At 46.0% G+C, this 271278-nt stretch overlaps 1 protein-coding gene and 1 long non-coding RNA gene across 2 annotated transcripts; both read left to right on the forward strand.

Moving 5' to 3' along the window:
• The first annotated feature begins 45953 nt into the window (after positions 1 to 45953).
• On the forward strand, positions 45954 to 231736 carry SLC16A2 (solute carrier family 16 member 2). The gene is made up of 6 exons (XM_067471680.1): positions 45954 to 46414; positions 195924 to 196068; positions 211843 to 212305; positions 219530 to 219673; positions 227462 to 227690; positions 230780 to 231736. The coding sequence occupies exons 1-6, from the start codon at positions 46066 to 46068 to the stop codon at positions 230998 to 231000; spliced, it is 1551 nt and encodes a 516-aa protein (XP_067327781.1). The 5' UTR covers positions 45954 to 46065; the 3' UTR covers positions 231001 to 231736.
• Positions 231737 to 233602: 1866 nt separating this feature from the next.
• On the forward strand, positions 233603 to 243450 carry LOC137097637 (uncharacterized). Its single transcript, XR_010910320.1, has 2 exons — positions 233603 to 240689; positions 241032 to 243450. It is a non-coding gene; the product is annotated as an uncharacterized lncRNA (long non-coding RNA).
• The last annotated feature ends 27828 nt before the right edge of the window (positions 243451 to 271278 follow it).

Raw genomic sequence — 271278 nt, forward strand, 5'->3', positions numbered from 1 at the left:
CAAGACTCCAGAGGACCGGAGCAGGATTCAAAATGATCTTGACAGATTAGAGAGATGAATGGCCAAAACTAACAAAATGAAGTTCAACAGTGACAAATGCAAGATACTCCACTTCGGCAGGAAAAACAAAATGCAAAGATACAGAACGGGGGACGATGTGCTCGAGAGCAGTACATGTAAAAAAGATCTTGGAGTCCTCGTGGACAATAAGTTAAACATGAGCCAACAATGTGATGTGGTGGCAAAAAAAGCCAATGGGATGTTGGCCTGCATCAATAGGAGCATAGCGTCTAGATCTAGGGAAGTCATGCTCCCCGTGCTCTATTCTGCCTTGGTTAGACCACTTTACCTGGAATATTGTGTCCAATTCTGGGCACCACAATAAAAGAGAGATATTGACAAGCTGGAATGTGTCCAGAGGAGGGCGACTCAAATGATCAAGGGTCTGGAGAACAAGCCCTATGAGGAGCGGCTTAAGGAGCTGGGCATGTTTAGCCTGAAGAAGAGAAGGCTGAGAGGAGACATGATAGCCATGTATAAATATGTGAGAGGAAGCCACAGGGAGGAGGGAGCAAGCTTGTTTTCTGCTTCCTTGGAGACTAGGACGCAGAACAATGGCTTCAGACTACAAGAGAGGAGATTCCATCTGAACATGAGGAAGAACTTCCTGTCTGTGAGAGCTGTTCAGCAGTGGAACTCTCTGCCCCGGAGTGTGGTGGAGGCTCCTTCTTTGGAAGCTTTTAAACAGAGGCTGGATGTAAATCCCAGAAACTATAACTCTTAAATGGCAAGGTCTATTTTCTCCAAACTCCACTAGTGTTCACAATCAGGCATATTGAGTGTTCGTGCCAAGTTTGGTCCAGATCCATCATTGTTTGAGTCCACAATGCTCTCTGGATGTAGGTGAACTACAACTCCAAAACTCAAGGTCAATGCCCATCAAACCCTTCCAGTATTTTCTGTTGGTCGTGGGATTTCTGTCTGCCAAGTTTGGTTCAATTCCATCATTGGTGGAGTTCAGAATGCTCTTTGATTGTAGGTGAACTATAAATCCCAGCAACTACAACTCCCAAATGTCAAGGTACATTTCCCCCAAACTCCATCTGTGTTCATATTTGGGCATATTGAGTATCCCTGCAAAGTTTGGTCCAGATCCATCATTGTTTAAGTCCACAATGCTCTCCGGATGTAGGTGAACTACAACTCCAAAACTCCAAAACTCAAGGTCAATGCCCATCAAACCCTTCCAGTATTTTCTTTTGGTCGTGGGAGTCTGCCAAGTATGGTTCAGTTCCATCATCGGTGCAGTTCAGAATGCTCTCTGACTGTAGGTGAACTATAAATCCCAGCAACTACAACTCCCAAATGAAAAATCAATCCTCCAACCCCACCAGAGAAGGCTGAGAGGAGATATGATAGCCATGTATCAATATGTGAGAGGAAGCCACAGGGAGGAGGGAGCAAGCCTGTTTTCTGCTTCCATGGAGACTAGGACACGAGAAACTACAAGATAGGCGATTCCATCTGAACATGAGGAAGAACTTCCTGACTGTGAGAGCTGTTCAGCAGTGGAACTCTCTGCCCCGGAGTGTGGTGGAGGCTCCTTCTTTGGAAGATTTTAAACAGGGGCTGGATGGCCGTCTGTCAGGGGTGATTTGAATGCAATATTCCTGCTTCTTGGCAGAATGGGGTTGGACTGGATGGCCCAGGAGGTCTCTTCCAACTCTTGGATTTATTTATTTAAGTTCAAATTTCGTTTGCTCTGAGGATTGCTAAGCTCATGTTTGCCTATGAAATTGCTTATGGATTCAACTGTCCAGTTTCATGGACCTGTATTGACTCTTTATTCTTGTTTTCCTTTGTACGTGATGGACTAAATTGGATTTTGAACTTTTACTGTTGATTACTTTTTACTGCTTTGGCTACATATATTTTTCAATAAGCTGCTTGGTGATTTTACTGAACTGGTGTGGTGTTTAAGGTCAGAGGTGATCCTTATTGGAGCTCATTCTGTGATTGTGTTTAAGGATCAGGATACTTTGGATGTGGGGAATGATGACAAAGAGGTTCATGAAGGTAATGGTGTTTCCAAAGACATTGATGCAGAGAATGACCAGGAGATTCATGTTCAAGGTGTATTTTTTCATGAGAATATTCCTGAAAGGTGTGGGGATGATGTGTGCTCTCTGAATTGCTACCAGAGAATTCCCATGATTTGGAGCTTGAGAACAGCTCGGCACCTGGCCCAGCCGCAGAAATTAATGAGCAAATAGATAGACGGGATGTTATTAGAATAGGAAAGCAGATCAGTCTCTCAGGTGTTCTGCCAGGTTCAAAGAAAGAATGATAAGGGATTCAAGGCTAAAACGAAACTCATTTCTGGCTGCTTGGGACATAGAATAATGAAGAGATAGAAGTCCCAAGTACAGGATCTGTAGTCAGATGAAGCATTGTTTGGAATCAAGTCAAAACCTTGTTCCTGTTCCTTGGAAGCCTTGCTTTGGAAAGATTCAATTCTGGGAACCGCAATTCAAGAGAGATATTGATAAGCTGGAATGTGTCCAGAGGAGGGCGACTCAAATGATCAAGGGTCTGGAGAACAAGCCCTATGAGGAGCGGCTTAGGGAACTGGGCATGTTTAGCCTGAAGAAGAGAAGGATGAGGGGAGATATGATAGCCATATCACAATTCAAGAGAGATATTGACAAGCTGGAATGTGTCCAGAGGAGGGCGACTCAAATGATCAAGGGTCTGGAGAACAAGCCCTATGAGGAGCGGCTTAAGGAGCTGGGCATGTTTAGCCTGAAGAAGAGAAGGATGAGAGGAGATATGATAGCCATATCACAATTCAAGAGAGATATTGACAAGCTGGAATGTGTCCAGAGGAGGGCGACTCAAATGATCAAGGGTCTGGAGAACAAGCCCTATGAGGAGCGGCTTAAGGAGCTGGGCATGTTTAGCCTGAAGAAGAGAAGGATGAGAGGAGATATGATAGCCATATCACAATTCAAGAGAGATATTGACAAGCTGGAATGTGTCCAGAGGAGGGCGACTCAAATGATCAAGGGTCTGGAGAACAAGCCCTATGAGGAGCGGCTTAAGGAGCTGGGCATGTTTAGCCTGAAGAAGAGAAGGATGAGGGGAGATATGATAGCCATATCACAATTCAAGAGAGATATTGACAAGCTGGAATGTGTCCAGAGGAGGGCGACTCAAATGATCAAGGGTCTGGAGAACAAGCCCTATGAGGAGCGGCTTAAGGAGCTGGGCATGTTTAGCCTGAAGAAGAGAAGGATGAGAGGAGATATGATAGCCATATCACAATTCTAGAGAGATATTGACAAGCTGGAATGTGTCTAGTGTCTAGATCTAGGGAAGTCTTGCTCCCCATGCTCTATTCCGCTTTGGTTAGACCACACCTGGAATATTGTGTCCAATTCTGGGCACCACAATTCAAGAGAGATATTGACAAGCTGGAATGTGTCCAGAGGAGGGCGACTCAAATGATCAAGGGTCTGGAGAACAAGCCCTATGAGGAGCGGCTTAAGGAGCTGGGCATGTTTAGCCTGAAGAAGAGAAGGGTAAGAGGAGATATGATAGCCATGTATAAATATGTGAGAGGAAGCCATGGGGAAGAGGGAGCAAGCTTGTTTTCTGCTTCCTTGGAGACTAGGACGCAATGGAACAATGGCTTCAAACTACAAAAGAGGAGATTCCATCTGAACACGAGGAAGAACTTCCTGACTGTGAGAGCCATTCAGCAGTGGAACTCTCTGCCCCGGAGTGTGGTGGAGGCTCCTTCTTTGGAAGCTTTGAAACAGAGGCTGGATGGCCATCTGTCAGGGGTGATTTGAATGCAATATTCCTGCTTCTTGGCAGAATGGGGTTGGACTGGATGGCCCATGAGGTCTCTTCCAACTCTTTGATTCTATGATTCATGTGTTAAGTGCCTTGGATTCATGTTTTCAATTCTTGGATTTTATGATCATGTGTTAAGTGCCTTGGATTCATGTTCCCAGTTTTTGAATTTTGTTATAGAAGTTTCTGCCTTTCTTTTTCATGAACTTTGATGGACTAATTTCCTGGACTATTTGTTCCGGCTTATCTTCCTACCTAATTGAATTTACCTATTCCTTTAAAGTAGTTTTTACTATTACTGCTTTTTAATTATCTTCAATAAGTGGATTGGATTTCTACTCAACGGTGTGGTGTTTAAAGTCAGAGGGCTTTTCCTGGTCTGGAGTGCAAGAATCCTGTTATGGAGTGCAACACCAACAGACCCAGGCCCACCATAAGGAACATCAGACCAGGGGCGGCTCATCCATTACGCGAAGTAAGCGGTCGCAGAACACTTTTTTTTGCCAGGGGCGCAGAGGCGCCTCTGTAAATGCCCCTCGACCGCCACTTGAGAAGCGCCCCCTCAGCTCACAACAGCCCTAGCAGTCCGGGGGGAGCTTTGGATTTCTTGCTTTGCTGCCGGGCGATCCTCTTCCCAAAGGGGCCGGGTCCTTGAGCCTCACCTCGCCCCTCTCGTTCCTGCTCCACCTGACCACCGGGTGCGCGAGCAGAGCTGGCGCTCAATCGTTCTCCGTGTTCGATCCCTTCCCCATGACCAGCTCCCTTTCCTAATCCCCCGGCGCTCCACCCACCTCCTCTCCTCTCCCCAATTTGCGGGTGGGCCAAGGGGCGGAGCTGCCGCGCCTGGCCTGCTTCGGGTCCAGAGGCGTGTCTGAAGACCCCAGCGTGCACACCAAAGGTCACCTCTTCTCCTGACTTTCTCTTCAGCCATTGGGACCGAGAGAGAGAGAGAGAGAGAGAGAGACCCTCCGGCTGGAGGTATCTCCCACCTCCGCTCCCTCCTTTGTTTTTGCTCCTACCTTCAGGAAAGGTGGGCATCTCCACCTCTGTTTCTCTCTCTGTGTCTCTCTCTCTCTCTCTCTCGGTCCCAATGGCTGAGGAGAAAGTCAGGAGAAGAGGTGACTTTTGGTGCACACGCCGGGGTCTTCAGGCACGCCTCCGGACCCAAAGCGGGCCAGGCAAGGGAGCAAGTGCGGCAAGTGTAGTTACTGGGATGTATAGTTCACCTACAATCAAAGAACATTCTGAACTCCACCAATGATGGAATTGAACCAAATATGGCACACAGAACCCCCACGACGAACAGAAAATATATATCAATGATTGGTTGGGGAGGGGGGTGCCAAAATACTGTTTGCTTACCGTTGAAAATTACCTAGGGCCACCTCTGCATCAGACACAAGTACAGGCTGAACATCATCATCATCATCATCACTTTATTTCTTAATTAGTCACTCTCCACCAAGGTGCTCCGAGCACCTTGGAATGTGTCCAGAAGGGGCGACTAAAATGATCAAGGGTCTGGAGAACAAGCCCTATGAGGAGCGGCTTAAGGAGCTGGGCATGTTTAGCCTGAAGAAGAGAAGGCTGAGAGGAGATATGATAGCCATGTATAAATATGTGAGATATAAATATATAAATATATTTATAATATATTTATGTATAAATATATGTATAAATATATGATATAAATATATGATATACATATATGTATTTATAAATATATAAATACATGTATAAATAATTGATAGCCATGTATAAATATAAACAGTTTATACACAATATAAAACATTCAATATAAAAACATTCAACATAAAACATTCAACATAAAAACATTCAGCAGTGACTATGGCAAAATTTGATCCAGTTACTTAAATGCACAACCAAACAGCCAAGTCTTGAGTGCCTTTGCAAAAGGTTGCAACTCCGACATTGCTCTAATATATGGAGGCAATGAGTTCCACAGAATTGGAGCATAGGTCGGAAAAGCTCTACGCCTTGTAGTTTCCAAATGTGCCTCCCTAGGACCCGGTATGTAGAGGAGATTTTCCTGAGTGGATTGAGGTGACCATTGATGGGGAAAAGGAATGAGGCGGTCCCTAAGATATCAAGGTCCTTGGCCATTTTGAGCTCTAAATGTCAGGATCAATATCTTGTAAGAGATCCAATGTTCTCTTGGTAGCCAATGCAGTTGTTGCAGAATCGGTGTCATATGGGATCTTAGAGATGATCCCGCTAGCAGCCTGGCCGCCGCATTTTGGACCATCCGAATCTTCTGGGTTGTTGACTTCGGAAGATCGGCATATAAGGCGTTGCAATAGTCCAACCTCGTGGTGACTGTTGCGTGGATTACTGTTGCCAATGCTTCTACCGAAAGGTAGGATGCCAATTTCCTTGCCTGGCGAAGATGAAAAAAGGCCTGCTTCCTTATGGCTGTGATCTGGGCCTCCATCGTCAGCGATGAGTCCAACACAGCCCCTTCAAGGCTTTTCACAGGGGCAGACGGAACCAGAGCTTCCCCATCGAAATCAGGCAGAGACTGGGTTAATTCTGGTGTCTGGCCAGGACAGAGTATCTCTGTTTTTGCAGGATTCACTTTGAGTCTGCTCGCTCGTAGCCAACTCATCACTGCTTCCAAACACAGCTTAAAGTTCTCAGGAATCACGGTTGTCCCAGGTTCGAGACGCAAGAGTAGCTGGGTATCATCTGCATACTGGTAGCACTCTCGGCCAAAGCTCCACACCAGTCCAGCAAGTGGTCGGACGTAGATGTTAAATAACAGGGGCGAGAGGAGGGCACCCTGGGGAACTCCACAGCAAAGGCAGGACCTCTCAGAGCTTTGGCCTCACCACTCCACCCTCTGTCTCCGGTCCCGGAGGAATGCATTGAACCATCTGAGGGCTAAGCCTCGTACACCAGACAGAGCCGATCGATGAATCAGCAAGTCATGGTCCACGGTGTCGAATGCAGCTGTGAGGTCCAAGAGTACCAATAGACCATCACATCCATTTACAACCCACTTCTAGAATGGGCAACGGAACAAGAAAAAGTTAAAGATTGCATGGTTAAATGGGCCAGAAACCTTGGAAGGACGATAAGTCTCCATGAATGGGAACAACTCTGGACGAAAAAGACCAAATACACATATGCCATTGTACTAAAAGAGAATTGGTACAAAATGTTCCATCACTGGTACATGACACCCCAAAAATTAGGCCAGATGTTCAAGACAACGAACAACAAATGCTGGAAATGCGATGAACAAGTTGGTACCTTTTTCCACCAATGGTGGTCATGTCCTGTGGCTCAGAAATTCTGGAAGAAAATCAATGTAATTTGTGAAAAAATCCTCAATATCAAGATTAGAGATAAAGCTGAATGCTATCTACTAGGTCTATTTAAGGAAGAATGGAATCTGGGGGTCAATGAAGATATTTTATTTACCTTTCTCACAGCTGCGGTAAGAATAGTTTTTGCCAGGAAGTGGAAATCAAAGGAGATCCCCACAGAACAGGAATGGTGGGAAAAAGTCCTAGAGATAAGAGAAATGGACAGACTAACATATGCTCTGAAAGACACAAACGGCCGCCCTCTAAAGAGGACGGACTGGGTCCCACTTAACGGATACTTAGGAACAGATTAGAACATTTGGAGTGATGAGAGAGTAAATGAAACTAGGAACACGATAGAGATAAAAGGGATAGACCCAAGACAACAGTCCACAAAGAAGAAGATAAACCGAAAACGCGGTGTAAATGGAGTCGGAAGTCAAACTCCCCCCTTATCCCCGTTCCTTTCTCTGTCCCTTTCTGCTCCCTTTATTACACCCCATAATATACCCCTACTTCCCAATTCCCTTACTCTTCTCCCTCTTTTTTAGGATCTTTTATGATATTGTATTGTATTGTGTCAAGGTGATGCATGCCATTTGCTAGCAAATATGGAAAACACAAGAATGGCCATCAGACTGGAAAAAATCAACTTATATCCCCATACCAAAAAAGGGAAATGCGAAAGACTGCTCAAACTACCGTACAGTGGCCCTTATTTCTCATGCCAGTAAGGTAGTGCTCAAGATCCTGCAAGGAAGACTCCAGCAAGACATGGAGCGAGAGTTGCCAGATGTTCAAGCTGGGTTTAGAAAAGGCAGAGGAACCAGAGACCAGATTGCCAATATCCAGATGCTGGAGAATGGAGAAAGGCCGGGAGTTTCAGAAAAACATCTACTTCTGCTTCATTGACTATTCTAAAGCCTTTGACTGTATGGATCATCATAAATTGTGGCAAGTTCTTGGTGGGATGGGCATCCCAAGCCCCCTTCCCTCTCTCCTGAGGAATCTGTACAAGGACCAAGGAGCCACAGTCAGAACTGACCACGGAACAACAGACTGGTTCCAGATTGGGAAAGGCGTACGGCAAGGCTGCATCCTCTCACCCAACCTTTTTAACTTGTATGCAGAACACATCATGCGAGGATGTGCGGGGCTGGATGAATGCAAAGCTGGGGTGAAAATTGCTGGAAGAAACATTAACAATCTCAGATATGCAGATGACACCACTCTGATGGCCGAAAGCGAGGAGGAGCTGAGGAGCCTTCTAATCAAGGTGAAAGAAGAAAGCGCAAAAGCCGGGTTGCAGCTAAACATCAAAAAAACCAAGATTATGGCAACAAGAATGATTGACAACTGGGAAATAGAGGGAGAAACCGTGGAGGCCGTGACAGACTTTGTATTTCTAGGCGCAAAGATGACTGCAGATGCAGACTGTGGCCAGGAAATCAGAAGACGCTTACTTCTTGGGAGGAGAGCAATGTCCAATCTTGATAAAATAGTGAAGAGTAGAGACATCACACTGGCAACAAAGATCCGCCTAGTCAAAGCCATGGTATTCCCTGTAGTCACCTACGGATGTGAGAGCTGGACCTTAGGGAAGGCTGAGCGAAGGAAGGTCGATGCTTTTGAGCTGTGGTGTTGGAGGAAAGTTCTGAGAGTGCCTTGGACTGCGAGAAGATCCAACCAGTCCATCCTCCAGGAAAGAAAGCCCGGCTGCTCATTGGAGGGAAGGAAACTAGAGACAAAGTTGAAGTCCTTTGGCCACATCATGAGGAGACAGCAAAGCCTAGAGAAGACAATGATGCTGGGGAAAGTGGAAGGCAAAAGGAAGAGGGGCCGACCAAGGGCAAGATGGATGGATGGCATCCTTGAAGTGACTGGACTGACCTTGAAGGAGCTGGGGGTGGTAACAGCCGACAGGGAGCTCTGGCGTGGGCTGGTCCATGAGGTCACGAAGAGTCGGAGACGACTGAACGAATGAACAACAACAACAACATTGTATTGTGTATCTAATTCTATAACCCTCTTCCCCTTTTTTCTACTTACCTTTTTTACCTATCAGTGATACTTTGTAATAATTTGAAAATTTAATAAAAATTAAAAAAAAAAACAAGAGTACCAATAGCGCTGATCCGCCTCCATCTAACTGACGACGAATTTTGTCAGTAATAGCTACCAAGGCAGTCTCTGTCCCATGACCTGAACGAAAGCCTGATTGAAAGGGGTCCAAACCCGCAGTCTCGTCTAAGAATGGCTGTAGCTGCCCCCCCACTGTCCGTTCAATCATCTTGCCCAGGAACGGAAGGTTTGAAACTGGGCGATAGTTACTATTTTATTTATTTATTTCTGTTGCTTATACCCCGCCCTTCTCACCCCCACGGGGGGACTCAGGGCGGCTTACAAAAGAAGGCACAATTCGATGCCTTATCCAATACATACAATTATAAAAACAATTACAATAGTTAAACAATTAACGAATTAAAAACATCAGTATATAACACAATAACACAACAATAAACAGTCTCATGGTCAGTGTCTCGAGTTCCATAGGTCCAATAGGTTTCGTCATTATTTGCCCATCAATTATGGTCTTTCTTTTTTAGCTGCCAGAATTTCCAAAAGCCTGGTCCCACATCCAAGTTTTCAGCTTTTTCCTAAATGAGAGAAGGGAAGTTGCTGATCTAATCTCCCCGGGGAGTGAGTTCCACAGGTGGGGGGCCACCACTGAGAAGGCCCTGCTCCTCGTCCCCGCCAGTCTCACTTGTGATAAAGGCGGGGTCGAGAGCAGGGCCTCCCCAGAGGATCTTAAACTCCGAGCTGGGATGTAGAGGGAGATCCGTTCGGACAGATACACTGGGCCGGAACCGTATAGGGTTTTATAGGTCAAAACCAGCACCTTGAATTGTGCTCAGAATTGGATCGGCAGCCAGTGGAGCTGGCATAACAGGGGGGTGGTATGCTCCCTGTATGCCGCTCCGGTGAGCAATCTGGCTGCCTCCCGCTGGACTAGTTGGAGTTTCCGAGCAGTCTTCAAAGGCAACCCCACGTAGAGTGCGTTGCAGTAATCCAACCGGGATGTGACAAGAGCATGGACCACCGTGGCCAGATCCGACTTCCCAAGGTACGGTCGCAGCTGGCGCACAAGTTTTAATTGTGCAACAGCTTTCCCGGCCACCGCTGAGACCTGGGGCTCCAGGCTCAGCGATGAGTCCAGGATCACTCCCAAGCTAGGCTGACATACTAGGCTGACATACAAGTGTGGTGGGCTCACCATCTTTGAAGGTCTTGAAATAGTAGTTGGATGGGCATCTTTCAGGAGTGCTTTAGTTGTATATTCCTACATGATGACCAAACGTAATATTTTCTTTTTAAAAACACGCCTTCGATGCCACCGACTGTCCATTTGCAGCCTTTCCGTCCATATTAGCCTCAAGGAGCCTCTCAGGACTCTCGAAAATGGAAAAGATAGAACACGTCCTTGCTTTCTCACCATTATGTTCTCAATGTATTCCCCAAAGCTAGGCTTTTGCAACGTGAAGCATCTCACAAGTTTAAAGCAACGCTACTTTGATGTTCACAAGGGCAACATGTTCTTCCAATTGGCACCAAAATGGAGAGTGTTTCTTCCAGGATTCGACTGACTGTCTTTTGAGTTCAGGGCTGCCAGGCCACCTCTCATGATTTTTGCATTTGTGTGCCTTGCTTCTTTTTTTAAAAAATAAATAAATATAAAACCAGCCCACTTAATTGCTTTGTACCCAAAGCTGCATTTTATAATTTATAGCTATAAAAACACAGCCGTGGCGGCACTAAAAAGGTTGCCGCGGTTGGTTAAAATTGCATGATGGCCCACTGTCTTGGCGCTGAGCAACAAACGGAGACGAACTTCTCCTTACAGGCTGGACAAAAGTGTAGCCGTCCTTCTCTTATCGAACACGACAACCCCCTTTACTTACTTACTTAGGCGATCCCTCGTAGCCCAAGACTGATGGTCCTCCAAGTGTAGTGTCTTGGTGGTGGGTACGTAGGTGGCTGTGGAGCCCTATTCTTGACCCGCATGTTCTCCCGCTGTTGGGAATCAGCCTGTGTTTGTGTTTCAGGATTCTGATGTGGGGCATGATGGTGCCGAGGCTGTGGGAAATCATAGAATCATAGAATCAAAGAGTTGGAAGAGACCTCCTGGGCCATCATCCAGTCCAACCCCATTCTGCCAAGAAGCAGGAATATTGCATTCAAATCACCCCTGACAGATGGCCATCCAGCCTCTGTTTAAAAGCTTACAAAGAAGGAGCCTCCACCACACTCCGGGGCAGAGAGTTCCACTGCTGAACGGCTCTCACAGTCAGGAAGTTCTTCCTCGTGTTCAGATGGAATCTCCTCTCTTGTAGTTTGAAGCCCTTGTTCCATTGCTTCCTGGTCTCCAAGGAAGCAGAAAACAAGCTTGCTCCCTCCTCCCTATGACTTCCCCTCACATATTTATACATGGCTATCATATCTCCTCTCAGCCTTCTCTTCTTCAGGCTAAACATGCCCAGCTCCTTAAGCCGCTCCTCATAGGGCTTGTTCTCCAGACCTTTTATCATTTTAGTCGCTCTGCTCTGGACACATTCCAGCTTGTCCATATCTCTCTTGAATTGTGGTGCCCAGAATTGGACACAATATTCCAGGTAAAGTGGTCTAACCAAAGCGGAATAGAGCATGGGGAGCAGGACTTCCCTAGATCTAGACACTAGGCTCCCATTGATGCAGGCCAAAATCCCATTGGCTTTTTTTGCCACCACATCACATTGTTGGCTCATGTTTAACTTGTTGTCCAAGATCTTTTTCACACATCCTGCTCTCGAGCCAGGCATCATCGTCCCCCATTCTGTATCTTTGCATTTCGTTTTTCCTGCCAAAGTGGAGTATCTTGCATTTGTCACTGTTGAACTTCATTTTGTTAGTTTTGGCCCATCTCTCTAATCTATCAAGATTATTTTGAATTCTGCTCCTGTCCTCTGGAGTATTGGCTCTCCCTCCCAATTTGGTCCCGTCTGCAAACTTGATGATCATGCCTTCTAGCTCTTCATCTAAGTCATTAATAAAGATGTTGAACAGGACCGGGCCCAGGACGGAGCCCTGTGGCACTCCACTCGTCACTCCTTTCCAAGATGAAGAGGAAGCATTAGTGAGCACTCTCTGTGTTCGTCCACTTAACCAATTACAGATCCACCTCACCCTAGTTTTGCCTCGCCCACATTGGACTAGTTTCCTTGCCAGAAGGTCATGGGGGACCTTGTCAAAGAAGGCCTTCCTGAAATCCAGACACGCTCCATTGGGAATCAGCCTGTGTTTGTGTTTCAGGATCTTGATGTGGGACATGATGGTGCGAAGCCTGAGGAAAATGATGTTGCCAAGGCTGAGGTACAAGATGGAGATGGTTTGGTCAATGGTTTTCATACAGACAATGACAAAGAGGGCTCAGTGCAAAGGGAAGTTTCTCATGAGAATATCCCTGGGCCTAGCAATGATAATTCATTCCCTCTCAAAGTGAGCTCTCAAGATTTGGGTTTGGAAAACAATCTGACACCTTGGAATGTTAATGAGCAGCCAGATAAGAAGCTGTTGACAACAATGTGATGTGGCGGCAAAAAAAGCCAATGGGATTTTGGCCTGCATCAAGAGGAGCCTAGTGTCTAGATCTAGGGAAGTCATGCTCCCCATGCTCTATTCCGCTTTGGTTAGACCACTTTACCTGGAATATTGTGTTCAATTCTGGGCATCACAATTCTAGAGAGATCATAGAATCATAGAATCAAAGAGTTGGAAGAGACCTCGTGGGCCATCCAGTCCAACCCCATTCTGCCAAGAAGCAGGAATATTGCATTCAAATCACCCCTGACAGATGGCCATCCAGCCTCTGTTTCAAAGCTTCCAAAGAAGGAGCCTCCACCACACTCCGGGGCAGAGAGTTCCACTGCTGAACGGCTCTCACAGTCAGGAAGTTCTTCCTCATGTTCAGATGGAATCTCCTCTCTTGTAGTTCGAAGCCATTGTTCCATTGCTTCCTGGTCTCCAAGGAAGCAGAAAACAAGCTTGCTCCCTCCTCCCTGTGGCTTCCTCTCACATATTTATACATGGCTATCATATCTCCTCTCAGCCTTCTGTTCTTCAGTTTAAACATGCCCAGCTCCTTAAGCCGCTCCTCATAGGGCTTGTTCTCCAGACCCTTGATCATTTTAGTCACCTTCCTGTGGACACATTCCAGCTTGTCAATATCTCTCTTGAATTGTGGTGCCCAGAATTGGGCACAATATTCAGGTGTGGTCTAACCAAAGCAGAATAGAGCACGGGGAGCATGACTTCCTTAGATCTAGACACTATGCTCCTCTTGATGCAGGCCAAAATCCCACTGGCTTTTTTGCTGTCACTTCACATTCCTGGCTCATGTTTAACTTGTTGTCCACGAGGACTCCAAGATCTTTTTCACACGTCCTGCTCTCGAGCCAGGCCTCAGCGTCCCCCATTCTGTATCTTTGCATTTCGTTTTTTCTATCAAAGTGGAGTATCTTGCATTTGTCACTGTTGAACTTCATTTTGTTAGTTTTGGCCCATCTCTCTAATCGATCAAGATCATTTTGAATCCTGCTCCTGTCCTCTGGAGTACTGGCTATCCCTCCCAATTTGGTGTCGTCTGCAAACTTGATGATCCTGCCTTCTAACCCTTCATCTCAGTCATGAATAAAGATGTTGAACAGGACCGGGCCCAGGGGGGAACCCTGTGGCACTCCACTTGTCACTTCTTTCCTAGATGAAGAGGAAGCATTGGTGAGCACCCTCTGGGTTCATCCATTGAACCAATTCCAGATCCACCTCACCGTAGTTTTGCCTAGCTCACATTGGACTAGTTTCCTTGCCAGAAGGTCGTGGGGGACCTTGTTGAAGGCCTTACTGAAGGCCTTACTCTCCTTACATGCTGGACAAAAGTGTAGCCGTCGTTCTTTTATCGAACACGACAACCCCCTTTACTTACTTACTTCGGCGATCCCTCGTAGTCCAAGGATGATGGTCCTCCAAGTGTAGTGTCTTGGTGGTGGGCACGTAGGTGGCTGTGGAGCCCTATTCTTGACCCGCATGTTCTCCCGCTGTTTTGAATCAGCCTGTGTTTGTGTTTCAGGATCCTGATGTGGAACATGATGGTGCCAAGTCTGTTGAAAAAGATGAGAGAAATGATGTTGCCGAGGCTGAGGTACAAGATGGAGATGGTTTGGTCAATGGTTTTCATACAGACAATGACAGAGAGGACTCAGTGCAAAGGGCAGTTTCTCATGAGAATATCCCTGCTGGGCCTAGCAATGATAATTCACTCCCTCTCAAAGTGAGCTCTCAAGATTTGGGTTTGGAAAACAATCTGACACCTTGAATTTTAATGAGCAGCCAGATAAGAAGCTGTTGACAACAATGTGATGTGGCGGCAAAAAAAGCCAATGGGATTTTGGCCTGCATCAAGAGGAGCCTAGTGTCTAGATCTAGGGAAGTCATGCTCCCCATGCTCTATTCCGCTTTGGTTAGACCACACCTGGAATATTGTGTCCAATTCTGGGCACCACAATTCTAGAGTGATATTGACAAGCTGCAATGTGTCCAGAGGAGGGCGACTCAAAGGATCAAGGGTCTGGAGAACAAGCCCTATGAGGAGCGGCTTAAGGAGCTGGGCATGTTTAGCCTGAAGAAGAGAAGGCTGAGAGGGGATGTGATAGCCTTGTATAAATATGTGAGAGGAAGCCACAGGGAGGAGGAGGGAGCAAGCTTGTTTTCTGCTTCCCTAGAGACTAGGACGCAATGGAACAATGGCTTCAAACTACAAGAAAGGAGATTCCATCTGAATATTAGGAAGAACTTCCTGATTGTGAGAGCTGTTCAGCAGTGGAACTCTCTGCCTTATTTATTTATTTATTTACAGCTTTTATATTCCGCCCTTCTCACCCCTCAGGGCACTCAGGGTGGATTACAGTGTACACATATATGGCAAACATTCAATGCCAATTTTTGACATACAAACATATACAGACATACACAGAGGCTATTTTAACTTTTTTTCTGGCCACCAGGGGAGCTGTCGCTCTCATCGTCCATCTGCAACGCTGATGAAGCACTTCCGCATTCCCCGCATGCTTCCCCGCTGGAATGCTTCGCTGGAGTCTTCTTTATGGCCTCATAAATCAGTTAATTTAGCCTCCCCACACTTTAAGGTGGTACCTAATTTTCCTACTTGACAGATGCAACTGTCTTTCGGGTTGCAAAGGTCGACAACAGGCTACACACAATTGGTTGGAAACCCACTCCAACCCGGGCTGGCTTCGAACTCATGACCTTTTTGATCAGAGTGATCTTAATGCAGCTGACACTCAGCCAGCTGTGCCACAATCCCGGTGCCTTAGAGTGTGGTAGAGGCTCCTTCTTTGGAGGCTTTGAAACAGAGGCTGGGTGGCCATCTGTCGGGGGTGCTTTGAAGGCAATTTTCCTGCTTCTTGGCAGAATGGGGTTGGACTGGATGGCCCACCAGGTCTCTTGCAACTCTAGGATTTGATGATTCTATGTATAATTTCCAAACCTGATTCTTGAGATTATATGAAGAAAAATTACTGTTATCTCCCAGATATGAGTCCAGTTCTAACCACTATGCTATACTGGTTCCATTAGAAGGTGATGCAAATGGGAAAGGGGTCATCTCTCTTTCTTGGATCCCTTTCCCCTCCCTGCGCCATCCTGCACTGGATGGTTTAAATGGCAACGCAACTAATGAACATTGCAAACCTACATACACACCGAGGAGTTCACTTTAATGAGGCTTCGCTCTGAGTAAATATGCCCCGCATAATTGTTTAATCGGCAAACAGGCCTCGGTACACTCTCGGATTGTTTCCATAGCCTTTAGAGTCACCATAAAATACCCAGAGATGATAATCGCTTGCAAATGCAGGCCTTGCATGCGAAGGCTCCTTTTTTCCTGCCAATTAAGCGCGAGGCACTTTCCGTTCCAATAACACCGTGGAAGAATTGTCCTTCATCTCCTAATAATAATAATAATAATCTAAACACATAATAAAAGGGAAAATATGTATGTGTATATATGGCTGGGGTGTCCACTTACACAGACAAGCTCCTGCCTCCACAAACAGCTCTAGTTCCCACTCCTCAGGAGACACCAATAGCCCTCCCACCAATGACATTGCAGGTTATAGCAAGCGCCATGAACATTGTTGCATCCCAGATCAAGAAACAAGACCATAAGATTAAATCCATCACACTGGACTGTAGGAAAAACAGTCCTTGTTTATTGATGAAAAAGTGGTTACAAAAGAAAGGTAAATGCAAAGTCAAAAAGCCACAATAGAAACACAACAGTCAGTAGAATCTCTGAACTTGAGCAAAATTCCAAAAGCCACAATACAAGAACCAGGAATCTGTTAGCCTTTTACTAACCATGAACTTGAAAACTAGAAGCCTCTGGGATTACCGGCCATGGAACACAGGAATTCTGCCAAGGCACGGCCACAGTCCCAAACGTTGCTTGATACCGGGCAAGATTCTGGAAAAGATTGTTAAGGAAGCGGTCTGCAAACACTTAGAAACAAATGCAGTCATCTCTAATAGTCAACATGGATTTATCAAAAACAAGTCATGCCAGACTAATCTGATCTCTTTCTTCGATAGAGCTACAAGCCGGGTAGATGCGGGGAATGCCGTGGATGTAGCGTACCTGGATTTCAGGAAGGCCTTCTTTGACAAGGTCCCCCATGACCTTCTGGCAAGGAAACTAGTCCAATGTGGGCTAGGCAAAACTACGGTGAGGTGGATCTGAAATTGGTTAACTGGACGAAAACAGAGAGTGCTCACTAATGCTTCCTCTTCATCTTGGAAAGAAGTGACGAGCAGAGTGCCGCAGGGTTCCGTCCTGGGCCCGGTCCTGTTCAACATCTTTATTAATGACTTAGATGAAGGGCTAGAAGGCAGGATCATCAAGTTTGCAGACGACACCAAATTGGGAGGGATAGCCAATACTCCAGAGGACAGGAGCAGAATTCAAAACGATCTTGACAGATTAGAGAGATGGGCCAAAACTAACAAAATGAAGTTCAACAGTGACAAATGCAAGATACTCCACTTTGGCAGAAAAAATGAAATGCAAAGATACAGAATGGGTGACGCCTGGCTCGAGAGCAGTACGTGTGAAAAAGATCTTGGAGTCCTCGTGGACAGGAAGTTAAACATGAGCCAACAATGTGATGTGGCGGCAAAAAAAGCCAATGGGATTTTGGCCTGCATCAAGAGGAGCATAGTGTCTAGATCTAAGGAAGTAATGCTACCCCTCTATTCTGCTTTGGTTAGACCACATCTGGAATACTGTGTCCAATTCTGGGCACCACAATTCAAGAGAGATATTGACAAGCTGGAATGTGTCCAGAGGAGGGCGACTCAAATGATCAAGGGTCTGGAGAACAAGCCCTATGAGGAGCGGCTTAGGGAACTGGGCATGTTTAGCCTGAAGAAGAGAAGGCTGAGAGGAGATATGATAGCCATGTATAAATATGTGAGAGGAAGCCACAGGGAGGAGGGAGCAAGCTTGTTTTCTGCTTCCTTGGAGACTAGGACGCGGAACAATGGCTTCAAACTACAAGAGAGGAGATTCCATCTGAACATTAGGAAGAACTTCCTGACTGTGAGAGCCGTTCAGCAGTGGAACTCTCTGCCCCGGAGTGTGGTGGAGGCTCCTTCTTTGGAAGCTTTTAAGCAGAGGCTGGATGGCCATTTGTCAGGGGTGATTTGAATGCAATATTCCTGCTTCTTGGCAGGGGGTTGGACTGGATGGCCCATGAGGTCTCTTCCAACTCTTTGATTCTATGATTCTATGATCTAAAGAGACGCCCGGCAGGAGGCCCCTTAAACCAAAGAAGCTATTCTGTGTAACGCCCCTTGACTTTGAAGCCTGGGCCTGTCTCTCCTGTAATCTATTTGACCTTCGTAGAAACTGTGAATCATTTCTGTCTCTAACTATCTGTTCTCTTCGATCCTCATTAAAAAAAAACCCAGGTGGAGAGATATCATTGCTGGATTCCAAAACATTTTCCTCTGGCTGTTCAGTTTCACTTTCCTCGCCGCTGATCTCAGCATCAACAACAGTTTCCACACGGTCAGGGAGAGCTTGCTCAGTTGGAAATACTATCAGAGAATCAGGTTCACACAGATCAGGCTGAACCCCAACACACATGTCCAAAAGCCCTGCCAGTGTCCCCCCAAAACACCAAACTGCCCAACTCCCAAGAGAAGGCTTTCATACAGGAACAATTTCATCCTGTTGGGAATCAGCCTGTGTTTGTGTTTCAGAATCCTGATGTGGGAAATGATGAGAGAAATGGTGGTGCCAAGGCTGAGGTGCACCAGCCAATCCCTCTCCCATGCCAGAGATATAGTTTAATGGTGTAACATTAGAAAATGTTGACTATTTCCACTCCCTTGGCAGCCACCTCTCCACCAGTTAACCTCGACACTGAAATACAACACCGCCTGAGCTCTGCAAGTGCAGCATTTTTCCGAATGAAGCAGAGAGTGTTTGAGGACCGGGACATCTGTAGGGAGATCAAGGTGCTTGTTTATAAAGCCATTGTCCTCCCAACCTTGCTATATGCCTGCGAAACATGGACTGTCTACAGACGTTACATGCAACTCCTGGTACGATTCCATCAACGCTGCCTCTGGAAAATCCTGCAAATCTCTTGGGAAGACAGGCAGGGAAATGTCAGCATGCTGGAAGAAGCAAACACCACCAGCATTGGAGCAATGGTACTCCGCCATCAACTCCGCTGGACCGGCCATGTTATCCAGATGCCCGACCACCGTCTCCCAAAGCAGTTGCTCTACTCCGAACTCAAGAATGGAAAATGGAAGGTTGGTGGACAGGAAAAGAGATTTAAAGATAGGCTCAAAGCCGACCTCAAAAACTCTGGCATAGACACTGAGAACTGGGAAGCCCTGGCCCTTGAGTGCTCCAGCTGGAGGTCAGCTGTGGCCAGCAGTGCTGCAGAATTTGAAGAGGCACGAATGGAGGGTGAAAGAGAGAAATGTGCCAGGAGGAAGGCACATCAAGCCAACACCGACCGAGACCTCCTTCCACTTGGAAACCGATGCCCTCAATGTGGGAGAAGATGCAGATCAAGAATAGGGCTCCACAGTCACCTACGGACCCACCAAAATACTGATCCTGGAAGACTATCCTACTCGGCCAACGAGGGATCGCCTAAGTAAGAAAGAAAGTAAGTACAAAATGGAGATGGTTTGGTCAATGATTTTCAGGTAGGCAATGACAGAGAGGCCCCAGTGCAAAGGGCAGTTTCTCATGAGAATATTCCTGCTGGGCCTAGCAATGATGGTTCACTCCCTCTCTCTGTGAGCTCTCAAGATTTGGATTTGGAAAACAATCTGACCCCTGGGAATTTTAATGAGCAGCCAGGTAGGGAGCTGAAGAATAGGCGGCTGGAGATTAGCCAGGATTGACAGCAAACTCAGTGTTTACGTCACTCTGAAAGGCTTTGTCTGATAAGGGGTAAATGTGGGGGAAAGCAACACCAATTTCTGGGTTTTGGGATATAAGGTTTGCCTCAAGGGAAAACCTGTTAGATCAGGCATCGTTTGAAAATCAAGTTCATGTGCCATGGAAAAACTATTCAAGGGATAACTCCTGTGGAGTTTTTTTTTAGCCTTTTGGATTGTCTTTGCATCCTGTTGATTCCTGCCTCAAGAATGGAAAATGGATTGTTGGTGGACAGGAAAAGAGATTTAAAGATGGGCTCAAAACCAACCTTAAAATCTCTGGCATAGACACCGAGAACTGGGAAGCCCTGATCCTTGAGCGCTCCAGTTGAAGGTCAGCTGTGACCAGCAGTGCTGCAGAATTTGAAGAGGCACGAATGGAGGGTGAATGAGAGTGTAATTTCTCCAATGGTGTAGGGTGCAGACACCCCGTAATAATGCGGCATGTCTCATTAAGAGCCACATCTACTGTTTTAGCGTGGTGAGGTGTTCCACACTGGGCATGCATACTCAGCAGCAGAGTAGCAAAGTACAAGGGCAGATGTCTTCACTGTGTCTGGTTGTGATCCCCAGGTTGTGCCAGTCAGCTTTCGTATGATATTGTTTCTAGCACGCACTTTTGCTTGATATTCAAGCAGGGCTTCTTGTAAGTCAGAGCACGGTCCAGAGTGACTCCCAGGGATTTGGATGTGCTGCAATGCTCCAGTGGGATTCCTTCCAATGTCATCCTCAGAGCTCGGGATGCTTGTCTGTTCTTAAGGTGAAAAGCACATGTCTGTGTTTTATATGGGTTAGGAATCAGCTACTTTTCCCTGTAGTAGGCAGTAAGAGCACCTAGAGCTTCGGAGAGCTTCTGTTCAACCATCTCAAATCTCCCTGCTTGAGCGGTGATGGCACGATCATCAGCATAGATGAAGCTCTTTGTCCCTTCTGGCAGTGGCTGGTCATTTGTGTAGATGTTGAGCATGGATGGAGCAAGCACGCTCCCCTGAGGCAGGCCGTTCTTCTGTGTCCGCCATCTTCTTCTCTGGCCCTGGAACTCAGCAAAGAAGCTCCTGTTTTGTAGCAGGTTTCCTATGAGGCGGGTGAGGTGGTAGTCCTTTGTGATATTATACATTTTTCTCAGGAGGAGGCGGTGGTTCACAGTATGAGAGGCTGCTGACAGGTCTATGAAGACAGCTCCTGTGATGTGCTGCCTTTCAAAGCCATCTCCTATGTGCTGAGTCAGGTTCAACACTTGCGATGTGCAGCTTTTGCCTTTCCTGAAGCCATCTTGCTGTGGGATCAGACAGGGGTCTATTTGTTCCATCATTCTATGCAAAATAAGTCTCTCCAGAACTTTGTAGAGGTGGCACAACAGGGAGATTGGTCTATAAAGATGATGATGATGATGATGATGATGATGATGATGATGATTCACTAGCTGTCCCCTGCCAGGCGTTGCTGTGGCCCAGTCTGTTGATCTGGAAAATAAAGTAATGAGAAAGTGTTGGTTTCTAATCTATGCAATTCCTTTCTGCTTGTGAGTAAACAGTATTTCTTGTTGTTTCTTTGTCAGTGTGGATGTGGAGAGTGTCTGGTTTGCCTACTCTGGAACATGCAACATATCATAGTCCTTCTTTAAGGGTCTCTTTCAAATCTATGATATTATATCTCTGTGTGTGAATCATATATGTCTATCTATATCTATGACTGGATGGCTCTTTGTCAGGAGGGCTTTGATTACATTTTCTTGCCCTGGTGAAGAGAGTTGGATTGGATGGCCTTAAGTATTTTCTGCTGGTCATGGGGGTTCTGTGTGGGAAGTTTGCCCCATTTCTGTCGTTTGTGGGTTTCAGAATGCTCTTTAATTGTAGTGAACTATAAATCCCAGTAAGTACAAATCCCAAATGTCAAGGTCTATTTCCTCCAAACTCCATTTTTGTGTCAAGTTTGGTCCAGATCCATCATTGTTTGAGTCCACAGTGATCTCTGGATGTAGGTGAACTACAACTCCCAAACTCAAGGTCAATGCTCACCAAACCATTCCAGTGTGTTCTGTTGGTCATGGAAGACATGTGTGCTAAGTTTGGCCCAATTCTATCATTGGTGGAGTTCAGAATGCTCTTTGATTGTAGGTGAACTATAAATCCCAGCAACTACAACTCCCAAAATGTCAACGTCTATTTCCCTTAAACTCCATCTGTGTTCATATTTGGGCATAGGGAATATCCATGCCAAGTTTGGTCCAGATCCGTCATTGTTTGAGTCCACAGTGATCTCTGGATGTAGGTGAACTACAACTCCCAAACTCAAGGTCAATGCTCACCAAACCATTCCAGTGTGTTCTGTTGGTCATGGAAGACATGTGTGCTAAGTTTGGCCCAATTCTATCATTGGTGGAGTACAGAATGCTCTTTGATTGTAGGTAAACTATAAATCCCAGCAACGACAATTCCCAAATGACAAAATCACTTTTTTTGAGTGGAGGACATACATTGGACTGTTAGGTGTCTTGTGTCCAAATTGGGTGTCGATTCCCCCAGTGGTTTTTGAGTTCTGATGGTATCACAAACGAACATTACATTATTATTATTATTATTATTATTATTATTATTATTATTATTATTATTATTGGTCTGATGCTGAAAGGAAGCCACATACGCCATGTCTTAGATTGCCCTAGAAATCCTATTAGAGTATGTAGCTTTGTGCTGGTGAAATGCTATAATTTTTTGTTTCAGCACCAGTTTTCTGGAGCACTAAATGTGACATTTAGGTTGCTGCCAGTGGGAAGCCATGGCATTGGGAAACGGTTCAAGGTTCACAGATCAACCCACACACCATCTGCCTGGCATCCAGACACACTTTGGGATTAAGTGTTCAGGAACAAGGGACGAAGGGAGAGACCAGAGCCTGGCAGAAAGAACAGGTCATAGAATCATAGAATCCAAGAGTTGAAAAGCCAATGGGATTTTGGCCTGCATCAAGAGGAGCCTAGTGTCTAGATCTAGGGAAGTCCTGCTCCCCATGCTCTATTCTGCTTTGGTTAGACCACATCTGGAATATTGTGTCCAGTTCTGGGCACCACAATTCAAGAGAGATATTGACAAGCTGGAAGGTGTCCAGAGGAGAGCGACTAAAATGATAAAAGGTCTGGAGAACAAGCCCTATGAGGAGTGGCTTAAAGAGCTGGGCATGTTTAGCCTGAAGAAGAGAAGGATGAGAGGGGATATGATAGCCATGTATAAATATGTGAGAGGAAGCCACAGGGAGGAGGAGGGAGCAAGCTTGTTTTCTGCTTCCTTGGAGACTAGGACGCGGAACAATGGCTTCAAACTACAAGAGAGGAGATTCCATCTGAACATGAGGAAGAACTTCCTGGCTGTGAGAGCCGTTCAGCAGTGGAACTCTCTGCCCCGGAGTGTGGTGGAGGCTCCTTCTTTGGAAGCTTTTAAGCAGAGGCTGGATGGCCATCTGTCAGGGGTGATTTGAATGCAATATTCCTGCTTCTTGGCAGAATGGGGTTGGACTGGATGGCCCAGGAAGGCTCTTCCAACTCTTTGATTCTAGGATTCTATAGGGCTGTTTCCCTCTGATGTTGTGAGGCTGAGAGGCTGTGAGCTCTCAGCCAGAGTTTTTTGGGACCTTTCCCCTGGAATTTCTGTTTCTGTATCCCCGGATGTTCCTTTACCCTGGATGCTCTTAAGAAAGGAAGCTTTTCCACGGGACGAGCTGGTCTACATCCTATAGCTTAGCTACCTTGTGTGAGACTGCCCAAAATGGCTCCTTTCCCTCCCAAAAGCTTGAACAAGGGGCGGAACCAAAGCTTAATTAAGATGGACAGGAGGCCTGCCCCATGACTGCAAACTTTAACAGAAAGAAATAAAGTTGGAGCTCCTGGTACAGCCATACCAGCACAACTACAACTCCCAAATGACAAAATCAATCCCCCTCCAACCCCACCTGTATTCAAATTTGAGCGTACCAGGTATTTGTGCCAAATTTGGTCCAGTGAATTAAAATACATCCTGCATCCTAACCCATCCTAACCTTAACCCCCCCCCCCCCCAAACCTTCCAGTATTCACATTTGGGCATATCAGGTATTTGTGCCAAATTTGGTCCAGTCAATTAAAATACTGGGGAAAGTGGAAGGCAAAAGGAAGAGGGGCCGACCAAGGGCAAGATGGATGGATGGCATCCTTGAAGTGACTGGACTGACCTTGAGGGAGCTGGGGGTGGTAACAGCTGACAGGGAGCTCTGGCGTGGGCTGGTCCATGAGGTCACGAAGAGTCGGAGACGACTGAACGAATGAACAACAACAAATTAAAATACATCCTGCATATTTATTTATTTATTATTTAAACTTAGATGCCGCCACTCCCCTGGGGCTCGGAGCGGCTTACAAGACTAGCTAAAATCTCACAAAATTTAAAAGCAATTTAAAACAATTTTAAAACAACACTATCAAACATTAAAAGCCTGTCGAAACAGGTATGTCTTACATGCCTTGCAGAAAGCTGATAAGTCCCGCAAGGCACGGACTTCAGGTGGCAGAGTATTCCAGAGCGATGGTGCCACTGCTGTGAAGGCTCTGCGTCTGGTTGCAGTTAGACGCAAGGTCTTGACACTGGGGACTTCCAATAGATCTTGGTCCTCAGAGCGGAGGGATCTCTGGGGTTGGGAGGGGATGAGGCGGTCCCTCAGGTACATCGGCCCCAGACCATGCAAGGCCTTCAAGGTGAGTCCCATCACTTTGAAAGTGATCTGGTGCTCAATTGGTAACCAATGCAGCTGTAGTAAGATTGGGGTGATGTGGCATCTCATCGGAATTCCCGCAAGAAGCCGAGCAGCTGCGTTTTGCACCAACTTGAGCTTCCGAATCACCGACAGAGGAAGGCCAATGTAGAGGGCGTTACAGTAGTCCAGTCTTGAGATGACCGTGGCCTGGATCACCGTAGCTAGGTCATCCTGGACAGGGAGGGGTCAGCCGTCTAGCCTGCCGCAGGTGAAAGAAGGCGGTTCTGCTCACGGCGGAGAGAGACCTGGGCCTCCATCGTCAACAGAGGGTCCAAAAGGACTCCCAGGCTCTTGACCAACGAGGACGGGCGTAGCACCTCGCCATCCAGGGTGGGCAGATGGGTGTCTCCACTGCCCGGTTGACCCAGCCATAGGATCTCCGTCTTTGCTGGATTCGCCCTCAACCTGCTGGCACGCAGCCATCCAGTCACGGCCTCGAGGCACTGATGGAAACAATCGGGTACAGAGTCCGGTCGGCCTTCCATCTTCAGCACCAGCTGAGTGTCGTCAGCGTATTGGTCACACTCCAGCCCAAAACCCCGAACCAGCTGAGCAAGTTGTCGCATATAGATGTTAAACAAGAGAGGGGAAAGAATGGCCCCCTGAGGAACCCCACAAGAGAGAGAGAGGGGACCTCTCAGAGATCAGGCCTCCCCTCTCCACTCGCTGTCCACGGCTGTGAAGAAAGGAGGGGAGCCAATTCAAAGCTCTCCTCCTGACTCCAACGGCAGCAAGGTGGTGGGTCAAGAGAGTGTGGTCGACTGTGTCAAATGCTGCTGTGAGATCCAATAACACAAGCAGTGCCGACCCGCCCTGGTCAAGCTGGCATCGAAGGTGATCCATGATGGAGACCAGCACAGTCTCTGTCCTGTGCCCCACACGGAAGCCAGACTGGAAGGGATCTCATCCGGCTGTGTCATCTAGGAATTGCTGCAACTGCTCCACTGCTGCCCTCTCCATCACCTTGCCCAGGAACGAGAGATTCGAAATATCAGAAAATATCAGAAATATCAGATATTTTCATTACGATTCATAACAGGAGAATTTTTTCAGTTATGAAGTAGCAACAAAAATGATATGTTTAGGAGTCACCACAACTTGAGGAACTGTATTAAGGAGTCGCGGCATTAGGAAGATTGAGAAACACTGAATTAAATGATTACTAAAAAGGTTAGGAAATACCCAGAAATGTTTCTCTTATCTTTATTTTGGGGAAAAAAAATAGTAAAATTAGGAATTTGTCAATACAGCTTTGTTGCTGCAAGATTAATAATAGCAAAAGCGTAGAAGGGGGAAAAGAGTTACTTATAATAGGACTGGAAGGGAAAATGAATGCTGCCGTTTTCTGCATTTGCTCTCAAAGCACATTACTCCACGGGAACCAAAGATAATAGACCTGAAATTATAAACTCCAATGTAAAAAACCCTGATCAATTACCCTCAACCTCTTTAGTTAGACCTTTGCTTTCTTTACCCAATCTGAGACTTCCAAAGTGAACTTTGTCAAGCTGAAACCCAGCAGTGTGTGATTGTGTGATTAATTGTTCTTCTTCGATCCGTAAGGAGAGGCGAGTAAGAAACCAGTGTTTATTGGTTAAGATCAGGGGTTCTCAAACTGTGCTCTGCAGAGCCCTTGGAGCTCTACAAGTGATTGTGCTTTTTCTGCATGGCAGGAGAGGGTTGGACTGGATGGCCCCTGGGGTTGCTCCATTATTATTATTATGGCCATCTGTTGGAGGTGCTTTGATTGTGCTTTTCTTGCATGACAGAAGGGGTTGGACTGGATGGCCCCTGGGGTTGCTCCAGTATTATTATTATTATGGCCATCTGTTGGAAGTGCTTTGATTGTGCTTTTCCTGCACGACAGAAGGGGTTGGACTGGATAGCCCCTGGGGTTGCTCTATTATTATTATTATTATTATTGGGGCAACCCTAGAACCAGAGTGGTTTTGAAGCCGATGGGAACTTTAGGAGGGTCTACCCCAAGAGGAGAGGCCCTGAGACCCCAACAAAGAGGGATCGCTACTTTGGCGAGCCAAGAGAAGCCTGATTTTCAGCCATTTTATTTCCCTATATTCCCAGAAAAAGTTGAAGAAGCCCCACCGAGATGTTTTTATTTGCGATTCAGCTGAAAAGGATGCAATGCAGCAATCATTCGCCAAGAAGAGCATGTGGTTACAGAAAACAATGGCATTTTTATACTAAATACAGACTTGTGAGTTTCAAAATTCCCGCTCCCTGCCCTCCTCCCAGCTCTATGGTGATTGGCTGGTGTGATAACAGCTGGGAGGGGGCTCGGCCACCCTCCCCGTGCCAGAGCCAATCACAGAGCTCCTGCGGTAGCGCTGGAGCCTATCAGAAAGCTCCTGCCACCTTGGGAGGAAGGGAGGCGGGATGAAAGGAAACAATGCTTTCTTGAGTGGATTATGGAATTCCAATGTCCTGGGGATTCTTGAGTCTGGGATCGGCCTTCTAAAGAAACTAACTTTATTGTCCTTAGATGGGTCTGCGATAAGTAATGATTACTTAATCCGAGTTTTCCTGTTGCAATCAGATATGACACAAAAAGGAAGCTGGAGTGGATGTCTGTTGTGGAGAGGTTTGAAAGAAAAAAACGGGGTTGGAGGAAAGAGACTTTTCGATGGTCGTCTCGCCCCCTTCGTTATGTGATTAGACGTTTGCCAAGCGAAAATCCCATCTGATGGCCCAACTCCGATGTCAAAAAGGATTTTTCTGTTCTATTTTCCATGCAGATATGTTTCAGGATAAGAGTTCTTTCATGATAGCTGATTGCCTTTACAGAGCCAGGGCAGCTTCCTTGTAGACTTCCCCCAAAGAGAGGGGAAGGGGCAAAACGGTCAGGGCAAGGTCAGAAATATGAGGGGAAATACATGTGGAAATATAGGAATCACAAGAAAATCATATCAGACACCCCCTGAACAGAACAGAACAGAACAGAAAGGAGGTATGTCATGCTGGTGTCCAGATTTTTGGCTCCTTGGAGGTTGTGCTCGAATCCAACCGCAAGGGGTGCTGTCACTCCATCCTCTATGATGAAGAATTAGGATTTTCTCCTTCCTAAAAGAGCATTTTTCTGATCTTTTTCTTTTATGGTGTCATAAAATATCTCCCTGCTTGTTTAGCAGTATCTAATTTCTCTATTTACAGCTCTAAGCTGTTTCGAACTAGTTAGGTAAACAGTGTGCTGGGCTGACAGTCGGGTGCTCACGTTGACCCGGGGCTTCAAACTGGCAACCTTTCGGTTGATAGATCTTATCATTGCTGGTAATTTACCAGCTGTGCTAAAGCTCACCTCTCAACTTGGTGAGACTTCTTGATTGGAAAACATTGAGATAGCTTTTTCATCTCGCCAGGCACAAGGATCCACAGACAGCCCGCTGTCGGTATTGTTGCACTCCAGGTCAGGAAAAAGCCCTCTGACTTTACAACACGCCACACGAAGAGTGAAGAAAGAAATCTTTTTTTATTGAAGCTTAGTAAATAGCCAGAAGAAATAAATGCTTGTAAGAAAATAAGAAAGTCCCAAAAAGTAATAAGTCCATAAAAAATAGTAACACAAAGTAATGTCCACAACAGATATAAAAGCAATCCAAGACAGTGTTTATCCAGACAGGAATCAACAGGATGCATAAGGTTAGAGAGCCTTGAAGACAATCCAAAAGGCTAAAAAAAACTCCACAGGAACAAAACCCTTGAACAGGATTTCCATGGCACATGAACTTGATTTCCAAATGATGCCTGATCTAACAGGTGTCCCCTCGAGGCAAACCTTATATCCCAAAACTCAGAAATTGGTTTTGCTTTCCCCGACATTTACCCCTTATTAGACGAAGCCTTTCAGAGCGACGTACACACTGAGTTTGCTGTCAATCCTGGCTAATCTCCAGCCACCTATTCTTCAGCTCCCTACCTGGCTGCTCATTAAAATTCCCAGGTGTCAGATAGTTTTCCAAACCCAAATCTAGTGAGCTCACAGAGAGAGGGAGTGAACCATCATTGCTAGGCTCAGCAGGAATATTCTCATGAGAAACTGCCCTTTGCACTGGGGCCTCTCTGTCATTGTCTACCTGAAAATCATTGACCAAACCATCTCCATCTTGTACCTCAGGCTCGGCACCATCATTTCTCTCATCATTTCCCTCATCATTTCCCACATCAGGATCCTGAAACACAAACACAGTGTTGTGACTCAGCTTGACTCTGAGTCTGAAGCTGAGCCCTGTGGGTCTTGTGAGCCAGAGTTCCCTGATGAGGAGGATGATGGGTTACAGATTTCTGTTCATGTCTCAGATAGTTTTGATGGTGGGGCTGCAGAAAAGGAAAGGAATATCAGTGAGACTGATAACAAGAGTGAATTCCGACACGGCCAAGTGGAGATGTCTTCGCCTTCTTTGCCTTCCCACGGTGATTCGGTCCAGCTGCTGGATCAAGATAAGGGGTTAGAGAGCCTTGAAGATAATGAATTAATGAGCAGGCAAGATCGCCTGCAATTAAGGGTTTGGAGAAGTTCTCGCTTAGCTAGTAAGTGAGAAGCCAAGTCTGCCAAAAGTCATCGCAATGCGTTCATGACTGCAATGCGCCCGTACCTTGGGAAGTCTGATCTGGCCACAGTGGTCCACGCTCTTTTTACATCCCCAATAGACTACTGCAACGCACTCTACGTGGGGTTGCCCTTGAAGACTGGCGAGCGAGCGGCAGCCAGACTACTCACTGGAGCATCATACAGGGAGCACACCACCCCCCTGCTGTGTCAGCTCCACTGGCTGCCGGTTCAGTTCCGAGCACAATTCAAGGTGCTGGTTTTGACCTACAAAACCCTATACGGTTCCGTCCGAACACATCTCCCTCTACGTCCCACCCCAGAGTTTGAGATCATGTGGGGAGGCCCTGCTCTTGACCCCACCGCTATCACAAGTGAGGTTGGTGGGGACGAGGAGCAGGGCCTTCTCAGTGGTGGCCCCTCACCTGTGGAACTCACTCCCTGGGGAAATTAGGGCATCAACATCCCTCCTCTCCTTCAGGAGGAAAGTAAAGACGTGGTTGTGGGACCAGGCCTTTGGGCAATCTGACAACTAGATAAGGACAATCAGACGATTAGGACTGACAGGACTGACATTTGGAATTGGAATTTGGACTATTATATAGCGAACGCTGACTGTCAATGAGGAGTAATTCGGTTTGTATTGGTTTTATTGTTGTAATGCAGGAACTGTTGTTTAATTTGTTAATTGTTGCTATTTGTTTACCACTGTTATGTGATGCTGGCATCGAATTGTGCCTTTGTGAGCTGCCCTGAATCCCCCCCCCCCTCCCGGGTGAGAAGGGCAAGGTAGAAGTAACCGAAATAATAGTAAAGGGTATTTAGCCTTCTGGCTGACAAACAGAGGTTGTCAGTTCAACGTAGCTTTTTCCATGCAAACTTGTATGGATTAACCTTGGCTTTAAGCAGCACGCTTTTGGCTTCCTGTTTTGGGGATTTTGGGTCTTGTGTTTAACTGTTTTACCATGGACTCTTGTTTGACCGTTGCTTAAAGGATTATGCTTCATGTTTTTGCCTTTGGATCTTGGGAACTGTGTCTTTGCATTTTAGCCTTTGTCCTGCCTATGGAACTCTTGCATTTGCTATACTATGTTTTGACTTTGCCTTTTTCTCAATAAACTACAAAATCTACAGCTTCGGTGTGGTGGTGTTTGGGAGCAAGGTAAAAACTACCCTGAGTTGCAACACACAGGCTGATTCCCAACAGGCAGGGTCCATTACGCGAGGTAAGCGGTCGCAGAACACTTTTTTACCAGGGCCACAGAGGCACCTCTGTAAATGCCCCTCGACCGCCACTTGAGGAGCGCCCCCTCACTCACAACAGCCCTAGCAGTCCGGGGGGAGCCTCGGCTTTCTTGCCTCTCTGCCGGGCGATCCTCTTCCCAAAGGGGCCGGGCCCTTGAGACTCGCCTAGCCCCTCTCGTTCCTATTCCACCCGGCCATCGGGTGCGTGAGCAGAGCTGGCACTCAATCGTTCTTCGCGTTCTATCCCTTCCCCATGACCGGCTCCCTTTCCTGATCCCCTGGCACTCCACCCGCCTCCTCTCCTCTCCCCAATTTGCGGGTGGGCCAAGGGGCAGAGCTGCCGCGCCTGGCCCACTTCGGGTCCGGAGGCGTGTCTGAAGATCCCAGCGTGCACACCAATAGTTGCCTCTTCTCCTGACTTTCTCTTCAGCCATTGGGACCGAGAGAGAGAGAGAGAGAGAGAGCCCCTCCAGCTGGAGGTATCTCCCACCTCCGCTCCCTCCTTTGTTTTTGCGCCTACCTTCAGGAAAGGTGGGCATCTCCACCTCTCTCTCTCTCTCTCTCTCTCGGTCCCAATGGCTAAGAAGAAAGTCAGGAGAAGAGGTGACTTTTGGTGCACACGCCGGGGTCTTCAGGCACACCTCCAAACCCAAAGCGGGCCAGGCAAGGGAGCAAGTGCGGCAAGTGTAGTTACTGGGATATATAGTTCACCTACAATCAAAGAGCATTCTGAACTCCACCAATGATGGAATTGAACCAAATATGGCACACAGAATTCCCACGACGAACAGAAAATATATAACAATGATTGGTTGGGGGGGGGGGCAAAATACTGTTTGCTTATCGTTGAAAATTACCTAGGGCCGCCTCTGCCAACAGGTATCCACTTAATGGACACCTGGATTGTGGCACAGCTGGCTGAGTGTCAGCTGCATTATTTATTTATTATTTATTTATTTACGGCATTTGTTGACCGCCGTTCTCAGCCCTAGGGCGACTCACGGCGGTGTACAACATATAAAAAACAGTTTACAATAAAGCGATAGCACAACGAAATATCAACATAACTATCAATAATACAACAATATAATTACACTAACTCATCCGCGCCGTCTCATTGTAGAATCATAAACCAATCTCGTAATCCATATTCCGTTCCAGTCGTCATTGCCAATTGGTGTAGCACTTAGTTGAACGCCTTTTCAAATAACCATGTCTTTAGGCTCTTGCGGAATGACATAAGGGAGGGCGCCTGTCTGATGTCTACAGGGAGGGTGTTCCACAGCCGGGGGGCCACCACCGAGAAGGCCCTATCTCTCGTCCCCGCCAGACGTGCCTGTGAGGCTGGCGGGACCGAGAGAAGGGCCTCCCCAGACGATCTCAAGGCCCTCGTGGGCTCATAGGCCGAGATGTGGTCAGAAAGGTATTATGATCACTCTGACCAAAATGTCATGAGTTTGAAGCCAGCCCGGGTTGGAGTGGGTTTCCAACCAATTGTGTGTAGCCTGTTGTCGACCTTTGCAACCCGAAAGACAGTTGCATCTGTCAAGTAGGAAAATAAGGTACCACCTTAAAGTGTGGGGAGGCTAAATTAACTGATTTATGAGGCCATAAAAAAGACTCCAGCAAAGCATTCCAGCGGGGAAGCATGCGGGGAATGCGGAAGTGCTTCATCAGCGTCGCAGATGGACGATGAAAGCAACAGCTCCCCTGGCGGCCAGAAAAAAAAAAGTTAAGTAGCCTCTGTGTATGTCTGTATATGTTTGTATGTCAAAATTGGCATTGAATGTTTGCCATATATGTATACACTGTAATCTGCCCTGAGTCCCCTGCAGCGTGAGAAGGGCAGAATATAAAAGCTGTAAATAAATAAATAAATAAATTAATAATGGGACTCAGCTCTGGGTTTCACTATCCACTGCCCAGATCTCACTATCCACAGCTGGTTCAAACTGCTCCATTTCAGCAGGAAGCATAGTTTTCCAAATAATTAAGGTTCAGGCCTAACGTTTCCGGGAATGTTTACTTAGTTCCATGGGAGGTCCGTTCTCCTATTTGAAAGATGTATGGTAGGGCTGGGCGGTTTCGTTTCGTTAATTCGTAATTCGTTAAAAAATTCGTTAATTTTTCAATTACAAAACGATAACGAACCAGTCTGGAGCAATTTTTTAAAAAAACGAATTTTTAAATCGTTTCGTAAATGTTTTGTATTTCGTTATTGTATTCGTTTCGTTATCGTTTTGAGGTCGTTTCGTTATTATTTCCGCATGTCTGGGGCAAGTTTTATAGTTGTTTTTGGTTTTCTAAGCGTTTTTATAGTTGTTTTTGGTTTAATTAAGCTTCAGAAGTTCCCCCTCTCCCATTTGGAGGTTTTTTAGCGTATTGCGCGGTCGCGTCCGCCATTAACGAATCGATTCGTTATTGTTTCGGAAATCGATTCGTTATTGTTTTGTAATTTTTTCACATTTACGAAATTTCGTAAATATCGAACTTTTTTAAAGGAAAATTTTGTAATTATTTTAAATAACGAAACGCAAAAACCCCCAAAAAACGAATCGATTTTAGAAACAAATTTTTCCGGTGTTACCCAGGCCTAATGTATGGGTAGAAAAGCGTTCCCACTTTATGCATACCCAGCATTCATATTCAGTTAGAAGAACACGAAATCAATACCAAGCTGCGAGAACGTCGACAATGTCAATATCCTGGCCATCTGTGTTTGCCTGACATCGAAACAATAAAATCCTTAACACTCTTACAAAGCTTGGAAAACACAACTAGATGGGGAGTTGCAACCGGATTGATTTTTATTCTTGGGTTTGCGTTAACTTGCAAAAGGCATTGAAACGGGGCACGGGAACCATGCGGTTTGCTGACAAAGTGGTCTCAAGGCACAGTCTCGATAGAGGAAGGAAACGTTTTCCAGGTAATTCTTTCTTTGAGTAGAAAATAGAGAAACATGAAAGAAACAGGAGAGCTTTTCAATGCGCTTCAACCGCCTCTGAATTAGAAATCAATAACGTGCTTGCACGGGTCGGGAAAGCATTGCTTGGAAGTAAACAAAAACATGTTGATCCTTTTCAGAAACAGCTTGAAGGCTTCTCCCCAGATGCATTTGGGAAAGCTTTGTTAACTTCAATATGCCTGTCTCCATTCGTTTATGGTGTCCACAATCCATAATTTAGGGCCCAATTGTTGCATCCCAGTTCAAGAAAGAAGACCATAAGATTAAATCCACCACTCTGGACTGTAGGAAAAGCAATCCTTCTACAGAAAACACCGTCTACAGAAAACCCACACGCACAGATAGATATCTACTAGGCCTGGGTAACAATGCAAAAATTTGTTTCTAAAATCGATTTGTATTTGGGGTTTTTTTTTGTTTCGATATTTAAAATAATTACAAAATTTTCCCTTAAAAAAGTTCGGTATTTACGAAATTTCGTTTATTTACAAAACATTTTGTAAAGATGGCGCCCTTTTTTTTCAATATTTTTTCAATATTTTTTAATTTAATTATTAATTTAGTAGAATAGGAAGGAGAAATTATTATTAAGGAGGGAAGGCAGGCACTTACTCTGGTGGGCCCTCTCGCTCGCCGCTCGCTCGCCGCTCGCCCTCTCGCTCGCCGCTCGCCCTCTCGCTCGCCCTCTCGCTAGGATGGGTTCCTTCCAGGAGGGGCTCTTTTTCCCAGGCTGCCAAACTACAACTCCCAGGATGCTACAGCATTGAGCCAATGTGGTGCCAAACCTCATCCAGGCTGCAGTGTAGATGGCTGCAGGATGGAGGGGTTTCCTGCCTCGAATTGAGAGAGAGAGAGAGAGAGAAGAGGAAGCAAGTGAGACGTTTCCAAGGCTCTGCTGATCTGCTTCTGCCATGGCTGAGAAAGAAGGGCACAATGGGGACTGCCTTTCCAACCAGGAGGGAAAGAAAGGGGAGCCTTCTTTGGAAGAGAGCTCAGAACCCCCCTGCGAAAGGTGAGAGAGAGAGAAAGAAGAGAAAAGGAAAGAAAGAGAAGGAGACCTCCCTCTCGCCCTCTCGCTCGCCCTCTCGCTCGCCCTCTCACTCGCCGCTCGCCCTCTCGCTCGCCCTCTTGCTCGCCGCTCGCCGCTCGCCCTCTCGCTCGCTTGCTCAGCCGGCGCCGAGAGAGGAGAGCTCCCAGCAAGCATCGCCAGGCGGCCATCTTACGTATTTCCGAAATGGACGGAAATACAAAATTTTTTGGCGCCTGCCGTTTCGATATTTAAAAACACTTCCGGGTTTAAAAATAAGTTTTGTAATCGTTTTGTAATTGCTAAAATTAACGAATATTTAACGAATTACAAAATTAACGAACGAAACCGCCCAGGCCTAATATCTACATAAAAACTCCAACCATCACCCAAGTCAAAAAAGAAGCCCCATTCAAGCCTTGGCAGACCGTGCAAAAAGAATCTGCGAACCCCACATCCTCCAAGATGAATTGAACCACCTCAACTGGGCTCTCCAGGCCAAGGGAGACTCCACCTCAGACATCAGAAGAGCTGCAAGACCACCGAGAAGAAGCCACGAGAGTAAAGATGAAGATCCACCCAGAGGAAAAGTGTTCCTGCCAGACATCAAGGGAACCACTGACCGCAGAGGGAAGCTGATGAGGAAACACAACATACAAACTATCTACAGACCCACCAAGAAAATCCAACAAATGCTACATTCAGCAAAGGACAAGAGGGATCCTCTCACCTCTGCAGGAGTCTACCGGATACCATGCAGCTGTGGACAAGTCTACATAGGGACCACTAAACGCAGCAGCATTGCCCAGACACGCATCAAGGAACATGAAAGGCACTGCAGACTCCTTCAACCAGAGAAGTCAGCCATAGCAGAGCACCTGATGAACCAGCCTGGACACAGCATATTATTTGAGAACACAGAAATGCTGGACCACACCAACAACCACCATGTCAGACTACACAGAGAAGCCATTGAAATCCACAAGCATGTGGACAATTTCAACAGAAAGGAAGAGACCATGAAAATGAACAAAATCTGGCTACCAGTATTAAAAAAACTCTAAAATTATAACAGCTAAACAACAGAGAGGAAAAAACCAGGCACAGATTAACACCTCCCAGTAACAGATTTTCCCAGGCTCAGGCAGGCCTTCAAATGCTAATGAAGGTGATCAGCTAAACATTCACACCTAACTGCAGCAGGGAAGAACTCCTTGCCCCACCCCGGCCATTCCACAGATATATAAACCCATTGTCCTAATTCCAACAGACCTCTACCTCTGAGGATGCTTGCCATAGATGCAGGCAAAACGTCAGGAGAAATGCCTCTAGAACATGGCTCTATAGCCCGAAAAAACCCACAAGAACCTAAAGCAATCCTTGTTTATTGATGAAAAATTGGTTACACAAGAAAGGTAAATGCAGAGTAAAAAAGCCACAGAAAAACACAGTAGTCAATAGGATCTCTGAACTTGAGCAAAACTTCAAAAGCCACAAAACAATAACCAGGAGTCTGTTAGCCTTTTACTAACCATGAACTTGGAAACTAGAAGCCTCTGGGATTACTGGCCATGGAACACAGGAATTCTGCCAAGACCAGCCACAGTCCCGAACGTTGCTTGACCTAAAGAAGCACCCGGCAGGGATGCTCTTAAACCAAAGAAGCTATTCTTAGAAACGCCCCTTGACTTTTCTGTTTGGGCCTCTTTCTGCTGAAGGCGCTGTGACCTTCGTACAGACTGGGAAACAAATCTATCTCTCACTATCTGTTCTCTTCGGACCTCATTATCAAGCCCAGGTGGGGAGATATCACGGCTAACTTCCAAAACATTCTCTTCTAACAGTCGGGTTTCGTTTTCATTCCCACTGACCTCTGCATCAACAACAGATTCCACACTGTCAGAGTCAGGGAGAGCTTGCTCAGTTTGAAAAAACTATCAGAGAATCCTGTTCACACAGATCAGGATCAGGCTGAACCCCAACACCAATTGATATCGAGCTAGAATTTGGAGGCTCCTGCCCAGGAGAGAGGAGCCCTTTGACCAGTGTTTCTCAACCTGGGGGTCGGGACCCCTGTGGGGGTCGCGAGGGGGTGTCAGAGGGGTTGCCAAAGACCATCAGAAAATATAGTATTTTCTGTTGGTCATGGGGGTTCTGTGTGGAAAGTTTGGTCCAATTCTATCATTGGTGGGATTGAGAATACTATTTCATTATGGGTGAACTATAAATCCCAACAACTGCAACTCTGAAATGGCAAGGCCTATTTTCTCCAAACTCTACCAGTGTTCACATTTGGGCATATTGAGTATTTGTGCCAAGTTTGATCCAAATCCATCATTGCTTGAGTCCACAGTGTTCTCTGGATGTAGGTGAACTACAACTCCAAAAACTCAAGGTCAATGTCTACCCAACCCTTCCAGTATTTTATATTACGATTCATAATAGTAGCAAAATGATAGACCTTGGACACCAGACCTTCCCAGTATTTTCTCTTGGTCATGGGAATTCTGTGTGCCATGTTTGATTCAATTCCATCATTGATGGAGTTCAGAAGGCTCTTTGATTTAAGGTGAACTATAAATCCCAGCAACTCCAGCATTACCAAATGACAAAATCAATCACCCCCAACCCCACCAGTATTCAAATTTTTGGCGTATCGGGTATTTGTGCCAAATTTGGTCCAGGGACTGAAAATACATCCTGCATATCAGATATTTACATTACAATTCATAACAGTAGCAAAATTACAGTTATGAAGTAGCAATGAAAATAACATTATGGTTGGGGGTCACCACAACATGAGGACCTGTATTAAGGGGTTGCGGCATCAGGAAAGTTGAGAAACACTGCCTTAGACCCACCAAAGAGAGTCCAAAACCCTTGGCAAGCGAAAGAGGAGAAAGGCCCAGAATTTTCCCTGATTTTTCCCAAATAAATCTCACAAGGTTGAAGAAAAGCCATCGAGGTTTATTTAGCGATCCAGCTGAAAAGGATGCAGAGCTGCGATCATTCGCCAGCAGGGCATAAAGAAATACATTTGATACAGCCATATTTATAGTAAATTCAAAGTTGCAGAGTTCAAACTTCCCGCCCCGGTCTGCCTGCTGCCCTCCACTATGATTGGACAATGGGCAAACAGCTGAGAAGCGGCCCTCACGCTCCCGGCACCCCTGGACCAATCAGGAAGCTCCAGCAGTCCGTAGGGTCCAATGAGGAGGCTCCTGCCATCTAGCGGTGATAGCAAATCAGGAAAGAGGGAGGCGGGATGATAGAACACAAAGGAATCTTGTGAATGAATTCATTAAAAAATGCCATGTGGCCTGCGAGACAAAGAGGGAGTTTCAAGCAAGCCTGATCTATTGTGTTTTGATTGGAATGAATCAACATGTGTAAAGGCAAGTCCGGATTTTACTAGCCAGCAAATATGAAGGCAATGAGGGCGAAACTGGGGTGAATGTTCCTTAGTGGGAAGTTAGTTAAATCAACCAGTGTGAAGGTGGGGGCTTTTCGAGGGTCCCCTGATCTCCAGGTAGAAAAATGATTAGGGGTCTGCCAGGGGGCAAACAGCACTGTTGGGCAATCCTCCGAGAACAAAGCTACCTGCCATGAAATTCAGGAGAAAAGGTCCAAAAGGTTTCACTGAGCCAGTCAAGGAAGTCCTGCAGCGTTGAGGTTGAGACTTGTCCTTGGCCCTTTGCAGAACTATAAGTTATTATCTCTTATTGGGGGGGGGGGGGGGGAGCATGCTCGGCTTCACATTCACAGTTTTTATTTATCTACTAGCCGTCCCCTGCCATGCATCAAGTTTGCAGACGACACCAAATTGGGAGGGATAGCCAATACTCCAGAGGACAGGCGCAGGATTCAAAACGATCTCGACAGATTAGAGAGATGATGGACCAAAGCTAACAAAATGAAGTTCAACAGGGACAAATGCAAGAGACTCCACTTTGGCAGGAAAAACGAAATGCAAAGATACAGAATGGGGGATGATGCCTGGCTCGAGAGCAGTATGTGTGAAAAAGATCTTGGAGTCCTCGTGGACAACAAGTTAAACATGAGCCAACAATGTGATATGGCGGCAAAAAAAGCCAATGGGATTTTGGTCTGCATCAAGAGGAGCCTAGTGTCTAGATCTAGGGAAGTCATGCTCCCCATGCTCTATTCCGCCTTGGTTAGACCACTTTACCTGGAATATTGTGTCCAATTCTGGGCACCACAATTCAAGAGAGAGATTGACAAGCTGGAATGTGTCCAGAGGAGGGCGACTAAAATGATCAAGGGTCTGGAGAACAAGCCCTATGAGGAGCGGCTTAAGGTGCTGGGCATGTTTAGCCTGAAGAAGAGAAGGCTGAGAGGAGATATGATAGCCATGTATAAATATGTGAGAGGAAGCCACAGGGAGGGGAAGCAGATCAAGGGTCTGGAGAACAAGCCCTATGAGGAGCGGCTTAAGGTGCTGGGCATGTTTAGCCTGAAGAAGAGAAGGCTGAGAGGAGATATGATAGCCATGTATAAATATGTGAGAGGAAGCCACAGGGAGGAGGAGGGAGCAAGCTTGTTTTCTGCTTCCTTGGAGACTAGGACGCAAGGGAACAATGGCTTCAAACTACAAGAGAAGAGATTCCATCTGAACATGAGGAAGAACTTCCTGACTGTGAGAGCTGTTCAGCAGTGGAACTCTCTGCCCCGGAGTGTGGTGGAGGCTCCTTCTTTGGAAGCTTTTAAACTGAGGCTGGATGGCCATCTGTCAGGGGTGATTTGAATGCAACATTCCTGCTTCTTGGCAGAATGGGGTTGGACTGGATGGCCCAGGAGGTCTCTTCCAACTCTTTGATTCTATGATTCATTGCTGTGGCCTAGTCTGGTGATGAAAATAAAGTAATGTGAAAGTGTTGGTTTCTAATGTATGTAATTTCTTTCTGCATGTTGGGTAAGCTTCCACCCCTCCAGAGGAACCGTGGACATGATCTTCATTGCACGACAGCTTCGAGAAAAATGCAGGGAACAAAACCGACCTCTGTACATGGCATTCGTTGACCTTGCAAAGGCATTCGACACAGTGAATCGCAGCGCTCTCGGGACAATCCTCCAAAAAATCGGGTGCCCAAGCAAATTTGTGAACATCCTGCGGCTCCTCCATGATGACATAACAAATTGAAATTGAATCCAGACAAGACAGAGGTACTCTTGGTCAGTCGCAAGGCCAAACAGGGCATAGGGTTACAGCCTGTGTTGGACGGGGCCGCACTCCCCCTGAAGACGCAGGTTCGCAGTTTGGGTGTGATCCTGGACTCATCGCTGAGCCTGGAGCCCCAGGTTTCGGCGGTGACCAGGGGAGCATTCGCACAGTTAAAACTCGTGCGCCAACTGCGCCCGTACCTTGGGAAGTCTGACTTGGCCACGGTAATCCACGCTCTGGTTACATCCTGTTTGGACTACTGCAATGCTCTCTACGTGGGGTTGCCTTTGAAGACGGCCCGGAAGCTCCAACTAGTCCAACGTTCGGCAGCCATGATACTAACTGGAGCGGAGCACAGGAAGCATACAACTCCTCTGCTGCACCAACTCCACTGGCTGCCGATCTGCTACCGGGCTCAATTCAAAGTGCTGGCGTTGGCCTTTAAAGCCCTAAACGGTTCTGGCCCAACTTACCTATCCGAACGTATCTCAGCCTATCAGCCCGCCAGGACCCTAAGATCTTCTGGGGAGGCCCTGCTCTCTATCCCGCCTGCTTCACAGGTGCGGCTGGCGGGTACGAGAGACAGGGCCTTTTCTGTGGTGGCCCCGCGGCTATGGAACGCCCTGCCCTTGGAGGTAAGATCAGCCCCTTCATTGATGATATTCCGAAGAAGATTGAAGACCTGGATGTTTAAGCAGGCATTTGGTTAACCCAATGCAACGAATGGTAACTGACTAAAGGATTGGCAACATGGATGACGAACTGGATCACGTTTTTAGTTAAGAGTCGAACTGGATTGGTATTGATGCATGAATTGTGTTTTTATGTTTTTTATGCTTTTAACTGTATGCTGTTGATTGTTATATTATGCTGTAAACCGCGTTGAGTCGCCGGCTAGGCTGAGAAACGACGGTATATAAATATAGCAAATAAATAAATAAAATAAATAATGGCAACAGTCTTGGACAGCAAGGGCTCCCAAAGTGGCCCATTTAAGGTGGAATCCGGTGTTAACAGGGATGTGTTATTGCCCCAACTTTATTCTCCATCTTCATCGCTATGATACTTCACCTTGTTGACAGGAAGCTTCCCAGCGGAGTGGAAATCATCTATCGGGCAGATGTCAAGCTGTTTAACCTCAGCAGACTGAAAGCCAAAACCAAAGTTACAACAACATATTAGGCCTGGGCGATTTCGTTCGTTAATTTTGTAATTCGTTAAATATTCGTTAATTTTAGCAATTACAAAACGATTACAAAACACATTTTCAAACCCGGAAGTGTTTTTAAATATCGAAACGGCAGGCGCCAAAAAATTTTGTATTTCCGTCCATTTCGGAAATACGTAAGATGGCCTCTCCTCTCTTAGCCAGTCAGAGGCAGAGCCTGAAAGAGGAGGAGGAGGAGGAGGAGAGGGCGGGGAAGGCGCCGGCGGGCGAGCGAGAGGGCGAGCGGCGAGCAAGAGGGCGAGGGGCGAGCGAGAGGGTGAGCGAGAGGGCGAGGGGCGAGCGAGAGGGTGAGTGAGAGGGCGAGGGGCGAGCGAGAGGGCGAGGGGCGAGCGAGAGGGCGAGGGGCGAGCGAGAGGGCGAGCAACCCTCAGCGGGAAGGCGGCCCGTCCCTCCTTCCTCACCTTTGCGGTGGGTGTGCTTCATTCTCCCAATTCCTTAGCGGAGGGCTGGGCTAGATGGCCTTTGGGGAGCCCTTCTCCCAATTTCGCATTGCTTCGGAGGAGCCGGGCCCGACTCGGCGGCAGCGCTTGAGGGCCCGCCAGAGTGAGTGAGTGCCTGCCTTCCCTCCTTAATAATAATTTCTCCTCCCTATTCTACTAAATTAATAATTAAAAAAATATTGAAAAAATATTGAAAAAAAAGGGCGCCATCTTTATTTATTTATTTATTTATTTATTTATTTACTTTGCTTATATACCGCTGTTCTCAGCCCAGGGGCGACTCACAGCGGTGTACATATTAACGAAATTTCGTAAATACCGAACTTTTTAAAGGGAAAATTTTGTAATTATTTTAAATATCGAAACAAAAAAAACCCCCAAATACAAATCGATTTTAGAAACAAATTTTTGCGTTGTTACCCAGGCCTACAACATATGTTATAGAACTCCAGTATGCTGATGACAGATCGCAATGCACACATACATGGCAGGCATTCAATGCCATAGACACACAACATATATAGACAGAGATACAGAGACTATTTAACTTTCCAGCTTCATGAAGGTATGCTTTTGGAATTCCGGCCACCAGGGGAGCTGTTGCTTCACCATCCACTTGTGACACCGATGGGAAGCTTCCCTCCGGAGTGGAAGTCATCTATCACACAGCTATTTAACCTCAGCCGACTGAAAGCCAAAACCAAGCTCACAACAACATCTGTTATAGAACTCCAATATGCCGATGATAATGTAGTCTGTGCGCATTCAGAAGAGGACCTACAAACCACTCTAAACACCTTTGCAGAAGCATACGAGGAGCTCGGCCTATCATTGAACATCAAGAACATGAAAGTGCTCTTCCAGCAGTCACCAGCCAATCCCTCTCCAATGCAAAAAAAAAAAAAAAAACAACAACAACAACAAAAAAAACCCACAGTTTAATGGTGTAATGTTAGAAAATGTGGCCCATTTCCACTACCTTGGCAGCCACCTCTCCACCAAACTCAACATTGACACAGAAATACAACACCGCCTGAGCTTTGCGAGTGCAGCATTTCCTGAATGAAGCAGAGAGTGTTTGAGGATCGGGACATCCGTAGGGAGACCAAGGTGCTTGTTGATAAAGCCATTGTCCTCCCAACCTTGTTATGTGCCTGAGAGACATGGACTGTCTACAGATGTCATACCCAACTCCTGGTATGATTCCATCAGTGTTGCCTCCGAAAAGTCCTGCAAATATCTTGGGAAGACAGGCAGGGAAATGTCATTGTGCTGGAAGAAGAAGCAAAGACCACCAACATTGGAGCGAAGGAGGGAAGAGAGAAAGAAGAAAAGAAAGAGGGAAAGAGAGAAGGAACGAAAGAAAGAAAGAGTAGGGGGGGAGAGAAGGAGAAAGATGGAAAGAGAAAGAAGGAGACAGGGAAAGAGAAAAGAGAAAGAGAAAAGAAAGAAAGAAAAAGATATAAAGGAAGTAGAGAAGGGGGTAGAGAAGGAAAGTAAGTAAGAAAGAAAGAAAGAAAGAAAGAAAGAAAGGGAGAGAGAAGGAAAGAAAGGGGGAGGGACAGGGAAAGAAAGAAAGAAAGAAAGAAGAGAGAGAAGGAAGGAAAGAGAAGGGGGAGAGGGAAAGAAAGAAAGAAGAGTAGGAAAGAGAGAAGGAGAGAAAGAAAGAAAGAAAGAAAGAAAGAAAGAAGAAAGGAAGTAGAGAAGGGAAGAGAGGAGGAAAGAAAGAGAGGGAGGGGGAGGGAGAGAAAGAAAGTCAGAAAGCAGGGAAGAGGAGAGAGAAGGAGAGAAAGAAAGAAAGGAGAAAGGAAGTAGAGAAGGGAAGAGAGGAGGAAAGAAAGAGAGGGAGGGAGAGGGAGAGAAAGAAAGAAAGACAGAAAGCAGGGAAGAGGAGAGAGAAGGAGAGAAAGAAAGAAAGAAAGAAAGAAAGAAAGAAAGAAAGAAGAGAGGAAGTAGAGAGGGGGAGAGAGAAGGAAAGAAAAAAGGGAGGGGGAGGGAAAGAAAGAAAGCCGAGAAGGAGAGAAAGAAAGAAAGAAAGAAAGAAAGAAAGAAAGAAAGAAGAAAGGAAGTAGAGAGGGACGGAAAGAAGGAGAGGGAGGTAGAGGAAAGGAAAGGAAGAAAGACAGAAAGTCAGAAAGCAGAGAAGGGGAGAGAGAAGGAAAGAAAGAAAGACGAAAGGAAGTAGAGAAGGGGAGAGAGAGGGAGAGAAAGAGAGGGAGGGAGAGGGAAAGAAAGACAGACAGACAGCAGAGAAGGGGAGAGAGAAGGAGAGAAAGAATAAATGAAAGAAAGAAAGCAGAGAAGCGGAGAGAGAAGGAAAGAAAAAGAGGGAGAGGGAAAGAAAGAAAGAAAGAAAGAAAGAAGAAAGGAAGAGAAGGGGAGAGATAAGGAGAGAAAGAAAGAAAGAAGAAAGGAAGTAGAGAAGGGAAGAGAGGAGGAAAGAAAGAGAGGGAGGGGGAGGGAGAGAAAGAAAGAAAGACAGAAAGCAGGGAAGAGGAGAGAGAAGGAGAGAAAGAAAGAAAGAAAGAAAGAAAGAAGAAAGGAAGTAGAGAGGGGGAGAGAGAAGGAAAGAAAGAAAGGGAGGGAGAGGGAGAGAAAGAAAGAATGACAGAAAGCAGGGAAGAGGAGAGAGAAGGAAAGTAAGAAAGAAAGAAAGAAAGAAAGAAGAGAGGAAGTAGAGAAGGGGAGAGAGAAGGAAAGAAAGAAAGGGAGGGGGAGGGAAAGAAAGAAAGCCGAGAAGGAGTGAGAAGAAGAGAAAGAAAGAAAGAAAGAAAGAAAGAAGAAAGGAAGTAGAGAAGGGAAGAGAGGAGGAAAGAAAGAGAGGGAGGGAGAGGGAGAGAAAGAAAGCAGGGAAGAGGAGAGAGAAGGAGAGAAAGAAAGAAAGAAAGAAAGAAAGAAGAGAGGAAGTAGAGAAGGGGAGAGAGAAGGAAAGAAAGAAAGGGAGGGGGAGGGAAAGAAAGAAAGCCGAGAAGGAGTGAGAAGGAGAGAAAGAAAGAAAGAAAGAAAGAAGAAAGGAAGTAGAGAAGGGGAGAGGGACGGAAAGAAAGAGAGGGAGGTAGAGGAAAGGAAAGGAAAGAAAAAAGACAGAAAGTCAGAAAGCAGAGAAGGGGAGAGAGAAGGAGAGAAAGAAAGAAAGAAAGAAAGAAAGAAGAAAGGAAGTAGAGAAGGGGAGAGAGAAGGAAAGAAAGAGAGGGAGGGGGGGAAAGAAAGAAAGACAGAAAGCAGAGAAGGGGAGAGAGAAGGAGAGAAAGAAAGAAAGAAAGAAAGAAGGAAGCAGAGAAGGGGAGAGAGAAGGAAAGAAAGAGAGGGAGAGGGAAAGAAAGAAAGAAAGCGAAAGGAAGCAGAGAAGAGAAGAGAGAAGGAGAGAAAGAAAGAAAGAAAGAAAGAAAGAAGAAAGGAAGCAGAGAAGGGGAGAGAGGGGGAAAGAAGGAGAGGGAGGGAGAGGGAAAGAAAGAAAGACAGATAGAAAGAAAGAAAGAAAGAAAAGAAGAAAGAGAAAGAAAGCCGAGAAGGGGAGAGAGAAGGAGAGAAAGAAAGAAAGAAGAAAGGAAGCAGAGAAGGGGAGAGAGAAGGAGAGAAAGAAAGAAAGAAAGAAAGAAAGAAAGAAAGAAAGAAAGAGAAAGGAAGGGGAGAAGGGGAGAGAGAAGGAGAGAAAGAAAGAAAGGAAGACAGAAAGCAGAGAAGGGGAGAGAGAAGGAAAGAAAGAGAAGGAGGGAGAGGGAAAGAAAGAAAGAAAGCAGAGAAGAGGAGAGAGAAGGAGAGAAAGAAAGAAAGAAAGACAGAAAGCAGAGAAGGGGAGAGAGAAGGAAAGAAAGAGAGGGAGGGAAAGGGAAAGAAAGAAAGAAAGACAGAAAGCAGAGAAGGGGACAGAAAAGGAGAGAAAGAAGGAAAGAAAGAAGAAAGGAAGTAGAGAAGGGGAGAGAGAAGGAAAGAAAGAGATGGAGGGAGAGGGAAAGAAAGAAAGACAGAAAGCAGAGAAGGGGAGAGAGAGGGAAAGAAAGAAAGAAAGAAAGAAAGAGAAAGAAAGCCGAGAAGGGGAGAGAGAAGGAGAGAAAGAAAGAAGAAAGGAAGCAGAGAAGGGGAGAGAGAAGGAGAGAAAGAGAGGAAGGGAGAGAAAGAAAGAAAGAAAGAAAGAAAGAAAGAAGAAAGGAAGTAGAGAAGGAGAGAGATGGAAAGAAGGAAAGAAAGCAGAGAAGGGGAGAGAGAAGGAGAGAAAGAAAGAAAGAAAGAAAGAAAGAGAAAGGAAGCAGAGAAGGGGAGAGAGAAGGAAAGAAAGAGAGGAAGGGAGAGAAAGAAAGAAAGAAAGAAAGAAGAAAGGAAGTAGAGAAGGGGAGCGAGAAGGAGAGAAAGAGAGGAAGGGAGAGAAAGAAAGAAAGAAAGAAAGAAGAAAGGAAGCAGAGAAGGGGGGAGAGAAGGAAAGAAAGAGAGGAAGGGAGAGAAAGAAAGAAAGAAAGAAAGAAAGAAGAAAGGAAGCAGAGAAGGGGAGAGAGAAGGAGAGAAAGAGAGGAAGGGAGAGAAAGAAAGAAAGAAAGAAAGAAAGAAAGAAAGGAAGTAGAGAAGGAGAAAGATGGAAAGAAGGAAAGAAAGCAGAGAAGGGGAGGGAGAGTGAGAGTGGAGGAAGGAAGGAAGGAAGGAGGGAGAGAGAGAGAGAGAGGCACCCGCGGAAGGGGAGGGAGGGGAGGCGGGGCGAGGGGAGGGGAGGGGAGAGGAGGGGGCGGAGGGCGAGGGGCGGAGGAGGAGGCAGGGGGCGGGGCCTGTTCTTGAGGCTCAGGCTGCCCGAGGCGGGGAGTGGGCAGCATTAACAGCAGCAGCCTTACCAGGAGCAGCAGGAGCAAGAGCAGCAAGCAGCAGAGCCAGAGTCGGAGGGCGAGGGCGATGGTGCTGCGCGGCGGGCCGGAGGCGTCGATGCCGGAGGAGAAGGGGGCTCTGGAGGAAGAGGAGGAGGGCGAGGGAGAGGAGGGCGAGGAGGGGGAGGGCGAGGCGGGGGCGGTGGGCTTGGCGGGCGGGAGCAGCCCCCCCTCCTCGGCGGGCGGGCCGGCCTGCTCCCCCTCGCCGGGCTTCTCCCCCCCGGAGGGCGGCTTCGGCTGGGTGGTGGTCCTGGCTGCTACCTGGTGCAACGGCTCCATCTTCGGGATCCACAACTCCTTCGGGATGCTCTACGTCCTCCTCCAGGACGAGCGGAAGGGCGGAGAGGAGAAGGACCCCGCGCTCGAGTACAAGACCGGTGAGACCCCCAGCTCCCTTTTATCCCTTCCTCTCCCTCTCTCTCTCTTCCCGTGGAGAACTTGGCAGGAGGGCTCTACATGCCTGGATAGGGGTCTCTCTCCTTAAGGTCACCATTGCTTTGGCCCACAGGCTAGAGCAGGACCATCACCATGGTAGAAGGGTTCTACATGCCTGTATTGGGGTCTCTCTCCTTAAGGCCACCACTACCTCAGCCCAGAAGCTAGAGTAGGACCTTCACCTTCATCATGGCAGGAGGATTCTACATACCTGTATTGGGGTCTCTCTCCTTAAGGCCACCACTACCTTGGCCCAGAAGCTAGAGTAGGACCTTCACCATCATCATGGCAGGAGGCTCCTACATGCCTGTGTAGGTCTTTCTCTCCTGAAGACCACCACTGCTTTGGCCCAGAAGCTAGAGCAGGACCCTTATCATCATCAAACGTCAGGAGAAATGCCTCTAGAACATGGCCCTATAGCCCGAAAAAACCCACAAGAACCTAGAGCAGAACCCTCATCATGGCAGGAGGGTTCTACATGCCTGGATAGTTGTCTCTCTCCTTGAGGCTATCACTACCTTGGCCCACAGGCTAGAGCAGGAACCTCATCATCATCATGCCTGTATTGGGGTCTCTCTCTCCTTAAGGCCACCACTGCCTCAGCCCAGAAGCTAGAGTAGGACCTTCACCATCATCATGGCAGGAGGATTCTACATGCCTGTATTGGGGTCTCTCTCCTTAAGACCACCACTACCTTGGCCCAGAAGCTAGAGCAGGACCTTCATCATCATCATGTTTGTATTGGGGTCTCTCTCTCCTTAAGGCCACCACTACTTCGGCCCAGAAGCTAGAGCAGGACCTTCATTATCATCATGGCAGGAGGGTTCTACATGCCTGTATTGGGGTCTCTCTCTCTTCTTAAGGTTACCACTGCCTTGGCCCAGAAGCTAGAGCAGGACCACCATCATGGCAGGAGGGTTCTACATGCCTGTATTGGGGTCTCTCTCTCTCCTTAAGGCTACCACTACCTCAACCCAGAAGCTAGAGCAGGACCCTCATCATCATCATGTTTGTATAGGGGTCTCTCTCCTTAAGGCCAACACTGCCTTGGCCAAGAAGCTAGAGCAGGACCTTCATTATCATCCTGGCAGGAGGATTCTACATGCCTGTATAGGTGTCTCTCTCTCCTTAAGGCCACCACTGCCTTGGCCCAGAAGCTAAAGTAGGACCTTCACCATCATCATGGCAGGAGGATTCTACATGCCTGTATAGGGATCTCTCTCTCCTTAAGGCCACCACTGCCTCGGCCCAGAAGCTAGAGTAGGACCATCACCATCATCATGGCAGGAGGATCCTACATGCCTGTATAGGGGTCTCTCTCCTGAAGGCCACCACTGCTTTGGCCCAGAAGCTAGAGCAGGACCCTCATTATCATCAAGGCAGGAGGATTCTACATGCCTATATTGGGGTCTCTCTCCTGAAGGCCACCACTGCTTCAGCCCACAGGCTAGAGCAGGACCCTCATTATCATCAAGGCAGGAGGATTCTACATGCCTATATTGGGGTCTCTCTCCTGAAGGCCACCACTGCTTCAGCCCACAGGCTAGAGCAGGACTATCACCATGGCAGGAGGATTCTACATGTCTGTATTGGGGTCTCTCTCTCCTTAAGGCCACCACTACCTCGGCCCACAGGCTGGAGCAGGACCTCCACCATCATCATGGCAGGAGGATCCTACATGCCTGTGAAGGTCTTTCTCTCCTGAGGACCACCACTGCCTTGGCCCAGAAGCTAGAGCAGGACCCTCATTATCATCATGGTAGGAGGATTCTACATGCCTGTATTGGGGTCTCTCTCCTTAAGGTCACCATTGCTTCGGCTCAGAAGCTAGAGTAGGACCTTCACCATCATCATGGTAGGAGGATCCTACATGCCTGTGTAGTAGTCTCTCTCCTTAAGGCCACCACTACTTCGGCCCACAGACTAGAGCAGGACCTTCATCATCATGATGGCAGGAGGATCCTACATGCCTGTATAGTAGTCCCTCTCCTTAAGGCCACTGCTTCGGCCCAGAAGCTAGAGCAGGACCCCCATCATCATCATGGCAGGAGGATTCTACATGCCTGTATAGGGGTCTCTCTCCTTAAGGCCACCACTGCTTCGGCCCACAGGCTAGAGCAAGACCCTCATCATCATCATGGCAGGAGGATCCTACATGCCTGGATAGGGGTCTCTCTCCTTAAGGCCACCACTGCCTTGGCCCAGAAGCTAGAGCAGGACCTTCATTATCATCATGGCAGGAGGATTCTACATGCCTGTATTGGGGTCTCTCCTTAAGGCCACCACTGCTTTGGCCCACAGGCTAGAGCAGGACTATCATCATCATCATCATGCCTGTATAGGGGTCTCTCTCTTCTTAAGGCCACCACTACCTCAGCCCAGAAGCTAGAGCAGGACCTTCATTATCATCATGGCAAGAGGGTTCTACATGCCTGTATAGTAGTCTCCTTAAGGCCACCACTGCTTCGGCCCAGAAGTTAGAGCAGGACCATCATCATGGCAGGAGGATTCTACATGCCTGTATAGGGGTCTCTCTCCTTAAGACCACCACTGCTTTGGCCCACAGGCTAGAGCAGGACCCTCATCATCATCATGGTAGGAGGATTCTACATGCCTGTATAGGGGTCTCTCTCTCCTTAAGGCCACCATTGCTTTGGCCCACAGGCTAGAGCAGGACCATCCTCATGGCAGGAGGATCCTACATGCCTGTATAGGGGTCTCTCTCTCCTTAAGGCCACCACTGCCTCGGCCCAGAAGCTAGAGTAGGACCTTCACCATCATCATGGCAAGAGGATACTACATGCCTGTATAGGGGTCTCTCTCTTCTTAAGGCCACCACTGCTTCGGCTCAGAAGCTAGAGCAAGACCATCATCATCATCATACCAATAACAATCATAATAGCCATAATAGTCATCAATAATAGGGATGAGAATCATAATAGAAATAATAGGGATGGCAAGAATAATAGCAATAATAATCATAATCATAAGTACAATAATAATAGCCATCATAGTAATAATACCAGTAATAGAATCTTAATCGCAATAATAATAGCCATAATAATAATATCAGTAATAATCAGTATCTTCATAGCAATAATTATAGACATAATAATCACAATAATAATAGCCATAATAATAATACAAGTAATAATCAGAATCTTAATAGCAATAATTGTAGCCATAATAGCCATAATAATAATGGCAATAATAATCTGAATCTTCATAGTAATAATTATAGCCATAATAATCACAATCATAATAATAGCATCATAATAATACCATAATAGACATAATAATTATGTCTAATAATTATAGACATAAGAATCACATTAATAATAATAATAGCCATCATAATAATAATACCAGTAATAATTACAATCTTCATAGCAATAATTATAGCCCTAATAATCACAATAATAATAATAGCCATAATAATACCAGTAATAATAGACATAATGATCACAATAATAATAACAGCCATCATAATAATAATAGCAGTAATAATCAGAATCTTAATAGCAATAATTACAGCCATAATAATCACAATAATAAGACATAATAATACCAGTAATAATAGACATAATGATCACAATAATATTAATAGCCATCATCATAATAATATCAGTAATAATCAGAATCTTAATAGCAATAATAATACCCATAATAATCACAATAATAATAATAGCCATCATAATAATACCAATAATAATCAGAATCTTAATAGCAATAATTATAGCCATAATAATCACAATAATAATAATAGCCATCATAATATCAGTAATAATCAGAATCTACATAGCAATAATTATAGCCATAATAATCACAATAATAATAATATCCATAGTAATAATACCAGTAATAATCAGAATCTTAATAGCAATAATAATCGCAATCGGAATTACAATAATAATAGCAAAAGTAATAATACCCATAACAATAGCAGTAATAATCAGAATCATAATACCAATAATTGCAGCCATAATCACAATAATAATAATAATAATCGCTGTAATAATAATACCAATAATAATCAGAATCATAATAGCCATACTAATAATAGAAATAATAGGCATGAGCATCAATATAGCAATAATAGGGAAGACAATAATAATAGTAATAATAATAATCAGAATCATAATAGCTGTAATAATCATAGCAATAATAATGATGAGAATCATAATAGAAATAATAGGGATGACAAGAATAATAGCAATAATAATCACAATCATAAGTACAACAATAATAATAGCAAAAATAATAATAGCCATAGGTATTATTATTATTATTACTATTGTGGTTATATATAATGCCCCCTCCCCCTTAACCCTCTGTATTCACTCTTCTTAAGGCCACCACTGTCTTGGTCCAGAGGCTAAAGATAATAATAATAATAATAATAATAATAATAATAATACATAATAATCAGAATCATAATAGTCATAATAGTAAGAGCAATAATAGGGATGAGAATCATAATAGAAATAATAGGGATGACAAGAATAATAGCAATATAAGCACAACCATAATAGCAATAATTATAGCCTAATAATCACAATAATAACAATAACCATAATAATAATAATAATACCAATAATAATCAGAAGCATAATTATTATTATTATTGCTATTATTCTTATTTAGTGAAGTTAATCCCAATGATAATGATAATAGCCCTCGGTGGTGGGTTAAACCAATTATTATTATTATTATTATTATTATTGCTATTATTCTTATTTAATGAAGTTAACCAATTATTATTATTATTATTAGTATTATTATTGCTATTATTGCTATTATTGCTATTATTCTTATTTAATGAAGTTAATCCCAGTGATGATAATAATAGCCCCCGGTGGTGCACTGGGTTGAACCAGTTATTATTATTGCTATTATTATTATTATTATTATTATTATTGCTATTATTCTTATTTAGTGAAGTTAATCCCAATGATGATAATAATCGCCCCGGTGGTGCACTGGGTTAAACCGCTGAGCTACTGAACTAGCTGACCAAAAGGTCGGTGGTTTGGATCCTGTGAATGTGGTGAGCTCCCTCTGTCAGCCCCAGCTTCTGCCAACCTAGCAGCTCAAAAACATGCAAATGTGAGTAGATCCATAGATACCAATTGTTTCCCTAATCTTAGAAAACACACAGAGCCGTCTTTCCCCCTGAAATAGCATTTATTTACATCTGAAATAGCCTTTCGATTCGGCCTGGGAGATTCGGGTATTTTGTGTTATGGGGATCCGTGTTTTCCTTGTTATTCCAAGCCATATTCGTCACCCATCTGCCTGTGTTTCAGTGCGACCGGCGTGCTATTCTTTGGTCCCAATTTGGGAGTAAATCCATTCAATCAACTGTTGAATGCCGAATCCGCTTGTAGGGAAGTCCGGTTGATTTAATGGGTCCGCTCTGTTTGGGAATAACAACCGGGTTTTGCTTCTATCCCAAAGCTGTCACAATTCGGTATGGAGACAGATGATATGCGGGATGCCTCTGAAAAATCACAGGATTTGCATAATGTCTCGTTTATATTCATCCGGCAAGAGCCGTGTCGGAAGGAAAGGAGTAATTTTTTCATGACAGCCCTACAAAAGGCACTGGTTTGATTGACCCTGTCATATAATGCAGGTTGAAACCACATTGTATAGTTAGTGTAGACCCACATAATGCAGCTTGGATTATATATATTTATACTAGCTTGGGGACCCTGGTTATTTGAGAAAGGCATTGTGTGGCAAAGGTGTTCTTTATCAATTATCTTCTTTGGTGATTTCTCCCTTTTTCCACTTCTTGTGCATGTCTCTTTTGTGGAGTCAGCTAGTTTAACAGGTCTGTCTTGGGGCCTTAGCAAGCAGATGCATCTTTGCATTGCGTGCAAAAAGAGAAGACGAGTGTGCACCCAGATCCCAGTGCAATAAGTGTCAACACTTATGTAAGTCCCATTGATTGAATGGGCTTGCTCTCATTGGGCATGGATAGGAATCGTGGTTGATGTCGGACCATGCTTCCCATCATATTGAATGTTATGTGATTGATTGTTTGAGTTTGAATGAATGTTTTTATATGTGCATGTGTTTTATTTTATTGTATGTTGTATTGTGTTTTCTTTTATGTATGTTTTATTTATTTACTAGCTTGGGGACTCGGCGCTGCCTGGGTTATTTGAGAAAGGCATTGTGTGGCAAAGGTGTTCTTTATCAGTTATCAGTTAGTGAAGGTACTGCGAATCCCATCGTGCACGGTTCATCCTCCTCCAAACAGCCCCTGGATGTAGAGTGGATTATTGTGGTTCTGTGTGCCAAGTTTGATCTTGCTCTGTCATTGGTGAGGGTCACAGTGATCTCACGAAGTGTGTGAAGGTACTTCAGGTCCCATCATCCATGGTGAATCCCCCTTCATACCACATTCTGTTGTGGTATGAAGGGGGATTCACCATGGATGATGGGACCTGAAGTACCTTCACACACTTCGTGAGATCACTGTGACCCTCACCAATGACAGAGCAAGATCAAACTTGGCACACAGAACCACAATAATCCACTCTACATCCAGGGGCTGTTTGGAGGAGGATGAACCGTGCACGATGGGATTCGCAGTACCTGTGGTACCCCCTTCATACCACAACAGAATGTAGAGTGGATCATGGGGACTCTGTGTGCCAAGTTTCGTCTAGATCAGTCATTGGATGAGGAAAAGAAGCCTTTTTTTTATTGTTTTTAATGTCCCTGGCAAACCTGAGCTCATTTTGTGCTTTAGCCTTGCGGACCTTTTCCCTACAGGTGTTGGCTATTTGTTTGAATTCTTCTTTGGTGATTTCTCCCTTTTTCCACTTCTTGTGCATGTCTCTTTTGTGGAGTCAGCTAGTTTAACAGGTCTGTCTTGGGGCCTTAGCAAGCAGATGCATCTTTGCGTTGCCTGCGAAAAGAGAAGACGAGTGTGCACCCAGATCCCGGTGCAATAAGTGTCAACACTTATGTAAGTCCCATTGATTGAATGGGCTTGCTCTCATTGGGCATGGATAGGAATCATGGTTGATGTCAGACCATGCTTCCCATCATATTGAATGTTATGTGATTGATTGTTTGAGTTTGAATGAATGTTTTGATATGTGCATGTGCTTTATTTTATTGTATTTTGTATTGTGTTTTCTTTTATGTATGTTTTATTTATTTACTAGCTTGGGGACCCGGCGCTGCCCGGGTTATTTGAGAAAGGCATTGTGTGGCAAATGTGTTTTTTATCAGTTATCAGTTAGTGAAGGTACTGCAAATCCCATTGTGCATGGTCCTTCCTCCAAACAGCCCCTGGATGTAGAGTGGGTTATGGTGGCTCTGTTTGCCAAGTTTGATCTTACTCTGTCATTGGATGAGGGTTGCAGTGGTCTCAGAAAGTGAGTTAAAGTACTGCAAGTCCCATCATCTGTAGGTCGTCCTCCCTAAACTGCACCAGGATGTAGGGTGGGTCATGGGGACTCTATGTGCCAAGTTTGGTTTTTATCAGTCTTTGTTGGGGGCCGCAGTGTTCTGTGGAAACCGAAGGGTTGGAACGAACTACACATCCCATCATCCATTGTCTGTCCACCCCCAAACCTCACCAGGAACTAAAGGGGGTCATGGGGGTTATGTGTGCCTAGTTTGGTCTTCATCGGCTGAGGGTCGCAGCGGTCTCGGGAAATGAATGGAGGTACTTGAAGTCCCATTATCCATGATCTGCCCTCCTCCAAACCACAGTAGGAAGTAGATTGGGTCGTGGGGGCTCTGTGTGCCAAGTTTGGCCTTTATCGGTTTTTGTTGGGGGCCACAGAGGTCTCTGGAAACCGAAGGGGTTGAAAGTACTACAAATCCATCATCCTTTGCCATCCTCCCCCATACCTCACCATATATGCACATACATATTTTTACTTTTATTACGTGTACTAGCTGTCCCCTGCCATGCGTTGCTGTGGCCCACATGGGGGTTCTATGTGGGATGTTTGGCCCAATTCTATCGTTGGTGGAGTTCAGAATGCTCTGTGATTGTAGGTGAACTACAAATCCCAGCAACTACAACTCCCAAATGTCAAGATTCTATTTTCCCCAAACTCCATCTGTGTTCACATTTGGGCATATTGAGTCTTTGTGTAGAGTTTGGTCCAGATCTATCATTGTTTGAGTCCACGGTGATCTCTGGATGTAGGTGAACTACAACTCCAAAACCAAAGGACACTGCGCACCAAACCCTTCCAGTATTTTCTGTTGGTCAGGCGAGAACGGTGTGCCAAGTTTGGTTCAATTCCATCATTGGTGGGGTTCAGAATGCTCTTTGGTTGTAGGTGAACTATAAATCCCAGGAACTACAACTTTTAGTGAAGGACATACATTGGGTTGTGTCCAAATTTGGTGTCAATTCCCCCAGTGGTTTTTGAGTTCTGTGAATACCACAAACGAACATTACGTTTTTATATATATAGATTATGATAGATATTGTATATCATATTGTATGTATTTTCAATTTCTCTCCCTCTTTCCCACAATCTGGGTTTCTAACCCATCTAATCGGGATCTGTAGGACCCTGGGAGTTGTAGTTCTGCAAGACAACAGAACTTTTGGACAGAGAAGGCAAAAGACCTTGTAAAACCGCAACTCCCAGAATCGCATCGCATTGAGCCCTTGCAATTAAAAGTGTGGTTTTTTTTTAATGACAGTGTTGCAACAGCACTTCATTAAAACTGTGTGTGATTTATAGTCTAACCTGTGTTAACATGGGACCTATTCCACAACCTGAACATCTTTTGGAATAGAGTTGGCCCACAGATGATGCATTTCGTCTCGTATTGTTTTGGATGTTTTTTTAGTTCCTTGATGGCAACATAGCTTTTGTTTTCATCCAAAGGTTATTGGGATTTGTAGTTACGACTTCCAACCAGAAAGTGCTGGATGAACTACAAATCCCCAGTTGTAATAGTGAGGCAGAGGCACGAAATTGGGAAGATATTTGTTTTGCGGCTTGCATGGATTAATGGCGGAAATATTAAATACGTGTATTGATGCCAACGCAGCTGTGTTTGGATCAAAACAGTGTCGCTGTTGCAACCGAGGGGTTGTGGTTGTGGTTGTTGTTGTGGTTGTTGTTGTTTGTCTCCATTTATTCCCCAGCTCCCCCCTCCCCCACCCCTTATTGGCTGCATGTACACTGTAGGGTGAATGCATTTCGAGCCTGCTTTAACAGCTATGGAAGTGTGGGATTTGTAGTTTGGCAAAGCACCAGTGCTCTTTTGGGTAAAGGCAGTATTTCTCAACCTAGGGATCGGGACTCCAGGAGTATTTTTTGTTGGACGTGGGGGTTCTGTGTGGGAAGTTTGGCCCAATTCTATCGTTGCTGGGGGTCAGAATGCTCTTCGATTGTAGGTGAACTATACATCCCAGCAATTACAACTCCCAAATGTCATTGTCTGTTTTCCCCAAACTCCACCAGTGTTCGCATTTGGCCATATTGAGTATCAGTGGCAAGTTTGCTCCAGATCCGCCATTGTTTGAGTCTGCAGTGCTCTCTGTATGTAGGTAAACTATAACTCCCAAACTCAAGGTCGATATTCACCAAACCCTTCCAGGATTTTCTGTTGGTCGTGGGAGTTGTTTGTTCCAAGTTTGGTTCAATTCCATCGTTGGTGGAGTTCAGAATGCTCTTTGATTGTAGCTGAACTATAAATCCCAGCAACTACAGTTCCCAAATGTCAAGGTCTATTTTCCCCCAAACTCCACCAGTGTTTACATTTGGGCGTATTGAGTATCAGTGGCAAGTTTGGTCCAGATCCGTCGTTGTTTGTGTCTGCAGTGCTCTCTGGGTGTAGGTGAACTATAAATCCCAGCAATTACAACTCCCAAATGACAAAATCAATCCCCCCAACTCCAAAACTCAAGGTTGATATTCACTAAACCCTTCCAGGAATTTCTTTTGGTCATGGGAGTTGTTTGTTCCAAGTTTGGTTCAACTCCATTGTTGGAGTTCAGAATGCTCTTTGATTGGAGGTGAACTATAAATCCCAGCAACTACAACACTGAAATGTCAAGGTCTATTTTCCCCAAACTCCACTAGTGTTTACATTTGGGTGTATTGAGTATCAGTGGCAAGTTTGGTCCAGATCCATCGTTGTTTGAGTCTGCAGTGCTCTCTGGGTGTAGGTGAACTATAAATCCCAGCAATTACAACTCCCAAATGACAAAATCAATCCCCTCAACTCCAAAACTCAAGGTTGATCTTCACCAAGCCCTTTCAGGATTTTCTGTTGGTCATGGGAGTTGTTTGTCCCAAGTTTGGTTCAATTCCATCATTGGTGGAGTTCAGAATGCTCTTTGATTGGAGGTGAACTATAAATCCCAGCAACTACAACTCCCAAATGTCAAGGTCTATTTTCCCCAAAGTCCACCAGTGTTTACATTTGGGCGTATTGAGTATCAGTGGCAAGTTTGGTCCAGATCCGTCGTTGTTTGAGTCTACAGTGCTCTCCGGATGTAGTGGTATCAAACTGCATTAAATCCACCATGTAGATGCATCCTATGGCAAAATGCAGCTTCCGTTTCTGAATATGGACAGCAGTTGAACCCATGGAGCACGTAAATGTCACACTCTGCTATCTCACACTGCTATCTATGGCACCGAAAAAGTGTTGAATTGCGGCTTTTGATAAGCCCGGGCGGGTTGACAAACGCTTTCACAAAACGGATCCAAATCTAGCCCCAAAATGCCAACTCCGTGCTCGGGAAACGATGCCAAAGAGGAGCTCTGAGGATGTGCATATTCATAACGATGCGCTCAGCATTATTTCGGTTGGGTCCGGAACGCAACAGCGCGGTCGGTTTTCGTTTTGTTTCCAGACTCAGCATGCTGTAGCTCTGTGAATGGCCCTGGCTCCATCCTGTGGCGTCTTGGGATTTGTAGTCTGGTGAAGTAACAACAACAGCAGTAACAACATAGCAATACATATTATTTGTTACTCTCTTTGTATCTCAAGGAGGACAAAATACATCACCATAATAAAATACATCACTATCCCTCCCTCTTTCTCCTTGCTTTTCATCTTTTTGTCCTTCCTTCCTTCCTTCCTTCCTTCCTTCCTTCCTTCCTTCCTTTCTTCTTTCCTTCCATCTTTCCCTTCCACCTTTTCGTCTTTCCCTCCCTTTTGTCTTCTTTCTTTCTCTCTTTCTTTCCTCTTTATCTCCCTCCCTTCTTTCCCTCTTTCTCCTTCCATCCTTTCTTCCCTCCCTTTTGTCTTTTCTACCTTCTCTCTTTCCTTCCTCCTTACTTCTTTCCCTCCCCTCTTTCTCCTTCTATCCTTCCCTTCCACTCTTTCATATTCCCTCCTTCCCTCCCTTTTGTCTTTCCTTCTTTCTCTTCCTCTTCTCCTTATCTCCCTCCCTTCTTAACCTCTTTCTCCTTCCATCCTTCCCTCCCTCCCTTTTGTCTTTTCTACCTTCTCTCTTTCTTTCCTCTTTACTTCTTTCCCTTCCTTCCCTCTTCCTCCTTCTATCCTTCCCTTCCACTCTTTCGTCATTCTCTCCTTCCCTCCCTTTGTCTTTCTCTCTCTCTTTCTCTTTCCTCCTTATCTCCCTCCCATCCTTCCTTCCCTCCCTTCTGTCTTTTCTTCCTTCTCTATTTCCTTCCTCCTTACTTCTTTCCCTTCCCTCTTTCTCCTTCTATCCTTCCCTTCCACTCTTTCATATTCCCTCCCTTTTGTCTTTCCTTCTTTCACTTTCTTTTCTCATTATCTCCCTCCCTCCCTTCCCTCTTTCTCCTTCCATCCTTCCCTCTCTCCCTTTTGTCTTTTCTTCCTTCTCTCTTTCCTCCCTCCCTCCCTTCCATCCATCCATCCATCCTTCCCTTCCACCTTTTCGTCCTTCCCTTCCTTTTCTCTTTCCTTCCTCCTTAGTTCTTTCCCTCCCCCTTTCTCCTTCTATCCTTCCCTCCCACTCTTTCATCATTCCCTCCTTCCCTCCCTTTTTCCTTCCTTCTCTCTTTCCTTCCTCCTTCCCTCACTCTTACTTCCATCCTTCCCTTCCACCCGCTCGTCCTTCTCTCCCTTTTATCTTTCCTTCCTTCTCTCTTTCCTTCTTCCTTACTTCCCTCCCTCTTTCTCCTTCCATCCTTCCATTTCACCCTTTCGTCCCTCCTTCCTCCCTCTCTCCCTTTTCTCCTTCCTTCCCTTTTGCCTTTCTTTCCTTCTCTCTTTCCATTAACATTCCCTTCCTTCCATCCATCCATCCCTTCTTTTTCCCCTTCCTCCTTCTTTTCTTTCCTTCCAGCCTTCCCTTCCGTCCTTCCATCCTTCCGTTTTGTCTTTCCTGCCTTCCCTCTTTTTTACCTCCCTCTCTCTCCCTCTTTCTCCTTCCATTCTTCCCTTCCTTCCTTCCTTCTCTTTTTCCTTCCTCCTTCCCTTCTTTCCTTCCATCACCGAGCACCCAATCCGCCTAGCAGAGCGTGCTAGCACACGGCCCCCAAGTTAGAAAGTTTGCCCATGCCCATATGTGTGTGTGTATACATACACACACACATATGATGCAAATATTAAGGTGCAATAGTCATGGGATGGTTTCAGATTCATGGCTTGCAATTGTGAGTGGGTAAACCAGTCTTCCAGCAGAGGGTTGGCTCCCTTTGCAAAGTCACTCTCAGCCTCAGAGGAAGCCTTAGAGCACTGTTTCTCAACCTGGGGTTCAGGACCCCCGAGGGGGTCATGAGGGGCTGTCAAAGGGATCGCCAAAGACCATCAGAAAACATAGTATTTTCTGGTGGTCATTGGGATTCTGTGTGGGAAGTTTGACCCAATTCTATTGTTGGTCGAGTTCAGAATGCTCCTTGATTGTAGGTGAACTATAAATCCCAAAAACTACAACTCCTAAATGTCAAGGTCTATTTTCCCCAGACTCTAGCAGTGTTCACATTTGGGCATACTGAGTATTCGTGCCAAGTTTGGTCCAGATCCATCATTGCATGAATCCACAGTGCTCTCCGGATGTAGGTGAACTACAACTCCCAAACTCAAGGTCAATGCCCCGAAAACCCTTCCAGGGTTTTCTGTTGGTCATGGGAGTTCTTTGTGACAAGTTCTGTTTAAACCCATCGCTGGTGGAGTTCAGAATGCTTTTTTTTATTACAGGTGAACTATAAATCCCAACAAGTACAACTCCTAAATGTCAAGGTCTATTTTCCCCAGACTCTACCAGTGTTCACATTTGGGCATATTGAGTATTCATGCCAAGTTTGGTCCAGATCCATAATTGCATGAATCCAGAGCACTCCTCCGGATATAGGTGAACTACAACTCCCAAACTCAAGGTCAGTGCCCACAAACCCTTCCAGTGTTTTCTGTTGGTCATGGGAGTTCTTTGTGCCAAGTTCTGTGTAAATCCATCGCTGGTGGAGTTCAGAATGCTTTTTGATTATTCAGAATGCTTTTTGAGTTCAGAATGCTTTTGATTATAGGTGAACTATAAATCCTAACAACTACAACTCCCAAATGTCGAGGTCTATTTCCCTTAAATTCCATCTGTGTTCATATTTGGGCATATGGAATATTCGTGCCATGTTTGGTCCAGATCCATCATTGTTTGAGTCCACAGTGCTCTCTGGATGTGAGTGAACTATAATTCCCAAACTCAAGGTCAATGTCCACCAAACCCTTCCAGTTTTTTCTGTTGGTCATGGGAGCCCTGTGTGCTAAGTCTGGCCCAATTCCATCATTGATGGAGTTCAGAATGCTCTTTGATTGTAGGTAAACTATAAATCCCAGCAATGACAATTTCCAAATTTTTTTGAGTGGAGGACATAAATTGGACTGTTAGGTGTCTTGTGTCCAAATTTGGTGTCAATTCCCTCAGTGGTTTTTGAGTTCTGATGGTAGCACGAACTAACATTACATTTTTATTTATATAGATTTGTGCTTAATTTAGTCCAGTGAATGAAAATATATCCTACATATCGGATATTTACATTATTTACTTATTTATTTACATTATTTCTATCCCGCCCATTTCAGCCTGATTTATAACCCTACTAAAATGATGGGTATCAAGTAGCAACGAAAACAATATTATGGTTGGGGGTCACCACAACATAGGGAACGGCATTAAGGGGTCACTGCCAGGGGCGGCTCAACCCTTATGCAAAGTAAGCAGTTGCAGTACAGTTCATTTTGCCCAGGGGTGCTCTTGAGGCGCTCTTGGGGGAATATAGACCTTGACATATGCGAGTTGTAGTTACTGGGATGTATAGTTCACCTACAATCAAAGAGCATTCTGAACTCCACCAATGATGGAATTGAACCAAATCATAGAATCAAAGAGTTGGAAGACACCTCCTGGGCCATCCAGTCCAACCCCATTCTGCCAAGAAGCAGGAATATTGCATTCAAATCACCCCTGACAGATGGCCATCCAGCCTCTGTTTAAAGGCTTCCAAAGAAGAAGCCTCCACCACACTCCGGGGCAGAGAGTTCCACTGCTGAACGTCTCTCGCAGTCAGGAAGTTCTTCCTCATGTTCAGATAGAATCTCCTCTCTTGTTGTTGTTGTTCATTCGTTCAGTCGTCTCCGACTCTTCGTGACCTCATGGACCAGCCCACGCCAGAGCTCCCTGTCGGCCGTCACCACCCCCAAATCCTTCAAGGTCAGTCCAGTCACTTCAAGGATGCCATCCATCCATCTTGCCCTTGGTCGGCCCCTCTTCCTTTTGCCTTCCACCTTCCCCAACATAATTGTCTTCTCTAGGCTTTGCTGTCTTGTAGTTTGAAGCCATTGTTCCGCGTCCTACTTTCCAGGGAAGCAGGAAACAAGCTTGCTCCCTCCTCCCTGTGACTTCCTCTCACATATTTAGACATGGCTATCATATCTCCTCTCAGCCTTCTCTTCTTCAGGCTAAACATGCCCAGCTCCTTAAGCCGCTCCTCATAGGGCTTGTTCTCCAGACCCTTGATCATTTGAGTCGCCTTCCTCTGGACACATTCCAGCTTGTCAATATCTCTCTTGAATTGTGGTGCCCAGAATTGGACGCAATATTCCAGGTGTGGTCTAACCAAAGCAGAATAGAGGGGTAGCATGACTTCCCTAGATCTAGACACTATGCTCCTCTTGATGCAGGCCAACATCCCATTGGCTTTTTTTGCCGCCACATCACATTGTTGGCTCATGTTTAACTTGTTATCCACGAGGACTCCAAGATCTTTTTCACACATACTGCTCTCGAGCCAGGCATTGTCCCCCATTCTATATCTTTGCATTTCGTTTTTCCTGCCAAAGTGGAGTATCTTGCATTTGTCACAAATATGGCACACAGAACTCCCCACGACGAACAGAAAATATATATATCAGTGATTGGTTGGGGGCGGGGGGCGCCAAAATATTGTTTGCTTACCATTGAAAATTACCGCCTCTGGTCACGGCATTAGGAAGGTTGAGAACCACTGCCTTAGAGCCGAGAGGCTGTGAATATTGAGTCTGCAGGTTCCGGATTCGAATCCTCACTCCCTGTCCATGTAATTTACGAACTGGGCATGAATCATAGAATCATAGAATCATAGAATCAAAGAGTTGGAAGAGACCTCCTGGGCCATCCAGTCCAACCCCATTCTGCCAAGAAGCAGGAATATTGCATTCAAATCACCCCTGACAAATGGCCATCCAGCCTCTGCTTAAAAGCTTCCAAAGAAGGAGCCTCCACCACACTCCGGGGCAGAGAGTTCCACCGCTTACGTGCGGCTTACTCCTGCGGACAAGTTGTACCGCCGCAAAAATAGGTCAGAAACATCAACAAATAACAAGGTGCAAACTGCAAATCCAACCCAAACAATGACAGGAGGTGTCGGTTATCGACTTCTTTGGGTTGCGTTGGTTTTGATCTCGGAGGAGAGGCAGCTTCTCGGAGTTCAGGTCTAGCCCTGAATCCACAAATGGGCTTCTTTGGAAACACAGCCGAGTCGATGTGACGTTTCTTTGTTTACATGTCCTACCTCCATAATATATTCCTTATGCGCTCACTTTCGGAGTTTGGCTCACTTTCGGAGGCAGCAGTTAGCGAAACCGTGACCTTTCTCTGTTTTTCCTTTGCTGCACTCGACTTTGGTTTGTGCAAAAAGGGACAACCTTGACAGTATTGAAGTTTTCCCCAAGATTAAGACTACTCTATGAGTCTGTAGCCTCAAAATCTGACTTGATTCAGATTTCCAACTCCATGAAATACTTGCTTTGAGTCTTTTTGTTTCAGAGAGAAGAGTGGGCGATGATGACTGATAATAGTACTTACTTACTTAGGCGATCCCTCGTTTTCCGAGGAGGATTGTCTTCCAGTGTTCTTGTGGGTCCGTATGTGGCTGTGGAGCCCTATTCTTGCTCTGCATCTTCTTCCACAGTGAGGGCATTGGTTTCCAGGTGGAAGGCGGTCTCGGTCGGGGTTGGCTTGATGTGCCTTCCTCTTGGCACGCTTCTCCCTTTCACCCTCCATTCGTGCCTCTTCAAATTTTGCAGCACTGCTGGTCACAGCTGACCTCCAGCTGGAGCGGTCAAGGGCCAGGGCTTCCCAGTTCTCAGTGTCTATGCCACAGTTTTTAAGGTTGGCTTTTAGCCCATCTTTCAGTCTCTTTTCCTGTCCTCCAACATTCCGTTTTCCATTCTTGAGTTTGGAGTAGAGCAACTGTTTTGGGAGTCGGTGGTCGGGCATCTGGACAACGTGGCTGGTCCAGCGGAGTTGATGGTGGAGGACCATCGCTTCAATGCTGACAGTCTTTGCTTCTTCCAGCACGCTGACATTTGTCTGCTTGTCTTCCCAAGAGATTTGCAGGATTTTCCGGAGACAGCGCTGATGGAATCGTTCCAGGAGTTGCATGTGACGTCTGTAGACAGTCCACGTCTCACAGGCATACAGCAGGGTTGGGAGGACAATAGCTTTATAGACAAGCACCTTGGATTCCCTCTGGATGTCCCAGTCCTCAAACACTCTCTGCTTCATTCGGAGAAATGCTGCACTTGCAGAGCTCAGGCGGTGTTGTATTTCGGTGTCAATGTTGACTTTGGTGGAGAGGTGGCTGCCAAGGGAGCGGAAATGGTCAACATTTTCTAATGTTACACCATTAAGCTGTATCACTGCCATTGGAGAGGGGTTGGCTGGTGATAATAGTAATAGCTTGGGCACAACAACAAGTAGAGAAAGATCTATCCATCACTTGGGATTTGTAGTATGGCTCCTCCCCCAAGGCTTGTAGTAAATTCTACTTTCAAGTAATTATATCTGGCATCAAGACATTGCTGCTTTTTATTATTCACTAGGCATCCCCTGCCATGCGTTGCTGTGGCCCAGTCTGTGTACATGTGTTTTGTGTGTGTATATATGTGTTTATGTCTGTATATGTGTGTCTGTATGCATATATGTGTGCTTCTGTGTATGTATATATGTGTGTATATATAATAATAATGATAATAAACTTTATTTATACCCCGCCTCCATCTCCCTGATGGGGACTCGGGGCAGCTTACATGAGGCCAAGCCCAGCAATACAATACAATAACCACTCTAAACACCTTCGCAGAAGCATACACAAAGCTTGGCCTGTCACTGAACATCGAGAAAACCAAAGTGCTGTTCCAGCAGTCACCAGCCGTCCCCTCTCCAATGCCAGAGATACAGCTTAATGGTGTAACTTTAGAAAATGTGGACCATTTCCGCTACCTTGGCAGCCACCTCTCCACCAAAGTCAACATTGACGCCGAAATACAACACCGCCTGAGCTCTGCAAGTGCAGCATTTTCCCGAATGAAGCAGAGAGTGTTTGAGGACCGGGACATCCGTAGGGATACTAAGGTGCTTGTCTATAAAGCTATTGTCCTCCCAACCCTGCTCTATGCCTGTGAGACGTGGACTGTCTACAGACGTCACATGCAACTCCTGGAACGATTCCATCAGCGCTGCCTCCGGAAAATCCTGCAAATCTCCTGGGAAGACAAGCGGACAAACGTCAGCGTGCTGGAGGAAGCAAAGACCACCAGCATTGAAGCGATGGTCCTCCTACATCAACTCCGCTGGACAGGCCACGTTGTCCGGATGCCTGACCACCGTCTCCCAAAGCAGTTGCTCTACTCCGAACTCAAGAACGGAAAACGGAATGTTGGTGGGCAGGAAAAGAGATTTAAAGACGGGCTCAAAGCCAACCTTAAAAACTCTGGCATAGACAGTGAGAACTGGGAGGCCCTGGCCCTTGAGCGCTCCAGCTGGAGGTCAGCTGTGACCAGCAGTGCTGCAGAATTCGAGGAGGCACGAGTGGAGGGTGAAAGAGAGAAACGTGCCAGGAGGAAGGCGCGTCAAGCCAACCCCGACCGGGACCGCCTTCCACCTGGAAACCAATGCCCTCACTGCGGAAGAAGATGCAGAGCAAGAATAGGGCTCCACAGCCACCTACGGACCCACAAGGAAACCCATGATGGAAGACCATCTTACTCGTCCAACGAGGGATCGCCTAAACACAATAACTACAATCAAAACACACACAATAACTTGATAAATTACATAAAACATAAAGATATGTGTGTATGTATGTGTATATGTATATGTGTGTAGGTGTATATGTATGTGTGTGTCTACTATGTGTGTATATTTGTGTGTGCTTGCGTATATATGTGTGTGCCTGTATGTATGTGTGCATATGTATATGTATATTTCTGTGTTTACATGTGTATATGTATATTTCTGTGTTTACACGTGTATATGTATATTTATTATTATTTATTTATTTCGTGCATTTCTACCCCGCCCTTCTCAAGCCTCGAGGGGGGACTCAGGGCGACTTACAAAAGGCACAATTCGATGCCAACAACAAACAATAAGATAAAACAAGTATCAATAGCAATTATAAATATTTATTATTTATTTATTATTTATTAACTTTATTTGTACCCCGCTAGCATCTCCCGAAGGACTCGATGCGGCTTACACGGGCCGAAGCCACAAAACACAATACAATAGAAAACATAACACAGCAATAAACAAAGCAAATCAAACAATTAAGCAAAATAACCACAATGACAATACATCAAGACACTATTAAAACTGGTTCGGCCAGCGCAATGGGGTACAGGGTTAAAAGTGCTGAGATGGCAGGAGGAACGTAGGATTAAAGTGCGGTGTGCAGCAACATTAGTTGTACTAAAGTGCATCTAGGACTTGGGATGGGGATTCCTAATCTGCGAAGGCACATCGGAACAACCAAGTTTTTAGGTTCCTTCTGAAAACTGCCAGAGTAGGGGCCTGACGAAGCTCTTTTGGGAGGGCATTCCAAAGTCGGGGGGCCACCACAGAGAAGGCCCTGTCCCGCGTCCCCACCAAGCGCGCTTGCGACGTAGGTGGGATCACGAGCAGGGCCTCCCCAGATGACCGGAGCGAGCGTGTGGGTTCGTAGATGGAGATGCGGTCACGCAGGTAGGGTGGTCCCAAACCGTTCAGGGCTTTGTAGGTGAGCACCTGCACCTTGAATTGGGCTCGGAAAATAAATGGCAGCCAGTGGAGCTCCTTGAACAAGAGGGTTGACCTCTCTTGATAATGAGCTCCAGTTAGCATCCTGGCTGCTGCCCGCTGGACCAATCGTAGTTTCCGAGCCGTCTTCAAGGGCAGCCCCACGTAGAGCGCATTGCAGTAATCCATTCTAGAGGTGACCAAGGCGTGGACCACCCCGGCCAGATCCGCCTTCACGAGGTACGGTCGCAGCTGGCGCACAAGTCTCAGTTGTGCAAAGGCCCTCCCGGATACCGCCGACACCTGAGCCTCAAGTGTGAGCGAAGAATCCAAGAGGACTCCCAAACTGCGGACCTGTGGCTTCAGGGGGAGTGTAACCCCGTCCAACACAGGTTGCCACCCTATACCCCGATCCGGTTTACGATCGACCAGGAGGACCTCTGTCTTGTCGGGATTGATCTTCAGCTTGTTCTTCCTCATCCAGATCGACACAGCGGCCAGGCACTCGTCCAGCACCCGAGGAGCCTCCTTGGAGTTGGGTGGAAAGGAGTAGTAGAGTTGTGTGTCATCCGCATAGAGATGGCACCCAACTCCAAAACTCCGGATGACCTCTCCCAGCGGTTTCATGTAGATGTTGAAGAGCATGGGCGACAAGATGGATCCTTGCGGGACCCCACAGGTCAAAGGCCAGGGGTCTGAGCAGGCGTCTCCCACCTTCACCATCTGGGTGCGTCCCTCCAGGAAGGACCGGAGCCACGACAAAACCGTGCCCCCAAGGCCCATCCCAGAGAGGCGACCCAGAAGGATACCATGATTGATGGTATCGAAAGCCGCTGAGATGTCCAGGAGAACCAGCAGGGTCACACTCCCCCTGTCCAGCTCTCTGCGGAGGTCATCCACCAAGGCGACCAAGGCTGTCTCGGTGCCATGACCAGGCCTGAAACCAGACTGTGCCTGATCTAGGTAGTTGGTATCGTCTAAGAAGCCCTGGAGCTGGGAGGCGACCAATTAACAATTAAAACAATTAAAACAAGCAAGTTATATATCACAATCACATATTGTGTATATGTGTGTGCTTGTGTATATGCATATATGTCTGTTTATATGTGTATATGTGTGTAGGTGTATGTGTGTGTATATGTGTATAATTGTGTATGGTTGCTTATATATGTGTGTGTATGTATGTGTGCATGTGTATATGGATATGAATGTTTGTGTATATGTATATATGGTTTATTTTGGGGGATTTTAAAGTCCTTTCTGCTCTTTATTTGTGTGTGTTTTTAGGGGTGATGGGACACTCGTCGGCCTGATAGGCGTATTGTGTCCAAATTTGGTGTCAATTTGCCCAATGTTTTTTGAGTTCTGTTAATCCCACAAACGAACACTACATTTTTATTTATATAGATTATCAGATCCGAACAGTATTCCCGGGGCTCTTCAGCTATCTTGCCATTTTAGAGTTTGTTTACAAGCTTTAGATAGTCCAAACCAGGAATCCTCGAACTACGGCCCGCGGGCCACTTCCGGCCCGCCAAGGGCACTTATCCAGCCCGCGGAGGAGGAGCGCCCCCCCCCCCAAACACAGATGAGGAAACAAGACCACAAGATATTAATCCACCACACTTGACTGTAGGAAAAAAACAATCCTTTTTTATTGATAAAAATTGGTTACAAAATAGAGGAAAATACAAAGTCCAAAAAGCCACAGTAAAATTCAGCATCCAGGAATATCTATGAACTAGATCAAAATTCCAAAAGCAACACTATAAAAACCTGGAACCTGTTAGCATCTCACTAACCGTACTTGGAAACTAGAAGCCTCTGGGAATGCAGGCCATGGAAACCGGGAAATGTGCTAAGGTAATGCCTCAGTCTAAACGATGCTTGATCTAATGAGAGAGCCCAGGGAGAGACACTTAAAACTAAAGAAACTATTTCGGGACACGGCTCCAGGCTTTGAAGCCTGTGCCTCCCTTTCCTTTAATCTGCTTGACCTTCGCAGACTCTGATTCACTCCTGTTTTTCCAAATCTGTCCTTTTCTATCCTCCTTAAAAAAGCAGGTGCTAGCTCCTCTGGAGAGCTATCACCGCTTGATTCAGAAACATTCCCATCAGGATGCGTAGTTTCACTTTCCAAGCCACTGACCTCAGAATCAACAGTTTCAACAGTTTCCAAACCATCGGGGACAAATTCATGTTCAGTAGCCTGTTCAGTTGTATCAGAAAATACAATCAAAGAATCAGTTTCAGTTTCACACACAAGCTGAACCTCAACAGTACCCCTCCCTTGGCAGGCTCACGCTATCCGTCAGGCCCGATGGGCAGCGTGAGCCAGCCAAGGGAGGCAGTCGTGCCGGCCACATGACCTTGGAGGTGTCTACAGACAACGCCGGCTCTTCGACTTAGAAATGCAGATGAGCACCACACCCCAGAGTCAGACACGACTGGACTTCATGTCAGAGGAAAACCTTTAACTAGGAAAATTGTGGAAGATCCAGGGTGGGAGAAAGAACTCTTGTCTGTTGGAGGTAGGTATGAATGTTTCAATTGGCCACCTTGATTACCATTTCATAGCCTGGCAGTTTTTAGGGAAGGGTGATTAGCTGGCCCTGATTGTTTCTTGTCTGGAGTTCCCCTGTGTTTGAGTGTTGTTCTTTATTTACAGTTATAATTTGAGAGTTTTTAAAATACTGGTAGCCAGTTTTTGTTCAGACTAGAAATAGGAAGATTTCCCATTCTCTGCTCCTGGAATTACTGCCTAAAGAGGGCTCGAAAGAGTAAAAACAATTACATGGTTCCGATATGGGTCAGGACTGAGTCTTGAACCGGTGACCGATAGGATTAAACCTGCGGACTTTTGCCCGGCTCAGACCAAAGAATGGGAGCTTTGCGATTGTGTTTGCTGAGGAACGGGAAAGCCTCTTAGGAGCAGCCGGTGGTCACGTGTGTTTCCTGGGGGACCCTTTCTGTGCCTTGCCACCTTTCCACTGCCTCACTTGGCCTTTTCTCAACTGGGAATCCTATTTTGGGAACTGCCCATGGTTTCATTGCGCTTGTGAAAAGACGCTGCAACATTATCCCCATTTTGCAGATTTCCTAGAGGAAGGTGGAAGCGCATCCCAAGAACGTTCTTTCATTAGTGCAGCATTTCTCAACCTGGTCTCAGGGGGAAATGCATATGTGAAATTAGCATATTATAATTATAGATCTATATCTGCATTGTTTATGTAGGCATTGAATGTTTGCCTATAACTATGGGCAGGAGGCAAATGAAGTTCTGCTTTTATTATTTGGAACACAAAGAACAGATGGTAATTTTGTCAGCGCTGATTGTGTTTAAGTGCAGGCCAAGGGCTTTAGGCGCTGCACCCTGTGTGCCAATCACCACTCTGACCCCCTTGACTGGCTCGTGCCAGAGTCTTTGCAGTTTGATGTTCTTTTTAAGTGCAGGCCAAGGTCTTTAGGCGCTGCACCCTGTGTGCCAATCGCCACTCTGATCCCCTTGACTGGCTCGTGCCAGACTCTTTGAAGTTTGATCTTCTTTTTAAGTGCAGGGCAAGGTCTTTAGGTGCTGCACCCTGTGTGCCAATCACTACTCTGACCCTCTTGACTAGCTCGTGCCAGAGTCTTTGCAGTTCGATCTTCTTTTTAAGTGCAGGCCAAGGTCTTTAGGCGCTGCACCCTGTGTGCCAATCACTACTCTGACCCTCTTGACTGGCTCGTGCCAGAGTCTTTGCAGTTTGATGTTCTTTTTAAGTGCAGGCCAAGGTCTTTAGGCGCTGCACCCTGTGTGCCAATCACCACTCCGACCCCCTTGACTGGGTCATGCCAGAGTCTTTGCAGTTCGATCTTCTTTTTAAGTGCAGGCCAAGGTCTTTAGGCGCTGCACCCTGTGTGCCAATCACCACTCCGACCCCCTTGACTGGGTCATGCCAGAGTCTTTGCAGTTCGATCTTCTTTTTAAGTGCAGGCCAAGGTCTTTAGGCGCTGCACCCTGTGTGCCAATCACCACTCCGACCCCCTTGACTGGGTCATGCCAGAGTCTTTGCAGTTCGATCTTCTTTTTAAGTGCAGGCCAAGGTCTTTAGGTGTTGCACCCTGTGTGCCAATCACTACTCTGACCCCCTTGACTGGGTCATGCCAGAGTCTTTGCAGTTCGATCTTCTTTATAAGTGCAGGGCAAGGTCTTTAGGCGCTGCACCCTGTGTGCCAATCACCACTCCGACCCCCTTGACTGGGTCATGCCAGAGTCTTTGCAGTTCGATCTTCTTTATAAGTGCAGGGCAAGGTCTTTAGGCGCTGCACCCTGTGTGCCAATCACCACTCCGACCCCCTTGACTGGGTCATGCCAGAGTCTTTGCAGTTCGATCTTCTTTTTAAGTGCAGGCCAAGGTCTTTAGGCGCTGCACCCTGTGTGCCAATCACCACTCCGACCCCCTTGACTGGGTCATGCCAGAGTCTTTGCAGTTCGATCTTCTTTTTAAGTGCAGGCCAAGGTCTTTAGGCGCTGCACCCTGTGTGCCAATCACTACTCTGACCCTCTTGACTGGCTCGTGCCAGAGTCTTTGCAGTTCGATCTTCTTTTTAAGTGCAGGCCAATGTCTTTAGGGGCTGCACCCTGTGTGCCAATCACCACTCCGACCCCCTTGACTGGCTCGTGCCAGAGTCTTTGCAGTTCGATCTTCTTTTTAAGTGCAGGCCAAGGTCTTTAGGTGCTGCACCCTGTGTGCCAATCACTACTCTGACCCTCTTGACTAGCTCGTGCCAGAGTCTTTGCAGTTCGATCTTCTTTTTAAGTGCAGGCCAAGGTCTTTAGGCGCTGCACCCTGTGTGCCAATCACTACTCTGACCCTCTTGACTGGCTCGTGCCAGAGTCTTTGCAGTTTGATGTTCTTTTTAAGTGCAGGCCAAGGTCTTTAGGCGCTGCACCCTGTGTGCCAATCACCACTCCGACCCCCTTGACTGGGTCATGCCAGAGTCTTTGCAGTTCGATCTTCTTTTTAAGTGCAGGCCAAGGTCTTTAGGCGCTGCACCCTGTGTGCCAATCACCACTCCGACCCCCTTGACTGGGTCATGCCAGAGTCTTTGCAGTTCGATCTTCTTTTTAAGTGCAGGCCAAGGTCTTTAGGTGTTGCACCCTGTGTGCCAATAACTACTCTGACCCCCTTGACTGGGTCATGCCAGAGTCTTTGCAGTTCGATCTTCTTTATAAGTGCAGGGCAAGGTCTTTAGGCGCTGCACCCTGTGTGCCAATCACCACTCCGACCCCCTTGACTGGGTCATGCCAGAGTCTTTGCAGTTCGATCTTCTTTTTAAGTGCAGGCCAAGGTCTTTAGGCGCTGCACCCTGTGTGCCAATCACCACTCCGACCCCCTTGACTGGGTCATGCCAGAGTCTTTGCAGTTCGATCTTCTTTTTAAGTGCAGGCCAAGGTCTTTAGGCGCTGCACCCTGTGTGCCAATCACTACTCTGACCCTCTTGACTGGCTCGTGCCAGAGTCTTTGCAGTTCGATCTTCTTTTTAAGTGCAGGCCAATGTCTTTAGGGGCTGCACCCTGTGTGCCAATCACCACTCCAACCCCCTTGACTGGCTCGTGCCAGAGTCTTTGCAGTTCGATCTTCTTTTTAAGTGCAGGCCAAGGTCTTTAGGTGCTGCACCCTGTGTGCCAATCACTACTCTGACCCTCTTGACTAGCTCGTGCCAGAGTCTTTGCAGTTCGATCTTCTTTTTAAGTGCAGGCCAAGGTCTTTAGGCGCTGCACCCTGTGTGCCAATCACTACTCTGACCCTCTTGACTGGCTCGTGCCAGAGTCTTTGCAGTTTGATGTTCTTTTTAAGTGCAGGCCAAGGTCTTTAGGCGCTGCACCCTGTGTGCCAATCACCACTCCGACCCCCTTGACTGGGTCATGCCAGAGTCTTTGCAGTTCGATCTTCTTTTTAAGTGCAGGCCAAGGTCTTTAGGCGCTGCACCCTGTGTGCCAATCACCACTCCGACCCCCTTGACTGGGTCATGCCAGAGTCTTTGCAGTTCGATCTTCTTTTTAAGTGCAGGCCAAGGTCTTTAGGCGCTGCACCCTGTGTGCCAATCACCACTCCGACCCCCTTGACTGGGTCATGCCAGAGTCTTTGCAGTTCGATCTTCTTTTTAAGTGCAGGCCAAGGTCTTTAGGCGCTGCACCCTGTGTGCCAATCACCACTCCGACCCCCTTGACTGGGTCATGCCAGAGTCTTTGCAGTTCGACATTCTTTTTAAGTGCAGGCCAAGGTCTTTAGGCGCTGCACCCTGTGTGCCAATCACCACTCTGACCCGCTTGACTGCCTCGTGCCAGAGTCTTTGCTGTTTGATCTTCTTTTTAAGTGCAGGCCAATGTCTTTAGGGGCTGCACCCTGTGTGCCAATCACCACTCCGACCCCCTTGACTGGCTCGTGCCAGACTCTTTTGCAGTTCGATCTTCTTTTTAAGTGCAGGCCAAGGTCTTTAGGCGCTGCACCCTGTGTGCCAATCACCACTCTGACCCGCTTGACTGCCTCGTGCCAGAGTCTTTGCAGTTCGATCTTCTTTTTAAGTGCAGGCCAAGGCCTTTAGGTGCTGCACCCTGTGTGCCAATCACCACTCTGACCCGCTTGACTGCCTCGTGCCAGAGTCTTTGCTGTTTGATCTTCTTTTTAAGTGCAGGCCAATGTCTTTAGGGGCTGCACCCTGTGTGCCAATCACCACTCCGACCCGCTTGACTGCCTCGTGCCAGAGTCTTTGCTGTTTGATCTTCTTTTTAAGTGCAGGCCAATGTCTTTAGGGGCTGCACCCTGTGTCCCAATCACCACTCCGACCCCCTTGACTGGCTCGTGCCAGAGTCTTTGCAGTTCGATCTTCTTTTTAAGTGCAGGCCAAGGTCTTTAGGCGCTACACCCTGTGTGCCAATCACCACTCTGCCCCCTTGACTAGCATTTATACATGGCTATCATATCTCCTCTCAGCCTTCTCTTCTTCAGGCTAAAACATGCCCAGCTCCTTAAGCCGCTCCTCATAGGGCTTGTTCTCCAGACCCCTGATCATGGACACATTCTAGCTTGTCAATATCTCTCTTCAATTGTGGTGCCCAGAATTGGACACAATATTCCAGGTAAAGTGGTCTAACCAAAGCGGAATAGAGCATGGGGAGCATGACTTCCCTAGATCTAGACACTAGGCTCCTATTGATGCAGGCCAAAATCCCATTGGCTTTTTTTGCCGCCACATTTCTATATTGATTGCAAAAGTGCAGCAAACTGAACTGGAGTTCAGCACTGAGTGCTCCGAGCCTACTGAAATATATATCCTTGGGTGCAACTAGACTGTGGATTTAATGCAGTTTGAAACCACTTTAACTTTTGTGACTTGGAAATGTAGTTGTGAGATCTCAGCACTAATGTCCAAGTCTGGGCACCACAATTCAAGAGAGATATTGACAAGCTGGAATGTGTCCAGAGGAGAGCGACTAAAATGATAAAGGGTCTGGAGAACAAGCCCTATGAGGAGCGGCTTAAGGAGCTGGGCATGTTTGGCCTAAAGAAGAGAAGGCTGAGAGAGGATATGATAGCTATGTATAAATATGTGAGAGGAAGCCACAGGGAGGAGGGAGCAAGCTTGTTTTCTGCTTCCTTGGAGACTAGGACGCAATAGAACAATGGCTTCAAACTACAAGAGAGGAGATTCCATCTGAACATGAGGAAGAACTTCCTGACTGTGAGAGCCGTTCAGCTGTGGAACTCTCTGCCCCGGAGTATGGTGGAGGCTTCTTCTTTGGAAGCTTTTAAACAGAGGCTGGATGGCCATCTGTCGAGGGTGATTTGAATGCAATATTCCTGCTTCTTGGCAGAATGGGGTTGGACTGGATGGCCCAGGAGGTCTCTTCCAACTCTTTGATTCTATGCTTCTATGATTCTATGTTCAGATGGAATCTCCTTTCTTGTAGTTTGATGCCATTGTTTATACATGGCTATCATATCTCCTCTCATCCTTCTCTTCTTCAGGCTAAACATGCCCAGCTCCTTAAGCCGCTCCTCATAGGGCTTTTTCTCCAGACCCTTGATCATTTTAGTTGCTCTCCTCTGGACACATTCCAGCTTGTCAGTATCTCTCTTGAATTGTGATATGGCTATCATATCTCCTCTCAGCCTTCTCTTCTTCAAGCTAAACATGCCCAGCTCCTTGCATTGCAAATCAACTCCTATTGACTGCAAAACTGCAGCAAACTGAACGAGTTCAGCACTGAGTGCTCCGAGCCTACTGAAACTGGAGAATATATATCCTTGGGTGCAACTAGACTGTGGATTTAATGCAGTTTGAAACCACTTTAACTGCCGTGGCTGGGAAATGTAGTTGTGAGGACTCAGCACTAATGTAATCCCCGGTCCTGAGATCTGGCAACCGTACTTTGGGAGTCTATACAGGCTGAAACATGTCTATTAAGGGGGGAAAAAACGAATAAAACAACTATCTTTTGGGCAATTTGAGACACGTCTCTGGTTTCTCCTTTGGAAGTCATTGGGTTCAGGTTCAGCATTTTTCCTGGTTTGTTTACAACCCCGGCGCATTGTTCGAAGCAGCCAAATGAGGCAAAGACAAGGCTTGAATGCCCATGTGCACTCGCAGCTTTCGGCATATTCCCAAAGGCCGGATTCTTCTCCGGTCCAGTTGGTGCTTTTTGCAAGTTGGACACAGGCCAGAGACTGGGCCCGAAATGGGGCGCCGATGATCAATCAGCGGTCTGTTTTCCCCCTTTTCTTCTCCGCATTCATTCCCCAGCCGATCCGGCGGTGCTTTTTCTGAGCAAAAATGGCGTTCGGTAATTAAGTGCCGCGGACGCTTTGTGAGCCATAAATTGCCTGCCTCTTGTGAAGCGGCGGAGAGGAGCGTTTCCCTCCAGGATGCGCTGGCAGCGGGCTTTGTTGCAATGTGCCAAGGCAAAGAGGCCCCTCGGGAGGCCAGGTGCACATCGGGCGCTGCATTGAACGATCTGTATGTTGCTGATGCATCTCCTGGCACACCGCAAGAGCACAACAGGTTGCAGGAAAAGGCTGGGAAGGAAGTGAGAAACGTGCCAAGGAACCCTACGTTGGCAGACAAGAGGACAGCCACGCATTCCTCTCTCTCTGCGAGGAAATGCCAGTTTTGCATGCGAAGCTCCACTCTGCGCACACTCTCCGCAAAAATGAAAGAGCATGCATCTTTAAAGCTGCCTTCTTACTTCCCTTGCTCCTAATATTCATTTGTTGTTATGACCAAGGTTCAGCCTACAAGAAGCACTGCCTGAATATCAAGCAAAAAGTGGGTGCTAGAAACAATATCATACGAAAGCTGACTGGCACAACCTGGGGATCACAACCAGACACAGTGAAGACATCTGCCCTTCCACTGTGGAGGACCTCCTTGCGGCAACATCAGAGGCACTCCAAGTGGCCAGATACTGGTCAAAGGACATTTAATCAACTACCAAGCTTGCAAACATTGTGTTTTGTTTGATTGTTTGTTAAAAATGCAATACAACTGTTTAGTTTGCTCCTGACATGATAAATAAAATAATTGCAGCACACCCAAATACCTGGGAGTCACTCTGGACCGTGCTCTGACCTACAAGAAGCACTGCCTGAACATCAAGGAAAAAGTGGGTGCTAGAAACAATATCATACGAAAGCTGACTGGCACAACCTGGGGATCACAACCAGACACGGTGAAGACATGTGCCCTCTCGCTACGCTACTCTGCTGCTGAGTACGCATGCCCAATGTGAACACATCTCACCACACTAAAATAGTGTGGTGCACTGTTATCACCCCGCATTATCACGGGGTGTCTGCACCCTACACTGAAATTACACTGCTTAGCCGGTATTGCACCACCTGACATCCACCGGGAAGTAGCAGCCAATAGTGAAAGGACCAAGGCAGAGACATCTCCAGTGCCGGCAGGACTGAAGACCGACAGGTCGCAGGTTCGAATCTGGGGAAGAGGCGGATGAGCTCCCTCTATCAGCTCCAGCTCTTCATGGGGGGACATGAGAGAAGCCTCCCACCAGGATGATAAAACATCAAAATCATCCGGGCATCCCCTGGGCAACGTCCTTTCAGACAGCCAGTTCTCTCACACCAGAAGTGACTTGCAGATTCTCAAGTCTCTCCTGACACGACCAAAAAAAACCCAGAAGCACTCCAAGTTCTTGGAGAACGGGAGAAGTTCCAGCAGATTGGAGGAGGGCCAATGTGGTCCCAATCTTCAAGAAGGGAAAAAAGGACGACCCAAACAACTACCGTCCGGTCAGCCTCACGTCGATACCGGGCAAGATTCTGGAAAAGATTGTTAAGGAAGTGGTCTGCAAACACTTAGAAACAAAAGCAGTCATCGCTAATAGTCAACATGGATTTATCAAAAACAAGTCATGTCAGACTAATCTGATCTCTTTCTTCGATAGAGCTACAAGCTGGGTAGATGCGGGGAATGCCGTGGATGGAGCGTGCCTGGATTTCAGGAAGGCCTTCGACAAGGTCCCCCATGACCTTCTGGCAAGGAAACTAGTCCAATGTGGGCTAGGCAAAACTACGGTGAGGTGGATCTGGAATTGGTTAAATGGACGAACACAGAGAGTGCTCACTAATGCTTCCTCTTCATCTTGGAAAGAAGTGACAAGCGGAGTGCCACAAGCAGGGTTCCGTCCTGGGCCCGGTCCTGTTCAACATCTTTATTCATGACTTAGATGAAGGGCTAGAAGGCAGGATCATCAAGTTTGCAGACGACACCAAATTGGGAGGGATAGCCAATAGTCCAGAGGACAGGAGCAGAATTCAAAACGATCTTGACAGATTAGAGAGATGAGTGGCCAAAACTAACAAAATGAAGTTCAACAGTGACAAATGCAAGATACTCCACTTTGGCAGAAAAAACGAAATGCAAAGATACAGAATGGGTGAAGCCTGGCTCGAGAGCAGTACGTGTGAAAAAGATCTTGGAGTCCTCGTGGACAACAAGTTAAACATGAGCCAACAATGTGACGTGGCGGCAAAAAAAGCCAATGGGATGTTGGCCTGCATCAAGTGGAGCATAGTGTCTAGATCTAAGGAAGTAATGCTACCCCTCTATTCTGCTCTGGTTAGACCACACCTGGAATATTGTGTCCAATTCTGGGCACCACAATTCAAGAGAGATATTGACAAGCTGGAATGTGTCCAGAGGAGGGCGACTAAAATGATCAAGGGTCTGGAGAACAAGCCCTATGAGGAGCGGCTTAGGGAACTGGGCATGTTTAGCCTGAAGAAGAGAAGGCTGAGAGGAGATATGATAGCCATGTATAAATATGTGAGAGGAAGCCACAGGGAGGAGGAGGGAGCAAGCTTGTTTTCTGCTTCCTTGGAGACTAGGACGCAATGGAACAATGGCTTCAAACTACAAGAGAGGAGATTCCATCTGAACATTAGGAAGAACTTCCTGACTGTGAGAGCCGTTCAGCAGTGGAACTCTCTGCCCCGGAATGTGGTGGAGGCTCCTTCTTTGGAAGCTTTTAAACAGAGGCTGGATGGCCATCTGTCAGGGGTGATTTGAATGCAATATTCCTGCTTCTTGGCAGGGGGTTGGACTGGATGGCCCAGGAGGTCTCTTCCAACTCTTTGATTCTATGATTCTATGATTCTATGATTCTAAGTGGCCAGATACTGCTCAAAGGACATTTAATCAACTACCCAACTCACAAATTTTGTATTTTGTCTGTTTGTTTGCTTTGTTCTGTTAGAAATGTAATATAATTCACTGGTTGCCCTGACACGACAAATATTTATTTATTTATTATTTGCTTTATTTCTATACCGCGTTTCTCAACCTAATTAGGCGACTCAATGCGGTTGGACAAACAAGAAAGTCACCAGACGTCAGTCACACTCTCTCAGCCTCAAATCCTTTTCATGATACCTTAGAATCCTATAAATGGAAGAGACTCCAAGGGCCATCCTGTTGTATGTCAGCCTGTGATTGTGTCTGATGTTCATTTATTTATTTACAGTATTTCTATTCTGCCCTCAGGGACTCAGGGTGGATTACAATATACACATATATGGCAAACATTCAATGCCAAAGACACACAAAAGATATAGACAGACAATCAGAGGCTATTTAATCTTTCTTGCCACCAGAGGAGCTGACGCCTTCATCATCCATCTGCGACCCTGATGAATTACTTCCGCATTCCCTGCATGCTTTGCTGGAGTCTTTTTTATGGCCTTGTAAATTAGTTAAATTAGCCTCCCCACACATAGGTGGTAGCTAATTTTCCTACTTGACAGAAGCAACAGTCTTTTGGGTTGCAAAGGTCGACAACAAGCTACACAATTGGTTGGACGCTCACTCCGACCAGGGCTGGCTTCGAACTCATGACTTTTTGGTCAGAAGTGATCGTAATGCAGCTGACACTCAGCCAGCTGTATTTGTAAGACTTTAGGTTTAGTAAAACGCTAAATGGAAAAAAAATCTAATTATAAATAATAAATATTATTAGATTTCTATTGAAGACAGATACAAACTTAGAAATCTTTCCCACAACATATTTGGATTATTTTGGATGTGGAAAGTCAGAACAATGAATTATGAAAGGAATAAGTCTGCTGTGCGATCATATGATAAAGAGAAGTTTGGGTAACAAAAAAGAAGAAACAGAGGCCTGTTAGTGTGGGATAGAGAAAAGGAAAACTGGACCCTGAGCATGAGGAAGGGGGATGCTATCCTGTTTCTCTGATTTTTCTGTGGGCACATTATGAGGAAATATGGTGGATTTGCAAATATAGCCACCATGGAGTAAAAAAATGATGTGCATTCCAGTAAATGATGGGAATGGGGATGATGCTCCTGATGGCAGGCCAGAGTCTGTTGGCAATGAGGATGAGGGTTTGCCTTAGCCTGGGTTAAACTCAAACAAGAGGCCCAAGCTGTTTCTGGAAGATTCACAAGGCCACATTCCTGGGAGAGGCCCTTCACAGTCTTTCTCAGAGCAACTGTCTGAAAATGATTTGTCAGGTGCAGAAGTTAATGAGTGTCAAGTTAATGAGGGTGTAGATGGAAGGCATTTGTAAACAGAGACAGAGTGGTCGGGCACAAAAAAGATCCGTTCGTTTACAGGAAAAGAGGGATAAGAAACCTTTATCTAGTGGTAAGGTCAAGAGAAATGCTTTCCTTTCGGTTTTGGGTTCTGGAAAAGCCTTCTTTTGATTCATGGGAAAGAGTTGCCTCAGTTGGGTCAACCATTTGCCTCAGTTGGGTCAACCATTTCATGATGGTCTTGCTTTCAAGTGTTCTTAGTTTCATGTACCAAGTTTTTGCCAAGCTCTTGATTTGTGTATTGGATTTTTCATGCTTCCTTGTTTCATGGATTATTGTGCCTGTTTCATGGATTTTTATACCTTTGGATCTTGTTTTGCCTTGAAGCTCATGGACTAGCCTTTGTTTTGGGTCTTTATTGTTGTTGCTAATTTTACTGCTTTGCCTACCTATATTCTTCAATAAACTGCTTGCTGATTTTACCAAGCTAGTTTGGTGTTTAAGGTCAGAGGTGTTCCTGCTCTTGTGTACCACACATCCAGTCAAATCCCCTTCTTATTTATTATATTACTGTTGGGAATCAGCCTGTGTTCGTGTTTCAGGATCCTGATGTGGGAAATGATGAGAGAAATGATGGTGCTGAGGCTGAGGTAGAAGATGGAGATGGTTTGGTCAATGATTTTCAGGCAGACAATGACAGGGAGACCCCAGTGCAAAGGGCAGTTTCTCATGAGAATATTCCTGCTGGGCCTAACAATGATGGTTCACTCCCTCTCTCTGTGAGCTCTCAAGATTTGGGTTTGGAAAACAATCTGACACCTGGGAATTTTAATGAGCAGTCAGATAGGGAGCTGAAGAATAGTCAACTGGAGATTAGCCAGGATTGACAGCAAACTTAGTGTTTACGTCACTCTGAAAGGGGTAAATGTGGGGGAAAGCGAAACCAATTTCTGAGTTTTGGGATATAAGGTTTGCCTCAAGGGGAAACCTGTTAGATCAGGCATCATTTGGAAATCAAGTTCATGTGCCATGGAAAACCTGTTCAAGGGGTCTTGTTCTTGTGGAGTTTTTTAGCCTTTTGGATTGTCTTTGCATCCTGTTGATTCCTGTCTGGATAACTGCTGTTTTGGATTGCTTTTATATCTTTTGTGGACATTGCTTTGTGTTACTACTTTTTATGGACTTAATACTTTTTGGAACTTTCTTATTTTCTTACAAGCATTTTTCTTCTTCTGTCTATTTACTAAGCTTCAATAAAAGGAGATTTGTTTCTTCACTCTTCATGAGGTGTGATTTAAAGTCAGAGGGCTTTTTTCTGACCTGGAGTGCAATAATTACTTGCTTGGTGCCATCATCTTGGTGTTTTTTTTAATGTTTAACTGCAACCCAGTTTTTGCACTTTCTTCTTTCACTTTGATTAGAAGGCTCCTCGGCTCCTCCTTGCTTTCGGCCATCAAAGTGGTGTCATCTGCATATCTAAGGTTGTTAAGGTTTCTTCCAGCAATTCTTACCCCTACCTTGCATTCGTCAAGCCCTGCACATCGCTTGATGTGTTCTGCATACAAGTTGAATAGGTCGGGAGAGAGTAGACTGCCCTGCTGCACGCCTTTCCCAATCTTGAACCGGTCTGTTGTTCCATGGTCAGTTACTGTTGCTACTTGGTCCTTGTACAGATTCCTCAGGAGAGAGACAAGGTGGCTTGGGATGCCCATCCCACCAAGAACGTGCCACAATTTGTTATGATCCACACAGTCAAAGGCTTTAGAATAGTCAATAAAACAGAAATAGATGTTTTTCTGAAACTCCCTGCCTTTCTCCATTCTCCAGCATCCGGATATTGGCAATCTGGTCTCTCGTTCCTCTGCCTTTTCTAAACCCAGCTTGTCCATCTGGCAACTCTCGCTCCAGGTATTGCTGGAGTCTTCCTTGCAGGATCTTGAGCATTACTTTACTGGCATGAGAAATAAGGGCCACTTTACGGAAGTTTGAGCATTCTTTAGCATTTCCCTTTTTTGGTATGGGGATATAAGTTGATTTTTCCCAGTCTGATGGCCATTCTTGTGTTCTCCATATTTGCTGGCATATGGCATGCATCACCTTGACAGCATCCTATTTCAAGATTTTGAACAGTTCAACTGGGATCTCGTCATCTCCCGCTGCCTTGTTAGCAATGCTTCTTAAGGCCCATTCGACCTCACTCCTCAGGACGTCTGGTTCTAATTCACTCACCACACAGTCAAAACTATCCTCGATATTATTATCCTTCCTATACAGATCTTCTGTATAGTCTCACCACCTTCTCTTGATTTCTTCAGCTTATGTTAGGTCCCTGCCATCTTTATTTTTAAGGCCTATTCGACCTCACTCCTCAGGATGTCTGGTTCTAATTCACTCACCACACGGTTAAAACTATCCTCAATATTATTATCCTTCCTATACAGATCTTCTCTATAGTCTCGCCACCTTCTCTTGATCTCTTCAGCTTCTGTTAGGTCCCTGCCATCTTTATTTTTAAGGCCTATTCGACCTCACTCCTCAGGACGTCTGGTTCTAATTCACTCACCACACCATCAAAACTATCCTCGATATTATTATCCTTCCTATACAGATCTTCTGTATAGTCTCGCCACCTTCTCTTGATCTCTTCAGCTTCTGTTAGGTCCCTGCCTTCTTTATTTTTAAGGCCTATTCGACCTCACTCCTCAGGATGTCTGGTTCTAATTCACTCACCACACGGACAAAACTATCCACGATATTATTATCCTTCCTATACAGATCTTCTCTATAGTCTTGCCACCTTCTCTTGATCTCTTCAGCTTCTGTTAGGTCCCTGCCATCTTTATTTTTAAGGCCTATTCGACCTCACTCCTCAGGATGTCTGGTTCTAATTCACTCACCACGCGGTTAAAACTATCCTCAATATTATTATCCTTCCTATACAGATCTTCTCTATAGTCTCGCCACCTTCTCTTGATCTCTTCAGCTTCTGTTAGGTCCTTGTCATCTTTGTTTTCTGGATTTGTTTCTAATTTTCTGGAAGAGGTCTCTTCTCCTTCCTATTCTTCCTAAGGGCCCGATTGAGTGGGATATGCCCTTGAACAGCATCTGTTGGCTTATTTGGGGAGAATCCTAAAAGCAGAGAAAGATAACTGCAATGTGGTGCCATCTTTGCCCCTTTCTCCTCATCGTGCAGCATAATAATACAATTCTTCACTAGGTTTCTTTCCAAGGAAGCTGATGAGCAGATCTAGTTGAAGTCAGCATTTCATAGGGTTGTCAAAGAAGAACAATATACAAATCCTAGTCGTACTAATTCTTGTATAAAGAGCAATGTATTCAGAAGACTTGTGCTGTATTAATAAATAGTGTGCCCAGCCCAACGCCACACAACTTGTCTTTTCGCTCTGTGATGCAAAATGCGTGCATTGCAAAACTCTTTGATATTCATATTATATCAGTGGAAAAAGCTTGGGTTGCTAAATAGGTTCAGAGTTGGGTGGAGAGTATATTGGGGAATGTAATAGAAAGTGATGTGCCGCTTTGGAATAAACGGCATCGCCATTTACGCAAGGTTTGGTGCAGTTAGCGTTGATTTGAGAGAGGGTAAATAAGCTGAAATGGGCCAAGTTTTCTGGACATTTCTGCACTTTGAGCCAAGATTGGAAATCCCGACTCCAAGTATTTCCATCCAGCCAGTTCAGTATTTTTCCTGCCAAAGTGGAGTATCTTGCATTTGTCACTGTTGAACTAACAAAATGAAGTTCAGCAGGGATAAATGCAAGATACTCCACTTTGGCAGGAAAAACGAAATGCAAAGAGACAAAATGGGGGACAATGCCTGGCTCGAGAGCAGTACCTGTGAAAAAGATCTTGGAGTCCTCGTGGACAACAAGTTAAAAATGAGCCAGGAATGTGATGTGGCGGCAAAAAAAGCCAATGGGATTTTGGCCAGCATCAATTGGAGATCTAGGGAAGTCCTGCTCCCCATGCTCTATTCCGCTTTGGTTAGACCACACCTGGAATATTGTGTCCAATTCTGGGCACCACAATTCAAGAGAGATATTGACAAGCTGGGATGTGTCCAGAGGAGGGTGACTAAAATGATCAAGGGTCTGGAGGACAAGCCCTATGAGGAGCGGCTTAAGGAACTTGGCATATTTAGCCTGAAGAAGAGAAGGCTGAGAGGTTATATGATTAGCTATGTATAAATATGTGAGAGGAAGCCACAGGGAGGAGGAGGGAGCAAGCTTGTTTTCTGCTTCCCTGGAGACTAGGACGCAATGGGACAATGGCTTCAAACTACAAGAGAGGAGATTCCATCTGAACACGAGGAAGAACTTCCTGACTGTGAGAGCCGTTCAGCAGTGGAACTCTCTGCCCCGGAGTGTGGTGGAGGCTCCTTCTTTGGAAGCTTTTAAACTGAGGCTGGATGGCCATCTGTCAGGGGTGATTTGAATGCAATATTCCTGCTTCTTGGCAGAATGGGGTTGGACTGGATGGCCCAGGAGGTCTCTTCCAACTCTTTGATTCTATGATTCTATGGTTAGACCACTTTACCTGGAATATTGTGTCCAATTCTGGGCACCACAATTCAAGGGAGATATTGACTCTAAGCTGGAATGTGTCCAGAGGAGGGCGACTAAAATGATCAAGGGTCTGGAGAACAAGCCCTATGAGGAGCGGCTTAAGGAGCTGGGCATGTTTAGCCTGAAGAAGAGAAGGCTGAGAGGAGATATGATAGCCATGTATCAATATGTGAGAGGAAGCTATAGAGAGGAGGGAGCAGATCAGGGGTCTGGAGAACAAGCCCTATGAGGAGTGGCTTAAGGAGCTGGGCATGTTTAGCCTGAAGAAAAGAAGGCTGAGAGGAGATATGATAGCCATGTATAAATATGTGAGAGGAAGGCACAGGGAGGAGGAGGGAGGAAGCTTGTTTTCTGCTTCCCTGGAGACTAGGACGCAATGGGACAATGGCTTCAAACTACAAGAGAGGAGATTCCATCTGAACATGAGGAAGAACTTCCTGACTGTGAGAGCCGTTCAGCAGTGGAACTCTCTGTCCCGGAGTGTGGTGGAGGCTCCTTCTTTGGAAGCTTTTAAGCAGAGGCTGGATGGCCATTTGTCAGGGGTGATTTGAATGGGGTTGGACTGGATGGCCCATGAGGTCTCTTCCAACTCTTTGATTCTATGATTCTAGTATAGTGCCAAGATTTTAGAACTGTATCCTTGGTTTGCTTCTGATATGATAAATAAATAGCTACTAGCTCCGTTTGCTGCATCTTTCAATGTGATTGCTGCTTTGGATCGCTTTTTGCCTCCCTTAATTTTTTTCCTTTGGCACAACACATCTTTGTGGCAAAGAAGTTTTTCCTAATGTGTTCTTTTTACACATTGAGTGTCCTTTCTTTGAAATGCTTGGGACCAAAAGCGTTTTGTATGCATCACATTTTGGAAGGCCAGTCTTTGCATCGTCTTGGAAATGGGACCCACAAAAAAAGCAGGAGAGAAGGAGAAGAAAAAAGTGGGGGAAGGGGGAGAAAGAGAAGAGGAAAACTCTTGAGGACAAGGCAGCATGGCTGAGTTGATGGGTTTTAAAGCATCCAAAACACCCTTCAGCATTTAGAGTTCGGGAAGTGGCTTCGGAGAGGAACACACCCTTTGGGTGATTTATAGCGAAGGCACATTAGCAGAGACAGCTCCATGAATAATCTGCTGCCAAATGCTACATCTTTAAGGAAAGAGTTGGCACAGCACTCTCGGCTCTCCCATTTCGCCCTCCTTGGCTCCATCCGCGCCGCGTTATGTAACTTTCGGGTCTCCTTGGGGTCACAGCCCTCAGCACCTTTGCAAATGGTGCAAATAAGGGATTGCCACCTCCCATCAGGATTTGTATTTAGTATGAGCACAAGACAACATACAGAGGTGGCCCTAGGTAATTTTCAACGGTAAGCAAACTGTATTTTGGTGCCCCACCACCCTCCAACCCAACCATTGATAGGAACAATAGGGGCTAGGCGAGGCTGGAATGTGTCCAGAGGAGAGCGACTAAAATGATAAAAGGTCTGGAGAACAAGCCCTATGAGGAGCGGCTTAAGGAGCTGGGCATGTTTAGCCTGAAGAAGAGAAGGCTGAGAGGAGATATGATAGCCATGTCTAAATATGTGAGAGTGAGCCACAGGGAGGAGGAGGGAGCAAGCTTGCGTCCTAGTCTCCAAGGAAGCAGAAAACAAGCTTGCTCCCTCCTCCCTGTGGCTTCCTCTCACATATTTATCCATGGCTATCATATCTCCTCTCATCCTTCTCTTCTTCAGGCTAAACATGCCCAGCTCCTTAAGCCGCTCCTCATAGGGCTTGTTCTCCAGACCCTTGATCTGCTCCCTCCTCCCTGTGGCTTCCTCTCACATATTTATCCATGGCTATCATATCTCCTCTCAGCCTTCTCTTCTTCAGGCTAAACATGCCCAGCTCCTTAAGCCGCCCCTCATAGGGCTTGCTCTCCAGACCCTTGATCATTTGAGTCGCCCTCCTCTGGACACATTCTAGCTTGTCAATATCTCTCTTGAATTGTGGTGCCCAGAATTGGACACAATATTCCAGGTGTGGTCTAACCAGAGCAGAATAGAGGGGTAGAATGACTTCCCTAGATCTAGACACTATCCTCCTATTGATGCAGGCCAAAATCCCATTGGCTTTTTTTGCCGCCACATCACATTCCTGGCTCATGTTTAACTTGTTATCCACGAGGACTCCAAGATCTTTTTCACACGTACTGCTCTCGAGCCAGGCATCGTCCCCCATTCTATATCTGCATTTCGTTTTTCCTGCCTAAGTGGAGTATCTTGCATTTGTCACTGTTGAACTTCATTTTGTTAGTTTTGGCCCATCTCTCTAATCTGTCAAGATCGTTTTGAATCCTGCTCCTGTCCTCTGGACTATTGGCTATCCCTCCCAATTTGGTGTCGTCTGCAAACTTGATGATCCTGATTTCTAACCCTTCATCTAAGTCATGAATGAAGATGTTGAACAGGACCGAGCCCAGGACGGAACCCTCTGGATGGCCCTCCACTCGTCACTTCTTTCCAGGATGTAGAGGAAGCATTGGTGAGAATCACCCTCTGGGTTCGTCCATTTAACCAATTCCAGATCCACCTCACCGTAGTTTTGCCTCACCCACATTGGACTAGTTTCCTTGCCAGAAGGTCATGGGGGACCTTGTCAAAGAAGGCCTTCCTGAAATCCAGGTATGCTCCATCCACGGCATTCCCCGCATCTACCCAGCTTGTAGCTCTATCGAAGAAAGAGATCAGATGAGTCTGGCATGACTTGTTTTTGATAAATCCATGTTGACTCTTAGTGATGACCGCCTTTGTTTCTAAGTGTTTGCAGACCACTTCCTTCACAATCTTTTCCAGAATCTTGCCTGGTATCGACATGAGGCTGACCGGACATTGGTCATTGTTTGGGTCCTTCTTTTTTCCCTTCTTGAAGATTGGGACCACATTGGCCCTCCTCCAGTCTGCTGGAACTTCTCCCGTTCTCCTGAAGATGATCCTCGGGGATCCCTTCCAACCCCATGGTTTTGTGAGACATTTTGTCGCCATTCTTCGCATTCCTAATGAGTCAGTGGGGGACTCTGCACCCCAAAGATGGGACAGTCCCCAAAGGATCTCTCCTCGCTTAGGATTCGGGGCTCGTGAGGCCGTTTTGCCAGACACAGCCGCAGGTCACTTGAACATGTTTCGTCTGCTCACTGATCAAATTAAGATTTCCAAGGAGTTAACACGTCTGAGAGAACGACGAGAGAAGCAGGAGTGCTATTAAGCTAATTGCTTGTGTAAAACTACCGATTGATAAAAAGGCAATTTATAACTCCGGGATTGGGATGCGTGCCTGGTTTGTTAGGATGCAGGGAGGGGAAGATGAGCATTGCCTCAAAGCCTTGTAGGCTGTGATGTCGTGGTCTCGGCACTGGATTTCAAAGTACCGGCATTTGCATTTATGTATATAGTGTGATCCATGAAAGTAATTGATGCTTCATATTCCCTTGAAACACAAAACCAGATGCTCATTTTAGATGGTGTTGATCATTTTGTACACTGAATCATCAGAAAGTGGGCAATTTGGGAGTATATTGGGATTCGAATGGCTTGTTGTTGTTGTTATTATTATTATTATTATTGTAGATAAGGGACACTCAACTGATTGGGTTGATACAGATTTAAAATTAATCCCCTTTGGGGAGTTAAAGCGGAGTGCTATTACTACTACTACTATTTCTTCTTGTGTAATAATAATAATTTCAATAATAATAATGATAATAATAATAACAACAAAAACAACAACAACACAAGCAGTAATAGTAGTAGTGTTGTTGTTGTTGTTGTTGTTGTTATTATTATTGATATTATTATTATTATACAAGAAGAAATAGTAGTAGTAGTAATAGCACTCCGCTTTAACTCCCCAAAGGAGATTCATTCTAAATTATTATTATTATTATTATTATTATTATTATTATTATTATTATGGATAAGGGACACTCAACCGATTGGGTTGATACTGATTTAGAATGAATCCCCTTTGGGGAGTTAAAGCAGAGTGCTATTACTACTACTACTACTATTACTGCTTGTGTAATAATAATAATAATAATAATAATAATAATAACACAAGCAGTAATAGTAGTAGTAGTAGTAGTAGCGCTCCGCTTCAACTCCCCAAAGGGGATTCATTCTAAATCAGTATCAACCCGATTGGCTGAGTGTCCCTTATCCATAATAGTAGTAGTAATAATAATAATAATAATAACAACAACAACAACACAAGCAGTAATAGTAGTAGTAGTAGCGGTCCACTTCAACTCCCCAAAGGGGATTCATTCTAAATCAGTACCAACCCGATTGGCTGAGTGTCCCTTATCCATAATAGTAGTAATAATAATAATAATAATAATAATAATAATAATAATAACAACAACAACAACACAAGCAGTAATCGTAGTAGTAGTAGCGGTCCACTTCAACTCCCCAAAGGGGATTCATTCTAAATCAGTACCAACCCGATCAGTTGAGCGTCCCTTATCCATAATAATAATAATAATAACAACAACAACAACAACAAAAACACAAGCATTTGGTATCAGCCATTGGTTGAGGTTCTGGGTTTGAGCCTGCCACTTTTGGACTCTCGCTTGCTGAGGTGTCCCAGCGAGTGTCTCTGTAGATCTTAGAAAACTATTTCTTGATTTAAGTCGTTGACGTGCTGGCTGATACCCAAACAAGGAATGAGCTGGAGATGTCTCTGCCTTGGTCCTTTCACTATTGGCTGCTACTTCCCGGCGGATGTCAGGTGGTGCAATACCGGCTAAGCAGTGTAATTTCTCCAGTGGTGTAGGGCGCAGACACCCCGTGATAATGCGGCATGTCTCATTAAGAGCCACATCCACTGTTTTAGCGTGGTGAGATGTGTTCCACACTGGGCATGCATACTCAGCAGCAGAGTAGCATAGCGCAAGGGCAGAAGTCTTCACTGTGTCTGGTTGTGATCCCCAGGTTGTGCCAGTAAGCTTTCGTATGATATTGTTTCTGGCACCCACTTTTGCTTGTTGTTCAGGCAGTGCTTCTTGTAGGTCAGAGCATGGTCCAGAGTGACTCCCAGGGATTTGGGTGCACTGCAATGCTCCAGTGGGATTCCTTCAGAGCTTGGGATGCTTGTCTGTTCTTGAGATGAAAAGCACATGTCTGTGTTTTAGATGGATTAGGGATCAGCTGGTTTTCTCTGTAATAGACAGTAAGAGCACCTAGAGCTTCGGAGAGCTTCTGTTCAGCCATCTCAAAGCTACCTGTTTGAGCGGTGATGGCACGATCATCAGCATAGATGAAACTCTCTGTCCCTTCTGGCAGTGGCTGGTCATTTGTGTAGATGTTGAACATGGATGGAGCAAGCATGCTTCCCTGAGGCAGGCCGTTCTTCTGTTTCCGCCATCTACTTCTCTGGCCCTGGAACTCAACAAAGAAGCTCCTGTTTCGTAGCAGGTTTCCTATGAGGTGGGTGAGGTGGCCGTCCTTTGTGATACTATACATTTTTCTCAGGAGGAGGCGGTGGTTCACAGTCTCATAGGCTGCTGACAGGTCTATGAAGACAGCTCCTGTGATCTGCTGCCTTTCAAAGCCATCTTCTATGTGCTGAGTCAGGTTCAGGACTTGCGATGTGCAGCTTTTGCCTTTTCTGAAGCCAGCTTGTTGTGGAATCAGGCATGGGTCTTTTTTTCCTATAATTCTATGCAAAATAAGTCTCTCCAGAACTTTGTAGAGGTGGCACAACAGGGAGATTGGTCTGTAGCTTTTTGGATCATTACGGTCTTTGCCTGGCTTCAAGATGGCGATGACTCTTGCTTTCCTCCAGATTTTGGGGATCTGACAGGATGCAGTGCAGTTGTTCATCAGCACCAGCAGCCAGCGCCTTGCTTTTGGACCAAAGTTCTTGATTTGTTCCATCCGTAGACCATCCAGGCCAGCTGCTTTGCCATATTTACATTTATTGAGAGCCATGTCCAATTCAGTAGGTGTAAAGGGTTCATGAAGGTTGTTGTTCTCAATCTCTGGTTATCTGGCTATTGGTTTCTTTTCTATTTTGGTGGCAAAGTTGGGTTTCCCATTCTTCAAGAGTTGGTGTGCTATCTGATCTGCCTTTATGTTGGCTGAGAGGAGATATGATAGCTATGTATAAATATGTGAGAGGAAGCCACAGGGAGGAGGGAGCAAGCTTGTTTTCCACTTCCCTGGAGACTAGGACGCGAAACAATGGCTTCAAACTACAAGAAAGGAGATTTCATTTGAACATGAGGAAGAACTTCCTGACTGTGAGAACCGTTCAGCAGTGGAACTCTCTGCCCAGAGAAGGAGGCTCCTTCTTTGGAAGCTTTTAAACAGAGGCTGGATGGCCATCTGTCAGGGGTGATTTGAATGCTTCTTGGCAGAATGGAGTTGGACTGGATGGCCCATGAGGTCTCTTCCAACTCTTAGATTCTATGATTCTATGATTTCAATAGAGAACATCTCTCTGGGAGACTTTAGGTCCTCCAGTGCAAGTCTGTGGTCAGCTTCATAGAATCATAGAATCAATTTATTGTTTTTAATGTCCCTGGCAAGCCTGAGCTCGTTTTGTGCTTTAGCCTTGCGGACCTTTTCCCTACAGGTGTTGGCTATTTGTTTGAATTCTTCTTTGGTGATTTCTCCCCTTTTCCACTTCTTGTGCATGTCCCTTTTGTGTTTTAGCACAGTTAGAAGTTCTTTGGACATCCATTCTGGCTTCTTTGCACTTGTCCTATTTTTTCTCTTTGTTGACACGGTTTGCAATTGCGCCTTGAGTATTTCATTTTTGAGAAACTCCCATCCAGCTTCCAATGGAAGTCGCTCATAGAGCCCCGCTACACATTCCAAAAAAAGTGTTCTCTGTGCTTTCAAAAAAACTGCAACCTCTCTAATTGTGGCCTTCCACTTTCATGGGGGTCCGGTTAAAACAAAGGGTTGACTGCCGAGGATTGTAAAGGTCTTCTTTTGGGTTTGCATGGCATAGAAGGCTCTGCTTGTGATCCAGATGCTGACTGAGCCAGACGGAAGGCTATTCCAGGAGGAAAGAGCAGCTAATCCCAACAGGAAATACCTGTCGGCAGCCTGCATCGCCTGCAGCCGTCTGGGCAGCCTTGTTGCGCCTTTCCCCGGCCTCTAAAATTAGTGACCTGGAAACCGCGTCCCCCTTTGCCGCAGCGGGCCCCCCACTTCTGCCTGTTATTCGGAGGCCTTGGCCTGGAGCCAGGGGTCAGGGACTAGAATAACAGGCAGGCTGCGTGCCCGTCGCCTTCCTGCCTCCCTCCTCCTCCTTGTTGTTGCAGAATGTATAATGTTATGCTATAAATACTGCTAAACCAACACAGCATGGAAACGCCAGCCGGGTTGTTTAGGAATCATAGAATCATAGAATCAAAGAGTTGGAAGAGACCTCCTGGGCCATCCAGTCCAACCCCATTCTGCCAAGAAGCAGGAATATTGCATTCAAATCACCCCATCCAGCCTCTGTTTAAAAGCTTCCAAAGAAGGAGCCTCCACCACACTCCGGGGCAGAGAGTTCCACTGCTGAACGGCTCTCACAGTCAGGAAGTTCTTCCTCATGTTCAGATGGAATCTCCTCTCGTAGTTTGAAGCCATTGTTTCGCGTCCTAGTCTCCAGGGAAGTTTGCTCCCTCCTCCCTGTGGCTTCCTCTCACATATTTATACATGGCTATCATATCCCCTCTCAACCTTCTCTTCTTCATATCCCCTGTCAGCATTGCCCCATCTTCTCCTCGAAGAGACCCTATCGCCTCCTTGTTTTTCCTTTTTCTACTGACATAAGAAAAGAATCCCTTTTTATTGTTTTTAATGTCCCTGGCAAGCCTGAGCTCGTTTTGTGCTTTAGCCTTGCAGACCTTTTCCCTACAGGTGTTGGCTATTTGTTTGAATTCTTCTTTGGTGATTTCTCCCTTTTTCCACTTCTTGTGCATGTCTCTTTTGTGTCTTAGCACCACAGTTAGAAGTTCTTTGGACATCCATTCTGGCTTCTTTGCACTTGTCCTATTTTTTCTCTTTGTTGGCACGGTTTGCAAGTGCGCCTTGAGTATTTCACTCTTGAGAAACTCCCATCCATCCGTAACTCCCTTGTCTTTTAGTATCTGTGTCCACGGAATGCTGCTCAGTGTTTCCTTCATTTTTTGGATATCAGCTCTCCTAAAGTCCAAAATGCGGGTTTGACTTGTCTTAGTTTCGGCCTTCCTTTGTACCTCAAATTGCAGGAGCACATGGTCACTTGCCCCTAAGGATCCTACCACTTCGACCGCATCCATCAGGTCCTATGCATTTGTTAGGATGAGATCAAGAGTAGCCAATCCCCTTGTTGCCTCTTCTACCTGAGTGGTCCTGACGTGAGAGTGGTCCTGACGTGCCACAGCCCCCTTTCAGAGGTTCGGGTCCTTGAGATCTGTTTTGGACCCCTTTCCATCCCCATCCCTTCCAGTTTGAAGGCTCCTAGGCAGGGAAAATCATCTTGGAAATAAGTGACTATTTGAGTGCCGTAAAGAAGGTCCGGTCCTGGGCCCAGTTCTCTTCAACGTCTTTATTCACTAGCTGTACCCACCATGTGTTGCTGTGGCCCAGTCTGTGTATACGTGCTTTGTGTGTATATATATTTGTGTATATGTGTATATATGTGTGTTTGTGTATATCAGCGGTTCTCAACCTGGGGGTCACGACCCCCAGGGGGGTCGCTGGGCCATTTTCGGGGGGTCGCGAAGGGGCCTCGGTTGGCCGCGCCCCCTCAAAATGGCTGCCTTGCACCCGGCGGGAGCGCGATCTAGTTGAGGGAGGCTTCGTTCAGGATCTAGCCTTGCACGAAGCCTCTCTCTCCTAGATCGCGCCCCTGCGGCCCGGTGGGAGCGCGATCTAGGCGAGGGAGGCTTCGTGCAGGCCCTAGCCTTGTTGACCAAAAGGGTGCAGGTTCAAATCCAGGAAGCGGCATGAGCTTCCGCTGTCAGCCCCAGCTTCTTCCAACTTAGCAGTTCAAAAACATGCAAATGTGAGTAGATAAATAGGTACTGCTCTGGTGGGAAGGTAACCATGCTCCCTGCAGTTATGCTGGCCACACGACCTTGGAGGTGTCTACGGACAACGCTGGCTCTTTGGCTTAGAAATGGAGATGAGCACCACACCCAAGTCAGACATGACTAGACATAATGTCAGGGGAAAACCTTTACCTACAACTCCCAAATGACAAAACCAACCCCCCCCCCCCAACCCCACCAGTATTCAAATTTGGGTGTATCTAGTAGGCCTGGGTAACAACGCAAAAATTTGTTTCTAAAATCGATTTGTAATTGGGGGTTTTTTTTTGTTTCGATATTTAAAATAATTACAAAATTTTCCAAAAAAAAGTTCGGTATTTACGAAATTTCGTAAATATTTACAAAACATTTTGTAAAGATGGCGCCCTTTTTTTTCAATATTTTTTAAATATTTTTTAAATTTAATTATTAATTTAGTAGAATAGGGAGGAGAAATTAAAATTATTATTAAGGAGGGAAGGCAGGCACTCACTCTGGCGGGCCCTCTCGCTCGCCGCTCGCTTGCCACTCGCTCGCCCCTCTCTCTCGCCGCTCGCTCGCCCCTCTCACTCGCCGCTCGCTCGCCCCTCTCGCTCGCCGCTCGCTCGCCCCTCTCGCTCGCCATAGATGCAGGCGAAAAGTCAGGAGAAAATGCCTCTAGGCCATGGCCATATAGCCTGAAAAAACCTACAACAACCCAATCAGGGACATCTAATCACCTCTCAACAAAAGATTGCTCCAGGCACTGCCAAGCCATCAAATGCTAATCAAGGTGGTCAGTTGAAACATTCACACCTCGCTCCAGCAGACAAGAGTCCTTTGTCCCACCCTGGTCATTATTCCACATAAATATAAACCCTTTTTCCTACTTCCAACAGACCTCACTACCTCTGAGGATGCTTGCCACAGATGCAGGCAAAACATCAGGAGAGAATGCCTCGCTCGCCCCTCTCGCTCGCCGCTCGCTCGCCCCTCTCACTCGCCATAGATGCAGGCGAAAAGTCAGGAGAAAATGCCTCTAGGCCATGGCCATATAGCCTGAAAAAACCTACAACAACCCAATCAGAGACATCTAATCACCTCTCAACAAAAGATTGCTCCAGGCACTGCCAAGCCATCAAATGCTAATCAAGGTGGTCAGTTGAAACATTCACACCTCGCTCCAGCAGACAAGAGTCCTTTGTCCCACCCTGGTCATTATTCCACATAAATATAAACCCTTTTTCCTACTTCCAACAGACCTCACTACCTCTGAGGATGCTTGCCATAGATGCAGGCAAAACGTCAGGAGAGAATGCCTTGCTCGCCCCTCTCGCTCGCCCTCTCGCTCGCTTGCTCAGCCGGCGCCGAGAGAGGAGAGCTCCCAGCAAGCATCGGCAGGCGGCCATCTTACGTATTTCCGAAATGGACGGAAATACAAATTTTTTTGGCGCCTGCCGTTTCGATATTTAAAAACACTTCCAGGTTAAAAAAAAAAGTTTTGTAATCGTTTCGTAATTCAAAAATTAACGAATTTTTTAACGAATTACGAATTAACGAAACGAATTGACCAGCCCTAGTATCTAGTAATTGTGCCAAATTTGGTTGGGGGGGGGAGTCACCACAACATGAGGAACTGCATTAAGGGGTCACGGCATTAGGAAGGTTGAGAACCACTGGTGTATATGAAGCCGATAGGAACTTTAGGAGGGTCGTCCCTGGCAGGAGGGACCCTGAGACTCCACCAAAGAGGGATCGCTACTTTGGCGAGCTAGTGAAGCCTGATTTTAGCAATTTTATTGAGTTTAAAATAGTTCAAAATAATCCTCACCAAAGTTGAAGAAGCGGCACCGAGGTGTTCTATTAGCGATTCAGCTGAAAAGATGCAATGTAGCAATCGTTTGCCTACAAAGCATACCAGCACAGAGATCAGAGACATTTTTATACGGTTTAAAGGTTTAGAAGTTTCAAAATTCCCGCCCTCCACCCTCCGTCTGGCTCACAGGTGATTGGCTGACGGGATAATAGTTGTAGTTCACCTACATCCAGAGAGCACTGTACAATGCACTCAAACAATGATGGACCTGGACCAAATTCTACACGAATACTCAATATGCCCAAATGTGAACACTGGTGGAGTTTGGGGAAAATAGAATCTTGACATTTGGGAGTTGTAGTTGCTGGGATTTATAGTTCACCTACAATCACAGAGCTTTCTGAACCCCACCACCGATAGAATTGGGCCAAACCTCCCACACAGAACCACCATGTGGGCCACAGCAACACGTGGCAGGGGACGGCTAGTAGATATATAAACTCCAACAAAAGTTTGCTCCAGGCACAGTCAGGCCATTGTATGCTAATCAAGGTGGTCAGTTGAAACATTCACACCTAGCTCCAGCAGACAAGAGTCCTTTGTCTCACCCTGGTCATTCCACAGATATATAAACCCTTTTTCCTAGTTCCAACAGACCTCACAACCTCTGAGTATGCCTGCCATAGATGTGGGCGAAACGTCAGGAGAAAATACTTCTGGAATATGGCCATACTGCCTGAAAAACTCACAACAACCCAGTGATTCCAGCCATGAAAGCCTTTGACAATACCTTCGCTGAATGTGTGCCGTGCTGAATTATTCTATGTAGGCAGAGGAGAAATTTATTTATTTATTTGTCGTGACAGGGCAACCAGTCAATTATATTACATTTCTAACAGAAACAAAGCAGACAAACCGACAAAATACAAAATTTGCGAGTTTGGTAGTTGATTAAATGTCCTTTGACCATTATCTGGCCACTTGGAGTGCCTCTGGTGTTGCTGCAAGAAGGTCCTCCATCATGCATGTGGCAGAGCTCAGGGTGCATTGCAGCAGGTGGTCATTGCTTTGCTCTTCTCCACACTCGCATGTCGAGGATTTCACTTTGTGGCCCCATTTCTTGAGGTTGGCTCTGCATCTCGTGGTGCCAGAGCGCAGTCTGTTCAGCACCTTCCAAGTCGCCCAGTCTTCTGTGTGCCCAGGGGGGAGTCTCTCATTTGGTCTCAGTCATTGGTTGAGGTTCTGGGTTTGAGCCTGCCACTTTTGGACTCTCGCTTGCTGAGGCGTTCCAGCGAGTGTCTCTGTAGATCTTAGAAAACTATGTCTGGATTTAAGTCGTTGACGTGCTGGCTGATACCCGAACAGGGGATGAGCTGGAGATTATTATTATTATTATTATTATTATTATTATTATTAACTTTATTTGTACTGCCACTTTTGGACTCTCACTTGCTGAGGTGTTCCAGCGAGTGTCTCTGTAGATTTTAGAAAACTATATCTGGATTTAAGTAGTTGACATGCTGGCTGATACCCAAACGGGGTGAGCTGGAGATTATTATTATTATTATTATTATTATTAACTTTATTTGTACTGCCACTTTTGGACTCTCGCTTGCTGAGGCGTTCCAGCGAGTGTCTCTGTAGATCTTAGAAAACTATATCTGGATTTAAGTCGTTGACGTGCTGGCTGATACCCAAACAGGGGATGAGCTGGAGATTATTATTATTATTATTTACTTTATTTGTAATGCTACTTTTGGACTCTCGCTTGCTGAGGCGTTCCAGCGAGTGTCTCTGTAGATCTTAGAAAACTATGTCTGGATTTAAGTCGTTGACGTGCTGGCTGATACCCAAACAGGGGATGAACTGGAGATTATTATTATTATTATTTACTTTATTTGTACTGCCACTTTTGGACTCTCGCTTGCTGAGGCATTCCAGCGAGTGTCTCTGTAGATCTTAGAAAACTATATCTGGATTTAAGTCGTTGACGTGCTGGCTGATACCCAAACAGGGGGTGAGTTGGAGATTATTATTATTATTATTATTATTAACTTTATTTGTATGGCCACTTTTGGACTCTTGCTTGCTGAGGCATTCCAGCGAGTGTCTCTGTAGATCTTAGAAAACTATATCTGGATTTAAGTTGTTGACGTGCTGGCTGATACCCAAACAGGGGATGAGCTGGAGATTATTATTATTATTATTTACTTTATTTGTACTGCCACTTTTGGACTCTTGCTTGCTGAGGCGTTCCAGTGAGTGTCTCTGTAGATCTTAGAAAACTATATCTGGGTTTAAGTCGTTGACGTGCTGGCTGATACCCAAACAAGGGATGAGCTGGAGATTATTATTATTATTATTTACTTTATTTGTACTGCCACTTTTGGACTCTTGCTTGCTGAGGCGTTCCAGTGAGTGTCTCTGTAGATCTTAGAAAACTATATCTGGGTTTAAGTCGTTGACGTGCTGGCTGATACCCAAACAGGGGATGAGCTGGAGATTATTATTATTATTATTTACTTTATTTGTACTGCCACTTTTGGACTCTTGCTTGCTGAGGCGTTCCAGCGAGTGTCTCTGTAGATCTTAGAAAACTATATCTGGATTTAAGTCGTTGACGTGCTGGCTGATACCCAAACAAGGGATGAGCTGGGGATTATTATTATTATTATTATTATTATTATTATTATTATTATTATTATCTTTATTTGTACCCCGCTAACTAGAATTATTCTATGTAGGCAGAGGAGAAATACAAAACATTGATATTGCACATCGGTTCATGCACTGTTGCAGACAAGCCGTGTGCCCCGATTCCCTGGGAAAATGGGCTGCAGGCGCAAGGATTCTGGGGCATGTGGAACGAAGCCTGGCATGATATCATCTGTATACAATTTTTCCCATCCCACACAGCCTTTGATGCCCCCAAAAGTCATCTTGCAATGGGAAATCTGAAATTATCATCCCCCCCCCCTCCCCGGAAGAGAAGCCTGCGAATCCTTGTGGGCGATGTGTCACTTACCTCCCCTGAGCCATTTCGGAGAAGGATTAGGCTGTTGCAAAACAAACAACAACCCAAACGAGAAAGGGACCGAAGAGAGGAAAGACAGAAAAGCACTGTGTAGGTTTGGCACCGCCGTGACTTTCTTTCCAAATTGCAAATATCCTGGAGTCAGCTAGTTTAACAAGTCTGTCTTGGGGCCTTCGCAAGCAGATCTTTGCGTTGCATGCGAAAAGAGAAGACGAGTGTGCACCCAGATCCCAACACTTAGGCTTTGGTCACCTTGGTGGATGACCTCCATAGAGAGCTGGACAGGGGGAGTGTGACTCTGTTGGTTCTCTTGGACATCTCAGTGGCTTTCGATACCATCGATCATGGTATCCTTCTGGGACGACTCTCTGGGAACGGTCTCGGGGGCACGGTTTTGTCGTGGCTTCGGTCCTTCCTGGAGGGACGAACCCAGATGGTGAAGCTGGGAGATGCCTGCTCAGACCCCTGGCCTTTGACCTGTGGGGTCCTGCAAGGCTCTATTTTGTCTCCCATGCTTTTCAACATCTACATGAAACCGCTGGGAGAGGTCATCCGGAGTTTTGGAGTTAGGTGCCACCTCTACGCAGATTACACACAACTCTACTACTCTTTTCCACCTAATTCCAAGGAAGCCCCTCGAGTGCTAGACGAGTGCCTGGCTGCTGTGTCTGTCTACCCCTCTATTCTGCTTTGGTTAGACCACACCTGGAATATTGTGTCCAATTCTGGGCACCACAATTCAAGAGAGATATTGACAAGCTGGAATGTGTCCAGAGGAGGGCGACTAAAATGATCAAGGGTCTGGAGAACAAGCCCTATGAGGAGCGGCTCAGGTAACTGGGCATGTTTAGCCTGAAGAAGAGAAGGCTGAGAGGAGATATGATATGTGAGAGGAAGCCACAGGGAGGAGGAGGGAGCAAGCTTGTTTTCTGCTTCCTTGGAGTCTAGGACGCAACGGAGCAATGGCTTCAAACTACAAGAGAGGAGATTCCACCTGAACATGAGGAAGAACTTCCTGACTGTGAGAGCCGTTCAGCGGTGGAACTCTCTGCTCCGGAGTGTGGTGGAGGCTCCTTCTTTGGAAGCTTTTAAGCAGAGGCTGGATGGCCATCTGTCAGGGTTGATTTGAATGCAGTATTCCTGCTTCTTGGCAGAATGGGGTTGGACTGGATGATGGCCCAGGAGGTCTCTTCCAACTCTTTGATTCTATGATTCTATGATTCTATGATTCTGGATTAGGTCGAACAAGCTGAAGATTAATCCCGACAAGCAGAGGTCCTTCTGGTCGATCGCAAACCGGATCGGGGTATAGGTTGGCAACCTGTGTTGGACGGGGTTGCACTCCCCCTGAAGTCACAGGTCCGCAGTTTGGGAGTTCTCCTGGATTCATCACTTACGCTTCAGGCTCAGGAGTCGCGGTGGCCGGGAGGGCTTTTGCACAACTGAGACTTGTGCGCCAACTGTGACCGTACCTCGCAAAGGTTGATTTGGCTTAGTGATCCATGCCTTGGTCACCTCCAGATTGGATTACTTGTGCTTGACGGGGTCCCACTCCCCCTGAAGGCGCAGGTTCGCAGCCTGGGAGTGATCCTGGACTCATCACTGAGCCTGGAAACTCAGGTTTCGGTGTTGGTCAGGGGAGCTTTTGCACAATTAAAACTTGTGCGCCAACTGCTCCTGTACCTTGGGAAGTCTGACTTGGCCACGGTGGTCCACGCTTTGGTTACATCCCGTTTAGATTACTGCAACGCTCTCTACGTGGGGTTGCCTCTGAAGACTGCCCGGAAGCTGCAGCTAGTCCAACGCTCGGCAGCCAGACTACTAACGGGTGCTGGATACAGGGAGCACACCACTCCGCTGTTACACCAGCTCCACTGGGTGCCAATTAGCTTCCGAGCACAATTCAAAGTGCTGGTCTTAACCTATAAAGCCCTAAATGACTCCAGCCTAATTTACCTGTCTGAACGTATCCTCCCCTATGAACCATCAAGATTATTAAGATCATCTGGAGAGGCCCTGCTCTCGATCCCACCGGCCTCACAGGCGCGGCTGGTGGGGACGAGAGACAGGGCCTTCTCGGTGGTGGCCCCTCGACTCTGGAACTCCCTTCCACTGGAGATCAGAACTGCCCCTTCTATCTTAACGTTCAGGAAACAGGTGAAAACTTGGCTTTGGGGATTGGCATTCGACGAATGAGCCATGATCCTGTGATATGGATGGATGACGACGAATAATAATTTTTGATGATGACTGACCACTGTAATTATATGACTGTATTTTGCTATTTTAATGTTTTAGTGTGATTTAGAATATGATGTTTTAATGACTGTGTGTAATATTGATGTTGGAAACCGGTCTGAGTCTCTCGAACGGAGGTGAGAAGACCGGTATACAAAACTGCTAAATAAATAAATAAATTACTGCAATGCGCTCTACGCGGGGCTGCTAGGCCTGGGTAACAACGCAATAATTTGTTTCTAAAATCGATTTGTAATTGGGGTGTTTTTTTGTTTCGATATTTAAAATAATTACAAAATTTTCCAAAAAAAAAGTTCGGTATTTACGAAATTTCGTAAATATTTACAAAACATTTTGTAAAGATGGCGCCCTTTTTTTTTCAATATTTTTAAAATATTTTTTTAATTTAATTATTAATTTAGTAGAATAGGGAGGAGAAATTATTATTGAGGGAAGGCAGGCACTCACTCTGGCGGGCCCTCTCGCTCGCCGCTCGCCCTCTCGCTCGCCCTCTCGCTAGGATGGGTTCCTTCCAGGAGGGGCTCTTTTTCCCAGGTTGCCAAACTACAACTCCTAGGATGCTACAGCATTGAGCCAATGTGGTGCCAAACCTCATCCAGGCTGCAGTGTAGATGGCTGCAGGATGGAGGGGTTTCCTGCCTCGAATTGAGAGAGAGAGAGAGAGAGAGAGAGAGAGAGAAGAGGAAGCAAGTGAGCCTTCTTTGGAAGAGAGCTCAGAACCCCCCTGCGAAAGGTGAGAGAGAGAGAAAGAAGAGAAAAGGAAAGAAAGAGAAGGAGACCTCTCGCTCGCCCTCTCGCTCGCCCTCTCGCTCGCCCTCTCGCTCGCCCTCTCGCTCGCCGCTCGCCCTCTCGCTCGCCGCTCGCCCTCTCACTCGCCCTCTCGCTCGCCGCTCGCCCTCGCCCTCTCGCTCGCCGCTTGCCCTCTCGCTCGCCCTCTCGCTCGCCGCTCGCCCTCTCGCTCGCCCTCTCGCTCGCCCTCTCGCTCGCCGCTCGCCCTCGCCCTCTCGCTCGCCGCTCGCCCTCTCGCTCGCCGCTCGCCCTCTCGCTCGCCGCTCGCCCTCTCGCTCGCCCTCTCGCTCGCTTGCTCAGCCGGCGCCGAGAGAGGAGAGCTCCCAGCAAGCCAGGCGGCCATCTTACGTATTTCCGAAATGGACGGAAATACAAAAAATTTTGGCGCCTGCCGTTTCGATATTTAAAAACACTTCCGGGTTTAAAAATAAGTTTTGTAATCGTTTTGTAATTCAAAAATTAACGAATTTTTTAACGAATTACGAATTAACGAAACGAATTGCCCAGCCCTAGGGGCTGCCCTTGAAAACGGCTCGGAAATTCCAACTGGTTCAACGAGCGGCGGCCAGGATGTTAACTGGTGCTCCCTACAGAGAGAGGTCAACCTTCCTCTTTAAGGAGCTCTATTGGCTGCTGTTTACCTTCCGATCCCAATTCAAGGTGCAGGTGCTTACCTACAAAGCCCTGAATGGTTTGGGACCTGCCTACCTGCGTGACCGCATCTCCGTCTATGAACCCACACGCTCTCTTCGTTCATCCGGAGAGGCCTTGCTTGCGATCCCGCCTGCGTTGCAGGCGTGTTTGGTGGGGACGAGGGACAGGGCCTTTTCTGTGGTTGACCCCCGACTTTGGAACACCCTCCCCAAAGACATCAGACTAGCACCCATGTTGGCAGTCTTTAGGAAGAGCTTGAATCAAAGAGCATTCTGAACCCTACCAACGATTAAATCGGGCCAAACCTCCCACACAGAACCTCCATGACCAACAGAAAATACTGTGTTTTCTGGTGGTTTGGATACTTCCTCATGACCCCTCCAGGAGTCGCGACCGCCAGGCTGAGAACCGCTGCCCTAGCATAAAGTGGGTTCAAATTGCATTCAATCTACAGTGTATATGTGCCTTTGTTTACCGGGCATTGTAGTCCAATGCTGTTCCAACGGATGCACAAGAAAGCAAGGTCCCTTTTGGTATTATTTTTTTTATTATTGCATAACCAGCCATTCCAGCGCCGGCAATTTCCTTGGCGAAGGATGAAGAATCAGCAACGGTTGCAATGTTCTTGAGGCCGGGCCAGGAATTAATCTTTAGCAAGGAGAAAAGGTCTAATTTCTAAAGCTTTGCGTAAACAATGGCTGCTGCCATGGCCAAGCGGGAGGGAAGAAGAGACTGATGTGGGCCCAAAACAAGAGACTCAAAAATATATTCTGACTAGCTGTCCCCTGCCAGGCATTGCTGTGGCCCAGTCTGGTGATCTGGAAAATAAAGTAATGAGAAAGTGTTGGTTTCTAATATATGCAATTCCTTTATGCTTGTGAGTAAACAGTATTTCTTGTCGTTTCTTTGTCAGTGTTGATGTGGAGAGTGTCTGGTTTGCCTACTCTGGAATATGCAACATATCATAGTCCTTCTTTAAGGGTCTCTTTCAAATCTATGATACTATATATATCTCTGTGTGTGAGATGATTCTTCAAAGAGCCATCCAGTCATCAATATATAGATAGATATGATTATCTATCTATATATTGATGACTGGATGGTTCTTTGTCAGGAGGGCTTTGATTACGTTTTCTTGCCCCGGTGAAGAGAGTTGGACTAGATGGCCTTAAGTATTTTCTGTTGGTCATGGGGGTTCTGTGTGGGAAGTTTGCCCCATTTCTGTCGTTTGTGGGTTTCAGAATGCTCTTTAATTGTAGTGAACTATACATCCCAGTAACTACAAATCCCAAATGTCAAGGTCTATTTTTTCCAAACTCCATCTGTGTTCATATTTAGGCATATGGAATTTTTGTGTCAAGTTTGGTCCAGATCCATGATTGTTTGAGTCCACAGTGCTCTCTGGATGTAGGTGAACTGCAACTCCCAAACTCAAGGTCAATGCCCACCAAACCCTTCCAGTGTGTTCTGTTGGTCATGGAAGTCCTGTATGCCATGTTTGGTTGAATTCCATCATTGGTGGAGTTCAGAATGCTCTTTGATTGTAGGTGAACTATAAATCCCAGTAAGTACAAATCCCAAATGTCAAGGTTATTTCCCCCAAACTCCATCTGTGTTCATATTTGGGCATATGGAATATTCGTGCCCAGATTGGTCCAGATCCATCATTGTTTGAGCCCACAGTGCTCTCTGGATGTGGGTGAACTATAATTCCCAAACTCACGGTCAATGTCCACCAAACCCTTCCAGTTTTTTCTGTTGGTAATGGGAGCCCTGTGTGCTAAGTTTGGCCCAATTCTATCATTGGTGGAGTTCAGAATGCTCTTTGATTGTAGGTGAACTATAAATCCCAGCAACGACAATTCCCAAATGACAAAATCAATTTTTTTTTTTAGTGGAGGACATAAATTGGACTGTGCTCCAATCCTGGGTCTAGAGAGTGTCCAGAGAGTGTCCACCCCAGGCTTGTGTTGCTTTTAAAAGGAAACCAAGTGTGATCTCCAAGGAAAACAAGTCAAAGCATGGAAAGGAAAGAAATGCAAGGCAGCCTCTGCTAAGAATCTTGGGTCTGTTTTGGATGGAAAAAGCCAGGCTAAACGCAATAGTATTGATGTGCAAAGTGCAGTTTGGGGGCCGGTGTTGGGTTAGGAGAAAAGTGGAGGGGAATGGCGCAGTCTAATGGGGATGATGGTGCTTAGAGTTGCCTGGGATGATATGCAAGACCTCCTTGCCATTGTTCTAATGGGGATGATGGTGCTTACAGTCCCTGTTCTAATGGGGATGATGATTCTTACAGTCCCCTGGGATGATGCGCAAAGCCTCCTTGTCCTTGTTCCAGTGGGGATGATGGTGCTTATAGTTCCCTGGAATCATGCGCAGAGCTTCCCTGCTCTTGTTATAATGGGGATGATAGTGCTTACAGTCCCCTGAGATCATGCGCAAAGCCTTCTTGTTATTGTTCTAATGAGGATGATGGCGCTTACAGTCCCCTTGGATGATATGCAAGACCTCCTTGCCCTTGTTTCAGTGGGGATGATGGTGCTTGCAGTCCCCTGAGATGATGCGCAAGGCCTCTTTGTCCTTGTTCCAATGGGGATGATGGTGCTTGCAGTCCCCTGGGATGATGCACAAGGGCTCCTTGCCCTTGTTCCAATGGGGATGATGGTGCTTGCAGTCCCCTGGGATGATATGCAAGACCTCCTTGCCATTGTTCTTATGGGGATGGTGGTGCTTGCAGTCCCCTGGGATGATGCATAAGGCCTACTTGCCCTTGTTCTAATGGGGATGATGGTGCTTATAGTCCTCTGGGATGACGCACAAAGCCTCCTTGCTCTTGTTCTAATGAGAATGATGGTGCTTACAGCAGTGTTTCTCAACCTGGGGGTCAGGACCCCTAGGGGGGTCGCAAGGGGGTGTCAGAGGGGGTTGCCAAAGACCATCAGAAAACAGTATTTTCTATTGGTCATGGGAGTTATATTTGAGAAGTTTGGCCGAATTCTATCGTTGGTGGGGTTCAGAATGTGCTTTGATTGTAGATGAACTATAAAGCCCAACAACTACAACTCCCAAATGTCAAGGTCTATTTTCCCCAAACTCCACCAGTGTTCACATTTGGGCATATTGAATATTCATGCCAAGTTAGGTCCAGATCCATCATTGTTTGAGTCCACAGTGTTCTCTGGATGTAGGTGAACTACAACTCCAAAACTCAAGGTCACTGCCCACCAAATCCTTTCAGTATTTTTGTTGGTCATGGGAGTTCTGTGTGCCAAGCTAGGTTCAATTCAATCATTGATGGAGTTGAGAATGCTCTTTGATTGTAAGTGAACTATAAATCCCAACAACTACAACTCCCAAATGTCAAGGTCTATTTTCCCCAAACTCCACCAGTGTTCACATTTGGGCATATTGAATATTCATGCCAAGTTAGGTCCAGATCCATCATTGTTTGAGTCCACAGTGTTCTCTGGATGTAAGTGAACTACAACTCCAAAACTCAAGGTCACAGTCCACCAAATCTTTCCAATATTTTCTGTTGGTCATGGGAGTTTAGTGCGCAAGGTTTGGTTCAGTTCCATTTTATTGGCGGAGTTCAGAATGCTGTTTGATTGTAGGTTAACTATAAATTCCAGCAACTACAAATCCCAAATGACAAAATCAACCCCTCCAACCCCGCCAATAGTCAAATTTGGGCGTATTGGGTATTTGTGCCAAGTTTAGTCCAGCGAATGAGAATACATCCTGCATCTCAGATGTTTACATTACGATTCATAACAATGGCAAAATTACAGTTATGAAGTAGCAACGAAAATAATTTGATGGTTGGGGGTCACCGCAACATGGGGAACTGTAATAAGGGGTCACGGAATTAGGAACCACTGCCTTACAGTTCCCTGGAATGATGTGCAGAGCTTCCCTGCTCTTGTTCTAATGGGGATGATGGTGCTTGCAATCTCCTGGGATGGCGCACAAGGCCTTCTTTCCCTAATGGGGACGATGGTGCTTATATTATAGTTCCCTGGAATGAAGCGCAAAGCTTCCCTGCTCTTGTTCTAATGGGGATGATGGTTTTTAAAGTCCCCTGGGATGAAGCACAAGGCATCCTTGCCCTTGTTCCAATGGGGATGATGGTGCTTGCAGTCTCCTGGAATGGTGCAAAAGGCCTCCTTGTCCTACTGGAGATGATGGCACTTACAGTCCCCTGGGATGATGCGCCCTTGTTCTAATGGGGATGATAGTGCTTGCAGTCTCCTGGGATGATGTGCCCTTGTTCCAATGGGGATGATGATGCTTACAGTCCCCTGGGACGATGCGCAAGGGCTCCTTGCCCTTGGTTTAACAGGCATGATGGGACGTATAGTCCGCTGGGACGATGCGCAAGGCCTCCTTACGACTCATGCCATTACTGTCACAACGGTGGCCTTCTCGGAGGCATTGCCTCCCTCTCGGTGTCCATTAGCCAAGAGCCTAATTGGGTTAGGGAAAGTTGTCGAAGTCTGGAGTCAGGCTGCATTAGTGCAGGACTTTCAAGCCGTTGCTAATGAGCACGAACAATGTCAGTTCCCTTTGCAGCGCTGCGGAGATGCCGCCTGGCGGGGTTGGCAACCTCAAGAGAGCTCCAAGGAAGAGCGCATCCTCACCAAAGATCAGCGTGTTGCCTTTTCTGGAGAGAGCGGGAGGGGGCCTTGTGGGGTTGTGTGGGGTTCACAACCTCCCACAAAAGGAAAGAAGACTTACTAAGGGTGCATCAGTGCTTCTCAACCTTCCTAATGTGGCGACCCCTGAATATAGTTCTTCCTGTTGTGGTGACCCCCAACCATAACATTATTTTCGTTGCTACTTCATAACTTTCATTTTGCTGTAAATATTGGCACAAATACCCAATACGCCCAAATTTGAATACTGACGGGGTTGTGAAGGGGATTGATTTTGTCATTTGGGAGTTGTAGTTGCTGGGATTTATAGTTCACCTACAATCCAGGAGCATTATGAACTCCACCAACAATGGAATTGAACCAAACTTGGCACACAGAACTCCCATGACCAATGGAAAGCACTGGAAGAGTTTGATAGGCATTGGTCTTGGGTTCAATGGATCTGGACCAAACTTGGCATGGATACTCAGTATGCCCAAATGTGAACACTGGTGGAGTTTGAGGAAAATAGACCTTGTAGTTGCTGGGATTTATAGTTCTCCTACAATCAAAGACCATTCCAAACTCCACCAACAATGGAATTGAACCAAACTTGGCACACAAAACCCCCACGACAAACAGAATATACTGGAAGGTTTTGATAGGCATTGACCTTGAGTTTTGGAGTTGTAAGTTTGAGGAAAATAGACCTTGTAGTTGCTGGGATTTATAGTTCTCCTACAATCAAAGACCATTCCAAACTCCACCAACAATGGAATTGAACCAAACTTGGCACACAGAACTCCCATGACCAACGGAAAGCACTGGAAGAGTTTGATAGGCATTGAGCTTGGGTTTGGGAGTTGTAGTTCACCTACCTCCAGGGAGCACTGTGGACTCAAACAATGATAACTCTAGACCCAACTTGGCATGGATACTCATTATGCTCAAATGCGAACACTGGTGGAGTTTGGGGAAAATAGACCTTGACATTTGGGAGTTGTAGTTTCTGGGATTTGTAGTTCACCTACATCCAGAAAGAACTGTGGACTCAAACAATGATAGCTCTAGACCCAACTTGGCACGGATACTCAATATGCTCAAATGCGAACACTGGTAGAGTCTGGGGAAAATACACCTAGACATTTGGGAGTTGTAGTTTCTGGGATTTGTAGTTCACCTACCTCCGGGGAGCGCTGTGGACTCAAACAATGATGGATCTAGACCAAACTTGGCATGGATACTGAATATTCCCACGATCAACAGAAAATACTGTATTTATTTATTTGCCTTGCCTTGTATGTGAGAGACATATGGTCTAAGCATTGAATAAACTACTACTAAACAGAAAATACTGGAAGATTTTGATAGACCTTGACATTTGGGAGTTGTGGTTGCTGGGATTTATAGTTCATCTACAATCAAAGAGCATTCCAAACTCCACCAGCAATGGAATTGAACCAAACTTGGCACACATGACTCCCATGACCTACAGAAAATACTGGAAGGGTTTGGTGGGCATTGTTCTCCAGACCCTTGATCCGCTCCCTCCTCCCTGTGGCTTCCTCTCACATATTTATACATGGCTATCATGTCTCCTCTCAGCCTTCTCTTCTTCAGGCTAAACATGCCCAGCTCCTTAAGCCGCTCCTCATAGGGCTTGTTCTCCAGACCCTTGATCCGCTTCCTCCTCCCTATGACTTCCTCTCACGTATTTATACATGGCTATCATGCTAAGACACAAAAGAGACATGCACAAGAAGTGGAAAAAGGGAGAAATCACCAAAGAAGAATTCAAACAAATAGCCAACACCTGTAGGGAAAAGGTCCGCAAGGCTAAAGCAAAAAACGAGCTCAGACTTGCCAGGGACATTAAAAACAATAAAAAGGGCTTCTATTCTTATGTCAGTAGAAAAAGGAAAAACAAGGAGGCGATAGGACCTCTTCGAGGAGAAGATGGGGCAATGATGACAGGGGATAGGGAAAAGGCAGAACTACTTAATGCCTTCTTTGCCTCGGTCTTCTCACAAAAAGAGAGTCTTCAACCTCAGCAAGATGGAGTGGATGAGGGATTGGAGGACATCCAACCCCAAATTGGGAAAGAAGTCGTTCAGGAATACCTGGCCGCTCTTAATGAGTTCAAGTCTCCAGGGCCAGATCAACTACACCCCAAAGTATTGAAGGAACTAGCGGAAGTCATTTCGGAACCATTGGCAACCATCTTCGAGAGTTCTTGGAGAACGGGAGAAGTTCCAGCAGATTGGAGGAGGGCCAATGTGGTCCCAATCTTCAAGAAGGGAAAAAAGGACGACCCAAACAACTACCGTCCGGTCAGCCTCACGTCGATACCGGGCAAGATTCTGGAAAAGATTGTTAAGGAAGCGGTCTGCAAACACTTAGAAACAAATGCAGTCATCGCTAAGAGTCAACATGGATTTATCAAAAACAAGTCATGCCAGACTAATCTGATCTCTTTCTTCAATAGAGCTACAAGCTGGGTAGATGCGGGGAATGATGCCATGGGTGGAGCGTACCTGGATTTCAGGAAGGTCTTCTTTGACAAGGTCCCCCATGACCTTCTGGCAAGGAAACGAGTCCAATGTGGGCGAGGCAAAACTACGGTGAGGTGGATCTGGAATTGGTTAAGTGGACGAACACAGAGAGTGCTCACTAATGCTTCCTCTTCATCTTGGAAAGAAGTGACAAGTGGAGTGCCGCAGGGTTCCGTCCTGGGCCCGGTCCTGTTCAACATCTTTATTAATGACTTAGATGAAGGGCTAGAAGGCAGGATCATCAAGTTTGCAGACGACACCAAATTGGGAGGGATAGCCAATACTCCAGAGGACAGGAGCAGGATTCAAAACGATCTTGACAGATTAGAGAGATGGGCCAAAACTAACAAAATGAAGTTCAACAGGCACAAATGCAAGATACTCCACTTTGGCAGAAAAAATGAAATGCAAAGATACAGAATGGGGGACAATGCCTGGCTCGAGAGCAGTACGTGTGAAAAAGATCTTGGAGTCCTCGTGGACAACAAGTTAAACATGAGCCAACAATGTGACGTGGCGGCAAAAAAAGCCAATGGGATTTTGGCCTGCATCAAGAGGAGCCTAGTGTCTAGATCTAAGGAAGTAATGCTCCCCATGCTCTATTCTGCTCTGGTTAGACCACACCTGGAATATTGTGTCCAATTCTGGGCGCCACAATTCAAGAGAGATATTGACAAGCTGGAATGTGTCCAGAGGAGGGCGACTAAAATGATCAAGGGTCTGGAGAACAAGCCCTATGAGGAGCGGCTTAGGGAACTGGGCATGTTTAGCCTGAAGAAGAGAAGGCTGAGAGGAGATATGATAGCCATGTATAAATATGTGAGAGGAAGCCACAGGGAGGAGGAGGGAGCAAGCTTGTTTACTGCTTCCTTGGAGACTAGGACGCGGAACAATGCCTTCAAACTACAAGAGAGGAGATTCCATCTGAACATGAGGAAGAACTTCCTGACTGTGAGAGCCGTTCAGCAGTGGAACTCTCTGCCCCGGAATGTGGTGGAGGCTCCTTCTTTGGAAGCTTTTAAACAGAGGCTGGATGGCCATTTGTCAGGGGTGATTTGAATTTATTTATTTATTTATTTATTAGATGCACTTATTAACCGCCATTCTCAGCCCTTACGGGCGACTCATAGCGGTGTACAGTACACATAAAAAGACAGTTACAAAGGCCAGTATCAACAACATATAACTATACGACAAATACAAACTACATAAAAATCCGCTTCGTCTCTTAGTAGAATCATAGCCAGTCTCATCTTCCTTATACCATTCCAGTTCTCATTACCGTAATGTTGTTGCTTAGCACTTAATTAAATGCCCTTTCGAACAGCCAGGTCTTAAGGCTTTTTCGAAAGGACATGAGGGAGGGCGCCTGTCTGATGTGTGCCGGGAGAGTGTTCCACAGCCGGGGGGCCACCACCGAGAAGGCCCTCTCCCTCGTCCCCGCCAGCCGTGCCTGTGACGCAGGCGGGATCGAGAGAAGGGCCTCCCCAGACGATCTCAAGGTCCTCGTGGGCTCGTAGGCCAAGATGCGGTCCGAAAGGTATTTTGGGCCGGAACCGTTTAGGGCTTTGTAGGACAAGACCAGCACCTTGAATTGGGTCCGGTAGCAAATCAGCAGCCAGTGGAGCTGGGACAACAAGGGCGTTGTGTGCTCCCTGCTACCCGCTCCAGTTAGTAACATGGCTGCCGCACGCTGGACCAGCTGAAGCTTCCGGGCCGTCTTCAAGGGCAGCCCCACGTCCTGCTTCTTGGCAGGGGGTTGGACTGGATGGCCCATGAGGTCTCTTCCAACTCTTTGATTCTATGATTCTATGATTCCTCTCAGCCTTCTCTTCTTCATGCTAAACATGCCCAGCTCCTTAAGCCACTCCTCATAGGGCTTGTTCTCCAGACCCTTGATCCGCTTCCTCCTCCCTAGGACTTCCTCTCACGTATTTATACATGGCTATCATATCTCCTCTCAGCCTTCTCTTCTTCAGGCTAAACATGCCCAGCTCCTTAAGCCGCTCCTCATAGGGCTTGTTCTCCAGACCCTTGATCCGCTTCCTCCTCCCTATGACTTCCTCTCACGTATTGATACATGGCTATCATATCTCCTCTCAGCCTTCTCTTCTTCAGGCTAAACATGCCCAGCTCCTTAAGCCGCTCCTCATAGGGCTTGTTCTCCAGACCCTTGATTGCTTGAGTCGCCCTCCTCTGGACACATTCCAGCTTGTCAATGTTGTTCATTCATTCAGTCGTCTCCGACTCTTCCTGACCTCATGGACCAGCCCACGCCAGAGCTCCCTGTCGGCCGTCACCACCCCCAGCTCCTTCAAGGTCAGTCCGGTCACTTCAAGGATACAATCCATCCATCTTGCCCTTGTCAATATCTCTCTTTAATTGTGGTGCTCAGAATTGGACACAATATTCCAGGTGTGGTCCACTTTTAACTTGGCTCAATGCTATCTGATCCCGGGAGTTGTAGTTTTGCAAGGTCATCTTGGAAAGAAGTGACGAGCGGAGTGCCGCAGGTTTCCGTCTGGGGCCCGGTCCTGTTCAACATCTTTATTAATGACTGAGATGAAGGGTTAGAAGGCAGAATCATCAAGTTTGCAGACGACACCAAATTGGGAGGGAGAGCCAAGACTCCAGAGGACAGGAGCAGAATTCAAAACGATCTTGACAGATTAGAGGGATGATGGGCCAAAACTAACAAAATGAAGTTCAACAGGGACAAATGCAAGATACTCCACTTTGGCAGGAAAAACGAAATGCAAAGATACAGAATGGGGGACAATGCCTGGCTCAAGAGCAGTACGTGTGAAAAAGATCTTGGAGTCCTCGTGGACAACAAGTTAAACATGAGCCAACAATGGGATGTGGCACAAAAAAAGCCAATGGGATTTTGGCCTGCATCAAGAGGAGCATAGTGTCTAGATCTAAGGAGGTAATGCTCCCCATGCTCTATTCCGCTTTGGTTAGACCACACCTGGAATATTGTGTCCAATTCTGGGCCCCACAATTGAAGAGAGATATTGACAAGCAGGAATGTGTCCAGAGGAGAGCGAGTAAAATGATAAAAGGTCTGGAGAACAAGCCCTATGAGGAGCGGCTTATGGAGCTGGGCATGTTTAGCCTGAAGAAGAGAAGGCTGAGAGGGGATATGATAGCCATGTCTAAATATGTGAGAGGAAGCCACAGGGAGGAGGAGGGAGCAAGCTTGTTTTCTGCTGCCCTGGAGACTAGGACGCAAGGGAGCAATGGCTTCAGACTACAAGAGAGGAGATTCCATCTGAACATGAGGAAGAACTTCCTGACTGTGAGAGCCGTTCAGCAGTGGAACTCTCTGCCCTGGAGTGTGGTGGAGGCTCCTTCTTTGGAAGCTTTTAAGCAGAGGCTGGATGGCCATTTGTCAGGGGTGATTTGAATGCAACATTCCTGCTTCTTGGCAGAATGGGGTTGGACTGGATGGCCCATGAGGTCTCTTCCAACTCTTAGATTCTATGATTCTATGATTCCTTAAGTGCCAAAGAGCGCTGGTGCCTCTCCAGACTGGTGCCTCAATCCCATTGCATTGAACCAGGGCAGCCAAAGTGGCACCTCCGCGCTATACTTAAGTCAGATATCGGGCCGTGTTTTTAAAAGCGCTGATTTATTGGTTTCTTGCTTTTCTTCTTGCGAGCGAGGCGATTTCCCTTCCCCTCCCACGTCCTTTTATTATAGTGTTCCAACTTAATGCAGTTTTACACACGCTGCCAAAAGCGACGAGAAACAAACATGACATCTTGGGTGTAAGATTGCAGGTTTCGAGAGAGAAGACCCTGTAATTGCCCTTCAAGCCGGATTCGCTTTTCTTCCTTCTCTCCTTTCTCCAGACAGAGAGCCCCCAACCATTCGTGCCCATGGCAGGCAATGATTTCCATGTCAGTGGGGCGGTGAATCCATCCCACATTCTATTTCTTAAATAGCATGAGATTCAGCACCTTGGAGAGTAGCTGTGGAAGTCAGACTAAAACCCAAAGTGCCCCATGGATATGGGACTTGGCCTCCCTGTGTTGTTGTTCATTCGTTCAGTCGTTTCCGACTCTTCGTGACTTCATGGACCAGCCCTCGCCAGAGCTGCCTGTTAGCCGTCACCACCCCCAGCTCCTTCAAGGTGAATCAAGTCACTTCAAGGATCCCATCCATCCATTTTGCCCTTGGTCGGCCCCTAGAATCATAGAATCAAAGAGTTGGAAGAGTCCTCATGGGCCATCCAGTCCAACCCCACCTCATATGCCCAAATGTGAACACTGGTGGAGTTTGGGAAAAATAGACCTGAACATTTGGGAGTTTTAGTTGCTGGGATGCATAGTTCTCCTACAATCAAAGAGCATTCTGAACTCCACCAATGATGGAATTGAACCAAATTTGGCACGCAGAAACCCCATGACCAACAGAAAATATTGAAAAGGTTTGGTGGGCATTGACCTTGTTTTGGAGTTGTAGTTCACCTACCTCCAGCGAGCATTGTGGACTCAGACGATACTAGATCTGGACCAAACTTGTCACAAACACCTCATATGCCCAAATGTGAACACTGGTGGAGTTTGGGAAAAATAGACCTGAACATTTGGGAGTTTTAGTTGCTGGGATCCATAGTTCTCCTACAATCAAAGAGCATTCTGAACCCCAGCAATGATAGAATCATAGAATCCTAGAATCCAAGAGTTGGAAGAGACCTCCTGGGCTATCCAGTCCAACCCCATTCTGCCAAGAAGCAGGAATATTGCATTCAAATCACCCCTGACAGATGGCCATCCAGCCTCTGTTTCAAAGCTTCCAAAGAAGGAGCCTCCACCACACTCCGGGGCAGAGAGTTCCACTGCTGAACGGCTCTCACAGTCAGGAAGTTCTTCCTCATGTTCAGATGGAATCTCCTCTCTTGTAGTTTGAAGCCATTGTTCCCTTGAATGAAAGAGGAATGAATGGATTGTCGAAGGCTTTCATGGCCAGAATCACTGGCTTGTTGCTGTGGACTTATCTTGTTGTGTTTCTAATAATAATAATAATAATAATAATAATGTACACCATTGCAGGTAACATTTCTATCTGTCTATTTTCTTGGACTCTATCAACTTGCAGAGGGTGATGATGGTGGCATCCTTGAAATCTGCTGGGATTTTTTCAGTCACCCACACTTTTTCAATGAGCTGGTGGAGTTGTTGTATCAGCTCAGGTCCTCCCTCTTTAAAGATTTCAGCAGGGATCCCATCAGGTCCGCTGGCTTTGTTATTTTTTGTTGGCTGATGGCATTGCCGACTTCTTCCAAACTAGGCAGTGCTGCAAGCTCATCCCTGATTTGTTGTTGTGGGATTTGTGAGAGAACCTCTTCGGCCACATTGGAGTTGCAGTTCAGGAGGCTTTGGTAGTGTTCTTTCCAACGTAGTGCAATTGATTTTTTTCTCCTTCAGAAGTTTGGTTCCATCTGATGAGCGTAGAGGCTGTATGCCATCGTTTCTTGGTTCGGAGATAGAATCATAGAATCAAAGAGTTGGAAGAGACCTCATGGGCCACCCAGTCCAACCCCATTCTGCCAAGAAGCAGGAATATTGCATTCCAATCACCCCTGACAGATGGCCATCCAGCCTCTGTTTCAAAGCTTCCAAAGAAGGAGCCTCCACCACACTCCGGGGCAGAGAGTTCCACTGCTGAACGGCTCTCACAGTCAGGAAGTTCTTCCTCATGTTCAGATGGAATCTCTTCTCTTGTAGTTTGAAGCCATTGTTCCCTTGAATGAAAGAGGAATGAATGGATTGTCGAAGGCTTTCATGGCCAGAATCACTGGCTTGTTGCTGTGGACTTATCTTGTTGTGTTTCTAATAATAATAATAATAATAATAATAATGTACACCATTGCAGGTAACATTTCTATCTGTCTATTTTCTTGGACTCTATCAACTTGCAGAGGGTGATGATGGTGGCATCCTTGAAATCTGCTGGGATTTTTTCAGTCACCCACACTTTTTCAATGAGCTGGTGGAGTTGTTGTATCAGCTCAGGTCCTCCCTCTTTAAAGATTTCAGCAGGGATCCCATCAGGTCCGCTGGCTTTGTTATTTTTTGTTGGCTGATGGCATTGCCGACTTCTTCCAAACTAGGCAGTGCTGCAAGCTCATCCCTGATTTGTTGTTGTGGGATTTGTGAGAGAACCTCTTCGGCCACATTGGAGTTGCAGTTCAGGAGGCTTTGGTAGTGTTCTTTCCAACGTAGTGCAATTGATTTTTTTCTCCTTCAGAAGTTTGGTTCCATCTGATGAGCGTAGAGGCTGTATGCCATCGTTTCTTGGTTCGGAGATAGAATCATAGAATCAAAGAGTTGGAAGAGACCTCATGGGCCACCCAGTCCAACCCCATTCTGCCAAGAAGCAGGAATATTGCATTCCAATCACCCCTGACAGATGGCCATCCAGCCTCTGTTTAAAAGCTTCCAAAGAAGGAGCCTCCACCACACTCCGGGGCAGAGAGTTCCACTGCTGAACGGCTCTCACAGTCAGGAAGTTCTTCCTCATGTTCAGATGGAATCTCCTCTCTTGTAGTTTGAAGCCATTGTTCCATTGCATCCTAGTCTCAGGGAAGTAGTAAACAAGCTTGCTCCCTCCTCCCTGTGGCTTCCTCTCACATATTTATACATGGCTATCATATCTCTTCTTCAGGCTAAACATGCTCAGCTCCTTAAGCCGCTCCTCATAGGGCTTGTTCTCCAGACCCTTCATCATTTTAGTTGCCCTCCTCTGGACACATTCCAGCTTGTCAATATCTCTCTTGAATTGTGGTGCCCAGAATTGGACACAATATTCCAGGTAAAGTGGTCTAACCAAAGCGGAATAGAGCATGGGGAGCATGACTTCCTTAGATCTAGACACTATGTCTTTTCCTTTTCCCTTCCATTTTCCCCAACATCATTGCCTTCTCCAAACTTCCCTTTTGTCTCATGATGTTGCCAAAGGACTTCATCTTGGCCTCTACTATCCTTCCCTCCAATGAGCAGTCGGGCTTTATTTCCTAAAGGATGGACTGGTTGGATCTTCTCGTAGTCCAAGTCACTCTCAGAACTTTCCTCCAATACCACAGTTCAAAAGCATCTCACTTCCTTCGCTCAGTCTTCCTTATGGTCCAGCTCTCACATCCATAGGTGACTACGGGGAATACTGTTGGCAGGACACCAAATTGGGAGGGAGAGCCAATAGTCCAGAGGACAGGAGCAGGATTCATAAATAACCTTGACAGCTTAGAGAGATGATTGGCCAAAACTAACAAAATGAAGTTCAACAGGGACAAATGCAAGATACTCCACTTAGGTAGGAAAAATGAAATGCAAAGATACCGAATGGGGGACGCCTGGCTCGAGAGCAGGACGTGTGAAAAAGATCTTGGAGTCCTCGTGGACAACAAGTTAAACATGAGCCGACAATGTGATGTGGCGGCAAAAAAAAAGCCAATGCGATGTTGTCCTGCATCAAGAGGAGCCTAGTGTCTAGATCTAGGGAAGTCATGCTCCCCATGCTCTATTCCGCCTTGGTTAGACCACATCTGGAATATTGTGTCCAATTCTGGGCAACACAATTCAAGAGACATATTAACAAGCTGGAGTCTGTCCAGAGGAGGGCGACTCAAATGATCAAGGGTCTGGAGAACAAGCCCTATGAGGAACGGCTTAAGGAGCTGGGCATGTTTAGCCTGAAGAAGAGAAGGCTGAAAGGAGACATGATAGCCATGTATAAATATGTGAGAGGAAGCCACAGGGAGGAGGGAGCAAGCTTGTTTACTGCTTCCATGGAGAAGCCACTCTAAACACCTTCACAGAAGCATACGAGAATCTCGGCGGAACAATGGCTTCAAACTACAAGGGTCTGGAGAACAAGCCCTACGAGGAGCGGCTGAAGAAGCCTGAAGAAGAGAAGGCTGAGAAGTGACATGATAGCCATGTATAAATATGTGAGAGGAAGCCACAGGGAGGAGGGAGCAAGCTTGTTTTCTCCTTCCTTGGAGACTACGACGCAATGGAACAATGGCTTCAAACTACAAGAGAGGAGATTCAATCTGAACATGAGGAAGAACTTCCTGACTGTGAGAGCCGTTCAGCAGTGGAACTCTCTGCCCCGGAGTGTGGTGGAGGCTCCTTCTTTGGAAGCTTTTAAACAGAGGCTGGATGGCCATCTGTCAGGGGTGATTTGAATGTAATATTCCTTCTTCTTGGCAGAATGGGGTTGGACTGGATGGCCCAGGAGGTCTCTTCCAACTCTTTGATTCTATGATTCTACTAGCTTTACCCGCCACGCATTGCTGTGGCCAACCTTCTCTCCCTCTTTCTCTCCTTCTTTCACTCCTTCCTTCATTTCCTTTTCTTCTTTCCTTTCTTCCTTCTCTTCCTTCCCTCTGTATCTCTTTCCTTCCTTCCTTCGTTCTTGACTTCCAGACTTCCTTTTCTTTCTTTCTTTCTTTTCTTCCCTCCCTTTCTCTTCTTCCTTTGCTTTTTTCCTCTCTTCCCCTTCCCAAATTCCCCTTCCTTTCTTCCTTTCTTCCTTCCTTCCTTCCTTTTGACACCTTCCCTTTCTTCTTCTTTTCTATCTTTCCTTTCCTCCTTCCTTCCTTTCTCCCTTCTTTCCCATCCTCCTTCTCTCTCTGTATTCTTTCTTTCCTACCTTTCTTCTTTCATATACCTTCTCAACTTCCCTTCCTTCCTTCCTTCCCTTCCTTCCTTTCTCCGTTCGCGCAGCATCCTGGCCCCCAGCGAGCAGGCCGCGTTCTAGAACTACATTTCCCAGAGTGCATTGCGTGTGTACTTCCTCCCCTGGGCACTGCGCATGCTCGGTTGGTTTTTGTAATTGTGAGTTTGTTGAAATGTTGTTTGGAATTTTGGTGAGTGTTGTGCATACCTTGTGGGTTGAGGTATGTGCGTGGCAAATTTGGTGAGTTTTCGTCAGGGGGTTTTCGCGTTTTGCTGTCCCGTTGAACACCCTTTCCATTTTTATATATATATAGATGATTCTCCACCTTGAGCTGAGCTCATTCTTGTCTTTGCTTGTCCATTTGTTGAGGCTCAGGTGTCGGCGGTATCCGGGAGGGCCTTTGCGCAATTGAGACTTGTGCGCCAGCTGCAACCGTACCTCGCGAGGGCTGATCTGGCCGGGGTGGTCCATGCCTTGGTCACCTCTAGAATGGATTACTGCAATGCGCTCTACGTGGGGCTGCCCTTGAAGACAGCTCGGAAACTCCAATTGGTCAAGCGGGCAGCAGCCAGGATGCTAACCGGGGCTCATTATCAAGAGAAGTCAACCCCTCTGTTTAAGGAGCTCCACTGGCTGCCATTTATTTTCCGAGCCCAATTCAAGGTGCAGGTGCTCACCTACAAAGCCCTGAACGGTTTGGGACCACCCTACCTGCGTGACCGCATCTCCATCTACGAACCCACACGCTCGCTCCGGTCATCTGGGGAGGCCCTGCTCGTGATCCCACCCATGTCGCAAGCACGCTTGGTGGGGACACGGGACAGGGCCTTTTCTGTGGCGGCCCCCCGACTTTGGAATGCCCTTCCAAAAGATCTTCGACAGGCCCCTACCTTAGCAGCTTTCAGAAAGAACCTAAAAACTTGGCTGTTCCGATGTGCCTTCCCAGATTAGGAACCCCCCATCCCAAGTCCTAGAAGCACTTTAGTACAATTAATATTACTGCACACCGCACTATTTAATCCTACGTTCCTCCAGCCATTTCAGCACTTTTAACCCCTGTACCCCATTGCGCCGGCCGGCCCAGTTTTAAAGTGTCTTGATGCATTGTCACTGTTGCTGTTATTTTGCTTAATTATTTGATTTGCTTTGTTTATTGTTGTGTTATGTTTCTATTGTATTGTGTTCTGAGGCTTCGGCCTGTGTAAGCCGCATCGAGTCCTTTGGGAGATGCTAGCGGGGTACAAATAAAGTTAATAATAATAATAATAATAATAATAATTTGTTGTCCCAGGTCAGTCTCCAAATGCGTCCAGCTCCCCCTTCCTCTCATGCAGTGGTGTTTCTCCATAAAGGCTCTGATAAAGGAAGACCCCTCGACCTCCCTTATCAGCCCCACTTGGTCAAACTTTCCCAATGTTTGCTCTCTCTCCGCTGGGGTCTTCCTGGCACACCGTACCTTGACTCTGTGCACGAGGGATGGGGATCAAAACATCAGGGGATGTCACAGTTTGCCCAATGCGTGTCACACGTAGGAAAATATGGTCAGGGCTCAAAGGTGACCCTTTTGGGAAACTCAAGAGAGAATCCCAAAGTGAGGGAAGTACGAGGGTTGAATGAAAAGTAATGCCTCCATCTTCGTAACTCCTCAACAGATTGCAAAACTCATATGCAGCAGGTACTGTCTTGTTCAGTAGACTCTCCTCTACAGTTCTATTTTGGTGGGAAGCCTCAGCATTGCACGGTTGTGTTTTTTTTTTTGGTCTCCTGTTGTGAGAGAATTGGCCATCTGCAAGGACGTTGCCCAGGGGACGCCTGGATGATTTTTATGTTTTTATCATCCTTGTGGGAGGCTTCTCTCATGTCCCCACATGAGGAGCTGGAGCTGATAGAGGGAGCTCATCTGCCTCTCCCCGGATTCGAACCTACGACCTGTCAGTCTTCAGTCCTGCCGGCACAGGGGTTTAACTCACTGCGCCACCAGGGACTCGTTGTTAAATTGCGAAGTATGGAACCCTGCATTGCAATTGTTGGGATTTATAGTTCACCTACAATCAAAGAGCATTCTGAACTCCTCCAATAATGGAACTGAACCAAACTTGGCACACAGAACTCCCATGACCAACAGAAAATACTGGAAGGGTTTGGTGGGCATTGACCTTGAGTTTTGGAACTGTAGTTCACCTACATCCATGGACTCAAACAATGATGGATCTGGACCAAACTTGAAATGGATACTCAATATGCCCAAATATGGACACTGGTGGAGTTTGAGGAAAATAGACCTTGTAATTGCTGGGATTTATAGTTCACCTACAATCAAAGAGCATTCTGAACTCCACCAATAATGGAACTGAACCAAACTTGGCACACAGAACTCCCATGACCAACAGAAATACTGGGCATTGACTTTGGGAGTTGTAGTTCAGCTACATCCAGAGAGCATTGTGGACTCAAAAAATGATGGATCTGGACCAAACTTGGCATGGATACTCAATATGCCCAAATGTGAACACTGGTGGAGTTTGAAGAAAATAAACCTTGTAGTTGCTGGGATTTATAGTTCACCTACAATCATAGAATCAAAGAGTTGGAAGAGACCTCCTGGGCCATCCAGTCCAACCCCATTCTGCCAAGAACCAGGAATATTGCATTCAAATCACCCCTGACAGATGGCCATCCAGCTTCTGTTTTAAAGCTTCCAAATGAGGAGCCTCCACTACACTCCGGGGTAGAGAGTTTGGTCAAAGAACATTCCAAACTCCACCAACAATGGAACTGAACCAAACTTGGCACACAGAATTCCCACGACCAACAGAAAATACTGGAAGGTTTTCATAGGCGTTGACCTTGAGTTTTGGAGTTGTAGTTCACCTCCATCCAGAGAGCATTGTGGACTCAAAAAATGATGGATCTGGACCGACCTTGGCATGAATATACTCAAAGGAGATTCATCAGATAATGCAAGTTGTTTATGGTGATTGTGTTGATGTGAGTACTGTGCGTCGTTGGGCGAGAAAGTTTAAATATGTTGAAGTGACACCTTCTGCTGTCAAGAATTCAATAGCTGCACATTGCTTAAGTCACATTGACCAACCGTCTGCGCGGGGTTCCATACTTCACACTTTAACAACACAACCATTCAATGCTAAGGCTTCCTGCCAAAATGGAACTGTAGAGGAGAGTCTTCTGAAGAAGCCAGTACCTGCTGCATACCAGTACTGCCATCTGCTGAGGAGTTACAATGATGATTGGTAGGGGTGGGGGGTGCCAAAATACTGTTTGCTTACCATTGAAAATTACTTAGGGCCGCCTCTGTTTCTAGGAGTTGTACTCCAGAAGAGTCATCCTTCCAAACTCTGGTTTCCTGTAGCCCAGGAAAACAAGCCAACACCTGCTTGATTTTGTATAGTTTGTGTATTTTGGCAGGATCCAGTTGCCTTTGATGCTTCGCTTGGCCCGCAACGTTGACTTATACTCCAAAGCCAAGCTCTAATTTCCCTCGGCTACTTTTGGTTTTGATTACTTCACAGATAAATACAAAATACCTCTAAAGAGGAATGATAGCAAGCCAATTGAAGTGTGTGATACAGAGGCCTTGCTTGTGAGGAGAGAAGAGAACTCTTCTACATCGGTACAAGGAATGTATTTGGGGGAAGAAATAGAGCTCAGTCCCAGATTGGAGGTCTGGCCGTAGGAATGTTATTTCAAAACCTCTGAAATGCTGTTTTCCTCTTTGTGGAGCCAAAAGAAATAGATGTTTGCCGTGTGGGTGGCAGCGAAGGCAAGGGCAAGAGGCGATCTTTTTTGCAAACATTGTTTTCCCTTTGTTTGGGATCCAAAGCGTGTTAGGAAAGGGAAGGGAAAGAAAGGAAAGGAAAGGAAAGGGGGAAAAGGGAATGGAAAGGAAAGGGAAAGAAAGGAAAGGGAAAGAAAGGAAAGGAAAGGGGGAAAAGGGAATGGAAAGGAAAGGGAGAGAAAGGAAAGGGAAAGAAAGGAAAGGGAAATAAAGGAAACGAATGGAAAAGGGAAAGACAGGAATGGAAAGGGAAAGAAAAAAGGAAAGGAAAAGAAAGGAAAGGGAAAAGAAAAGAATTGAAATGGAAAGGAAGGAACCAAAAGGAAAAAAAGGAAAGAGAATGAAAGGAAAGGGAAAGGAATGGAAAGGGAAAGAAAGGGAAAAGAAAGGGAAGGGAAAGGAATGGAATGGAAAGTGAAGGGAAGGGAAAGAAAGGAATGGAAAGGGAAAGAGAAAAAAGTGAAGGGAAGGGAAAGAAAGGAAGGAAGAAAAGAGAAAGGAAGGAATGGAAGGGAAAGGGAAAGAAAGGAAAGGAAAGGGAAAGAAAGGAAAGGGGGAAAAGGAAATGAATGGAATGGAAAGGGAAGGGAAGGGAAAGAAAGGAAGGAAAGTAAGGAATGGAAAGGATGGGAAAGGGAAGGGAAAGGAAGGAAGGAAGAAAGGGAAAGGAAGGAAAGGAAGGCAAGGGAAAGAAAGGAAGGAAGAAATGGGAAAGAAAGGAAAGGAAAGGAATGGAATGGGAAGGAAGAAAAGGGAAAGAAAGGAAAGTGAAAGAAAGGGAAGGGGAAAAAGGAAGGAAGAAAGGGGAAAGAAAGGAAAGGAAAGGGAAAAAGGGATGGAAAGGAAAGGGAAAAAAGGAAAGGAATGGAAAGAAAAGGGAAGGGAAGGGAAAGGAAGGAAGGAAAGAGAGAGAAAGGAATGGAAAGGACAGGGAAGGGAAAGAGAAAGAAAGGGAAGGCAAAGGAAGGAAGAAAAGGGAAAGAAAGGGAAAGAAAGGAATGGAAAGGAAAGGGAAGGGAAGGGAAGGGAAGGGAAAGAAAGGATGAAAAGGGAAAGAAAGGAATGGATAGGAAAGAGAAAGAGAAAGAAATGAAAGGGGGGAAGGGAAAGGAAAGAAGGAAGGAAGAAAAGGGAAAGAAAGGAAAGGAAGGGAAAGGTGTGACAGCGGAGACCACGATGGAAAGAGAGAAAAGCTACTTCATTGCCTTCTTTGCCAAAATGAGACTTCTCTCCCTTAATCGTGGAAATAATATTAATATTAATAGAATTGGAAGAGACCACTGTTAGGCGATCCCTCGTAATCCGAGGATGGTGGTCCTCCAAGTGTGGTGTCTTGGCCGTGGGCTGTAGGTGGCCGTGGAACCCTATACTTGATCTCCCGCAGTGAAGGCATCGGTTTCCAGACGGAAGCCAGTCCCGGTCAGGGTTGGCTTGACACACCTTCCTCTTGGCACACTACATGGCCCATCCAGTCCAATACCCTGCTATGCAAGAAAAGCACAATCAAAGCACACTCGACAGATGGCCATCCAACGAAGAGTACTTTGTCCATGCTTCCAACACTTAGAAACAAATGCAGTCATCGCTAATAGTCAACATGGATTTATCAAAAACAATTCATGCCAGACTCATCTGATCTCTTTTTTCAATAGAGTTACAAGCTGGGTAGATGCGGGGAATGCCGTGGATGTAGCGTACCTGGATTTCAGGAAGGCCTTCTTTGACAAGGTCCCCCACGACCTTCTGGCAAGGAAACTAGTCCAATGTGGGTGAGGCAGGAATGCGGTGAGGTGGATCTGGAATTGGTTAAATGGACGAACCCAGAGGGTGGTCACCAATGCTTCCTTTTCATCTTGGAAAGAAGTGACGAGTGGAGTGCCACAAGCAGGGTTCCCCCCTGGGCCCGGTCCTGTTCAACATCTTTATTAATGACTTAAATGAAGGGCTAGAAGGCAGGATCATCAAGTTTGCAGACGACACCAAATTGGGAGGGAGAGCCAAGACTCCAGAGGACAGGAGCAGAATTCAGAATAATCTTGACAGATTAGAGAGATGATTGGCCAAAACTAACAAAATGAAGTTCAAGAGGGACAAATGCAAGATACTCCACTTTGGCAGGAGAAACGAAATGCAAAGATACAGAATGGGGGACAATGCCTGGCTTGAGAGCAGTACGTGTGAAAAAGATCTTGGAGTCCTCGTGGATAGGAAGTTAAACATGAGCCAACAATGTGATGTGGCGGCAAAAAAAAGCCAATGGGATTTTGGCTTGCATCAATAGGAGCATAATGTCTAGATCTAGGGAAGTCATGCTCCCCATGCTCTATTCTGCTTTGCTTAGACCACTTTACCTGGAATATTGTGTCCAATTCTGGGCACCACAATTCAAGAGAGATATTGACAAGCTGGAATGTGTTCCGAGGAGGGCGACTAAAATGATCATGGGTCTGGAGAACAAGCCCTATGAGGAGCGGCTTAAGGAGCTGGGCATGTTTAGCCTGAAGAAGAGAAGGCTGAGAGGAGATATGATAGCCATGTATAAGTATGTGAGAAGAAGCCACAGGGAGGAGGGAGCAAGCTTGTTTTCTGCTTCCTTGGAGACTAGGACATGGAGCAACGGCTTCAAACTACAAGAGAGGAGATTCCATCTGAACATGAGGAAGAACTTCCTGACTGTGAGAGCCGTTCAGCAGTGGAACTCTCTGCCCCGGAGTGTGGTGGAGGCTCCTTCTTTGGATGTTTTTAAACAGAGGCTGGATGGCCATCTGTCAGGGGTGATTTGAATGCAATATTCCTGCTTCTTGGGAGAATGGGGTTGGACTGGATGGCCCAGGAGGGCTCTTCCAACTCTAGGATTCTATGTTCAGCATTGGAACTCTCTGTCCCGGAGTGTGGTGGAGGCTCCTTCTTTGGAAGCTTTTAAGCAGAGGCTGGATGGCCATCTGTCAGGGGTGATTTGAATGCAATATTCCTGCTTCTTGGCAGAATGAGGTTGGACTGGATGGCCCAGGACGTCTCTTCTAACTCTTTGATTCTAGGATTCTATGATTCTAGAGTTTGGATTGAGGGCTACTTATCCCAATCTCTTCTGTTTTGGTCAGATTTTTTCACTTGGAATCGTAGGCCTGGATCCAATTCTGGGCAAAGCCGTTCAAGGAGATGGACAAGATGGAAAGTGTCCAGAGAATGGCCACCAAAATGCTCCAAGGTCTGGAAGCCATTGAGCCCTACGAGGAGTTGGGTGTACTTAACTTGGAAATTAATTTAATTAACGAATGCCTGAGCCAGGGATGTCTTTTGAAGGCTGGCTTGCGCTCCCTTTGTTTAGTTTTTCCTTTGCCCTGAAGCTCTCTTTGCAAACGGGGAAACTCTTAATTAGTATTTGCTTCAGAAGCTTAGCTACCTTTATGAGGAAAATAAAACAGGCCCCACGCGGCTGGGAAACGAAGACGGAATCCAATGAAAGACTGTTGATGTGTGAGAGCTTCTCCTTGTAGGATGATGTTTTGTGCGACCCTAAGGCAAAAATATTACATATTTTTTTTTCCCCTTGAGACTTGAGAGTTTGTGGCTCGCTCAAGGTTACCCAATGGTTTTCCATGGCAAAGCAGAGAATCGAACCCTGATTGCTTACCTGATATGAATCGAGATGTGTCTACATTGTGGAATTAATGCAGTTTGACATGCTAAGGGAGTGTTTCTCAACCTGGGGGTCGCAACCCCTAGGGGGGTCGTGAACGGGCTTCAGAGGGGTCACCAAACACCATCAGAAAACATTTCTATATTCTTAGGAATCCCTTTGGCATAGCCATTTGGGTTCACAGTGCTCTCTGGATGTAGGTGAACTACATCTCCCCTAAGGTAAAGGTAAAGGTAGTCCCCTGACATTAAGTCCAGTCATGTCTGACTCTGGGGTGTGGTGCTCATCTCCATTTCTAAGCCGAAGAGCCAGCGTTGTCTGTAGACACCTCCAAGGTCATGTGGCCAGCATGACAGCATGGAGCGCTGTTACCTTCCCGCCGGAGCGGTACCTATTGATCTACTCACATTTGCATGTTTTCGAACTGCTAGGTTGGCAGAAGCTAGGGCTGACAGCGGAAGCTCACGCCGCTCCCCGGAATCGAACTTGCGACCTTCCGATCAACAAGCTCAGCAGCTCAGTGCTTTAACCCACTGCGCCACCGGCATCTCCCCTAACTCACTGTCAATTCATCCCAAATCCCTCCAGTATTTTCCGTTGGTTTTGGGGATTCTGTGTGGGAAGTTTGGCCCAATTCCATCACTGGTGGGGTTCGGAAAGAGCACATAAAGCAGTGTTTATCAATTTGGGGGTCAGGACCGCTGGGAGGAGTTGTGAGGGGTGTCAGAGGGGTCACCAAAGACCATCAGAAAACACAGTATTTTCTGTTGGTAATGGGAGTTCTGAGTGGGACGTTTGGCCCAATTCTGTCATTGGTGAGGTTCACTTTTGATTGTAAGTGAACTATAAATTCCAGCAACTACAACTCCCAAATGTCAAGGTGTATTTTCCCCAAACTCCAACAGTGTTCACATTTGGGCATATTGAGCATTCGTGCCAAGTTTGGTCCAGATCCATCATTGTTTGAATCCACAGTGCTCTCTGGATGTAGGTGAACTACAACTCCCAAACTCAAGGTCAATGCCCACCAAATCCTAGAGTTGTCTGTTGGTCATGGGAGTTCTGTGTGCCAAGTTTGGTTCAATTCCATCATTGGTGGATTTCAGAATGCTCTTTGATAGTAGGTGAACTATAAATTCCAGCAACTACAACTCTCAAATGTCAAGGTGTATTTCCCCCAAACTCCAACAGTGTTCACATTTGGGCATATTGAGTATTTGTGTCAAGTTTGGTCCAGATCCATCATTTGTTTGAATCCACAGTACTCTCTGGATGTAGGTGAACTACAATTCCCAAACTCAAGGTCAATGCCCACCAAACTCTCCAGTACTTTCCGTTCATCATGGGAGTTCTGTGTGCCAAGTTTGGTTCAATTCCATTGTCGGTGGAGTTCAGAATGCTCTTTTATTGTAGGTGAACTATAAATCCCAACAACTACAACTCCCAAATGCCAGGGTGTATTTTCCCCAATCACCGCCAGTGTTTGGGCTTATTGAGTATCCATGCCAGAATGCTCTTCGATTGTGGGTGAACTATTTTTTTTTATTTCTCGTGTCAGGGCAGCCAGTTAATTGTATTACATTTCTAACAGAACAAAGCAAACAAACAGACAAAATACAAATTTTGTGACCTCACCTCTGAGGATGCTTGCCATAGATGCAGGCAAAACGTCAGGAGAAATGCCTCTAGAACATGGCCATATAGCCCGAAAAAACCCCAGAAGAACTGAGTGATTCCAGCCATGAAAGCCTTCGACAATACAAAATTTGTGAGTTTGGTAGTTATATAGGGTTAGTCAAAATGAATAGGCCAGTGGAGCTGCTGTATCATGGGAGTGAATAGTCTTATTGGCCTATTCATTTTGACTAACCCTATATATTATATATATATTAATTGTATTGTATTTTTTTATTTATCATGTCAGGCAACCAAACAGTTGTATTACATTTTTGACAGAACAAACAAACAAACATACAAAAGACAGAGTTTGCAAACTTGGTAGTTGAGTAAATGTCCTTTGAGCAGTATCTGGCCACTTGGAGTGCCTCTGGTGTTGCCGCAAGAAGGTCCTCCATCGTGCATGTGGCAGGGCTCACATTGCATTGCAGCAGGTGGTCAGTGGTTGACTCTTCTCCGCACTCACATGTCGTGGATTTCACTTTGTGGCAGCAGAGTAGCATAGCGCAAGGGCAGATGTCTTCACTGTGTCTGGTTGTGATCCCCAGGTTGTTCCAGTCAGCTTTCGTATGATATTGTTTATAGCACCCACTTTTTGCTTGATGTTCAGGCAGTGCTTCTTGTAGGTCAGAGCACGGTCCAGGGTGACTCCCAGATATTTGGGTGTGCTGCAATGCTCCAGTGGGATTCCTTCCCAGGTAATCCTCAGAGCTCGGGATGCTTGTCTGTTCTTAAGGTGAAAGGCACATGTCTGTGTTTTAGATGGATTAGGGATCAGCTTTTCCCTGTAATAGCCAGTAAGTGCACCTAGAGCTTCGGAGAGTTTCTGTTCAACCATCTCAAAGCTCCCTGCTTGAGCGGTGATGGCACAATCATCAGCATAGATGAAGCTCTATGTCCCTTCTGGCAGTGGCTGGTCATTTGTGTAGATGTTGAACATGGATGGAGCAAGCACGCTCCCCTGAGGCAGGCCGTTCTTCTGTTTCCGCCATCTGCTTCTCTGGCCTTGGAACTCAACAAAAAAGCTCCTGTTTTGTAGCAGGTTTCCTATGAGGCGGGTGAGGTGGTCGTCCTTTGTGATACTATACATTTTTCTCAGGAGGCAGCGATGGTTCACAGTATCATAGGCTGCTGACAGGTCTATGAAGACCGCTCCTGTGATCTGCTGCCTTTCGATTAAAATTAAAAATAATGCTGGACATGGACAAGGTAGGATATAACTGGGATAGAATTTTCAAGGAGAGATGAAGGAACGCAATCAATCCCAAATCAATGGTAAAGTTCATTTTGAGGGCATATTGCTAAGGATTTTCCTTATTCTGGGAAGGCACATTGGAACAACCACGTTTTTAGGCTCCTCCTAAAGCAGTGTTTCTCAACCTGGGGGTCGGGACCCCTAGGGGGGTCATGAAGGGTCGCCAAAGACCATCAGAAAACATAGTATTTTCTGTTGGTCATGGGGGTTCTATGTGGAAAATTTGGCCCAATTCTATCCTCGGTGGGGTTTAGAATGCTCTTTGATTGTAGGTGAACTATAAATCCCAGTAACTACAACTCCCAAATGTCAGTCTATTTTCCCCAAACTCCACTAGCATTCGCATCTGGACATATGGAGCATTTGTGCCAAGTTTGCTCCAGATGAATCATTGTTTGAGTCCACAGTGCTTTCTAGATGTAGATGAACTACAACTCCAAAACTCAAGGTCAATGCCCTTCCAGTATTTTCTGTTGGTCATGGGAGTTCTGTGTGCCAAGTTTGGTTCAATTCTATTGTTGGTGGAGTTCAGAATGCTCTTTGATGATAGGTGATCTATAAATCCCAGCAACTACACCTTCCAAATGACAAATCAGTCCCTCCCCTACAATCCATCAGTATTCAGATTTGGGAATATTGGGTATTAGTGCCAAATTTGGTCCAGTCAATGAAAATACATTCTGCATATTAGAAATTTACATTACGATTCATAACAGGAGCAAAATGACAGTTATGAAGTAGTAACGAAAATAATGTTATGGTTGGGGGTCACCACAATATGAGGAAGCGTATTAAGGGGTCGCGGCATTAGGAAGGTTGAGTACCACTGTGCTAGGGAATACAGGGAGTTGTAGTTGCATAAAGTCTTGAGCCTTCTCAGTGTGCTAAGGAGTGCTAAGGAAGGTTGAGATCCACTGAGCTATGGAATCATGGGAGTTATAGTTTTACAAAAGCCATAGAGCACTGGGGGCTACCACCGAGAAGGCCTTCTTCCTTTAGTTTCGCAGCTGCCTTTTTCCCCATTTCCAGCTCAAAAGCTGGCTTTCCTGTGTATGTGTGCATCTCCTAACAATGTATTTCCTCTGTTGCCTCTTATTGCAAAAGCTATCATTGCAAAACCAGGTGGAGGCAGGGAGATGCATTCCCTATGAATCCCATGGAAACCTTTCTCTGTGGCTGCCTGTCTTCCTCCGTCCTGCTGCACCCACCCACCTTTCCTTCTGCGTCCAACACAGTTTGCTCTTTCATCTTCTCTTGCCATCCATCCATCCAGCAGAATCCCTGCCAAAACATCCTCATTAGCAGCGCCGCCTGAAATGACTCCCAAGTGGCAAAGAGCGGATTGTTGCATGTCAGAGGCACAGACGTCGCCTCCATCATGAAAGAGATGGAAAGCAAGCATCATCGCTATTTCCTTGTGGATGTAGGTCACCTTGGTGTGTTTCGCTGCACTGCATTGCTTGCTTTGAAGTGGCCTTGCATGCACATATGCACAGAATTTGGGTGCCTGTACATTACAGAATCCATGCAATCCCAGCACCACTTTAACTACCATGGCTTAATGCATGTGAAAAAGATCTTGGGGTCCTCGTGGACAAGATGTTAAACATGAGACAACAATTTGATGTGGCGGCAAAAAAACCGAATGGGATTTTGGCCTCTATAGTGTTTAGATCCTGGGAAGGCATGCTTCCTGGTAATTTTCAATGGTAAGCAAACAGTATTTTGGTGCCGCCCACCCCCCCCCCCAACCAATAATTGATATATATTTTCTGTTCGTCGTGGGAGTTCTGTGTGCCATATTTGGTTCAATTCCATCATTGGTGGAGTTCAGAATGCTCTTTGATTGTAGGTGAACTATACATCCCAGTAACTACACTTGCCGCACTTGCTCCCTTGCCTGGCCCGCTTTGGGTCCGGAGGCGTGCCTGAAGACCCCAGCGTGTGCACCAAAAGTCACCTCTTCTCCTGACTTTCTCCTCAGTCATTGGGACCGAGAGAGAGAGAGAGAGAGAGAGGTGGAGATGCCCACCTTTCCTGAAGGTAGGCGCAAAAACAAAGGAGGGAGCGGAGGTGGGAGATACCTCCAGCCGGAGGGGCTCTCTCTCTCTCTCTCTCTCTCTCTCTCTCTTGGTCCCAATGGCTGAAGAGAAAGTAAGGAGAAGAGGTGACTTTTGGTGCGCACGCTGGGGTCTTCAGACACACCTCCAGACCCGAAGCATGCCAGGCGGCGGCTCCGCCCCTTGGCCCACCCGCAGATTGGGGAGAGGAGAGGAGGCGGGTGGAGTGCCGGGGGATCGGGAAAGTGAGCCAGTCATGGGGAAGGGAATGAACATGGAGAACGATTGAGCGCCGGCTCTGCTCGCGCACCCGGTGGCCGGGTGGAGCAGGAACGAGTGGGGCTAGGCGAGGCTCAAGGGCCCGGCCCCTTTGGGAAGAGGATCGCCCGGCAGCGAGGCAAGAAAGCCGAGGCTCCCCCCGGACTGCTAGGGCTGTTGTGAGCTGAGGGGGCGCTCCTCAAGTGGCGGTCGAGGGGCATTTACAGAGGCGCCTCTGCGCCCCTGGCAAAAAAAAGTGTTCTGCGACCGCTTACTTCGCGTAATGGACGAGCCGCCCCTGTCCCCATGCTCTATTCTGCCTTGGTTAGATCGGGATCGTGGCGCAGCTGGCTGAGTGTCAGCTGCATTAAGATCTCTCTGACCAAAAGGTCATGAGTTCGAAGCCAGCCCGGGTTGGAGTGGGTTTCCAACCAATTGTGTGTAGCCTGTTGTCGACTTTTGCAGCCCGAAAGACAGTTGCATCTGTCAAGTAGGAAAATAAGGTACCACCTTAAAGTGTGGGGAGGCTAAATTAACTGATTTATGAGGCCATAAGGAAGACTCCAGCAAAAAGCATTCCAGCGGGGAAGCATGCGGGGAATGCGGAAATGCTTCATCAGCGTCGCAGATGGATGTTGAAAGTCCCTGACTAAAACTTGCAATTTGGTGCTGTCTGGAAACACCCTGAATCCAAACTTCCATATAACCCAGTTCAAAGCAGATTTTATACAGCTGTGTGGAAGGGGCCTTGGAAACTGAGCAAAACCCTTGGCAGCAAAACAATAAGGGTGATAATAAAGATGATGATGGAAAGAAAAAATCAGCAGCTGCTCTTAACTTGATGCAGTTGCAGTTTCAGAGTAAGACGATGGGTGTTTGTTTTGATCTCTTCTCTCTCAGTCTTGGAATTCCAAAGATGTTGATTTCAAACAGCTTTGTCCATTTGTTTTTCCATGCTCTGACTCAAAACAAACACCCATCGTCTTACTCTGAAACTGCAACTGCATCAAGTTAAGAGCAGCTGCTGATTTTTTCTTTCCATCATCATCTTTATTATCACCCTTATTGTAGCCAATAGTCCAGAGGACAGGAGCAGAATTCAAAACGATCTTGACAGATTAGAGAGATGGGCCAAAACTAACAAAATGAAGTTCAACAGTGACAAATGCAAGATACTCCACTTTGGCAGGAAAAATGAAATGCAAAGATACAGAATGGGGGACAATGCCTGGCTCGAGAGCAGTACGTGTGAACAAGATCTTGGAGTCCTCGTGGACAACAAGTTAAACATGAGCCAACAATGTGATGTGGCGGCAAAAAAAGCCAATGGGATTTTGGCCTGCATCAAGAGGAGCATAGTGTCTAGATCTAAGGAAGTAATGCTACCCCTCTATTCTGCTTTGGTTAGACCACATCTGGAATATTGTGTCCAATTCTGGGCACCACAATTCAAGAGAGATATTGACAAGCTGGAATGTGTCCAGAGGAGGGCGACTAAAATGATCAAGGGTCTGGAGAACAAGCCCTATGAGGAGCGGCTTAGGGAACTGGGCATGTTTAGCCTGAAGAAGAGAAGGCTGAGAGGAGATATGATAGCGATGTATAAATATGTGAGAGGGAGCCACAGGGAGGAGGAGGGAGCAAGCTTGTTTACTGCTTCCTTGGAGACTAGGACGCGAAACAATGGCTTCAAACTACAGGAAAGGAGATTCCATCTGAACATTAGGAAGAACTTCCTGACTATGAGAGCCGTTCAGCAGTGGAACTCTCTGCCCCGGAGCTTGGTGGAGGCTCCTTCTTTGGAAGCTTTTAAGCAGAGGCTGGATGGCCATTTGTCAGGGGTGATTTGAATGCAATATTCCTGCTTCTTGGCAGAATGGGGTTGGACTGGATGGCCCAGGAGGTCTCTTCCAACTCTTTGATTCTATGATTCTATGATTCTATGATTCAGCCTCCCGTTGCTTTTTAGAGTTCTGCGGTTGCCGTAATGATGAGCATCAACGTAGTGTTTTTCCTTCGGTTTCTCCAAGGGTTAATTCTTCTGGAATTCTGTGTAGCCAGAGAAAACTGAGTCTGATATGCATACAATATCTTATATTATTAGCATAGCACAATATCAGTATTAAATATTACTATATTGTACTCTACCATTATATTGTAATATTATTAGTAATATTACATGTAATATAAATATATAATTATAATATCATATTATGATTAGTTGGGATGCTTGCAGTGTTGAATTGTCGAAGGCTTCCATGGCTTGAATCACTGGGTTGTTGTCGTTTTTTCTGGCTATAGGGCCATGTTCTTGAAGCATTCTCTCCTGACGTTTCGCCTGCCTCAAGGTCTATTTCCCCAAACTCCACCAGTGTTCACATTTGGGCATATTGAGTATCCGTGCCAAGTTTGGTCCAGATCCATCATTGTTTGAGTCCACAAACAAACCTAACCTAACACCTAACATCGCTCTGGATGTTAGGTGAACTACAACTCCAAAACTCAAGGTCAATGCTCACCATACCCTTCCAACCCTTTCTGTTGATCATGGGAGTTCTGTGTGCCAAGACTGGTTCAATTCCATCACTGGTGGAGTTCAGAAAGCTCTTTGATCGTGGGCAAACTATAAATCCCAGCAACTACAACTTCCAAATAACAAAATCAACCCTCCCAACCCCACCAAATTTGGGCATAATGGGTATTTGTGCCAGATGTAAACACTGGTGGGGTTTAGGGAAAATAAACCTTTGGTGGGCTTTAGTTTGGGAGTTATAGTTCACCTACATCCAGATAGCACTGTGAACTCAAACAATGATGTATCTGGGCTAAACATGGCAAAAAGACTCAATATGCCCAAATGTAAACACGAGTGGGGTTTAGGGAAAATAAACCTTTGGTGGGCTGTATTTTGGGAGCTATAGTTCACTTACATCCAGAGAGCACTGTGAACTCAAACAATGATGTATTTGGACTAAACATGGCATGAATACTCAATATGCCCAAATGTAAACACTGGTGGGGTTTAGGGAAAATAAACCTTTGGTGGACTGTAGTTTGGGAGCTATAGTTCACCTACATCCAGAGAGCACTGTGAACTCAAACAATGATGTATCTGGACTAAACATGGCATGAATACTCAATATGCCCAAATGTAAACACTGGTGGGGTTTAGGGAAAATAAACCTTTGGTGGGCTTTAGTTTGGGAGTTATAGTTCACCTACATCCAGAGAGCACTGTGAACTCAAACAATGATGTATCTGGACTAAACATGGCATGAATACTCAATATGCCCAAATGTAAACACTGGTGGGGTTTAGGGAAAATAAACCTTTGGTGGGCTTTAGTTTGGGAGTTATAGTTCACCTACATCCAGAGAGCACTGTGAACTCAAACAATGATGTATCTGGACTAAACATGGCATGAATACTCAATATGCCCAAATGTAAACACTGGTGGGGTTTAGGGAAAATAAACCTTTGGTGGGCTTTAGTTTGGGAGTTATAGTTCACCTACACCCAGAGAGCACTGTGAACTCAAACAATGATGTATTTGGACTAAACATGGCATGAATACTCAGTATGCCCAAATGTAAACACTGGTGGGGTTTAGGGAAAATAAACCTTTGGTGGGCTGTAGTTTGGGAGTTATAGTTCACCTACATCCAGAGAGCACTGTGAACTCAAACAATGACGTATCCGGACTAAACATGGCATGAATACTCAATATGCCCAAGTGTAAACGCTGGTGGGGTTTAGGGAAAATAAACCTTTGGTGGGCTTTAGTTTGGGAGTTATAGTTCACCTACATCCAGAGAGCACTGTGAACTCAAACAATGATGTATCTGGACTAAACATGGCATGAATACTCAATATGCCCAAATGTAAACACTGGTGGGGTTTAGGGAAAATAAACCTTTGGTGGGCTTTAGTTTGGGAGTTATAGTTCACCTACATCCAGATAGCACTGTGAACTCAAACAATGATGTATTTGGACTAAACATGGCATGAATACTCAATATGCCCAAATGTAAACACTGATGGAGTTTAGGGAAAATAGACCTTGACATTTGGGAGTTGTAGTTGCTGAAATTTATAGTTCACCTGTAATCAAAGAGTATTCTGAAGCCCACCAATGAAACAATTCGGCCAAACGTCCGACACAGAACCCCTATGACCAACAGAATATACTGTGTTTTCTGATAGTCTTTGGGGACCCTTTGACACTCCCTCGTGAACCCCCCCCCCCCGGGTCCCGACCCCCAGGGGGGGGGAAATAAACCTTTGGGGGGCTGTAGTTTGGGAGCTATAGTTCACCTATATCCAGAGAGCACTGTGAACTCAAACAATGATGTATCTGGACTAAACATGGCATGAATACTCAATATGCCCAAATGTAAACACTGGTGGAGTTTAGGGAAAATAGACCTTGACATTTGGGAGTTGTAGTTGCTGGAATTTATAGTTGACCTGCAATCAAAGAGTATTCTGAAGCCCACCAATGAAACAATTCGGCCAAACTTCCGACACAGAACCCCTATGACCAACAGAATATACTGTGTTTTCTGATAGTCTTTGGGGACCCTTTGACACTCCCTCGTGACCCCCCCCCCGGGGTCCCGACCCCCAGGGGGGGAAATAAACCTTTGGTGGGCTGTAGTTTGGGAGCTATAGTTCACCTACATCCAGAGAGCACTGTGAACTCAAACAATGATGTATCTGGACTAAACATGGCATGAATACTCAATATGCCCAAATGTAAACACTGGTGGAGTTTAGAGAAAATAGACCTTGACATTTGGGAGTTGTAGTTGCTGGAATTTATAGTTCACCTGCAATCAAAGAGTATTCTGAAGCCCACCAATGAAACAATTCAGCCAAACTTCCGACACAGAACCCCTATGACCAACGGAATATACTGATAGTCTTTGGGGACCCTCTGACACCCCCTCGCGACCCCCCCCAGGGGTCCCTACCCCCAAATTGAGAAACACTGCTCTAGAACATGGCCGAAAAAACCTAGAACAACCAAGAGAAGCATGCTTGCGTAGGATATCTATGTGCAAAAAAGGGCCTTACTTTGGACCCTCGCATCTGTTGCTTTGATGCATCGATGCAAAGGAGACCACTTTCAAGATGACTCCCAGCCACTTGAAAGACTCATATGATCCCATGCTGACTTTTGAAGACGAACGGCCACGGTTTGCATCATTGTGTAACCCATTACGATGCTTCGGCATCCATGGCAACCCATTATTGTGCTTCAGAGGCCATGGCTTTGATGCTCAAGGCATCTGAAGTTGGAGATTGAGATCCATAAACGCTCACTCTTAGAGCCATCATTTTGAAGGTGCTGCTGGATTCGGTCTCCTTGAGTACTACGAGAGAAAGGCTTCAGCCTACTTAAGCATGGGGAATGTGTATGTGTGTGTGTGCGCGCGCATGCAAAGCCTGTTGTTCACACAGCTCCCTACGCGGCGCTAGGCAACCAAACCCAGTGACCCACTTTCCCGCAAGGCTTGCTTCAGATGCTGCAGAGCGCCTTTGTTTTCGTCGGCTGCTTGGAGGAAAGTCAAATGCACTCATCATCATCATCTACACCAGCGTTTCTCAATCTGGGAGTCGGGACCCCTGGAGTGGGGTCACAAGAGGGTGTCAGAGGGGTCGTCAAAGACCTTCAGAAACACAGTATGTTCTGTTGGTCATCTGGGTTCTGTGTGGAGAGTTTGGTCCAGTTCTATCATTGGTGGGGTTCAGAATGCTCTTTGATTGTAGGTGAACTATAAATCCCAGCAAATACAACTCCCAAATGACAAGGTGCATTTTCCCCAAACTCCGCCAGTGTTCACATTTGGGCATATTGAGTATTCGTGCCAAGTTTTGTCCAGATCTATCATTGTTTGAGTCCACAGTGCTCTCTGGATGTAGGTGAACTATAACTCCAAAACTCAAGGTCAGTGCTCACCAAACCCTTCCAGTATTTTCTGTTGGTCATGGGAGTTCTGTGTGACAAGTTTGGTTCAGTTCCATTGTTGGTGGAGTTCAGAATGCTGTTTGATTCTAGGTGAACTATAAATCCCAGCAACTACAACTCCCAAATGTCAAGGTGCATTTTCCCCAAACTCCGCCAGTGTTCGCATTTGGGCATTTTGAGTATTCATGCCAAGATTGGTACTGATCTATCCTTCTTTGAGTCCATAGTGCTCTCTGGATATAGGTGAACTATAACTCCAAAACTCAAGGTCAATGCCCACCAAACCCTCCCAGTATTTTCTGTAGGTCATGGGAGTTCTGTTTGCCAAGTTTGGTTCAATTCCATTGTTGGTGGAGTTCAGAATGCTGTTTGATTGTAGGTGAACTATAAATCCCAGCAACTACAACTCCCAAATGACAAGGTCTATTTTCCCCAAACTCTACCAGTGTTCACATTTGGGCATATTGAGTATTAGTGCCAAGTTTGGGATAGATCTATCCTTCCTTGAGTCCACAGTGCTTTCTGGGTGGAGGTAAACTACAACTCCCAAATTCAATGTCAATACCTACCAAACCCTTTAAGTAATTTCCGTTGGTCATAGGAGTTCTGTGTGCCAAATTTGGTTCAATTCCATCGTTGGTGGAGTTCAGAATGCTCTGTGATTGTAGGTGAACTATAAATCCCAACAACTACAACTCCCAAGTGGCAAGATCAATCCCCCCCAACCCCACCAGTATTCAGATTTGGGCGTATTGGGTATTTGTACCAAATGTGGTCCAACGAATGAAAATACATCCTGCATATCAGATATTTACATGACGCTTCATAACAGAAGTAAAATGACAGTTATGAAGTAGCAACGAAAATAATGTTATGGTTATTGATTTATTTATTTGGAGCAAACCAAACAGCTGTATTGCATTTTTTAACAAACAAACAAACAAAACACAAAGTTTGCAAGCTTGGTAGTTGATTAAATGTCCTTTGACCAGTAGCTGACCACTTAGAGTGTCTCTAGTGTTGCCGCAAGAAGGTCCTCCCTTGTGCATGTGGCAGGGCTCAGGGTGCATTGCAGCAGGTGGTCAGTGGTTTGCTCTTCTCCGCACTCGCATGTCGTGGACTCCACTTGGTGGCCCCATTTCTTGAGGTTGGCTCTGCATCTCGTGGTGCCAGAGCGCAGTCTGTTCTGCACCTTCCAAGTCGCCCAGTCCTCTGTGTGCCCAGGGGGGAGTCTCTCATTTTGTATCAGCCATTGATTGAGGTTCTGGGTTTGAGCCTGCCACTTTTGGACTCTCGCTTGCTGAGGTGTTCCAGCGAGTGTCTCTGTAGATCTTAGAAAACTATTTCTAGATTTAAGTCATTGACGTGCTGGCTGATACCCAAACAAGGGATGAGCTGGAGATGTCTCTGCCTTGGTCCTTTCGCTATTGGCTGCTACTTCCCAGCGGATGTCAGGTGGTGCAATACCGGCTACAAAACAGGAGCTTTTTTGTTTGATTTAAGTCGTTGACGTGCTGGCTGATACCCAAACCGGGGATGTTATGGTTGGGGATCACTACAGCATATTTAAAGGGTCACAGCATTAGGAATATTGAGAAGCAGTTATTTATTTATTTAGTTATTTATTTAGTTATTTCGCGCATTTCTACCCCGCCCTTCTCAACCCCCGAGGAGGGACTCAGGGCGACTTACAAAAGGCACAATTCTATGCCAACAACAAACAATAAGATAAAACATATATCAATAGCAATTATAAACAATTAAAACAAGCAAGTTATACATCACAATCAATAAAACCAATTTAATGTTCAACGTACGCCAGCTCAGAATCCGTAAATTCATTCCACATTGTCAAATCCTGTCAATTCTAGTCGTCATTGTCCTTTGTCTATCTGTCAGATTACCCAAAGGCCTGGTCCCATATCCATGTTTTTAGTTTCCTGCTGAAAGAGAGGAGGAATGTCGATGACCTAATTTCTCCGGGAAGTGAATTCCACAGGCGAGGGGCCACCACCGAGAAGGCCCTGCTCCTCGTCTCCACCAATCTCACTTGTGATAGAGGTGGGGCCGAGAGCAGGGCCTCCCTTATTTATTTATTTATTTATTTATTTCCGTCACTTTTACCCCGCCCTTCTCACCCCCGAGGGGGGACTCAGGGCGGCTTACAGAGAAAGGCACAATTCGATGCCTTGTCACATATACATACATATATAAAACAATTAAGCAATTACAAATTAAAAATTAAATCATCAATACACAACAACACCATAAACACAGTAGTAAGCTAATCCTGAGCTCAGCGTTCGGAGTTCCGTAAATCCATTCCGTCTTGTCCAGTTCCAGCTCGTCATCAAGTCTTTCTTTAGCTGCCAGAATGTCCAAATGCCTGGTCCCACATCCAGGTCTTCAACCTCTTCCTAAATGAAAGAAGGGACGTTGCCGATCTAATCTCCCCGGGGAGTGAGTTCCACAGGCGGGGGGCCACCACCGAGAAGGCCCTGCTCCTCGTCCCCGCCAATCTCACTTGTGATAGAGGCGGCGTCGAGAGCAGGGCCTCCCCAGAGGATCTTAGGTTCTGAGGTGGGACGTAGAGGGAGATCCGTTCGGAGAGATACACTGGGCCGGAACCGTATAGGGTTTTGTAGGTCAAAACCAGCACTTTGAATTGTGCTCGGAATTGGATCGGCAGCTGGCACAACAGGGGGGTGGTGTGCTCCCTGTATGTCGCTCCAGTGAGCAATCTGGCTGCCTCTCGCTGGACCAGTTGGAGTTTCCGAGCAGTCTTCAAAGGCAACCCCACGTAGAGTGCGTTGCAGTAATCCAATCTTAAATCTGGAAGATCTTAAACTCCGAGGTGGGACGTAGAGGGAGATCCGTTCGGTCAGGAGCCGTATAGGGTTTTGTAGGTCAAAGCCAGCACTTTGAATTGTGCTCGGAACTGGATCGGCAGCCAGTTGTCCTAGGATAAAGCTATTGTGTGAATGGGCCCAAAGAGTACACGTTTGCAGGGTTGAAATCAAACTACGCTGTCACCGCCTGTGCTTTTGCTCACTTACACGTCTTTCGCAATTTCGTAATCCCGTCTTCCGATAATGTGCGGAATGTGTTGTCTGGTTTTTGAATCTAAGACTGTGGATTATAGAAAGGCGAACCCATGGCCTTTTCCAAAGCCAGGTTAGTAGAGATTGAGAATGACCTCCCGGTTACTTTGCCTCCGGTTACTGACTTCCAAATTAACTTGTCCGGAGAAATGGAAAAATCTGTGCGTCTCGTGGGGTGAGTTCAGGACAAACGTCCCAAATGGCTCACTTACTCCGTCTCTACCCTGGACTGAAGTCCACTTGTCTTCTAGGAAGAAAGTAATTGTTTCATGCTAATATGTGAACAGCTCTGGAAGGGGGGGGAAAGGCGACTTAACCAAAACAGGTCAGCGTGCTCTTCCTGCAAATGAAACACAGCTGGGCCACCATGAATTGCAGGTTTTCGTTTGGTGCCGCATTGGCAAACAACTCTCTTTTGATCACGAAGTTGATCACAAACCCAGTCCTTTTTAGGCTAAGCACTAGGCCTGTGCGAGCAATGAAAAATACGTTTCAATACTCATTACTAAATTGTTTCTAAAGTATTGTCGAAGGCTTTCATGGCTGGAATCACTAGGTTCTTGTGGGTTTTTTCAGGCTATATGGCCATGTTCTAGAGGCATTTCTCCTGACGTTTCGCCTGCATCTATGGCAAGCATCCTCAGAGGTAGTGAGGTCTGTTGGAATTAGGACAATGGGTTTATATATCTGTGGAATGGCTGGGGTGGGGCAAGGAGCTCTTCTCTGCTGGAGCTAGGTGTGAATGTTTCAACTGACCACCTTCATTAGCATTTGAAGACTTGGCTGAGCCTGGGAAAATCTTTTGTTGAGAGGTGTTAAGATGTGCCTGGTTGTTTCCTCTCTGCTGTTCTGCTGTTGTAATTTTAGAGTTTTTTAATACTGGTAGCCAGATTTTGTTCATTTTCATGGTTTCTTCCTTTCTGTTGAAATTGTCTGCATGCTTGTGGATTTCAATGGCTTCTCTGTGTAGTCTGACATGGTGGTTGTGAGAGTGGTCCAGCATTTCCGTGTTCTTAACACCTCTCAACAAAAGATTTTCCCAGGCTCAGGCAGGCCTTCAAATGCTAATGAAGGTGATCAGTTGAAACATTCACACCTAGCTCCAGCAGAGAAGAGCTCTTTGCCCCACCCCAGTCATTCCACAGATATATAAACCCATTGTCCTAATTCCAAGAGACCTCACTACCTCTGAGGATGCTTGCCATAGATGCAGGCGAAATGTCAGGAGAAAATGCCTCTAGAACATGGCCATATAGCTGAAAAAAACCCACAAGAACCTAATGAAAAATATGTTTCAATACTCATTCCTAAATTGTTTCTAAAGTGTTTCTAAAGTATCGTAAGGGGTCTGTATTGTAACAATATAACGACATTTTGGTTATTTTTTTTGTTATGCAATTGTGCAAGCGAGGAACCTTCCAGGGCTCCTTTAATAATAACTAGCTGTCCCCTGCCAGGCGTTGCTGTGGCCCAGTCTATTGATCTGGAAAATAAAGTAATGAGAAAGTGTTGGTTTGTAATAGAGGTAATGCCTTTATGTTTGTGGGTAAACAGTCTTTCTTGCTGTTTCTTTGTCAGTGTTGATGTGGAGAGGGTCTGGTTTGCCTACTCTGGAACACGCAACATATCATTGTCTTTCTTTAGGGATCCCTTTCAAATCTATGATACTGTATCTGTGTGGGTGTGAATGATATGTACCTATCTATATCTATGGCTGGATGGCTCTTTCTCAGGAGGGCTTTGATTAGGTTTTTTTTTGCCCTGGTGAAGGGAGTTGGATTGGATGGTGTTGAGGATTTTCTGTTGGTCATGGGGATTCTGTGTGGGAAGTTTGGCCCAATTCTGTCGTTGGTGGGGTTCAGAACGCTCTTTAATTGTAGGTGAACTATAAATCCCAGCAACTACAACTCCTAAATGTCAAGTTCTATTTCCCCCAAATTCCATCTGTCTTCATATTTGGGCATATGGAATATTTGTGCCAAGTTTGGTCCAGATCCATCGTTGGTGGAGTTCAGTTTCTGAACTATAAATCCCAGCAACTACAACTCCCAAATGTCAAGGTCTATTTTCTCCAAACTCTACCATTGTTCACATTTGGGCATATTGAGTATTTGTGTAGAGTTGGTCCAGATCCATCATTGTTTGAGTCCACGATAGTCTCTGGATGTAGGTGAACTACAACTCCTAAACTCAAGGTCAATGCTCACCAAACCCTTCTAGTGTTTTCTGTTGGTCATGGGAGTCCTGTAGGTCCCGGCTGGTTCAATTCTATCGTGCTATTTGATTGTAGGCAAACTATAAATCCCAGCAACTACAACTCCCTATCTATCTCTATCTGTCTGTCTGTCTGTCTGTCTGTCTGTCTGTCTGTCTATCTATCTATCTATCTATCTATCTATCTATCTATCTATCTATCTATGGCTGGATGGCTCTTTGTCAGGAGGATTTAGACTACTTTGCCCTGATGAAGGGAGTTGGATTGGATGGCCGTAAGTATTTTCTAATGATCATGGGGGTTCTGTGTGGGAAGTTTGCCCCGATTCTGTCATTCGTGGGGTTCAGAATGCTCTTAGATATAAATCCCAGTAACTACAACTCCCAAATGTCAAGGCCTATTTTCCCCAAACTCCATCTGTGTTCATATTTGGGCATATGGAATATTTGTGCCAAGTTTGGTCCAGATCCATCATTGTTTGAGTCCATGATAGTCTCTGTGAACTACAACTCCTAAACTGTCGTTCATTGGGTTCAGAATGCTCTTTGATTGTAGGTGAACTGTGAATCCCAGTGACTACAACTCCCAAATGTCAAGGTCAATTTCCCCCAAACTCCATCTGTGTTCATATTTGTGCGTATTGAGTGCTCTTGAAAAGTTTGGTCCAGATCAATCATTGTTTGAGTCCACAGTGCTCTCGGGATGTAAGTGAACTACAACTCTCAAACTCAAGGTCAATGCCCACCAAACCCTTCCAGTATTTTCTGTTAGTCATGGGAGTTTGGTGTGCCGAGTTTGATTCAATTCCATCGTTGGTGTAATTCAGAATGCTCTTTGATTGTAAGTGAACTATAAATCTCAACAACTACAACTCCCAAATGACAAAATCATAATTTTTTGAGTGATGGTCACTCCTTGTGTTGTGAGACGTTTCGTTGCCAAATTTGGTGTGATTTCGTTCATTGGTTCTTTTGTTTTTAAGGTACTCATTCCTCCTTTCTGTTGAAATTGTCCTCATGCTTATGGATTTCAATGGCTTCTCTGTGTAGTCTGACATGGTGGTTGTTGGAGTGGTCCAGCATTTCTGTGTTCTCAAATACAATGCTGTGTCCAGGCTGGTTCATCAGGTGCTCCGCCACGGCTGACTTCTCTGGTTGAAGTAGTCTGCAGTGCCTTTCATGTTCCTTGATGCGTGTCTGGGCAATGCCGCGTTTGGTGGTCCCTCTGTAGACTTGTCCACAGCTGCATGGTATACGGGAGACTCCTGCAGAGGTGAGAGGATCCCTCTTGTCCTTTGCTGAACGGAGCAGTTGTTGGATTTTCTTGGTGGGTCTGTAGATAGTTTATATGTTGTGTTTCCTCATCAGCTTCCCTCTGCGGTCAGTGGTTCCCTTGATGTATGGCAGGAACACTTTTCCTCTGGGTGGATCTTCGTCTTGACTCTCGTGGCTTCTTCTCGGTGGTCTTTCAGCTCTTCTGATGTCTGAGGTGGAGTCTCCATTGGCCTGGAGAGCCCAGTTGAGGGGGTTCAGTTCCTCTTGGAGGAGGTGGGCTTCGCAGATCCTTTTTGCACGGTCTGCCAAGGCTTTAATGGGGCTTCTTTTTTGACTTGGGTGATGGTTGGAGTTTTGATGTAGATATCTATCTGTGTGTGTGGGTTTTCTGTAAACAGTGTGACCCAATTGTTGATCTGGTTTGCGGATGACTAGGACATCTAGAAAAGGCAGTCTTCCTTCATTTTCTTTTTCCATGGTGAACTGGATGTTTGGGTGGATGCTGTTCAGATGGTCCAGGAACCTGTTGAGTTCTTCTTCTCCATGGCTCCAAATGGTGAAACTGTCATCCACATATCTGAACCATATCTTGGGCTTTTTGGTTGCTGTTTCCAGGGCTTGTTTTTCAAAGTGTTCCATGACTGCTAACAGGAGTGGGGTACAGAGATCATATGACCCCTCTGTTACGCCAGCTCCACTGGCTGCTAGTTAGCTTCCGAGCACAATTCAAAGTGCTGGTCTTGACCTATAAAGCCCTAAATGACTCCGGCCCAGTCTACCTGTCTGAACGGATTCTCCCCTATGAACCATCAAGATTATTAAGATCTTCCGGAGGGGCCCTGCTCTCGGTCCCACCTCCTTCGCAATCGCGTCTGGTGGGAACGGGGGACAGGGCCTTCTCAGTGGTGGCTCCCCGGCTTTGGAACTCCCTCCCACTAGAGATTAGATCTGCTCCCTCCCTCCTGACTTTCAGGAAACTAATAAAGACCTGGCTGTGGAACGTGGCTTTCAAGGACTGATCTCATAACCTTCGTCCACATGGAAGGAGGAGGATGAACTGTGACTATGATTGTGATTGTATGACGATTTGGCTTAGGTAATGAGATGATGATGTTTTTACTGTACTATTTTAATCTGTAATGTTGATGTACTTTGTTTTTGTATATTATTGTAATTTGTATATATGCTGTAAACTGGCCTGAGTCCCTCGTAGAGGTGAGAAGACCGGTATAGAAAACTTCTAAATAAATAAATAAATGTAGAAGTTAGCTATGACCAGGCTGAGAGGGTTCCTTTGCTACTCCATCTTTCTGTTCGTGGAACTCATTGTCCCACTGAAAGTAGCTGGTGGTGAGGCAATGGTGAAACAGAGCTGTGATGTCTTCTGGGAACCTCTGGTTGATGAGTGCCATGGCGTCTGCTACCGGGACCATGGGAAATAGAGACACCACATCGAAGCTGATCAGTTTGTCGTTGGTATTTAACTCGAGATTGCTGGTTTTTTTCAATGAAGTGGGCTGAGTCCTTGATGTAGTGTGTGGTGAGCCCAATATGGCTTTGTAACTGTGCAGCAAGAAACCCTTTTCCTAGTTCCAACAGACCCCACTACCTCTGAGGATGTTTCATCATCATCATTATTTAATTACTTATTAATCGCCCTCCATCCGAGAATGCTCCAGGCGATTTACAGTTAAATTGTAAAAGATAAAATACATACATACAAAATTTAAAATTAACAGAGATCGAATGCTTTAGTAAAAAGCCAGGTCTTAAGTGCTTGAGTAAAAGGTCCTAAGTCACGCATGGCTCTCATGTAGGGCGGCAAGGAATCCCATAAGGGTGGGGCAGAAATAGAGAAAGCCCACCTGCGCCTGGTCCTTTCCAAGTGCACTTCTCTAGGACCTGGTATAGAGAGTAAGTCACGTTGGGATGGTCATTGCGACCTCCAATGATGGGAGAAGGAGAGGCGGTCCCTAATGTATGATGGACCCTGGCCGTAAAGAGTTTTAAACTGTGAGAGCCGTTCAGCAGTGGAACTCTCTGCCCCGGAGTGTGGTGGAGGCTCCTTCTTTGGAAGCTTTTAAGGAGAGGCTGGATGGCCATTTGTCAGGGGTGATTTGAATGCAATATTCCTGCTTCTTGGCAGAATGGGGTTGGACTGGATGATGGCCCAGGAGGTCTCTTCCAACTCTTTGATTCTATGATTCTATGATTCTAAAGGTTAGAACTAGCATCTTATACAGGCCACGGTACTCAGTTGGAAGCCAATGCAAATGCCGCAACACTGGTGTTATATGGCATTTCATGGGCGTTCTTGTGAGTAGCCTGGCTGCCGCGTTCTGAATGATACGAAGCTTTTGTGTCGTAGACATTGGAAGGCCAACATACAGGGTGTTGCAATAGTCCAGCCTAGACGTGACCGTGGCATGGATGACCGTTGCCAGAGCCTCGTCAGATAGGTAGGGTGCCATTTGCCTCGCTTGTCGTAGATGGAAAAAGGCCTGTTTGCTGGCAGCAGCCACCTGAGCTTCCATTGTCAGCTGCGAATCCAAAACGACACCCAAGCTCTTAACGGTAGGCGAAGGAGATAGGGCAGCACCATCGAAGGTGGGTAGCAAATGGGTCCGACCTGCCGGGTGGCCATGCCAGAGAATCTCAGTCTTCACCGGGTTCACCTCCAGTCTGCTAGCACGTAGCCAGTTTGACAGAGCTTCCAGACATAGAGTGAAATTGTCTGGAATTGACGTTGCTCCAGGCTCCATGCGCAGAAAGAGTTAGGTATCGTCCGCATATTGATAGCAGTCTAGGCCAAAACTCCGAGCCAAACTAGCAAGGGGTCTAACGTAGATGTTGAAGAGAAGAGGGGAGAGAATTGCACCTTGGGGGACCCCACATAGGAGGGGGGATCTATCGGAGACTTGATCCATATATTCCTCGCATTGACTCTGGTTCCGGAGAAATTAGTTGAACCAATTAAGGGCCTGACCGCGAACTCCGGACATGGCAAGACGGAGAATCATTAGATCGTAGTCGACGGTGTCAAACGCTGCAGTAAGGTCGAGAAGTACCAGTAGCGCAGATCCACCGTTGTCAGACTGGCGACGGAGTTCATCCGTAATGGCAACCAGGACTGTCTCCATCCCGTGGCCAGGGCGGAAACCTGGCTGGAAAGGGTCCAGGCCAGCGGTGTCATCCAGGAATTGTTGCAATGGTCCCAGTACAGCCCGCTCTATCATCTTGCCTAAGAATGGCAGATTAGAAACAGGACGGTAATTGACAAGGGTCATAGGATCCAAGCTAAGTTTCTTTAACAAGGGACGAACCCTTGCCTCTTGTAGGTTGCATCTATGGCAAGCATCTATGCTTGCCATAGATGCAGGAGAAAGGTCAGGAGAGAATGCCTCTAGACCATGGCCATACAGCCTGAAAAAACCTACAACAACCCTGTCAGATATTTACATTACTATTTGTAACAGTAGCAAAATGACAGTTATGAAATAGCAATGAAAATTATGTTATGGTTGGGGGTCAACACAACATGTGGAACTAACTGTATTAAAGGGGTCGTAGCATTAGGAAAGTTGAGAAACACTACTCTGTAGCATTGAACGAGCACGCAGTTAAGTGGCATCAAATTGCATTCCTTCTGTCGTGGAGAAAGGAAGAAACCGTTGGGTTTGTTTATGTGCTCAAAACTTTGGAGCGGAGACTTTGTAAACTCCAACCATCCGGTGCTCTCTCCCATTGTGAACTTGGAAAGTTGGCCGACAAAGCCCTCCTGGATCCAGCCATGTGAGCAGCGCTCATTTTGGGTCAATGGGGTTGTGCCGTTCATAGCTGAATGCCCATGGCATGTAATCCTTGAACAAAGCACTTTAAAGACGGATTTCGCGAGTCTCCTGCAAAAGGCTGCTTTTTGTTGTCAACACACACACATTGACACAAGTGGCGAATGTGGGTCTCATTTAGCCTTGCGAGGAAACAGTTTCCGGAGCCATTCTTCCTGCGTACAATCATGCCTTCGTCTTTCTTCTCCCGGCAGCTGAACTTCAAAATCCTAAATTATTTGTGCCGGTTTGGACATCTGTTCTGCATTATCACCTTCTGGCATCTTCTCTTCCTGAGACGGAACAATTTCCTTGGCGTTTCTGCCACTCTGCAGGGGAGAAGGGCAAGAGGGATCAAGGTCCAGATGGCCCTCAGTTTGTCCTGAAATGGTTCGCAAAGCTCTGGGACAGCAAAGCATAAGTATGGCTGACATCTGTCAACTCTGGACGCTCCCATGTGGGAGTGAATCCACTCTGGGTTCTAGTCCAAACTCCGCTACTGAGAGAAAAGTGGAATATAAATGGAGTAAATCATAAAATAAATACAGTAGAATCTCGCTTATCTGACCTTCGCTTGTAGAATCATAGAATCAAAGAGTTGGAAGAGACCTCTTGGGCCATCCGGTCAACCCCATTCTGCCAAGAAGCAGGGATATTGCATTCAAACCACCCCTGACAGATGGCCATCCAGCCTCTGCTTAAAAGCTTCCAAAGAAAAAGCCTCCACCATACTCTGGGGCAGAGAGTTCCACTGCTGAACAGCTCTCACAGTCAGGAAGTTCTTCCTCATGTTCAGATGGATCATTTTAGTCGCCCTCCTCTGGACACATTCCAGCTTGTCAATATCATGGGAGAACTGTGTGCCAAGTTTGGTTCAATTCCATCGTTGGTGGGGTTCAGAATGCTCTTTGATTGTAGGTGAACTATAAATCCCCGCAACTACAAATCACAAATGACAAAATCATTTTTTTTACTGAAGAACATACATTGGGTTGTTAGGTGTATCCAGAGGCGGCCCTAGGTAATTTTCAACGGTAAGCAAACAGTATTTTGGCGCCCCCCCCCCCCCCAACCAATCACTGATATATATTTTCTGTTCGTCGTGGGAGTTCTGTGTGCCATATTTGGTTCAATTCCATCACTGGTGGAGTTCAGAATGCTCTTTGATTGTAGGTCAGCATTTCTCAACCTTTGGGTCGGGACCCCTGGGAGGGTCGTGAGGGGGTGTCAGAGGGGTCACCAAAGACGATCTGAAAACACAATATTTTCTGTTGGTCATGGGGGTTCAGTGTGGGAAGTCTGGCCAAATTATATCATTGGCGAGGTTCAGAATGCTCTTTGATTGTAAGTGAACTATAAATCCTAGCAACTTCAACTCCTAAATGTCAAGACCTATTTTCTCCAAACTCCACCAATGCTTTTGGCATATTGAGTATTGGTGCCAAGTTTGGTCCAGATCCATCATTGTTTGAATCCGCAGTGCTCTCTGGATATCAGTGAACTACAACTCCAAAACTCAAGGTCAGTTGTCACCAAACCCTTCCCATATTGTCTGTTGTTCATGGGAATTTTGTGTGCCAAATTTGGTTCAATTCCATGGTTAGTGGAGTTCAGAATGCTCTTTGATTATAAGCGAATTGTAAATCCCAGCAACTTTAATTGTTTTGATTTGCTTTGAGTTGTGTATTGTTATGCTATGTTCTTGAGACCTTGGCCTTTGAAAGCCGCATTGAGTCCTTCGGGAGTTGCTAGCGGGGTACAAATAAAGTTAATACTAATAATAATAATAATAATAATAATAATAATAACTCCCAAATGACAAAATCAATCCCCCTCCAACTGCATCAGTATTCAAATATGGGTGTATCGGGTATTTGTGCCAAATTTGGTCCAGCAAATGAAAATACATTCTGCATATCAGATATTTACATTACTATTCTTAACAGTAGCAAAATTACATTTACGAAGTAGCAACAGAAATAATTTTATAGTTGGGGGTCACCACAACATGGGGAACTGTATTAAGGGGTCGTGGCATTAGGATGGTTGAGAACCACTGTTGTAGGTGAACTATACATCCCAGTAACTACAACTCGCATATGTCAAGGTCTATTTTCCCCCAAGAGCACCTCAAGAGCGCCCCTGGGCAAAATCAACTGTACTGCAAGTGCTTACTTTGCGTAAGGGTTGCGCCGCCCCTGGGTGTATCGTGTCCAAATTCGGTGGCAATTGCCCCAGTGGTTTTTGAGTTCCGTGAATACCACAAACGAACATTACATTTTTATTTAATAGGCTTTAGCCTATAAAGCCCTAAACGGTTCTGGCCCTGCTTACCTCTCTGAACGCATCTCCACCTATGAACCGACCAGAACATTAAGATCGTCTAGGGAGGCCCTGCTCTCGATCCCGCCTGCGTCACAGGCGCGCTTGGCGGGGACGAGAGACAGGGCGTTCTCAGTGGTGGCCCCTCAGCTATGGAATGCCCTACCGGCAGACATCAGACAGGCACCTTCGCTGCTGACGTTTCGGAGAATGGTTAAGACCTGGCCTTATGAACAAGCGTTTCGTTAAGCAGTGCAACCAATCATAGGAAGACGGTAAATGGAACATAGGAATGGCACAAGGATTATGAGAACGGATCTGATTTCAACTGAGGCGTTATGTTATGTCTGTTTTGTTGATCTGTCTTGTTGATTGTTAACTGTTGTGGATTGATGCTGTTGATCCTGTTTGTTGCATTGTTATGTTTTAATTGCACTGACACTGTTTGATAATTGTACCATGTAAACCGCATTGAGTCGCCTGCTAAGGGCTGAAAAATGCGGTATAGAAATAAAGCAAATAATAATAATAATAATAATAATATTTATATAGATAGAGATTGTATTTTTAGTTCCCAAATCCTGCCGTTTTCATCTTTTTTTGGTTTTTCACAATAAAAGGTTCCTATTCTTCTTGTAGATTCTCCAGATTAGTTTGCTCTCCCGCTTTTATGGTTGGGACTGAGGGGCGTCTCTCTCTGTTCTCCTTAATGACCATTTTCCGGCTGAGGTTCTTATCTGGTCCTCCTGCCCGGTTTCCCAGCACTGTTCCCGTTCCCAGCATCTCCGGCTTGGTTCTCCATCCCTCTTGCGCTATTCATGCTCAGCGCCTGGCCTGGTGGAGGGGAAGGTGCCCCGCGGTCTTCTGTCCTGCCCAAGACAATGTGGAAATGGCTTCCCCGGAGGCCCAAAGAGGACTCCAAAACAGGAAGGGCCGGCTCGGGACTCAAAAGGTGGCCCTTTGGCAGGAGCGGATGTTTGGAGAGAGGAGGAAACGGCCACCTGGAGAGAGGTCTCCGATTCCAACCAGATTGGAGAAGGAAGGGGAAATCTTTGGGGTGCTACGGAGTCTGAAAAGGACCAACCTTTGGCCCTTGTTGTCTTAGAATCATAGAATCAAAGAGTTGGAAGAGACCTCCTGGGCCATCCAGTCCAACCCCATTCTGCCAAGAAGCAGGAATATTGCATTCAAATCACCCCTGACAGATGGCCATCCAGCCTCTGTTTAAAAGCTTCCAAAGAAGGAGCCTCCACCACACTCCGGGGCAGAGAGTTCCACTGCTGAACGGCTCTCACAGTCAGGAAGTTCTTCCTAATGTTCAGATGGAATCTCCTCTCTTGTAGTTTGAAGCCATTGTTCCGCGTCCTAGTCTCCAAGGAAGCAGAAAACAAGCTTGCTCCCTCCTCCCTGTGGCTTACTCTCACCTATTTATACATGGCCCTCATCATGTCTCCTCTCAGCCTTCTCTTCTTCAGGCTAAACATGCCCAGTTCCCTAAGCCGTTCCTCATAGGGCTTGTTCTCCAGACCCTTGATCATTTTAGTCGCCCTCCTCTGGACACATTCCACCTTGTCAATCCCAAGGTCTGAGGCTTATTTATTTATTGTGTCAGAAGCAAAATGAGAATACAGTTATCTATCTATATCTATATAAATAAAAATGTAATGTTCGTTTGTGATATTAACAGAACTCAAAAACCACTGGACAAATTGACACCAAATTTGGACACTAGACACTATCTCAAGCAAGCTATGTCCTCCACTCACAAAAACCCAAAAAAACCAAAATTTAAATCTAAAAAAAAACATAATTAACTTTAAAATATTTTACTGTTAGTATTTTAAAAGTATTTAGTTGTTTACTTTTCAAATATTTTCCATATCACCAAGCTAGGCCACAGCAACGAGTGGCTAGGAGGGAGATTGCCGGGGAAGGGGCCCTTTGATGCCACGCACGGAAGGACAAACAAGGTAAACCCTTTGAGGTATCTGAAGGGGCCCCAAAGGGCATCCAGTCCAACCTCATTATACAGTAAAGGAAGACACCATCAAAGTCATCCTGACAGATGGTCAACCAGTTGGAAGGGAGTCCCAGAGGCCATCCAGTCCAACCCCTTTGTCTGTCTGTATGTCCATCCATCCTTCAATCCATCAATCACTCCATCTACATATCTATCTACCAACCTACCAACCTATCTATGTTCTATCCAACTACCTTCTGTTCCATCTATCAATGTCCCTTCCATCTGTCCCTTCTGTCTATTGCTTCAACTGGAATTCTTCTCTTATCTGAGGGCCACAGCAACGCGTGGCAGGGTACAGCTAGTCTATATAAATAAAAATATAATGTTCGTTTGTGGGATTCACAGAACTCAAAAACCACTGGACAAATTGTCACCAAATTTGGACACAAGACATCTAACAACCCAATGTTACAACCAAATTGATTTTGTCATTTGGGAGTTGTAGTTGCTGGGATTTATAGTTCACCTACAATCAAAGAGCATTCTGAACCCCACCAACGATGGAATTGAAACAAACTTGGCACACAGTTCTCCCACAACCAAGAGAAAATACTGGATGGGTTTGGTGGACAGTGTCCTTTGGTTTTGGAGTTGTAGTTCACCTACATCCAGAGAGCACTGTGGACTCAACCAATGATGGACCTGGACCGAACTCTACAAGAATACCCTTTCACTATGGGGTGCTACTTCCTGGCGGATGTCAGGTGGTGCAATACCGGCTAAGCCGTGTAATTTCTCCAGTGGTGTAGGGCGCAGGCACCCCATGTCTCATTAAGAGCCACATCTACTGTTTTAGTGTGGTGAGATGTGTTCCACACTGGGCATGCATACTCAGCAGCAGAGTAGCATAGCGCAAGGGCAGATGTCTTCACTGTGTCTGGTTGTGATCCCCAGGTTGTGCCAGTCAGCTTTCGTATGATATTGTTTCTAGCACCCACTCTTTGCTTGATGTTCAGACAGTGCTTCTTGTAGGTCAGAGCACGGTCCAAAGTGACTCCCAGGAATTTGAGTGCGCTGCAATGCTCCCGTGGGATTCTTTCCCAGGTAATCCTCAGAGCTTGGGATGCTTGTCTGTTCTTAAGGTGAAAGGCACATGTCTGTGTTTTAGTTGGATTAGGGATCAGTTGGTTTTCCCTGTAATAGGCAGTAAGAGCACCTAGATATTTGGAGAACTCCTGTTCAACCATCTCAAAGCTCCCTGCTTGAGCAGTGATGGCACGATCATCAGCATAGATGAAGCTCTCTGTCGCTTCTGGCAGTAGCTGGTCATTTGTGTAAATGTTGAACATTGATGGAGGGCATTACTCCTGAAACAGGCACCTTGTTGGAAAACTATTACAGGCTCCACAACAAAGACCCATTTAGTGAGCAGACCAGGCAGCGCAGAGCATTGTGTCCTCCATCTCTGAAGCCAAGAAAGAACAGTGGATCAAGCTGATCACAGAGGTCGACATGGGCAGGAGCAGCCTGAAGGTGTGGAGGCTGCTGAGACGGTTGAGCAATGACCCCTCACAAACTAATACCCATGCCAACACAAAGGCAGATCAGATAGCACACCAACTCTTGAAGAATGGGAAACCCAACCTTGCCACCAAAGTAGGAAAGAAACCAATAGCCAGACAACCAGAGATTGAGAACAACAACCTTCATGAACCTTTTACATCTACTGAATTGGACATGGCTCTCAATAAATGTAAGAATGGCAAAGCAGCTGGCCTGGATGATCTACGGATGGAACAAATCAAGAACTTTGGTCCAAAAGCGAAGTGATAGTTGCTGGAGCTGATGAACAACTGCACTGCATCCTGTCAGATCCCCAAAATCTGGAGGAAAGCAAGAGTCATCGCCATCTTGAAGCCAGGCAAAGACCGTAATGATCCAAAAAACTACAGACCAATCTCCCTATTGTGCCACCTCTACAAAGTTCTGGAGAGACTTATTTTGCATAGAATTATGGAAAAAATAGACCCCTGTCTGATCCCATAACAAGCTGGCTTCAGGAAAGGCAAAAGCTGCACATCGCAAGTGCTGAACCTGACTCAGCACATAGAAGATGGTTTTGAAAGGCAGCAGATCACAGGAGCGGTCTTCATAGACCTGTCAGCGGCTTATAATGTGGTGAGATGTATTCCATACTGGGCTGATGCTGAAAGACGTTGATTATTGCAAAAAGAATTGACACAGAATCGAAGAGGAATTACAGATGGCACAAACGGAGCATGGTTGCAATCAGGTACAGAGTCAGGAATTCCCAACACATCTGCCATAAGTCCAACCTTTTCTCTAATGTTCTTTTTCGGAACCTGGCCAGACATCAAACCCCATACCTGAGCTTCTGTGAGAAACCTGTATAATGGGAACCTACTTAGATTTAGTCGCATTGCAGTAATGCCATGGCAGCTGAACACACAATGCACCCCAGCTGCATTCTTCAAGGTCCTCCGTTTTCCCTGGAGACGTTTGGGATCCGAACCGACCCACTGTGAGTTTGAAGTTCTCCACAAGCAGCAAAAGAGAGCCTTTTGCTACTTAGCCCTGAGTCATCCATTTTCTGCCAGAGGTTTTTCCCCCCTCCTTCATGTATTTCCTCAGGGTCCTTTTGGAAAGATGCCATTATCCTTGAGGTTCTTCACTCTCCGCACAGCCATGGCAACCGAAAATATGTGCGCTTGGTTTATCTATTTGTATTAAGGCAGCCTTCACCTTGGAGAAACTTTGAATCTAGGCTCAAAGCCAGCTGCTAGTCATATGCATTCGGGACTTACCTTGATCCGTTTCATGTCCCAATTTTTGGTAGGGACCCCGATCCGTTTTTGCCTAAGCCTCCCGAAATCGGGAGGTCAGATATTTGGGACTATGCACCCGAACCTGGCAGGATTTGCAGCCAAGCGTGAAGTAAGGAGCACTCCTTACTTGGGGCTTGGCTGCAGGCTGCAGCAGTAGTAGTAGTAGCAGGGGCGGCGAATCCATTACGCAAAGTAAGCGGTCGCAGAACACTTTTTTTTGCCAGGGGCGCAGAGGCGCCTCTGTAAATGCCCCTCGACCGCCACTTGAGGAGCACCCCCTCAGCTCACAACAGCCCTAGCAGTCCGGGGGGAGCCTCGGCTTCCTTGCCTCACTGCCGGGCGATCCACTTCCCAAAGGGGCCGGGCCCTTGAGCCTCGCCTAGCCCCTCTCGTTCCTGCTCCACCCGGCCACTGGGTGCACGAGCAGAGCCGGCGCTCAATCGTTCTCCGTGTTCGATCCCTTCCACATGACCGGCTCCCTTTCCCGATCCCCCAGCGCTCCACCCGCCTCCTCTCCTCTCCCCACTCCACGGGTGGGCCAAGGAGCGGAGCCGCCACACCTGGCCCGCTTCGGGTCCGGAGGCGTGTCTGAAGACCCCAGCGTGCGCACCAAAAGTCACCTCTTCTCCTGACTTTCTCTGACTTTCTCTTCAGCCATTGGGGCCAAGCGAGAGAGAGAGAGCCCCTCTGGCTGGAGGTATCTCCCACCTCCGCTCCCTCCTTTGTTTTTGCGCCTACCTTCAGGAAAGGTGGGCATCTCCACCTCTCTCTCTCTCTCTCTCTCTCTCTCTTGGTCCCAATGGCTGAGGAGAAAGTCAGGAGAAGAGGTGACTTTTGGTGCACTTTTGTTTCAAATAATAATAATAATAATAATAATAATAATAATAATAATAGTAATAATAATAATAATAATAATAATAATAATAATAATAGGTAAAGGTTTTCCCCTGACATTAAGCCCAGTCATGTCCAACTCTGTGGTGTCTTCAGGCACACCTCTGGAACCAAAGCGGGCCAGGCAAGGGAGCAAGTGCGGCAAGTGTAGTTACTGGGATGTATAGTTCAATCAAAGAGCATTCTGGACTCCACCAATGATGGAATTGAACCAAATATGGCACGCAGAACTCCCACAACAAACAGAAAATATGTATCAATGATTGGTTGGGGTGGGGGGCCGCCAAAATACTGTTTGAAAATTACTTAGGGGCACCTCTGAGTAGTGGTAATAATAATAATAATAATAATAATAATAATAATAATAATAATAACCACCAAAGTATTGATAGTTGATGTCGCAATCCAAGGTGACAGCAGGATTGCAGAGAAACAACTGGAAAAGCCGACACGATATGAGGATTTAAAAATCACATCCTCAGCTGCTGCAAGAAGATTGCGCAGACAGACTACAAGCAGAGGCACAACACTGTTGCTCTGAAAAAGGAAGCAAAGGTGGGCCTGATTCTGACAAACCAAGAACAAGCCATTCGAACCAATGCCATCAGAGCCAGAATTGAAAAGTCGACGACAGATTCCAAATGTAGACTCTGCAAGGAAGCCGATGAAACAATAGATCACATCCTGAGCTGCTGCAAGAAGATCGCTCAGACAGACTACAAGCAGAGGCACAACACCATTGCTCAGATGATTCATTGGAACTTGTGCCACAAACACAATTTTCCTGCGACAACTAACTGGTGGGATCACAAGCCGGAAAAAGTTACAGAGAATGAACACGCCAAACTCCTCTGGGACTTCCGGATTCAGACAGACAGAGTTTTGGAGCACAACACTCCTGACCTCAAAATTATGTTAAAAAACCAAGTATGGATTGTTGATGTCACAATCCCAGGTGACAGTAGGATTGCAGAGAAACAACTGGAAAAGCTGACACGATATGAGGATTTAAAGATCGAACTGCAAAGACTCTAGCACAAGCCAGTCAAGGTGGTCACACTGGTGATCGGCACACTGGGTGTAGTGCCTAAAGACCTTGGCCTGCACTTAAACACAATCGGCGCTGACAAGATTACCACCTGCCAGCTGCAGAAGGCCACCTTACTGGGATCTGCACACATTATTCGCCGATACATCACACAGTCCTAGACACTTGGGAAGTGTCTGATGTGTGATCCAATACAACAGCCAGCAGAGTGTCTGCTGTGGACTCATCTTGTGGTGTTTCAAATAATAATAATAATAATAATAATAATAATAATAATAATAATAGGTAAAGGTTTTCCCCTGACATTAAGCCCAGTCATGTCCAACTCTGGGGTGTGGTGCTCATCTCCATTTCTAAGCCGAAGAGCTGGCGTTGTCCGTAGACACCTCCAAGGTTATGTGGCCAGCATGACTGCATGGAGCGCTATTACCTTCCCGCCAGAGAGGTACCTATTAATCTACTCACATTTGCATGTTTTAGAACTGCTAGGTTGGCAGAAGCTGGGGCTGACATCGGTAGCTCACTCCGCTCCCTGGATTCGAACCTGGGACCTTTCAGTCAACAAGCTCAGCAGCTCAGCGCTTTAACCCACTGCGCCACCAGGGACTCCCAATAATAATAATAATAATAATAATTGTTGTTGTTGTTGTTGTTTTCTTTTAGCAAGCACGCAAAGGGCTGAGAATGACTGTGGCCAAGCGTAGCATATGAACTGGTGAATGAGAACGTCCATGGCTCCCAATCACACACTATTTCCATTCTGTTTCTGATGGAGAACGGAGGAGGATTGCAAAGCCATTGTGTGTGCTTTTGTGCAACCCCCTTATCGGCAAGAGACCCGGCTGAAGGTCAGCAGCCCAGACAGTGGCTTTTCCCCTACATCTGCCACTGTCTGAGATGGCAGCAAAAACCTGATTTGAAAAAGAACGGGAATGGAACATTTGCCCTGGAACAAGAGGACTTGGTTAATTAGCAAACGAGAGCCCTCCTTGGTCAGCTTCAAAGGTTGCCAAAAGCGTTAAAGGCCAATCACTTTAGATGGAAAAAGAGGCCCAAGGAGCTGGCACTGAATGCATTTGGGTTTGGCTTCCTGCTCTGCAGAGACCATTTTTCCCCTTTGGTGAATAATAATAATAATAATAATAATAATAATAATAATAATAATAATAAAAAATCTATATAAATCTATATAAAAAAAAATGTAATGCTCGTTTGTGGGAGTAACAAAACTCAAAAACCACTGGACGAATTGACACCAAATTTGGACTCAGGACACCTAACACCCAATGTATGTCCGTCACTCAAAAAACTCTCTGTCCCTTCTGGCAGTGGCTGGTCATTTGTGTAGATGTTGAACATGGATGGAGCAAGCACGCTGAGGCAGGCTGTTCTTCTCTTTCCGCCATCTGCTTCTCCGGCCCTGGAACTCAACAAAAAAGCTCCTGTTTTGTAGCAGGTTTCCTATGAGGCGGGTGAGGTGGTCGTCCTTTGTGATACTATACATTTTTCTCAGGAAGAGGTGGTGGTTCACAGTATCATAGGCTGCTGAGAGGTCTATGAAGACAGCTCCTGTGATCTGCTGCCTTTCAAAGCCATCTTCTATGTGCTGAGTCAGGTTCAACACTTGCAATGTGCAGATTTTGCCTTTCCTGAAGCCAACTTGCTGTGGGATCAGATAGGGGTCTATATTTTCTGTAATTCTATGCAAAATAAGTCTCTCCAGAACTTTGTAGAGGTGGCACGACAGGGAGATTGGTCTGTAGCTTTTTGGGTCATTACGGTCTTTGCCTGGCTTCAGGATGGCGATGACTTTTGCTTTCCTCCAGATTTTGGGGAAGAGACTCATTGCACAACAACCCCCAAAAAGGACAATTGCGTGACCCAGTGGTTCTGGGACCAAAGAGCAGACGCCTTGGACTTTAACCAAGCCATGGGATTTGGCATGGGGAGGGCCAGAAAGGGTTGAGCGGTCAGGCCGTTGCAGCCCTTTGACCCTCTTCTGACTTCACAAAGGTTGCATCCTATAGACAGTTAATCATATTCCAAAGATGAAGCCGTTTGTCTAGAAAACGGCCTTTCCTAGAACTTGGAAGAAGCCAGCATCCTATCCTGTATTGCTGATGCAAGCAGTTTTGCATTTGCAGGAAGATAGAGTTAATTATTAGGTGCTGATTTGGCTCTGGACCTCTCCAATGTGGATTTTTGGAGGGTTACATCCACTCTTCCATTTTGCCCCTTCCATTATCTCAGGCCCGACTGACAGGAATAAGTGAGAGAGCCTTCTCCTCTGTGGCCCCCAACTCTGGAATTCATTGTACATTACCTGTACATGTGGCCCACTCACTGTGATTGTGTCTGATTTTTCGCTGTATTATTTGGCATTTTAATTGTATTTTTATGCTTTACTTATTCTATTGCGATGTTTGTTTTATGCTTTTGCGTTATGTTATTGCTGTGTTATTGTAACTGTACTACTGGGCTTGGCCTCATGTAAGCTGCCCCGAGTCCCCTTTGGGGAGATGGTTTTGTTCATTCGTTCAGTCGTCTCCGACTCTTTGTGACTTCATGGACCAGCCTACGCCAGAGCTCCCTGTCGGCCGTTACCACCCCCAACTCCTTCAAGGTCAGTCCAGTCCCTTCAAGGATGCCATCCATCCATCTAGCCCTTGGTCGGCCCCTCTTCCTTTTGCCTTCCACTTTCCCCAGCATCATTCCCTTCTCCAGGCTTTGCTGTCTCCTCATGATGTGGCCAAAGGACTTCCACTTTGTCTCTCGTCTCCTTCCCTCCAATGAGCAGCCGGGCTTTCTTTCCTGGAGGATGGACTGGTTGGATCTTCTCACAGTCCAAGGCACTCTCAGCACTTTCCTCCAACACCACAGCTCAAAAGCATCTCTCTTCCTTCGCTCAGCCTTCCCTAAGGTCCATCTCTCACCTCCGTAGGTGACTCCAGGGAAGACCATGGCTTGGACTAGGCAATGGATCTTTGTTGCCAGTCTGATGTCTCTACTCTTTACTATTTTATCGAGACTGGACATTGCTCTCCTCCCAAGAAGGAAGCGTCTTCTGATTTCCTGGCCACAGTCTGCATCTGCAGTAATCTTTGCACCTAGAAACACAAAGTCTGTCATGGCCTCCACGGTTTCTCCCTCTATTTTCCAGTTGTCAATCATTCTTGTTGCCATAATCTTGGTTTTTTTGATGTTTAGCTGCAACCCAGCTTTTGCGCTTTCTTCTTTCGCCTTGATTAGAAGGCTCCTCAGCTCCTCCTCGCTTTCGGCCATCAGAGTGGTGTCATCTGCATATCTGAGGTTGTTAATGTTTCTTCCAGCAATTTTCACCCCAGCTTTGCATTCATCCAGCCCCGCACATCGCATGATGTGTTCTGCATACACGTTAAAAAGGTTGGGTGAGAGGATGCAGCCTTGCCGTACGGAACAACAGATTGGGGAGATGGTGGTGGGGCATAAATAATAATAATAATAATAATAATAATAATAATAATTATTATTATTATTATTATTTGAAACACAACAAGGTGAGTTCACAGCAGACACTCTGCTGGCTGTTGTATTGGATCACACGTTGGACACTTCCCAAGTGTCTAGGATTATTATTATTATTATTATTATTATTATTATTTGAAACACAAATAATTGCTGATTTTACCAAGTTGTTGAGGTGTCTAAAGGTCAGATGTGTTCCTGCTCTGGGATACAACAGTAGCTTCTCCAGTGGTATTTATTTATTGTGTCATCAGCAACCATATCATTGTATTACATTTCTAACAGAACAAAACAAACATAAAAAACACAGATTTTGCAAACTTGGTAGTTGATTAAATGTCCTTTGACCAATATCTGGCCACTTGGAGTGCCTCTGGTGTTACTACAAGGAGGTCCTCCCTTGTGCATGTGGCAGGGCTCAGGGTGCATTGCAGCAGGTGGTCAGTGGTTTGCTCCTCTCCACACTCACATGTCGAGGATTCCACTTTGTGGCCCCATTTCTGAAGGTTGGCTCTGCATCTCGTGGTGCCAGAGCGCAGTCTGTTCAGCGCCTTCCAAGTTGCCCAGTCTTCTGTGTGCCCAGGAGAGAGTCTCTCATTCGGTATCAGCCATTGGTTGAGGTTCTGGGTTTGAGCCTGCCACTTTTGGACTCTTGCTTGCTGGGGTGTTCCAGCGAGTGTCTCTGTAGATCTCAGAAAACTATTTCTTGATTTCAGTTGTTGACGTGCTGGCTGATACCCAAACGGGATGAGCTAGAGATGTCGCTGCCTTGGTCCTTTCACTATTGGCTGCTACTTCCCGGTGGATGTCAGGTGGTGCAATACCGGCTAAGCAGTGTAATTTCTCCAGTGGTGTAGGGCGCAGACACCCTGTGATAATGCGGCATGTCTCATTAAGAGCCACATCCACTGTTTTAGCATGGTGAGATGTGTTCCACACTGGGCATGCATACTCAGCAGCAGAGTAGCATAGCGCAAGAGCAGATGTCTTCACTGTGTCTGGTTGTGATCCCCAGGTTGTGCCAGTCAGCTTTCGTATGATATTGTTTCTAGCACCCACTTTTTGTTTGATGTTCAGGCAGTGCTTCTTGTAGGTCAGGGCACGGTCCAGAGTGACTCCCAGGTACTTGGGTGCGCTGCAATGCTCCAGTGGGATCCCTTCCCAAGTAATAATCCTCAGAGCTCGGGATGCTTGTCTGTTCTTAAGGTGAAAGGCACATGTCTGTGTTTTAGATGGATTAGGGATCAGTTGGTTTTCCCTGTAATAGGCAGTAAGAGCAACTAGAGCTTCGGAGAGCTTCTGTTTAACGATCTCAAAGCTCCCTGCTTGAGCGGTAATGGCACGATCATCAGCATAGTTTAAGTGCAGGCCAAGGTCTTTAGGCACTGCACCCAGTGTGCCGATCACCACTGGGACCACCTTGACTGGCTTGTGCCAGAGTCTTTGCAGTTCAATTTTTAACTCCTCAGCTTTTCCAGTTGTTTCTCTGCAATCCTGCTGCCACCTGGGATTGCGACATCGACGAGCCATACTTTGTTTTTTAACACGATTGTGAGGTCAGGCATATTGTGCTCCAAAACTCTGTCTGTCTGAATCCAGAAGTCCCAGAGTAGCTTGACGTGTTCATTCTCTGTAACTTTTTCCGGCTTGTGATCCCACCAGTTGTCGCAGGCAGATGGTATTTGTGGCACAAGTTCCAATGAATCATCTGAGCAACAGTGTTGTGCCTCTGCTTGTAGTCTGTCTGCGCGATCTTCTTGCAGCAACTGAGGATGGGATCGATTGTTTCATCGGCTTCCTTGCAGAGTCTACACTTGGGATCTGTTGTCAACTAACATGATGATGGTGATTATTATTATTATTATCATCATCATCATTATTGACATGACAAAAATATATTATTATTATTATTATTACTCTTCACCCATTCCAGCATAGATGAAACTCTCTGTCACTTCTGGCAGTGGTTGATTGTGTAAGTGATAGACATTGATGGAGCAATCATGCTCCGCTGAGGCAGGCCATTCTTTTGTTTTCACCATCCGCTTCGCTAGCCCTGGAACTCAACAAAAAAGTTCCTGTTTTGTAGCAGAAGCGGGTAATCTCAGGAGAAGGCAATGTTTTTCCCTGTAGTAGGCGGTAAGAGCACCTAGAGCTTCGGAGAGCTTCTGTTCAACCATCTCAAAGCTCCCTGCTTGAGCGGTGATGGCATGATCATCAGCATAGATGAAGCTCTCTGTAGATCTTAAGAAACTATTTCTTGATTTAAGTCGTTGAATTGCTGGCTGATGCCCAAACAAGGGATGGGCTGGAGATGTCACTGCCTTGATCCTTTCACTATTGGCTGCTACTTCCCGGTGGATGTCAGGTGGTGCAAGACAGTGTAGACAGTGTAATTTCTCCAGTGGTGTAGGACGCAGACATCCCGTGATGATGCGGCATGTCTTATTAAGAGGCACATCCACTGTTTTAGTGTGGTGAGATGTGTTCCACACTGGGCATGCATACTCAGCAGCAGAGTAGCACAGCGCAAGGGCAGATGTCTTCACTGTGTCTGGTTGTGATCCCCAGGTTGTGCCAGTCAGCTTTCGTATTATATTGTTTCTAGTGCCCACTTTTTGCTTGATGTTCAGGCAGTGCTTCTTGTAGGTCAGAGCATGGTCCAGAGTGACTCCCAGGTATTTGGGTGCGCTGCAATGCTCCAGTGGGATTCCTTCCCAAGTAATAATCCTCAGAGCTCGGGATGCTTGTCTGTTCTTGAGGTGAAAAGCACATGTCTGTGTTTTAGATTGATTAGGGATCAGCTGTTTTTCCCTGTAGTAGGTGGTAAGAGCATCTAGAGCTTCGGAGAGCTTCTGTTCTACCATTTCAAAGCTCCCTGCTTGAGCGGTGATGGCATGATCATCAGCATAGATGAAGCTCTCTGTCCCTTCTGGCAGTGGCTGGTCATTTGTGTAGATGTTGAACATGGATGGAGCAAGCACGCTCCCCTGAGGCAGGCCATTCTTTTGTTTTCACCATCCGCTTCACTAGCCCTGGAACTCAACAAAAAAGCTCCTGTTTTGTAGCAGAAGCGGGTAATCTCAGGAGAAGGCAGTATCATAAGCTGCTGACATGGCTACGAAGACAGCTCCTTTAATCTGCTGCCTTTCAAACCCATCTTCTATGTGCTGAGTCAGGTTCAACACTTAGAATCATAGAATCCAAGAGTTGGAAGAGACCTCCTGGGCCATCCAGTCCAACCCCATTCTGCCAAGAAGCAGGAAAATATTTCATTCAAATCACCCCTGACAGATGGCCATCCAACCTCTGCTTAAAAGCTTCCAAAGAAGGAGCCTCCACCACACTCCGGGGCAGAGAGTTCCACTGCTGAACGGCTCTCACAGTCAGGAAGTTCTTCCTCGTGTTCAGATGGAATCTCCTCTCTTGTAGTTTGAAGCCATTGTTCCATTGTGTCCTAATCTCCATGGAAGCAGAAAACAAGCTTGCTCCCTCCTCCTCCTTGTGGCTTCCTGTCACACATTTATACGTGGCTATCATATCTCCTCTTAGCCTTCTCTTCTTCAGGCTAAACATGCCTAGCTCCTTAAGCCGCTCCTCATAGGGCTTGTTCTCCAGACCCTTGATCATTTGAGTCGCCCTCCTCTGGACACATTCCAGCTTGTCAAAATCTCTCTTGAATTGTGGTGCCCAGAATTGGACACAATATTCCAGGTGTGGTCTAACCAAAGTGGAATAGAGCATGGGGAGCAGGACTTCCCTAGATCTAGACACTACGCTCCTCTTGATGCAGGCCAAAATCCCATTGGCTTTTTTGCCGCCACATCCCATTGTTGGCTCATGTTTAACTTGTTGTCAACGAGGACTCCAAGACCTTTTTCACACGTACTAGTCTCGAGCCAGGCATTGTCCCCCATTCTGTATCTTTGCATTTCGTTTTTTCTGCCTAAGTGGAGTCTCTTGCATTTGTCCCTGTTGAACTTCATTTTGTTAGTTTTGGCCACTCATCTCTCTAATCTGTCCAGATCGTTTTGAATCCTGCTCCTGTCCTCTGGACTATTGGCTATCCCTCCCAATTTGGTGTCGTCTGCAAACTTGATGATCATGCCTTCTAGCCCTTCATCTCAGTCATTGATAAAGATGTTGAACAGGACCGGGCCCAGGGGGGAACCCTGTGGCACTCCGCTCGCTACTTCTTTCCAAGATGAATTGTATATTTTAAAATATACAATTACAATTGAGGTAATCCTCAGCTCGAGATTCTTGTCTGTTCTTAGGGTGAAAAGCTCATGTTTGCATTTTAGATGGATTAGGAATCAACTGGTTTTTCCAGTAATAGACCATAAGAGCACCTAAGGTTACCTGCTTGAGTGGTGATGGCGTGATCATCAGCATAGATGAAACTCTGTCACATCTGACAGTGGCTATTTGTGTAAATGATAAACATTGATGGAGCAATCACGCTCCGCTGAGGCAGGCCATTCTTTTGTTTTCACCATCCGCTTCTCTGGCCCTGGAACTCAACAAAAAAGCTCCTGTTTTGTAGCAGAGTTCATATGAAGCGGGTAAGGTGGTAGTCCTTTGTGATATTATCATTTTATCTTAGGAGAAGGCAATGATTTGCAGTATCATAAGCTGCTGACATGGCTACGAAGACAGCTCCTTTAATCTGCTGCCTTTCAAACCCATCTTCTTTGTGCTGAGTCAGGTTCAACACTTGTGATGTGCAGCCACCAAGAAGACCCTGATGATACAATTATGCCTTTGCACATGTGTTGTTTTGTTCCTGATAGAGTTCTAGAGAACGGCCTCGACATACAAACAGCAGGGTTTCTTTAACATCCCAATATCCTCTTTTTTTGCAATATGTTTGCAGCACATCTATAAAAATATGTATTCTGCTGCATAATTGAAAGCCCAAAGGATTGAGAGGGATTGTTGTTGGGTGGATCAATCTCAAACCATTAAGAAAACACCTCCCACTCTGTGTGTAGCCTGCTGTTCCCAACCTGCTGTTTGTTCTGCCTTTCCGCGGCTTCCTTGTTGTGCTTGGAGACGTCGCATGACGAGAAGCATCACTGAGTATCCGGCCAAACCCTCCGGCCCAAACGAGAAGAAACAAACTGTATCTCTCCTCTTCTTTCCTCGCATGTTTTTGCACCATTTCCTTTTCCTATCTGTCAGTGTCTTGTAAAAGGAATGCAAAGCAATTGCAATTCCCAGGAAAGGAAAGCGTTGGAGACATATAACTGGTGCAACGAAATGCAATCTATGTCTCTCATGTCCAACTATGTTTCAGGATCTTGCAGAGCAGTGGTTCTCAACATTTCTCAACCTCTTAATTCCTCATGTTGTGGTGACCCCCAGCCATAATATTATTTTAGTTGCTACTTCATAGCTGTCATTTTGCTCCTGTTATGAATTGTAATGTAAATATCTAATATGCGGGATGTGTTTTCATTCACTGGACCACATTTGGCACAAATGCTCACGGTTTTATTTATTGTGTCTTCAGCAACCAGACATTTGTATTACATTTTTAACACAAACAAACAAACAGGCAAAACACAGAATTTGTGAGTTTGGTAGTTGATTAAATGTCCTTTGACCAGTATCTGGACACTTGGAGTGCCTCTGGTGTTGCCGCAAGAAGGTCCTCCATTGTGCATGTGGCAGGGCTCAGGTTGCATTGCAGCAGGTGGTCAGTGGTTTGCTCTTCTCCGCACTCTCATGTCGTGGATTCCACTTTGTGGCCCCATTTCTTCAGGTTGGCTCTGCATCTCGTGGTGCCAGAGCGCAGTCTGTTCAGTGCCTTCCAAGTCGCCCAGTTTCTGTGTGCCCAGGGGGGAGTCTCTCATTTAATTGAGGTTCTGGGTTTGAGCCTGCCACTTTTGGACTCTCGCTTGCTGGGGTGTTCCAGCGAGTGTCTCTGTACATCTTAGAAAACTATTTCTTGATTTAAGTCATTGACGTGCTGGCTGATACCCAAACAAGGGATGTTTCTGCCTTGGTCCTTTCACTATTGGCTGCTACTTCCCGGCGAATGTCAGGTGGTGCAATACCGGCAAAACAGTGTAATTTCTCCAGTGGTGTAGGGCGCAGATACCCCATGATAATGCGGCATGTCTCATTAAGAGCCACATCCACTGTTTTAGCGTGGTGAGATGTGTTCCACACTGGGCATGCATACTCCGCAGCAGAGTAGCATAGCGCAAGGGCAGATGTCTTCACTGTGTCTGGTTGTGATCCCCAGGTTGTGCCAGTCAGCTTTCGTATGATGTTGGTTCTAGCGCCCACTTTTTGCTTGATGTTCAGGCAGTGCTTCTTGTAGGTCAGAGCACGGTCCAGAGTGACTCCCAGGTATTTGGGTGCGCTGCAATGCTCCAGTGGGATTCCTTCCCAGGTAATAATCCTCAGAGCTCGGGATGCTTGTCTGTTCTTGAGGTGAAAGGCACATGTCTGAGTTTTAGATGGATTTGGGATCAGTTGGTTTTCCCTGTAATAGGCAGTAAGGGCACCTAGAGCTTCGGAGAGCTTCTGTTCTACCATTTCAAGCCTCCCTGCTTGAGCAGTGATGGCATGATCATCAGCATAGGTGAAACTCTCTGTCCCTTCTGGCAGTGACTGGTCATTTGTGTAGATGTTGAACATGGATGGGGCAAGCACGCTCCCCTGAGGCAGGCTGTTCTTCTGTTTCCGCCATCTGCTTCTCTGACCCTGGAACTCAACAAAAAAGCTCCTGTTTTGTAGCAGGTTTCCTATGAGGCAGGTGAGGTGGTCGTCCTTTTTGATATTATACATTTTTCTCAGGAGGAGGCGGTGGTTTACGGTATCATAAGCTGCTGACAGGTCTATGAATGCCCCCGGTGACGCAGTGGGTTAAACGCAGAGCTGCCGAACATGCTGATCGAAACATCACAGGTTTGAATCCAGGGAATGGTGTGAACTTCCACTGTCAGCCTCAGCTTCTCCCAATCTAGCAGTCATGCAAATGTGAGTAGATCAATAGGTACCACTCCAGCGGGAAGATAATAGTGCTTGATGCAGTCATACTGGCCACATGACTTTGGAGATGCCGACGGACAACGCCGGCTCTTTGGCTTAGAAATGGAGATGCGCAACAACCCCCAGAGTCAGACAAGGCTGGACGTAAAGGGGAAAACCTTTACCTTTACCTTACCCAATATGCTCAAATTGGAATACTGGTGGGATTGAGGGGGGTTGTTTTTTGTCATTTGGGAGTTGTTGCTGGGATTTATAGTTTACCTACAATCTAAGACCATTCTGAACTCCACCAACTTTGGAATTGAACCTAACTTGGCACACAGAACTCCCATGACCAACAGAAAACACTAGAAGTGTTTGGTTGGCAATGACCTTGAGTTTGGGAGTTGTAGTTCCCCTACATCTAGAGAACACTGTGGACTCAAACAATGATGGATCTGGACAAAACCTGACATGCATACTCAATATACGCAAATGCGAACACTGGTGGAAATTGGGGAAAATAGACCTTGTCATTTGGAAGTTGTAGTTGCTGGTATTTATAGTTTACTTACAATCAAAGAGCATTCTGAACCCCACCAACGATAGAATTGGGCCAAACTTCCTACACAGAAACACCATGAGCAAAAGAAACTACTATTTTTTCTAATGGTGTTTGATGACCCCTCGGACACCCTCTTGTGACCCTCCCAGTGGTCGCGACCCCCATGTTGAGAAATGCTGTTGCAGAGGAAAGTGATTATAGCAAATATCTGATATAGCTGTTGCTCGTGAAGGCGGATCTGGCCATGGTGGTCCATGCCTTAGTCACCTCCAGATTGGACTACTGTAATGCACTCTACGTGGGGCTGCCCTTGAAAACGGCCCGGAAATTTCAGTTGGTTCAACAGCCGGTGGCCAGGTTGTTAACTGGTGCTCCTTACAGGGAGAGGTCAACCCTCCTGTTTAAGGAGCTCCATTGGCTGCCGTTCATTTTCCGGGCCCAATTCAAGGTGCAGGTGCTTACCTACAAAGCCCTAAACGGTTTGGGACCCGCCTACCTGCGTGACCGCATTTCCGTATACGAACCCACACGATCTCTTCGTTCATCTGGAGAGACCCTGCTCACGATCCCATCTGCATTGCAAGCACGATTGGTGGGAACGAGGGACAGGGCCTTCTCGGTCGTGGCCCCACGACTCTGGAACTCGCTCCCCAAAGACATCAGGAATGCCCCAACATTGGCAGTCTTCAGAAGGAGCTTGAAAACATAGATGTTCCAGTGTGCCTTCCCAGATTAAGGAATCCCAAGCAATATGTCCCAAATGCACTTTACGAGAGAGTTAGAAGTGTCTGCACACTCACTTATCCCTAAAATATCCATCCTTTTTAACCTGGTCATGCCCAGCATTTTTTTAAAAAAAATTAATCTTTACATTTGGCCCTGCCAGGTTTTTAAATTGCGTCGTGATATTTTGTTATTGTTTTTGCTTTGCTATGAGTTATTTATTGTTGTATTGTATTGATGTGGTTATGTTTTTTGTTCTGATGTATTTTTGGCCTCGGCCTCTTGTAAGCCGCACCGAGTCCTGCGGGAGATGGTAGCGGGGTATAAATAAAGGATTATTATTATTATTATTATTATTATTATTATTATTACATCAAGGTGATGGAATATCCTATGTGCATCTACACTGTAGACTTAATGCAGTTTGGGACTTGGAGTTTGACAATGTCTTAATGTTTATATGCCAACGAGTGTCAAGTTCCACATTCCAGAATCCCATGAGCCATAGCAGATAGAGTGGCATCAAACTACATAATGGACAGGGGCGGCTCGTCCATTACGCGAAGTAAGCGGTCGCAGAACACTTTTTTTTGCCAGGGGCGCAGAGGCGCCTCTGTAAATGCCCCTCGACCGCCACTTGAGGAGCGCCCCCTCCGCTCACAACAGCCCTAGCAGTCCGGGGGGAGCCTCGGCTTTCTTGCCTCGCTGCCGGGCGATCCTCTTCCCAAAGGGGCCGGGCCCTTGAGCCTCGCCTTGCCCCTCTCGTTCCGGCTCCACCCAGCGCTCAATCGTTCTCTGTGTTCGATCCCTTCTTCATGACCGGCTCCCTTTCCCGATCCCCCGGCGCTCCACCCGCCTCCTCTCCTCTCCCTAATCCGCGGGTGGGCCAAAGGGTGGAGCCATCGCGTCTGGCCCGCTTCGGGTCCGGAGGCGTGTCTGAAGATCCCAGCGTGCACACCAAAAGTCGCCTCTTCTCCTGACTTTCTCTTCAGCCATTGGGACCAAGAGAGAGAGAGAGAGAGAGAGAGAGAGAGAGAGCCCCTCCAGCTGGAGGTATCTCCCACCTCCGCTCCCTCCTTTGTTTTTGCACCTACCTTCAGGAAAGGTGGGCATCTCCACCTCTCTCTCTCTCTCTCTCTCTCTCTCTCTCTCTTGGTCCCAATGGCTGAGGAGAAAGTCAGGAGAAGAGGTGACTTTTGGTGCACACGCCGGAGTCTTCAGGCACGCCTCCGGACCCAAAGCGATCCAGGCAAGGGAGCAAGTGCGGCAAGTGTAGTTACTGGGATGTATAGTTCACCTACAATCAAAGAGCACTCTGAAGTCCACCAATGATGGAATTGAACCAAATATGGCACACAGAACTCCCACGACGAACAGAAAATATATATCAATGATTGGTTAGGGGGGGACGGACACCAAAATACTTACACCAAAGCTTACCGTTGAAAATTACCTAGGGCCGCCTTTGACTGTAGATCAGGCATGGGCAAACTTTGGCCCTCCAGGTGTTTTGGACTCCAACTCCCACAATTCCTAACAGCCTACCGGCTGTTAGGAATTGTGGGAGTTGGAGTCCAAAACACCTGGAGGGCCAAAGTTTGCCCACGCCTGATCTAGATGCAGAGGACATCTCTATACCGTGAAATGTACTAGGATTCTCACCATGTTCAAAAAATATATTATACTCTCCCTTAAGACACAAAAGGGAGACAAGTTAATTTAAGAACACAATATGTCTGAACATTGAAAGCACGAGTCAGTTGGAGCAGAGTATCTGGTGGGGTGAAACTCATGGCTGTGAGGTTGGCGCTGCGGCCAAGAAATAAGTGGCCACCCATGGCAGGGACATCACATCTTTCCTCATTACAAACAGACAGAAAAGATGTTGCAATTCCATGCTCAGCAAGACCTATCACTCGCGGAGCATTTGAAGCTTTCCTTTTATTTCCCTGAGTGGAGATGAACCAGCGAAATCTTGCTCGCAGCACCGCTGTGTCTCCAAGGAGACTGGCGCACGGCTCTTGCCAAAAAGACAGAGTTCAGTCGGATGGGGCATATTACCGGCAAAAGGAACAAAGGCTGTGTGAAAGTTCTGAGCCTGCGCCTTGTCCGTCTCTAGCAGCAAAGATTGCAAAAAAATGTCTCATTGCACCTCTGAGATGAGCGCATTGATTGCAAGATAGTCCTTTGGATCTTCCAGCAATCACCAGCCAACCCCTCTCCAATGCCAGAGATACAGCTTAATGGTGTAACAGTAAAAAATGTTCTGGTATGGCTGTACCAGGAGCTCCAACTTTATTCAATGTTTGTTTGCAGTCCTAGGTTTCAGGGACTCTGCAGATAGGTGGCTTCCTTTGGTTGCAGTCATAGGGCAAGTCGCCTGTCCATCATAGAATCATAGAATCATAGAATCAAAGAGTTGGAAGAGACCTCATGGGCCATCCAGTCCAACCCCCTGCCAAGAAGCAGGAACATTGCATTCAAATCACCCCTGACAAATGGCCATCCAGCTTCTGTTTAAAAGCTTCCAAAGAAGGAGCCTCCACCACACTCCGGGGCAGAGAGTTCCACTGCTGAACTGCTCTCACAGTCAGGAAGTTCTTCCTCATGTTCAGATGGAATCTCCTTTCTTGTCGTTCCGCGTCCTAGTCTCCAGGGAAGCAGAAAACAAGCTTGCTCCCTCCTCCTCCCTGTGGCTTCCTCTCACATATTTGTACATGGCTATCATATCTCATCTCAGCCTTCTCTTCTTCAGGCTAAACATGCCCAGTTCCCTAAGCCGCTCCTCATAGGGCTTGTTCTCCAGACCCTTGATCATTTTAGTCGCCCTCCTCTGGACACATTCCAGCTTGTCAATATCTCTCTTGAATTGTGGTGCCCAGAATTGGACACAATATTCCAGATGTGGTCTAACCAAAGCGGTATAGAGGGGTAGCATTACTTCCTTAGATCTAGACACTATGCTCCTATTGATGCAGGCCAAAATCCCATTGGCTTTTTTTGCCGCCACGTCACATTGTTGGCTCATGTTTAACTTGTTGTCCACGAGGACTCCAAGATCTTTTTCACACGTACTGCTCTCGAGCCAGGCGTCACCCATTCTGTATCTTTGCATTTCGTTTTTTCTGCCAAAGTGGAGTATCTTGCATTTGTCACTGTTGAACTTCATCGTTAAGTTTTGGTCCTGCCCCTTGCTCAGAGCAATTGGGAAGGGAAGGGAGCCATTTTTAGTTAGTCTCAGCAAGGAAAGCTAATGTACAGGACGTGTGCAAGCTTCCCCTGTACAAAAGCTTCAACCCTTACGACCTTCCGGGGGAGAACAGTCTTAAGAGCAAACCAGAGAACTCCAGGGAAGCTTCCCCAAAGCTTTGAGGACTTTCCGAGGGAAAACAGCCTTAAGAGTTTCCAAAGATTTCCAGGAAAACAGCCCTAAAGACCAAAGAACTCCAGCTGGAGAACATGTAACCCTTTACTGGTAGGTCCACTCGGTGCTTCAAGACGCAGTTCAGCCCGGTAGTGGAGCCCACATCAGTTAGGTTTAGGTTCACAGTCAGCCTGGGAGAAGTTTGGAAAGGGATTTTCCTTTAAAGTAAAGTAACAGTTAGTAGCCACCAGTTGCACAAAAGCCTGGAAGCATTTATTTAACCTTTTGAAGACAAGAGAAGTTTCTGTTTGATTGTTCCTCAATAAAAGACTTTGTTATATTTCACAAGCCCTCTAAAGACTGTTTGTGATGGAAAATCCCTAAGAGCTTCTCTTTGGGCCCCCTGGCTTCCCACTGGGCAAAGGTTGTCCTGTTTTAAAGGCAATTCTTTACAGGCCCAGCGCACGACAGAACAGAAAACGTTGATCATTTCTGCTCCCTTTGCAGCCACCTCTCCACCAAAGTCAACATTGACACTAAAATACAACACCACCTGAGTTCTGCGAGTGCAGCATTTTTCCAAATGAAGCAGAGAGTGTTTGAGGCCTCAGACATCTGTAGGGAGACCGAGGTGCTTGTTTATAAAGGTATTATCCTCCCAACCCTGCTATATGCCTGCGAAACGTGAACTATCTACAGACATCAACATTGACACCGAAATACAACACCACCTGAGTTCTGCGAGTGCAGCATTTTTCTGAATGAAGCAGAGAGTGTTTGAGGCCTCGGACATCCGTAGGGAGACCGAGGTGCTTGTTTATAAAGCTATTATCCTCCCAACCCTGCTATACACCTGCGAAATGTGAACTATCTACACATGTCAACATTGACACCGAAATACAACACCACCTGAGTTCTGCAAGTGCAGCATTCATCCAAATGAAGCAGAGAGTGTTTGAGGACCGGAACATCCGTAGGGATACCGAGGTGCTTGTTTATAAAGCTATTATCCTCCCAACCCTGCTATACGCCTGCAAAACGGGAACTATCTACAGACGTCAACATTGACACCGAAATACAACACTGCCTGAGCTCTGCAAGTGGAGCATTTTTCCAAATGAAGTAGAGAGTGTTTGAGGACCGGGACATTCATAGGGATACCAAGGTGCTTGTTTATAAAGCTATTGTCCTCCCAACCCTGCTATATGCCTGCGAAACGTGAACTATCTACAGACGTCAACATTGACACCGAAATACAACAGCACATGAGCTCTGCGAGTGCAGCATTTTTCCGAATGAAGCAGAGAGTGTTTGAGGACCGGAACATCCGTAGGGAGACCAAGGTGCTTGTTTATAAAGCTATTGTCCTCCCAACCCTGCTATACGCCTGCAAAACGTGAACTATCTACAGACATCAACATTGACACCAAAATGCAACACCGCCTGAGCTCTGCGAGTGCAGCATTTTTCCGAATGAAGCAGAGAGTGTTTGAGGACTGGGACATCCGTAGGGAGACCAAGGTGCTTGTCTATAAAGCTATTGTCCTCCCAACCCTGCTATATGCCTGCGAAACGTGGACTGTCTACAGACATCACACGCAACTCTAGGAAGGATTCCATCAGTGCTGCCTCTGGAAAATCTTGCAAATCTCTTGGGTAGACAAGCGGACAAATGTCAGTGTGCTGGAAGAAGTAAAGACCACCAGCATTGAAGAGATGGTCCTCTGCCATCAACTCCGCTGGACCGGCCACGTTGTCCGGATGCCTGACCACCGTCTCCCAAAGCAATCACTCTATTCCGAACTCAAGAAAGGAAAATGGAATGTCGTTTACTTACAATCAAAGAGCATTCTGAACTCCACCAACGATGGAATTGAACCAAACGTGGCACACTGGTCGCCCATGACCAACGGAAAGCACTAGAAGGGTTTGGTGGGCATGGACCTTGAGTTTGGGAGTTGTAGTTCACCTACATCCAGAGAGCACTGTAGACTCGAGCAATGATGTATCTGGACCAAACTTGGCACAAATACTCTATATGCCCAAATATGAACACAGATGGAGTTTGGGGGAAATAGACCTTGACTTTTTTTATTTATCATGTCAGGAGCAAACTAAACAGTTGTATTGCATTTTATAACAAACAAACAAACAAAACTCAAAGTTTGCAAGCTTGGTAGTGGATTAAATGTCCTTTGACCAGGAGCTGACCACTTGGAGTGCCTCTGGTGTGGCTGCAAGAAGGTCCTCCATTGTGCATGTGGCAGGGCTCAGGGTGCATTGCAGCAGGTGGTCAGTGGTTTGCTCCTCTCCACACTCGCATGTTGTGGATTCCACTTTGTGGCCCCATTTCTTTAGGGGTGCCAGAACGCAGTCTGTTCAGCACCTTCTAAGTCGCCCAGTCCTCTGTGTGCCCAGGGGGAAGTCTCTCATTTGGTATCAGCCATGGATTGAGGTTCTGGGTTTGAGCCTGCCACTTTTGGACTCTTGCTTGCTGAGGTGTTCCAGCAAGTGTCTCTGTAGATCTGAGAAAACTATTTCTTGATTTAAGTTGTTGACGTGCTGGCTGATACCCAAACAGGGGATGAGCTGGAGATGTCTCTGCAGTGTAATTTCTCCAGTGGTGTAGGGCGCAGACACCCTGTGATAATGCGGCATGTCTCATTAAGAGCCACATCTACTGTTTTAGTGTGGTGAGATGCGTTCCAGCAGCAGAGTAGCATAGCGCAAGGGCAAATGTCTTCACTGTGTCTGGTTGTGATCCCCAGGTTGTGCCGGTCAGCTTTCGTATGATATTGTTTATAGCAACACCTGGCAGGGGACGGCTAGTTAAAATATATTTTAAATATATTAAATATATTTTAATATATTTAAAAGCTATTGCAATCTGGTGGACTTTTGCAAAAGCCGTGTTGATTCAACTGTAGTTTTCCTTCTCCTTAATTGTGATTTCTGTCATATTATTCAGGCCAGCCGCTAATGAGTAATGAGGGACCTTTGATCTGATGCCCCACAAATCCCAAGGCTTATGTATTTGCTTTTGCTCCGGCCTTTCCAAACCTCAAACGTCGTCGTTCCAAATCGTAACGTCTTCCGCCAATGGGTCTTACCAGAAACCATAATTTGGGTCAGGTTTCTTCTTAATGTCGGCTTTTCTTAGCAAAACATGGTTTCAGACAGATTTGCCTTCTGGGATGCGGAGAAAATGAAGGCGGAGGAATGTTGACCTCGTAGGTCTGCACCTTGGGGGAGAAAACCCGCCAAGTGAAATTCTTGACTTCCTTCCAACAGGAGATTTATTATCCTGGAAAGTACTGCTTTTTCTCTTCTGGGGGAAAAATAACTCCTGGGCTACATGTAAAGGAACATCTTAACCTGCCCAGCCCTATGGTGGACTATATCATAGAATCATAGAATCAAAGAGTTGGAAGAGACCTCCTGGGCCATCCAGTCCAACCCCGTTCTGCCAAGAAGCAGGAATATTGCATTCAAATCACCCCTGACAGATGGCCATCCAGCCTCTGTTTCAAAGCTTCCAAAGAAGGAGCCTCCACCACACTCCGGGGCAGAGTTCCACTGCTGAACAACTCTCACAGTCAGGAAGTTCTTCCTAATGTTCAGATGGAATCTCCTCTCTTGTAGTTTGAAGCCATTGTTCCGCGTCCTAGTCCCCAGGGAAGCAGAAAACAAGCTTGCTCCCTCCTCCCTGTGGCTTCCTCTCACATATTTATACACGGGTATGACATCTCCTCTCAGCCTTCTCTTCTTCAGGCTAAACATGCCCAGCTCCTTAAGCCGCTCCTCATAGGGCTTGTTCTCCAGACCCTTGATCATTTGAGTCGCCCTCCTCTGGACACATTCCAGCTTGTCAATATCTCTCTTGAATTGTGGCGCCCAGAATTGGACACAATATTCCAGGTGTGGTCTAACCAAAGCGGAATAGAGCATGGGGAGCAGGACTTCCCTAGATCTAGGCACTATGCTCCTCTTGATGCAGGCCAAAATCCCATTGGCTTTTTTTGCCGCCACATCACATTGTTGGCTCATGTTTAACTTGTTGTCCACGAGGACTCCAAGATCTTTTTCACACGTACTGCTCTCGAGCCAGGCATCGTCCCCCATTCTATCTCTTTGCATTTCGTTTTTTCTGCCTAAGTGGAGTATCTTGCATTTGTCCCTGTTGAACTTCATTTTGTTAGTTTTGGCCCATCATCTCTCTAATCTGTCAAGATCGTTTTGAATCCTGCTCCTGTCCTCTGGAGTCTTGGCTATCCCTCTCAATTTGGTGTCGTCTGCAAACTTGATGTTCCTGCCTTCTAGCCCTTCATCTAAGTCATTAATAAAGATCCTGAACAGGACCAGGCGCAGGACGGAACCCTGCTTGTGGCACTCCGCTCGTCACTTCTTTCCAGGATGAAGAAGAGGAAGCCTTGGGGAGAATCACCCTCTGGGTTTGTCCATTTAACCAATTACAGATCCACCTCACCGTAGTTTTGCCTCGCCCACATTGGACTAGTTTCCTTGCCAGAAGGTCATGGGGGACCTTGTCGAAGGCCTTCCTGAAATCCAGGTACGCTCCATCCACGGCATTCCCCGCATCTACCCAGCTTGTAACTTTATCGAAAAAAGAGATCAGATGAGTCTGGCATGACTTGTTTTTGATAAATCCATGTTGACTATTAGCGATGACTGCATTTGTTTCTAAGTGTTTGCAGACCACTTCCTTGACAATCTTTTCCAGAATCTTGCCTGGTATTGACGTGAGGCTGACCGGACATTGGTCATTGTTTGGGTCATCCTTTTTTCCCTTCTTGAAGATTGGGACCACATTGGCCCTCCTCCAATCTGCTGGAACTTCTCCCGTTCTCCCGTTCTCTGCTACTTCTTGGCAAATATCAGGTGGTGTAGGGCCTACACATCTTGTGATAATGAGGCATGTCTCAGACACTGCTTTAGTGTGGTGAGATGTTTTCCACACTGGACATGCGTATTCAGCACCAGAGTAGCAAAGTGCAGAGGCAGATGGCTTAACTGTGTCTGATTGTGATCCCCAGGTTGTGCCAGTCAGCTTTCATTTGATATTATTTCTAGCACCCACTTTTTGCTTGATGTTCAAGCAGTGCTTCCTGTAAGTCAGAGCACGGTCCAGGGTAACTCTCAGGTGTTTTGGTGTGGTGCGATGCTCCAGTGGGATTCCTTTCCAGGTCATCCCCAGAGCTTGAGATGCTTGTCTGTTCTTAAGGTGAGAAGCACACGTCTGCATTTTAGATGGATTGGGAATCAGCTGGTTTTCCCTGTAATAGGCAGTAAGAATACCTAAAGCTTTGGAGAGCTTCTGTTCAACCATTTCGAAGCTACCTGCTTAGGTGGTGATGGCATGATCGTCAGCATTGAGAGGCACCAGGACTTCCCTCAATCTGGACATTAGATTCCTTTGGATGCAGCCCAAAATCCCATTGATTTTTGACCTGCTCCATCACAGCCTTGTTTCATGTTCAACTTCTTCTCCACAAGACTCTAAGATCTTTTGCACATGGACAGAGGCGGCCCTAGGAAATTTTCAACAGTAAGCAAACAGTATTTTGCCCCCCCCCCCCAACCAATCACTGATATATATTTTCTGTTCATTGTGGGAGTTCTGTATGCCATATTTGGTTCAATTCCATCATTGGTGGAGTTCAGAATGCTCTTTGATTGTAGGTGAACTATACATCCCAGTAACTACAACTCGCATATGTCAAGGTCTATTTTCCCCCAAGAGCGCCCCTGGGCAAAATCAGCTATACTGCAAATGCTTACTTTGTGTAATGGGTTGAGCCACCCCTTGGGGGGAGGTCAAGCAGCACCCCTCCCCCCTCTCTCTGTCTCTCTCTCCCCCCCCTTCCCCATAAGGGAAAGGGGGAGGGGGAGGTCAAGCAGCACCCCTCCACCCTTTCTGTCTCTCTCCCCCTCCCCTCCCCTAAGGAGGAGGGGGAGGTCAAGCAATACCCCCCTCTCTCTCTGTCTCTCTCTCCTTCTCCCCTCCCCATAAAGGAAAGGGGGAGGGGGAGGTCAAACAGCCCCCACTCCCTCTCCCTCTGTTTCTGTGTCTCTCCCCCCTCCCCTCCGAGGCACGCTCCCCTTTTGTCGTCCCTTCCCTATTCCTTTGATAGGTTGGCCCCGAGCGCCCAGTTTGCGCATGCGTAGGCATGAACTCACCCACCCACCCACTCGCGCTCCACCCACCTCGCGCTCCTCTCCTCTCCCCAATCCGTGGGTGGGCCAAGGGGCGGAGCAGCTGCACCGCACTAGCTCCCTTGCCTGGCCCGCTTCGGGTCTGAAGACCCCGGCGTGCGCATCAAAAGTTGCCTCTTCTCCTGACTTTCTCCTCAGCCATTGGGACCAAGAGAGAGAGAGAAAGAGAGAGAGAGAGAGAGAGAGCCCCTCCGGCTGGAGGTATCTCCCACCTCCGCTCCCTCCTTTGTTTTTGCGCCTATCTTCAGAAAAGGTGGGCATCTCCACCTCTCTCTCTCTCTCTCTTGGTCCCAATGGCTGAGGAGAAAGTCAGGAGATCGAGAGAGAGAGAGAGAGAGAGAGAGGTGGAGATGCCCGCCTTTCCTGAAGGTAGGAGCAAAAACAAAGGAGGGAGCGGAGGTGGGAGATACCTCCAGCCGGAGAGGCTCTCTCTCTCTCTTGGTCCCAATGGCTGAGGAGAAAGTCAGGAGATCGAGAGAGAGAGAAAGAGAGAGGTGGAGATGCCCGCCTTTCCTGAAGGTAGGCGCAAAAACAAAGGAGGGAGCGGAGGTGGGAGATACCTCCAGCCGGAGAGGCTCTCTCTCTCTCTTGGTCCCAATGGCTGAAGAGAAAGTCAGGAGAAGAGGCGATTTTTTGTGCACACGCCGGGGTCTTCAGACATGAAGGGATCGAACGCGGAGAACGATTGAGCGCCAGCTCTGCTCGCGCACCCGGTGGCCGGGTGGAGCAGGAACGAGAGGGGCGAGGCGAGGCTCAAGGGCCCGGCCCCTTTGGGAAGAGGATCGCCTGGCAGCGAGGCAAGAAAGCCGAGGCTCCCCCCGGACTGCGAGGGCTGTTGTGAGCTGAGGGGGCGCTCCTCAAGTGGCGGTCGAGGGGCATTTACAGAGGCGCCTCTGCGCCCCTGGCAAAAAAAGTGTACCGCAACTGCTTACTTTGCGTAATGGATGAGCCGCCCCTGCGCATGGACTACTGTGGAGCTAGGCCTCTCTCTCCCCGAGTGATCTTCTCCTGAGGAGGGCAGTAATGATTTGAATGCCTCACCTTTCCAGGTTTTGGAAAGCCGCAACTGAGTGTTGAAGGGATCGGCTGTTTGGATCCAATTTTAGTTTCACCGTGAGCTATTTTGAGTCACAGGGCATTTTCACACTTCCTTGGGATTGTCAAAAACGGGCAGCATCAGCTACGTTCTACATTCTCGGACAGTTGGGTTTAAGATAGTCAAGTCCCACTTCTGCAGATCTGGATGCATTTGAGGCAAATGTGGGATATTCTTAGAGCAGTGTTTCTCAACCTGGTGGTCAGGACTAATGGGAGAGTTGCGAGGGAGTGTCAGAGGGTTCCCCAAAGACCATCAGAAAACACAGTATTTTCTGTTGGTCAGTATGTATGGGAAGTTTGAGCCAATTCTATCATTGGTGGGGTTCAGAATACTCTTTGATTGCAAGTGAACTATAAATCCCAGCAACTACAACTCCCAAATATCAAGGTCTATTTTCCTCAAACTCCACCACTGTTCACATTTGGGCATATTAAATATTCATGCCAAATTTGGTCCCAATCCATCATTGTCTGAGTCCACCGTGCTCTCTGGACATAGGTGAACTACAACTCCCAAACTCAAGGTCAATGCCCACCAAGTATTTTCTGTTGGTCATGGGATTTCTGTCTGCCAAGTTTGGTTCAATTCTATGATTGGTGGAGTTCAGAATGTTCTTTGATTGTAGGTGAACTATAAATCCCAGCAAGCACAACTCTCAAATGTCAAGGTCTATTTTCCTTAAACTCCACCAGTGTTCGCATTTGGGCATATTGAGTATTCATGCCAAATTTGGTCCAGATCCATCATTGTTTGAGTCCACAGTGCTCTCTGGATGTAGGTGAACTACAACTCACAAACTCAAGGTCAGTGCCCACCAAAACCTTCCAGTATTTTCTGTTGGTCATGGGAGTTCTGTGTTCCAAGTTTGGTTCAATTCCATTGTTGGTGGGGTTCAGAATGCGCTTTGATTGTAGGTGAACTATAAATCCCAGCATGGTGTGCATGCATGGTTGAGGGAGAGCATGCAAAGCTGGAGGGAGGCTCACTATAGTGGGTCCCGTCAAGGCATGGGGATTCTGTGTGAGAAGTTTGGCTAAATTCCATCATTGCTGGGGTTCAGAGTGCTCTTTGATTGCAGATGAACTATAAATCCCAGCAACTACAATTCCCCAATATCAAGGTCTATTTCCCTCAAACTCCACCAGTGTTCACATTTGGGCATATTGAATAGTCATGTGGTCCAGATCCATCATTGTTTGAGTCCTCAGTGCTCTCTGGATGCAGGCAAACTACAACTCCCAAACTCAAGGTCAGTGGCCACTGAGACACATTCAGGTCTTCTTGCGTGGTGGAAGGGACCTCTTATCTATGCAAATGCAAAATGGTCAAGAAGGAGGCAGGCCGACAGCCTGAGCAAAATATGACACTAAGGAATAAAGGATTGTTTTCTTCTTCTTCTTCTTCTTCTTCTTCTTCTTCTTCTTCCTCTTCCTCTTCCTCTTCCTCCTCCTCCTCCTCTTCTTCTTCGTCTTTTAAGACTTCTCAAACTTGAGGTGATACATGGAGCTAGAGACTTTGTTTGAGATGGAAAAAAAACTCAGTTTATTTGTATCATTCTTATGGTATAAGCGTAGTGGTTACAGGAGATCAAATGCTTGCTGCTCACAGAACAACGCTTCAATATAAATTTCACTCAATCTATTCTTTTCTTCCATAAGGACTGTTATGTGAATACATAAAAACAGGTTCCAACTATTCTTAAGTTCTAAATTTTCAAGTGTTTCTTACCTAATGTCTTCCATCACTCTCTCTCACTGACCAACCACCATACACTGCCTCCAGCATCACAAACTGCCCTGGAATGTTCAGTTGGGCTTCGATAATAATGTTATGGTTGGGGGTCACCACAACACGAGGAACTGTATTGAGGGGTCACACATTAGGAAGTTTGAGAAGCTCTGATTTAGGGGTAAATGCGTGATGTTGGTCATGAGAGTATGCTGATGACACTCAGCTGGTGCTGAAGATGGAAGGCCAACCGGACTCTGTACCTGATTGTTTCACTCAGTGCCTCGAGGCCGTGACTGGATGGCTGCGTGCCAGCAGGTTGAGGGTGAATCCATCAAAGACGGAGATCCTATGGCTGGGTTGACCAGGCAGTGGGGATATCCAGCTGCCTACCCTGGATGGCGAGGCGCTACGCCTGTCATCATTGGTCAAGAGTCTGGACCGTCTGCTGACGATGGAGGCCCAGGTCTTCGCCGCGAGCAGAACCGCCTTCTTTCACCTGCGGCAGACTAGACGGGTGCCCCCCTCCCTGTCCAGGGACGACCTAGCTACGGTGATCCAGGCTATGGCCATCTCAAGACTGGACTACTGTAACGCCCTCTACATTGGCCTTCCTCTGTCGGTGATTCGGAAGCTCAAGTTGGTACAAAATGCAGCTGCTCAGTTTCTTGCGGGAATTCCGATGAGATGCCACATCACCCCAATCTTCCTGCAGCTGCATTGGTTACCAATTGAGCACTGGATCACTTTCAAAGGGATGGTACTCACCTTGAAGGCCTTGCATGGTCTGGGGCCGATGTCCCTGAGGGACCGCCTCACCCCCTACCAACCCCAGAGATCCCTCCATTCTGAGGACCAAGATCTATTGGAAATTCCCAGTGTCAAGACCTTGCGTCTAACAGCAACCAGACGCAGAGCCTTCACAGCAGTGGCACCATCACTCTGGAATACTCTGCCACCTGAAGTCCGTGCCTTGCGGGACTTATCAGCTTTCCGCAGGGCATGTAAGACATTAGGCTTGGGTAACCACAGAAAAAATTGGTTCTAAACTCGTTTCATTTTTAGGGGGCCCTTGCGTTTCGTTTTTTTAAAATAATTCCAAAATTTTCCTTTAAAAAAATTTGAAATTTATGAAATTTCGTAAAATTACTAATTGATTCGTTAATGGCGGACGAGATTGTGCAATATGCTAAAAAAAAAAAACCCTCCAAATGGGACAGGAGGAACTTCTGAAGCTTCCCTCTCCCTCTGTTGTTGACTGTTGGTGTGATAAAACACACAACAACTATAAAACTTGCACCAGACATGCGAAAATAATTACGAAATAATTATGAAATAATTACGAAATAATTACGAAATAAATTGAAAAAATTGTTTCGATTCTTAATTACTCCTCACACAATTCCTGCATGGCTCAATATTGGATCGTAAGCTAATTTAAATACGAATTAATAACGAATTACGAAATTAACGAACGAAACCGCCCTTACTTACTTACTTAGGCGATCCCTCGTTGGACGAGTAAGATGGTCTTCCATGATGGGTTTCCTTGTGGGTCCGTAGGTGGCTGTGGAGCCCTATTCTTGCTCTGCATCTTCTTCCGCAGTGAGGGCATTGGTTTCCAGGTGGAAGGCGGTCCCGGTCTGGGTTGGCTTGGCGCGCCTTCCTCCTGGCACATTTCTCTCTTTCACCCTCCACTCGTGCCTCCTCGAATTCTGCAGCACTGCTGGTCACAGCTGACCTCCAGCTGGAGCGCTCAAGGGCCAGGGCTTCCCAGTTCTCAGTGTCTATGCCAGAGTTTTTAAGGTTGGCCTTGAGTCCATCTTTCAATCTCTTTTCCTGCCCACCAACATTCCGTTTTTCGTTCTTGAGTTCGGAGTAGAGCGACTGCTTTGGGAGACGGTGGTCAGGCATCCGGACAACGTGGCCTGTCCAGCGGAGTTGATGTTGGAGGACCATCGCTTCAATGCTGGTGGTCTTTGCTTCTTCCAGCACACTGACGTTTGTCCGCTTGTCTTCCCAGGAGATTTGCAGGATTTTCCGGAGGCAGCGCTGATGGAATCGTTCCAGGAGCTGCATGTGACGTCTGTAGACAGTCCACGTCTCACAGGCATAGAGCAGGGTTGGGAGGACAATAGCTTTATAGACAAGCACCTTGGTCTCCCTACGGATGTCCCGGTCCTCAAACACTCTTTGCTTCATTCGGGAAAATGCTGCACTTGCAGAGCTCAGGCGGTGTTGTATTTCGGCGTCGATGTTGACTTTGGTGGAGAGGTGGCTGCCAAGGTAGCGGAAATGGTCGACATTTTCTAATGTTACACCATTAAGCTGTATCTCTGGCACTGGAGAGGGGACGAAACCGCCCAAGCCTATAAGACATACCTGTTTCGACAGGCCTTTGACCTTTGATATTGATGTTTTTAAATGGTTTTTAAATTGTGTTCGATTTTAGCCTGTTCTTGTAAGCCGCTCCGAGCCCCAGGTGAGTGGCGGCATAGAAGTTCGAATAATAAATAAATAAATAAATAAATACATGTTAATTATACCTCCAGTGCTGGATGAAATGCTTCCAGGTGATTTCCATGCTACATAGAAGAGTATCAACAGGGTGCTTTGTCTGAAAGAGCTGCCTGCGTAACCGTTGGGATCAACCCTGACAATGGAGAAGGGCCCTGGCAGGATGTGTAGATCTGTCCACGCCTTTTTGCCCATCCGCCAAGAGAGGAGCCAATGGCTTAAACAGGTGCTTTCCTATTCTTTCTCTGGGGGGTTAATGAAAAGTCAAGGCCCGAGGAACGCCCCTGAGCACTGTTTTTGCAGTGGCGTTGCAAACTGAGATCCGAAAGTAATGCCCAAGGGGACTTTGGAATTTGGCCTGAAAACAATACCTTCCTCTCCCCTTTTTGTTCCTCTTCCTGCAAATAAAGAAAACAAAGCAGTACAGAATGATGTTCTATTGTACAGGTTGTTTGCCTCATTCAACAGGGACTTTGCTTTCCGACGCTAATATTATCCATGCTATTATGACAAGAGGAATGTTCTGAACCTATGCGCCTTTATCTGACGAGAGATGATGTTAGTGCTTTGCTGAAGCTCTGCAGGGTCATAAAACCCATATGGTGTAATTGCGCAATAGCGTTGTCGTTCAGCCTGTGATTGTGTCTGATGTCAATGAGGATGATGGTTTTCCTAGGGCCTGAGTTGCCAAGTCCTGACCTTGTTGGAAGGCCGGGTTCTGGCCTTGCTGAGTCACAAGAGATGTGCAGATTTGATAAATGTGAAATATGAAATTGAGCCATCAAGTTTGCAGACGACACCAAATTGGGAGGGAGAGCCAAGACTCCAGAGGACAGGAGCAGGATTCAAAACCATCTTGACAGATTAGAGAGATGATGGGCCAAAACTAACAAAATGAAGTTCAACAGGGACAAATGCAAGATACTCCACTTTGGCAGGAAAAACAAAATGCAAAGGTATAGAATGGGGGACGACAATGATGCCTGGCTCGAGAGCAGGACGTGTGAAAAAGATCTTGGAGTCCTCGTGGACAACAAGTTAAACATGAGCCAGGAATGTGATGTGGTGGCAAAAAAAGCCAATGGGATTTTGGCCTGCATCAAGAGGAGCCTAGTGTCTCGATCTAGGGAAGTCATGCTCCCCATGCTCTATTCCGCTTTGGTTAGACCACACCTGGAATATTGTGTCCAATTCTGGGCACCACAATTCAAGAGAGATATTAACAAGCTGGAATGTGTCCAGAGGAGGGTGACTAAAATGATCAAGGGTCTGGAGAACAAGCCCTATGAGGAGCGGCTTAAGGAGCTGGGCATGTTTAGCCTGAAGAAGAGAAGGCTGAGAGGAGACATGATAGCCATGTATAAATACATGAGAGGAAGCCACAGGGAGGAGGGAGCGAGCTTGTTTTCTGCTTCCTTGGAGACTAGGACGCAATGGAGCAATGGCTTCAAACTACAAGAGAGGAGATTCCATCTGAACATGAGGAAGAACTTCCTGACTGTGAGAGCCGTTCAGCAGTGGAACTCTCTGCCCTGGAGTGTGGTGGAGGCTCCTTCTTTGGAAGCTTTTAAAGAGAGGCTGGATGGCCATCTATCAGGGGTGATTTGAATGCAATATTCCTGCTTCTTGGCAGAATGGGGTTGGACTGGATGGCCCAGGAGGTCTCTCCCAACTCTTTGATTCCATGATTCTATGATATGAATGAATTGAATGAAAGAGGAATGAAAAGATTGTCAAAGGCTTCCATGGCCAGAATCACTGGCTTGTTGCTGTGGACTCATCTTGTTGTGTTTCAAATAATAATAATAATAATAATAATAATAATAATAATAATAATAATAGTATTCCATCTGAACATGAGGAAGAACTTCCTGACTGTGAGAGCCGTTCAGCAGTGGAACTCTCTGCCCCGGAGTGTGGGAGGTTCCTTCTTTGGAAGCTTTTAAACAGAGGCTGGATGGCCATCTGTCAGGGGTGATTTAAATGCAATATTCCTGCTTCTTGGCAGAATGGGGTTGGACTGGATGGCCCATGAGGTCTCTTCCAACTCTTGGATTCTAGGATTCTATAATGTACACCATTGCAGGTAACATTTCTATCTGTCTATTTTATTGGACTGTATCAACTTGCAGATGGTGATGATGGTGGCATCCTTGAAATCTGCTGGGATTTCAATGAGCTGGTGGAGTTCTTGTGTCAGCTCAGGTCCTCCCCCTTTAAAGATTTCAGCAGGGATCCCATCAGGTCCGCTGGCTTTGTTATTTTTTTGTTGGCTGATGGCATTGCTGACTTCTTCCAAACTAGGCCGTGCTGCAAGCGCATCCCTGGTTTATTGTTGTGGGATTTGTGAGAGAACCTCTTCAGCCATATTGGAGTTGCGATTCAGGAGGCTTTGGTAGTATTCTTTCCCCTTCAGAAGTTTGGTTCCATCTGATGAGCATAGAGGCTGTATGCCATCGTTTCTTGGTTTCTAGATAGAATCATAGAATCAAAGAGTTGGAAGAGACCTCATGGGCCATCCAGTCCAACCCCATTCTGCCAAGAAGCAGGAATATTGCATTCAAATCACCCCTGACAGATGGCCATCCAGCCTCTGCTTAAAAGCTTCCAAAGAAGGAGCCTCCACCACACTCCGGGGCAGAGAGTTCCACTGCTGAACGGCTCTCACAGTCAGGAAGTTCTTCCTCATGTTCAGATGGAATCTCCTCTCTTGTAGTTTGAAGCCATTGTTCCATTGCGTCCTAGTCTCCAAGGAAGCAGAAAACAAGCTTGCTCCCTCCTCCCTGTGTCTTCCTCTCACATATTTATACATGGCTATCATATCTCCTCTCAGCCTTCTCTTCTTCAGGCTAAACATGCCCAGTTCCCTAAGCCGCTCCTCATAGGGCTTGTTCTCCAGACCCTTGATCATTTTAGTCGCCCTCCTCTGGACACATTCCAGCTTGTCAATATCTCTCTTGAATTGTGGTGCCCAGAATTGGACACAATATTCCAGGTGTGGTCTAACCAAAGCGGAATAGAGCATGGGGAGCATGACTTCCCTAGACCTAGACACTAGGCTCCTCTTGATGCAGGCCAAAATCCCATTGGCTTTTTTTGCCGCCACATCACATTCCTGGCTCATGTTTAACTTGTTGTCCACGAGGACTCCAAGATCTTTTTCACACGTCCTGCTCTCGAGCCAGGCGTCACCCATTCTGTATCTTTGCATTTCATTTTTTCTGCCAAAGTGGAGTATCTTGCATTTGTCACTGTTGAACTTCATTTTGTTAGTTTTGGCCCATCTCTCTAATCTGTCAAGATCGTTTTGAATTCTGCTCCTGTCCTCTGGCGTATTGGCTCTCCCTCCCAATTTTAATAGTAATAATAGGTTGTTGTAGGTTTTTCCGGGCTATATGGCCATGTTCTGGAGGCAATTTTTCTCCTGACGTTTCGCCTGCATCTATGGCAAGCATCCTCAGAGGTAGTGAGGTCTGTTGGAAGTAGGAAAAATGGGTTTATATATCTGTGGAATGACCAGGGTAATGTTTCAGCTGATCACCTTGATTTGCATTCAATGGCCTGGAAGCGCCTGGGGGGAATCTTTTGTTGAGAGTGAATTGATGTGCCTGATTGTTTACTCTCTGTTGTTTTGCTGTTGTAACTCAGCTGAAACATTACCCTGGTCATTCCACAGATATATAAACCCATTTTTCCTACTTCCAACAGACCTCACTACCTCTGAGGATGCTTGCCATAGATGCAGGCGAAACGTCAGGAGAAAAATTGCCTCCAGAACATGGCCATATAGCCCGGAAAAACCTACAACAACCCAGTGATCCCGGCCATGAAAGCCTTCGACAATACAATAATAATAATAATAATAATAATAATAATAATAATAATAGTATTCCATCTGAACATGAGGAAGAACTTCCTGACTGTGAGAGCCGTTCAGCAGTGGAACTCTCTGCCCCGGAGTGTGGTGGAGGCTCCTTCTTTGGAAGCTTTTAAACAGAGGCTGGATGTCCATCTGTCAGGGGTGATTTGAATGCAATATTCCTGCTTCTTGGCAGAATGGGGTTGGACTGGATGGCCCAGGAGGTCTCTTCCAAGTCTTGGATTCTATGATTCTATAATGTACACCATTGCAGGTAACATTTCCATCTGTCTATTTTCTTGGACTGTATCAACTTGCAGAGGGTGATGATGGTGGCATCCTTGAAATCTGCTGGGATTTTCTCGGTCACCCACACTTTTTCAATGAGCTGGTGGAGCAGTTGTGTCAGCTCAGGTCCTCCCTCTTTAAAGATTTCAGCGGGGATCCCATCAGGTCTGCTTGCTTTGTTATTTTTTTTTGATGACTGATGGCATTGCTGACTTCTTCCAAACTAGGCAGTGCTGCAAGCTCATCCCGGATTTGTTGTTGTGGGATTTGTGAGAGAACCTCTTCGGCCACTTTGGAGTTGCAAAGCACTGTGTCGAATGCCTTTGCAAGGTCAATGAAAGCCATGTAGAGAGGTTGGTTTTGTTTCCTGCATTTTTCTTGAAGCTGTCGTGCAATGAAGATCATGTCCACGGTTCCTCTGGAAGAGCGGAAGCCATTCTGGGATGCTGGGAGGGTGTCTTCTGTGAGGGGCAGAAGGCGGTTTGCAAGGATTCTTGCGAGGATTTTCCCAGCGAAGGTTAGAAGGAAGATACCTCTATAGTTTCCACAGTCTGTTCTTTCCCCTCTTGAAGAGGGTGATGATGGTGGCATCCTTGAAATCTGCTAGGATTTTCTTGGTCACCCACAATTTTTCAATGAGCTGGTGGAGTTGTTGTGTCAGCTCAGGTCCTCCCTCTTTAAAGATTTCAGCAGGGATCCCATCAGGTCCACTGGCTTTGTTATTTTTTGTTGGCTGATGGTGTTGCTGACTTCTTCCAAACTAGGCAGTGCTGCAAGCTCATCCCTGGTTTGTTGTTGTGGTATTTGTGAGAGAACCTCTTCGGCCATGTTGGAGTTGCGATGCCTTTGCAAGGTCAATGAAAACCATGTATAGAGGTTAGTTTTGTTCCCTGCATTTTTCTTGGTGCTGTCGTGCAGTGAAGATCATGTCCACTCTTCCTCTGGAGGGTGCCTTCTGAGAGGAGTAGAAGGTGGTTTTCAAGGATTCTTGCGAGGATTTTCCCAGCGGACGTTAGAAGGGGTGATCCTTGAAATCTGCTAGGATTTTCTCAGTCACCCACACTTTTTCAACGAGCTGGTGGAGTTGTTGTGTCAGCTCAGGTCCTCCCTCTTTAAAGATTTCAGCAGGGATCCCATCAGGTCCGCTGGCTTTGTTATTTTTGTTGGCTGATGGCATTGCTGACTTCTTCCAAACTAGGCAGTGCTGCAAGCTTATCCCTGATTTGTTGTTGTGGGATTTGTGAGAGAACCTCTTCGGCCATATTGGAGTTGCGATTCAGGAGGCTTTGGCAGTGTTCTTTCCAACGTAGTGCAATTGATTTTTTCCCCTTCAGAAGTTTGGTTCCATCTGATGAGCGTAGAGGCTGTATGCCATTGTTCCTTGGTTCGTAGATGACCTTTGAGGCTTTGAAAAATCCCTGAGCATCATGGGTATCTGCCAGGTGTTGGGTTTCTTCAGCCTTTTTTGCCCACCAAACGTTCTTGAGTTATATCAGCAACAAAAGTAATGTTATGGTTGGGGGTCACCACAACATGAGGAACTGTATTCGGGGTTCATGGCATTAGGAAGGTTGAGAATCACTGAAGTAGAGGAAAACAGAGCTTTTTGAATTCCAGGTCAGCTCTTCTTCTTTCTTTCTTTTTTTGACTTCCTCCATCTTTTTTCTCTATGGCCCATTTCCAATGCGTAGCCTCCATGTGTAAATCTGTCTTAATTGCATTTTGAATCCAGGCCATTAAATTTAATATTTGCACAACGCTTTGGGAATTCATGATCTCTCCCCCCACGACTCATGGCTATGAGTAAATTGCAAATAGTCCAAAGCCCATGTTAAATTTCGGGAAATATTTTTTTGGAAACCACCCATTTGTAATGAGTCTGTTTCACCTTGGCTCTTTGCTTTCCTCCCCCCAAAAAATCCCATTCCAATGTGTGTGAGTGTTTGTCTTGGTTCTTTAGGAGCTGCTCTTTGGCAGCCTGCCCTGCAATCCCATTAGAAGGGCTTGATTACACCGTGCGCCTTTATTCACCCCGCAACCAGCCCAAGTACAGTGGGGTCCCCTCTGTTCCCAAATCCGTCGTCATGAAGCCGATTTCCGAGACTTCCTGCTGCGTCTCAATTACTCCGTCCTTTTGAAAGGTCCTGCTCTGAGCTCCGTTTTATGACAAGGTGGCCTTTGAAGAAATTGCTTTTTTGGAAATGGAATTTGTTTGGAAGGATCGCCTGTTCTCGCCGCCGAAGGTTTTGTTTCAGAGTTCTTAGGAAAGGATCAGGAGGAAAGGATTGGAGACTTGGCTGCGTTGCGCTTCCTTCTAATGAGGCCCCGCTTTTGTGCAAAGGTTCTCAAGCACTGGCTGCACAAAGGGTAAAGAGATTTCTCACTAAAATTGGAGGGGGACGGGAGACGGTCATGAATAACTCTTCAATAACTTTAAAGTTATTAAGACTGAGATGTTATCTCTACGCAGATGATGTCCAGATCTGTCACTCCTTCTCACCTGTCACCAAGGAGGCTGTCCAGACCTTGAATCGGTGTCTAGCTGCTGTGTCGGACTGGATGAGAGCTAACAAATTGAAATTGAATCTAGACAAGACAGAGGTCCTACTGGTCAGTCGGAAGGCCGAACAGGGTATAGGGTGACAGCCTGTGCTGGACGGGGTTCCACTCCCCCTGAAGACGCAGGTTCGCAGCTTGGGAGTGATCCTGGACTCATCGCTGAGCCTGGAACCCCAGGTCTCAGCGGTGGCCGGGAGAGCTTTTGCGCAATTAAAACTTGTGCACCAGTTGCGCCCGTACCTCGGGAAGTCTGATCTGGCCACGGTGGTCCACGCTCTTGTTACATCCCGAATAGACTACTGCAATGCGCTCTACGTGGGGTTGCCCTTGAAGACTGTTCGGAAACTTCAACTAGTCCAGCGAGCGGCAGCCAGATTGCTCACCGGAGCGACATACAGGGAGCATACCACCCCCCTGCTGTGCCAGCTCCACTGGCTGCCGATCCAGTTCCGAGCACAATTCAAGGTGCTGGTTTTGACCTACAAAACCCTGTACGGTTCCGATCCAGTGTATCTGTCCGAACGTATCTCCCTCTACGTCCCACCTCGGAGTCTGAGATCATCTGGGGAGGCCCTGCTATCATCCCCACCACTGTCACAAGTGAGGCTGGTGGGGACGAGGAGCAGGGCTTTCTCAGTGGTGGCCCCTCACCTGTGGAACTCACTCCCGGGGAAAATCAGGGCATCATCATCCCTCCTCGCCTTTAGGAGAAGGGTGAAGACTTGGTTATGGGACCAGGCCTTTGGGCACTCCGGCAACTAAATCAGACAACCAGGCGAGTAAGACCAGCAGGATTGATGAAGTGGAACGTAAAACTAGATCTATGAGTAGCGAATGCTGACCATGTAAGAGGAGAATCTGGGTTTGTATTTGGTTTTATTGATTTTATTGATTTTATGGTTATAATGTATATTTGGTGTTAACTGTGTATTGATGTAATTTTGTGTTGATTGTTTTTATGATGCAGGCATCAAATTGTGCCTTTGCTTTTGTAAGCCGCCCTGAGTCCCCTTCGGGGTGAGAAGAAAGGCGGGGTAAAAGAACCCCAAATAAATAAATAAATAAATAAAGCAGGAGTCCTCAAACTAAGGCCTGGAGGCCAGATACGGCCCTTCAGTGTCATTTGCCCGGCCCTCGCTCAGGGTCAACCTAAGTCTACGTGGGGTTGCCTTTGAAGACGGCCCGGAAGCTCCAATTAGTCCAACGCTCGGCAGCCATGATACTAACTGGAGCGGAGCGCACGGAAGCATACCACTCCTCTGCTGCACCAGCTCCACTGGCTGCCGATTTGCTACCGGGCTCAATTCAAAGTGCTGGCGCTGGCCTTTAAAGCCCTAAACGGTTCTGGCCCAACTTACCTATCCGAACGTATCTCAGCCTATCAGCCCACCAGGACCCTAAGATCTTCTGGGGGGCCCCTGCTCTCTATCCCTCCTGCTTCACAGGTGCGGCTGGCGGGGATGAGAGACAGGGCCTTTTCTGTGGTGGCCCCGCGGCTATGGAACGCCCTCCCCATGGAGGTAAGATCAGCCCCCTCATTGATGGTTTTCCGGAAAAGACTAAAAACCTGGATGTTCGAGCAGGCGTTCGGTTAACTCAGTGCAATAAGTGTAATGATTGAAGGACTGGCAATTTGGACGACGAAACTGGATCGCGATTTTAGTCAAGAGATGAATTGGATGGTTTATTGATATATGTATTGTGGATCGTGTTTTTATGCTTTTAAACTATATACTGTTGTTTGTTATAAGTTGTTGTAAACCGCGTTGAGTCGCCGGCTAGGCTGAGAAACGGCGGTTTACAAGTATAGCAAATAAATAAATAAATAAATAAATAAATAAGTCTGAAACGATTCTATGTCATCAGCCAAAAGCAGGCCCACACTTTCCACTGAAATACTAATAAGTTTATATTTGTTAAAATTGTTCTTCATTTTAATTTTTGTATTGTTTTAAAGTGTTTTTGCACTACAAATAAGGTATGTGCAGTTTGCATAGGAATTTGTGCTGTCACGCGCTGGGCCTGTGAAAAGGTCTGTAGACAGGACGTGTTCTGTATGCCCAACGGGATGCCGGGGGTGCCTCAGACTAGAGGCCCTATAGATTTCCTTAAACAAAGTCTTTAGAAACTTGGAAGGTTTAACAAAGTTCTTTATTAAGGCTTAGGTCTTCAATAAATCAAACAAATACCATGGTTATCCTTCTGGGACGCCTTGAAGACATGGGACTTGGAGGCACTGCTCTGCAATGGCTCCGATCCTTTCTTGAGGGATGGTCCCAGAAGGTATTACTGGGTGACACCTGTTTGGCCCCACAACCATTGTTGTGTGGGGTCCCACAGGGATCAATTTTGTCCCCGATGTTGTTTTGCATCTACATGAAGCTGCTGGGGAGTTTTGGACTGAGGTGTTATCTCATGGAATCGTTCCAGGAGTTGCATGAGGGGATCGCAAGGGGGTGTTCAGAATGCTCTTTGATGATAAAATATGGTTTGGTGGGGTTCAGAATGCTCTTTGATTATAGGTGAACTAGAAATCCCAGCAACTACAACTCCCAAATGTCAAGGTCTATTTTCCCCAAACTCCACCAGTATTCACATTTGTGTATGTTGAGTATAAGTGTCAAGTTTGGTCTGCATCCATCACTGTTAGAGTCCACAGTGCTCTTTGGATGTAGGTGAACTACAACTCCAAAACTCAAGGTCAATGTCCACCAAGCCCTTCCAGTATTTTCTGTTGGACGTGGGAGTTCTGTGTGCCTAGTTTAGTTCAATTCCATCATTGGTGGAGTTCAGAATGCTCTTTGATTGTAAGTGAACTATAAATCCCATCTCCTAAATGACAAAATCAACCCTCCCCCAACCTCACCATCATTCAAATGTCAGCGTATCACATATTTGTGCCAAATTGGTCCAGTGAATGAAATACATTCTGTATTTAAGGTATTTACATTACAATTCATAACAGGAGCAGAATTACAGTTCTGAAGTAGCAAGAAAAATAATTTTATGGTTGGGGGGTCATCACAACATGAGGAACTGTATTAAGGGGTCACAGCATTAGGAAGGTTGAGAAACGTCAGGAGGAGGCCGGGATGGGGCCAGGGAAGGGGGAGTCACCCTATGGGCCTGTGCCGCCAGCCCCCTCCCCAGGCGGGGCCTGCCTTCTCCCGGCTTCAGGATGGGGCCTCACCTTGTCCTGAAGCCAGGAGAAGGCAGGGGCGACGGCAGGCAACGGGCCGGATAAATGCCTTCGGTGGGCGGGTCTGGCCCGCGGGCCGTAGTTCTGATCTACAGCTTTGGAGCTCTTCTATTCAACCATTTTAAAGCTCCCTGCTTGAGTGGTGATGGCATGATCGTCAGCATAGATGAAACTCTCTGTCCCTTCTGGCAGTGGCTGGTCATTTGTGTAGATGTTGAACATGGAAGGAACAAGCACAGTGTGTCATACCGTCTCACGACAAGCCCGAACTATAATTGCACGGGGCAGCCTAGGAAGAATGTGGGGTTGACTACACCTGGAATATTGTGTCCAATTCTGGGCACCACAATTCAAGAGATATATTGACAAGCTGGAATGTGTCCAGAGGAGAGCGACTCAAATGATAAAAGGTCTGGAGAACAAGCCCTATGAGGAGTGGCTTAAGGAGCTGGGCATGTTTAGCCTGAAGAAGAGAAGTCTGAGAGGGGATATGAGAGCCATGTATAAATATGTGAGAGGAAGCCACAGGGAGGAGGGAGCAGATCAGGGGTCTGGAGAACAAGCCCTATGAGGAGCGGCTTAAGGAGCTGGGCATGTTTAGCCTGAAGAAGAGAAGGCTGAGAGGAGATATGATAGCCATGTATAAATATGTGAGAGGAAGCCACAGGGAGGAGGGAGCAAGCTTGTTTTCTGCTTCCCTGGAGACTAGGACGCAATGGAGGAATGGCTTCAAACTACAAGAGAGGAGATTCCACCTGAACATGAGGAAGAACTTCCTGACTGTGAGAGCCGTTCAGCAGTGGAACTCCCTGCCCCGGAGTGTGGTGGAGGCTCCTTCTTTGGAAGCTTTGAAACAGAGGCTGGACGGCCATCTGTCAGGGGTGATTTGAATGCAATATTCCTGCTTCTTGACAGAATAGGGTTGGACTGGATGGCCCAGGAGGTCTCTTCCAACTCTTTGATTCTATGATTGTATGATTCTATGTTCTCTGGTCCATTTATTTCCTCCCGAGTCCCATTTCCAACCAATGTCTCCCTTTCTCTTCAGGATTCTTTACAACCTGGTTTTAACAACCATGCCCATAAATTGTGCATTCCCCAGGATGGATGATCCAGGCTTTGGAACGGGATGATAAATCTTCATGCTTATCTCCTGCTTTCCTCACCACTCTCCTGAGTCTTATCTTCCTCCTGATTTCTTCGCTGCCATCTACGTTTTGATTTGCGGCTTGGCCCGAGGAACAGAAATCGTCATGTTGATGCCTTCATCATCCACTTTTCAGATGCGTAAATCACTGATAAAGCTCTTCTCATGGGGTTTAGATGGCTTAATTGTTTCCCCCTCTCTGTTTCAGCTATTTGGTGTGCTCTGGCACAGTTCGCCCTGATGTTATGATGAGTTTCAATCATCCACTAGCTCTTTTATTCATAGGCAATGTGTCTATCCGTTCCAACAGAATGGATTCCCTCTTGTTGAACATGTTTCCCTCTTGTTGAACATGTAGGTCAGTGTTTCTCAGCCTGGAGGGTCAGGATCTCTGGGGAATGTAAGACGGGTCACCAAAGACCATCAGGAAACACATATTTCTGATAGAATCATAGAATGGAAGAGTTGGTAAAGACCTCCTGGGCCATCCAGTCCAACCCCATTCTGCCAAGAAGCAGGACTATTGCATTCAAATCACCCCTGACAGACGGCCATCCAACCTCTGTTTAAAAGCTTCCAAAGAAGGAGCCTCCACCACACTCCCTCCGGGGCAGAGAGTTCCACTGCTGAACGACTCTCACAGTCAGAAAGTTCTTCCTAATGTTCAGGTGGAATCTCCTTTCATAGAATCATAGAATCCAAGAGTTGGAAGAGACCTCCTGGGCCATCCAGTCCAACCCCATTCTGCCAAGAAGCAGGAATATTGCATTCAAATCACCCCTGACAGATGGACATCCAGCCTCTGTTTCAAAGCTTCCAAAGAAGGAGCCTCCACCACACTCTGGGGCAGAGAGTTCCACTGCTGAATGGCTCTCACAGTCAGGAAGTTCTTTCTCGTGTTCAGATGGAATCTCCTCTCTTGTAGTTTGAAGCCATTGTTCCACATCCTAGTCTCCAAGGAAGCAGAAAACAAGCTTGCTCCCTCCTCCCTGTGGCTTCCTCTCACATATTTATACATGGCTATCATATCTCCTCTCAGCCTTCTCTTCTTCAGGCTAAACATGCCCAGCTCCTTAAGCCGCTCCTCATAGGGCTTGTTCTCCAGACCCTTATCATTTGAGTCGCCCTCCTCTGGACACATTCCAGCTTAGAATCAATATCTCTCTTGAATTGTGGTGCCCAGAATTGGACACAATATTCCAGGTATGGTCTAACTAAAGCGGAATAGAGCATGGGGAGCAGGACTTCCCTAGATCTAGACACTAGGCTCCTATTGATGCAGGCCAAAATCCCATTGGCTTTTTTTGCCGCCACATAACACTGTTGGGCTCATGTTTAACTTGTTGTCCACGAGGACTCCAAGATTTTTTCACAAGTACTGCTCTCGAGCCAGGCATCATCATGTCTGTGTTTTAGATTGGTTGGGATCAGCTGGTTTTCCCTGTAATAGGCAGTTAGAGCACCTAGAGCTTCGGAGAGCTTCTGTTCTACCATCTCAAAGCTCCCTGCTTGAGCGGTGATGGCACGATCATCAGCATAGATGAAACTCTCTGTCCCGTCTGGCAGGGGCTGGTCATTCATAACAGTAGCAAAATGACGGTTATGAAGTAGCAAGAAAAATAATGTTATGGTTGGGGGTCACCACAACATTTATTTATTTATTGTGTCATCAGCAACCATACCATTGTATTATAGTTCTAGCAGAGCAAAGCAAACACACAGATTAAAATGAAAAGAAAAAAACCCTACAGATTTTGCAAATTTGGTAGTTGATTAAATGTCCTTTGACCAGTATCTGGCCCCTTGGAGTGCCTCTGGTGTTGCCGCAAGAAGGTCCTCCATTGTGCATGTGGCAGGGCTCAGGGTGCATTGCAACAGTAGTCAGTGGTTTGCTCTTCTCCGCGCTCGCATGCCGAGGATTCCACCCTGTAGCCCCATTTCTTAAGACTGGCTCTGCATCTGATAGTGCCAGAGCGCAGTCTGTTCAGCGCCTTCCAAGTCACCCAGTCTTCTGTGTGCCCAGGGGGGAGTCTCTCATCTGGTATCACCCACGGATTGAGGTGCTGGGTTTGAGCCTGCCACATTTGGACTCTCGCTTGCTGGGGTGTTCTAGCGAGTGTCTCTGAAGATCTAAGAAAACTATGTCTTGATTTAAGTCGTTGACGTGCTGGCAGGGGATGAGCTGGAGATGTCTCTGCCTTGGTCCTTTCACTATTGGCTGCTACTTCCCGGCGGATGTCAGGTGGTGCAATACCAGCTAAGCAGTGTAATTTCTCCAGTGGTGTGGGGCGCAGACACCCCGTGATAATGAGGCATGTCACATCCACTGTTTTAGCATGGTGAGATGTGTTCCACACTGGGCATGCATACTCAGCAGCAGAGTAGCACAGCGCAAGGGCAGATGTCTTCACTGTGTCTGGTTGTGATCCCCAGGTTGTGCCAATCAGCTTTCGTATGATGTTGTTTCTAGAGCCCACTTTTTGCTTGATGTTCAGGCAGTGCTTCTTGTAGGTCAGAGCACGGTCCAGAGTGACTCCCAGGTATTTGGGTGCGCTGCAATGCTCCAATGGGATTCCTTCCCAGGAAATCCTCAGAGCTCGGGATGCTTGTCTGTTCTTAAGTTGAAAGGCACATGTCTGTGTTTTAGATGGGTTAGGGATCAGCTGCTTTTCCCTGTAATAGGCAGTAAGAGCACCTAGAGCTTTGGAGAAGTTCTGTTCAACCATCTCAAAGCTCTTTGCTTGAGCAGTGATGGCACGATCGTCAGCATAGATGAAACTCTCTGTCCCTTCTGGCAGTGGCTGGTCATTCATAACAGTAGCAAAATGACGGTTATGAAGTAGCAACAAAAATGATGTTATGGTTGGGGGTCACCACAACAAGAGGAACTGTATTAAGGGGTCGTGGCATAAAGGAAGGTTGAGAAACACTGATGTAGGTGATGGTTCTCCTTCTCTTTCCAGCCTTGGTCGGCTCCATCGGCATGGGCATGGTGTTCCTTTGCTCTCCTGTCGTCAGCATCTTCACCGACCGGATCGGATGCAGGACCACAGCGGCCTCCGGAGCAGCCATTGCCTTCATCGGACTCTTCTCCAGCTCCTTCACCAAGTAAGTCTTGATGCTTGAACCTTTTTCAGATTCTGTAGGGATACCAAGGTGCTTGTTTATAAAGCTATTGTCCTCCCAACCCTGCTCTATGCCTGCGAAACGTGGACTGTCTATAGCCGTCACATGCAACTCCTGGAACGATTCCATCAGCGCTTCCTCTGGAAAATCCTTCAAATCTCTTGGGAAGACAAGCGGACAAATGTCAGCGTGATAGAAGAAGCAAAGACCACCAGCATTGAAGCGATGGTCCTACTCCATCAACTCCGCTGGACCGGCCACGTTGTCCAGATGCCTGACCACCGTCTCCCAAAGCAGTTGCTCTACTCTGAACTCAAGAATGGAAAACGGAATGTTGGTGGACAGGAAAAGAGATTGAAAGACGGGCTCAAAGCCAACCTTAAGAACTCTGGCGTAGACACTGAGAACTGGGAAACCCTGGCTTGTGAGCTCTCCAGCTGGAGGTCAGCTGTGACCAGCAGTGCTGCAGAATTTGAAGAGGCAATTGATTTTTTTTCCTTCGGAAGTTTGGTTCCATCTGATAAGCGTCTTGGAGTCCTCGTGGACAACAAGTTAAACATGAGCCAACAATGTGATGTGGTGGCAAAAAAAGCCAATGGGATTTTGGCCTGCGTCAATAGGAGTCTAGTGTCTAGATCTAGAGAAGTCATGCTCCCCATGCTCTATTCCGCTTTGGTTACACCACACGTGGAATATTGTGTCCAATTCTGGGAACCACAGTTCAAGAGAGATATTGACTCTGGAAAGTGTCCAGAAGAGGGTGACTAAAAGGGTCTGGAGAACAAGCCCTATGAGGAGCGGCTGAAGGAGCTGGGCATGTTTAGCCTGAAGAAGAGAAGGCTGAGAGGAGATGTGATAGCCATGGATAAATATGTGAGAGGAAGCCACAAGGAGGAGGGAGCAAGATTATTTTCTGCTTCCTTGGAGACTAGGACGCGGAACAATGGCTTCAAACTACAAGAGAGGAGATTCCATCTGAACATGAGGAAGCACTTCCTGACTGTGAGAGCCGTTCAGCAGTGGAACTCTCTGCCCCGGAGTGTGGTGGAGGCTCCTTCTTCGGAAGCTTTCAAACAGAGGCGGGATGGCCATCTGTCAGGGGTGATTTGAATGCAATATTCCCGCTTCTTGGCAGAATGGGGTTGGACTGGATGGCCCAGGAGGTCTCTTCCAACTCTAAGATTCTATGATTCTATGATGGTGGTTGGGTATCCAGACAATGTGGCCGGTTCAGCAGAGTTGATGGTGGAGGAGCATCGCTTCAATGCTGGTGGTCTTTGCTTCTTCTAGCACGCTGACATTTGTCTGCTTGTCTTCCCAAGAGATTTGCAGGATTTTCCGGAGGAAGCGCTGATGGAATCGTTCCAGGAGTTGCATGTGACGTCTGTAACATTGCATCTAACTATGGGTCGCAAACGCTTCATAAAGTGGTTCGTAATTTGGCCAAAGAGCATCATCTCCCAGGGACTGCCGAGCCCTCCTTCGTAGTCCTGCCTTTTGGTCTACCTCCAACTCCACTCGATGTATCTTTAGATCGAGAATCATTATTATTATTATACCTACTTATCTCTTGCTCTCCTCGCTTAAAGGAGGCCCAAAAGTGGCAATTATGGGGAAACCACAGGGTCCGAGGCAATTTCGAAATCGTAATTGCGTGTCCAAATGGACCCCCGACTCCTGGCGTTGGGTTGGGAAGTTCCCTCTTAATGGAGGCTTCTCAGCTGGCGTTGCAACAGCCTTGTATTTGAAAGACGTCAGTCACAACCTCTCCCCGAGTTCTCCGTCACGTTATCAGCCAAAGTGCATGGATTGGAAAGTTCTTGTTGCATTTTGCACGGAATGCTTTTCATGGGAAACAAATTGCTTTTCTCCGACCGATCGCTCCAAAGAGTTCAATTCATCAAACTGTTGTTACAGAACCAGTTGTGCAGATTGGTTTCCTCCAGATTGGTGCTTTCCCAGCTGGGTTACAACTCTCCGCATTCATTGGATATGCTGGTTCAGGATGATGGGCACTGCAGTCCAAAGCCATGTGAAGGGATGATAGGCACTGCAATCCACTTATTGAATCCATATTAGATTAGAGAGGGATTGTAGGCATTGCAGTTCAATGCATTGAGACAATACTATTGAAGGGATGATGGGCATTGCAGTCCAATGCATTGAATACATACTAAAGTAGAGATGGGATGATAGGCATTGCAGTTCAATGCATTGAGACCATACTATTGAAGGGATGATAGGCATTGCAGTCCAATGCATTGAGACCATACTATTGAAGGGATGATAGGCATTGCAGTCCAATGCATTGAATCCATACTAAAGTAGAGACAGGATGATGGGCACTGCAGTCCAAAGCACTGGGATCATACCAGTGAAGGGATGATAGGCACTGCAATCCACTTATTGAATCCATATTAGATTAGAGAGGGATTGTAGGCATTACAGTTCAATGCATTGAGAACATATTAGAGAAAGAATGATAGGCATTACAGTCCAGTCCACTGAATCCATACTAAAGTAGAGATGGGATGATAGGCATTACAGTTCAATGCATTGAGACCATACTAAAGTAGAGACAGGATTATGGGCACTGCAGTCCAAAGCACTGGGATCATAACAGTGAAGGGATGGTAGGCATTGCAGTCCAGTCCACTGAATCCATACTAAAGTAGAGAAGGGTTTGTAGGCATTGCAGTCCAATGCATTGAATCCATACTAAAGTAGAGACAGGATGATGGGCACTGCAGTCCAAAGCACTGGAACCATACCAGTGAAGGGATGATAGGCATTGCAATCCAGTTATTGAATCCATATTAGATTAGAGAAGGGTTTGTAGGCATTGTAGTCCAATGCATTGGACCCATACTAAAGTAGGGATGGGATGATAGGCATTGTAGTTCAATGTATTGAGATGATACTATTGAAGGGATGATGGGCATTGCAGTCAAGTGCATTGAATTCATACTAAAGTAGAGATGGGATGATAGGCATTGTAGTTCAATGCATTGAGACGATACTATTGAAGGGATGATGGGCATTGCAGTCCAATGCATTGAATCCATACTAAAGTAGAGATGGGATGATAGGCATTGCAGTCCAATGAATTGGGACTATTCTTGAGAAGGGATAATAAGCATTGCAGTCCAATACATTGAGACAATATTAGAGTAGAGATGGGATGATAGGCATTACAGTCCAGTCCATTGAATCCATACTAGAGAAGGGATGATAGGCATTGCAGTCCAATGCATTGAGACAATACTAGAGAAGGGATGACAGGCATTATAGTCCAGTTCATTGAGACCATTCTAGAGAAGGGATGATGGGCATTGCAGTCCAATGCATTGAATCCATACTAGATAAGGGATGATAGGCATTGCAGTCCAATGCATTGAGACAATACTAGAGAAGGGATGATAGGCATTATAGTCCAGTCCATTGAGACCATTCTAGGGAAGGGATGATAGGCATTGCAGTCTAGTCTATTGAATCCATACTAGAGAAGGGATGATAGGCATTGCAGTCCAATGCATTGAGACAATACTAGAGAAGGGATGATAGGCATTATAGTCCAGTCCATTGAGACCATTCTAGAGAAGGGATAATAGGCATTACAGTTCAGTCTATTGAACCCATACTAGAAAAGGGATAATAGGCATTGCAGTCCAATGTATTGGGACTATACTAGAGAAGGGATGATAGGCATTATAGTCCAGTCCCTTGAGACCATTCTAGGGAAGGGATGATAGGCATTGCAGTCTAGTCTATTGAATCCATACGAGAGAAGGGATGATAGGCATTGCAGTCCAATGCACTGAGACAATACTAGAGAAGGGATGATAGGCATTATAGTCCGGTCCATTGAATCCATACTAGAGAAGGGATGATAGGCATTGCAGTCCAGTCCATTGAGACCATACTAGAGAAGGGATGATAGGCATTGCAGTCCAATGCATTGAGACAATACTAGAGAAGAGATTATAGGTATTATAGTCCCGTCCATTGCGACCATTCTAGGGAAGGGATGATAGGCATTACAGTTCAGTCTATTGAACCCATAGTAGAGAAGGGATGATAGGCATTGCAGTCCAATGTACTGGGACTATACTAGAGAAGGGATGATAGGCATTATAGTCCAGTCCATTGAGACCATTCTAGGGAAGGGATGATAGGCATTGCAGTCCAATGCATTGAGACAATACTAGAGAAGGGATGATAGGCATTATAGTCCAGTCCCTTGAGACCATTCTAGGGAAGGGATGATAGGCATTGCAGTCTATTGAATCCATACGAGAGAAGGGATGATAGGCATTGCAGTCCAATGCATTGAGACAATACTAGAGAAGGGATGATAGGCATTATAGTCCGGTCCATTGAGACCATTCTAGAGAAGGGATAATAGGCATTGCAGTCCAATGCATTGAATCCATACTAAAAATTGGATGATAGGCATTGAAGACCAATGCATTGAGACAATACTAGAGAAGGGATGATAGGCCTTATAGTCCAGTCCATTGAGACCATACTAGAGTAGAGACGATCTCTGCGTGTTTTCTTTGGCCAATCTCCACTGAAAAGCAAACATCATCAAGGTTTTTATATGGGTTTTAAGGAAAGGAAGCGTTTCCTCCGCTCAGAACCTTTTGCGTCCTTCCCGACGCATCATGTCGTCCTGAACAAAACGCTCCGCTATTAATCCATTTGTTTTTGTCTGTGGTTTTTAAGTCTCTGTTTTGGATTTTCAACCGCTCTTTGCGCCGCCACAATTAAAGCCATCCGTGCCTTTGAAGGCTTTTTGAGCAGTTCCAAAAAAAATCTGTTTTTAATGCATTACAACCTGTGCGTTCTCTCGCCAAATGTCATATTCTAAGTCATGGCTCCAAATCAAAGATGTGCTGGAAAACGGATGGCTGGGGGAAGCATTAAATAAGGCAATTTGCTTTTCAGAGGCACATACTGTTCAGCCACCCATGTTCAAGGCTGATTAATTCGCTCAGCCCTTAACATGTTGAGATGTGTTCCACAATGGCCATGCGTACTCAGCAGCAGAGTAGCATAGCACAAGGGAAGATGTCGTCACTGTGTCTAGTTGTGATCCCCAGGTTGTAGTATACAATTTTGTTTCTAGCACCCACTTTGGCTCAGCAGAGTAGCATAGCACAAGGGAAGATGTCGTCACTGTGTCTAGTTGTGATCCCCAGGTTGTAGTATACAATTTTGTTTCTAGCACCCACTTTGGCTCAGCAGAGTAGCATAGCACAAGGGAAGATGTCGTCACTGTGTCTAGTTGTGATCCCCAGGTTGTAGCATACAATTTTGTTTCTAGCACCCACTTTGGTTTGATAGTCAAGCAGTGCTTCTTGCAAGCCAGAGCATCGTCCGGGGTGACTCCCAGGTATTTGGGTGTGCTGCAATGCTCCAGTGGGATTCCTTCCCAGGTCATCTAATAATAATAATAATAATAATTTTGCAAGATTCGAGTCCTGATTAATTCTCTCAGCCTTTAACATGGTGAGATGTGTTCCACACTGGCCATGCGTACTCAGCAGCAGAGTAGCATAGCGCAAGGGAAGATGTCGTCACTGTGTCTAGTTGTGATCCCCAGGTTGTAGCATACAATTTTGTTTCTAGCACCCACTTTGGCTTGATAGTCAAGCAGTGCTTCTGGTAAGCCAGAGCGTGGTCCGGGTGACTCCCAGGTCTTCGCTTCTTCTTCCAGCACGCTGACGTTTGTCTGCTTGTCTTCCCAAGAGATTTGTAGGATTTTTTCAAAGGAAACACTGATGGAATCATTCCAGGAGTTGCATGTGATGTCTGTAGATAGTCCACGTTTCACAGGCGTATAGCAGGGTTGGGAGGACAATAGCTTTATAAACAAGCACCTTGGTCTCCCTACACTCTCTGCTTCATTTGGGAAAATGCTCCACTTGCAGAGCTCAGGCGGTGTTGTATTTCAGTGCCAGTGTTGTCAGGATTAATTTAGTTATGTATGTATTTTTCAATGTGCTTCTATGTATTGCCAAGATGGATGCCACTGTGAATCGAAAATGCCATGCAGAAATGTTTATACTTTGGGGCTGTGATTAAGTGAACTTAAAAAAGTAAGATAAGGATGTGTTCTTGCTGGGAACAGAAGGGAGTTGCCAGTCTCAGCAAGAGAAGATAAGCAGATGTGAAGAGGCTTTCGGTTTTGACTAGTTCTTTGTTTGTTTTTCCTGAATTCTAGCTCGCTATAGAAAGACGTGTCTGATATATGTACTTAGTAAACTTAGTTTCTTTTGTAACTCGAAGCTTGCAGAGTCTTTATTTTGCAACTCAGTGTCTGCTTGATCTAGCATTCCTTCCATTGGGTATCGTCAATCTCTGACAAATGTTGACTTTTGTGGAGAGGTGGCTGCCAAGGGAGCGGAAATGGTCAACATTTTCTAATGTTACACCATTAAGCTGTATTTCTGGCATTGGAGAGGGGTTACATCCCGCCTAGACTACTGCAACGCTCTCTACGTGGGGTTGCCTTTGAAGACAGCTCGGAAGCTTCAACTAGTCCAACGCTCGGCAGCCATGATTCTAACAGGAGCGGAGCGCAGGGAGCATACAACCCCCCTGTTGCGCCAACTCCACTGGCTACCGATTTGCTACCGGGCTCAATTCAAAGTGCTGGCATTGACCTTTAAAGCCCTAAACGGTTCCGGCCCAAGTTACCTATCCGACCGGATCTCAGCCTATGAACCCACCAGGACTTTGAGATCTTCTGGGGAGGCCCTGCTCTCGATCCCGTCAGCTTCACAAGCATGGCTGGCAGGGACGAGAGATAGGGCCTTCTCGGTGGTGGCTCCCCGGCTGTGGAACGCCCTTCCCATGGACATTAGATTAGCACCATCTCTAATGGTGTTCTGCAAAAAAAGTAAAGACCTGGTTATTTATGCAGGCGTTCGAATAATTAGTGCAATGATTGGTAATGACATAGGCATGGAACAATGGATGACGAATCTGGATCGTGTTTTTTAGTGATGAGACGTTAGTGAATGGTTATTATAGTAATTGTGTACTAACTGTGTATTAGATAGGTTGTTAACTGTTTTTTATATCGGTGCATTGAATTTTGCTGGTTCCTGTGTGCTGTGAACCGCTGTGAGTCGCCTCCGGGCTGAGAACAGCGGTATAGAAGTAAAGTAAAGTAAGTAAATAAATAATTGGCTGGTGAGTGCCGGAAGAGCACTTTAGTTTTCTCGATGTTCAATGACAGGCTGAGCTTCTCGTATGCTTCTGCGAAGATGCTTAGAGTCACTTGTAGGTATTCTTCTGAATGCGCACAGACAACGTTGTCATCAGCATATTGGAGTTCTATAGCAGATGTTGTTGAAAAGAGTAGAAGAGTAGAAAAGTAGAAAAGGGATGATAGGCACTGCAGTCCAATGAATCCATACTATAGTAGAGAGGGAGCGATAGGCATTGCCCACAGAGCATATGTGGGCAACTTTCAGAAGTGCTTTCATTATACCTTCTTTTTAACATCTACATGAAACTGCTGGGCGAGGTCATCCGGAGTTTTGGAGTTGGGTGCAGATGACACACAACTCACACATCTCTATGCAGATGACACACAACTCTACTACTCTTTTCCACCTAACTCTAAGGAAGCCCCTCGAGTGCTAGACAAGTGCTTGACCGCTGTGGCTATCTGGATGAGGACGAACAAGCTGAGGATCAATCCCGACAAGACAGAGGTCCTCCTGATCGATCGTAAACCAGAACAGGGTATAGGGTGGCAACCTGTGCTGGATGGGGTTACACTCCCCCTGAAGTCACAGGTCCGCAGTTTGGGGGTCCTCTTGGATTCTTCACTTACGTTTGAGGCTCAGGCGTCGGTGGTGGCCGGGAGGGCCTTTGCACAATTAAGACTCGTGCGCCAACTGCAACTGTACCTCAGGAAGGCGGATCTGGCCAAGGTGGTCCACGCCTTAGTCACCTCTAGACTGGACTACTGCAATGCACTCTACGTGGGGCTGCCCTTGAAAACGGCCAGGAAATTTCAGATGGTCCAACGAGCGGCAGCCAAGTTGTTAACTGGGGCTCCTTACAGGGAGCGGTCATCCCTCCTATTCAAGGAGCTCCACTGGCTGCTATTCATCTACCGGTCCCAATTCAAGGTGCAGGTTCTTACCTACCAAGCCCTGAACGGTTTGGGACCCGCCTACCTGCGTGACCGCATCTCTGTATACGAACCCACACGATCCCTTCTATCATCCGGAGAGGCCCTGCTCTCGATCCCACCAGCATCGCAGGCGCGACTGGTGGGGACGAGAGAGAGAGTCTTCTCCGTGGTGGCCCCTCGACTCTGGAACTCACTCCCTAAAGACATTGACAGGCCCCAACTCTGGCAGTCTTCAGGAGGAGCTTGAAGACGTGGCTGTTCCAATATGCCTTTCCGGAATAATGATCCCATAGCACTTTGTCCTCCAAAGCACTTTACATTTCTTTAAGTCTGCTCGTATGCCCTTCCACAAGCGCCAGTATCAACTTTCGTCCATGTCCCAGCATTATTTCCAATTTTAACTCTACATTTGGCCTTCCCAATGTTTTTAATTATGTGTTGTCTTATTGATAATGTTGTGTATTTTATTGTCTATGTTTTTTAATTGCTTGCATTGTGGTTAATATTGCTTGTGTTGTTGTGTTTGGGCTTGGCCTCATGTAAGCCGCACCGAGTCCCTTGGGGAGATGGTAGCGGGCTACAAATAAAGTGTTATTACTATTATTATTATTATTATTATTCTTGCAGAGCAGAAGGAAGTTGGACTAGATGATCTTTAGGACCCCTATAATTCCCATTATGAATGTAGACTGCTGTCTCACAAAGCTGTCTCCTTTCAATTCAGGAGATGAAAATATTTTTTTTTTTTTGCGGGCAGCACCTTTGAATAACAGCATAACAGCCTCATTCCGCTTTCTGCTTGACGCCCAGAAGAGACAGGCTTGGTAATGGAAAAAGTCACACACTTGTCGACATTTCCTCCCTTTCCAGCTGTTTCTTGCGGGCAAGACGACCCACACCTGTTTTTTGAGGAGCAGCGTGAGTTTCAAAATAATACGTTTTCACCAACCTCTTTCCATGGAATATTAAGAGACGGAACAAGCAGGGCTTTGTGAAGTCCTCCATTAAAAGACAGGCAACTTTGCAGAAATGTTTTTGATGTTACTTTGGCATCTGTTTTAATGCTCCTTTTGGGGGATTGGTGTGTCAGTAGAAAAAGGAAAAACAAGGAGGCAATAGGGCCTCTTCGAAGAGAAGATGGGGCAATGCTGAAAGGGGATAGGGAAAAGGCAGAACTACTTAATGCCTTCTTTGAAGGAAACACTGAGCAGCATTCCGTGGACACAGATACTAAAAGACAGGGGAGTTACGGATGGATGGGAATTTCTCAAGAGTGAAATACTCAAGGCGATATTGCAAACTGTGCCAACAAAGAGAAAAAAATAGGACAAGTGCAAAGAAGCCGGAATGGATGTCCAAAGAACTTCTAACTGTGCTAAGACACAAAAGAGACATGACAAGAAGTGGAAAAAGGGAGAAATCACCAAAGAAGAATTCAAACAAATAGCCAACACCTGTAGGGAAAAGGTCCGCAAGGCTAAAGCACAAAATGAGCTCAGACTTGCCAGGGACATTAAAAACAATAAAAAGGGCTTCTTTTCTTATGTCAGTAGAAAAAGGAAAAACAAGGAGGCAATAGGGCCTCTTCGAGGAGAAGACAGGGCAATGCTGACAGGGGATGATAGGGAAAAGGCAGAATTACTTAATGCCTTCTTTGCCTCGATCTTCTCACAAAAAGAAAGTCATCTTCAACCTCAGCAAGATGGAGTGGATGAGGGATTAGAGGACATCCAACTCCAAATTGGGAAACAAGTCGTACAGGAATCCCTGGCCGCTCTAAATGAGTTCAAGTCCCCTTTCAGGGCCAGATCAACTACACCCAAGAGTATTGAAGAAAGTCATCTCGGAACCATTGGCAACCATCTTTGAGAGTTCTTGGAGAACGGGAGAAGTTCCCGCAGATTGGAGGAGGGCCAATGTGGTCCCAATCTTCAAGAAGGGAAAAAAGGATGACCCAAACAATGACCAATGTCTGGTCAGCCTCACGTCGATGCCAGACAAGATTCTGGAAAAGATTGTCAAGGAAGTGGTCTGCAAACACTTAGAAACCAATGCGGTCATCTCTAAGAGTCAACATGGATTTATCAAAAACAAGTCATGCCAGGCTCATCGGATCTCTTTTTTCGATAGAGTTACAAGCTGGGTAGATGCGGGGAATGCCGTGGATGGAGCGTGTCTGGATTTCAGGAAGGCCTTCTTTGACAAGGTCCCCCATGACCTTCTGGCAAGGAAACTAGTCCAATGTGGGCGAGGCAAAACTACGGTGAGGTGGATCTGGAATTGGTTAAATGGACAAACACAGAGGGTGATTCTCCCCAAGGCTTCCTCTTCATCTTGGAAAGAAGTGATGAGTGGAGTGCCGCAGGGTTCCGTCCTGAGCCCAGTCTTGTTCAGGATCTTTATTAATGACTTAGATGAAGGGCGAGAAGGCAGGATCATCAAGTTTGCAGACGACACCAAATTGGGAGGGAGAGTCAAGACTCCAGAGGACAGGAGCAGGATTCAAAACTATCTTGACAGATTAGAGAGATGAATGGCCAAAACTAACAAAATGAAGTTCAACAGGGACAAATGCAAGATACTCCACTTTGGCAGGAAAAACGAAATGCAAAGATACAGAATGGGGGATGATGCCTGGCTCGAGAGCAGTACGTGTGAAAAAGATCTTGGAGTCCTCGTGGACAACAAGTTAAACATGAGCCAACAATGTGATGTGGCGGCAAAAAAAGCCAATGGGATTTTGGCCTGCATCAAGAGGAGCATAGTGTCTAGATCTAGGGAAGTAATGCTACTCCTCTATTCTGCCTTGGTTAGACCACATCTGGAATATTGTGTCCAATTCTGGGCAAAACAACTGAAAAGAGATGTTGACAAGCTGGAATGTGTCCAGAGGAGGGCGACTAAAATGATCAAGGGTCTGGAGAACAAGCCCTATGAGGAGCGGCTTAAGGAGCTGGGCATGTTTAGCCTGAAGAAGAGAAGGCTGAGAGGTGATATGATAGCCATGCATAAATATTTGAGAGGAAGCCACAGGGAGGAGGGAGCAAGCTTGTTTTCTGCTTCCTTGGAGACTAGGACGCAATGGAACAATGGCTTCAGACTGCAAGAAAGGAGATTCCATCTGAACAGGAGGAAGAACTTCCTGACTGTGAGAGCCGTTCAGCAGTGGAACTCTCTGCCCCGGAGTGTTGTGGAGGCTCCTTCTTTGGAAGCTTTTAAACAGAGGCTGGATGGCCATCTGTCAGGAGTGATTTGAATGCAATATTCCTGCTTCTTGGCAGAATGGGGTTGGACTGGATGGCCTAGGAGGTCTCTTCCAACTCTTTGATTCTAGGATTCTATGATTCTATGTGTGTGTGTTTTACAATAGAATTTGTGTGTGTGTGTGTTTTTTTTAAAAAAAAATGGAACAGGGAAAGAAAATAGCCCTTTCCCGGTGGAAAAAGAGCCAGATTAAACCTTCTTTCAGAAAATAGAATAATAATAATAATAATAATAATAATAATAATAATAATAATAATAATAATAATGGCTCTGGCATAAACCAGTCCAGGTTGTCCCAGTGGTCATGGGCGCACTGGGTGCCGTACCAAAAGATCTCAGCCGACATTTGGAAACAATAAACATCGACAAAATCATTTTCTGTCAACTGTAAAAGGCCACCTGACTTGGATCTGTGCGCATCATTCGGAAATACATCACACAGTCCTAGACACTTGGGAAGTGTTCGACTTGCAATTTTGTGATACGAAATCTAGCACAGAGATCTCGTTTGCTGTGACATGCTGTGCTTTTGTGTCAATAATAATAATTAAAAAATCCTCAGCTGCTGCAAGAAGATCGCACAGACAGACTTCAAGCAGAGGCACAACACCGTTGCTCAGATGATTCATTGAAACGTGTGCCACAAATACCATCTGCCTGCGACAGAGAACTGGTGGGATCACAAGCCGGAAAAAGTTACAGAGAATGAACACGTCAAGCTACTCTGGGACTTCCGGATTCAGACAGACAGAGTTTTGGAGCATAATACTCCTGAACTCACAATTGTGTTAAAAAACAAAATATGGATCGTTGATGTCACAATCCAAGGTGACAGCAGGATTGCAGAGAAACAACTGGAAAAGCTGACATGATATGAAGATTTAAAGATCGAACTGCAAAGTCTCCCATCAAAGCCAGAATTGAAAAGTCGACGACAGATTCCAAGTGTAGACTCTGCAAGGAAGCAGGCAAAATGGTGGATCATATCCTCAGCTGCTTCAAGAAGATCACACAGAAGGACTACAAGCAGAAGCACAACACAGTTGCTCAGATGATCCACTGAAACTTGTGCTGCAAATACCATCTGACTGCGACAAAGGTCAAATCACAAGACGGAAAAAGTTATGAAAACGTCAAACTACTCTGGGAATTCCTAATTTGGACTGAAAGAATTTTGGAGCACAAGACTCCTGATTGTGGGGAAAAACAAAATGTGGATTGTTGATGTTGCATCCCAGGCGACAGGAGGATTCATAGAATCATAGAATCAAAGAGTTGGAAGAGACCTCCTGGGCCATCCAGTCCAACCCCATTCTGCCAAGAAGCAGGAATATTGCATTCAAATCACCCCTGACAGATGGCCATCCAGCCTCTGTTTAAAAGCTTCCAAAGAAGGAGCCTCCACCACACTCCAGGGCAGAGAGTTCCACTGCTGAACGGCTCTCACAGTCAGGTTGACGAGAAGCAACTCAAAAAACTGACACGGTACGAGGATTTAAAGATCAAACTGCAAAGACTTTGGCACAAGCCAGTCATGGGGGTCCCAGTAGCAATTGGCACACTGGGTACAGTGCCTAAAGACTTGGCCTGCACTTAAACACAATCAGCGCTGACAAAATTATCACCTGCAAATGCAAAAGGCCATCCTACTTGGATCTGCACACATTATTTGCTGATACATCACAAAGTCTTGGGAAGTCACCACAACATGAGGAACTGTATTAAGGGGTCGTGGCATGAGGAAGGTTGAGAAACACTGACCTAGAGCTTTGGAGAACTTCGGTTCAACCATTTCAAAGCTCCCTGATTAAGCGGTGATGGCATGATCGTCAGCATAGATGAAACCCTCTGTCCTTTCTGGCATTTGTAGGGGTCACCACAACATGAGGAACTGTATTAAGGGGTCGTGGCATTAGGAAGGTTGAGAAACACTGATCTAGACCAAACCTGGCACGAATCCTCAATATGCCCAAATGTAAATACTGGTGGATTTTGGGGAAAATAGACCTTGACATTTAGGAGTTGTAGTTGCTGGGATGCATAGTTCACCTACAATCAAAGAGCATTCTAAACCCCACCAACGATAGAATTGGGCCAAACTTCCCACACAGAACCCCAATGACCAACAGAACATACTGTGTTTTCTGATGGTCTTTGGTGACCCTCTGACAACCCCATGTGACCCCTCCAAGGGGTCCCAACCCCCAGGTGGAGAACCACTTGGAATTAATACAATTTGGTTCCATTTGAACTGTCACGGCTCAATGCTGTGGAATAATGGCAGTTGTAGTTTGGCACTCTTCGGCAGAGAAGGCTGATTATCTTGAAAAACTACCACTATGAACATCCCATCGCAATTAAGGCATATTAGTTAAAGTTGTGCCAAACTGCATTACTTTCTGAAGTGTAGATGCACCCTAAATCTAACACACAAAACCTCTAACCCATGCTGGCTCGTTTGGGTTGAAACAGTTAAAATTTAACTGAAATGAGGGCCAAAAAAGTTTAAAGAATGCCTGGCAGCAGAATGGGTATCTATGCAGCACTTTGGAAGGTGTGTTGATTGAGAAGTGTTCAAGGGGTGCTTCAGGTTTCTTTGGAAATCAGTGAATCAGAATGGAATTAAACTTGGGCAAGATCATGCGCCATAGCTAGCTATAAATTGCAATCAACAGCAGATAAGCATTCAAATAATAATAATAATCTTGCATAATATACTGAGGTGATTTTTCTCCCAATCATAAAAAAATGATATTGCATCATTCATCTTGAAAACTTTTCCAGTGGGGTGGAGAAAGTAGACAAGAAACATAATGCTAAAACCTGACGTAGTCCGAAACCGACCAATGATGAAATCCGAACAGATAAACCTTCTCATTTTGATCTGTTTGTGCCATTTGTGTTTAATTCTGTTTGAATATTTGGCCTCTTTTTATGTTCATTGTAACGGATTGGCCTACCTTGAAGGGTTGGTGTAAAAGGCAGTAAACAGGCCTGGCTTGCAAAAGCTAAGGAGAAAAGGTGAGTGGAGCAATCAGACAGCATCTTAGCCAAAAGTGCACTGAGGCAAGGGAGAGAGACTATTTCCTTATTAAAAACCTCTTTGCTCTTATACTGATTCAGTTTCTTCTTTTATATTGGCTGGGACTTTCTGCGTGCTGTTCAACCTTTGTACTTTTATTCACAGGCAATGAGACACTCTTGTGTATAACAAAGTAACACAGTTTATTTATAACTTCTGGCTCCAACGCTTGTGGTTACATTTGTGTTTTGTTGCAATCTTGAGGCTTACAGTCAGTATCATTTACTTGGTTTACTTTTCTGAATAGACTTTCAGTGTTTCACATTCACAAACATGTTACTTGCTTTACACACTCTTGGCTGAATTATATTCTGACTAAAACAACACTGGCTTTCTTTATGTTCCTGAAAACTCGAGCTCTATTCAACTAACTGCTTCTCTATATCTGCTTATTTCTAACAGGTACTCAAAAAACCAACTATCCTTTTCACACACAGATTCCTAACTGTCATTTTCAAACCCCCTCACTCTAACTGCCTCTTTCAAAACCTTTGCTCTGCCCCTTTGGAATGTTCAGTTCTCCCCAACTGTCATTTTGGCCTAGCAGCCTTTTCAAATCCTGGGCCTACGTTAATCTGCATACGACCAATCAGCTTCACATATGCAAATGAATCCTATCTCTGCTGTTGCTACCCTGTCTGTGCCGATTCTTCCCTATCTGCCATATGTAAACATAGAGCTATACACCAAAAGTTTAACATAGAGTAGCAATTTCACTACATGCACTCTGATTGGCTGATGAAATTTGAGAGGACCGCTGGGCGGAGCCAGAGGAAAAGAGAAGGAGCAAGGCAGCCATTTTATGTTTAGTTAGGAGTTTGGTGTTTGAAGGGGAGTTGGGAGTTTGGAATTAGAAGGGTTAGTTAGGAATTTTGGAAGGAAGGAAGGAAGGAAGGAAGGAAGAATTTGGGAACTGTTGTTAAAAGATACCTCTGTGAGGAAAATATTTAGGCCTCTATAGTGATTAGAGTGCTCTGGGTGGAAGGAAGGTTCAAAAGATTCAAAAGATCCTGTTTGAATTCCTGTGTGTGGAACTTTAATAAACTCAAGATTATAAGACTTTTTCTCAAAAAGTAAAACCTGACAATTTATTTAAAACCATTACACTTATTTACTGTTCTAGGACAAAATAAACAACATATTCTTGTTTTATTTATTTATTTACTGTATTTATATACTGCCTTTCTCAGGTGAAGATGCACCTGATGTCCTACACACCGAGCATCATGGCTGCCTTCTGTTTCCCTGACAGGTCCCTAGAGGTGCGCTACTTCACCTACGGGGTGCTCTTTGGCTGTGGCAGCTCCTTCGCCTTCCAACCCTCGCTGGTCATCCTGGGCCACTACTTCAAGCGGCGGCTGGGCTTGGCCAACGGCCTGGTGACGGCCGGCAGCTGCCTCTTCTCCATGAGCCTGCCCTTCCTGCTCAAGATCGTCGGCCAAGCCATCGGCCTGTCCCACACCTTCCAGGTGCTCAGCGTCCTGATGCTGGTGCAGATCTTCTGGTCGCTGACCTTCCGGCCCATGTTTCCTGCGGCCTCCGACCCACACGACGTGGACCACCTCAAGCTGGACAGCCGTAGCTGCCGCCAGCAGTGCGCCTCCCAGATGAGGAAGTACTTCAACATGAGGGTCTTCCGTAAGAAGACCTACCGGGTCTGGGCTTTTGGCATCGCCACCGCTGTCCTGGGATACTTCGTCCCTTACACCTACCTGGTGAGACATCATCTTTCCTTCCTTCCTTCCTTCCTTCCTTCCTTCCTTCCTTCCTCCCTCCCTCCCTCCCTCCCTCCCTCCCTCCCTCCCTCCTCCCTCCTCTCCATCTTCCTTCCTTCCTTCCTTCCTTCCTTCCTCCTCCCTCCCTTCCTTCCTCCTTTCTTTCATGGTGAAACATCATCCCTTCCTTCCCCTTCCGTCCTTCCTTCCTTCCTTCCTTCCTTCCTTCCTTCCTGGTGAGACATCATCCCTTCCTTCTTTCCCTACTTCCTTTCTTCCTCCCTTCCTAGCTACCTACCTGGTGAAACATCATCCTTTCCCCCCTTCCTTCTTTCCTTCCTTCCTTCCTTCCTTCCTTCCTTCCTTCCTTCCTTCCTCGTGAGACATCATCCCTTGCTCCCTCCTGTCTTTCCTTCCTCCTTCCTTCCTTCTTTCCCTACTTCCTTTCTTCCTCCTTCCTAGCTACCTACCTGGTGAAACATCATCCTTTCCCTCCTTCCTTCCTTCCTTCCTTCCTTCCTTCCTTCCTTCCTTCCTTCCTTCCTGGTGAGACATCATCCCTCGCTCCCTTCTTTCCTTCCTTCCTTCCTTCCTTCCTTCCTTCCTTCCTTCCTCCTCCCTCCCTCCCTTCCTTCTTACTTTCATGGTGAAACCACCCCTTCCTTCTTTCCTTCTTTCCTTCTTTCCTTCTTTCCTTCCTTCCTGGTGTGACATCATCCCTCCCTCCCGTCTTTCCTTCCTCCTTCCTTCCTTCTTTCCCTACTTCCTTTCTTCCTCCCTTCCTAGCTACCTACCTGGTGAAACATCATCCTTTCCCTCCTTCCTTCCTTCATTCCTTCCTTCCTTCCTTCCTTTCCTTCCTTCCTTCCTGGTGAGACATCATCCCTTGCTCCCTTCTTTCCTTCCTTCCTCCTCCCTCCCTTCCTACCTTCCTTCTTTCTTTCATGGTGAAACATCACCCCTTCCTTCTTTCCTTCTTTCCTTTCCTTCTTTCTTTCCTTCATTCCTTCCTTCCTTCCTTCCTTCCTGGTGTGACATCAACCCTCCCTCCCGTCTTTCCTTCCTCCTTCCTTCCTTCTTTCCCTACTTCCTTTCTTCCTCCCTTCCTAGCTACCTACCTGGTGAAACATCATCCTTTCCTTCCTTCCTTCCTTCCTTCCTTCCTTCCTTCCTTCCTTCCTTCCTGGTGAGATATCATCTCCTCCTTCCTTCTTTCTCTGTTTTGTTTCTTCCCTACTCTTCCTCCCTCCCGCTATTTCCCCCAAACTCCACCAGTGTTCACATTTGGGCATATTGAGTATTCATGCCAAGTTTGGTCCGGATCCATCATTATTGGAGTCCACAGTGCTCTCTGGAAGTAGGTGAACTACAACTCCAAAACTCAAGGTCAATGCCCACCAAACCCTTCCAGTATTTTATCTTGGTCATGGGAGTTCTGTGTGCCAAGTTTGGTTCAATTCCATCGTTGGTGGAGTTCAAAATGCTCCTTGATTGTAGGTGAACTATAAATCCCAGCAACTACAACTCCCAAATGTCAAGGTCTATTTCCCCCAAACTCCACCAGTGTTCACATTTGGGCATATTGAGTATCCATGCCAAGTTTGGTCCAGATCCATCATTGTTTGAGTCCTCTAACAATGATGGATCTGGACCAAACTTGGCATGAATACTCAATATGCCCAAATGTGAACACTGGTGGAGCTTGGGGAAAATAGACCTTTACATGCAGATGAACTATAACTCCAAAACTCAAGGTCAATGCCCACCAAATCCTCCCAGTTCTTTCTGTTAGTCATGGGAGTTCTGTGTGCCAAGTTTGGTTGAATTCCATCATTGGTGGAGTTCAGAATTCTCTTTGGTTGTATCAACTATAAATCCCAGCAATTACAACTCCCAAATGTCAAGGTCTATTTTCCCCAAACTCCACCATTGTTCACATTTGGGCATATTGAGTATTCATGCCAAGTTTGGTCCGGATCCATCATTATTGGAGTCCACAGTGCTCTCTAGATGTAGGTGAACTACAACTCCAAAACTCAAGGTCAGTGCCCACCAAACCCTTCCAGTATTTTATCTTGGTCATGGGAGTTCTGTGTGCCAAGTTTGGTTCAATTCCATCGTTGGTGGAGTTCAGAATGCTCTTTGATTGTAGGTGAACTACAAATCCCAGCAACTACAACTCCCAAATGACAAAATCCATCGCTCCCAACCTCACCAGTATTCAAAATTTGGGCATATCGGGTATGTGTGCCAAATGTGGTCCAGCGAATGAAAATACATCCTGCATGTCAGATATTTACATTATATTGTGGCCAGAATCACTGGGTTGTTGTAGGTTTTTTCGGGCTATATGGCCATGTTCTGGAGGCAATTTTTCTCCTGACGTTTCGCCTGCATCTATGGCAAGCGTCCTCAGAGGTAGTGAGTTCTGTTGGAAATAGGAAAAAGGGTTTATATATCTGTGGAATGACCAGGGTGGGACAAAGGACTCTTGTCTGCTGGAGCTAGGTGTGAATGGGTTGTTGTAGGTTTTTTCGGGCTCTATGGCCATGTTCTAGAGGCATTCTCTCCTGACGTTTCGCCTGCATCTATGGCAAGCATCCTCAGAGGTAGTGAGGTCTGTTGGAACTAGGAAAAAGGGTTTATATATCTGTAGAATGACCAGGGTGAGACAAAGGACTCTTGTCTGCCGGAGCCAGGTGTGAATGTTTCCATTATGATTCATAACAGGAGCAAAATGACAGTTATGAACGAAAATAATGTGATGGTTGGGGGTCACCACAACATGAGGAACTGGGTTAAGTGGTTGAATACCACTGCTTTAAGCTCCTTGAGAGTTTCTTTACACCCCTTTGAAACCCACAGTGGCCTCTTTGCCCCACAGAGAGGAAAGCCACAGCTGGCGAGAAAGAGTCCGGGTACGTTGCCATTGATAACAGGCAATGACTCAGAGCCTTTTCGGAGACTTCTCTGTTATTTATGAGTCACCAAAGTGGTTCACTTTGAAAGTCAGAAAAGGCAAGGGCTATTGTGAAACCCACAACTAGAGAAGATGATAATCTCCAAGGAATGGATCCAACACTCTACGTAACGTTCAGAAAGACAGCTGCTCTTTGCTGGGCTGAGTGACAGGAGACGCTGGAGAGGGAAAAAGAGATAACGGTTCCTGAGTCATCCGGTGATCGAGGATGTCAATGTAATAAAAAGGAAGCCCTTTCTATTGTCGAAGGCTTTGGGTTGCAGTAATTTTTCTGGGCTGTCTGGCCATGTTCCAGAAGCATTCTCTCCTGATGTTTTGCCCACATCTGTGGCAGGCATCCTCAGAGGTTGTGAGGTCTGTTGGAAACTAGGCAAGTGAGGTTTATATCTCTGTGGAATAACTACCAGGTACTGTTTACCCACAAATATCAAGAAATTATGTATATTAGAAACCAACTTTCTCATTACTTTCTTTTCAAGATCTCCAGCAACGCGTGTCAGGGGACAGCTAGTGTGTGTGTATGTGTGTGTGTGTGTGTGAGAGAAAGAGGGAGGGAAGGTTTGCCACAGCAACGCGTGGCGGGTACAGCTAGTGTGTGTGTGTATATATATATACATATATATATATATATGTATATATATATTAGGGCTGGGCGGTTTCATTTCGTTAATTCGTTAATTTTGTTGATTACGAAGCGATAACGAACCATTCTGGAGCAATTTTTTTAAAAAACGAATTTTTAAAGACGTTTCGTAAATGCTTCGTATAGAATCATAGAATCATAGAATCCTAGAATCAAAGAGTTGGAAGAGACCTCCTGGGCCATCCAGTCCAACCCCATTCTGCCAAGAAGCAGGAATATTGCATTCAAATCACCCCTGACAGATGGCCATCCAGCCTCTGTTTAAAAGCTTCCAAAGAAGGAGCCTCCACCACACTCCAGGGCAGAGAGTTCCACTGCTGAACGGCTCTCACAGTCAGGAAGTTCTTCCTCATGTTCAGATGGAATCTCCTCTCTATTTCGTTATTGTATTCGTTTCGTTATTGTTCTGAGGTCGTTTCGTTATTATTTCCGCATGTCTGGGCCAGTTTTATGGTTTAATTAGTGAAAAAAAATTATAATATCACACCAACAGTCAACAACAGAGGGAGAGGGAAGCTTCAGAAGGTTTTGGAGGTTTTTTAGCGTATTTCGCGGTCGCGTCCGCCATTAACGAATCGATTCGTTATTGTTTCGGAAAACGATTCGTTAATTTTTTTTAACATTTACGAAATTTTGTAAATACCGAACTTTTTAAAAGGAAAATTTTGTAATTATTTTAAATAACGAAACGCAAAAAACCCCAAAAAACGAATCGATTTTAGAAACAAATTTTTGCGTTGTTACCCAGGCCTAATATATATATATTAGGCCTGGGTAACAACGGAAAAATTTGTTTCTAAAATCGATTCGTTTTTTGGGGTTTTTTGCGTTTCGTTATTTAAAATAATTACAAAATTTTCCTTTTAAAAAGTTCGGTATTTACGAAATTTCGTTAATATTTACAAAACATTTTGTAAAGATGGCGCCCTTTTTTTTCAATATTTTTTCAATATTTTTTAAATTTAATTTTTAATTTTTAATCTGGGATAAACTGAACACCTGGGATCAGATCCTGGGATATAAGTTCTGCCTGGAAGGGCCCTGTGATAATCCAATCAACTCTGAGGTTTTTTTTTGTTTTTGTACATCCCCCTGCCATTCGTATTCTGGATCATGTAGTTGTGCAGTGCAGATTGCCCTAAACCTCCCTCTGCACTGCCATATACTCACGGTGAGTGGGTGGCTGGGAGTGGAGTGAGGAGGAGGTCGGCGGGAGAGGTCGCCCCCGGCTGCTCTTGCCCCGCCCCCATGGATGCCCCTTCCTGCCGCCGCTGCCCAGTCACTCCAAGCTTGAGATGGAGCCGGGGGCAGGGACAGCTCAGCTGGCCACCACCCCACCAGTCTCCCTGATAACCGGGCCTGCCGCTCCTCCTCCTCTTCCTCCCCCCTCGCCCTCGGCATCTCCGAGCGGCGCGGCCTGAGGAGGAGGAGGAGAAAGAGAAAGGGTCGGAGGATTGGGGGGGGGAGGAACGGAAGGCCCCATGACCAGGGAGACTGGCGGGGTGGTGGCCAGCTGAGCTGTCCCCGCCCCTGGCTCCCTGTCAAGCCTGGAGTGACGGGGGGCGCCGGCAGTGGAAGGGGCCATCCAGAGGGGCGGGGCAAGAGCAGCCAGGGCAAGAGCAGCAGGCTGCGCCGCTCGGTGGGGGCGGGGAGGAAGAGGGATCCTGCTTCTGCTGCTGCTGCTGCTGGAGGCGGAGAAGGAGTAGGATGGGAGGAGGAGGAGGAGCAGGCTTCGACGATACCACCAGCAGCAGGGTCCCTCTGGCCTCTGATAGCTTCCCGCGTCCCTCACTCTCGGCGCCCCTGGCAAAATAAAGTGTTCCGCAACGGCTTACTTGATTGGCTCCCGGAGCTCCCAGCAAGCATCTAGCCAGTAGCCATCTTACGTATTTCCGAAATGGACGGAAATACAAAAATATTTGGCGCATGCTGTTTCGATATTTAAAAACACTTCCGGGTTTAAAAATAAGTTTTGTAATCGTTTTGTAATTGCTAAAATTAACGAATATTTAACGAATTACAAAATTAACGAACGAAACCGCCCAGGCCTAATATATATATATATATATATATATATATATATATATATACACACACACACACACACACACACGCATGCACACACACACGCACACACACTAGCTGTAGCCGCCACGCGTTGCTGTGGCAAACCTTCCCTCCCTCTTTCTCCTCCTTCTTTTTCTCTCTCCTTCCTTCCCTCCCTCTTTCCTTCTTTCCCTCTTTTTCTTTCTCTTCTTCTTTCTTCCTTCTCTACCTGTTTCTTTTTTCACTTCCTTTGCTGTTTGGTTTCATCCTTCCTTGTCTCTTTCCTTCCTTCCTTCTTTCACTTTTTTATTTCCTTCTCTCTTTCCTTCCTTCTTTACCTTTCTTTCCTTCTTTCTCTCCTTCCCTCCTTCTTTCCCTCTTTCTCTCCCTCCCGTTTCGTGTCGTTTTAGTTGCCCTCGGCGGCCCCCTGCAGCTACCATGCCCTCCCCGAGCATGAGTGCTTACATTGGTCTGGTGGGCTTTCTCAGGATGGGCTCATGTAGAGGGAGGCAGGCAGACAGCAGTGCGCATGCGGAGGGGGATTTGGGTGCAGGGGAAGCTGGGAAATTGAGTCCTTCCTCATCGTATTCCTCCCGCGACAGTGTGCATGCGGAGGGAGATTTGGGTGCGGGGGAAGCTGGGAAATGGAGTCCTTCCTCATCGTTTTCCTCCCGCGGCAGTGCGCATGCTCCGTGTTTTTCGGATATTGTGCATTTGTGTTGTTGCGTACTGGTGTTTTGAGGGTTGTTGGTCATACCTTGGGGGAAGAGGTATTAGCAGGGCAAATGTGGTGAGATTTCGTCCGGTGGTTTAGCCGTTTTTGACCGCCTAATTACGACCTTAAGGTTCTTATATATATAGATATATAGATATATATGGATGGCATGGGACAACTTCGGCCCTCCATGTGTTTTGGACTTCTTTCCTTCTCTCCTTCTTTCCCTCCTCCTTTCTTTCCAGAGAAGGAAAGAAAGAAAAGAAGATAGAGAAGGAAGGAAAGAGAGGAGGAGGGAAAGAAGGAGAGAAGGAAAGAAAGAAAGCAGGGTAGAGAAGGAAGGAAGGGGAGAGGAGGGAAAGAAGGAGAGAAGGAAAAAAAAGAAAGAAAGAAAGAAAGAAAGAAAGAAAGAGAAGGAAGGAAAGAGAGGAGGAGGGAAGGAAGGAGAGAAGGAAAGAAAGAAAGCAGTAGGACAGCCAGTAGGAAGTCCCAAATTCCTGGAGGGCCAAAATGTGTCCATGCCCCTATATATATATGGTTTGGGGGGGGGGGTGCCAAAAAACTGTGTGCTTACCATTGAAAATTACCTAGGGCCGCCTCTGACCACAGCAGATGAGAAATGAATGTTTCCCATCCACATGGCCTGACATAATGAGCTGTGCAATCAAACCCTTCAGAGAGCCCTCTTTTTATGGGGCAGGTTGAGCTTCTTCCACCCAAAGAGAGGCACCGTTGTCTGTCTGAACTTGACACAAACACGGATCCATCTCCAAACGTTGGTTATGCTTTGGAGTTGCGCTGTTGAACTAATTCCCCTCCCACTTTTCCTCGCTTTCCCAGGTGAAGTACGTGGAGGAAAGGTTCAAGGAAAAGGATACGGCATGGATCGTGCTGGTTTGCTTGGGAGCCATGTCTGGCGTTGGGCGCTTGGCTTCGGGACCCATTGGAGACCTCATCCATGGGCTGAAGAAGATCTACTTGCAGGTACAAGGACGTGTGGGGCGAGGGGGCTTATTAGCAAAAGACCCTCCTCAGAAACATATAGCAGAGTAACTTATTAGCAGGACTGGAGACCGACAGGTCGCAGGTTCGAATCCGGGGAGAGTGTGGATGAGCTCCCTCTGTCAGGTCCAGCTCCCCAATTCTCTCAAGTCGCTCCTGGCACACAAAAAATTGCTTTTGGAAGAAAGGGCAGCATGGCAACAGTCAGTAGTTATCTGTGACCTGTTAGCACAGCCTTTCCCAACCTGGGGGTCGGGACTCCTGGGGGAGTCACGAGGGGGTGTCAGAGGGGTCTCCAAAGACCATCAGAAAACACAGTATTTTTTTGTTTCTCATGGGGGTTCTGTGTGGGAAGTTTGATCCAATTCTATTGTTGGTGGGGGTTCAGAATGCTCTTTGATTGTAGATGAACTATAAATCCCAGCAAGTACAACTCCCCAATATCAAGTCTATTTTCCCCAAACTCCACCAGTGTTCACATTTGGGCATATTGAGGATTCGTGGCAAGTTTGGTCCAGATCCATCATTGTTTGAGTCTGCAGTGTTCTCTGGATGTAGGTGAACTACAACTCCCAAACTCAAGGTCAATGCCCACCAAACTCTTCCAGTATTTTCAGTTGGTCATGGAAGTTCTGTATGGAGTTCAGAATGCTCTTTGATTGTAGGTGAACTATACATCCCAGCAATTACAACTCCCAAATGACAAAATCAACCCCCCTACCCCCAATCCCACCAGTATACAAATTTGAGTGTATTGGGTATGTGTGCCAAATGTGGTCCAGTGAATGAAAATACATCCTGCGAATCAGATATTTACATTACAATTCATAACAGGAGTTTTTACACACAGCAACCTTCACACTGGAGCTTTACACACAAGGCTTTCAACCTGGGGCTTCTCTCACCAAAGCCTTCTCACACCAGGCCTTCTCACACACTGAAGCCTACCTCACACTGAGGCCTACTAACATTGAGGTTTTCCTCACACTGAGGCCTCTCTCAGACTAAAACCTCTTCACACTGAGGGCAACTACTTGCTGGTGAAGAAGATCTACTTGCTGGTACAAGGAAGTGTTAGCCGAGTGGCCTTACTAACAAAATACCCTCTTCATAAACACATAGGAAAGTAACTTATTAGCAGCTGTGATAAAAAAAAATGATAAACTGAACAAAAAACACACAGACCAATGTTCTCTCTTCCATAGAAGGCTTTTCTTTATAGCAAAACAATATGGTTACACAAGAACAAGGTTTCCATAACACAAATAAAGTTCATTATACTTCCTTCTTTGCTTCCACACTGGGCTTCTTTCTCACACCAGGCCTCTCACACACTGAGGCCTACCTCACACTGAGGCCTCTCTCAGACTGAAGCCTCTTCATACTGAGAGCAACTAACACTGAGGCATACTAAGCTACAGGCACAGCGGCTTATATTGAACTAGCTGTACCCGCCACATGTTGCTGTACCCCTTCCTCTTTCTTTCCTTCCTTCCCTCTTTCCTTCCTTTCCTTTTCTTTCCCCATCTCTCATCTTTCTTCCATCTCTATCTGTTTTTTTTCCTCCCTTTCTTTGCTCTTTGGTTACATCCATCCTTCCTTCCTTCCTTCCTTCCTTCCTTCCTTCCTTCCTTCCTTCCTTCCTTCCTTCCCTATCTTTTGTTCCTTCTCTCCTTCCTTCCCTCTCTTTTTCCTTTCACTTTTTTATTTCCTTCTCTCCTTCCTTGCTTCTCTATCTTTCTTTCCTTCTTTCCCTCCCTCCTTCTCTCCTTCCTTCCCTTTTTCCCTCCTTCTCTCGTTACTTCTTCACTGTCCCTTCCATTTAATATTGTATTTATATCTTAGAAAGAAAGAAAGGAAGAAGGAAGGAAAGAGGGACAGGAAGGAAGGAAAAGAAAGAAGAAGGGACAGGAAGGGAGGAAGGGAGGAAGAAGAAAGGAGGGGGATGAAGAAAGGAGGGAGGGAAGGAAATGAAGGGGAAGGAAATGAAGAAAGGGAAAGAAGGAGGAAAGGGAGGGAGGGAGGAAAAGAAGGAAAGGAAGAAGGAAGGAGGGACAGGAAGGAAGGAAAAAGGAAGGGAGGGAGGGAAAGAAGGAAAGGAAGGAAATAAAGAAGGAGGGACAGGAAGGGAGGAAGGAGAAGGAAGAAGGGAAAGAAAGGAGGGGGATGAAGAAAGGAGGGAGGGAAGGAAATGAAGGGGAAGGAAATGAAGAAAGGGAAAGAAGGAGGAAAGGGAGGGAGGGAGGAAAAGAAGGAAAGGAGATGGAAGGAGGGACAGGAAGGAAGGAAAAAGGAAGGGAGGGAGGAAAAGAAGGGAAGGAAGAAGGAAGGAGGGACAGGAAGGAAGGAAAAAGGAAGGGAGGGAGGAAAAGAAGGGAAGGAAGAAAATAAAGGAGGGACAGGAAGGGAGGAAGGAGAAGGAAGAAGGGAAAGAAAGGAGGGGGGTGAAGAAAGGAGGGAGGGAAGGAAATGAAGGGGAAGGAAATGAAGAAAGGGAAAGAAGGAGGAAAGGGAGGGAGGGAGGAAAAGAAGGAAAGGAGAAGGAAGGAGGGACAGGAAGGAAGGAAAGAAGGAAAGGACGGAGAAGGAAGAAAAGGAAAGAAAGGAAGGAAGGAAAGGGAGGAAAGAAGGGAGGGAATCATAGAATCATAGAATCAAAGAGTTGGAAGAGACCTCATGGGCCATCCAGTCCAACCCCATTCTGCCAAGAAGCAGGAATATTGCATTCAAATCACCCCTGACAGATGGCCATCCAGCCTCTGCTTAAAAGCTTCCAAAGAAGGAGCCTCCACCACACTCCAGGGCAGAGAGTTCCACTGCTGAACGGCTCTCACAGTCAGGAAGTTCTTCCTAATGTTCAGATGGAATCTCCTCTCTTGTAGTTTGAAGCCATTGTTCCGCGTCCTAGTCTCCAAGGAAGCAGAAAACAAGCTTGCTCCCTCCTCCTCCCTGTGGCTTCCTCTCACATATTTATACATGGCTATCATATCTCCTCTCACCCTTCTCTTCTTCAGGCTGAACATGCCCAGTTCCCTAAGCCGCTCCTCATAGGGCTTGTTCTCCAGACCCTTGATCATTTTAGTTGCCCTCCTCTGGACACATTCCAGCTTGTCAATATCTCTCTTGATATTGACCTAGTAAGTTTTTAATATTTTGGACAGGACACTAATTTGAACCGCATCAGCTCTTGGCATTGGCACCGCCTTCCCCTGAGGCTGAGAGAGTGGGACTTGCCCAAGTTTGCCCAGTGGGTTTCCAAGACTGAGTGAAGATTTGAACCCAGAGTCACTGTCCAACACTCAAACCACTATTCCATGTTGTTCTCTCTGCTGCTGACCTAAACACTCTCCATTTATCTAGGGAACAGAGATGGCTCTATAGTTTGTGCCTCCAGCACCTGCAGGACCTCAAGCAAAGTCTAAGACAGTGTTTCTCAACCTGGGGGTCGGGACCCCTGTGGGGGTCGTGAGGGGGTGTCAGAGGGGTCGCCAAAGAATTCAGAAAACATAGTATTTATTGTTGGTCATGGGGTTTCTGTGTGGAAAGTTTGGTCCAATTCTATCGTTGGTAGGCTTCAGAATGCTATTTCATTGTGGGTGAACTATAAATCCCAACAACTACAACTCCCAAATGGCAAGGTCTATTTTCTCCAAACTCTACCAGTGTTCACATTTGGGCATATTGAGTATTTGTGCCAAGTTTGATCCAGATCCATCATTGCTTGAGTCCACAGTGTTCTCTAGATGTAGGTGAACTACAACTCCAAAAACACAATGTCAATGTTGTACAGGAGTTGATTATAAATTGTATGATTTTAACTGTATTTGTGTTTAGATTGGCTGCAGCGGCCTAAGTCAGAGGAGTCCTCCATGTGCGTTGCCATGGAGAGAGGGAAGTGGGAGGAGCTTAGAGGGGAGAGTTTGAAAAAACGACAGTTAAAAATCAGTTAGGAGTTTAGGTTTAGAGGTGCGAGCAGTCGGGATAGTCAGGAGTTAGGTTTAGAGGAGTGAGGAGTTAAGAGTTGGGAGAGAAGGAAAGGAAAGGTGGCGGAGTGACTTGTGAAGCAAAGCATTGAGGCTTTGAAAAGCTGGGTTTGGCTATTGGAAGTTTCTCAGGCAAGTGCAGCCGAATGGTGAAACAGAGTTGGTATTCTTTTAGTCTAAGGAGAGGCTAAAGAATAGTTTACTTAGTATTTGATCTAGGGAGGATCAAACAAGGGAAACATCCCTGTATTGAAACTTTGTCTGAAACAAGTGCTCTACGTCAGAAAGATACTGTGTTACTTGAAAGAATGAACTGTTAAAGTTACAAGTATTATTCCAAGTGCAACAAGGAAAAGTTACGTCTTGCAACCACATGCTGTGTACTTAATAAAATTGTTAACTTTTATTTGAAGATTGCCTCCGCTCTGTCTAATCTGTGTCCAAAGTGCCATTTCTCACAATATTACAACTTACCTCACGTGGTGGCAGAAACGCAGGGAAAAGTAATCAAATAAATCTATCTTCTTCTCTCCAGTCACGCTACAGTATATACAGTGTAATTACTACTAAGTTATTACTTTCTTAATAAAGGAGGAGGTGCAATTGAACAGCTTCCCTTCCAACTTGATAGTAAATTTGGTTCCTAATCGGCAATCTCCATTGCAAATCGGCTAAGTCTTTTTAAAATTGGGAACTGGGGTAAAATCTCCTGAATACTGGTTCCTTTCAAATTGGTAGCAACAATAAATCATCCCTCTGCTCCCTCGCTTCCTTTCAAATGTCCACCAGACCTTCCCAGTATTTTCTCTTGGTCATGGGAATTCTGTGTCCTCTGTTTGATTCCATTCCATCATTGATGGAGTTCAGAAGGTGCTTTGATTTTAGGTGAACTATAAATCCCAGCAGCTCCAGCATTACCAAATGACAAAATCAATCACCCCCAACCCCACCAGCATTCCAATTTTGGGCGTCTTGGGTACTTGTGCCAAATTTGGTCCAGTGACTGAAAAAAAATATCCTGCATATCAGATATTTACATTACAATTCATAACAGTAGCAAAATTACAGTTATGAAGTAGCAACAAAAATAACGTTATGGTTGGGGGGTCACCACAACATTAAGACCTGTACTAAGGGGTTGCGGCATTAGGAAGGTTGAGAACCACTGGTCTAAGGGGAACGTGGTGTGCTAGATCTCTCCACACAGCGACCCTCCTTATTTTTGGCCTGCGCCTGAACCTGGCACTTGCTGCTAAGGAGGGAGAAGAGTATTAATGTGTTGTCGAAGGCTTTCATGGCTGGAATCACTCGGTTCTTGTGGGTTTTTTCGGGCTATAGAGCCATGTTCTAGAGGCATTTCTCCTGACGTTTCGCCTGCATCTATGGCAAGCATCCTCAGAGGTAGTGAGGTCTGTTGGAACTGGGAAAGGGGGTTTATATATCTGTGGAATGACCAGGGTGAGACAAAGGACTTTTGTCAGTTGGGCTAGGTGTGAATCTTTCAACTGACCACCTGATTAGCATGCAATGGGCTGACTGTGCCTGGAGCAAACTCTTCTTGCAAGGTGATTAGGTGTCCCTGCCTGTTTTTCTCTCTGCTGTTTTTGCTGTTGCAATTTTAGAATTTTTTAATACTGGTAGCCAGATCTTGTTCATTTTCATGGTTTCCTCCTTTCTGTTGAAATTGTCCACATGCTTGTGGATTTCAATGGCTTCTCCGTGTAGTCTGACATGGTGGTTGTTGGTGTGGTCCAGCATTTCTGTGTTCTCAAATAATATGCTGTGTCCAGGCTGGTTCATCAGGTGCTCTGCTACGGCTGACTTCTCTGGTTGAAGGAGTCTGCAGTGCCTTTCATTTTTCCTTGATGCGTGTCTGGGTGCTGCGTTTGGTGGTCCCTCTGTAGACTTGTCCACAGCTGCATGGTATATGGTAGACTCCTGCAGAGGTGAGAGGATCCCTCTTGTCCTTTGCTGAACATAGCATTTGTTGGATTTTCTTGGTGGGGTTGTGGATTGTTTGTATGTTGTGTTTCCTCATCAGCTTCCCTCTGCGGTCAGTGGTTCCCTTGATGTCTGGCAGGAACACTTTCCCTCTGGGTGGATCTTCATCTTGACTCTCGTGGTTTGTTCTTGGTCTTGCAGCTCTTCTGATGTCTGTGGTGGAGTATCCATTGGCCTGGAGAGCCCAGTTGAGGTGGTTCAGTTCATCTTGGAGGAGGTGGGGTTCACAGATTCTTTTTGCACGGTCTGCCAAGGCTTTAATGGTGCTTCTTTTTGGACTTGGGTGATGGTTGGAGTTTTTATGTAGATATCTATCTGTGTGTGAGAGTTTTCTGTAAACGGTGTGACCCAATTGTTGATCTGGTTTGCGGATGACTAGGACATCTAGAAAAGGCAATCTTCCTTCCTTTTCTTTTTCCATAGTGAACTGGATGTTAGGGTGGATGCTGTTAAGATGGTCCAGGAACCTGTTGAGTTCTTCTTCTCCATGGCTCCAAATGGTGAAGGTGTCATCCACATATCTGAACCATATCGTGGGCTTTTTTGTGGCTGTTTCCAGGGCTTGTTCTTCAAAGTGTTCCATGTAGAAGTTAGCTATGACTGGGCTGAGAGGGCTCCCCATAGCTACTCCATCTTTCTGTTCGTAGAATTCCTTGTCCCACTGAAAGTAACTGGTGGTGAGGCAATGGTGGAACAGAGCCGTGACGTCTTCTGGGAACCTCTGGTTGATGAGTGCCATGGTGTCTGCAACTGGGACCATGGTAAATAGAGACACCACATCAAAGCTGATCAGTTTGTCGTTGGTATTTAGCTTGAGATTGCTGATTTTTTCAATGAAGTGGGCTGAGTCCTTGATGTAGTGTGTTGTGAGCCCAATGTGGCTTTGTAATTGTGCAGCAAGAAATTTTGCTAAGTTGTACGTGGGGGATCCAATGGCACTCACGATGGGTCTGAGTGGGGTGGAGTCCTTATGGATTTTTGGGAGTCCATAAAGCCTGGGTGGAAGGGCTTCCGATTTACATAGCTGCTGTCGTATGTCAAAGTTGATTGAGGAGTTCGTAATCAGAGTGTTGGTTTTCCTGGTTATTTTGGAAGTTGGGTCTTGCTTAAGAAGGGTATTCATCTTGCAACCCTGGCAGAGAGTTTTGAGGATTTAAAACACCAGAAAGAAGTTCAGGGCAACCTTTCAGAGTCCCGTAATGAGACCTTCTAATGCGGTTAACGCACAATTGGTTGGCCTGCTCAAAGGCCGAGGGGAGATCTTCTTGCTTTCCAGCTGTCTTTGTGGTTTCCAAGAAATGTTCATTTCGTGAAATCCAGCCTTGTCCGCAGGGTCTCGCATTTCTGGAACATGTCGTTCCAGGCAAGAGCCTCCCTGGTGCCAAGTAATTAATATTTGTGGGGGAAACGGGGCATTTGGGGAAGGAGGGAGGTACGAAGGCTTGGTCACCAGCCATGGGAACCAAAAAGGCTGGTCCAGGACAGCTGTACAAAGGGCCTGAGTGAGGCAGCTGCCTCGGGTGGCAAGTGCATGGATCCACATACTTGACCACCCAGGACAGCTGGTGGCCACTACGTCGTTTGGGGTGGTGGTGAAGGTGAATCCAATTTTGAGCTGGTTCTCAATCTTCTCAGTACCTTGGTCCGCTCCCCTAAAAGTTGGATAAAAAGCCAAAGTGGATTTAACACCAGTGATATCTGAGTAGCTGTAGAACATGGAAAGGCTTCTTTGGAATGTGTGGATTTGCTCCGTGATGACTTCTCAATATGCTTTTTCCTGCTTTAGGTTGCCTCCTTCATCGTCTTGGGCATCATGTGCATGATGCTCCCACAGTGCCAAGAGTTCTGGGGTGTCATTGTCGTCTGCCTCTTCCTTGGACTCTGTGATGGGCTCTTCATCACCATCATGGCGCCCATCGCCTTTGAATTGGTGGGTCCCATGCAGGCGTCTCAAGCCATTGGCTATCTCCTTGGACTTATGGCCATTCCAATGACGGCAGGTCCCCCAATCGCAGGTAAGCAAACTCACACAGAGTGAGGGTGAGAAATGAGGCTAAGGTTTTCCAGATGTCCAGGAGGCACATTCCCCTTGGGCGGGTGAAAGTACTGAAAGCATGCCAGGAATGCCCTTCAACCACCTTAGAGGGTCTTTGGGGGCAAAAATTGGTTTTTTCCCACAATGTGGATACATTCCTACAAGATCTTTTTTGGAGTTGGCTTCATTGTCTTCCATTGACAGTTACCCACCATTGTCTTCTGTTGGTGGTTGACTACCATTGTCTTCTACTGGTGGTTAGCCACCATTGTCTTCCATTGACAGTTACCCACCATTGTCTTCTGTTGCTGGTTGGCTACCATTGCCTTCCATTGATGTTTGCCCACCATTGTTTTCCATTGACAGTTGACCATCATTGTCTTTCATTGATGGTTGACCACCATTGTCTTCTGATGATGGTTGGCTACCATTGGCTTCCATTGATGTTTACCCATCATTGTTTGCCTTCCATTGATGGTTGGCTATCATTGCCTTCTGTTGATGGTTGACCACAATTGTCTTCCATTGATGGCTGGCCACCATTGTCTTCCATTGACCACCATTGCCTTCCATTGATGGTTGACTACCATTGGCCTCCATTGACAGTTGACCACCATTGTCTTCTGTTGATGGTTGGCTGTCATTGCTTTCCATTGATGTTTGCCCACCATTGTTTTCCATTGACAGTTGACCATCATTGTCTTTCATTGATGGTTGATCACTATTGTCTTTCACTGACAGCTGTCCATCATTGCCTCCCATTGATGGTTGGCTATCATTGCCTTCTGTTGATAGTTGACCACAATTGTCTTCCATTGATGGCTGGCCATCATTGCCTCCATTGACAATTGACCACCATTGTCTTCCATTGACAGTTGACCATCATTGTCTTTCATTGATTGTTGATCACTATTGTCTTCCACTGACAGCTGGCCATCATTGCCTCCCATTGATGGTTGGCTATCATTGCCTTCTGTTGATGGTTGACCACAATTGTCTCCATTGACAATTGACCACCATTGTCTTCCATTGACAGTTGACCAACATTGTCTTCCATTAATGTTTGGTCACATTGTCTTCCATTGATGGTTGACCACCATTGTCTTCTGTTGGTGGTTGGCTACCATTGCCTTCCATTGATGTTTGCCCACCATTGTTTCCCATTGACAGTTGACCATCATTGTCTTTCATTGATTGTTGATCACTATTGTCTTCCACTGACAGCTGGCCATCATTGCCTCCCATTGATGGTTGGCTATCATTGCCTTCTGTTGATGGTTGACCACAATTGTCTTCCATTGATGGTTGGCCATCATTGCCTCCACTGACAGTTGACCACCATTGTCTCCCATTGAGAGTTGACCAACATTGTCTTCCATTAATGTTTGGTCACATTGTCTTCCATTGACAGTTGACCATCATTGTCTTTCATTGATGTTTGATCACTGACAGCTGGCCATCATTGCCTCCCATTGATGGTTGGCTATCATTGCCTTCTGTTGATGGTTGACTACAATTGTCTTCCATTGATGGCTGGCCATAATTGCCTCCAATGACAATTGACCACCATTGTCTTCGATTGATGGTTGGTTACCCCTTGTCTTCCATTGATGGTTGTCTACCATTGCCTTCCATTGATGTTTGCTCACCATTGTTTTCCATTGACAGTTGACCATCATTGTCTTTCATTGATAGTTGATCATTATTGTATTCCACTGACAGCTGGCCATCATTGCCTCCCATTGATGGTTGGCTATCATTGCCTTCTGTTGATGGTTGACTACAATTGTCTTGTATTGATGGCTGGGCACCATTGCCTCCATTGACAATTGACCACCATTGTTTTCCAATGACAGTTGACCAACATTGTCTTCCATTAATGTTTGGTCACATTGTCTTCCATTGACAGTTGACCATCATTGTCTTTCATTGATGGTTGATCACTGACAGCTGGCCATCATTGCCTCCCATTGATGGTTGGCTATCATTGCCTTCCATTGATGGCTGGCCATAATTGCCTCCAATGACAATTGACCACCATTGTCTTTGATTGATGGTTGGTTACCTTGTCTTCCATTGATGGTTGTCTACCATTGCCTTCCATTGATGTTTGCTCACCATTGTTTTCCATTGACAGTTGACCATCATTGTCTTTCATTGATGGTTGGTCATTATTGTATTCCACTGACAGCTGGCTATCATTGCCTTCTGTTGATGGTTGACTACAATTGTCTTGTATTGATGGCTGGGCACCATTGCCTCCATTGACAATTGACCACCATTGTCTTCCAATGACAGTTGACCAACATTGTCTTCCGTTGATGTTTGGTCAAATTGTCTTCCATTGATAACCATCAATGGAAGACAATGTGACCAAACATCAACGGAAGACAATGTTGGTCAACTGTCAATGGAAGACAATGGGGGTCAATTCTCCACCATTGTCTTCTGTTGATGGTTGGCTACCATTGCCTTCCATTGATGTTTGCCCACCATTGTTTTCTATTGACAGTTGACCATCATTGTCTTTCATTGATGATTGATCACTGACAGCTGACCATCATTGCCTCCCATTGATGGTTGACCACAATTGTCTTCCATTGATTGCTGGCCACCATTGCCTCCATTGACAGTTGACCATCATTGTCTTTCATTGATGGTTGATCACTGACAGCTGGCCATCATTGCCTTCTGTTGATGGTTGACCACAATTGTCTTCCATTGATGGCTGGCCACCATTGCCTCCATTGACAATTGACCACCATTGTCTTCCATTGACAGTTGACCAACATTGTCTTCCGTTAATGTTTGGTCACATTGCCTTCCATTGATGTTTACCCACCATTGTTTTCCATTGACAGTTGACCATCATTGTTTTTCATTGATGGTTGATCACTGACAGCTGGCCATCATTGCCTCCCATTGATGGTTGGCTATCATTGCCTTCTGTTGATGGTTGACCACAATTGTCTTCGATTGATGGTTGGTCACCTTGTCTTCCATTGATGGTTGACCACCATTGTCTTCTGTTGACTGTTGGCCACAATTGCCTTATGTTGTCATTTCCAGGACTCCTCCGCGACCATTTTGGGAACTACCACTTCGCCTTCTACTTCGCCGGCATCCCTCCGATCATCGGAGGCCTGGTCCTGGCCCTTGTCCCTCTGATCCATCAACGGCAGCTGAAGAAGAAGCGGCTGGACTCTGGGAAGGACAAGATGTTGGTGTCGGAGACGGTGCTGAACGGGGAGCTCCTCCCCGGCTCTCCCGCGATGGAGGCGCATATCTGAAGCCATCCTTCTCAAATCTCCCAATGCCTTTGGGGCGGACAAACTCTTCTCACCACCAGCAGCACCTTCTGGTACTGGATGAGCCCAGCCTTTCCTTATGAGGAGCCGGACCTCTTTGATCGTCGCTGGGGAACAGCGAGTGCCCGGTCGGTAAAGGATAGGCAACTTGGACTGGAAAGCTTGCTTTCGAGTTGATTTGGAGATTTGTACTTTTCCTCCAGCAGTAAGACATTTTGATAGCACTCTAATAGTTGGATTATATTTCCTGCCATGATTTTATTAATGGACACAAAACAAGCAGATAATCCTTAGCTGGCTACTTAAAGGTCTTTCGTAGAGATTGTATCGGTTCTCTTGGGGTTCCCCTTTCTATCCCCAGGAGAAAAATATATAAGTCAGTGTAGATATTATTGCCTTGCAAGAGCAACTCCTTTGCGAGTTGGTTTTGTAGCAGCCAAATTCTCAGTATTTGTTTTGAAACGCTCACGGAGGGACGGGCGAAAGAAAAAGAGCGGAAAGGGTGAATTCGGAATCGGTTTTTGCCCCTTTACGACGTGTTTCTTTTTCTTCTTTCCCCTCCTCCTGACTTCCTTTCGATTTTTATTTCTTTGCCTCTAAAACTGTGATGAGTTACTTGGTTTTTTTTCTCCAAATGCCAAGCTGCCATGTATTGTGATTTCTGTACCTTTGTCTGCTCAATGTATCTCAAAAGACAAACCGACCTCCTTCTTCCCAATCCTCAGACTTCCTTTGGATACGTTGCTCCTCTTAAGTCCGAGTCGTGCGGTAAGAACGGCACCGCCATCCATTTTTTGGAAGGCGTTCCATTGCAAACAACGATCCCAGTTATCCCAGTTTGGCACCACTTTAACTTTCATGGAAACTCCTTACAGAATCTTAAGTCGTTTGGTGAAAATCCGCTCTGACTTCTCTTTTGGAGAGCTCTAGTTCTGCCCTTTCTCCTGTGCAATACTAGAAAATCCCAAGGACTTCTCGACACTACAAATCCCAGAGTCCCGTAGGATGGAGCCATGGCAGTTAGAGTTGTCTTATTGCTCTATGCATTATCGAAGGCTTTCATGGCCAGAATCACTAGGTTTTTGTGTGTTTTGTGTATTTTCCGGGCTGTCTAGCCATTCTCTCCAGACGTTTCGCCTACATCTATGGCAGACATCCTCAGAAGTTGTGAGGTCAGTTGGAAACTAGGAAAATGAGGTTGGGTAACAACGGAAAAAATTGTTTCTAAACTCGTTTCGTTTTTAGGGGTCCATCACGTTTCGTTTTTTTTAAAGAATTCCGAAATTTTCCTTTTAAAATTTTCGAAATTTACGAAATTTTGTATAATTACTAGGGCTGGGCGGTTTCGTTTCGTAATTTCGTAATTCGTTAAAAATTCGTTATTTTTTTTTTGATAACGAAGCAATATTGAACCATTCAGGAGCAACTAAAAAACGAAACGAATTTTTCCAATTCGTTTCGTAATTGCTTCGTAATTGTTTCGTAATTGCTTCGTAATTGTTTCGTTATTGTTTCATTATTGATTCGTAAATGTTTCGTTATTATTTCCGCATGTCTGGTGCAAGTTTTAGGGTTGCTGTTTGTTTTCTCAGTGAAAAAAAATATAATTATCACACCAACAATCAACAACAGAGGGAGAGGGAAGCTTCAGAAGTTTTTTTAGCGTATTGCGTGATCGCGGCCGCCATTAACGAATCGATTCGTAATCGATTCGTAATTGTTTTATGATTTCCGAAATTTTGTAAATATCGAACTTTTTTTAAGGAAAATTTCGGAATTCTTTTAAATAACGAAACGCAAAAAAACCCTAAAAACGAATCGAGTTTAGAAACAAAATTTTTCCGTGTTTGGACAGCCCTAACAATTACGAATCGATTTGTTAATGGCGGACGCGATTGCGCAATATGCTAAAAAACCCTCCAAATGGGAGAGGGGGAACTTCTGAAGCTTCCCTCTCCCTCTGTTGTTGACTGTTGGTGTGATAATTTATTTTTTATCACTGATAAAACAAACAACTATAAGACTTGCACCAGACATATGGAAATAATTACGAAACAATTTCGAAACAATTTTGAACCAATTACGACACAATTTCAAAACAATTTTGAACCAATTACGAAACAATTACGAAACAATTACGAAACAATACGAAATAAATTGGAAAAATTGTTTCGATTTTTAATTACTCCTCACAGTAGTCCTGCATGGCTCAATATTGGATCGTAAGCTAATTTAAATACGAATTAATAACGAATTACGAAATTAATGAACGAAACCGCCCAAGCCTAGTTTGTTAGGGCTGGGCGGTTTCGTTCGTTAATTTCGTAATTCGTTATTGATCCGTATTTAAATTAGCTTACGATCCGATATTGAGCCATGCAGGAGCAACTAAAAATCGAAACGAATTTTTCAATTTATTTCGTAATTGTTTCGTAATTGGTTCGAAATCGTTTAGAAATCGTTTAGAAATTGTTTCGTTATTATTTCCGTATGTCTGGTGCAAGTTTTATAGTTGTTGTTTGTTTTATCAGTGATAAAAAAATAAATTATCACACCAAGAGTCAACAACAGAGGGAGAGGGAAGCTTCAGAAGTTCCCCCTGTCCCATTTGGAGGGTTTTTTTAGCGTATTGCGCAATCGCGTCCGCCATTAACGAATCAATTCGAAATTTACAAAATTTCGTAAATAACGAAAAAATTTTAAAGAAAAATTCGGAATTCTTTTTAAAAACGAAACGCAATGGACCCCCTAAAAACGAAACGAGTTTAGAAACAATTTTTTCCGTTGTTACCCAGCATTAAAGTTTGTATATTTGTGGAATAATGTCCAGGGTGGGGAAAGAAGCCTTATCTGTTTGAGGTAGGTGTGAACCCCATTTTCCTAGTTTCCAACAGACCTCACAACCACTGAGGATGCAGGCAAAATGTCAGGAGAGAATGCTTCTGGAACATGGTCAGACAATCCGGAAAAACACACAACAACCCAACTATCGTTGCTCTGTCCGCATAATGGAAACGGATTCCAAGTTTAAAACCAAGGAGACTCATTTGACTTCCCTGAATCACTTAACAGTGCCTTCTTCAGTTTGGCAAAATGTCTTTTAGTGATTTTTTTATTGTTTGTCCCTGTAGTTTCCAAGCCATGTTTTTGATGCTCAAAGCACCAGATATTGCAGTGTGAGTTGGTTCTTCTTGGCCTCGGTGCCCGAGAAGAGAGGACTTTTTCAACCTTGCAGATACCTTAGGGCCTGTCCAGACAGTATCTTTATCCCAGGAGCTTCCATAGCAAACAGGAAGTGTGGCCAGACGCCATTCCCTGTAAACATGGAAGCGATCACTACAAAAGGCGAAAACGCGAGATTTCCAGGTTTGGAGCTGAATATGCCGATCCTCGCATATCTGTATGTCCTTGCAATCACGGGATTTTTTTATCTAGGTTTGTTCCTGGGTTTTAGACTCTTGTTCCTGATTGGTCGGTTCCCAAAAATATGTTGACACTTAAGTAGAAGGCAAAAACTTTGTTTGTGTGCCGGAAACTTCATCACATGTGTCCTTTTCTCTGGCCAGGACAAAGTTGTAGCGCCCGAGTCAATGTTGTACATCCTTTCAAAAGCAGAGCACTCAGGAACATCTATGTACGAGGGGTATTTTTTAAGTAAGGTCCGTTTGAACATAAGTACACAACGAAAGGTTATTTCAAAAAAGTAAATTTATTTTCAGAAAGTACATATTTCACTCTATTTTTCGACATAGTTGCCAAGTTTGTTCAAACACTTGTCATACCTCTGAACCAATTTTGAAATACCCTCTTCACGAATCCTCGCTTCAACTGAAGCCACCAAATCGTCTGTAATCAAAGAAGGGCGACCAGAGCAGTCCTCATCATGGACGTTGTCACAGCCATCTTTGAATTGTCGTACCCACTTACGCACTGCTCCGATAACCAAGAGTTCACTGTAATCAAAGAAGGGCGACCGGAGTGGCCCTCATCATGGACGTTGTCACGGCCATCTTTGATTTGTCATACCCACTTACGCACTGCTCCGATAACCAAGAGTTCGCTGTAATCAAAGAAGGGCGACCGGAGCAGTCCTCATCATGGACGTTGTCACGGCCATCTTTGAATTGTCATACCCACTTACGCAAGAGTTCACTGTAATCAGAGAAGGGCGACCGGAGCGGCCCTCATCATGGATGTTGTCACGGCCATCTTTGATTTGTCGTACCCACTTACGCACTGCTCCGATAACCAAGAGTTCGCTGTAATCAAAGAAGGGCGACCGGAGCAGTCCTCATCATGGACGTTGTCACGGCCATCTTTGAATTGTCGTACCCACTTACGCAAGAGTTCACTGTAATCAGAGAAGGGCGACCGGAGCGGCCCTCATCATGGACGTTGTCACGGCCATCTTTGATTTGTAGTACCCACTTACGCACTGCTCCGATAACCAAGAATTTGCTGTAATCAAAGAAGGGCGACCGGAGCAGTCCTCACCATGGACGTTGTCACGGCCATCTTTGAATTGTCATACCCACTTACGCAAGAGTTCACTGTAATCAGAGAAGGGCGACCGGAGCGGCCCTCATCATGGATGTTGTCACGGCCATCTTTGATTTGTCGTACCCACTTACGCACTGCTCCGATAACCAAGAGTTCGCTGTAATCAAAGAAGGGCGACCGGAGCAGTCCTCATCATGGACGTTGTCACAGCCATCTTTGAATTGTCGTACCCACTTACGCAAGAGTTCACTGTAATCAAAGAAGGGCGACCGGAGCGGTCCTAATCATGGAAGTTGTCACGGCCATCTTTGAATTGTCGTACCCACTTACGCACTGCTCCGATAACCAAGAGTTCACTGTAAAAAAAGAAGGGCGACCGGAGCGGTCCTCATCATGGACATTGTCACGGCCATCTTTGAATTGTCGTACCCACTTACGCACTTTGCTTTCACTCATAACAGTATCATTGCACACTTCACAAATCTGTCGATGAATTTCTGCAGCAGGCAGACAAAAACCATATCACTGAGCGAATCTCACATGCGGCGGATGAGTTGATAGTCTTAAACATGTTTAAAGCACAGAACAGAACTGTACAGGTGAGCTACAGAGCGGAAACTGAGCACAGTTGTTCCCGAGGCATGCCGGTACACGACGCACGCGCTCGTTGCGGTATGCACGCAAACTACTAGTGTCTACAACAAAACGGACCTTACTTAAAAAATACCCCTCGTATAACCCAGGAACAGCACCCTGTTGTTTGATGCCACAAAGTACACAACCAAATCTGTCTGAACAGATGGTCAGGCAGCCAAGCTCTGAAAAGTGTCAATAATGACAAAGTGTGTGTTCCTGTTTGATTGTGCAGTGCTAACTTGGGCGGAAGTGGTCCTACCCCATTAGGTTTGTTTGTGTGGCAGATACGTTATGAAACATCTGGAGGGCACAGAACTTTTGCAGTGATCCGCATATCCGAATCTCCGCATATCCGTATTTTGAGGTTTCCAGCAGAAGTCCTGTGGTGGCCATCTTGGGAGTCTCTAAATCTCACAACAAAGCATCAAGTCTAGACAATGGAGGCAGAAATCCCAGGTCCAATAGGTCTGTATATGGATCTCTTCTGAAGTCCCGGGATTTTTTGCCCCCGTGATTTAGTGCTGTCTGGAAGCGCCCTTAGACAATTTCAGTGGAAGATATCTGAGACATCTTCCATCTAAACTGTCTTTTTCCTGATTGAGACTGCGGTATTTCTACTAACCCCGGATGAGGATAGCTCAGTGTCAGAGGCTCAAAAATTTACTTCCATGGAAAGAAAGCCAACAACTCAATAGTGTATGTGCAACACATAGAAACTGGGGTGATATTTTGTGCTCCTTATTTGAAAGGCCAAACTCAACATTTCCCCCTTTGAGTGGGGTGTTTTCCTGTCTTTGTAGTGGCCGGGCTTCCAGGTTAAAGCTGTGTTTTGCAAAACGCAACATACGGCTTCGGAAAAGGATGTGCTAGCATAGACCTATGTCTTTTACCGCCCGATTGAGCACATTTTCCAGATACAACAGAGCCTGCTCAAAGTATTATCGACTTCAACCTGATAAGTTTAGTATTACAGAGACCAAAATTCAGTTTTCGCTCCCGCCTAGAGTAGGTCATTTTGATCTATAGTTCTTCCATATATGCTGGAGTCTCATTGATTCCATAGGGCAGCGGTTCTCAACCTGGGGGTCGCGACCACCAAGGGGGTCGTTTGGCCATTTTGGAGGGCTCGCGAGGCTGCCTCCTTTGGCCCTGTCCCCAAGTCTTTGGCCCACATCTTTGCATCGGTGGCTTTGTGAGGTGGGCGTAGCTACGCCCAGCTCTTCCGCATTGCCGGTTGTCGCCAGGGAGGTAGCCACACCCACCTCGCAAAGCCGCCGATGCAAAGAGGAAGGAGGTGGGCGTGGGTAAGAACAGCTGTTCCTAAAGGCCACACCCCCAGCATTTCCGATTCACTGGCGGAAGTCGTAAGGAAGATGGCGGACGCGGCTTCGATATGGCAAAAACACTTCCGGGTTGCCAAAACGCGTCGATATTGCTTCTAAAGGTCATTATTTCACGAATTAATAACGAGATAAGAAATTAACGAACTGGATCAACCAAGCCTAATATTTAGGGGTCACAGTGTTAGAAAGGTTGAGAACCACTGCCATAGGGCTAGTCTAGGTGGTGTAGACAAGGAAGCCATGATTGCATTGAGTTGGCAAGACTTGAGAAGATCTGTTGAGGATTGCGAGACTTCGCGGTCCCCCCAAAATGTTTTCGCGGGGGGGGGGGGGGGCACTACATCTCCCATAATCCACTGGATGGTAACTTGTGGGAGTTGTAGTCCCCCGAAAGGTAAAGGCTCCAAGCTCTGTCTTGGCTCATAATTTCACGAGCATAGGGTTCCTACATGGAAGTCATGGTAGGGAATTGCTAGTCTAGGTGGTGTAGACAAGGAAACCATGATTGCATTGAGTTGGCAAGACTTGAGAAGATCTGTTGAGGATTGCGAGACTTCGCAGTCCCCCCAAAATGTTTTCGCGGGGGGGGGGGGCACTACATCTCCCATAATCCACTGGATGGCAACTTGTGGGAGTTGTAGTCCCCCAAAAGGTAAAGGCTCCAAGCTCTATCTTGGCTCATAATTTCACGAGCATAGGGTTCCTACATGGAAGTCATGGTAGGGAATTGCTAGTCTAGGTGGTGTAGACAAGGAAACCATGATTGCATTGAGTTGGCAAGACTTGAGAAGATCTGTTGAGGATTGTGAGACTTCGCAGTCCCCCTCCAAATGTTTTCAGTGGGGGACTACATCTCCCATAATCCACTGGATGGCAACTTGTGGGAGTTGTAGTCCCCCAAAAGGTAAAGGCTCCAAGCTCTGTCTTGGCTCATAATTTCACAAGCATAGGGTTCCTACATGGAAGTCATGGTAGGGAATTGCTAGTCTAGGTGGTGTAGACAAGGAAACCATGATTGCATTGAGTTGGCAAGACTTGAGAAGATCTGTTGAGGATTGCGAGACTTCGCGGTCCCCCCAAAATGTTTTCACGGGGGGGGGGGGGCACTACATCTCCCATAATCCACTGGATGGTAACTTGTGGGAGTTGTAGTCCCCCAAAAGGTAAAGGCTCCAAGCTCTATCTTGGCTCATAATTTCACGAGCATAGGGTTCCTACATGGAAGTCATGGTAGGGAATTGCTAGTAGACAAGGAAACCTTGATTGTAGACAAGGAAACCATGATTGCATTGAGTTGGCAAGACTTGAGAAGATCTGTTGAGGATTGTGAGACTTCGCGGTCCCCCTCCAAATGTTTTCAGTGGGGGACTACATCTCCCATAATCCACTGGATGGCAACTTGTGGGAGTTGTAGTCCCCCAAAAGGTAAAGGCTCCAAGCTCTGTCTTGGCTCATAATTTCACGAGCATAGGGTTCCTACATGGAAGTCATGGTAGGGAATTGTTTTGGAAAGCGTTCCTCTCCTTGTAGAAAGGGTCATCAGATGTCCAAATCTTCCTGGCTTTTGGAGGAACGAAGCTGATCTCTGTCTCTTCTCAAATCCTATGTAGGCTGTGAGTCCATAGCATTCATCTGCTAAGACACAATACTTGGTCGGAGAAGGGTTGAGTAGATAATATAACATGTCCAAGAAGAACCTAAAACTGAAGCAAGGTGACCTCTACCAACTACTATTTCTGGTGTCTCTGTGTGTGTTTGTACGCATTTTTATTTCTTGCTCCGTAGTATCTTTGGAAACTTGTGTGCATCGTGGTTTAGGGACCAAAACCTACCCTAATGGCCATCTTTAGCCTTCGGGGGATATATTATATTCTTCGCTTCGAAGAGGAAAAACTAGCCCTTGTTTGTTAAGTGCCTCAGACTAGCCAGAAGGGTAGAAATGAGTCGATGCCAGAAAGGATTGGCTCAACTAGAACTGCCTGCCACCATATTTTCCTAGTGGACCAAATGTCAGCCCCGGATTTAGCGATTCCGTCTCTTTTGCTTGTTTTCGTCTCTCCGAGTTTCTTGTCTCATTGTTTTGGGTGGATTTATTTCACAGCTCCTCGCAGTGGCATTTGGTGCCTCTTACGTTAGTGAGGTTGGGTTTTTTGTCTAAATGTTGAAGGAGGTCTTCAAGGGAGATGGACCTTATCCCACCCCCCACCCCACCCCGAGAGGTGCAGAGCCTTGACATCGAGGCTCAATCACCAACCCATTGACTCAGAATCCACTAACCATAATGGCCATGGAACGGTTGGGATCCACACTAGCTGTCGCCAAGAAGACCCAATGAATCCCTGGCCTTCTAAAAACTTAGACTGATGTTCTACACGAGCAGTTTAATTATAGACTTCCCTTGCCCAAACCAACTGCTGGCTCGTAAGGTCAACTTTTAGGGCTGAATGGAGTTCCTTTGCCCAATCCAACTGCTGGCTCTTGAGGTGGGCTTTCCAGCACTAAAATACTTCCTTTGCCCAATCCAACTGCTAGTTCTTAAGGTTGACTTTCCTGGATGAATAGACTTCCTTTGCCCAATTCAACTGCTGGTTCTGAAGGTGCGCTTTTAGGGATGACTATACCTCCTTTGTCCAACCCAGCTGCTGGCTCTTATGGTGGACATTTCAGAACGAATAGACTTCCTTTGCCCAATCCAACTGCTGGCTCTTAAGGTGGACATTTCAGAACGAATAGACTTCCTTTGCCCAATCCAACTGCTGGCTCTTATGGTGGACATTTCAGAACGAATAGACTTCCTTTGCCCAATCCAACTGCTGGCTCTTAAGGTGGACATTTCAGAACGAATAGACTTCCTTTGCCCAATCCAACTGCTGGCTCTTAAGGTGGACATTTCAGAACGAATAGACTTCCTTTGCCCAATCCAACTGCTGGCTCTTAAGGTGGACATTTCAGAACGAATAGACTTCCTTTGCCCAATCCAACTGCTGGCTCTTGAGGTGGGCTTTCCAGCACTAATAGACTTCCTTTGCCCAATCCAACTGCTGGCTCTTAAGGTGGACTTTCCTGGATGAATAGACTTCCTTTGCCCAATCCAACTGCTGGTTCTTAAGGTGCGCTTTTAGGGATGACTATATGGTGGACATTTCTGAACGAATAGACTTCCTTTGCCCAATCCAACTTCTGGTTCTTAAGGTGGACTTTTCTGGATGAATAGACTTCCTTTGCCCAATCCAACCTCTGGTTCTTAAGGTGGACTTTCCTGGATCAATAGACTTCCTTTGCCCAATCCAACTTCTGGTTCTTAAGATGGACTTTCCTGGATCAATAGACTTCCTTTGCCCAATCCAACTGCTGGTTCTGAAGGTGCGCTTCTAGGGATGACTATACTTCCTTTGTTCAACCCAGTTGCTGGCTCTTAAGGTGGACATTTCAGAATGAATAGACTTCCTTTGCCCAATCCAACTGCTGGTTCTTAAGGTGGACTTTCCTGGATGAATAGACTTCCTTTGCCCAATCCAACTGCTGGTTCTTAAGATGGACTTTCCTGGATGAATAGACTTCCTTTGCCCAATCCAACTGCTGGTTCTTAAGATGGACTTTCCTGGATGAATAGACTTCCTTTGCCCAATCCAACTTCTGGTTCTTAAGATGGACTTTCCTGGATGAATAGACTTCCTTTGCCCAATCCAACTTCTGGTTCTTAAGATGGACTTTCCTGGATGAATAGACTTCCTTTGCCCAATCCAACTTCTGGTTCTTAAGATGGACTTTCCTGGATGAATAGACTTCCTTTGCCCAATCCAACTTCTGGTTCTTAAGATGGACTTTCCTGGATGAATAGACTTCCTTTGCCCAATCCAACTTCTGGTTCTTAAGATGGACTTTCCTGGATGAATAGACTTCCTTTGCCCAATCCAACTTCTGGTTCTTAAGATGGACTTTCCTGGATGAATAGACTTCCTTTGCCCAATCCAACTTCTGGTTCTTAAGATGGACTTTCCTGGATGAATAGACTTCCTTTGCCCAATCCAACTGCTGGTTCTGAAGGTGCGCTTCTAGGGATGACTATACTTCCTTTGTTCAACCCAGTTGCTGGCTCTTAAGGTGGACATTTCAGAATGAATAGACTTCCTTTGCCCAATCCAACTGCTGGTTCTTAAGGTGGACTTTCCTGGATGAATAGACTTCCTTTGCCCAATCCAACTGCTGGTTCTTAAGATGGACTTTCCTGGATGAATAGACTTCCTTTGCCCAATCCAACTGCTGGTTCTTAAGATGGACTTTCCTGGATGAATAGACTTCCTTTGCCCAATCCAACTTCTGGTTCTTAAGATGGACTTTCCTGGATGAATAGACTTCCTTTGCCCAATCCAACTTCTGGTTCTTAAGATGGACTTTCCTGGATGAATAGACTTCCTTTGCCCAATCCAACTTCTGGTTCTTAAGATGGACTTTCCTGGATGAATAGACTTCCTTTGCCCAATCCAACTTCTGGTTCTTAAGATGGACTTTCCTGGATGAATAGACTTCCTTTGCCCAATCCAACTTCTGGTTCTTAAGATGGACTTTCCTGGATGAATAGACTTCCTTTGCCCAATCCAACTTCTGGTTCTTAAGATGGACTTTCCTGGATGAATAGACTTCCTTTGCCCAATCCAACTTCTGGTTCTTAAGATGGACTTTCCTGGATGAATAGACTTCCTTTGCCCAATCCAACTGCTGGTTCTGAAGGTGCGCTTCTAGGGATGACTATACTTCCTTTGTTCAACCCAGTTGCTGGCTCTTAAGGTGGACATTTCAGAACGAATAGACTTCCTTTGCCCAATCCAACTGCTGGCTCTTGAGGTGGGCTTTCCAGCACTAATATACTTCCTTTGCTCAATCCAACTGCTGGTTCTTAAGGTGGACTTTCCAGGATGAATAGGCTTCCTTTGCCCAATCCAACTGCTGGCTCTGAAGGTGGACATTTCAGAACGAATAGACTTCCTTTGCCCAATCCAACTGCTGGTTCTTAAGGTGGACTTTCCAGGATGAATAGACTGGCTTGACTCTGAAGGAGCTGGGGGTGGAGATAGCCGACAGGGAGCTGTGGCATGGGCTGGTCCATGAGGTCATGAAGAGTCGGAAGCGACTGAACGAATAAACAACAGAATTCCTTTGCCCAATCCAACTGCTGGTTCTTATGGTGCGCTTCTGGGGATGAATATACTTCCTTTGTCCAACCCAGCAGCTGACTCTTAAGGTGGACTTTTCAGAACGAATAGACTTCCTTTGCCCAATCCAACTGCTGGTTCTTAAGGTGCGCTTTTAGGGATGAATATACTTCTTTTCTCCAACCCAGTTGCTGGCTCTTAAGGTGGACTTTTCAGAACGAATAGACTTCCTTTGCCCAATCCAACTGCTGGTTCTTAAGGTGGACTTTCCTGGATGAATAGACTTCTTTGCCCAATCCAACTGCTGGCTCTTAAGGTGGACTGTTGGGGTATTTAAGTATTTTTACAGCAAGACTGTATAATATGCTTGCTAAGTACAGAGCAAATGGAAATCCGTAACTGCAGTACAGAATGTCAGCCAAGACTTTTTAATGCAAGGACGCCCTGGTTTTATGGATTAGCCTCCCACCCTCAAACCCGCCTTTGCATATCACAGCAAGCTCATTGCTTCACAGAAAGAAAACAGCTGCACAAGTTGATAGGGTTTGGTTCCATTTGTTCAAAGAGGAAAGAAATATTTTATATACATACGAGTAGTCAAAATAGCCAATGCAATAGCCTGCCTATATGATACACTTTTCCTCTCGCGCCTATTGTTCCCATTGGGGCTGTTGATGTTATTCATGTTGTTTGCTGGTTGTTTCCTTCTTCGTTGCTGAAAGATGCTTTGGCGTTCTCCTTGAGGATGGAGGCGGTCAAATGTTTTGTATAGATACCATAAATCTTGAATAGACAAAGAAGGATATGGGCTGGACATTCTTTGAACGATTCCCCTAAAAAGCTGCCTACAACTCTCATCATCTCCAGCTTGTAGGCAGGGGCGGCTCATCCATTGCGCGAAGTAAGCGGTCACAGAACACTTTTTTTTGCCAGGGGCGCAGACGTGCCTCTGTAAATGCCCCTCGACCGCCACTTGAGGTGGTCCCCCCTCAGCTCACAACAGTCCTAGCAGTCCGGGGGGAGCCTCGGCTTTCTTGCCTCGCTGCCGGGCGATCCTCTTCCCAAAGGGGCCGAGCCCTTGAGCCTCGCCTAGCCCCTCTCGTTCCTGCTCCACCCGGCCACAGGGTGCGCGAGCTTAGACGGCGCTCGATCGTTCTCCGCGTTCGATCCCTTCCCCATGACCGGCTCCCTTTCCCGATCCCCCGGCGCTCCACCTGCCTCCTCTCCTCTCCCCAATCTGTGGGTGGGCCAAGGGGCGGAGCCGCCGTGCCTGGCCCGCTTCGGGTCCGGAGACGTGTCTGAAGACCCCAGCGTGGGGACCAAGTTGCCTCTTCTCCTGACTTTCTCTTCAGCCATTGGGACCAAGAGAGAGAGAGAGAGAGAGCGCCTCTCTGGCTGGAGGTATCTCCCACCTCCGCTCCCTCCTTTGTTTTCGTGCCTACCTTCAGGAAAGGTGGACATCTCCACCTCTCCCTCTCTCTCTCTCTCTCTTGGTCCCAATGGCTGAGGAGAAAGTCAGGAGAAGAGGTGACTTTTGGTGCACACGCCGGGGTCTTCAGGCACGCCTCCGGACCCAAAGCGGGCCAGGCAAGGGAGCAAGTTCGGCAAGTGTAGTTACTAGGATGTATAGTTTACCTACAATCAAAGAGCATTCTGAACTCCACCAATTATGGAATTGAACCAAATATGGCACATAAAACTCCCACGACAAACAGAAAATATATATCAATTATTGGTTTTGGGGGGGGGGGAGCGCCAAAATACTGTTTGCTTACCGTTGAAAATTACCTAGGGCCACCTCTGCTTGTAGGGCAATGTTTCTCTGCAGAGATGGGATTTGTAGTCTGACACATGAATCACGTGTGTCTCTTCAGTCAAAAAGAAGAGACATTGTGTGTGTGTGTAGGGAGGAATATTGCTCTATATTGCAGTACAGTTTTCCTATCCCCCGCCTTCCAAAATGGGCAACAGCTTCCATGATGCTTACATAGTGCAAATGTTCACTCACATAAGGTTGCTCTGCCTATTGAATGGCATCATGGTGCAACCCGGCGCATCAAATAAGTTAGATATTTCAGCAGGTCTTATGAATGAGGTGGTATTTTGAAGACAACCATTAATCACCCAAATGTGCACAACTCCCATTTGCAAGGGCTGCACTTGCAGACTTCTGTGACCAGAAGAGGGGAGGTTACACCATGAGCAAAACAAGGACAATTGCACGGGTAAGAGAAGCCAGATATGCATCAAACGCCAACGGCATGCGTAGAGTCTCAGTAGAGTCTTGCTTATCCGACCTTCGCTTATCCGACATTCCGTCTTATCCGTCACTCTTATCCGACACCCCCTTTTCTTCCAGCATTTCCCCTTCAACTAAAGGAGCGCTCCCTTAGTATTTTAGATGTCTAGTTCCACATCAGATGGGTAACGATAGGAGACTCCGTATTATCCGACATTTTTGGTTATCCAATGTTCTGCCGGCCCGTTTATGTCGGATAAGCAAGACGCTACTCAGTGGAGTCTTGCTCATCCGACCTTCACTTATCCGACATTCTGTCTTATCCGACACCCCCTTTTTCCTCCAGCATTTCCCCTTCAATTAAAGGAGCGCTCCCCTAGTATTCAAGGTGTCTAGCGCCATGTCGGATGAGTAACAGTAGGAAACTCCATATTATCTGACATTTTTGTTTAGCCAATGTTCTGCCAGCCCATTTATGTCGGATAAGCAAGATGCTACTCAGTAGAGTCTTGCTTATCCGACCTTCGCTTATCCGACATTCCGTCTTATCCGACACCCCCCCCTTTCCTCCAGCATTTCCCCTTCAATTAAAGGAGCGCTTTAGTAGTATTCTAGGTGTCTAGTGCCGCGTCGGATAAGTAACAGTAGGAAACTCCATATTATCTGATATTTTTGTTTATCCAATGTTCTGCCAACCCATTTATGTCGGATAATCAAGATGCTACTCAGTAGAGTCTTGCTTATCCAACCTTCGCTTATCCGACATTCCGTCTTATCCGACAAGCCCTTTTCCTCCAGCATTTCCCCTTCAATTAAAGGAGCGCTCCTCTAGTATTCAAGGTGTCTAGTGCCGCGTCGGATGAGTAACATTAGGAAACTCCATATTATCTGACATTTTTGTTTATCCAATGTTCTGCCAACCCATTTATGTCGGATAATCAAGATGCTACTCAGTAGAGTCTTGCTTATCCAACCTTCGCTTATCCGACATTCCGTCTTATCCGACACCCCCTTTTCCTCCAGCATTTCCCCTTCAATTAAAGGAGCGCTCCTCTAGTATTCAAGGTATCTAGCGCCGCGTCGGATGAGTAACAGTAGGAAACTCCATATTATCTGACATTTTTGTTTATCCAATGTTCTGCCAGCCCATTTATGTCGGATAAGCAAGACGCTACTCAGTAGAGTTTTGCTTATCCGACCTTCGCTTATCCGACATTCCGTCTTATCCGACACTCTTATCCGACACCCCCTTTTCCTCCAGCATTTCCCCTTCAATTAAAGGAGCGCTCCTCTAGTATTCAAGGTGTCTAGTGCTGCGTCACATGAGAAACAGTAGGAAACTCCATATTATCTGACATTTTTGTTTATCCAATGTTCTGACAGCCCATTTATGTCGGATAAGCAAGACGCTACTCAGTAGAGTCTTGCTTATCCAATCTTTGCTTATCCGACATTCCATATTATCCGACACCCCCTTTTCCTTCAGCATTTCCCCTTCAATTAAAGGAGCGTTCCTCTAGTATTCAAGGTGTCTAGTGCCGCGTCGGATGAGTAACCGTAGGAAACTCCACCTTATCTGACATGTTTGTTTATCCAATGTTCTGCCAGCCCATTTATGTCGGATAATCAAGATGCTACTCAGTAGAGTCTTGCTTATCCGATATTCTGTCTTATCCGACACCCTCTTTTCCTCCAGCATTTCCCCTTCAATTAAAGGAGCGCTCCTCTAGTATTCAAGGTGTCTAGTGCCGCGTCGGATGAGTAACAGTAGAAAACTCCATATTATCTGACATTTTTGTTTATCCAATGTTTTGCCAACCCATTTATGTTGGATAATCAAGATGCTATTCAGTAGAGTCTTGCTTATCTGACTTTCCGTCTTATCCGACACCCTCTTTTCCTCCAGCATTTCCCCTTCAATTAAAGGAGCGCTCCACTAGTATTCTAGGTGTCTAGTGCCATGTCGGACGGGTAACAGTAGGAGACTCCGTATTATCCGACATTTTCATTTATCCGACATTCTGCCATCCCATTTATGTTGGATAAGCGAGACCCTACTGTATTTTAATTTACCGGCAGGCCATTGGGGCCTCTTGAGATATTTTAGCATTGCCACTGATGGGAGTTGCAGCCCAACGATATCCCGAAACGGCCCATCTAAGATCCTGAAAGTCGGGCAACTGTCGACAAATACTAGGCAAAAACCAGCCTTTGCCAATATATATTGTACTTCATGCAAAAGTATATATTTTCTCCCATGCTGCGCTTCCTGCTGTTTGCCAGCCATTGTTCGATCTACGTTCTGGATTTCTTTAAAAGGCCCATCCAATATTTCGGAATGAATTCGTAAGCCTTACTGCTGCAAGGCGAAGAGTGTGACCTAAAAAAGGTGTGTGTTTTTTTTTCACAGTAAGCTATGCACACAATAGAATGAAATGCCAGCTTCCTGTATAGAAATCACTATTTAGAGCAGCGGTTCTCAACCTGGGGGTCGGGACCCCTGGGAGGGTCGCGACGGGGTGTCAGAGGGGTCGCCAAACTCCATCAGGATACACAGTATTTTCTGCTGGTCATGGGAGTTCTGTGTGGGAAGTCTGGCCCAATTCTATCATTGGTAAGGTTCAGAATGCTCTCTGATTGTAGGTGAACTATAAATCCCAGCAACCATAACTCTCAAATATCAAGGTCTATTATCCCCAAACTCCACCAGTGTTCACATTTGAGCATATTGAATATTTGCGTCAAGTTTAGTCCAGATCTATCATTGTTTGAGTCCACAGTGCTTCCTGGAGATAGATGAACTACAACTCCCAAACTCAAGGCCAGTGCTCATCTAACCCTTTCATTATTTTGTGCTGGTCATGGGCATTCTGTGTGCCAAGTTTGGGTCAATTCTATCTCTGGTGGAGATCAGAATGCTCTTTGATTGTAGGTGAACTATAAATCCCAGCAACCATAACTCTCAAATATCAAGGTCTATTATCCCCAAACTCCACCAGTGTTCACATTTGAGCATATTGAGTATTCGCGCCAAGTTTAGTCCAGATCTATCATTGTTTGAGTCCACAGTGCTTTCTGGAGATAGATGAACTACAACTCCCAAACTCAAGGCCAATGCTCATCTAACCCTTTCATTATTTTGTGCTGGTCATGGGCATTCTGTGTGCCAAATTTGGGTCAATTCTATCTCTGGTGGAGATCAGAATGCTCTTTGATTGTAGGTGAACTATAAATCCCAGCAACCATAACTCTCAAATATCAAGGTCTATTATCCCCAAACTCCACCAGTGTTCACATTTGAGCATATTGAGTATTTGCGCCAAGTTTAGTCCAGATCTATCATTGTTTGAGTCCACAGTGCTTTCTGGAGATAGATGAACTACAACTCCCAAACTCAAGGCCAATGCTTATCTAACCCTTTCATTATTTTGTGCTGGTCATGGGCGTTCTGTGTGCCAAGTTTGGGTCAATTCTATCTCTAGTGAATGCTCTTTGATTGTAGGTGAACTATAAATCCCAGCAACTATAACTCCCAATGTCCAGAGATTGAAAACACATCCTGCTTATCAGATATTTACATGACGATTCATAACAGGAGCAAAATGCCAGTTATGAAGTAGCAACGAAAATAATTTTAGGGTTGGGGGTCACCACAACATGAGGAACTGTATTAAGGGGTCGCGGCATTAGGAAGGTTGAGAAACACTGATTTAGAGCAGCGGTTCTCAACCTGGGATTTATAGTTCACCTACAATCAAAGCGCATTCTGAACACCACCAATGATAGAATTGGGCCAAACTTGACACACAGAACTCCCTTGCCTTGAAGGTACTCGCTGGCGCATGCCTCCCTCCAGTCTTGCCCGCTCTCCCTTGCCCGCACATGCGCACCACGTTGCCATGCTCTCCCCTCCCTACTTGGACTCTCAAAAAGCCTTCACCTTGGCTAAGAGGTCGGCCAATCACATTGTAGGAGGGCCTTTGGTGGGAGCTTTTGCAGTCTGTTTCCATAAAGGAAGAGAAGGACAGGCGGAGAGATCTTCAGCCTTCTCCGCCAAAGGGGTTCCTAAGACCATCCGAAATATATGCTTCCCCAAACTCCCCCAGTATGACAAGGCTGGAGGGAGGTGCGCACCAACAAGTTCCTTCAAGGCTTCGGGGTTCTGTGTGAGAAATTTGGCCCAATTCTATCAATGGTGGGGTTCAGAATGCTCTTTGATTAGAAGTAAACTATAAATTCCAGCAACTACAATTCCCAAATGTCAAGGTCTATTTTCCCCAAACTCCACCAGTGTTCACATTTGGGCATATTGGGTACTCATGCCAAGTTTGGTCCAGATCCATCATTGTTTGAGTTCAACAATGATGGTGAACTACAACTCCAAAACTCAAGGTCAACACCCACTAGACCCAGTATTTTCTGTTGCTCATGGGAGTTCTGTGTGCCAGGTTTGGTTCGATTCCATCATTGGTGGAGTTCAGAATGGTCTTTGATTGTAGGTGAACTATAAATCCCAGCAACACCAACTTCCAAATATCAAGTCTATTGGACGTAGGTGAACTACAACTCCCAAACTCAAGGTCAATGCCCATTGGACCCTTCCAGTGTTTTCTGTTGCTCATGGGAGTTCTGTGTGCCAGGTTTGATTCAATTCCATCATTGGTGGAGTTCAGAATGCTCTTTGATTGTAGGTGAACTATAAATCCCAGCAACAACAACTCCCAAATATCAAGTCTATTTTCCCCAAACTCCACCAGTGTTCACATTTGGGCATATTGGGTATTTGTGCCAAGGTTGGTCCAAATCCATCATTGTTTGAGTCCACAGAGCTCTCTGGGCGTAAGTGAACTACGACTCCCAAACCTCAAGGTCAATGCCCATTGGACCCTTCCAGTATTTTCTGTTGCTCATGGGAGTTCTGTGTGCCAGGTTCGGTTCAATTCCATCATTGGTGGAGTTCAGAATGCTCTTTGATTGTAGGTGAACTATAAATCCCAGCAACTACAACTCCCAAATATCAAGTCTATTTTCGCCAAACTCCACCAGTGTTCCCATTTGGGCATTTTGAGTCTCTTTGATTATAGGTAAACTATAAATTCCAGCAACTACAATTCCCAAATGTCAAGGTCTATTTTCCCCTAACTCCAACAGTGTTCACATTTGGGCATATTGGGTATTCATGCTAAGTTTGGTCCAGATCCATATTTGTTTGAGTCCACAGTGCTCTCTGGATGTAGAGGAACTACAACTCCCAAACTCAATGCCCTCCAAACCCTTCCAGTATTATCTCTTGGTCATGGGAGTTCTGTTCCAGATTTGGTTCAATTCCTTCATTGGTGGAGTTCAGAATGCTCTTTGATTGTAGGTGAACTATAAATCCCAGCAACTACAACTCTCAAATGTCAAGGTTTATTGCCCCAAACTCCACCAGTGTTCACATTTGGGCATAATAGGTATTCATGCCAAGTTTGGTCCAAATCCATCATTGTTTGAGTCCACAGTGCTCTCTGGATGTAGAGGAACTACAACTCCCAAACTCAAGGTCAATGCCCACCAAACCCTTTCAGTATTATCTCATCGTCATTGGAGTTCTTTGTGCCAGGTTTGGTTCAATTCTTTCGCTGGTGGAGTTCAGAATACTCTTTGATTGTAGGCGAACTATAAATCCCAGCAACTACAACTCTCAAATGTCAAGGTTTATTTCCCCAAACTCCACCAGTGTTCACATCTGGGCATATTGCATATTAATGCCAAGTTTGGTCCAAATCCATCATTGTTTGAGTCCACGGAGCTCTCTGGACGTAAGTGAACTACAACTCTAAAACTCAAGGTCAGTGCCTACTAGACACTTCCAGTATTTTCTGTTGCTCAGGTTTTCAGGTTTCGTTCAATTCCATCATTGCTGGAATTCAGAGTGTTCTTTGATTGTAGGTGAACTATAAATCCCTGCAACTATGACAATATCAAGTGATAATATCAATCCCCTCCTCCCACACAATCGGTATTCAAATGTGAGTGTATTGGGTTTTTGTGCCAAATTTGGTCCCGTGAACACATCCTGCATATCAGATATTTACATTACGATTCATAACAGTAGCAAAAGAAAGTAGCAACTAAAATAATGTATGGTTGGGGGTCACCACTGAGAAGGCCCTGTATCTCGTCTCCACCAGATGTACTTGTGTCAAAGGCAGGAGCGAGAGCAGCGCCTCCCCGGATGATCTCAGGGTCCTCGATGGTTCGTAAGGTTCGTAGAGGGCCACCACTGAGAAGGCCCTATATCTCTTCCTCACCAGATGTACTTGTATCGAAGGCAGGAGCGAGAGCAGCACCTCCCTGGATGATCTCAGGGTCCTCAATGGTTCGTAAGGTTCGTAGAGCAGTATGGGGCCACCACTGAGAAGGCCCTGCCTCTCGTCCCCACCAGACGTACTTGTGTCAACGGTGGGACCAAGAGCAGGGCCTCCCCAGATGATCTCAGGGTCATCTATGGTTTGTAAGGTTCGTAGCGCAGCATGGGGCCACAAGGAGAATAATGTTATGGTTGGGGGGTCACCACAACACGAGGAACTGTATTAAGAGGTCGCGGCATTAGGAAGGGTGAGAAACGCTGCCATACGGAAACGTCAACCCCAGGGGCGGCTCAACCCATACGCAAAGTAAGCATTTGCGGTATAGTTGATGTTGCCCAGGGGTGCTCTTGAGGCACTCTTAGGGGAAAATAAACCTTGACATATGCGAGTTGTGGTTACTGGGATGTATAGTAGGCCTGGGTAACAACGGAAAAAATTGTTTCTAAAATCGATTAGTTTTTTGGGGGGTTTTGCGTTTCGTTATTTAAAATAATTACAAAATTTTCCTTTTAAAAAGTTCAATATTTACGAAATTTCGTAAATGTGAAAAAAATTACAAAACATTAACGAATCAATTTCCGAAACAATAACGAATCGATTCGTTAATGGCAGCCGCGACCGCGAAATACGCTAAAAAACCTCCAAAAACTTCTGAAGCTTCCCTCTCCCTCTGTTGTTGACTGTTGGTGTGATATTATAATTTTTTTTCACTAATTAAACCATAAAACTTGCCCCAGACATGAGGAAATAATAACGAAACGACCTCAGAACAATAACGAAACGAATACAATAACGAAATACGAAGCATTTACAAAACGTGTTTAAAAATTCGTTTTTTTGAAAAAATTGCTCCAGAATGGTTCGTTATCGTTTTGTAATTGAAAAAATTAACGAATTATTAACGAATTACGAATTAACGAAACGAAACCGCCCAGCCCTAATGTATAGTTTACCTACAGTCAGAGCATTCTGAACTCCACCAATGATGGAATCGAACCAAATATGGCACACAGAACTCCCACGACAAACAGAAAATATATATCAGTGATTGGTTGGTGGGCGGGGTGGGCGGCAAAATACTGTTTGCTTACAGTTGAAAATTACCTAGGGCCGGCTCTGCTAAGAAATGAATGGCATAAGACTGAAGTGAACTGAATAGATGATGTACCGTATATAAGCCAGCATTGTTTTGTTCCAACCGCCAGACACGCTTCCCCCCTTAAAGTACCCATAATATTTCCTTGGGGAGAGCTGTTTGAACAGCATCGCTTTCTCCCCCTTCTTTCGGGTGTTTCTTATCCAACCTTGTGTTGACATCCCTCTTTCCCCAAAACTTTCTCCCCCGAAGTCACTTCCTGCAACTTTTTTCTGCCTGCCAGGACAATCATTATATGTCGAACGTCCAATGTAATTGTTCATTGCTATCGGTAATTCTTTCTGTGATACGGAATGAAATGTTTTTGTACAGTTTCTTTCTTCCTTTATGTAGATCTTTATGTAAAAGGGGGGGGAGAGTTATTTTTCCTGATATATGATCATCACAGCTGGGGATGAAATATAATTTGGTAAGACTTTGAGACTCGATGTGAATCTTCGTTTATTTTTGGCTTTCGCTCCAACGCTGGATCTTTGCCTCTCGAGAAATGGAAAAAAATTACTTTTTTGGCTGCACATTAAATCGAATACAAAACTTCAGCCATTTGCAACCGACGTTCCCAGCATATCCAGTTTCAGCCAAGGCCTGTTCTTCTCTCTAATGGGATTCGTGAACGAGTGAAGAGAGGGATTCTTGAGAAATGTTCCAGTTCTGAACTTCACTTCACTTTATTTCTTAATTAGTCGCTCTCCACCAGGGTGCTCCGAGTGACTTACAGTCTAAAATAGCATTTACACAATATAAAAACATTCAACAGTGACTATTTGGCAAATTAGATATTGATTACTTAAATGCACAACCAAACAGCCAAGTCTTGAGTGCTGTGGGGCGTGACATTGCACATAACTGAATACGTGATGCCACACCACATATGTAGTTTTCTGTCACCACTTTAATACCTGGGACGTACTCTGTTTCTGTCCTTTTACAGGTGCCTTTCCTTTTGACTCAGTGAGAGGGAAAAGAATTTCCTTTCTAAATCCCTTTACTGCCTTGTACTGCTGCAGTTTCCCTTTTAGATTGGCTGGGGCTTTCTTGTGAGCTGTTAAACCTTTGCGCTTTATATCACAGGCTTGAGACACTCTGGTAAGCAACGAAGTAACAAAGTTTATTTATAGCTTCTGGTTCCAATCCTTTATGGTTACATTTGTGTTTTGTTACAGGCTCAAGTCTTACATTCAGTATCATTCACTTGGTTAACTTTTCTTATGAAACTCTCACAGTTTCACATCAATGAATATCATCATCATCATCATCATTTAATTACTTATTAATCGCCTTCCATCCGAGAATGCTCTAGGCGATTCACAGCTAAATTGTAAAAGATAAAATACATATATACAAAAATTAAAAATTAACAGAGATTGAATGCTCTAGTGAAAAGCCAGGTCTGAAGTGCTAGAGTAAAAGGCCCTGTCACGCATGTCTCTCATATAGGGCGGCAAGAAATTCCATAAGGCAGGGGCAGAAATGGAAAAAGCCCATCTGCGCCTGGTCCTTTCCAAGTGCACTTCTCTAGGACCCGGTATATAGAGTAAGTAGCGTTGGGCTGGTCGTTGCGAGCTCTGATGATGGGAGAAGGAGAGGCGGTCCCTAAGGTATGATGGACCCTGGCCGTAAAGAATTTTAAAGGTCAGAACTAACATCTTATACAGGCCACGGGACTCAGTTGGAAGCCATTGTAAATGTTGCAGCACTGGTGTTCTATGGCATTTCATGCGTGTTCTTGTGAGTAACCTGGGTGCCGCATTCTGAACAATACGGAGCTTTCGGGTCATGGACATCGGAAGGCCAACATACAGGGCGTTGCAATAGTCCAGCCTAGACGTGACCGTGGCATGGGTGACCATTGCCAGAGCCTCGTCAGATAGGGAGGGTGCCAGTGACCTCGCTTGTCGTAGATGGAAAAAGGCCTGTTTGCTGGCAGCAGCCACCTGAGCTTCCATTGTCAGCTGCGAATCCAGGACGACACTTAAGCTCTTAACAGTGGTCGATGGAGATAGGGCGGCACCATCAAAGGTGGGCAACGGAGGAGTCAGACCTGCCGGGCAGCCATGCCAGAGAATCTCAGTTTTCGCCGGGTACACCTTCAGTCTGCTAGCACGTAGCCAGTTCGACAGAGATTCCAGACATCGGGTGAAATTGTCTGGAATTGACGTTGCTCCAGGTGCAGGAGGAATTGGGTATTGTCCGCATATTGGTAGCAGTCCAGGCTGAATCTCCGAGCCAAACTATAGAAGTCTCTATAGGTTGCATGCCAATTGACAACCCAGAACTGAGAATGGTCTTGATGTGACAGGAGCTGAAGTGGAGTGAGGTTTGAGTATGGACCCAGCAGAAGACAGAGCAGTCCTCAAGTGCCTTTACCTGAAAGGCCGCACACCAAAGGAGACGTTCAATGAGATGAAAGAGTTTTATGGTGATTTATTTATTTATCGTGTCAGGAGCAAACCAAACAGTTGTACTGCATTTTTAACAAACAAACAAACAAAACACAACACAACAGGCCTGTCCAGTGCATATTAGAAGTGTCCATAACACACGGGAAGCATCCAGTGCACATTAGCAATTGTTCAAAGCACATGGGAAATGTCCAATGCACATTAGCAGGATTTGAAGTGCACTGGAAGTCTCCGTGGCACATCAGGAGCATGCAATGCACATTAGAATTGTTTCAAAGCACATGAGAAGCATCCAGTGCATATTAGAAGTGTCCATAGTACATGAGAAGCATCCGGTGCACATTAGCAATTCTTTAAAGCACATGAGAAATGTCCAATGCACATTAGCAGGATTTGAAGCACACTGGAAGTCTCCGTGGCACATCAGGAGCATGCAATGCACATTAGAATTGTTTCAAAGCACATGAGAAGCATCCAGTGCATATTAGAAGTGTCCATAGTACATGAGAAGCATCCGGTGCACATTAGCAATTCTTTAAAGCACATGAGAAGTGTCCAATGCACATTAGCAGGATTTGAAGCACACTGGAAGTCTTCGTGGCACATCAGGAGCATGCAATGCACATTAGAATTGTTTCAAAGCACATGAGAAGCATCCAGTGCATATTAGAAGTGTCCATAGTACATGAGAAGCATCCGGTGCACATTAGCAATTCTTTAAAGCACATGAGAAATGTCCAATGCACATTAGCAGGATTTGAAGCACACTGGAAGTCTTCGTGGCACATCAGGAGCATGCAATGCACATTAGAATTGTTTCAAAGCACATGAGAAGCATCCAGTGCATATTAGAAGTGTCCATAGTACATGAGAAGCATCCGGTGCACATTAGCAATTCTTTAAAGCACATGAGAAGTGTCCAATGCACATTAGCAGGATTTGAAGCACACTGGAAGTCTTCGTGGCACACCAGGAGCATGCAATGCACATTAGAATTGTTTCAAAGCACATGAGAAGCATTCAGTACATATTAGAAGTGTCCATCACACACGAGAAGCATCCGGTGCACATTAGCAATTGTTCAAAGCACATGAGAAGTGTCCAAAGCACATTAGCAAGTTTCGAAGCACACGGGAAGTGTCCAAGGCACATCAGGAGCATGCAACGGACATTATAAATGTTTCAAAGCACATGAGAGGCATGTGGTGCATATCAGAAGTGTCCAACGCACATGGGAAGCATCCAGTGCACCTTAGCAATTGTTCAAACCACATGAGAATTGTCCAAAGCACATTAGCAGGATTTGAAGTGTGCATGAGAAGTTTCTAAAGCACATTAGTGGGATTTGAAGCACACTGGAAGTGTCAAGGGCACATCAGGAGCATGCAAGGTACATTATAAATGTTTCAAAGCACATGAGAAGCATTCAGTGCATATTAAAATTGGGTTGTTGTGGGTTTTTTTCGGGTGATATGGCCATGAACATTAAAATTGTTTCAAAGCACGAGAAGCATCTAGAGAACATGGCCATATAGTCCGAAAAAACCTACAACAACCCAGTGATTCCAGACATGAAGGTCTTCGACAATACACATCAGAATTGTTTCAAAGCATATGAGAAGCATCCAGTGCATATTAGGAGTGTCCATGGTACATGAGAAGCATCCAGCACACATTAACAATTCTTTAAAGGACATAAGAAGTGTTCAATGCACATTAGCAGGATTCAAAGCACACTGGAAGTGTCTAAAGCACATCAGGAGCATGCAACGTACATTAGAATTATTTCAATTCACATGAGAAGCATTCAATATGTATTAGAAGTGTCCATAACACACGAGAAGCTGCCGGTGCACATTAGCAACTGTTCAAAGCACATGAGAAGTGTCCAATACATATTAGCAGTATTTGAAATACACTGGAAGTCTCCATGGCACATCAGGAGCATGCAACGCACATTAGAATTGTCTCAAAGCACATGAGAAACATCCAGTGCATATTAGAAGTGCCCATAGTACATGAGAAGCATCTGGTGCACATTAGCAATTCTTTAAAGCGCATGAGAAGTGTCCAATGCACATTAAAATTGTTTCAAAGCACATGAGAAGCATCCAGTACACATTAGAGTGTCCAAAGCATATCAGAAGCATGAGATGCCCATTAGCAATTGTTCAAAGCACATGAGAAGGACCCAATGCACATTAGCAGGTTTTGAAACACACTGGAATTGTCCAAAGCACATCAAGAGTATCCAGTGCACCTTAGAATGGTTTTCAAAGCACATGAGAAGCATCCAGTGCATGTTGGAAGTGTCCAAAGCACATCAGGAGCATCCAGTGCACATCAGAATGGTTTCAAGGCACATGAGAAGCATCCACCGCATGTTGGAAGTGTCCAAAGCACATCAGGAGCATCCAGTGCACATCAGAATGGTTTCAAGGCACATGAGAAGCATCCACTGCATGTTGGAAGTGTCCAAAGCACATCAGGAGCATCCAGTGCACATCAGAATGGTTTCAAGGCACATGAGAAGCATCCACTGCATGTTGGAAGTGTCCAAAGCACATCAGGAGCATCCAGTGCACATTAGAATGGTTTCAAAGCACATGAGAAGCATCCACTGCATGTTGGAAGTGTCCAAAGCACATCAGGAGCATCCAGTGCACATCAGAATGGTTTCAAAGCACAGGAGAAGCATCCACTGCATGTTGGAAGTGTCCAAAGCACATCAGGAGCATCCAGTGCACACCAGAATGGTTTCAAAGCACATGAGAAGCATCCACTGCATATTGGAAGTGTCCAAAGCACATAAGGAGCATCCAGTGCACATCAGAATGGTTTCAAAGCACATGGGAAGCATCCACTGCATGTTGGAAGTGTCCAAAGCACATCAGGAGCATCCAGTGCACATCAGAATGGTTTCAAAGCACATGAGAAGCATCCACTACATGTTGGAAGTGTCCAAAGCACATCAGGAGCATCCAGTGCACCTCAGAATGGTTTCAAAGGACACAAGAAGCATCCACAGCATATTGGAAGTGTCCAAAGGACATCGGAAGCATTCAATGCATGTCAGACGTGTTCAAAGCACATTCGGAACTGCCTGAGACACCAGAGGTGCATTAGAAGCCACAATGCGCATTGGAACTCACTGGTTAGACCACACCTGGAATGTTGTGTCCAGTTCTGGGCACCACAATTCAAGAGAGATATTGACAAACTGGAATGTGTCCAGAGGAGGGCGACTCAAATGATCAAGGGTCTGGAGAACAAGCCCTATGAAGAGCGGCTTAAGGAGCTGGGCATGTTTAGCCTGAAGAAGAGAAGGCTGGGAGGAGATATGATAGCCATGTATAAATATGTGAGAGGTAGTCACAGGGAGGAGGGAGCAAGCTTGTTTTCTGCTTCCTTGGAGACTAGGACGCAATGGAACAATGGCTTCAAACTACAAGAGAGGAGATTCCATCTGAACATAGAATCTCTGCCCTGGAGTGTGGTGGAGGGTCCTTCTTTGGAAGCTTTTAAGCAGAGGCTGGATGGCCATCTGTCAGGGATGATTTGAATGCAATATTCCTGCTACTTAGCAGAATGGGGTTGGACTGGATGGCCCAGGAGGTCTCTTCCAACTCTTCGATTCTATGATTCTAGGATTCTAGTGGTGCTCAGGTGTGCGCCTATGCCATTCTGCAAGAGTGTCTTGTGGCAACGTAGCTGTGGATTTGTATAATGACGAAACGTTGTTTTCCTCCCAGCCGGCCTTAAATACACAGCTGCCTTTTGTGCACGTTCTGCTCAAACAGGTTTTTGGAAACCACCTGAGCTGCTTCCAAGGGATTGGCTTCCCGAACGGGAGCCCAGTGTGCATGTGCCGCGCAAGCAAAGCAAACCCGACCGGCTCTGCCATTCGGAGCGCAAACACCTCCCGCCGAACCCACAAGAAAAGCCTGGGATTGAGGCTGAATTATAAGGCCAGCCGGGTTAGCCCTTTGACAGAAAGCTGTGGTCGGTTGAGGATTATTTTCTTACATTTGGTCGGTCTGCCGGATCAAGGTTTTCGTCCTTTTCGCCGGCTTGTTTTTGTGCTCAAAACTCCCTGTGTGTTCTTTTACTATTTTTAAACAGAATTTTCCTGCTCAAATAAATGTGAACCAGACATAAATCGGCATGTTTGTGAGGTGGTTTTAAAAACATGCCTTCCCCTCTTCCTCCTCCTTCCTTTTTGTGGCTTTGGGGTATGGGTTGATTTTATTTTTTCGTTCCATAAAGGCAAACAAGACACAAATGTCTGGAATTTGCAAAGCAATGTGTTTATTTGTGTCTCTGTTTCATAACTTGATGCATTGGGTGGTCGGAGTGGTTTCTCCAAAAAAACAAAAACAAAACATGAGCCCAAAGCTAAGAGTTTGGAGTTCAGTGCCATTGATTGAGATGTTGGGTTTTAGCCTGCCACTTTTGGACTCTCATTTGCTGAGGTTCAGAATGCTCATTGAGTGTAGATGAATTGTTTGAGGAGCCCCCGGTGGTGCAGTGGGTTAAAGCACTGTGCCGGCAGGACTGAAGACCGACAGGTCACAGGTTGGAATCCGGGGAGAGGCGGATGAGCTCCCTCTATTAGCTCCAGCTCCTCATGCGGGGATATGAGAGAAGCCTCCCACAAGGATGATAAAAACACCAAAAATCATCCAGGCGTCCCCTGGGCAACGTCCTTACAGACGGCCAATTCTCTCACAACAGGAGCGGTTGCTCCTGACACGACAAAAAAAATAATTGTTTGAGTCCCCAGTGCTCTCTGAATGTAGGTGAACTACAAATCCCAGCAACTATAACTCCCAAATGACAACGTCTATTTCCCCCAAACTCCACCAGTGTTCACATTTGGGCATATTGAGGATTCATGCCAAGTTTGGTCCAGATCCATCCATGTCTGAGTCCTCAGTGCTCTCAGGATGTAGGTGAACTACAAATCCCAGCAACTACAACTCCCAAATGTCTAGATCTATTTCCGCCAAACTCCACCAGTGTTCACATTTGGGCATATTGAGGATTCGTGCCAAGTTTGGTCCAGATCCATCCATGTCTGAGTCCACAGAGCTCTCTGGATGTAGGTGAACTACAAATCCCAGCAACTACAACTCCCAAATGACAATGTCTATTTCCCCCAAACACCACCAGTGTTCAAATTTGGGCATATTGAGGATTCGTGCCAAGTTTGGTCCAGATCCATCCATGTCTGAGTCCACAGTGCTCTCTGAATGTAGGTGAACTACAAATCCCAACAACTACAACTCCCAAATGTCAACGTCTATTTTCCCCAAACTCCACCAGTGCTCACATTTGGGCATATTGAGGATTTGTGCCAAGTTTGGTCCAGATCCATCCATGTCTGAGTCCACAGTGCTCTCTGGATGTAGGTGAACTACAACTCCCAAACTCAAGGTCAAGGCCCACCAAAGCCTTCCAGTTCCTTCTGTTGGTCATGGGAGTTCTGTGTGCCAAGTTTGGTACAATTCCATCGTTGGTGGAGTTCAGAATGCTCTTTGATTGCAGGTGAACTACAAATCCCAGCAACTACAACTCCCAAATGTCAAGGTCTATTTCCACCAAACTCCACCAGTGTTCACATTTGGACATATTGAGGATTCATGCCAAGTTTGGTCCAGATCCATCCATGTCTGAGTCCACAGTGCTCTCTGGATGTAGGTGAACTACAACTCCCAAACTCAAGGTCAATGCCCACCAAAGCCTTCCAGTTCTTTCTGTTGGTCATGAGAGTTCTGTGTGCTAAGTTTGGTTCAATTCCATCATCGGTGCAGTTTGGAATGCTCTTTGATTGTAGGTGAACTATAAATCCCAGCAACTACAACTCCCAAAGGTCAAGGTCTATTTTCCCCAAACTCCACCAGTGTTCACATTTGGGCATATTGAGGATTCGTGCCAAGATTGGTCCAGATCCATCCATGTCTGAGTCCTCAGTGCTCTCAGGATGTAGGTGAACTACAAATCCCAGCAACTACAACTCCCAAATGTCAACGTCTATTTCCCCCAAACTCCACCAGTGTTCACATTTGGGCATATTGAGGATTTGCGCCAAGTTTGGTCCAGATCCATCCATGTCTGAGTCTACAGTGCTCTCTGGATGTAGGTGAACTACAACTCCCAAAGTCCATCTCCAAACAGTCTTCAAAGGCAGCCCCACATAGAGAGCGTTGCAGTAGTCTATACAGGATGTAAGCAGAGCGTGGACTACCGTAGCCAGGACAGACTTCCCAAGGTTGGACTAGTTGTATTTTCTGAACAGTCTTCTAAGGCAGCCCCACATTTTGAGCATTGCAGTAGTCTATACAGGATGTAAGCAGAGCGTCGACTACCGTAGCCAGAACAGACTTCCCAAGGTTGGACTAGTTGTAGTTTCCAAACAGTCTTCAAAGGCAGCCCCACATAGAGAGCATTGCAGTAGTCTATACGGGATGTAACCTTAGTTAAGTCAGACTTCCCAAGGTTGGACTAATTGTAGTTTCTGGTCTTCAAAGGCAGCCCCACATAGAGAGCGTTGCAGTAGTCTATACGGGATGTAACTAGAGTGTGGACTACCGTAGCCAGGACAGACTTCCCAAGGTTGGACTAGTTGTAGTTTCCGAACAGTCTTCAAAGGCAGCCCCACATAGAGAGCATTACAGTAGTCTATACAGGATGTAACCTTAGTCAAGTCAGACTTCCCAAGGCGCACAAGCTTTAACTGTGCAACTATTTAGTTTCTTGGGAGTTCAATTCTTGGTTTGCTCTTGAACCCAACCATTCGTTCCGAACGCCACGGCTCGGCTGATTCCGACTTCCTTAATGAGATACTTTGGGTTTGCGATCCCATCCACTTGCTTCCTATTGCTGCCTTTCCGACTCCAGGCGCTCCTTCCTTGATTACAGCCCTCGTTTGGATGAATGATTGAGCCTTCAGGTACAGGAAATCTTCAACAGGTTTTGATGGCTTCTCCACCTCCGTCTTTGAAATTCATGAAAATCTTCCCTGCTCGTTATTTTTGTTTTCTCCCTATTCGGCGGAGACCCCGCATTTGCCCTTTTGTCCTGATCTGCCCATCAGTAGTCCTTCCGCGTCTTTGCCCTTTTCTGCGGGAGATACGGTCTCATCCCTTTATCTTAAATTACTAATGTGAAGAGATGCAGCTCGTGCCATATTACCTGCCGAAAAGGGCAAAGACATGAACTACCTGGATCAGTCACAGTCCGGCTTCAGGCCTGGTCACGGCACTGAGACGGCCTTGGTCGCCTTGGTGGATGACCTCCGTAGAGAGCTGGACAGGGGGAGTGTGACCCTGTTGGTTCTCTTGGACATCTCAGCGGCTTTCGATACCATGGATCATGGTATCCTTCTGGGACGCCTTTCCGAGATGGGCCTCGGAGGTACGGTTTTGTCATGGCTCCAGTCCTTCCTGGAGGGTTGATTCCAGATTGTGAAGCTGGGAGACGCCTGCTCGGACCCCTGGCCTTTGACCTGTGGTGTCCCACAAGGCTCTATTCCAGTGGTTCTCAACCTTCCTAATGCCGTGACCCCTTAATACAGTTCCTTCATTTTGTCATTTGGGAGTTGTAGTTGCTGGGATTTATAGTTAACCTATAATCAAAGAGCATTCTGAACTCCACCAACAAAAAAAATCAAGCCAGATTTGGCACACAGAACTCCCAAGACCAAGAGAAAGTACTGGAAGGGTTTGTTGGGCATTGACCTTAACTTTGGGAGTTGTAGTTCACCTACATCCAGAGAGCACTGTGGACTCAAACAATGATGGATCTGGACCAAACTTGGCATGGATACTCAATATGCCCAAATGTGAACACTGGTGGTACTTGGCGGAAATAGACTTTGACATTTGGGAGTTGTTATTGCTGGGATTTATAGTTAATCTATAATCAAATAGCACTCTGAATCCAGCCCAAAATAGATCTGCACTAAACTTGGCACACTACCGACATGGCCAATATTAACTACTGATGGGGTTGGGGGGGGGGGGGGGCGCTGTTTTTGAATTCTGGGAGTTGTAATTCACCAACACCAACAAGGATGAGGAAAGGTAGAGAGATCTTCAGCCTTCTCTGCCAAAAGGGTTCCTAACACCATCAGAAAAATGTGTTTTCTGATCGTCTTTGGCGACCCCGCTGAAACCCCCTCACAACCCCCCCAGGGGTCCCGACCCCCAGGTTGAGAAACACTGCCTTAAGACCTCCCGGGGCAGAACAGTCTTAAGAGCAATAGGATTCCCAAAGATTCCCAGGGAAACAGCCCTAAAGGTCTGCGGAATTTCGGAGGGGAAAACAGCTTTGAATATCAAAGAACTCCAGCTGAAGTGACTACAGGCCTACTGGTAGGTCCACTCGGTGCTTTGAGACGCAGTTCAACCCGGTAGTGGAGCCCACATCAGTTAGGTTTAGGTTCACAGTCAGCCTGGGAGAAGTTTGGAAAGGGATTTTTCTTTAAAGTATCAGTTAGAAGCCACCAGTTCAGAAAAGGCAGAGGAACGAGAGACCAGATTGCCAATATCCGCTGGAGAATGGAGAAAGGCAGGGAGTTTCAGAAAAACATCTACTTCTGCTTCATTGACTATTCTAAAGCCTTTGACTGTGTGGATCATCATAAACTGTGGCAAGTTCTTGGTGGGATGGGCATCCCAAGCCCCCTTCCCTCTCTCCTGAGGAATCTGTACAAGGACCAAGGAGCCACAGTCAGAATTGACCACGGGACAGGAGACTGGTTCAAGATTGGGAAAGGCGTCCGGCAAGGCTGCATCCTCTCACCCAACCTTTTTAACTTGTATGCAGAACACATCATGCGAGGATGTGCGGGGCTTGATGAAAGCAAAGCTGGGGTGAAAATGGCTGGAAGAAACATTAACAACCTCAGATATGCAGATGACACCACTCTGATGGCCGAAAGCGAGGAGGAGCTGAGGAGCCTTCTAATCAAGGTGAAAAAAGAAAGCGCAAAAGCCGGGTTGCAGCTAAACATAAAAAAACCCAAGATTATGGCAACAAGAATGATTGACAACTGGGAAATAGAGAGAGAAAATGTGGAGGCCGTGACAGACTTTGTATTTCTAGGTGGGAAGATGACTGCAGATGCAGACTGTGGCCAGGAAATCAGGAGACGCTTCCTTCTTGGGAGGAGAGCAATGTCCAATCTCAATAAAATAGTAAAGAGCAGAGACATCAGACTGGCAACAAAGATCCATTGCCTAGTCCAAGCCATGGTCTTCCCTGTAGTAACCTACGGATGTGAGAGCTGGACCTTAGGGAAGGCTGAGCGAAGGAAGATCGATGCTTTTGAGCTGTGGTGTTGGAGGAAAGTGCTGAGAGTGCCTTGGACTGCGAGAAGATCCAACCAGTCCATCCTCCAGGAAAGAAAGCCCGGCTGCTCATTGGAGGGAAGGAGATGAGACAAAGTTGAAGTCCTTTGGCCACATCATGAGGAGACAGCAAAGCCTAGAGAAGACAGTTATGCTGGAGAAAGTGGAAGGTAAAAGGAAGAGGGGCCGACCAAGGGCAAGATGGATGGATGGCATCCTTGAAGTGACTGGACTGACCTTGAAGGAACTGGGGGTGGTTACGGCTGACAGGGAGCTCTGGCGTGGGCTGGTCCATGAGGTCACGAAGAGTCGGAGACGACTGAACGAATGAACAACAACAAAAGACTTTGTTATACGGGGTTAGTCAAAATGAATAGGCCAATAAGAAAATTAATTTTAGACGAATGTATGTTTATTGTAACCAAACTACAGCTACGTATCGACAGATAAATTATCAAAGTTTTGTCTCACCTTCAGAAATGTTCGATATGGGCGCCCCGTGTGACACGGCAGACGTCCAAGCGATACTCCAGTTCATTCCACATCCGTTGCAGCACATCCGACGTAATGGCATCGAATGCAGCACATATGCGCTGTTTTAAGTCGTCCAAGGTCAGCGGTAATGGAGGTCGGAACACAGTGTCTTTCACATACCCCCAGAGAGAAAAGTCGCATGGTGTGAGGTCGGGGGACCTGGGGGGCCACAGGAGGAATGGAAGATCAGTCACTCCAGCACGGCCAATTACTGACATTGTTTTAGCAAATGTCATCACACAAAACGCCTTCTCTTTGCCTGATTCCACCATTTTGAAAACAGCGACTCCTAGCGACACCTAGTGGCATTAACGTACATGTGTGTTGCTCAAAAAAAACTTTGATAGTTTATCTGTCGCTACGTAGCTGCGGTTTGGTTACAGTAAACATACATTCGGGTACAATTAATTTTCTTATTGGCCTATTCATTTTGACTAACCCTGTATTTCACAAGCCCTCTAAAGACTGTTTATGGTGAAAATCCTTAAGAATTTCTCTTTGGGCCCCCTCCTGGCTTCCTGCTGGGCTAAAGTTGGACGTCCTGTTTTAAAAGCAATTCGTTTCAAGCCCAGCGCGCGACAGAACAACAGAAGTAAAATTGTAGTTAGCAACTAAAACAATTTTCTGGTTGGGGGGGGGGGGGTCACCACAACATGAGGAACTGTATTCGGGGGTCACGGCATTAGGAAGGTTGAGAAACAGTGCTTTAAATAGATTTGGTATTTTGTTCTAGTTTTATACCGTGAGCCATTTCTTGGGTCCAATGTTGCCGGATAGGTGGAAAATAAATGAAATATCGAATCCCACATCTACGCAAACAGCACACAATACAGAGCTTTCAAGAGGAGCATTAAGAATACCCTGGTTCAGCGCAAAGCGAAGCGGTTGAGCAGAAGGAAAGGCCCACTAGCTAGAGAGCTTTCGATGTCACATTGAATTATTCAGGGAAGCACTTTGCTCCAAATATGGCCAGAGTGGGCAGCTTCTTGTATAACTGCAACTGGGGATGCAATGCAAGCAAGCACATTCCCCTGCCTTCTTGCACGCTTGGTGTCACCTCAAACCCGGCCCAGGTTCGTTCTGCTTGCTCCTTGAGCATCTCGTCCTTCGTTTCAAGACGCCGCAAACTCTGTGCGTTCAGTCCTTCGGGTGCAAGGGATATCACATCACATTTCCACCATCAAATTTGCATGTGTTCGTTTGGCTCCAAAGCCAGTCTTTCCTACACAGGTTGCAGTTCAGATGCATTCTGCACAAAATCCACGTGTCATTTCCAGCTTTTATGCAGAACTAAAGCACAAAACGAGCTCAGGCTTGCCAGGGACATTAAAAACAGAAGTGACAACTGATCGATGCAGTTGAAGTGTGAAAAAGATCTTGGAGTCCTCGTGGAAAACAAGTTAAACATGAGCCAACAATGTGATGTGGCGGCAAAAAAAGCCAATGGGATTTTGGCCTGCATCAAGAGGAGCCTAGTGTCTAGATCTAGGGAAGTCATGCTCCCCATGCTCTATTCTGCTCTGGTTAGACCACACCTGAAATATTGTGTCCAATTCTGGGCACCAGAATTCAAGACAGATATTGACAAGCTGGAATGTGTCCAGAGGAGGGCGACTCAAATGATCAAGGGTCTGGAGAACAAGCCCTATGAGGAGCGGCTTAAGGAACTGGGCATGTTTAGCCTCAAGAAGAGAAGGCTGAGAGGAGATATGATAGCCATGTATAAATATGTGAGAGGAAGCCACAGGGAGGAAGAGGGAGCAAGCTTGTTTTCCGCTTCCTTGGAGACTAGGACACGGAACAATGGCTTCAAACTACAAGAGAGGAGATTCCATCTGAACACGAGGAAGAACTTCCTGACTGTGAGAGCTGTTCAGCAGTGGAACTCACTGCCTCGGAGTGTGGTGGAGGCTCCTTCTTTAGAAGCTTTTAAACAGAGGCTGGATGGCCATCTGTCAGGGGTGATTTGAATGCAATATTCCTGCTTCTTGGCAGAATGGCGTTGGACTGGATGGCCCATGAGGTCTCTTCCAACTCTTTGATTCTATGATTCTATGATTCTATGAAGTGGTAGGATCCTTAGGGGCAAGTGACCATGTGCTCCTGCAATTTGAGGTACAAAGGAAGGCCGAAACTAAGACAAGTCTAACCCGCATTTTGGACTTTAGGAGAGCTGATTTCCAAAAAATGAAGGAAATGCTGAGCAGCATTCCATGGACACAGATACTAAAAGACAAGGGAGTTACGGATAGATGGGAATTTCTCAGGAGTGAAATACTCAAGGTGCAATTCCAAAGCGTGCCAACAAAGAGAAAAAAATAGGACAAGTCCAAAGAAGCCAGAATGGATGTCCAAAAAACTTCTAACTGTGCTAAGACACAAAAGAGACATGCACAAGAAGTGGAAAAAGGGAGAAATCACCAATGAAGAATTCAAACAAATAGCCAACACCTGTAGGGGAAAGGTCCGCAAAGCTAAAACACAAAACGAGCTCAGACTTGCCAGGGACATTAAAAACAATAAAAAGGGATTCTTTTCTTATGTCAATAGAAAAAGGAAAAACAAGGAGGTGATAGGGCCTCTTCGAGGAGAAGATGGGGCAATGTTTACAGGAGATGATAGGGAAAAGGCAGAATTACTTAATGCCTTCTTTGCCTCGGTCTTCTCACAAAAAGAAAGTCATATTCAACCTCAGCAAGATGGAGTGGATGAGGGATTAGAGGGCATCCAACCCCAAATTGGGAAACAGAGGACAGGAGACAGACTCCAGAGGACAGGAGCAGGATTCAAAACGATCTTGAGAGATTAGAGAGATGGGCCAAAACTAACAAAATGAAGTTCAACAGGGACAAATGCAAAATACTCCACTTTGGCAGGAAAAACGAAATGCAAAGATACAGAATGGGGGACGATGAGGCCTGGCTCGAGAGCAGTATGTGTGAAAAAGATCTTGGAGTCCTCGTGGACAACAAGTTAAACATGAGCCAAAAATGTGATGTGGCGGCAAAAAAAGCCAATGGGATTTTGGCCTGCATCAAGAGGAGCATAGTGTCTAGATCGAAGGAAGTCATGCTCCCCATGCTCTATTCCGCTTTGGTTAGACCACTTTACCTGGAATATTGTGTCCGATTCTGGGCACCACAATTCAAGAGAGATATTGACAAGCTGGAATGTGTCCAGAGGAGGGCGACTAAAATGATCAAGGGTCTGGAGAACAAGCCCTATGAGGAGTGGCTTAAGGAGCTGGGCATGTTTAGCCTGAAGAAGAGAAGGCTGAGAGGAAATATGATAGCCATGTATAAATGAGAGGAAGTCAGAGGGAGGAGGGAGTGAACTTGTTTTCTGCTTCCCTGGAGACTAGGACGCTGTGCCGTTGTGCCTGGGGGCTATAACTCTTAGTGAAAGAGACACAGACGTGACATCTTTCCCCCAGGGGATTGCTTCTTGCCTTCCTTTAGAGAACTGGAAATCCCAAGGACCAAAACACTGTAGACAACTCAAAATAGGTTTTATTGTTCACAAAGAGTTATCCCTTTAAGGCAATAAGCTGGAAGTTTCAAAGGGGGTAAAGGAAATATACATTACAGTCTCTGGTTGTCTTGGGTCCAAGATTTCGCAGCTGAGAAGCTTTTCCTGTTCCTTCTTTTCTCAATGGCTGTGAAGGTCAGAACAAACACAACCTCCAGTCCAATGGCCTATGTTGAAGGCACAGAGTCTTCCTTTTGATGCCAAAGGACCGGTTTGAAGGCACTTGTGTCTCCACAACGTTGTCCAGGGCAATCTGGGCATGAAGTATGAGTCCCAAAGGTAAAAACGTTAGAATTGGTGATGAGAGGTAACTTAATTAAGGGCTTTGGAGCCAAGTCTCTTTCTGATGTCTATCTGATAGAAAGTTTGATGGTAGTGATGTGGTGGAGGCTCCTTCTTTGGAAGCTTTTAAACAGAGGCTGGATGGCCATCTGTCAGGGGTGATTTGAATGCAATATTCCTGCTTCTTGGCAGGGGGTTGGACTGGATGGCCCATGAGGTCTCTTCCAACTCTTTGATTCTATGATTCTATGATTCTATGATGTCGAGCACCCCCCCCCCCAAAAAAAATAAGGGATAGTGACTTATAGTTCTGCCAAGGACAAAGGTACCAGACTGCACAATAGGGGTTAAGTCTTGGTCAATTTGTCAAGGCCTTAACAAACAATGAGGACCCCATGAAACTTTGGGAATGGCTAGACCTTGGGGTCTCTGCCTCTCTCTCGAGACAGAGCTGTAGTTTTCCAAGGACCATGGGACTGGCTTCCATCCCAGTGCTGCAGGGCTTTGCGTCTTGACCCAGTGGAACTCCATAGACTCCCTTTGTCTGGCTTTTTGAATTCTGCTACATTCCTGGACTTCACTCTCTTCAAGGACTCGCTCTCTACCCATGAACTTTCTTCAAGACAACTTATGAATTCATGCTGTGTCCTGATATCGTCTGCTTTTTAGAATTGGTATTATTAATCTCTCTCTGGGGTCCCGGATGGGAAGATAGCTGTATATGATTTCCCTGTGTATAATTTCTGTATGGTTTTTATGCTTCCTTGTATTCCTGGCCATTTGCCCCTTCTCCCTCCAAAGAAATATGTAAGGGAACCCCTTGGCCTTCAGAAACAAAAGACTGAAACCTCCTGCCAAAGACACCTTTGCATGGATAAAAGAAGGAGATTCTTATCTCTAGCCTCGGAAGATGGCCCACTAGAGTAAAGCATTGTTTGACAAAAGTTTCTGTAAGATAAGGGGAAACCTCCCCCTCTGCTTTTGTTTACTTAGTATTAACCTCAGGCTGCCATCATTGTTCTCCTGTCTCACAGCCAGGAAGGTTCAGGACACACGTTGACCCTTTGTCTCACAAGAGCACATGGCATTCCTTTGTCTAAGGACCCCTTTCCCAGATTCCTTTGTGCTCCCTCATCCCGCCTCCATTTCTCCTGATTGGCTGTCGCCACCAGGTGGCAGAGGTCTCCCCATTGGTTCCTATGGATCACTGGAGCCCATCGCCCAATCATGGCAGGGAACAACAGGGAAGCCGGGGCGGGGGGTTTGAACTCTGCAAATTTGAATTCACTATAAATATGACTGCATTGGTGTAATCTCCTCATGCTTAGCATCCGGTTTCAGCTGAATCGCATTAAACTTCGATGGCCTTTCTTCAACTGGTGAGACTTTTCATTGGGAAATCAGGGAAAAATATGGGATGCTTCTCTGTCTCGCCAGGGAAAAAAGAACTCTTTGAGGAGTCTAATTGGTCTCTGCCTCCTGGCAAAGACCCCTAAATTTTAGCTCTATAACAGTAGAATGGAAAAGGAAAAGCTCTGCCCTCCTCCAGGAAGAGGTGGAGCCAAGCAATTGAGCTGAGGAAGCAATATAAGTGGTGCAAACAACATTGATTGACAGCTATAAATAACCAATCAATCCAACTACACATTTACAAAATAAGAAAGAATGGGCATGTTATACAGTTTAAACCCTTGCAAATTAAAGGTGGCGCCACTTGCGCCGTCACAGACGCAATGGAACAATGGCTTCAAACTACAAGAAAGGAGATTCCATCTGAACATGAGGAAGAACTTCTGGACTCTGAGAGCTGTTCAACAGTGGAACTCTCTGCCTTGGAGTGTGGTGGAGGCTTCTTCTTTGGAAGCTTTTAAACAGAGGCTGGATGGCCATCTGTCGGGGGTGCTTTGAATGTGATTTTCCTGCTTCTTGGCAGAATGGGGTTGGACTGGATGGCCAACGAGGTCTCTTCCAACTCTTTGATTCTATGATTCTATGAAACACAACCCCCATTCCAATGGCCTATGTTGAAGGCACAGAGTCTTCCTTTTGATGCCAAAGGACCGGTTTGAATGCGCTTGGATCTCCTTAACATTGTCCAGGGCAATCTGGGCATGAAGTATGAGTCCCAAGGGTAAAAACCTTAGAATTGGTGATGAGAGGTAACTTAATTAAGGGCTTTGGAGCCAAGTCTCTTTCTCACGACTATCTGATAGAAAGTTTGATGATAGAATGGAAAAGGAAAAGCTCTGCCTTCCTCCAGGAAGAGGTGGAGCCAAGCAATTGAGCTGAGAAAGCAATATAACTGGTGCAAACAACATTGATTGACAGCTATAAATAACCAATCAATCCAACTATACATTTACAAAATGAGCAAGTCAATACAGTTTAAACCCTTGCAAATTAAAGTGGCGCCACTCGCGTCGTCACAGACGCAATGGAACAATGGCTTCAAACTACAAGAGAGGAGATTCCATCTGAACCTGAGGAAGAACTTTCTGACTATGAGAGCTGTTCAACAGTGGAACTCTCTGCCCCGGAGTGTGGTGGAGGCTCCTTCTTTGGAAGCTTTTAAACAGAGGCTGGATGGCCATCTGTCAGGGGTGATTTGAATGCGATTTTCCTGCTTCTGGGCAGAATGGGGTTGTACTGGATGACCCATGAGGTCTCTTCCAACTCTAGGATTGTATGACTTAGCATCAAGCAGCGCAATTCCTTGCTTATATAAACTTCCCTTCCCTCTGTTGAAAGAGGCAGCAACAAGAGCCCTCTGGCAAACGCACC

This window comes from Anolis sagrei, chromosome 10, assembly GCF_037176765.1.
Source record: "Anolis sagrei isolate rAnoSag1 chromosome 10, rAnoSag1.mat, whole genome shotgun sequence".
NCBI lineage: Eukaryota > Metazoa > Chordata > Lepidosauria > Squamata > Dactyloidae > Anolis > Anolis sagrei.

Bases quoted from the DNA above. Each gene is read 5' to 3' on its own strand.
- SLC16A2 (XM_067471680.1), top strand. From the start codon at position 46,066: ATGGTGCTGCGCGGCGGGCCGGAGGCGTCGATGCCGGAGGAGAAGGGG. The intron at 219,674-227,461 runs GTACAAGGACGT...TTCCTGCTTTAG, and splicing joins TGAAGAAGATCTACTTGCAG to GTTGCCTCCTTCATCGTCTT. The intron at 227,691-230,779 runs GTAAGCAAACTC...TGTCATTTCCAG, and splicing joins GGCAGGTCCCCCAATCGCAG to GACTCCTCCGCGACCATTTT.